General features: G+C 52.8%; 2 protein-coding genes across 9 annotated transcripts in view; one reads left to right on the top strand and one right to left on the bottom strand.

Annotated features, from left to right (window-relative positions):
* The window catches only part of SBF1 (SET binding factor 1), a 117,367-nt gene extending 10,757 nt beyond the window's left edge, over positions 1 to 106,610 (top strand). The window contains exons 2-43 of one of the 6 annotated variants that reach the window (XM_075924262.1): positions 59,212 to 59,297; positions 62,248 to 62,385; positions 62,513 to 62,635; positions 64,149 to 64,259; positions 67,228 to 67,333; positions 68,523 to 68,655; positions 70,996 to 71,104; positions 71,632 to 71,745; positions 72,332 to 72,409; positions 73,508 to 73,621; positions 81,797 to 81,925; positions 82,071 to 82,169; positions 82,666 to 82,870; positions 83,537 to 83,649; positions 84,366 to 84,515; positions 84,718 to 84,786; positions 85,430 to 85,588; positions 85,669 to 85,919; positions 86,195 to 86,367; positions 86,448 to 86,521; positions 86,629 to 86,824; positions 86,995 to 87,122; positions 88,025 to 88,200; positions 90,227 to 90,304; positions 92,018 to 92,154; positions 93,211 to 93,418; positions 94,529 to 94,725; positions 94,805 to 94,942; positions 95,583 to 95,675; positions 95,838 to 95,909; positions 98,389 to 98,573; positions 99,842 to 100,015; positions 100,849 to 100,950; positions 101,744 to 101,929; positions 102,038 to 102,164; positions 102,246 to 102,376; positions 102,982 to 103,215; positions 103,960 to 104,070; positions 104,149 to 104,363; positions 104,451 to 104,538; positions 104,619 to 104,750; positions 104,965 to 106,610. In XM_075924262.1, coding sequence (XP_075780377.1) covers positions 59,212 to 59,297; positions 62,248 to 62,385; positions 62,513 to 62,635; positions 64,149 to 64,259; positions 67,228 to 67,333; positions 68,523 to 68,655; positions 70,996 to 71,104; positions 71,632 to 71,745; positions 72,332 to 72,409; positions 73,508 to 73,621; positions 81,797 to 81,925; positions 82,071 to 82,169; positions 82,666 to 82,870; positions 83,537 to 83,649; positions 84,366 to 84,515; positions 84,718 to 84,786; positions 85,430 to 85,588; positions 85,669 to 85,919; positions 86,195 to 86,367; positions 86,448 to 86,521; positions 86,629 to 86,824; positions 86,995 to 87,122; positions 88,025 to 88,200; positions 90,227 to 90,304; positions 92,018 to 92,154; positions 93,211 to 93,418; positions 94,529 to 94,725; positions 94,805 to 94,942; positions 95,583 to 95,675; positions 95,838 to 95,909; positions 98,389 to 98,573; positions 99,842 to 100,015; positions 100,849 to 100,950; positions 101,744 to 101,929; positions 102,038 to 102,164; positions 102,246 to 102,376; positions 102,982 to 103,215; positions 103,960 to 104,070; positions 104,149 to 104,363; positions 104,451 to 104,538; positions 104,619 to 104,750; positions 104,965 to 105,063 — 5,741 coding nt within the window. In that variant the 3' untranslated portion in view covers positions 105,064 to 106,610. The remainder of the gene's footprint in view (positions 1 to 59,211; positions 59,298 to 62,247; positions 62,386 to 62,512; positions 62,636 to 64,148; positions 64,260 to 67,227; positions 67,334 to 68,522; positions 68,656 to 70,995; positions 71,105 to 71,631; positions 71,746 to 72,331; positions 72,410 to 73,507; positions 73,622 to 81,796; positions 81,926 to 82,070; positions 82,170 to 82,665; positions 82,871 to 83,536; positions 83,650 to 84,365; positions 84,516 to 84,717; positions 84,787 to 85,429; positions 85,589 to 85,668; positions 85,920 to 86,194; positions 86,368 to 86,447; positions 86,522 to 86,628; positions 86,825 to 86,994; positions 87,123 to 88,024; positions 88,201 to 90,226; positions 90,305 to 92,017; positions 92,155 to 93,210; positions 93,419 to 94,528; positions 94,726 to 94,804; positions 94,943 to 95,582; positions 95,676 to 95,837; positions 95,910 to 98,388; positions 98,574 to 99,841; positions 100,016 to 100,848; positions 100,951 to 101,743; positions 101,930 to 102,037; positions 102,165 to 102,245; positions 102,377 to 102,981; positions 103,216 to 103,959; positions 104,071 to 104,148; positions 104,364 to 104,450; positions 104,539 to 104,618; positions 104,751 to 104,964) is intronic. The other 5 variants (XM_075924271.1, XM_075924264.1, XM_075924298.1 and 2 more) reach the window with 5 other exon arrangements.
* Positions 106,611 to 134,972: 28,362 nt separating this feature from the next.
* On the bottom strand, positions 134,973 to 277,659 carry PPP6R2 (protein phosphatase 6 regulatory subunit 2). 3 transcript variants are annotated; one of them, XM_075924308.1, is made up of 25 exons: positions 277,503 to 277,659; positions 235,016 to 235,169; positions 212,484 to 212,729; positions 210,273 to 210,459; positions 209,449 to 209,586; positions 202,271 to 202,336; positions 197,621 to 197,733; positions 193,482 to 193,595; positions 191,988 to 192,114; positions 190,856 to 191,008; positions 189,315 to 189,518; positions 187,863 to 187,927; positions 185,208 to 185,323; positions 183,188 to 183,273; positions 182,712 to 182,792; positions 181,087 to 181,184; positions 177,987 to 178,044; positions 176,594 to 176,721; positions 173,410 to 173,582; positions 171,577 to 171,739; positions 170,340 to 170,428; positions 161,277 to 161,481; positions 151,983 to 152,006; positions 142,222 to 142,377; positions 134,973 to 140,651 (listed from the first exon to the last, which is right to left on the bottom strand). In XM_075924308.1, exons 3-25 carry the CDS (start codon positions 212,708 to 212,710, stop codon positions 140,600 to 140,602), a joined length of 2,823 nt encoding a protein of 940 aa, XP_075780423.1. In that variant the 5' UTR covers positions 212,711 to 212,729; positions 235,016 to 235,169; positions 277,503 to 277,659; the 3' UTR covers positions 134,973 to 140,599. The 3 variants fall into 3 exon arrangements, with proteins under 3 accessions (XP_075780423.1, XP_075780427.1, XP_075780435.1); XM_075924312.1 differs by lacking the exon at positions 151,983 to 152,006; XM_075924320.1 differs by lacking the exons at positions 170,340 to 170,428; positions 171,577 to 171,739.
* Between the last annotated feature and the right edge of the window lie 6,580 nt (positions 277,660 to 284,239).

The following is a 284,239-nucleotide window of genomic DNA, read 5'->3' as shown; positions in this document are numbered from 1 at the left end:
CTGTGAGCATATATTCCTTCCTGATGTGTCTTAGCCACACTTCTAATAACTATTTTTGCAAGCGTTGTGGATTGCCCTTTACCGTGTCTGGATTCATATCCGTTTTTGCTCAGGTGTGAAATGCTTGGTTTTGCCTTAGTTCCTGTTCATAAAAACCACCGTACAGCTCAATGAGTAGGCTTTGTGGAGGGAGAGTTAGGGTTAGAATAATTCTGCTGTTTGGGATTGCAGAGTAGCAGCACATCAGAGCCTTGTGCACGGGCCTCCCAGAGTGCTCAGAATAGCGAGCGCCGCAGATCAGGGTGCAATGATAAAGGGAGCTCAGGACTGAAATTGCGGAGGGCAGGAAGGCTAGGATTGAGGGTGTCCATATAGCTGTGTATCTGGGGAGCCCAGGACTGGAACGTCAGAGGGTGCAGTACGCCAGGACTGTGAGCTGCATCAGAGAAGCTGGCACGCCATGTACTGACTTGCGTCAGTGCTTTCTGTTCCTCACTTTCGTGGGCACGAAAACTCACCACCTTTCAGATTCTGCCAAATCCTGGCACTACTGGCTGCACTCAGTGCACACCCTTTCACACTCCTACCAGATGACTGGAGGGTAGCTGATGTGACACCAACTTTAAAAAAAAGACTCCTGAGGTGACCCTGCCCAGTTTTAGGTTGGTAAACCCAACTTCAGTACCAGGCACGTTGGCTGAAGAAAAGCATTATCAGCCACGCAGATGAGCGTGATTTATTGGGGAAGAGTCACGAGGATTTTTGTAAAGGGAAATCACGTCTCGCCAATCTATTAGAATTCTTTTAGGGGGTCACAAATGTGGACAAAGGAGATGCAGTGGATATAGTGTACTTCGATTTTCAGAAAGTCTTTGATAGGGTCCCTCACCAAGGGCTTTTAATCAAAGTAAGTATTGCTGTGATAAGAGGCCTCTCACGAATCAGTAACTGGTCAAAAGATAGGGAACATAGGAATGGAGCTTTCTGAATGTAGAGAGGTAAATCGTGGTGTCTCCTGGGGGTCTGGACTAGCACCTTAACTGATCTGAAAAAAGAAAAACGGTGAGATGACAACATTTGCAGATGATACAATATTACTCAAGATAGTTGAGTCCAAAGCTGATTGCAAAGAGTTCAAAGGGCTCTCACAAAATTTGGTGACGGCAATAGAATGCCAGGTGAAATTCAGTGTTGATAAATGCAACGGAATGCACATTAGAAAACAATCCCAACTCTGCATACAAAATGGTGGGTCTAAATTAGCCATTTCCATCAGAGAGAGAGATCTTGGAGTCATTGTGCATAGGTCTCTGAAAACATTCAGTGTGCAGCAGCAATCAAAGATAGGGAGCATTGTGAAAGGGCTGAGTAACAAGACAGAGAATACAATGCCTCTGTATAAAGCTGCGGCATGCTCACATCTTGATCCTGTGTGCAGATCTGGATGCTATACATTAAAAAAGGGGATACTGGAATGGGAAAAGGCACAGAAAAGGGCAACAGATGATTAGGGCATATGGAACAGCTCTGTATGAGGAAAGATGTAGAAGATTGGGAAAAGGTAACTAAAGGGGAATATGAGAGATCTATAAAACATTGACTGGTGTGGTGAAGGTGAACAAGGAGATGTTGTTTACTCCTTCACATAACACAAGAAACAGGGGTCACCCAATGAAATTAGTAGGCAGCAGGTTTAAAACAAAGGAAAATACTTCTTCACACAACACAGTCAATCTGTGCACCTGTTTTACCAGAGGCTGTTGTGAAGGCCAAAGCTATAGCATGATTAAAAAGAACTAGGTAAGTTAAGTGCTATTGGGTAGGATGCAAAAGGCAAAGATGCAACGCTATGCTCTTGAGTGTCTCTAGCCTGTTTGCCAGATACTGGGAGTGGACAGGCAATGGATCATTGGATTACTTGTGCTTTTCAGTCCCTCAAACACCTGGCACTGGCCACTGTTGGAAGACCGGATACTAGGCTAGATGGACCATTGGTCTGACCCAGTCTGGTGACTCTATGTTCTGATTACTCATCAGCTGAATAAGAGAACTTCTTGGCCCTCTCTAGTTGCTGTTAGAGGAGCCTCCATTAGTAAAGACTGATGTGAGGTGAAGCATTTAGGCGGGAGCATGTCTTTAATTTCTGCATCCCTCCTTCACTTCTGAGGTTCTCAGGGAGCTGTGGGCAGATGCCACGGCAGTGCTTTTGTTGGGAGAGACGCTGCCACTCAACCAGGCTCAATCTTGTCCTGTCTGTTGGAGGAGCTGCTGAGGCAACAATATTGAGGTGCCAGCAGTACATGGACACCCAGTCCTGCATCTCCCTTACATGAGAGATAGAGTGCCATCTTGGAGCACTCGCTGCCTGGCCCGCACCAATGCCTGGCCACGGAGCAGGTGGCAAACGCTGATCCAAGGCAAGAGTGAGCTGAATCTGATAGCTGTTAAATCTTAGCATTTCCTTCCTCCATAATATCCCGCTGTGTGGACACCATCTACATGTGAACGTGGTTAGTCTGAGGGTCCTGGTGGACTCTGCCACCGGCGGTCCAAGTAGCCATGGCTGTGAAAGCATCCACTTCTGTCTGTGTGGCCACAGGCTTGTGCTCCATCCTGTTGGACCTGGCCAAGGGGATCTGTGGGTTTGAGCAACGGGTTTGGTTATTGCAGCTTACATGGAGGGATGAAACTAACCCCCCCCACCCCCACCCCAAGAAAAGCTCAGATGGTAGAAGTGGCATCCACTGAATCAGTTCGCTGCACAGGTTGCTGTGAACACCTGTGGTCTCCTCTGCACTTGCTCTCTGCTGAAGACAGAGCCCACTTCAGGAGCTCTTACTTGATCGTGTGTGGAGGACTCCAAATATCGGGAGAAATGCTTTCCCGCTGTTGCCATGACTTCAAAAGACTGTTCTGTTCCACCGGCAGGAGGAAACTCGGGGGAGACTCCTGAGCATGGGAGATGAAACTGGCTCAGATGCTGTCTAGCCTACGGAACTCACTGCCACAACAGATAAGAGACCACAAGTCTCTGCGTCACCATGCTGCATGCACGTATGCGAATGTAAACCGCTCACGTTTACCGTGACGAGTGGGGGAGGGGGAGAGTCAGTGGGTGCTTGTAACACGTGAGTGGTATTCGAATGCAGTGATAACACCCGCTCTGTCCCTTTTGGGATGGGACGAGGGTTGAGAGCCCCACAGCCATGTCTGCATGATCACTCTTAGACTTGGGGTAGTGTGGCATAAAGGCCAGAGATAACATGGGAGCCGTCTACTAGCAAGAGGCCTTAGGGCTGGAGTTGGTGCACTGCCATCCCTATTGGAGTGGGGTAGCTAACGACCAGAGTCAATATAGCCACTCTCTTCAGCAGGGCAGAGTGGCCTAGTGGTCCGAGTCAGTAGCAGTGGTGAAGTGGGCAGCTGCTACCCACCTTTGGTGGTGGCCAGGGTAGGGAGACTTTAGTGCTCTCTCCACCACCAGCTCAGTGGCGATCCTGCAGAAACACTCTGAGCTAGTCTCTGGTTCCATAACCAGTTCCCTGTAAAGTTTCCCGGGGTCACTTCCTACCCATTTCTCCATGATATGCTGCCTTGGTGTTCCCAGGGTCACTGCTGGGGTACCTGGATTCTGGGGTTTGTGGGTCATCTCAGTCTGACTGTCGTCCTTCCACGGAAGCCTTCAGTGCACCTCCTTCCTCCCCAGCAGTCAGCCCAGAATGAGCTGGACTGCCTCCCATACCTGGTGTCCAGCCGGAGTCAGGGATGGGGCCTCCTTGGCCTAGCGAGAGAGTTAACCCCTGTAGTCCCAGTGTGGAGCATGCACATCTTCCCCCAGTGCCATGTCAATACCTGGAGCGATAATGTGACCTCTGTGAAGGAAGGGCACAGGTTGTAGTCTGTGCAGCTGCCACAGACAGGGCAGCATTTCACATGCCTATTGCCTGCTTCTCAAAGGCCCCAACCCCCCTGTGCTAGGTCCTGTACAAACACGTATCCAGTAGGGATGTTTGAGAGTGAACAACTGATCCTTTAACCGATAAGCAGATGCTTATTGGTTAGTGGTTCGGTTACACTCAAGGGATGGTGCTTGGTCCTGCTGTGAAGGCAGGGGACTGGACTCAATGGCCTTTCAAAGTCCCTTCCAGTTCTAGGAGATAGGCATCTCCATTAATTTAATTTAACACTCAGCAAAGCCTCCTTCCCAGGAGCAGGGCCGGCAGGGGCTGGTGGCCCCGTCCATGGAGGGGGCACTGCAGTATATAGCTAAGTTTTATACTGCAGAGCCCACAGCCCGGTAACCGTGTAACTGCTCAGATTTCCATTGGTTACACGGTTACCCCCTTACACGATTTTTAACATCCCTAGCTCTTTGAAAATCCATAGTCCTGTTCTGGAGGGATGGTCACTGTTCTACATTCGGAATCCCAACGCTCCACTATCTCGATCTTTTGGTAGGGCGAATGAAATACACGTTTTACCATTGTCGTAAAGAGGAGTAGTTTTGAGCCAGAGCTAGCGCATTTACAGGGTAGCTGCAGGACTAGCGTAAAGGCCCCAAGCGTGCCTTTCTCCCCTTCCTTGAATGGGAGGGTTTCCCATGGAGTTCAGTGCCAAAAATTCCTCTCATCACAGTAGTATGATTGGGAACAAATTCCTGGTATTTATATGATTTGTGTTCCGTGTGTTGTTAGTCTCAGACTGTTGGAACATGAAGGAACTGACAACTTAAAATGTTTGTTATAAACAGAATTCTTTAACTATATTGCTATTAACATCTTCCTTTATTGCCAGTGAGAATTTAGCAGATCTAATTTGTGTCTCTGATGCTTTTTGTTTACTCTTTGTGTTTCTCTGTTTGGACACTGAAAATCAATGAAGCTAGCCACTTGGTTTCCAGTCGGTTTAGTTTAAGTTCTTACTGCAGCAATGTTAGAGTGGGGAATTCTTCAGGGAGAAGGGGGACTTTTGATTAAAAAGTCCAGTGAAAACCCTGGAAGATCTGAAGTTTAGTAAAAGTTTTTCACCATATTTAAACTTTGTGTCAAATTTAAATTGACACCCAACCTTCCCAATCTCAGTCAGTAAGCCTTCTGGTTTCGATCCCTGCTTAAATACCTTTTGTGACCTGTTAGCTAACCATACAAAACACGTCAGTGGAACCACCAAAATGCGCTTGTACCTTAGTGCAAAAGGAGTTTTCTAACCTTTGGGCGACTTCATCCCACTGTAACTCTTTGCATTCTACAGAAAATCAGGCTCTAAGCTCTTTGGCCCAGGGATTATGTCTGTGTTCTCTAGTGGTGAGCTCTTTTGGTCATTGTAAACAACCTTGTTACAGCACATTCATAACTCGGGAGTTGGGCTCGCACTCCTGGTCTATGCTCATTTCGACTGGATGGGGTTGCAGAGCAGTGGGAGCTAAGGGTAGTGTTCTTGCACTGATTGAAATCAGTCCTTTGCAGTGTGGCCCAAAAACAGCCTGTGTCAGTTTGTGGAGAGCAGCCCTGCTCCTGAGGTTTGGATAGTGCTGCCCTGCTTTTTTCGGAATATTTTTCTAATAAAATCTTGTGTTCAAGAAGAAAAACTGCTTGGGTGTCCCCTCTGCTTGCTGGAAAGCTGGATTTCACATTGGCAGTAGCTGTGGGAATTGGGGCAGAGTCCCAGGCAGAGTGCTTCGCCTCCACTCTATGCAGCCTCTTCCTTTTTAGCGCGTAGGCCTTGATCTCTGCAACTTGCTTGTTACCCAGACCCAGTGCTGTGCAGTCTGGCTGAGTCATGCCTTTTCTGGAACAGTGAAAGGGGCTGCTGCTTTGATAGGGATGCTGCTCATTCTGCCTCAAGCTCTGATAGCTTCTAGTCTGTCTCAGACTCACACCTCTGTGCATGTGGGGGGAGTGGCTTCCTTTTCATGAGGCTGGTGCTGAATGGATTTTGTTCTCTGAGAACTTGCAAAGGAATCTTGTGGCCATTGCTCTTTAATGAGGTTAAACCTCTTCAACCCTCTGTCTCCTTTAGGTACTTTTAGACCTCTGTCCTGTAGTGTGTGTGACATTTGTAATCCCCAAATATTCAAAGAGGTCGTTTTGTTTATATTATTAGCTGTCATGCATCAAACTCTGAGAGTCCTTAAATGTATCCCTACTACTCGGTGTCTGAAAAGATCCCTAATAAATTATATAGGTAGTGCTTTACACCCAGGCAGTCTCAAAGTGCTTTGCACCCTGACTTTAAAAACTGGATGCGTGATTGCTTCACTGGCCCCTGGGTGAGGCAGGGCAGGGCAGCTGTTTATCAGAGCAGCTTCCTGGTGGTTACGTAGCTCAGTGATTGGTGCAATATAAATATGCATCTAGACTACAATGCTACACCGTTCAAGACAGGTGATAGAAACAGAATGTTGCCAGGACAGAGGCTCTGTTAAGTCCCATGGAAGCTACAAAGAGCACTGGCAGGCAAGACGTTTTTCTCACTGGAAAATGCCATGGATCCTCTGAATCCCAGTCATGCTCTGAGCAGTGTTCCCCCTCTCTTTTCTGCCCGTCTGTGGATTTTTTTCCATCCAGGTGCAGAATAAATTATGTGCATAGAGGCGTATGTGGATGTGCACCACCAAACACAAACCCAACTGTGGGCGCTTTGCTACTCCACTGGGCGGCATTTGAATTTCTCCTGAGTGGCTGCACAAGCGCAGAGCTTACAGGGAACACAGATTCTGATACCTGCTTACACGAGGTTGATTTTTTTAAGCTTTACTTTTAAGAAAAGCTCACGACTGCGTGCATCAGTAACAGAAGATGGTCACAATAAGCAAGAATATCCTACATTTAGAGCAGCATCCACTCCGCTGCTAATCGCCTTTTGCCTGTGGGTCTGCAGTACCAGGCTAGACATTTTTTCTTAACTTCCTACTGATGCAGCTGTATGAGTTACTGGGTTTTTATATAGACCTGCTTTGAAGTCAGAGAACAGTGGCCAAAACACTGCATCCAGAGCCCTGTCTGCTAGTGCTTCCGGTGTTGAGACTTTTGGTAGAGCTGCAGCAGAGGGAACAGCAGTGGAAAATTATGGGACACCGCTTCGATGAGCAGCGAGAACATGGAAGCCCTTGGCTATACTAAAAAATGCAGTAGCTAAATAAATAATTTAAAACTGATCTTGTTAAACCAATGCAGCCCCCTGATGTAGATTCATTTTAACCAGTGGTGGGCAGCCTGTGGCCTCTGGGCCACGTGTGGTGTGTCGGGGTTCTGTGTGTGGCCTGCAAGGTATCGTGTTTACCATTGCCTTAGTGCAGCCATGCTAGATTTCACTGGTTTTCGGTCAGCGCAGTGTTTTTCCTGCCAGTATTACTGAAGTGACGCATTCGTAAGCACGTGACGTGAGGTGCATGCTTACTGCACACAATACTGACTGAGAGCCATGTGCTCCCTCGGCAGCCAATCAGAATGCTGCTATGGTTCAATTGTCACGTCCCGCAAATTCTAGGTACGCAAGCGCAGTTGGTAAAACTGCTCTATCCCAGGAGACCGGCTTGGTTACGACAGTCTTGCAGCCCATCCCAGTCACTAGCCTCGGTTGCCCATCACTGAGTTATCCCTTGCTTAGGTGAATTTAGCTTGTCATTTACTGAGGCAAGCAGAACCGTTTCATGCTGGGGTTAGACCACTTTAAAGGCACTTTGCTCTTGATCCATCTGCCCTCTCATCAGCTGTAGCGTTCCAGAAAGCGAACTGATGGAAAGGCCCTTCTTCGTGCACAGGGGTTGCAGCCAAATTTCCCTAGAAGGCCTGGAAAAGTAAAACCACCTAAAGAGCAAATTTCCCTTCCCTTCCTGCTCCACAGCAATGCACACGCGCCTTGCCGCGCTGCTCCCGAAAGCCCAGTGTGTCTATCGGAGGCAACTCCCCGGTGCTGCTTGGCCCTGCATCGCTGCGGGGGGGAGCGATTGCTTTGGACAGGCTGGAGCAGTAACGGGGCGAGAGGGCGAGCTTGTGCAGCTGTGTGGCGGGGCTCTGGTGGAGGGGAGGGGAGCGGAGAGTGAGTGCATTGTCCTTCCCTCCTCGCCGGACACAACCGCTTTGTCAGCTCCGTGCGTGAGAGTGAAGCAGCGAGGACAATTACTCCCTTCAGAGCCCGGCTCTTCTGGACTGGTGGTGGTGGTGGTGGACGCAGCAAGCGGATGCTGTCATGGGCTTTATTTAGAAATGAGCGCGAGTGGTTTTCGTGGGGTCATGGGCGATCGCTTGGGGGAGACACTTGAGATCATTATTAGATGGAAAGGAACTGGCCTCAGCTCTGGTTGGGATCTCTGGGCTCATCCAGCCGGAGGGAACTCAAAGGCTGGCATAGGGCAGATTCCACTAAGGTTGATGAAAGGGATTGGAGGCCTAGAGAGACTTCCATACGAGGGAAGTCTGAACAGGTTGGAACTGCTGCTCCGGGCGGAATTCTCTGCCCAAAATTTAGAATTCTGTGCACCTTGTTTCAAAATTCAGCATATTTTGTCAGAATAAAACCGTACAATCGCGGTAAAACCGTACAATCGCGGTAAAACCGTACAATCGTGCCAGTTTCAGTTACTTTGGTAACTTGTTTCAAAATGCCTGTAGCTATATAGGCAACAAAAAACTTCTGGAAATGTTTTGTGACAAATAGGTTCCTTATAGTATAGTAATATGGAACTCTGAGTAATCGTTTAAACGACAATACAGACACGTATTTCCCTCACCTCTCAGAAGCAGCGGAGGCTTCAGGGAATCACAGCCAAGAGAGGAGTAATTGCTAGGAAGGAGCCTGGGAGTGGACCTGGAGGGTTGTTGAGTGTGGGCGGGAGGAGACTAGAACAGGTTTTTTGAGGGTGGAGGGATCATGAGGGAGATGGGGAGTCTCTCTCTGTGCAGTCCCCTGGCTGACCCCTAACATCTCCCATTCCATCTCCCATTCCATCAGGCACATTTGCCCAGTCAGTCTCCTTGCACACTCTCCCCCTCTCTGTGCATCTCTGCTCCCTCTCTGTGCATCTCTGCTCCCAGCCATGGGCATGGGCATGTAAAGGGTTAGCCAGTAGGCATGCCCCTTTCCAGCATTTTCACTGGGGTAACTGGTTAACCAACAGGGTACTTGGCACAGCCTGGCAGGAGCAGCCCACGGTGTGGCAGGCAGGCCCCGCTGGGCTTGGAGCAGTCCTTGCTGCAGAATCATGGTTAACTGTTTAACCAGGATTTTTCATCCCTATCAGGCACCCATTCTCCAGCCCCATATGGCCTTGCATCCCCAGCTCATTGCTGTAACCCCACTAACTCCTGTGCTCCTTCCCCAGTCTGAACCCCCTTTAACCCCTCCTGAACCCAGTCTGTGATCCACTGCCCCCGCCTCATGTGCCTTAAATGAGTGGAGATTGCCTATCTCCTAGAGCTGGACGGTCCTAGAGCTGGACGGGACCTTGAAAGGTCATGGAGTCCAGTCTCCTGCCTTCACAGCAGGACCAAGTACCATCCCTGACAGATTGTTGCCCCAAATCCCTAAATGGCCTCCGCAAGGATTGAACTCACAACTCACAACCCTGGGTTTAGCAGACCAATGCTCAAACCACTGAGCTATCCCTCCCCCACTTGCTCTGCCTTCTTGCAATGTCTGGCTGCTCTGGCCATGAGCCTGTTTGCCCCTCTGTGGGTGCCACAGCAGCCCTTGGTAGGCAAAAGATTTAATTGCAGCACCTCTCCAGCTATGTGTGTATTATGTGGGGGGAATAAATCTGCAGGGGCATGAATTCTCCGTGTGCGGAGTGGCACGGAATTCACCCTGGAGTAAGCCATTGGGAGACGGGACAGATGAGAGAGAATGTGAAGGAGGCTTTCATAAATGACGGCATAGGGTAAACAGAGTAATGTACTTTCTGTTTCTCATCATACTAAAGGGAGTTCATCAGAACGGAGGTAACTAATTCAAAGCTAACAAGGAAATATTGTATACATAATTACCCAATTATCGTCATTGTGGCAGAACATCCCACAATTTCTCATTAAGATAAAGATAGTGGAGCATGCAGTAAAGGGTTTAAATGGATAACTAGAAAATCTATAGTGTTATCAGGATAGCTCCTTTAAAAATGGGTAATATAAATTTTCAGTTTCAGGTCATAAGTCAACCATAGTTAGGAAGAAGTTACAGAAGTTAGGAAGAAACTTTCTGTGAGCAGGTACTTTCAGGATACAGGCAGTCCCCGGGTTACATGGATCCGACTTACATCAGATCCCTACTTACAAACGGGGTGAGGCAACCCCACACTAGCTGCTTTCCCCCAGCAGACTAGGGAGACGCGAAGCTAGCACCTCCCGCCCAGCAGACCAGAGAGACGCGGAGCGACTTTTCTCAGCAGATACCTCAGCTTGAGAATAAAGGACTGAGGGAAGTGAGGTGTGGGAGAATAAAACTGAGCTCTGGAGAAATGTTTGGCTAGAGTTTCCCCTACAATATGTACCAGTTCCGACTTACATACAAATTCAACTTAAGAACAAACCTACAGTCCCTATCTTGTACATAACCCGGGAACTGCCTGTACTTTCATAATTGCTTCTGGTCACCCTCCAACAAGATATTGGATGGACAGTTGGCCTCAACGAGTGTGACAGTTCCTGTTTTTAGAGACCTTTTCAGCTGTGGCTGGTTGGATGAGGAAAACATGGCTTCTTTCCTGGGGGAATTGACACTGGACATGAAACTAGAGGGCTCACATCAAGATCATCCAATTCCTTGGGCTGCAGTGAGTGTGACCCGTGGAAAGGAGCGTGGCACTGAATTGCACTGGAGGGAGGAGGAGTGACTTGAACAATTCATAAGTCTAACTTACATCCCTAGGAAAATAATGGCACAGTGAGTGCTAGAAGGAAGGGCTGAACGGTTAGAGGGTAACAGAACTGGGAATGACATTCAGTTTCATGGGCGGTTATGAACCGATCTGGGCAGAGAAACTTGGTGCTTTTTCGTAGTGTTACAAAATGGGCTGCGGGGAGAGGAGGGAGAACATCTGGATGTTAGTAACAATCATACATGGGAAAGCGTTCTAACTGGTTTGGGTGTGACATTGGTGTGGATTGAAAACCGACGGAAGGACTATAAACAATGAGTAATGAGAATCCCTGTGTGCCGGGAGGAGTTGTCTAGCAGGGTGCAACAGGAATGTTTTAGAACAGATTTTAATTATAGTCTTTATTCATTGGAAGAGGGGGTAAACAGGATATTCAGAATTTGCATTTGCTATTAAGAGGGAGGAGTCACAATATCAGCAAGTACAGGAATAATCCCAGAGACCGAGAGAGAATTGAAGCATGTGCTGCACATAAAATAAGCCAGGGAGGAAAATGCAGTTAGTCCGCTGGGGGAAAATAACCCACCTGCCAGATATTCAATGGGAGGGAGGAACCCGGGAAGCAGCAAAGCCTCTGCTGATCCAGTCCACTGCCCCGTTGATCCCGCCTGGTCGTGTTGCAGACACACAGGTGTGACACAGCAGCCTAGGCCAGCGCCAGGCCCGGCGCTGAAGGTCCCCTCAGGACTGGTGCATTCAGCACCAACATTTTCTGTCTACTTGTCCCATCTGGGCTAGCTGCACCTTCAGCACCAGAAAACCAGGACTCTTCAGATCCAGGTCAAGGTCCTCCTGCCAGTCGTCTTTACCCACTTGGCACCAAGGGCCGTTTTTGGAGCAGTATTGGTATCATGATTGACATGATCTGTGTAGCTGGCACAGGGACACTTGGCCCAGTGCCTACTGGCTGCAGTAGTTTATCTGTAAGCCTAGTGACCTCACTGGAATCGGTGGGATGTTTTTAGTTCCAGAGATTGCCTTGAGCATCCCGCTCTGGGAAGGAGAGAGGAGAAGGTGAGATCGCTGGTCCTGTTGGTGGCTAATTGGGTGGGCAACCGCAATCTCTGATAGCTGTCGAGCATCTTCCTTTGAGGCCCTAGGTGTGTCTTGTCCAGGTCCGATAATTGTGGAGCAAGATTCCTCTCTGGAGCACTTGCCTGTTTCTTGTCGTAGCCTGATGATTGGACAGTACCCGGTTTCTTGTCTTCCTCAGTGCTTGAGGATTTCAGGGGAACCAGGATCTTTTCCTGTGTGGGGCTGCTTCTTTGGGCAGCCAAGTAAAACTTTTACAGGAGAATAGCACAAGTTGCTCATCATTCTCCAACCACCGGATCACTAGATTAGAGATGTTAAGAACTAGTCAACAGGATCGTCGACTAGTCGCTCCTCCCCACTCCCCTTGCTGTCTCTATTGGAGGCAGCAAGAGGGGGGGGAAGAAGAGAGTATTTCAAAGCGGCAGTGCTGCACAGCCAGGCTCTGTGCAGGCTCTGTGCAGTGCTGCCCCTTTGAAACACCACGGCTGGGGAGTCCATCGACTACTCGACTAGGAAATTAATCACTAGTTAACCTCCCTACCCTGGACTGTAGCCCTCTCTGTTGTTGATGCCCCCATGGAACGTACAAACGGCCTTCTGGGACACCCTGGCTAAGCCATTCAGTGCTGCCAATGGTGAGGCGATTGAAGAAATACCAAAAACCTCCAGAGATAGCTGAGGGCTTTTGTGGCTGAACAGTGCTTGGTGGCCAAGATTTTTCTGCAGTGAGCATTGGACTCACCTTTTCTCTCCCCCCCCCCCCCCCCCCACGGGCTGGTTCAGTCTCTGCTGGTGTTCGGCGTGGTAGAGGAGGTTCCTCTCCAGAAACAAGGTGAGGGGTTTATTCCCAGTAGCTTTTGATGCCCAAATCCCAGGGAGGGGTGAGACACAATTCCAACCACTGCAGTCTCAGCACGTAGAACCGTCGAATACTAGAACTGGAAGGGACCTTTGGATAGAATGGTTCCATTTCCTCTCATGGTCCTGATCTTGTGATGGTGGACAGTGCAGGGCAATGCACGCTGGTGAGTTCCCGTCACTTGGTTCCCACCAACCAGGACTGTTGCCACCAATGCCTCCTTGATCGGCTCGGAAGCATATTGGGGGTTGCTGAAAGTTCAAGGTCCGTGTTCAGAAAAGGAAGCTTCGCTCTATCAATGTCCTGGAGCTTGAGGCTGTCCACAATGCCTGTCATGCTTCCCAAGGTCACGCTGGGGTCTCCTTGGTTCACATACTGACAGCACAACCACAGTGTATTGTATGAACACACACGAGGGAGCACACCCGAGTGTCCTGTGTCTGGAGGCAGTCGGGCTCTGGCAGTTTTGCATTGGGAAGCGCATACTCCTGCGGCTGATCACTTCCCTGGGTCCAGAATCAATTTGGGGATCACCTCAACCGGAATTTTTCCTGACTCGCGAGCGGTCGCTGAAGGCCCTTGTCCTTTGGTCCGTTACATCTTGGGGCACCCTGATCAACCTGCTCACCACAATAGACAGCAAGAAATGTCTGTTTTGCTCCCAAGGGTCTCTCAGTCCGGGCTCCCTTACCGATGCCTGTTATCTGGGTTGGGAATCCACACAGTTCTGACCATCCCACAGGATACCTTCAAACGGAAATGGGTCCATGCCAGAGTCGTCCTTGTTGGTCTGGCATGGCCGAGGCAATGCTGCGTCTCTGACCTTCTTGTGTTATTGATTCAGCCTCCCATTTCCCTTCCTCCTCAGCTCAGCGTCATGGCCAGATTTTGCATCCCACACTCAGTTCTCCGCATCTCTCTGCATAATTGCTCCATGATTAAATGGGGAAGAGCTGTGTTTAGAGGCAGTTTGGCCAGTTCTTCTGAGTAGTAGCAAGCTGTCTACCCGAGCAACCTGTTCAGCTAAATGTAAATGTTTTTTGGATATGGTTGACCCACAGAGTTCAACTGGATCTGCTTGAGATCCTGGCCATCTTGTGTACTTGTTACATCTTCATTAATCAGGTCTGGCACTTAAGTCAGTGAGGGTGCATCTGCCGATATTTTCAGTGTTTTGTCAGTTCACCCACGGGTGGTCAGTATTTTCGAATACCAACGTGGTAGGGTTCTCGAAAAGAGTCATTTTTCTCCACCTACCAGAGAACTGGTTTCTTTGTGGGACCTTAATACTGTCTTAGCAGCGTTGATGGGCTCTCCATTTGGCATCTTTATTTCCTGTGTGTCAAAAAATTGCATTTCTGGTGGCACATCTACGAGGAAAGAGTGAAAGTTGCAGGCTTCGGTGGGTGAGCCTCCTTATATGCAGTTTTCCAAAGACAAAATGGTCTTGTGGCCAGCCCCTGTACTTTTATCTAAAGTAGTTTCTCAGTTTCATGTAACCCCAGGTGGTGTATTTACCTGTGTTTTCTTAAGCTGCATTCAAACTTGAAACCTCTCTACGTGGTGGATGTCAAGTGATGTCTGTCTAGCTTTTTACTAGGGGATGACTAGATTTTTTTGCTCTTTGCCTTGTTTGTGTTGCAAGCAGATCAAATGAAGGGAGAAGCGGTTTCTTCACAGATGATCTCTAGAAGGATAACTTCCTGTATGGAGACAGCATATGAAGTAGCTCTAACGGTGCCCATTCAAAGGGTGTAAGCTCGAGTGCAAGCCATGTCGATGACGTTTGTAAGTGGCATTCCAGTACTGGGCATTTGCAAGGCTGGCACTTGGTCATTTGAACATATGCTTACAACCTTTTTGCCGTTGTCGTGGCATCCAGAGCAGGTACAGACTTTGGGACAGCAGTCCTGCAGTTCTTGTCCTGAATACACAGCCGTATCTCATCTCACAGAACAACTGTTACAGCCGCTGGAGGCCATCTTGAACCCAAATAAGATGGCCCAGCATTGGACCTCTTGTGTTCAGCTGCTAGCCTCCAGTTTCTCATTGCACAGGCGTCTCTCTGGGCCTGGCACGTAAGAGAAAGCTGGTCCTGGCCACAAAGCATGTTGCTGAAGTGCTCACACTAGTCACCCTGGGGATCTGTTCTTGGACTTTTTCCAAGGTGCTGTGGAGCTTTCTCCATCTCCCTCCGCATCACATATGTCTCGGGCCCTTGTCCCAAGGCAGGCCTAGTTGGGGATTGTGTGTGCTTGTGCGAGGGTCAGTCTCTTACCACGAGTGCAGCTGCCTGCTGCCGATTGAACATCTTCCAGGAAAATCTTTCGACATTGATTGTTCATAAAATCAGACGAGGGATGTAAAATCCCCTTTAATTACTTAACCGGTTAGACATCAACATCCCTAGTTGAGACATGTCAGATAATTTGTTCAGACCCTGTCTGGCAGTATGTACGGCCTGCGTGAGAGCTGTGTTTTAGATGGGTTACTACTATAATGGTAGAGGATGCTCTGGGACAGAACCTCACATAGGCCCAGATCTTGTGCCATTAAAGTCAATGGAAGCTTTGCCACTGACTTAATGAGTGTAAAATCAAGTCTGAAGAGCTTCCCTTCCCCAAGGAGAGGAGAGCCTTCCTGGAGACATTTGTCTCAATAAAAATGCCTTGTATGTCCATGTCTCTGCTACAGGGAATTGCCATGTAATCCCCTCATATCACTCACCTGAAAGAGCTCCCTCTGTTCGAGTCCCCCGTCTTAAAAAAAGACAAATAGAAGCAGCCTACAGACAGGCAAGGAAAGTGATTTGGAGGAACAGAAAGGCTTGAAATGGGCCTTTTCAGTTCAGCCATTTTACTCACAAGTTCCTTCAGTTCTTAAATGAATATCCTCTCGTCTTAGCTACTTGCTGTGCCTCAGTCTTCTAGTGTGTCCCTCCTCTACTGTATTGCCTGAAACATTTCGCTTCTTTTCTCTGGCCTTAGTCTCCTTAATTGGTCTCTTCCTCACCATTTCCCAAGTGCATTTTCTGCTTCTGATGCACTTAAAAATGTCTTACTATTTGCTCTTCCAATTTTGTAACTGGCCTGTTTTCCAATGTACCTGCAATATTTTGCTGCTCTCTATTGGTTTCGTCGGGCCTGAATGGACACATTCTGCAGGGTACTTTCTGTAGCCCAAGAACCCCCTGGAAGCTTGTCATTTAACAGTATTGTGTTTTTCTTGCCATCTTGATTCCCTTTGTGTTCCAGGGGCTGCCTGACGCCTGTGATTCTAAGTATTGAATAACCTCCGTGGCATAAGGGTAGTCATTACCTCTCTTTTGGTTTGAGCTTCTTTCTGATGAGTTTCCTCATTTTGTGTAATTCCCCTGTGTCAAACTTGGTGTCACATGCTTGTTTGTGGTACCTCCACTATGATTTCAGTTCTGTTGTGTTCTCCAATGGAGTCACACACTGACTACTTGAACTGACTGATGTGTTACTTAAGGCAATGACAGGACCTTTCGTGCATTAGGATAACTATTCCAAGAAGCACTTCTGTAGGGTAGCAACAGTTTGCTTCCTTAAACTCTATCCTCTTGTGATGTTTGGCTGCTCCAGTGCAGGTGGTTAGGTTCACCCATAGTTATTGTTTTACTAGCCAATTAGCCCATCGTAAGACAGGATTTTCAGGTTTCTCCTCCACGTCAGTCTTCTCTCTTGAGCTGCCGGTCTCTCACTCCTCCTCCTACTGCCTCCCTCTCTCTCTCAGCTCTCCTCCGCCTTCTGCCTCTCTCTGTCTCTCTCTTTCTCTTCTCCTCCCCCTCCTGCCTCTCACTCTCTCTTTCTGTTCTCCTCCCCCTCCTGCCTCTCACTCTCTCTTTCTCTTCTCCTCCCCCTCCTGCCTCTCACTCTCTCTTTCTCTTCTCCTCCCCCTCCTGCCTCTCACTCTCTCTTTCTCTTCTCCTCCCCCTCCTGCCTCTCACTCTCTTTTTCTCTTCTCCTCCCCCTCCTGCCTCTCACTCTCTTTTTCTCTTCTCCTCCCCCTCCTGCCTCTCTCTCTCTCTTTCTGTTCTCCTCCCCCTCCTGCCTCTCTCTCTCTTTCTCTTCTCCTCCCCCTCCTGCCTCTCTCTCTCTTTCTCTTCTCCTCCCCCTCCTGCCTCTCACTCAGGGGACTGCGGAGCCCAAACGGTCACTTGCGCCACTTGCTCCCACACGGCGGCCTGGCTGAGCATCGCAGAAGTCAGCCGAGTGCCACGGCAGGAGGCGAAGGGGGGCGCAAAGAGGAGCGGGGCAGTGACGTACACGGCCAGGCCCCGCCCCCAGGCCATGTACGTCACCGCCCTGCCCCCCTTCCCGTGCCGCCGTGGCGCTCGGCTGACTTCTGCCCCAGTCTGCATGGGGACCGTGGCGCCCAAACGGCTGCTTGCGCCGCTTGCTCCCCTGCAGCGGCCCAGCTGAGCGGCGCGGAAGTCAGCCGAGCGCCGCTGCGGGAGGCGAAGGACGTGACTGGGGCAACAGCGCCACCCAGAGGGAACAGCCAGGGAGGCAACAGCGCTGCCCAGAGGGAACAGCCAGGGAGGCAACAGCGCCACCCAGAGGGAACAGCCAGCATTTCAGCGTTAGAGTCACAGACATTGGGCTACTATATGTATGATTGGACTCTTTACCTTGTTGGTTTCTCCACATTGTGTTCTTCTGTTTCCCTGATCTAGAGGCTGGTGCTATAATCTTGCTGGCCTATTTGTATTGTTGTGGCTTAGATTTGGTGTGCTACAGATTGTTATATGATTGATGTATCTGAGGGAAGCCAATCTCATTATAGTCTGTTGACCACTTGTAATGTTTCTCCCATTCCTGTGGCCTAACGGGTGTTCTGTCTTGCAGTACGTGCTGGGGAACAGTCTAAGGACCCTTACATTATTTGCATACTGGTCGTATCCCAACGTGGCAGGTGTTGTCTGCACATTGCAGTCCTTGTCCTGACAAGTTCCTAGTGTCACGACAGGCCACAGTGGAGGAGAGAGAGGTAAATGCAACCAAAGAGAAATAAACATGACTGCTCACTAAGCTCCTGTCCCCATCTCCCCCAGTTACTAACCTAGAACCTCAGAGTTACGAACACCAGACTTAAAACTGACCACACATCGCCTTTGGAACTGGAAGTATGCAATCATCAGCAATCTCCCCCCTCCCCCCCCAAAAGAGAATAGCAAATACAGTCTAGTACTGTATTAAACATAAACTATTCAAGAGGGAAAATAGCACTTGTCATACAGCTCTGAAACTTTACTGTGCAGAAGAAATCAGTGTTCAGCTGTAAAATTTAGAAAGCGCAGCCAAGACATTTTGTTCAGAGTTATGAACATGTAAGAGTCAGAGGGGGAGCCGTGTTAGTCTGAATCTGCAAAAGCGACGAGGAGTCCTGTGGCACCTTAGAGACTAACAGATTTATTGGAGCATAAGCATAAGATGCATCTGACGAAGCGGGGCTTTGCCCACGAAAGCATATGCTCCAATAAATCTCTCAGTCTCTAAGGTGCCACAGGACTCCTCGTTGAGCATGTAAGAGTTAAACCCTCCAGCCCGAGTTCAGCCAAGTGAATTGTGCTTGCTTCTCGGCTGAGATCCACAGGCCTGGGTGCTTTGGTCTGCTTCAGCCAGGGGCAGAACCAGACTTGCCAGTCACTGCGGCAGGGGAAAGCCCTCCCTTCAGAAGTTCCCACCAGCTTTCTCTGCCTTCCAGCAGCCGGCAGCTCCCCCGGCCCTCCTTGCTGCTAAGCTGTGCCGAGGGAAGTTCCAAAGACAAGCAGTTTGGCTCAGTGTGTCCATATGACTCCCAGCCACGGTCTCAGGGCTGTGTTGCCTTTCGAGGAGATGGGCCCTCCAGTGCCACTTCCCTTCCTGAGGTTTCTGCAGCAGCCGGCACTATGGGAACAAGCTAGCCCAAGAAAAACCTGAAGCAAAAGCCCAAGTATGTCTCTTGCTCCAGCTGTGTAGGTAGGATGCAATTTCCGCTCAGTCCAGTGGGGCCACATCAGCCCCCCTTCCCTCGGCAGCGATGAAGCCAAGCAGGTTTGCAGAGGCCCCTTCTGGCAAGATGTTGGCCAGGCCGGGCAGGGTTGCATCTCTTCCCTTCCTCCCTGCAGAAAAGGAGGCAGGCAGGGCTGGTTGGAAAAGAACTGGCTCTGGGACAAGCCACCTCCCCCTCCCATCTGCATGAAGGGAGTGAAGCCAGCAGGGCAGGGTGCCAGATAGGAGATCATGCTGGAATCCCTACAGCCCTCATCAGCAGCCATGCTTGTGAGTGCAGCGCTCAGCTGTCTCCTCCGCTCCACTTCCCTCCAGCTGGCAGCTCCCCCTGGATGGAGGGAGCCAGCCCAGAGGCTGCCAGAGACTAGAGTAAGGGACCTTCCAGCCCAGCTACTTCCCACTGCTGTCTCTGACTGCCCCTCCCTTCTCCTGCTCCCCTTGCGGGAGGGCCCTAACCATATCCCAGGCTGAGACCCCCCTGGGGAGAAACGGCCCCTCCTAACTCACACAGAGAGGGGGAGCCCACAGCCACAGTGTGAGGGACACGTGGGGAGGAGAGAGAGACAAGCCCTGCCTCTCCCAGGCAGGAAGATCACTAGCCAGCAGGTACCTCACTGTGTTTCTCCTGTCTGGAAATCTGGCCCGTGGCAACCAGAGCCAGTTTGTCGGTTCACTAGCTACAGCTAACAATTCCTTTGGGAATCAAGTCGTTTCAGATGAAAAAAGGTGTTTGGGGAAATGTTTTGTATCCACTAGAGTAAGAGAGTTCTGTTTAGTACAACACACGAAAATGCTCTTTTGTACATGTTGATTGAATTCTGTGTTCCAGTAAATGGCTTTTGATATGAATCCACAGTTAGCTCCCCCTCCATGTAGTTAGTAAATGCATCAATCACCATTTAAAAATTAATCTGGTTAAATGTCTAGTAAATGACATAATACACGGTCTCCTTGTTAGCAAATATGGCATTAGTGTGAGGCTGCTTGGTTGCTGACCGGCATGTGCTTTACTGTTTACCCCAGCCAAGAAGAGGAGAGAACCTTTTTAGGGAGATAATGAAAGTACAAATGCAAAGCAAGGTTGAAATCACTGATGTCAGGCGGCGTTCTCAGCAAGCTCCTTTAAACCATGTTTGCAGGCTTGCGGGTCTTCCCCTTCTAGAGCCGATTGTCTTGCCTGCTGTCGTTTCCGTTCAGGGAGTGGGAGCGGGGCCGCAGGACACTGAATGAACAATCGGCTGTGGAGGCGCAGTTGAAAGGAGGCGGTTGTTGACATGGTGAATTGAAAGGCCGTGGGGTGAGGGAACAGGCCACTCTGCGAGGCCAAGGGCAGGAAATGGACTCTGGTTTGCTTTCCAAAAAAGTTCTTCTTGCCTGTTCCATCCCAGGGATGTGTGAGGGGCGGGGACACCGCATGCTAATTACTGCTGCAGAACACTCCTCCAGCCCGGTTGCTGCCTGGGCCCTGCCAGCATGGGACCCGTTCCTTTATGAAGCTCCGTGCAGCTCAGCGTTCGCAGTGCATGCGAATGAGTGAGCTGGTGCTAGCGTGGGAACGAAAAGGAAGCTGGGACTGCCACCTTTGTACAGTGAGCCTGCCCCGTCTCCAGTGTGCTGGCGAAGCCTTGTTCCAATCGCATTGGCAAGTCTGTCTGGGACACCCAAGTGCAGGGAGTATCCAGCGTCATCAGTCACATTCCATAATGCTCGGTCACTGCTCCTCTCCAGCCCTTCAGGAGGAGAATAGCTCACAGAAGAGGGGCCTGAGGTGGGGATGAATGTGTTATCGAAGGCTGGACTGCAGCTCCATCAGCAGGGCCAGGAATAAAATTGGGGCACTGAATCCCCTGGGCTGTTGCCTTTCCTGGTCACTCGCATTAGCAATAGCTGAGGCGTGGCCTAGCTCTCCTGTCACTCCTGAATGCGTGGGTAATTGAGAAACACCCGCTGAGAAGTTTGGAGGCTGCCTTGCTGGGCCAGCCCAGGGCAGGCTGCAGAGCAGTGATGGGAGGGAAAGCTCGGAGGGGCAGCACTTATTTTGTTGGGTTGTTGCATATGCTCGGAGAGGCAGCGGAGGGGTTAAGTGTTTTCTAACGGTAAAACGGTTCAGGGCTGGGCTCTTCCAAGACTAAATGAGCTGTGTGGCTGTGTATTCGCAGCACTGGAAGCGTGGGAGGGGACATGAACATATGCTCTGTGCCACCACATATGCTGGAAATTACCAGCAAAGCAGCAGCCCTTAGCGTCGGGGATGTGGCCTATGGGAAGAGTTTTTAGGGCTGCTCTCAGGCGGGCGAGGCCCCAGTATGATCTATAGAATTGTAAGAGCATGGTAGGAACTTACTAGAAATTCCCTGTGAAACCCGTTAGAATAGCCCCTCCGTGGTATGGCCCCACTGTGGCGTGGAACAGCTGTGAGCTAGGAAAGCAGGTTCCCGGAGCCGGGCTGGCACCAGCACGAGGCTGCAGTTGTCACTTGAGTTTGTGAGGAAACAAGCTCCCTTGGAAGAGGAATTGGGACAGCTGCATGGGAGGGGAAGTCTCACTTCTGCAAGGGGATTCCCCACTGCGGAGCTGGCTGGAAACCCTGGGGCTTTGCAAAGAGCTTTGGGCTGTCACACTAGCACAGGGGTGGGCAATGATTTTAGATGGGGGGGGCTCTTCACTAATCTTTGAAGTAGCCCTGGGCTGCCCCGGAATGGCTGGGGCCAGAACATTTCTGTGCTCCCCTGCCCACAGACCCTGATTGGCCCGAGGGCGGGGGAGCAGCAGGACATTCGCGGGCCAGATCTGCCTGCGTAGTGGGCTGGATACGGCCCGCAGAGGCCCCTTTGCCCACCCCTGCACTGGCACTTCTGCTGGTGGAACTCACGTCACTCAGGGATGTGAAAAGGCACCATCCTGACCTGCCTAAGCCACACGGACACAAGCGCCCTGTGGCTAGAGCTGTTGCTGCCCTTGGGAGTGGTTTAATTCTGTCTCCAGGAGAGCCAGAGTGGCACAGGAGATCGTACAGCGGCGTTGGTACAGTGGTGCCGCCGTAAGGTCTCTAGTGTAGACATGGCCTTGCTCTCCAGCCCGGTCAGCGGCGGGAAGAGCTCCTGACTGGCTGTCATGGAAACCCTGACCAACCTGGAGGAGTCATGTTCTGTCTCTGTGGCATGGGAACCTCCGACAGGTGCTTGCTGCATGTTGTCCTGCAAGGCTGGTTCAGGCCCAGTCCCTAGTGCGGTGAGGGGAATGCATGTCCCTGGAGCACTTGGGAGGGATGTGTTTGTGTGAGTGGGGTTGTTGAGGAACACATGCTGAGACAAGTATCAGAGGGGCAGCCGTGTTAGTCTGAATCTGCAAAAGCGGCGAGGAGTCCTGTGGCACCTTAGAGACTAACTGAAGTGTAGGAACATAAGCTTTCGTGGGCAAAGACCCACTTCGTCAGATGCATGTAGTGGAAATTCCCAGAGGCAGGTAGAAATATGCAGGCCAGGATCAGGCTGGAGATGATGAGGTGGATCCAATCAAGGAGGATGAGGCCCACTTCTAGCAGCTGATCTGGAGGTGTGAATTCCAAGAGAGGAGAAGCTGCTTTTGTAGTTAGCGAGCCATTCACAGTCTTTGTTTAATCCAGAGTTGATTGTGTCAAACTTGAAGATGAACTGTAGCTCAGCAAAATACAGGACTATGTAGCACTTTAAAGACTAACAAGATGGTTTATTAGTTTATTAATATCAGATTTGTGTCCATTGATTCTTTTACGTAGGGACTGTTCAGTTTGGCCGATGTATATAGCAGTGGGGCATTGTTGGAATGCCCCACTGATATTAGGAATGGCAACATACAAAAACCTGTAGGGGAACACTTCAATCTTCCTGGACACACAACTGCAGATCTAAAGGTAGCCATCCTGCAGCAAAAAAACTTCAGGACCAGACTTCAAAGAGAAACTGCTGAGCTACAGTTCATCTGCAAGTTTGGCACAATCAACTCTGGATTAAACAAAGACTGTGAATGGCTCGCTAACTACAAAAGCAGCTTCTGCTCTCTTGGAATTCACACCTCCAGATCAGCTGCTAGAAGTGGGCCTCATCCTCCTTGATTGGATCCACCTCGTCATCTCCAGCCTGATCCTGGCCTGCATATTTCTACCTGCCTCTGGAAATTTCCACTACATGCATCTGACGAAGTGGGTCTTTGCCCACGAAAGCTTATGCTCCTACACTTCAGTTAGTCTATAAGGTGCCACAGGACTCCTTGCCGCTTATGCTGAGACAGACTAACACGGCTGCCCCTCTGATCAGGCCCAGCGACAGCAGTTCTGTGCCCCAGGGCAGAGATCGGTGGGCACAGGGAAGCCCTCAGGTGATGGTCACTGATAGTTCTGTGCGGAAAGAACCTCTCTGAGCTCAGTACATCCTTGTAGGTACCCCCCAACCTCAGATCCGTTCCTGAACAAGAGCTGATGGGGGTTCAGCCAGGCTACTTGGGCTTGCATGCCAGTGTACCTTTCTGCTGGTTGCATTAGAACAGTGGTGGGGAACTTTCTTGAATCGGGGCCCGTTGACCCTCAGAAAAATCAGTGGGGGACCTTCGGATGAGTGTGAGTGGACTTCCCACTTCGACACGTTTAATACCCTCTGTCGAGGGGTGTTCCACTGTGCTGTTGCCGAGTCCCCGTGTATCCGAATGCCGTAACCCTTCCGCCGCCTGCTTCGTGCCCGTTTTACTGCCTTTGTTGGATCACGTCTGAAATTGGCGCGAGTACTTCCGCTTAGGGGTCGGTGCGCCTTAACTCTCGCGTGCTGCAGTTGCTGGGAAGAGAATGGGGCTCACCGAATGGCGGCATTTAGGGGATGGGGGGCATATGCAGACAGCTCTGCCTGGCACTTCCTGTGGCAGCACATTGGCTTTGCATTGCCGGTCTTGGCAGCCTGCGCTCTTCCCGGGTGCAGCACATGTACGGGATGTGCCCCTGAAGCTGAGCATGCGTCTGGCCGCCTCGTGCTAACCCAAATGGCACTTCCATTCTTATTGTTGCATTGTCCCCTTCTGCACAGCCCTGTTGTGGGTGGGAGGAGACAGAGCAGGAAGCTGAGGTTTTTAGCGATGCTCACAGTATGTTGCTTGCCTTTCCCTTATATAGACACAGCAGCGCTTGTAGCACCTGCTTGGGGTGAGATGACTGTGGCTTGCAAGGGATTTGTGTTCAGTTCACGGAGAGGGCCCAGAGCAGCTCTGGGCTGGGTGAATCCCCTGAGCTCTCTTGGCCTGATCGGTCATTCTCCAGCATTTCGTGTGCTTGGGCTGGAGCAGCGCCACTCCCGCTGGAACAGCAGGTGGATTGACCTGTGCTGATCCGTGACTGGCTGGCTCCAGTCCGGGGCAGACTCCGCTCTCATGCTTTGCACTTCCCCGCTCCTCTATCCAGAGACCTCAGAGCACTTCAAATGGAGCCTCCAAACCGGCCGGGGAGGGAGTATGGGAGCCAGTCTGGGGCATAGGGGAGAGCGCACTTGCCAGGGCCCCTGGGTGTAAGTGCCAAGGCTGAGGAAGGTTCCCGGTTGTACTTGGGCGTATAACACGGGGCAGGGGGCTGGAATTCAGCCATTTCCTGGGCGAAGTACCAGAGTGAGCTTTGACAGATACACGCCTGGGGAAGTGGTGGGAATCCAGAGGCGGGCAAAGCTAGACAATTACTGTAGAGCAGCGGTTCTCGAATTTTTTGGGCTCCGGAGCCCTTTACATGCGTAAAAATTTATGCGGAGCCCAGCGGTTCACTGATTGTATGTGTTGTACCTATCGACGTTTCCAGTTTGTCAACCTCGCGGAGCCCCTGGAGATGTCTTAGGGCTCTGCAGAGCACAGTTTGATGAACACTGCTGCAGAGAACACCCTGTATTGCCTGAAATGCCTGGCCAGCAGGGCCCTACTAGCTTCTCCACCCAACTGTCTTGCCGTTCTGCTTTCCCCGGCCACACCAGCAGTGTTGGCTGTGTAAGGGTTGGGTAGCCTTGGGCTTGGTGTTCATCGCTGGCTGCGACCATCCCTGCATGGCATTTCCCAGGCTTTGGCTTCTGTTCATGTGGGGTGTTTGGGGCTGTGGCCCAGCTGCTGTGACGTTTGATTTTTAGGGCTGGGAGTGTGAGAGCTGGAGAATCTCTGTCCGGGCTCAGTCTGCGGCCAAGCAGGGAGACCAAGTGCTCCTGTGTTGGGGGTTCTCGGATCCGTCGCTCCTGGCCTGGTTGGGGTGGCCACCTTGGGCCCCTGCAGGAGAGGAGCGGCTGTAGCAACTGCTGAGGGCTGCCTTGAAGGAACATTTCCAAGCGCAGGAGGAAGTCTCAGGCAAGCCTGCTAGGCCTGGATTATTGTGCCAGCCTTGTGGGCAGGAGCTGGGGAAGGAGGGGCCCGAGAGAGGAGGATGGAAGCTTGTTCCATTGAACTCACCTTGGTTCCCTTGCTGCTCGGGGCAAGCTGCATGGCTCCCCCGGGCGCTGCAGGCAGCAGGGTGTGGGGAGGCCATGGGACAGCGTCATTTACTTCCCTCGCTGCTGGCAGGGTGCCTCTTCCCCGGTCTGCCATGGACTGGCTGTTAGGGAGCTGACTCCTGGATCAGCTGCTTCTGCTTCCCTCCACTCAGCTAACAGGAGTTTCCCTCCCTGGCCCTGCAGATGGGCGAGGCAGCAGGCTCTCTGAGCTGTGCAGCTGTGCCAGGCACAGGAGCCTTCTGCTTCCACTTCCTGCAGCTTCTGGGGCCGCAGAGCAGAGCCAGCCCGAAATAGACACGGTGCCACGGGCGGCTCTGACTTGTGCCGCTGCTGTGTCAAGCAGAGCTCTTCCCTCCACGCTCCCTGGGGCTCTGGGCCCTTTGCACCTTGCGCTCATCAAATCCTTGGGCTTAAACCTGCCTGGAGAGCCACCTCGGGCTGGAGCCAATCCCTCGCGCTGAACAAACCACAACTTTGTGGCACTCCCGGATGCCTCCCCCTCTTCTGCTTTGCACGAAACTGCCTCCTGCGGCAGCAGTTAAAAATCGCAGGTAGCAGGTGTCGGAGGGCGGGAGGGGAAGTGCTACCTGGGCCTGCCAGCAGCTGGGTTGCCTCCTTTTCCCCACAGTCCAGCCCTCTGAATTTCAGCAGGGCAGCCGGAGTTTGTTCCTCTGCAGTGGAAACAGGCAGCCGTGGACTCAGGAGCCACGCTGGCTTCAGCCCTCCGCTAAGCCTCTGTGTACGTGAAGTGGGTTTGTGTTAGGGGGTTAGCATAGCCTAGGCGTATCGGTTAATCCAAACTACATGCAACCCCCACCCCTTCAGCAGCGCAGGGGGGAGGGGAGGCAGGAGCTGGCGTTTAAGCCGGCTCCCTGTGTGTGCCGGTTCCCGCAGGCCCCCAGTTACTCCCCTGCAGCTGCCTGAATCAGAGGCAGCAGCATGGGCGGGGGGCAATCCTGTCACTCCACAGCGTGGCAGGGGTCCTTGGGAATGGGGCCCGGAGTGCACTGGCTGCTGGTCCCACCCCCGGGGGGGACATTTTAGTAACCGTGCAACTGCTAAAGATCATTGCAGATCCATGCTTACTGGAATAACCAAGCTCTAGCGTCCCTGGTTCGTGAGACCGTAAGCATCAGAAATGCCTTTTGGGGCTCGTATTAAGGCTTCTGGTTCGTGCCATGCGCCCCGATCTCCAGTCAGACTTGCTGAGACGTGTTCCATCTTCCACCCTTGCAGGCCTCTCTGGGAGCCGCCTTTGTGCAGGGCCAGGTGTAACGCTGGCATTTTCACCGCACGTTCCCCTCGGTCACATGCCATTGGCTAGAAGATAACCCGTGTCCTCCTCCCCGTCTTCCTGCTGCTAGCCGTAGGAGCTTGTCCAGTTCATTTGGCTCCACTTCCCCTCTGCACCCATGCCGCGGCCAAGCTCTGAGAACTGTTCTGTCAAGGGCTGCTGGAAGCGTGCCGGGTTGGAGTGGTGCACAGAGCAGTGCAGGCCTGCAAGCTTTATCCTCTCTGCGTGGAGGCGGAGGAGCAGTGGGAGCAGGTTTGGCTTGGAGGGGATTCTCCGTCCCTGACCATGTTTCGAGCTGGGCCCTAGGCAGTAAGCTGGGGCTGTTCTCTGGCAGAGGTCAGCCGGGGTGAGCCTTGGAGCCTGCGCACTCGAGTACCAAGTGCTGCGGTGAAGACGAGCTCGGAGGCTGTGACAGGAGGGCTGCCTGCCCCTCCCCAGCAGGTCTCTGGGCCTGTCCCCGCACCAAAGGAAACGGCTCGTTCGTGCCTGTTGACGTGGGCTCCTCGGGCTGCAAGGCAGGCTGGAGCAGTGAACCGGCCCTGCAGGCCAGCCCCCATGGCTGGCACAGGCAAGGGGCGGGTTTCTTTGCTGTGTAGACAGACCGTGGGGATACCCGAGGAGGGGGACGCGTACGCAGGAGGGGGCTGATTTCAGGCACCTTTTGCGAGATAAGCTCTTGTGCCACTTCCGTCAAATCGTGACACTTAAAGTTCTCTCTACCCGCTTCGACCAGGGCTTTGGTCAGTAAAACGGCTTCTTTATTCTGGGAGTCCGACTGCTCCCCCACAGCTGTGTGGGGCTGGGATGCACGTGGAGGGCGCCCCCCCGTTCCCTGCCGCTCGGCCCCAGATCTGCTCTCCTGTTCCTCCGACGCGTTGCTGAGTCACTGCCACGCAGCAGGCCCGATGCCTAGCTCTGAGCCCCTCCGGGTAGCTTGTCACTCAGCTTGTAACTATGGGGGTGAAGCGAGAAAATGATCAAGATCAGAACTCCCAACATGCCCCGCCCCCGAGCAGCAAAATCGAGCTCCTGGCCGAGGCGCTGAGCATCAGGAAGGTGGCAGGGACCGGGGGAGAGGAAGAGGGGACCGTGGGGGGGGGGGGGATTGGTAGCTTGTCTTGGGTCGCTCCCCGAAATATACTAGTTGGAGAACATGGCTTCCCCTCTCTGGGACTGGAGGGAGGCCGAGAACTCACAGGGTTGTGCAGGGCGAGGGTCCGTGCTGCGGGTGTCCCCATCACAAGCTAACCCTGTCTCGTTAGACTGCAGGTAGGCCAGGGAGACTCAACATGCTGTTGAAAACTCCGGGGTGCAGTGGGGGGGGCGATGCCTCAGGACAGGGGCCTTGGGCATGGGCGTAGTACAGCTGCTGTTTTGGGGTGCAAGGGCCAGTGGGGTTTGAGCCAGCTCTGGGCAATGAGGTCTAGGGAGGGAGTGCTGCTTCCACCCCGACTCATGTCAGCAGGACACCCAGGGTTGGGGGGGGGGAACCAAACATTATAGCTCAGTGTTGGGGTTCTCACCTGGAAAAGTCTGAAAGCAGCACAGGGTGGAGGGTGGGCGTAGCTCGTGGCCATGTGCAGGCACGGAGGTAGCGCAGGACAGTGGTTCCCGACCTGTGTGGTGCCGTGGACTGGCAAACCCACGCACAGACGTCTGACGGAGCAGTGACGTGTTGTTTGCACGTTTGTGCCTGCCCCACCCCCTTATCGCGTAATCGAGTAATTGATGGGAATTCCACGGAATACTTGATTTGCTAATTAACCTCAATTTAACATCAATCTGCCAGCCGCAGAGCCAGATCTCCCCCCGATGAGGGACCACCGCCGTCGTCAGCCTCGTGGCACCAGCCGCCCTGCGCGCCCTGGATTATGGGGTCCACGTAGTTGCCTATTTTAGTCTCTGTGCATGTACTTGAGCTTTGTTTACAAACTGCTCCCGTTTAACACATGGCAGGCGGCAGGCTGGTCCTAGCAAGTACTGAACAATGCTCACAGTACAAAAATCCCTTCACCTCCCTAGCCCTCACCAGCCCTCTCAGCTGAAAACCTTCCTCCCTGGAGAGCTTGGGAGGTGCTGGAGCCTCCGCGCAGTCAGCTAGGAAACTCACTGCTGTGGATGCTGTGTGGAGGATGCGCATGCTGAAGTGACGGGCAGCAGGTAAAAACCCTAAGATGTGTCGGGAGGCTACAGGAGTGAAGGACCCTGCGTGGGGAGGAGCATTTCCACTTAATTCCTCGCTGCCACTTTGCTTCCCTTTTGGGAGTAAGATCCATTGTCCTTTCGCTTTTGGCCTCTGTTTGTTTCTGTCTCCCCAGCTGGTCACTTCAGGTTTCTTGCACTGTCCTGTCTAATGAGGGTGCAATTTACCCTTTCGGGCTTGGGCACTTTGTGAGGGTGTGAAAAAAGTAACCTGGGTAGGCATTTGGCCTTCTTCCCCACTCTGGAAGTATCCCAAAAAAACCTCCACCGCGTCCAGGGAATGGGCTTGCTCTTTCACTCCCCCCCCCCCCCCCATAAGAGCAAACATGCTCTCTTGGAAGCCCCTGTTTTCTTCGTTCCATGAGGGAGAAGGGGACTTTTGAGAGAGGTTTTTTCCCCAAAATTTGGCCTACTCTAGATGGGCCAAATTTCAGAAAAGCCTCTTCCAACAAAAGTATCGGAAAAAGATACGCAAAATGTGGAGTGCATTTTGCGTATCTTTTTCCGATAGATCCTCGCAGTCTAGCCCAACCCATCCTTAGCATAATCTTATTGGCTTCACTGCGGTCATACCGGAGATGGACTTTCTCTCGAGTCTCATGGCTAAGGCTTGTCTGTGAAATCTGATTTAGGGAAGTGGTATTTACAAGGAAGCTCTGTACAAACTCCTCCTCGCTGGCCCACTGTGAGCCTGTCTCGGATTCTGCGCGTGTGGCTGTGGTTGGCGTTTCCTGTGCCAGAGCATTTTCTTGCTGTCGTGAGCCTACATCTCCTTTGTGTGCATGTGCAGTGGTGTCCCAAACGAGATGCTCTTCACTCCTCTGACAGAATGGGTAGCGTGGTTTCAGGGAGCTTTGGAAGGGAAAAGGGAGAGATTTCAGAAATCGGAGGGTAAGCAACACTCACCTAGGCAGCAGAGCTAGTGCTGTCTAGCCACAGCCTCGTGTGCTGCCGCGCTGTGGGTCCAGAGATGAGTTAGTGTATGGAGTGGGCAGAACCAAGCTTCTACCAGTTATATCCCTGAATATCCCCGGTCTCTCTCAGCCGTCCTGGGAGGTCAGGTAGATGATTCTGTTTCACGAGCAGCGAAATCGAGACCTGCCGGAAGAGTCTTGCCCAGTGCCACTCGACAAGTCAGCAGTAAAGTTGCCTGGAGAACCCATCACTTCCTGACTCCTAGCCATGCCTCTCCCAGCGAGCGGGTCCAGCGGGTGTAGGAACGTTGCAGCTCTGTGACAGTGCGCTAGCACCTATCCCTAGCATTTAATTGCAGCTGTTCTTTGTGCAGTTAGAAATACCAACGACTGGCAGGCCACATGGATCAAAATAGAGCATTGCATGCTGGGACCTTTTGCCTCCAGAGACCCTCATCTGCCCTGACGATCTAGCATGGTGGCTGCCGTCTGCTTCATTTTATGCGAAAGGGGCTGTAGGGTGGGCTTTGGAGTCTTTTGCAGTTGCAGACATGGCCCTCGGGCATAGCGGGGCAGCCCTGAGCTGGCGCTAGTCCGTGTCTGGGGTGGTCCCTGGGTTGTAGATGGCATGGCACTGCTGGAGGTGGAGGGAGTCCCCGCAATAAGCTTCCTGGAAGCTGTTCAGGACCTCCAGCTGCAGTAACATTGGTAGCACATAAGCATTGACAGAAATCGCTGTTTGCTGATGGGAGGTATCAAAACGAATTGGCATGGTAGTACTGATAGAAGGGGCCTGGCCGTGTAATTTAGCCTCGGCATGAAATTAGCTCTATTTATAAAAACCTATTAACGAAAATGTCTTCCCTGAGCATTTTAAATAGCTTACTTTGGATGGAGCAGTTCCCTGGCGTACATGCGACCCAGACACTGCAACGTTGAGCTAGTGGGGAGAGGCAGACAAATGGGAAATGGGAATGGGAAGCGTGTTGGACGCCACACCAGCGACCCGACACAAAGCCAGGCCAGAGGGGTCATTGGGGCAGCCCTGAGGCCGTTGTTCGGTGGGTAACGAATTCAGACTGGATTCCCGCAGCTTCAGAAATGTTAGGATGTTTGTGCTCAGCCTTACAAACCATTAAAGGGCTCACTTTGTCCACAGCTGAATTTCAGCTCTCGCCCCTTTGGATTAGAGTGTAACACACAGGGGTGTTGGATATTGTGTAACGGCATCAAATTGTAGTGGTTCCACGATTATCTGGTAGTCCCTGTGGGCAGGGACGGCAGCCAGTGCGCTCCCGGCCCCACTCCTGGGGAGCCCCCTGCGACCCCACACTGCTGCCTCCGTGTCAGAGACAGCAGCACGGGGTGACAGGCGAAAGCCAGTCCATGGTGGGAGCCAGTTTAAAAACCAGCTAGTTTAAAAACAGAGGCAACAGCATGGGACAGCAGCAGCCCCTGTCCATGGGGGCCCAAGCTCCCTGCAGATAGGTTGCTGTGGGAGGCAGCAAGGGGGGGCGCAGGTAGCTCCAAGGAGCCGGCATGTGTGGAGATCTGGCTTAAAAGCCAGCTCCCACGCATATTGGCTCCCGCCTATCCCCTTATCTCCTGTGCTGCTCCCTCTGAGAGGGAGGCAGCAGCCTGGGGCGAAGGGGGCGGCTCCATGGGATCTGGTGCACGTGGGGAGCTGGCTTAAAAGCGCTGGCACACTACCCAAGCGTCGGACAAGACTTAAAGAACGTTGTGTCAAACTGAAAGCGCAGGGGGGTTAGAAATGCAGAAGCTTTTACTTGGTAAAATTTGACTAGAATGTTAAATTTAGCTCAGATGCTTAAATAACATCCCAGCTGTTGCGGGCGGGGGCGGGAGGAATCATGAGAGCTTACCAATTAGTTAATCAGATACTTGGATTTCATCTTCCCGACGGCAGGTGTGACGCAGCTCCGAGCGCGGTGCTGGCTTGTCTCCGTAGGGTCTGTCCGCGTTCTCTTCAGAGTAGGGATATAAGAGACTAGTCGACTAGCCCATAAGCAGAAGCTTATCGGATAGTCGACTAGTGATGGGACTGGTTGCTTCCCCCCCTCCCCTTTTGATGCCTCTATCAGAAAGAGGCAGGAAGGGGAAGAGCAGGAGCTGGTGCTGTGGGAGCCAGCTCAAAAGACAGTCCCCCCTCCCCCCAGCACCATTGCCACGGGGCTTCCGCTTTTGAACTGTAGTGAGAGCTTGGCAGGGCTCTTGCTGCACTTCAAAGACGGAGGCGCCCTTATCGACGAATCACATAGTCGATGGAAATCCCATTGACTATTCGATTAGTTAATTAATCTACATTTCACATCCCTACTTCAAAGGCAACTTCAACCTGCCAGCCTCGGGGCCACTAAATAGAATTGTAAGCACCCTTCACTAGCGCCTCCTTTATGAATGGTAATGACATCAGTGTGTTGGTGCTGGGAAAGACACGGGCTGGTGCCCAGGAGAGTTCGTGCGCTCAGAGATTGCTTCCTGAAGGCAGGTGCCTTGAGGAGCCCAGAGGGGAAAGAGAGCTCTTGGTTTGGTTCATTTTTTATAGACCTCGTGGAAACCCACCTCCAAGAGTAAGTTGAATGGGGGGGTGGAGTGAAGAGGGGAGGTCCTTCCCTGGGAGGGGAGTGGCGTGGATAAGTCCTGAGGCTGGAGTACGGGGAGGTGGTAAATACGATGTCAAGGCTGGCCTCTCGGGCAGAATGAGGAGATCCGCGCGGTAGGCTGGGAGGAGGTTCATTGGTCTTGCGGAAAGCACAGATTGATCAAAAAGCCACCTGGGCACAAGTGGCTCTTTCAAGCTCAGCAGTGTCTCCTGTCCAGCTGGAACCTGCCTGGGTTCCTGGGCCCCCTTCAGAGCTCAGAGCAGCGACACTTGGTTGTGGCTTGTACCTTGTGTGTCAGATGCCAGTTGCAGTTTACTCAGAATGCACCTCTGCCTCTTACGGCGGCTCTGCGCTTCATTTCTCGCCAGTCTCTGCTGCAGTGTGAAACAAAAGGAAATCCCCAAACACTTGGCCTGCTTGCAGCCAGAGTGGGACACGGGTTCCATTGCTGCAGGGCCAGGTGCACACGTTGCCTGCAGTGCCATGTGGCAAACTGGCATTCTGTTTTGCCCCCCAGCGATGATGAAGATGAAAGGCTTTGAGAGGACGCGTTGGAGATCTGCTGGGGGTCGGTGGAAGTTTTTGGCCTAACCCCACTGGCAGTATCACTCTGCGCAGCAAATTCTGTTTCCTCACGTCTGAATAGCTGTCTGGTAGGGATGTAAGGGATTAGTTGACTCTGATAAGCATGAGCTTGTCAGGTAGTCGACTAGCAATGCGACTAGTCGCTTCGCCCCCCCTTGCTGCCTCCATCAGAGAGAGGTAGCAAGGGGGGGAGCAGGATGTGGTGCTGGGGGGAGATGGCTGAAAAGCAGGATCCCACCAGCGCCGTCTCTGAGGGGGAGGTAGAGGCACAGCAGCAAATGGCACGAGCGAGGACTGAAGCAGTCTCTGCTCGCGCTGCTTCTGCTGCAGTTCTGCTTTTTTGCTCGGGGAGGGCTCTTGTACATTTCCAAAGCAGAAGCCCTGCTGGGAGAAAGCGGGGGACTTCCCCGCTGGCCCCATGCTCTCCAGGGCTTCCTTTTGAAATGTACACGAGCCCCAGGGGGACTCGTGTACATTTCAAAGACTCAGGCGCCGCAGGGAGCGCTCCTTGCGGGGTTTCTGCTTTTGAACTGCAGCAAGAGCCCTGCAGGGCTTATGCTATGGTTCAAAGGCAGAGGTGCTCTTATGGACTAATCGAATAGTCGATGGAAATCCCATTGACTTTTTGATTAGTTAATCTAAATGTAACATCCCCACTCGCTGGCATTACTTGCAAGCTGGAATCAGTGCAGGTTTGTCTTTGCTTGTAAGCAGAGATCAGCCCCTTTGTGGTTTGAGCGCATCCCCTAAGCACCTGTTCTTTTTGTGTTAGATGGGTCCTCTGAATTCCTTCTTTCTGGCTTTGCTGGGTTTCACGTAGGAGCCTGGGCGAGCCAATGAGCCCCCGATAGTTGTAGCTCTTCAGAGCAATATTTTTCTGCTTCTGTCCTTAAACTGAGTAGAAACTAGAAACCAAAGCACCAACTGTGTCCTGCGTGAAGGTGCAGCTCCCGCCCGTGGCATTTGGATTGCACCCATTCACATCCACCCCTTGCAATTCCCTGCATAGCTCCAGGCAGGCTTTGCATGCAGCTGGCCTTTGAACGGCCCCTGTCTGGTGCTGCTGTTGCTTCTCCAGCACTTTTTTGTCTGAGATGGAACCTGTCCTCAGCTCCATCCCTTCCTCAGCTCTGCACAAGTCTCTCTGGCCAGCTCTGCTGCTGAGCATTTGGAAGTAGGACTAACCAAGCCTCCCTCCAGCCTTTGGCTGTGTGCCAGGAGTTGCTGGGATTTCTCGCGGCAAAGACCAGGCTAGCCTTTGGCGCTTCGTGGTTCTCTTCCTGAGCAGCCACGTGAAGAGGGCCCCACCCCTCCTGTCCCGCCTTCATTGTACCATGGCTGCCAATGGGTTTTGGGGCTGTGCTCTCATCATACCGTCCCCTAGCTTAGCCAGCTAAGGTAAGTGAGTTCAGCTGCTCCGCAAAAATCCCTCTTTGCCCCCGCTGGGTTATGATCTGAGCCTCCATGCTCTTGGGTGCATTTCACGCCCTGCTCTTTCACAAGCTGCAGCAATTTCTGCTGGTCAGTGGGGAGTGTGTTTGTTCAAACCACGTGAACCCAAAGGGTCCGTCTTGGCTTCCAGGATAGCTCCCCTCTGGGGACTGCACTTGTACGAGGCAGAGCCTGGCTTCTCAGAGTCTTGGCAGGCACAGGCAGTAAACAGATGAAATCTTCTTCCTTGTCCTCTGCCCAGAGACTCGGGGGTGGGGATTCACATGTTCCTTTGCTTGACAGACGCGGAGCGAGAACACAGGCATGTCCACGTGCCTGCGAACGGGCCCCAGCCCTCCTCTGAAGGGACCCAGCCATTCCAGGGCTCAGAAAGTAGCCGCTGTGGTCCTCTTCTGCCAGGAAAGGGGGCTGTTAATGACGTGGGTTTTCTGCCCGCGAAGGGGAGACGCCACCCCCTAATTCTACAGAAGTCAGTGAAGAGCCATCAGCTGATAAAGGCTGTTGGTCCCGGCTGGCATTAAGATTCTGTACCCAGTCCCTATGGCTGAGGCCGTCGGGCACCAAGCGTACGGTGCTTCATGCTAGCTGGGGTAGGCGGTCCAGTCCGGTTCTGAGGGACAGGGCTGAGTGGGGCTTAGCTCAGGTTGGCGGTGATGGGAACAAGCGCTGAGATTCCAGCCGGGTGCCTTGTCTCTCGCTTTCCGTGTGGGGCTCTGTCCTCCCGCTGGGTTTCGGTGGCTGGCGTGACACCCAGAGCTCCTAGAGGCCCTCTGGGCTAGGTAGCCTGGGAGCTGTTTTGGCTAGTGGTGTGGCTATTGCACGCGTCAGTCGGTCGGGTAGGTTTTAGGGGCCTGGATCAGCCCCGCTTCTGAACTGGCGGCGTCCCTAGCTGGACGGGACAGTGACTGCCAGCCAGAGACCATGCAGCCCTGCTAATCTCCCTGCAGGGAGGCCTGGGCCAGCTGGTGCACTGAGATGTTTGCGTGCCAGTGACTTGTGGCCGCTGAGCGCTTCCAGGGGCTCTGGCTGCTCATGGCAGAGGGATTCACGCTGGAGAGCTGCCTGCTGCGCTGCCCCGCCCCGCCCCGTCCCTGCAGCACTGCGCCTAGCAGGCCCAGCAGAAAGCTCCGGAGCAGCCGTTCAGGGCACAGGTTCGTTCGCGTGCTTTGCAGCATCTCTGCCTGCTGCTGGGTGACAAGTCACTTGGCTGACGGGCAGGGAGGGCTGGAGCAGCAAGCTCAAATAGAGGTGGGGCTATAGCTGTCCAGAGCTGCATGGCAGGGGCTTTAAGGGATGGGGCTGGGGGCCAGCATCCCCCAGCCAACCCTGCTGCGCTGCCTGGCCTGTGCCACCTGGGCTCCATTGGCATTTTAAAGAGCTTGGCAGCAGTGGCAACAGGCAGGAGCCCCAAGTCCTTATAAACACTGGGCCCTGGAGCAGCTCCCCACCCCCTGCTCGGCAGCCCTGCCCCGGAGGGTGTTAACGCACGTAGGTTGATTACTTTCCCTGCACGTACAAGGCCACAGCGGAGCTGCGGCAGCGCTTGAAACTGAACGTGTGGCCGTGGCACGAGCGCTGGAGGGAGCTCTCCCCACGCTCCAAGTGACCCACCTCCGGGAGGGGAGCAGCTAACCGTGCTGGCAGCGCGGCTCCCAGTGCTGCAGCCTGGCTGCCCCTAGGGATGTGGAGGGTTAACCCCGAACCGGTGAGGCTTATCAGTTCCCATTAAGCGTTGGGGCAGGGATTGCTTCAGCCCTGTGAGGCCCCCTGCGGACAGGTATCCGGAGCAGCCCCTGTGCATGATGGGTCCTGTGTGTCACAGGCAGCTGCTCCAGCCCGGCATGGTGGGGGTGGGCTGCTGCCCAGCTGGAGCGCCCCTGGAATTGGTTAACTGGTTACATGGGATTTGACCTCCCTCATTCACACTGGCGCTTTACGGCGCTGGACTTTGCTGTGCGCGGGGGGCTGTTTTTTCACACCCTGACCCAGGGAGTTACAGCACTGGAAAGTGCCAGACTCGGCACACAGAGCGGTGCAGGAGAGGCGTTCCTTGCTTCGAGACGCGCAGGCTAAGATCTGGTCCTTTCTCGACCCCCCCCCCCCCCATCTCAGCCCCGTGCAGACGCTAGTTCTCAGTCCTCAGTGGTCAGTATCCTGCGAAACTAAGAAGTGAAGCGACTTGCCCCCTGCCGTTCAGAAGGTCAGTGGCAGAGCTGGGAACAAACTGGGATGACACACCTCTGTGCTGTGCGAACCGACATCTCTTCAGGGAGCTGTGAGCGGGACTGTGGCTTGTTTGGAGATAGCGGAGGCAGAGGAGCCGCGGGGCTAGGAGTCTGGGAAGGCCTCTAAGCGCCTGTGAGCAGGGAACGGGGCCAGTCGACGCTGCAGAATGAAGTAGCCTGAAGTTAGTGACGAGCTGCCCCTGCAATAATAGAATCGCTTTTACAGGCCCACGCTGCTCCTTGGGTGCGGCTAGACTACATGGCTCCATCGACAGAGCCGGGTAAGGTAGCTTACTCGACATAGTCAATGATTTAAATAATCCCCGCTTCATTAAAATAAAAATGGCCGCCGCGCTGTGCTGACAATCAGCTGATCAAATCAAAGGAAAGTTTGTGTCGACTGCTCCTGTAAACCTCGTTTCTTATTTTAATTTTAATGAAGTGGGGATTATTTAAATCTGTCGAGTAAACTGCTTTCCATGGCTCAGTCGACGGAGCCACATAGTCTAGACTCCCCCCTTGCGCAGGCGGCGCGTGCTCTCCCCGGGAGCGCTTACGCCGGTTTCACTGCCCGAGGGGGGCGTCTACACTGACACCGCCTTGACACCGCATTGGTTCCCAACCTTTCTGATACCGTGGTCCGGCAAACTCATCAACAAACTTTTGGCAAACCGGTATCGTTTTATTTGCATATTCAATATACAAATGATGAATATGCAAGTATGCAAATAAACAGTTACTGGTCCACCAAAAACCTAGGCCCCAATGCCAGCCCTAATCTCTAGGTACTCCTCCAGTACCTCCCAGCGCCAGCCATAGATCTGAGTCCCCTACACCCCCCTGTGCCAGCCCCCCATCCCAAATGCCTCAGTGTCAGCTCCTTGCCTCTTAGATCCACCCACCAGACCCTCCGGTACCAGCCTCCTGCTTCTAGAGCCCCACTGCACCCTCCCCCCAGTGCCGGCCCCCAATATTAGCCCTGCCTCCATAGTCCCCACCTACTACTAGCTCAGCCTCCAGAGCCCCCAGCACTAGCCCCGCCCCTGGAGCACCCAGTGCGTGCCCCACCCTCCTCCCCTAGCCCTGTGCTGTTGCCTGCATCGCAGCAGCACGGGTGGCCAGGGCTGGGGTACACCGCCCAGTGTCTCCTCTCCCGCCTCTCAGCCAACCAGCGCCAGGCAGGGGCAGTGTCTCCTCCCGGCCGCAGAAGAGCGCTTCCCTGCACAGCAGGAGGAGACCCCGTCCCCGCCCAGTGCTGGCTGGCTGAGAGGCGGGGCAGGACACCCCTCTCCCGACAGCCGTGGTGAGAGCAGTGTACCCCAACCCCGGTCCCTAGAGCCACTGTGGCCCGGCAGCCAGAGGTCCGTGGCCTGGCAGTTGGGAGCTACTGACTTAAGTGCCCCATCGCGTTAACTCCACCTCCATGTGGTGGCTGCTTAAGTCGGGGCAGTGGCGAGTTACGTTGGTGGAAGCCGCACTTCAGTGTAGATGATTAGTAGTGCGGACAGGTCACGGTAAGATGTGTCCAGGTTACTTTTTTACCGGTGTTGGGGCTGAGCGTGTGCTCTGCCGGCTTCCTTGTCTCCTCAGGTCTTGGATCCTGCAGCTGGAACTTGAATCCCTGCTAACAGCCTGGTATCTCTGCTTCTAATTGTCCTGTATACGTGGGATCTTAAACGTGGCAGGAACTCTCCCCTAAGGCCCTGAAAAGGGAGGTGCAGACGCCCTGTTCAGAGTAGCCAAGGCCCAGACAGCCCCTGTAGGAGCTTCCCAACCACGTGCCTCAATCCTTTGCATGGATTTCTTGGCTGGGTAAAGAAGATGCTGCCTAGTTGTGGCCGTGTGTGTGAAAGATTCTTCCTGACTGGGGCTTGTGCATCTGACCCACAGAGCTGAATCGTGGGACCCGGAGCTCTGTCTCCTACCACATGCTGAAGACTCCTTTCCAGTCCTCCTGTTGTTTTCCTTGCCACTGGGCTGCCTGGGGCTGGACATCCCAGGTTGTGACCTGGGACGGGGGTGCAGGGGTTTGGGTTGTGACCTAGGGCAGGAGGGGATTGTGATCTGGGGCAGGGGATTGGGTTGCAGGGTCTGAGGGGGGGGTATGGACTCAGGACGGGGACTGAGGCTTTGGCTTGGGGGCAGCAGTGGATTGGGGGTGCTAGAGGCAGGCTAGGACTGGGAGACTCCCAGCCAGCAGCCAGCACGTTTCTCAGACAGCCTCCCTGCCTGTCCCGCCCCCTCATAGGCTGCAGGGGCCACGTGCATCTATGAAGAAGAGTCTGAGGGGAACAGGGGCTTGGTGCTTTGTGTGCTGCCTGTTTGGCAGCTCCCATTGGCCAGAAACCAGCCAATGGGATTGTGCTGGGGGCGGGAGCAGCGTGTGAGGCACCACTCCCTCCTCCCTCCCTGGCTCACAGCTGAGAAACAAACTGGCAGCCGCTTTTCTGAGCGCTGGGCGGGTGCAGGGCAAGCAGGGAGTCTGCCTGAGGCTCCCTGCTGCGCCCACGGGCTGGATCCGGCGGCTTGGCGGGCCGGATCCGGCCCACGCACCCTGTTTTGCCCTGCCCTGCTCTCCAGCAACCTTCTGCACAGTCAGAGAGTACAAGCTCCAGCTGGGATCCTGAGAGAGGCTGGTCCTGGCCAGTCCTGAAACATAAGAGGTGTCCCAGGAGGGTGGAGACGACTTGAGCTGGTGCTTAGATCCCCCTTTGCTCTGGCTCAGGAGCCTCCACGTCTCCCTGCCTTGCTTGTGAACCAGTTAGGGGGAGAAACAACAAGGAGTCTGCTCTTGCCTCGGCCGTTCATCCTTGTTCGCGTAGCGTGCGGCCTGGTGCCGGGAGAACTCGCTCGGACGCGGTGGAGGGAGGCTGGTATTGACCATTCCCTGGCGACGTCATCCAGGCCCCTCTCTGCTGCCCCATGTTCCCTCGCTTCTGCTTAGTATCCAGCAGTGCTAGGGGAGAGCAAATGGCAATTCTAAGGTGCTCTGCCTCCAGCAGCAAGGCCAGCACAGGTGCTATATGGCAACAGTGTTGTCTAGTGGGTAGAGCGCTGGGTGGCGATTTGGTGGTCTGCTTACTGTGACTGCAAGAGTTTCGCTCTCTGCTGAGCCTCAGTTTCCCAAGCCGTAGAGCGGGGCTAGGACGAGGGTGGGGGTGGGGAGTGAGGCTCCTTGGATGAAGGGAGGTGCTTCCTTTCCTCCCGTGGCCTGACTGCTTCCCGTTCCGTGTCAGATGTGTTCCTTCCTCTGTGGGGCAGCCCGCAGCCCTGTGCTGTCGGCTTCCAGCCCAGCCACGCCTACAGCGGGGCTCCCTGCACGCACAGGTCAGAGGGCGTGAAAACAGGACCTTGCCCGTTCCCAGCTTGAGTTCTTGTTCCTTTGTCTGTGCGGGGGCCTTTTGGCCTTGCTTGTCCCTTTCCGTCGGTTCCGGAGCTCCGTCCTTGGGACCTGCTGCCATGTGCGCACCTGCTGGCAGGGCGCTCGCTGAACGTGGGCTGGGATTTTCCATCCGTTCCCACTTGATTTATTCTCTGAATACAAAGCCGTGGTGCCTGGCCAGCCGGGTTATGAAACCCCAGGTGTTTCCAAGGGGGAAGGAATGGAGAGGCTTTGGGTGGATTTTAGAGCTATGTGAACTTTTGTGTCTGCGAAGCATTTACACAGATAAGCTTTCAAGTATGTTAATAGAAACGGGCTCCAAGTTCAGTTAGAGAGGGCAGCCTTTGTTCTGACACTAAAAGGGAGAGTGGTGAGAACAGCCAGGCGCTCACATGCCTATAAAGAATCGGGATGGAAGTGACTAATCGACTGTCCGATAAGCAGACGCGTATCGGATAGTCTAGTAGTCCCTCGACTAGTCGCTTCCCTCTCCCCCCACTTGTCTCTATCAGAGGCAGCAAGGGGAGGAGCTGGGAGCAGCAGGGGGGACCTGGCATGAGCCGGAAATCAGCTGTCCCGTCTCCAGCTGGAAATCAGCTGCTGGCTCGTAATACATTTAAAAGGCAGAGCTGCAGTGGGGTTAGCTCCCGGGGCAGAGAGCTAACCCTGTGCAGCTCTACCATTTCCCTGCGTATTGACTAATCAACTAGTCATTGGAAATTCCATCAGCTAGTCAATTAGTTGATTAAACTACATTTAACATCCCTATTAAGGAACAGCAAGGAAACCATTGAACTGTCTAGAAGCCTGGAGCCGAAGGGGAATAGGTAGAGCCGGGTGGAGATTTGGAGTCCTGCAGAAGGGGATTAAGGGGTTAGAATGGACCACAAGCTAAATAGGAGCAACACTGTTGCAAAGAAAGCAAACATATTTCTGGGAGGCATTAACAGGACTGTTGTGAGCAGGACATGAGAAGTCATTCTTCCGCTCTACGCTGTGGTTAGGCCTCAATTGGAGTCTTGTGTCCAGTTCTGGGCACCACGTTTCAAGAAGGATGTGGAGACATTGGAGAGGGTCCAGAGAAGAGCAACGAGAATGATGAAAGGTCTAGAGAACATGAGCCATGAGGGAAGGCTGAAAGAATTGGGCTTGTTTAGTTTGGAAAGGAGAAGACTGAGGGGGACATGAGAGCAGTTTTCAGGTATCTAAAAGGGTGTCATAAGGAGGAGGGAGAAAACTTGTTCATCTTGGCCTCTGAGGATAGAACAAGTAGCAATGGGCTTAAACTGCAGCAAGGGAGGTTTAGGTTGGATATTTGGAAAAACTTCAGGGTGGCTAAACACTGGAATAAGTTGCTTAGGGCGGCTGTGGAATCTCCATCGCTGGAGAGATTTAAGAGCAGGTTGGACAGACACGTGCTCTTAAGCATGAGATCACTTCTTGAATTTAAGTGCAATCCAAGATCTACCTCAAACCCAAGTCTCCTGCCCCACCTCCTTTGTGCCCCTTCTCTGAGGCTCTGCCCCTGCTCACCCCACCCTTCCTCGCTACGCCCTTGAGACTTTGAGTCAATAGGGCGGAAGTGGTAGGAGGGCAGCGACAGACGGGAATAAAAGTGAAAATGCTCTTCTAAGCCTGGGGGACCGTGCTCAAGCATTTAGTAGTAGAAGGGTCTGTGCTCATCTCCACCTGCAGAACCTGGGATTCTGCACCGTCAAACGTGGCTTTGAATGGAATTTTGCCTTTTGATGTGAAAAATCCAACTGCAGATGAAGCCTTCCGTTGGCATCAGCTGTCATGGGCTCCCCCCTTCGGGGTCTCCCAGCAGCTCCTCGCCTGCGCTTGCAAAATGGCAGCGAACCATCGGAGCTGGTGCCACACTAGCTGAGAGGCTGGAGACTTGAGTTAGATTGTTGCCAGTGGTTTGTGCTGGCTGACATGTGCCTCTCGGACCTGCATCGTGCTTCCCTTTGTAAAACCCGGCTGGCTTTTCTGATGTGGGAGTTCTGGTGTACGGAAATTGAAATGCCCGTCATTGGCAGGATGGGGGAGTGGTCCCTTTTGCTTTGCTCCCAGGTGCTGTAGTCCGTGTGGAGCTCTGTATCCTCCATGCCGTTTGGGGTGTATGGATTTCTGGGGGTGCTTGTCGTTCTGCGATCCCAGCTCGAAGAGTGTGTCCGTTTTAACCACCCCTAAAATGACTAGAGGAGGGATGAAATCCAGGGCAAGCCTTTCTGCATGCTAGCCAAATGGAATAAGCTGCACTGGAACACAGCCCTCTTGCTGCTGAACGCGTCCACATAGGAGCTATTCAGGAATATCTCTGCGCAGAGGAGTCCTGAGCTTTCGGGGGGCAGATGTCTGGGGGTACAGAAGGGGCAGGGGAGAGGAGGAGCTCACAGCGGCTGCTCTGTCCTTACCCTCCATTTGCCGGCCAGCCAAGATGGTGGTATTTCAAACGCTCCCTCACCCAGACTGCTGGGAAGATGGAGGAGCAGGAATCGACTTGCCCATTCAAGCAACCACTAGCAGTGAGTTTGGCAGCTCCACGTAGATCAGATCTTAAAGGTGAGACTGATATGGAGAAAAATCCCAGATCTCTCTCTGGCTCCGGGACAGTGACCTGGAGACGTCCTTCCAGGTATCCACAGGCGATGGGCGGTGAGCGCTTCCTTTAGCACTCATCCGCGTGGCAGGTGAGCGGGGGGCAAGCCAGCTGTGTTCGTTGGCAGCGCATCAGCTTGCCCAGTGTGCCGTGCGGAGGCTGCTGCAGGGCAGGGACGGCTCCACCCCATTTGGAATGCGGGTACATCACAGGGCACTGTAGAATTGCCACCGAGGCAGCAGTGTCCACGTGGGACGCTAGTGCACGTTGATTGACATCCTGGCTTGCGGCGCACTAAGCTGTGTGGAGACGAGCCCTGAATCGTACCAGGATGCTGCTACTGAGCTCTGATTTCTTAACACTTGCATTCTGAATCCACATTGGAACCCTTAACAACCCTGGGAGCATGGGTGAAGTCCTAGAGGATGGAGAGGCGCAAACGTAGCCCCAGCCTCTGAAAAGGGGAACCCAGAGATCCCAGTGAACGATCGATCCGTCTAACTTTGCTACCTGGGAAGATGCTGGGAACACGTGACTAACAATCAGTGTGTAAGCGTCTGGAGGGTAAGAGGGTTATAGGGACTAGCCCACATGGATTTGTCAAGAGCCAGGGTGGATTGATTTAAAGACCTGGTTTAAATCATAATGTAAATCATCAAAAGAATCATTGATTTTTAACTCAAGTTACCCAAAAAGCCAAGTCTGCTTGTGCCATTGAACTCGCTGGCACGTCTGGTTTTTGGGAAAACAAGTCTAGACTGGGGTGGGGTTCCCTGGGGAAGCGGAGTGACGCTGAAGTAAAGTAGGAAATAGTCATGGCATCCCCATTGCGGTCGGTGGTCGTGGTGTTCCAAAACCAGGGGCCTGTGTTCCGTGATGGGAAATAAGAAAAGACGCTCTCTGGCACCTGGCCCCTCTAGATTTCTTCAGCTGCAGCTTTCCACACTGCACCCGTGGGCGAGGGATTCTAAACTAGGTAACCAGCTCAACACACCGTACGGGCTAGCGGAGCTCAACCTTTTCTAGCAACATCCAACACAGCAAACCGCTTGGGAATTTACGTGTCAAATCGCATTTTGGCTCCAAGGCATTGCAGAAGGATGCGGGGCAAAGAATGATTTAAGTTACTACTCAGCCGTACCCACAGCCTTTTCTCCCAATCAGCCGTTTCCCTTATGTTGTTGCATTCTTGCAGTGGGACCCAGCATCATCATCTTTGCACTGTCCACGCTGTCTTACCCGGGGAATCAATTTCTTCAGAACATTCCCAGACGGGGGTCTCACGCCCAGAATCCATGACAGGTTTTCTATGGCAGTGTGAGGGCTTATCGAAAGCTCTGTGTGTGCTGAAGAATGTCTTCCTCCTCCTTTCCGGTCTAATTCCCTGTTGCTTTAACTCCTCTGCTGTGCTCGAGCAAGGAGCACTCCCACATAAGCACAGAACAAACCCAACCCCACCCAGCTCCGGTCTGTGTCTACATGTACCTGGAACCTGCTGAGCAACAGAAATGCAAACCCAGAACGTTCAAGGAGCAAGAGCTGGGAGTTAGCACTAACAGCTCATTTTTATGAGACTGCCAGGGTAGGTGCAGTGTGTGTGTGATGAGATGCAACTGGAACTGTTGTTTTTAAATGAGAAATTTAGAATTGTATTGATTTAAAAATAATAAAAACCTGATTTAAATAAAAAAAATTAAAATCTATTTTTATCCACCCTGTCTAGAACAAATTGTCAAACCAACCTGATTTCCTTTTTTCATGGGATTACTGGTCTAATGGATTGGGTAAAGCCTGTAATGGATTGGAAAGCCTGTAACTTCATATTTTCATTTTTAGGAAGGCTTTTTATATGCAGTACTTGTCACATGGCAAACGAGGGAAGTGTGGTCTAGATGAAATTACTATAAAGTGGGGTGCACGACTGGTTGAAAGACCGTTCTCGGAGTAACTCTCAGAGGTTCCATATTCTGGCTTCACAACCACTTAATATTTTCATTGATGACTTGGGTAATGACGTGGAGAAAGTCCTTACAATTTTGCAGATGACACTAAGTCAGGAGGGGCTGCCAGCATTTTGGAGGACAGGATTAGAATTCAAAACGGCCTTGAGATACTGGAGAAGTGGTCTGAATTCAATAAGATGAAACTCAAGCCTCGGCCAGAGCGTGGCTCCTGGTGCTGGCAGCCTCGGCCGGAGCGCAGCACTGGGAGCCACACTTTGGGGGAGAGATGGAGAGTCCAGAAGAGAGCAACAAAAATGACCAAAGGTTCAGAAAACCTGACTTGCCAGGAAGTGTTAAGAAAACCTGGGCATGTTTTATCTTGAGAAAAGAATACTATTGCGTGTGCGGGAGGGAACCAGTTAACAGCCCATAACATACCTGGAAACCTCAAAGGATGGGGATCAGCTGTCCTCCACAGCCACAGAAGCAATGGGCTTAATCGGCAGCAAAGGCGACTTAGGGTAGAAATTAGGGAAAAGCTTCCTAACTACAAGGGTAGCTGAACTTTGGACGAGGCTTCCTGGAGAGGTTGTGGAGTTCCCGTTACTGGTGCTTTTTAGGAACAGGTTGGACAAGCCCCTGTCAGGGATGGTCTAGGTTTACCTGGACGTGTCAGAGCATGGAGGGCTGAACTTGCTGCCGTGAGATCCCAGTAGATCTGCAGATCTAAGGTGTGAGTGCTCCCAGCTCTTAGAGACCAGGAGGGTAAGGTCATAGCATGTATTGAACTAGCTTCTCTTAGTGAAAGAGACAAGCTCTCCAGGTACACAGAGCTGCTCTTCTGGGTATCGTAGCACTTGGTGTCTGGTATGCTTAAGTCCTGTGTGTGGTGTTTTATCTGCCACACATAAAAGCTGCCACCTCTGGTGCGGAACATGGCAGCTGCTTAACAGCGTGCAGGGAAGCTACTTACTGTACTATGTAATGACAAGGGGGAATCCTGTATCTAACTGAAATTCCAAGTGGAGTTGAGAGAAGCAGGAGGAAGTCATCCCACTGGGATCTGGCCAGGACATGGAGTTGAACTCTGTATTGCAGGACTGGGCAAGACGCTGCCCATCTAACACTTGGATCCAGCCTGTGGATGGCGTCTGGCCGCTTTCTGTTTACACCCTGCTGCCCGGGCCATTGAATTTCCAGGTGGTGGCTCAGGCAGCAGGACCCTGTTTAAATGGCTCACGTCTCCTAGTCGTGGCGCTACCCCGGCAGGGGCCAGATCCTGTTTAAATAGTTCCGGTAACCCTGGGCAGCTGCCAGGCGAGGCTGGGAGCGGCGAGCCCGTTGCTGTGTTTTTAATGTCAGGCCCCCAGCCCCGCTCCTCCCAGGGGCCGCGGCGCTGGCCTGTGGCCACGTGCCAAAATTCATGAAGTGGCCCCCTTGTGACAAGTATTGTCCACCCCTGCCCTATTCTGGGCCTAAGCTGTCAGCGTGAGACGCTCTCCTGCCATACAGCACGGTGCACGCTGGCCCTGTCGTCGCTCCGGCGCGCGGGGGGGATAGTCCCTCATCAGCATTACTGACATCGGCAGGGGTGTGGACACAGCCTTCGTTTACCCGCCGTTGGACCGATTCCCTCTGTTCTGGGGGAGCGCGGTCATCCTTCCCTCTCCCCTGTGGCCCCAGGGGATGCTGCTGGGTTTCAGCCAAGCTTGTGAACGGAGCTCGTTTTCTGAGGCCCACTCGTTCTGTGCGCCCTCCGGAGGGACCTGGCCCCATGGAGCGAAGGTTGGCAGACGAGTCAGCCGGGACTCCCAGCCCCCTGCGAACCGAAGGCACCGTTACGTGGCCGAGAGCCCCGAGTCACTTGACGCAGCGTTACAGCTGCATGCGTGGTCTGTAGAGCCACAGAGCTGTCAGCCCGAACACCCCCTCGTGTGTGTTGTGCACACTCTTCAGGGTTGCCCGGGTGTGTGTCAAATGAGACCTGGTTCCGAAATACAGCCGGCTCCTTGCAGTTGCTTTCCCTGGTTCTCTGTGTGCGCATGTTGCGGAGAGACCCGGCTCCACCTTCTCTCGAGTCTCTGTGCGCTTGGCTCTGGCACAGAAGAGGGGGGATGTATTCTGCCTGCCTTCTCTCCAGTAAGAGGCTTTTAACTGTCCGCCTCTGCAAGCTGCATCCGTGGGACAGGAGCGCCCCTCCAGGCCAGGCAGGAGGCAAGTCGCAGTGCTGCTTTAGCGTCTGACAGCCTGGCTTGGGTTATTTGGCTGGGAAACCTTCTCTGGGGATGGAGCTGCCTGTCTGCCAGGCCTCCGGGGCTCCCTGTGCTGGAAGGGTGGTGGAAGATGCCAAGCGGAGCTGGGCAGAGGGTAGTTAGCCTGCGTAGCCAGGCCCTGACTGGAGATTAATTGATGGATCGGGTTTCACTCGCATCTCTGCTGGTGAGCTGTAAAGATTTGCTCTGGTGGGGTCCGTGGATTCTCTTTCCTCTGCCATGAGCAGTTCCAGCTCGTGGAGCTGCTGGGGTGCAGAGATGGCTCTCTTGCTTCCTGCCAGCACACCCCAGACATGCCCCTGCCTCCCGGCCTTCGGAGCGCGGATGAGAGCCCTTCCCAGGTGGCCTTGTTCTGTTGAAGAGCCTTGTTTCCCCGTCGCTGTTCCCTCGAGGCCCGCGGCCCCTTGCCGTCAGTGGCGTGCTGCTGGTCAGTCTCTCCCCGGGGCGGAGGGTAGCACGCAAGCACAGAATGGCCGTTTCTCGCACTCAGGGGCTGTGCAGGCCTGGCCGGGGTGCGCTCGCCGGTCTGCAGTAGCGCTGTGCAGGGGCGCCGTGACTGCTTGGCTGCGCGTGCTCGCTGAGGTGCGGGGGTGAAGAGCCAGAGCGGGAGCTGTGCCCTAGCCTGGGAAGGCCTTGTGCGGGCAAAACGGAGGAGCCAAGCTGGCAGTAAATTGGGCTCTGTGTTCCACAGGAAGTTCAGACGTGTCAGGGCTGGGTTTTGTCCCACTTTCCGGTGGGAAATTAAATCTAGAAAATGTCCGTTGCCCAGGGCCCGGGGCGCTGAACTGCACTTGTTCCATAGGGGCTGGGCTCTGTGGCCAGGCTACACGTCCCGAGGCGGGGTCTGGCGAAGGAACTCCTGCCTGGAGAGGAGGCACTTCACGAACGCCCTTGAAATGCTGTGGCAGAGTCCGTCAGATGTTGCCCCAGCCTGCAATGAACCACTTCACGGAGACGTTCCTGGTTTAAAAAAAAAAAGGGGGGGGGGGGGAATTGCCGTTTCCACAGGGAGGTTTTTGATGTAGCAGAAGCTGCATTTCCCATCAGATGGATTTTTGGCAGGACGCCTGCTCGCTAGGCGCATAGAGCGTGTGTCAGCCGGGGTATTGAGCACTGGAGAGATGCTCTGGGAAGAGACGGCGCAGGCTCCCAGCAGCTGTATTGCTTGACTGGTCTGTCTAGGCAAACCCATTGCTTTTCCCTGCCTGGCCATCGTTGTGGGAGAAACATGGGCCGGTCGTGTAGCTAGCCACAGAGGACCCACCAGGGCTGTGACCGTGCTGTCTGCCCTGCGTGTCGCATGGCGAGGAGGCACCGGCCAGGGCCAGAGGGGCTGTTTTTAGTCTGTGGGTAAGCGACAGCGGGGGCAGCTCTGTAATTATCGGCGGGAATGGCACTGGGAGCTGGCTAATAGCACCCTGGGTAGGCAGTTGGCATTTGACGCTGGGTAAAAATAGAGCAACTTCCTTCCCCAGATACTATTAGTAGCTCCCCTGTGGAGCCTCGCGTAGGCAGCGCTGTTTGGGCTGCACAGCGTATTGACTCTGGGGCCTGGCCAGCTGGGACTCCGGTGGGGCTGTCTGCAAGGGCTCCTCCCGGCTCCAGCAGGGGAGCCTTGGAGGCCATTGCAGAGCCCTGGGCTCTGAGTCGGTCACTGGTCATCCCCCTCCTGGGGGCTGGCATGTGTGACGACGTGTCGGGATTTTCCCATCTCCTGCACCCCGAAATGGCATGAACAGACTTCACCAGCCAGTAGAATGGAGGTTGTTTATTGTTCCTCCAGCACAGCGCAGCACCGATGTAATCTGGGTACAGGAACTGGGGCTAAGAGGCCTCCGTGCCCCCCTTGAGATAGGGGAGTCCCAGCCCCCTCCCCAGCTCCTTCTTCCCTGCTTTCCAGCCAGGAACTAACCAACTCTCTTCCAGCCCTGCCCACAGCCAGGGCAGCATCCACCTCCCTTTGTTTCTCCCCATGGGGGGGCCGCAGGTCAGACAGGTTTTTGAGTCACCTTTGCATAATGAGGTTTTCCCTGCTGGGTCTTGCTCCAGACAGCAGAGGTCACCACAGCCCAGCAAGTACCCCCACTACATCATCACAGCCCAGCAAGTACCCCCACTACGTCACCACAGCCCAGCAAGTACCCCCACTACGTCACAGTGACACAGAATCATGGAATACTAGGACCGGAAGGGACCTGGAGAGGTCATCGAGTCCAGTCCCCTGCCCTCATGGCAGGACCCAGCACTGTCTAGAGCATCCCTGATAGACATTTATCTAACCTACTCTTAAATATCTCCAGAGATGGGGATTCCACAACCTCCCTGGGCAATTTATTCCAGTGTTTGACTAACCTGACCATTAGGAACTTTTTCCTAATGTCCAACCTAAACCTCCCTTGCTGCAGTTTAAGCCCATTGCTACTTGTTCTATCCTCAGAGGCCAAGATGAACAAGTTTTCTCCCTCCTCCTAATAACACCCTTTTAGATATCTGAAAACTGCGCTCATGTCCCCCCTAAATCTTCTCTTTTCTAAACTAAACAAACCCAGTTCCCTCAGCCTTTCCTCATAGGTCATGTTCTCTAGACCTTTCATCATTCTCGTTGCTCTTCTCTGGACCCTCTCCAATATCTCCACATCCTTCTTGAAATGCGGTGCCCAGAACTGGACACAAGACTCCAACTGAGGCCTAACCAGTTGTGATGGCGTGTTGGGGTTTTCCCGTCTCCTGCACCCCCGTAATGGCACGGACAGACTCCACCAGCCAGTAGAACAGAGGGAGTTTATTGCTTCTCCAGGATATAGCACAGATGTAATCTGGTTCCAGGGCAGGCCTATGATGCCTCAGCCCCCCTTGAGATGGGGGAGCCTGGGCCCCTAAACCCCAGCCCGTTGCCTAGGCTGCTTCCTCCATGATACCAGCCAGAATCCTAACTCCCTCACTTCCAGCCCTGCCCCCAGCCAGGGCTCCACTCCCCTTCTTCCCATTGTTCCGCTCCCTGGGAGATAACTGGTCGGACAGGTTCGAAGCCCCCTTGCGTAATGACTCATCCCCTGCCCTGCTGGGCTGTGCTGCAGCCAGCAGCCAGTGGAGGTCACTCACAACCCACTGCCCAGCATAGCAACCAGCAAGGTACCCCCACTACGTCACAGCAGTGCAGAGTAGAGCGGAAGAATGACTTCTCGTGTCTTGCTCACAACACACCTGTTAATACCTCCCAGAATCATGTTTGCTTTCTTTGCAACAGCATCACACTGCTGACTCATATTCAGCTTGAGGTCCACTATAACCCCTAGATCCCTTTCTGCCGGACTCCTTCCCAGACAGTCGCTTCCCATTCTGTATGTGTGAAACTGATTGTTCCTTCCTAAGTGGAGCACTTTGCATTTGTCTTCGTTAAGCTTCATCCTGTTTACTTCAGAGCATTTCTCCAGTTTGTCCAGGTCATTTTGAATTATGACCCTATCCTCCAGAGCAGTCGCAACCCTCCCAGCTTGGGATCATCTGCAAACTTACTAAGCGTACTTTCTATACCAATATCTAAATCGTTGATGAAGATATTGAACAGAGCCGGACCCAAAACAGACCCCTGCGGAACCCCACTTAGCTTTACACAAATTCCTTTGAGAATCTTTCCATGCACACACACAAGTCTTTACTTTGAGGACAAATAAGATCTCTTGCAGTTGAAATAATACAGTCAAGTGCCTGTACACTCTGGCATAAAGCCAAGAATATTCCTTGTCTTTTAGACATTCTTTTTATGAATAGACATTCAAGCTTTGAGGAGTGTGTATGAGTGGGTCAAATCAGACAGTTAAGGGAAATCTTCACTTGATTCATCAGGGAGCTTTAGCTTTGATCTGTGTGTCTCGTGTGCAGCAAAAGCAGTCCAGGGAACTACATTTTCTAAGTTGCCTTTTTATCTGTAAGAAATAAAAAGCACGGTCTAGAATTGTACTGGGTTGACTTCATCTCTGGTCCAAAATAAAACCGAGCCCTGAGACCCAATGTGAATGGGGGGAAGTAGTCAATCAGCTGTTGTCTAGGAGTGCAAGAGAGAGTGTGTCCCTCACACGCTCAGAAATGTTAGTCGGAAAGGCCAATGGGTCCCTGAAAGGAAGCCAGCTGGAGGAGGGTCTGGCAGAGGGCGCTCACTACTGAACGTTTTGCAGTATGGATTTTCTTTTTATTTGACTCCATATTAAATAAACATTTCACGTCCTGCACCTTGTTCACGGTCCCTTGTGTTAGTATTTTCCCACAACATTTAAAAGCAGATACGTAAGATATTTGTTAATCCCTTGGGTGCCACGGTGGCACACGCCCAAAGAAGCGCCCAGGGCCTCCGTGTTGGTGCACTAGCCAAACTCGCCCTGTCCGTGGAGGGGAGGCCTTAGAGGGATCCCTGGTGCACGTGTTCCTTTCCTTCCATCACGCACAGTGGGGCAGGGCGGGCGCTTGCTTTGACAGAGCCGGGGATTCTCCAATGGTTCTGGCAGGATTTGCTCAGGGCTGATCTCCCCTGTGGTGCCTGTTGCCCTCGCGCCTTCCTGTGTCCCCCTGGAGACGCCTGGGGGAGAAACCAGAGGCTGGAGGTGCCCTCCTCCCCGTGGAGCATGCGCCGTGTCTCATCCTCCATACTAGGGGATGGATCTGTCACCTTCCTGTCGGGGCCCCACACGCGCTGGGCTGTCGGCGCGCTGCCTTTTGGGGGCAGTGCTCTGGGGCTGTGGGAAGAGCCCAGAGTTGGGGTCACTTGATGCTGGTTCTCCTGGCCTTGGGTCGGCTGGGGGAGGCCACTAACTAGCCTGGCCCCTCTCTACAGGCACATGAACAGACTCGGAGCCTGAATTCCCCCTTGCCCTGAGGGAGCTGCCTTGCCAGTTGGTCCCCTGCTTTCAAGCCAGACCTGGCGTGCCCTGGAGGCAGCTTCCTGAGGAGGCCTGGCAGACGGGGCAGGGAGCGTGCTGGCTGGCGTGCTAGTCTTGGCACGCTGCTCTTGCGGAAGGTTCAGCCGATTATTGTGATAAGCCGGAGGAGCTGGATAAGGACTTCCCGCTGCATAAAGGCGGTTTCCAGAAACACAGATATGGGTGAACAAGTGGCAGGCAGCTGTAAAAAGCTTCTCTCTGCCTTTGCCAGGAGCTCCCCGGGCCTTGAGCAGAGCTTTCTGGGACAGGCTCTCTCGGAAGCAGACGGGTATTTTTAAATTGCTTCCTCTTGGACCTCAGTGTTTCTAAAGATAAGCTCAGTTTTCCTCTTGGCAAGTGCGTGGGGCTTCAGATCAGCAGGCGTGTCGTGTTCCTGACTTCACGGCCCTATTGTTTCTGGTAGGTCGTGTCCCTTCCTCGACCCCCTGCCCTGCAGGATTATGCCACTGGACTCGAGGTATTCTTCGAGAGACTGAGCCGGGAGAGAGGGGTTCCGGACTGGTACGATCCCTGGCTGGGAGAGGCGGTGGAGGGAATCCAGCCTGCTGAGTTTGCTTCTCTGGCCTGAAGGGCAGAAAGCTGGTGAGATGCAGGCACTGGCCCACTGGAACAGCCCTGAGACCCCCGTGCCCTGCCCTGTTTTGGGGTGTTGGCTGATGAACCTTTACAGGTGGAGAAGGGAAGTGGGAAGCCGTCTAGCACTCTGGAAACAAGGGGCGCTCGTCTCATGGGGAGAGGGATTGACCCTGGGAGCGTTTGCCAAGGGCTGGTGTGAATCCTCCACCCCTGACAATTTCTCAGTCAAGCTTGGATGGTTCTGTAAAAGATCCACGTTGGGATGAATGGAGGCGGCTGTCTGGCCTGCGAGAGACGGGGGCCGGAGTAGTGCGTCTGTCTGTGGCAGCCTGTGAATCGAGGAACGTGCCAGGCTTCGTGGCCAGCCCTGAGTTGGTGATGCTCATCATGGCTCTGGCCCTGGCAGGCTGGGTTTTCTGGCCATGGCTCTTTGCCTCCCAGAGGCCTAAAGCATGAGGCGGCAGCCAAGGGCTGCTGGGGGCCCGTCGTTTTGGAGCGATTTCAGTGTGGGGACTCTGGCTTTGCTGCATTGTTTGATCCGTCCGATGGCGTGGCAGGGCCTCCGGTTCCGTCCACGGTTCCTGTTTCCCGTGGCAGCTCAGAGCTGGGTCCCGGGCTGCAGCGCAGAGCAGCAGGGATCGCAGCCTGCCCGGCTCCGGCAGGCGCTGGGATAGCCACGGGCCTCGAATGAGCTGGCACGGCCTGCGGCCACCTCCAGAGCTCAGCTGGGGAGTGGCAGGGTAATGACAGCTTTGGGGGCCGCGGGGGCTGCTGTGAAAATAGACACGGGCTGCTACAAAAAGGGCTCTTCAGGAGGAAACACCGTCCCGTTCTGTGGAGACGTTTAATTTTAGCTCCTCTATAAAAATCTCCTTGCTTGGCAGCGCCTTCCTCTCGGGCAGCGGCTCAGCCCCAGCTTTGCGGCGACTTGTCGGTGGAATTGCCGGGTGCCGTTGACGGAGGGTTCGCGTCACATCCGGTGCTGGGGATGGGACGCCCCACTCGGTCTCTTGTAGGCCCGGGGCAGGATTGTTCCCCTGCGCAGTGTCGCGGGTTAGCCCAGGCTGGGTGGAAATGGCCCAGATGGTGGAGTTTCCCTCCCCCCAGCCGGACCAATCCCAGCGTGGGTGCGAAGTCTCTGCTGGGTGGAGCGCGTGGTGCTCGGGGTACGGTGCGTTGTCCCGGCTGGGTGTCCTACCCCGTGCTCAGCCAGTCGTCTCCCTCGGTGATTGTACCATCAGGATGCACTTCCCGGCCGTCGGCTAGCCACGCCCTACAGCCGTAACCATGGCGCTCGCGGGCCTGTCGGCATGAGGTGCCGGTGACACTTCCCAGTGCTTGGGCGTCTCCACCCCGGCTTTCGCGCTCAGTGCCTGCCGGACCCCCCGCATGTCACCGTGCCGTGCGTCTCTGCAGGCTCGAGGGCTGAGCCGAAGGCGGCACGCTCTGCCGCTGCAGATGCGAGTTTGAAGCACACGCGTGAGAGCAGACAGGCTGGCCAGCCGGGCGGAGTGAGGGGTCCTGCTGTGGGACTTCCTGGTTTCCCCTTTGGAGCGGAGTGAGACTGAGGGGTGAGGCCCAGCAGAGACAAGCGGGGCGGGGGGACTCCTCCAGGACACAGCCCAGCACAGACGTGACGTGGTTACCGGAGTCAGGGCCAGGCAGTCTGACCCCTTGGGGGGGCTCCACAGGCCCCTGAACCCCCAGGACTCAGCTTAGTCTCTTCTCTCCATGTTTCCCAGCCAAAAACTGCCCAGCGCCCGGGCCCTGCCTCCCAGCCAGGTGGCCACCTCCGCCTCCCTTCCTTTGTCTCCCCCTGGGAGGAGCCTTATCCGCTCAGGCTGGGCCCAGGTGTCTGGGCCAATCCACATGTGGGTGAGTCCGTGGGAACCACCCAGCCCAGCGCAGCAAGTGGGAACGCTGACTTACGAAGAAGACAGCCCCCCGCTACGTCATGCCCCAGGCAAGCAGGCCCTGGGGACTCCCTGGCTGTACTCCCTGTGGCCAGGGGAGTCCTGCAGCCTGGCGTTGGCGCCGTTCCTGTCACCTGGCGTGCTGTGGAGCCCCCCGGCCTGGCCGGCGCCGGGACCCGAGGCTGCACGTAGCCTTGCGCTCCTCGCCCGACCTGACGGCAGTTTGCCTCCGCACTAGGCGGCTGTGGGGGTTTCCCTTCCCGCAGTCCTGCTTAGCCAGGGGCTGGACTCGGGGCACCAGGGAGCTGCGCCCGCTCCGGGGATGGGCGTTTGAGGGTTTGCCTGCTCTGGGCTTGTGCAGAGACGCCGCTTTGCCCTGGGACCGCACGGGGCGGAGGGGATGCCTGTGTGGTGAGCAGTTTCCTGGCAGACTGGCCTGCCCTGGCATCCGTTCACGATGCAGCAGGTGGTTTGTGCATGGCCGCTGCCGTGCCCGCGTTTCACGGCCCCTCCCCTAGAGAAGAGGGCTGTCTGGACGCTGCCTCGTGCAGAGGCCGCCCGGCGAGCTCGTCAGCAGCCCCGGAGCCCTGCCTGGCTGCGGCGACACCTCTCGGGGGACAGTTCCCAGCATGCACTGCTCCAGCTCAGCCACAGCTCCCAGCCCTCCCGGGCCTTTGTGTGCCAGTGTGTTAACGGTGGTGGGCCCGCTGCAGAGCCCAGGGGTGCACGGCAGCCCTAAGGCCTTGGGGACACTCCTTGAACCCCCCCTTCCCTCCCCGAGGCTTCCCTGGAGCTGCCGAATTCATTCTTAGCCTGGGGTTTCAAGTGAGGGGCAGGTGGACGCTGGTGCTGCTTGTATGGGAAGTGTCCTACCCCACTTCTCTGCCAGGAGGAGCTATCGTGTGTGTGCTATCGTGTGTGTGTGTGTGTGTGTGCGTGTGCGCGCTCTCTCTCTACGGTGGTTTCACTTTCCCCTGTGCGACAGGACACCCAGCTGTGGATGTGCTCAGTGCCGTCGGTGGGACCATGCCCCAGACTGGGAAAGCGAACGGCTGCGGCCCATTGTGCAGAGTCATAGAATCATAGAACTGGAAGAGACCTCAGAAGGTCGAGTCCAGCCCCCTGCTCTAGGCAGGACCAATCCCAACTAAATCAACCCGGCCAGGGCTTTGTCAAGCTGAGACTTAAACACCTCTAGGGATGGAGACTCCACCACCTCCCTAGGGAACCCAGCCCAGCGCTTCACCGCCCTCCTAGGGAAATAGTTTTCCTGATATCCAACCTGGACCTCTCCCACCACAACTTGAGCCCATTGCTCCTTGTTCTGCATCTGTCACTACTGAGAACAGCCTCTCTCCATCCTCTTTGGAACCTCCCTTCAGGAAGTTGAAGGCTGCTCTCAAATCCCCCCTCACTCTTCGCTTCTGCAGACTAAACAGACCCAACTCCCTCCGCCTCTCCTCATAAGTCATATGCTCCAGCCCCCTAATCACTTTGGTTGCCCTCCGCTGGACCCTCTCCAATGCGTCCACATCCTTTGTGTAGTGGGGGGCCCAGAACTGGACACAATACTCCAGATGCGGCCTCACCAGAGCTGAATAAAGGGGAATAATGACATCTCTGGATCTGCTGGCAATGCTCCTCTTAATGCAACCAAATATGCCAATAGCCTTCTTGGCTACAAGGGCACACTGTTGACTCATCTCCAGCTTCTCATCCACTGTAACCCCCAGGTCCTTTTCTGCAGAACTACTACTTAACCGGTTGGTCCCCAGCTTGTAACTATGCTTGGGATTCTTCCGTCCTTTGATGGCCCCGGTGAGATTGCTAAGGGATGAGGTGCTGGGCGAGTGGAGCCGCGTACGTCGTTGCAGAGGGTTTTGTTCCTGTCCCTTCCTGGGCCAGTCAATGGCTCGGGCCCCCTGGCCCCGTGAAAATCCATTTCCCTCCTTTTTCCTCCCTCTGGTGTCCTGGGAGCCGTGTGGCTGCTGCTCTCAGGCCGGCGGGAGGCAGAGCACCGAGGACACAGTGTAGCGCTGCTCTGGCCCAGCCTCCCCAGCCTGCAAAGCGCACCCAGCCCCGACCTGAGCATGCAGCCTGTGGGGTCACCAGGCCAGCGCTTCAGAGCGGGACACGACAGTAGGGATGTAATAGCGCAGTTGAGGAATTGATACGCAAAGGCTTGTTAATGCGACAGATGACATGCATCCCCCTCACTGTACATCTTTTAGCAGCCCCCCCCCGTACATCTTTTAGCAGGCTGGCCAGCAGCCTGGTCACTTTGGCTGGCGCTGGTCCAAGACCTACCCCCGCTACAGCTCTGCATTTAAAGCATATTAGGAGCTGGGCAGGCAGCCCGGCTCAGTTCTGGCTTGCGCTGAGTCCGGGAGCTCACCTTCCCCCCGAGACGGGCTGCTGCCACCCCTGGATCGGAGGCAGCAGCGCGGGGCGACAGGCAGCCGGGCCGCGACGGGAGCTGGTTTTTAACCTGGCTCCCCTAGCAGAGCAGCTCCCGCCTGGCGCCCCGCGCTGCTTCCTCGGATCCAGAGGCTGCAGCGCAGCTCAGAGTGGGGGGGGGGCTCTCCAGGAGTGGGGCTGGAGCACGCTGGCTGCCGGCCCCGCCCCCAGGGACTATCAAATAGTTGAGTAACATAAGAATTCATGAGGTTACTCCACTGTTGAATCAATCGCTATTTACCATCCCTACTTAAAAGCACAGGCCTGCAGCCATGTCACGAGGGGGCCAGACAGCCCAGCAGCTCCCGCCGTGGATATATGGGGAGCCGAGGGACAGACGCCCTGGCAGCGGCATGAAGGGCTGCAGAAACGTTTGCCAGCTCAGCGGCTTTCAGATGAGTTCCTGGAAGGGTTGGCGAGTCGTGAGGCAGGGCGCACTAGCAGCGTTCTCGGCAGCGGTCTCCCCGGGGTGCATCTCAGCTAGGCTGTTGCAAAACGAGGCGAATGTCCATCTACAAGTCACTAGCAAAGCCAGCGCTGGCTGCAGTGTCACGCGCTGTGACTTGTGCATCCTGCCCTGTGCATGGCAGGCAAGGGATTCATATCCCAGTTGGCTCTGTTGTCGTTTGAGGGTGAAAAGGAGAGGAAGCAGTTCCCGAGGCGCCGGTCTCTGACGCGCTTGTATTGTCGTCTGGTTTGGGAAGCAAATGTTCTGTGCGTGGGGGTAACAAGACAGGGGCTGATTCTAGGAGTCTGTCAAATTGGTCCGTTCTGCCCCTAAGATCTGAGTGTGTGGAAAGCGGCGCAGTGAATGGCAACAGGCCAGCTGGCTCATCCCTGCTGGAATTGACTTGCAGCAGCATAAAATGTCCAGTTTGCATAGAAACGCGGCTCTGGGAGGCTACGGGTCTGGGCTTTGGGCAGGGGTTGTGCCCTGCCTGAATTTGCCTGCGCTTCTCTCTGGCCGCGCTCTGAGAGGGCCGGCGTTCGGCTCCGAGGGAAGCTGTTGGCTCGGTGTGAGTGTTGCTGTCTGGGAGGAGGCACACGAGACGGCAGCGGGTGGAGAGGGCGTGTCTGGAGGCAGGGAACAGGGCACCCGCCAGCCTCACCGGGCCACTGCTTATGTACAGAACGTGGGGCCGACCTTTCCTTTCTGGGCCTCGGTGAGAGCTGGCGGGCCGTCTGCTGTCTGCGCCTTGAATACAGTGGTGGGCGGCTGGCGGCGAGCCGAGGGTAGAAACTGTTCTAGCTCCCCAAAATAGCCCTGTCTGGCCCACGCGTGTCGGAGTGCAGCTCTTCCTGGTGCGCAGCCAGAGGGGCGGGGGCCAGCCGGCTGTGGCTACAAGCAGCTGCAGGTGAGGTTCTGGAGGTGGACGGGATGGAGTGTGGTGCCCTCTGCAGCCGGAGCTCTGTAAATGCCGAGGGGGCCCTGGTTTGGCCGAACAGAGACACTGGCGCGGCTAGAACAGCCTGCACGGCCGCGGAGGGAGAGCCGGCTGAGTGCGTGGGGCAGACACGCTGGGATTGGAGGGCGTGGCGGGCAGCCTGTGGCCACGAGACGGTTCGTCACCGTTGCCCACGCGCGGAGTGGCCAGAATCGGCCGGTTTCCTACGGGTATCGCCAGTGCGAGGGACCCTGCACCTGTCTCAGCCGGCCAGTCCCTGGAGTCCCCTTCCAAAAGTGGAAATGGGGGTGTTTCTACGAACTGGGCACTAGCCTGGCGCTGTAGGAACCTGGATCCCCGCAACACTCGGAGGGGTCAGTGCTGCCCCCAGACTTGTTCATGCCAATGCTGATGGTAGAAGTGACGCCCCTCGTGGGAGTCCTCACTTCCCACGGCCTGCCGGGTCCACGGGAGAGTCTGTCGGTGACGTGGGATCCAACGGGGGGCTAGCGAGCCCTGCCGCGAGGTGGAAACAGGACGGGCGGGCGTCGCTCAGTTAGGAGTGTACGTTTCTCGCAACGCGAGTGTTGCAGCTTCAGGCAGGTGTTCAGGGACAGACCGTCGACTGGCCTGGGCGGTGCTGTGGGCCACGCGGAGTGAAATGCAGAGAGCAAACTGCAGCTGGTGAGAGGTGCCCGGCGATTCCAGTCTCCTAGCGCGAGGAAAGGCGTGTGCGATGCCCTGCCAGGCGTACGAAGCGCTGAGTCTGGGCGCCGTGGGATGGCGCCGGCACAGGGCGCGGCGCTCCGGGGAGGTGCGCGGTTGGCTCAGTTGGGACTCGCTCGCCGTTGCTGCTTTGCTGTGTTTGGGGAAGGGCCCTGCGGTGGCGCCGGAACGTGCGTGGGGGGGCGGGCTTGGGAGTCGAAGGTCCGACTCCTGACGTAGCTCCGCCATTGACTTGCTGGGGAGTAAATCACTTTCCCTCTGCCTGGCCCCCCACGTCCCCGGGAGCCACTTCTTCCCTCCCGGCGCGGGGTCGGGGTTAGCTGGGGGGTGCTGGCTACCGCAGGGCGCCGCTTGGCCGCGGCACCGGAGTTTGCTGCTGGTGCTTTGCCTGGCTCTGGCAGGAGGGTGAAATGGCAGCTGGCCACAGCCGCCTGCTAACGCTCCCCTTGTGCCCGTTGCAGGGAGCGGGGATGGCCAGGGGCAGATCCTGCAGCGCTTCCCGGAGAAGGACTGGGAGGATAACCCCTTCCCCCAGGGCATCGAGCTGGTGAGTATCCGGCGGCTGGCCGGCGGCGTGTGCGTGCCCCCGGGCCAGGCCGCGCTAGCCCTGCTGACGGGGCAGGCTCGGGCTCTGGCGAGTGGGCCGGGCGACCGGAGCAGGCCCCAGCCTCTCTTTACACTGGCCGCGAGGGGTGCCAGATGGCTGAAAGAAAATACCGAACACCCCCCTCATCGTCCCCCCCAAAAAAAAACAGTGGGAAAAAATGTTGTTGAAGGGAAAAAGAAGGGGGGGCCAAAGTTATCGAGGGGGGAAATATCCACCCCCCTCCCCCCCCCCTCCACACACAGCCTCCGAGAACCTCGATCACTGCTAGCGGTTACCAGGTATAATCATTTAAAAACAAAACAAAAAACCCGAACGCGCTTCATTGGGGGGGGGCGTGGCCAGGAAGGGAGCAGTGCTGGCCGAGAAGGGGGGGCGGCAATGGGGCTGGCTGGGGGCAATGGGAAGCAGGGCTGGTCATGGGGGCGGGGGCGGGTGGAATGGGGCTGGTCATGGGGACGGGATATCGGGGGAGGGGGGGACTGGCCGGAAGGGGGCGGGGCTGCCCAGGAGTAAGGGGGGCAGGAATCACAGCTTGGGGGTATCGGGGGCTGCGGGGGTGGCCGGGAGGAAGGGGGGCGGGAAGCACAGCTTGGGGGTATCGGGGGCTGCGGGGGTGGCCGGGAGGAAGGGGGGCGGGAAGCACAGCTTGGGGGTATCGGGGGCTGCGGGGGCGGCCGGGAGGAAGGGGGGCGGGAAGCACAGCTTGGGGGTATCGGGGGCTGCGGGGGCGGCCGGGACGAAGGGGGGCGGGAAGCACAGCTTGGGGGTATCGGGGGCTGCGGGGGCGGCCGGGAGGAAGGGGGGCGGGAAGCACAGCTGGGGGGTATCGGGGGCTGCGGGGGCGGCCGGGAGGAAGGGGGGCGGGAAGCACAGCTTGGGGGTATCGGGGGCTGCGGGGGCGGCCGGGAAGCACAGCTGGGGGGTATCGGGGGCTGCGGGGGCGGCCGGGAGGAAGGGGGGCGGGAAACACAGCTGGGGGGTATCGGGGGCTGCGGGGGCGGCGGGGAGGAAGGGGGGCGGGAAGCACAGCTTGGGGGTATCGGGGGCTGCGGGGGTGGCCGGGAGGAAGGGGGGCGGGAAGCACAGCTTGGGGGTATCGGGGGCTGCGGGGGTGGCCGGGAGGAAGGGGGGCGGGAAGCACAGCTTGGGGGGTATAAAGGGCTGCGGGGGCGGCCGGGAGGAACGGGGGCGGGAAGCACAGCTTGGAGGTGTCGGGGGCTGCGGGGGTGGCCGGGAGGAAGGGGGGCGGGAAGCACAGCTTGGGGGTATCGGGGGCTGCGGGGGCGGCTGGGAGGAAGGGGGGCGGGAAGCACAGCTTGGGGGGTATAAAGGGCTGCGGGGGCGGCCGGGAGGAAGGGGGGCGGGAAGCACAGCTTGGGGGTATCGGGGGCTGCGGGGGTGGCCGGGAGGAAGGGGGGCGGGAAGCACAGCTTGGGGGTATCGGGGGCTGCGGGGGCGGCCGGGAGGAAGGGGGGCGGGAAGCACAGCTTGGGGGTATCGGGGGCTGCGGGGGCGGCCGGGAGGAAGGGGGGCGGGAAGCACAGCTTGGGGGTATCGAGGGCTGCGGGGGCGGCCGGGAGGAAGGCGGGCGGGAAGCACAGCTGGGGGGTATTGGGGGCTGCGGGGGCGGCCGGGAGGAAGGGGGGCGGGAAGCAGAGCTGGGGGTTATCGGGGGTGGCCGGGAGGAAGGGGGGCGGGAAGCAGAGCTGGGGGGTATCGGGGGTGGCTGGGAGGAAGGGGGGCGGGAAGCAGAGCTGGGGGGTATCGGGGGTGGCTGGGAGGAAGGGGGGCGGGAAGCAGAGCTGGGGGGTATCGGGGGTGGCTGGGAGGAAGGGGGGCGGGAAGCACAGCTTGGGGGGTATAAAGGGCTGCGGGGGCGGCCGGGAGGAAGGGGGGCGGGAAGCACAGCTTGGAGGTATCGGGGGCTGTGGGGGTGGCCGGGAGGAAGGGGGGCGGGAAGCACAGCTTGGGGGTATCGGGGGCTGTGGGGGTGGCCGGGAGGAAGGGGGGCGGGAAGCACAGCTTGGTGGTATTGGGGATTGCGGGGGCGGCCGGGAGTAAGGGGGGCGGGAAGCACAGCTTGGGGGTATCGGGGGCTGCGGGGGCGGCCGGGAGGAAGGGGGGCGGGAAGCACAGCTTCGGGGTATCGGGGGCTGCGGGGGCGGCCGGGAGGAAGGGGGGCAGGAAGCACAGCTTGGGGGTATCGGGGGCTGCGGGGGCGGCCGGGAGGAAGGCGGGCGGGAAGCACAGCTTGGAGGTATCGGGGGCTGTGGGGGTGGCCGGGAGGAAGGGGGGCGGGAAGCACAGCTTGGGGGTATCGGGGGCTGTGGGGGTGGCCGGGAGGAAGGGGGGCGGGAAGCACAGCTGGGGGGTATCGGGGGCTGCGGGGGCGGCCGGGAGGAAGGGGGGCGGGAAGCAGAGCTGGGGGTTATCGGGGGCTGCGGGGGCGGCCGGGAGGAAGGGGGGCGGGAAGCAGAGCTGGGGGGTATCGGGGGTGGCTGGGAGGAAGGGGGGCGGGAAGCAGAGCTGGGGGGTATCGGGGGTGGCTGGGAGGAAGGGGGGCGGGAAGCACAGCTTGGGGGGTATAAAGGGCTGCGGGGGCGGCCGGGAGGAAGGGGGGCGGGAAGCACAGCTTGGGGGTATCGGGGGCTGCGGGGGCGGCCGGGAGGAAGGGGGGCGGGAAGCACAGCTTTGGGGGTATCGGGGGCTGCGGGGTCGGCCGGGAGGAAGGGGGGCGGGAGGCAGAGCTGGGGGGGTGCAGGGGGCGTTTGGGGAAGATCAGGAGGAGAAGTGGGGGAGAACCGGTGGGCCCCCAGGAGCCCTGGCCGCCCGCTGGCCGGGGGAGGGGAGTGGGCTCCAGCTGACGCTCTCCCCCCTTCGCCTCTTGCAGTTTTGTCAGCCAAGCGGCTGGCAGCTCTTCAGCGAGCGGAACCCCCCCAGCTTCTTCGTGGCCGTCCTGACGGACATCAGCTCGGAGCGGCACTACTGCGCCTGCTTCACCTTCTGGGAGGCCGTGGAGCGCGCCCAGGTAACGCCCCGGGGGGCCCAGTGCCCGTGGGGCCTGGCTGCCCATTGCCCGTGGGGCTGGCCGCGCAGGACTTGCCTGGCCGAGGGGCGTCTCCTCCCCCTCATGTCCGGTCTCTCCCCCGTCTCAGGGCCACCCCAGGAAGGGCGAGGAGGAGGAGGAGGAGCCGTCGTCCCTCATCCAGCCCGCCCAGCTCTTCGCTCCCAAGAGTTTGGTGCTGGTGTCCCGCCTGGACCACACAGAGGTTTTCCGGGTAAGGGGGGGGTGCGGGGCTGCCTCGGGGGGGGGGGGGGGGGGGGGTCTGTGGCCCCGGGAACCTCCGCCCGCCCAGTGGCCAGCTTCTGAGCACCGTGCCCTGGTGCCTGCTCTGCCCTCAGGCGGCTTCCGCTCCCCCCCCCCGCCCTCGGGAGCAGCCGGCCCGCGCTGGCTTCCCCCCCCCCGCCCCCCACCCTGGGGAGCACAGCCGGCCCGCGCTCCCTTCCCCCCCCCCCCCCCCCCCCCCGCCCTCGGGAGCAGCCGGCCCGCGCTCCCTTCCCCCCCGCCCCCCACCCTCGGGAGCAGCCGGCCCGCGCTCCCTTCCCCCCCGCCCCCCACCCTCGGGAGCAGCCAGCCCGTGCTGGCTTCCCCCCCGCCCCCCGCCCTCGGGAGCAGCCGGCCCGCGCTGGCTTCCCCCCACCACCCCCGCCCTCCGGAGCAGCCGGCCCGCGCTCCCTTCCCCCCCCGCCCTGGGGAGCAGCCAGCCCGCGCTCCCTTCCCCCCCTGCCCCCGCCCTTGGGAGCAGCTGGGTGCGCCCTTGGGGGAGGTTGCTTAGGTGAGGGCCGGTCCTGCTGTCTGGGCCTTCCCACCGTCGGGAGCAGCCGGCCCGCGCTGGCTCCCCCCTCCTGCCCTCGAGCTGTCTGGCTCTGGAGCAGGGTGAGGCCCCCCCAGCTGGCCGCCCGCAGCCTCGCCCTCCCCCAGTAACATTCGAAGCTCCAGCTGTTCCTGGTGGGGCCTTTCTCCCATCTTTGGATTGCACCCGCTGCCCCTCCCGAGGCTGGGACGGGCCTGGTTACCGCTCGGCTTGTTTGCCGAGCTCTGCCCGAATGTCGCTGCTGCTTACTGGCCAAGGCAGGCATGAGAGCCCTGGGCCAGCCGCCCTCTCGAGGGGCCGGAGGTGGGAGGCTGGGGGCGGCGGGACCCTGCCTGCCTGGCGAGCCGGGGGGCCAGGGACGGTGGGGCCCTGCCTAGCTGGGGCGGCGGGACCCTGCCTGCCTGGCGAGCCAGGGGGCGGCGGAGCCCTGTCTGCCTGTGGGGCCGGGGACGGTGGGGCCCTGTCTGCCTGTGGGGCCAGGGACGGCGGGGCCCTGTCTGCCTGTGGGGCCGGGGACGGCGGGGCCCTGCCTGCCTGGCGAGCCGGGGGGCCGGGGACGGCGGGGCCCTGCCTGCCTGTGGGGCCGGGGACGGCGGGGCCCTGCCTGCCTGTGGGGCCGGGGACGGCGGGGCCCTGCCTGCCTGGGGAGCCGGGGGGCGGGGGACGGCGGGGCCCTGCCTGCCTGGGGAGCCGGGGGGCGGGGGACGGCGGGGCCCTGCCTGCCTGGGGAGCCGGGGGGCGGGGGACGGTGGGGCCCTGCCTGCCTGGCGAGCCGGGGGGCGGGGGCGGCGGGGCCCTGCCTGCCTGGCGAGCCGGGGGCCTGGCGCTGGGGCTGTTCTCCACGTGGCCGGGTGCCGGGGTCCCGGGGTCTGTCTGCCTCGGGCCCTGGCCACCCCTGCGCTCTGCGTCCCTGCAGAACAGCCTGGGTCTGATCTACACCATCTACGTGGACGGGCTGAGCGCGTCGCTGGAGAACGTCATCGGCAACCTCCTGACGTGCACCATCCCCATCACCGGGGGAGCTCAGGTGGGCGCCCGCTCCTCTCCCGGGGCCCCAGGGCAGCCGGGCGGGGTGGCTGGGAACGGCGCAGGGGCACAGCGGCTGGGGGCGGGGGTGCTGTGGCTGCCGAGTGCTGGAGCTGGCGTCTCCCCGCGGGGCTAGGGCCGGGCCAGCAGCAACCACCCGGCCTGCCCCGTCCCTGCCTCCTGCCGGCGGCTCAGGGCAGTGCCGGGAGTGGCCGGGGACTGGCGCTGCCGCGGGGGGATCGGCCGCAGCCGGAGTCCTGGCTCGGCTCGCTCCACGTCGCGCCCTCTGGGAGAGGGGCCTGATGGCGGCGGGGCCGGCCGCACGGTCGCTGTGCGCACTGGGTGTGCGCCAGCAGCGCTGCTGCTCCTCCGTCTGCCGCGGGGCTTGGGAGGAGCTGGCACCACCCAGCGCGCTGGCGCCCGCCCTCGGGAACCGGGGCCACGCTCTGGGCCCCCCTCCCACGCTCTGGCGTTCTCCCTCCCCCCCCCCCGCCCTCGGGAACCGGGGCCACGCTCTGGGCCCCCCTCCCACGCTCTGGCGTTCTCCCTCCCCCGCCCTCGGGAACAGCCAGGCCACGCTCTGGGCCCCCCCCCCCCCACACTCTGGCGTTCTCCCTCCCCCCCCGTCCTCGGGTACAGCCGGGCTGTACTGGTTCTTCTCCCCCCCCCCCCCCCCACACAGGAACAGCCTGGCTGTGCCCTCCAGGATCCAGTAGCTGGTGGGCTCCCAAGGGCTGGTGAGGGAGCCTGGGGGGGGGCACGCCTCGCCCAGCGGCATGGGGAGCCTGGCAGGGCGGGCGGGTGAGAAGGCAGCCGTAGCCCAGGCGCTCACACGGCGTCTGACCGCTTACCGGGCTGGGCGACCTGCCCGGGGGCCTGGCTCGGAGTCTCGCTCGACTCGCACCGAAAGGCCTGGGCCGGGGGCCCGTCGGGTCGGTGCCGCCACGTGGCTCCCTTGCGTGGTGCTGGCCGGGAGCTGACGTGCCTGAACGTGGATCCTCGAGCTCGCGGAGCCCCGGCAGCCCCTCCGGCAGGGGCCGAGTCGCAGGCGCTGGCCAGGCCGGCTCCGGGATCCCTCCGGGTCAGCTGCCCCGCGGTGCCAGCGAGGGAGCCTGGAGGCCAGGGGTGTGCGATGCCCGCGGCGGAGGGGTCTCAGGCCCCAGGAGACGTGTAGCGCGGAGGTGCCGGTTTGTCTCCACACTGTGGCTTGGGGCCGCCTGCCGGCCGGCCTGGGAGCATGCGCAAGACGCGGCGGGCGGCCTGGCCAGGGCTGCAGGCGGGCGACCGGCCCCTGGAGCGCAGAGGGGAGGTGCTGCCTGCCGGCCGGCCTGGGGGCATGCGCAAGACGCGGCGGGCGCCCTGGCCAGGGCTGCAGGCGGGCGACCGGCCCCTGGAGCGCAGAGGGGAGGTGCCGCCTGCCGGCCTGGGAGCATGCGCAAGACGCGGCGGGCGCCCTGGCCAGGGCTGCAGGCAGGCGACCGGCCCCTGGAGCCAGAGGGGAGGTGCCGCCTGCCGGCCGGCCTGGGAGCATGCGCAAGACGCGGCGGGCGGCCTGGCCAGGGCTGCAGGCGGGCGACCGGCCCCTGGAGTGCAGAGGGGAGGTGCTGCCGGGGCCCAGGCCTGCTCCTGGCGCTGTCGGGCTGAGAGCGCCAGGCCTCGGCGGGGGCCAGGCTCAGGGACACGGCCCCGGGAGTGGGCAGTGGCCGTCGCCGTTGTGGGGCTGCACCCCGGGGAGACCCCCCCCCTTTCTGTGCTTTGCTTCCCTGCTGCTCTTCCTGCCTGTTGTGTTGTGGCTTCGCTGTGTGCGTCCGCCACGGCCTCCCTGGGCTGGCGGCTGCCGTGTGCGTCTCCTGGCCGCTGTGCTGAGTGTCGTGCCTGTAACTCACTGTGCTATCTCTGTCTGTCTCTATCAGCCTGCCGCGGAGGACGAAGCAGCGGTACGCACACCTTTTCTGCCATCCGGTCTGTCCCCTGCGGGGTCAGCGGGAGGAGAGCGTGTGCCCCGAGCGTTGTGTCCAGGCAGTGTCTGTGCTAGGGAGGCGGCTGCCCGCAGAAGGGCCTGCGTGTGCTGGGACCCAGCCGGGGCACTGGGTGTTCGCGCTCTGTTCCCAGCGCCTCTCGGGTGCCCGAGGCCCCCAGTGTGTTCTGGGAGCCACCGAGGGCCCACTGGGCACGCCCGTGCGGGTGTCGGGGGCCTCTGCGGCGGGGCAGCGGCCGGGGACGTGGGTGCTGCCGCCAAGGCTGAGCGGCGAGGAGAGGAGCGTGAGCCGTGGACCTGGGATCATACGGGTGGAGGGGACCCAGCTGTGAGCCGAGGCCGGGAGCCCGCCGGGAGGGGAGAGCTCAGCACAGGGCTACAGCAAACGATTGCGAGGGGGCCGTGGGTCCCCGTCCTTGCCGAGCCGCTGGCCCTGCGTGGAGGGCTCCCCCAGTCGCCTCGCGCTGCCTGGCCCAGGGTCCCGTGCCCCCGGCAGTGGGCAGGGCTGCCCTGGCTGCCGGGGGTGCCCAGCGGCTCTGTGGGGCAGCCCTGAGGCCGGGAGGAGTCACGCTGGTTGCAGCTGGGAGAGACGCCGCAGCCCGTGGTGGGCGGCACCGGGTGTGAAGCTGGACGGTGTCCCCTTGGCCTCCCGAGGGGGGGCTCCTGCGCCCGGCCCGGTGCGCCCGAGGGGGGGGCTCCTGCGCCCGGCCCGGTGCGCCCGAGGGGGGGCTCCTGCGCCCGGCCCGGTGCGCCCGAGGGGGGGCTCCTGCGCCCGGCCCGGTGCGCCCGAGGGGGGGCTCCTGCGCCCGGCCCGGTGCGCCCGAGGGGGGGCTCCTGCGCCCGGCCCGGTGCGCCCGAGGGGGGGGCTCCTGCGCCCGGCCCGGTGCGCCCGAGGGGGGGGCTCCTCCGCCCGAGGGGCGCCTGCTGCTCCTGAGGTCGGCCGCCGGCTCCCAGGTGGCAGGTGCCCAGTGATGGGGGGTGTTTCTTGCAGAGGACCATCTCCCTCGGGGCAGGCGACCGGCAGGTGATCCAGACGCCCATCAACGACTCCCTCCCCGTCAGCAGCTGCAGCGTGGCCCTGCTCTTCCGGCAGCTGGGTGAGACTCCGGCCCGCCCCGCTCGGAGCCACGGGTGTGGAACAGCGTCAGGCCGGGCCTGTGCCCTCTGCGGGGGCCTCCCGGTGCCCCCCCCCGTGCCCTCTGCGGGGGCCTCCCGGTGCCCCCCCCGTGCCCACTGCGGGGGCCTCCCGGTGCCCCCCCCCGTGCCCTCCACGGGGGCGTCCCGGTGCCGTCCCGGTGCCCTCTGCGGGGGCGTCCCGGTGCCCTGCCGTCCCGGTGCCCTCCGCGGGGGCGTCCAGGTGCCGTCCCGGTGCCCTCCCCCGTGCCCTCCGCGGGAGCGTCCCGGTGCCCCCCCCGTGCCCTCTGCGGGGGCGTCCCGGTGCCCTCCCCCGTGCCCTCCGCGGGAGCGTCCCGGTGCCCCCCCCGTGCCCTCTGCGGGGGCGTCCCGGTGCCCCCCCCCGTGCCCTCCACGGGGGCGTCCCGGTGCCGTCCCGGTGCCCTCTGCGGGGGCGTCCCGGTGCCCTGCCCCCCCATGCCCTCCGCGGGGGCGTCCAGGTGCCGTCCCGGTGCCCTCTGCGGGGGCGTCCCGGTGCCCTCCCCCGTGCCCTCCGCGGGAGCGTCCCGGTGCCGTCCCGGTGCCCTCTGCGGGGGCCTCCCGGTGCCCTGCCCCCCCATGCCTTCCGCGGGGGCGTCCCGGTGCCGTCCCGGTGCCCTCTGCGGGGGCGTCCCGGTGCCCTGCCCCCCCATGCCCTCTGCGGGGGCGTCCCGGTGCCGTCCCGGTGCCCTCTGCGGGGGCGTCCCGGTGCCCTGCCCCCCCATGCCCTCCGCGGGGGCGTCCCGGTGCCGTCCCGGTGCCCTCTGCGGGGGCGTCCCGGTGCCCTGCCCCCCCATGCCCTCTGTGGGGGCGTCCCGGTGCCCCCCCTGTGCCCTCTGCGGGGGCGTCCCGGTGCCCCCCCCCCGTGCCCTCTGCGGGGGCGGGAGCCAGCGGTGCTGTGTGGGGCCACTGGGCTGCCCTGGCAGTGGGCACCTAGGTAGAGAGCAGGGGGGCTGCACCCCCAGGAGCCCCTGCCTAGCCCAGGCCCTGCCGTGGCAGCTGCTGGGGCTGGCGCCGGGGACACGACCCTCCCGCCCCCAGGCAGCCGGGGCAGGTGTGGGGGTGGGGAGGCCGGGGGCGGCCCTTGGCAAGACTCCGCCTGCGAGCGCTGGGCTCTGCCCCTTCTCTCCCCAGGGATCACCAACGTGCTCTGCCTCTTCTGCGCGGCGCTCAGCGAGCACAAGATCCTGTTTCTCTCCAGCAGCTACCAGCGGCTCACGGACGCCTGCCGGGCCCTGCTGGCCCTCCTGTTCCCCCTCAAGTACAGGTGAGGGGCGGCCGGGCCTGCCAGGGGAGGGGCGTCTGGCTGCTTGGGAAGCTCCCGTCCATGGCTCAGGGGGGCTACAACCGTGAAATCCCCCCCCCCTCCCCTCCCGCAGCAAAACACGAACAACCTGAGCTCCACTCCCCCGGGCGAAACCTGGGCTGGAGCCCTGCTGCCTGTCTCCTCCCAGCCCGGGCACTGCCGCTGCGCCGCCTGGCAGGAGACGGGGTGTCCCCGGCCGGGGGCCACGGGGATCGGGGCCTGGGGGTTCCCCGTGTGATGCCCTCCGGGCCGAGGTCGCTGCAGGCCTGCCTGGGATGGGGGAAACCCGCGGCTTCAGGAGCCCCCGTCCCCGCCGCAGGGCCATCCCGTCAGATGGCCAGCTGCTGCTGCTGGACCGCGGGGCGCCCTGCCTGCTGCCCCGCCTGCCCCCCTGCCCTGCCTGCCCCCCCGCCCTGCCTGCCCCCCCGCCCTGCCTGCCCCCCCGCCCTGCCTGCCCGCCCCGCCCTGCCTGCCCGCCCCGCCCCCGCCCCGCCCTGCCGCCCCGCCCCGCCGCAGGGCCGTCCCGTCAGATGGCCAGCTGCTGCTGCTGGACCGCAGGGCGCCCTGCCTGCCCGCCCCGCCCCGCCCCCGCCCCACCCCGCCCCGGCCTGCCTGCCTGCCTGCCTGCCCGCCCCGCCCCCGCCCCACCCCGCCCCGGCCTGCCTGCCCCGCCCCCGCCCCCACCCCGCCCCGGCCTGCCTGCCCCGCCCCGGCCTGCCTGCCCCACCCCGCCCCGGCCTGCCTGCCCCGCCCCGCCCCGGCCTGCCTGCCCCACCCCGCCCCGGCCTGCCTGCCCTGCCCCGGCCTGCCCCGGCCTGCCCCGCCCCAGCCTGCCCCGCCCTGCCCCGCCTGCGGGGAGCTGCTGTGGGCTCAGGCACGGAGCTGCCTTCCCAGCCCCGGGCGGAGTCCCTGAGCCCTCCCCCGGCCGGGGGGCACGGACGTGTCCTTGCGGCTGCTGGCTCCCTCCCTGGGCGCCCGGCCCAGCGCCCGGCTACCCAGGGCGGCCCCGGGGCTCCACACTTGCCCTGAGAGTGGGCGGCCTGGCCCCAGCGTTGGCGGCAGCGGTTCGGCTCCCAGGCCGGCCTGCGAGCCAGCGGAACCAGCCTTCGCTCACCTGGCCGCTGGTGCTGGAGGAAGGCAGGGGGTGGGGATTCGGGGCACCCCCCGGCCATCGCACCTCCCCCCGTGGGCTCCGCAGCGCCCCCAGCCCCTGTGTGACGGCGACCCCGCCCCTGCCCCCCGCCCGCAGCGAGATGCCAGCGGCACAGGCGGGTTCTTGCTCCTCGGAGGCCCGGCCCGGCCCGGGTTCGACGTGGACGTTGGAGTCAGGGCCAGGCAGCCTCAGCCCCCTTGGGGCGGGTCCACAGGCCCCTGAGCCCTCAGTGCTCAGCTGTGCCTCTTCTCTCCATGGTTCCCAGCCCAGACTGCCCCCCTCTCAGCCACGGGTCGCTCCCGACCCCCGCTGGGCCGTGCTACAGACACAGGCCAGTGGGGGGCACCCACAGTGCCTGCCCAGCCAGCGTGGGCCCAGGGCCCCAGACGCAGGAGAGAAGCAGCAGTTCCCCCGTGGCCTAGTGGGGGGTGTCTGCCCTGTACCCCGGGTCCCCCTGCGCCGTGCGGTTCCCACTGACCCACCCACTCGGGTGTTAGCCGATAACAGGCCCTTCCCGGGGAGAGGCAAAGGGAGGGAGGTGGAGACGGACACCAGGTTTCGGGGGAAGGGTCAGTTGCTGGCTGGGAACCATGAAGGAAACAGCCTTAGCTGAGAGTCTGGGGGGGCAAAGGACCCCCTAACCCGGGGGGGGGTGAGGCTGCCTGGCCCTGACTCCTGTAGCCGCGTCACGTCTGTGCTGGGCTGGATCCCGGAGCAGCAATAACCCCCCCCCCCCCCCCCCCGTTCTCCTGGCTGGCGGAGTCTGGTCTTGCTGCTACGGGGGTGCAGGATCAGGGGAACCCCGACGCGCCGTCTCACCCCCTTCCAAGTGTTGCCTCCTGCTCTTCCGGAGTCCTCTGGCCAGCGCTCACCACCGCCTGTGCCTCCTGCCGGCTCCCCGAGGCCACAGGCGAGCTGCCGACTGTACCTGCGCCTGTTCGTCAGTCGGATCCGTAACTCCCAGCGCCTGTCTCTAGCGTTTCCCCCCCGCCATGGTCTGCGATCGTCTGGGGCCAGGATCCCTGCACCATCTGACCCGATTCCCTGGGGGCTGTTGCAGGCCCCGGGCTCTGAGCACGGCTGAGCAGGGGCAGGGGGGCCCCAGCGTCGCTCCTCAGGGCCGCCGTGACCGTCTGCTTTGCTTGCAGTTTCACCTACGTGCCCATCCTGCCTGCCCAGCTGCTGGAGGTGCTCAGCACGCCCACGCCCTTCATCATCGGCGTCAGCTCCATCTTCCAGGCGGAGACGCAGGAGCTGGTGAGGCCCCTCGCCGGGATCCCCGGCCAGCTCGTCGGCAGAGCTCCTGGGTGGGGCGATGGACACGCCCTGCTGGGCCGGCGGGGCTGGGTGCGGGGCCCGTCTCCACCAGGGTAGCGCCGGGCATGTGGTCGGCCAGAAGGCGGCAGGGGCTTCCCGCCGTCTGAGCGCCTGCTTGGGGTGTCGGTGTCGCTCGCCGGCAGGAGCCTGCACGGCCTCAGTGACGCGTTTCAATCTGGGTGAAACTGGCCGGTTTGGCAGGGAGCGAGCCTGTGGGTGGGGCGGGGCCGGTCGCGGGGGGCGTAAAGCCGAGGCCCCGATCCCGGCACTCTCCTGCCGGCCGGCTCAGCTGGAATCCGCGGCCTTGGCGCTCTCCTCCCCGGTGCGCAGCGTTTGTCGGGCACCGGGCCAGGTGGTGGGGACTGTGAAGCTCTGGGCTTGGGGGGAGGGGAGAGACTTCAGTCCAGGCCCCTCCCCCTTTGCCGGGGGCGGGGCCTGCCTGCTCACGCCTGCCCGGCCGCTTTCAGCTGGACGTCATTGTGGCAGACCTGGACGGGGGCACGGTGACCGTCCCGGAGTGCATCCAGATCTCCCTGCTGCCGGAGCCGCTGCTCCACCAGACGCGAGAAGCCCTCTCCATGGTACGTGGGCAGGTGCTGGGGCGAGTTCAAGCACAGCCAGATCCGGGGAGAGACCCTGTCCCTTGAGCTGCCCCCTCCCTCCCCGTGGGGCACGCTGGGCCGGGAGCCTGGCGAACTCTCCCGCCCGGGAGCGGCTGGCTGCGGGTCAGTTCGGTCGCCCGTCTCGAACGCGCTCGGCCGTCCGGAGGGGCCCAGCGACGTCGGGCAGCCGCCGAGACCGCGCTCGGTGTGGGCAGCTTCCGACAGGGCAGGGCTCGGAGCCAAAGTCCACAGGCCCTGGGGGGCCTGGTCCCGGAGACTTCCTGGCACTCCCACCCCCCTCCTGGGCCCAGCCCCAGGCCGTGCCGGGAGAGGGTGCAGGGAGCCGTCAGCCCGACCTGAGAGCACGAGAGACCCGCGTGGTCGTCTAGCCGGCCGGGAGCAGCGCAGGCCCAGGAATTCCAGCTGCGCTGCCTGGCAGCCCAAAGGCACCGCGCCCGCAGGGGGGCAGGGCCCGGTGCCGCCTGCTCTGGGGTGCCCCTTCCTGCTGGTGGCCAAGCTCCCAGCGCACTGGGCTGCCCCACTGAGCACACTCTGCTTGTGGCAGGTCTTGGACCCTGAACTGGAAGTGGCCGACTTAGCATTCCCGCCCTCCACCGTCTCCGTCTCCTCCCTCAAAATGCAGGTGAGTTTGTGAGTGGGGTGGGGGCGGCAGGGCACAGGGGCGGGCGTGCAGAGTGGGGGGTGGGTGTGCAGAGGAGCTGTGGGGCACAGAGGCGGGCATGCGGGCGGGGCCCGGCGTGCAGAGGAGCACCGGGGCCCAGGGGCAGGCGTGCAGAGTCGGGGGGGCGGTGCAGAGGAGCACCGGGGCCCAGGGGCAGTCGTGCAGAGTGGGCGGAGTGCAGAGGAGCACCGGGGGCGGGGCGTGCGGAGTGGGGGGGGTGCAGAGGAGCACCGGGGGCGGGCGTGCAGAGTGGGGGGGGGGGTGCAGAGGAGCACCGGGGGCGGGCGTGCAGAGTGGGGGGGGGTGCAGAGGAGCACCGGGGGCGGGCGTGCGGAGGGGGGGGGGTGCAGAGGAGCGCCGGGGGCGGGCGTGCGGAGTGGGGGGGGTGCAGAGGAGCGCCGGGGGCGGGCGTGCGGAGGGGGGGGGGGTGCAGAGGAGCGCCGGGGGCGGGCGTGCGGAGGGGGGGGGGGTGCAGAGGAGCGCCGGGGGCGGGCGTGCAGAGGGGGGGGGGGGTGCAGAGGAGCACCGGGGGCGGGCGTGCGGAGTGGGGGGGGTGCAGAGGAGCACCGGGGGCGGGCGTGCAGAGTGGGGGGGGGGTGCAGAGGAGCACCGGGGGTGGGCGTGCAGAGTGGGGGGGGGTGCAGAGGAGCACCGGGGGTGGGCGTGCGGAGTGGGGGGGGGTGCAGAGGAGCTGGAGGCTGCTGTTGAGTTCCAGGGCCTGGGACAAGGGGGGCGGAAGCGTCCGTCTCAGGCTGGTTAAGGGGCTGCCGGTGGGTTGCAAGTGGCGGGGCAGGAGGTGAGGTTCAGGGCTAGAGGGGAGAGTCCCCTGGCTCTCTGCAGGGGCTGCCGGTCACCCCGTCTGGGGGCCTGGGGCAGCTCCTTCAGCACCCATGGGCCTCGTAAGCACCAAGCACCCCCCCTGTTCTGCTTGGTGCGGTGGGAGGGGCGGGAGCTTCCTCCGCCCTCCCCGTCCCATCCCCGCTTTCCTGCCTGCCCGGGCTGGCTCAGCCCGTGTCCGCTGCCGCGGCGCCTGACCGCTCTGCGCTTCCTTTGCTGCAGGACAAGGAGATCCGCGCCGTCTTCCTCCGCCTCTTTGCACAGCTGCTGCAGGGCTACCGCTGGTGCCTGCACATCATCCGCATCCACCCCGAGCCCGTCATCCGCTTCCACAAGGTGAGCGCGGCCGGGGGGCCGGACACACCCGTGGGGGCCGAGCGCAGGCCACCGGGGAAGCGGCTTTCGGCCCGAGTGGGTCCCAGGTGCGCGGGGGGCAGCGCGTGACTCCCGTGGCGTGGGAAACGCTTTCGCGCCGAGAGCCTGGCGGGCGGGGGGGGTCCCATTGCCTCTGTTTGGGGTGAAAGGCCTTGCGCCCGCCTGGCAGCGTTTGGCCAGTCCCCCCGGCCTTCCCCCTGGAAGTGGGCGAAGCTCCTTCGCAGATGAGTCCCTCCAGGTACCGGGGTGTGGGGCTGCCGCCCTGCGTTCCCTTCCCCGCCTCTGGCAGTCCCCTCTGCTCTCCCACGCTGCCCTGCGTTCCCTTCCCTGCCTCTGGCCGTCCTCCCTCTGCTCTCCCACGCTGCCCTGCCTCGCTGCGCGTTCTCTACGCCCTGGGCCCCCGTGGCTGGAGGCCACCTCCCCCGTGTGAATGCTGGTGCGCAGCCCCGTGCGCCCCTGTGCAGTGACCCTGCTGGGGCTGCCTGGCCCCTGCACGGACCTGGGCAGAGACTCCGGGCGGAAGAGACGATGAGCAGCAGCTGCCAAAGAGCCCAGGCGCGGCTCCGAGGCGTCGCTCCGGAGTCCCTCCTTGGAGCCAAGGAAGGGCGCTTGAGTAGAAGCACAGCGCGCGCTGCAGTATCCGCCACACCTGCGGGGTGTTCCCAGCGCTTGCTCTCTGCCGGGAGCTGCACCGAGGAGACCACCACCAAATTCCGGGGTGTTGTGCACGGCACCGAGGGCACCCGGGGTGCAGAGCAGGACGGCAGGGAGGAGGAAGTTACCCCGCACACCCGGGGGTGCAGAGCAGGACGGCAGGGAGGAGGAAGTTACCCCGCACACCCGGGGGTGCAGAGCAGGACGGCAGGGAGGAGGAGGTTACCCCGCACACCCGGGGGTGCAGAGCAGGACGGCAGGGAGGAGGAGGTTACCCCGCACACCCAGGGGTGCAGAGCAGGACGGCAGGGAGGAGGAAGTTACCCCGCACACCCGGGGGTGCAGAGCAGGACGGCAGGGAGGAGGAAGTTACCCCGCACACCCGGGGGTGCAGAGCAGGACGGCAGGGAGGAGGAGGTTACCCCGCACACCCAGGGGTGCAGAGCAGGACGGCAGGGAGGAGGAAGTTACCCCGCACACCCGGGGGTGCAGAGCAGGACGGCAGGGAGGAGGAGGTTACCCCGCACACCCGGGGGTGCAGAGCAGGACGGCAGGGAGGAGGAGGTTACCCCGCACACCCGGGGGTGCAGAGCAGGACGGCAGGGAGGAGGAGGTTACCCCGCACACCCGGGGGTGCAGAGCAGGACGGCAGGGAGGAGGAGGTTACCCCGCACACCCGGGGGTGCAGAGCAGGACGGCAGGGAGGGGGAGGTTACCCCGCACACCCGGGGGTGCAGAGCAGGACGGCAGGGAGGGGGAGGTTACCCCGCACACCCGGGGGTGCAGAGCAGGACGGCAGGGAGGGGGAAGTTACCCCGCACACCCGGGGGTGCAGAGCAGGACGGCAGGGAGGAGGAGGTTACCCCGCACACCCGGGGGTGCAGGGCAGGACGGCAGGGAGGAGGAAGTTACCCCGTGCACCCGGGGGTGCAGGGCAGGACGGCAGGGAGGAGGAAGTTACCCCGCACACCCGGATCTCTCCCCACACACGGGCGCCTGAGGAAGTGATGTCTCCAACCACCCACGTGGACTCCCCGGGAGGGGGCTGGCGCCGGTACCTGCTGTATTGCAGGCGGGTTAATACGCGTCCTCCGGGCTCCGCTCGGAATGCGTCTGCGCCTCGGACGCAAGCCAACAGCTGGGCTTTGGGAGAGATTGGCCCCCCCGCCGCCCACCTCGCCCTGCCCGCGTCCCCACCGCCACGTCCCGCTGGCTGGGAAGGGCCTGGCACCAGGGCTGCCCGGGTCTCCAGCGGGGCCCAAGCTCAGCCCAAGAGCATCGAGTCGTCCAGACCGAGCCCCGTTCAGATCTGGCGCTTCACCAGAGCGGCGCTGCCTCGGCCCGGGGGGATGCTGGGCCCACGCTGTGTGCTGGCTCCTGCCGGCTGCCAAGCCTTGCCGTGCCTTGAGGGGGAGAGCCGGCTGGGCCGTGCGGCTCAGGCCTGGCCAGACGCTCTCGGCGGGGCCCGCTCAGGTGGCAGGGCTCCAGAAGTGGCGTCCCAAGTGACGTCTCCCTGGTGCATGCTCGGCGGGCTGGTGCCCTGCAGCGAGGGCGGCGGCAGAGGGATCGGCTGGTGCGTGCTCGGTGGGCGGGGCCCTGCGGCGAGGGCGGCGACAGAGGGCCCGGCTGGTGCGTGATCGGCGGCCCGGGGCCCTGCGGCGAGGGCGGCGACAGAGGGCCCGCCTGGTGCGTGATCGGCGGCCTGGGGCCCTGCGGCGAGGGCGGCGGCAGAGGGCCCGGCTGGTGCGTGATCGGCGGGCCGGGGCCCCGCGGCGAGGGCGGCGGCAGAGGGCCCGGCTGGTGCGTGCTCGGCGGGCCGGGGCCCCGGGGCGAGGGCGGCGGCAGAGGGCCCGGCTGGTGCGTGATCGGCGGGCCGGGGCCCCGGGGCGAGGGCGGCGGCAGAGGGCCCGGCTGGTGCGTGATCGGCGGGCCGGGCCCCGGGGCGAGGGCGGCGGCAGAGGGCCCGGCTGGTGCGTGATCGGCGGGCCGGGGCCCCGGGGCGAGGGCGGCGGCAGAGGGCCCGGCTGGTGCGTGATCGGCGGGCCGGGGCCCCGGGGCGAGGGCGGCGGCAGAGGGCCCGGCTGGTGCGTGCTCGGCGGGCCGGGGCCCCGGGGCGAGGGCGGCGGCAGAGGGCCCGGCTGGTGCTGTGCTCGGCGGGCCGGGGCCCAGGGGCGAGGGCGGCGGCAGAGGGCCCGGCTGGTGCGTGCTCGGCGGGCCGGGGCCCAGGGGCGAGGGCGGCGGCAGAGGGCCCGGCTGGTGCGTGCTCGGCGGGCCGGGGCCCCGGGGCGAGGGCGGCGGCAGAGGGCCCGGCTGGTGCGTGCTCGGCGGGCCGGGCCCCGGGGCGAGGGCGGCGGCAGAGGGCCCGGCTGGTGCGTGCTCGGCGGGCCGGGGCCCGGGGCGAGGGCGGCGGCAGAGGGCCCGGATGGTGCGTGCTCGGCGGGCCGGGGCCCCGGGGCGAGGGCGGCGGCAGAGGGCCCGGATGGTGCGTGCTCGGCGGGCCGGGGCCCCGGGGCGAGGGCGGCGGCAGAGGGCCCGGCTGGTGCGTGCTCGGCGGGCCGGGGCCCCGGGGCGAGGGCGGCGGCAGAGGGCCCGGCTGGTGTGTGATCGGCGGGCCGGGGCCCCGGGGCGAGGGCGGCGGCAGAGGGCCCGGCTGGTGCGTGATCGGCGGGCCGGGGCCCCGGGGCGAGGGCGGCGGCAGAGGGCCCGGCTGGTGCGTGCTCGGCGGGCCGGGGCCCCGGGGCGAGGGCGGCGGCAGAGGGCCCGGATGGTGCGTGCTCGGCGGGCCGGGGCCCCGGGGCGAGGGCGGCGGCAGAGGGCCCGGCTGGTGCGTGATCGGCGGGCCGGGGCCCCGCGGCGAGGCGGCGGCAGAGGGCCCGGCTGGTGCGTGATCGGCGGGCCGGGGCCCCGGGCGAGGGCGGCGGCAGAGGGCCCGGCTGGTGTGTGATCGGCGGGCCGGGGCCCCGGGGCGAGGGCGGCGGCAGAGGGCCCGGCTGGTGCGTGATCGGCGGGCCGGGGCCCCGGGGCGAGGGCGGCGGCAGAGGGCCCGGCTGGTGCGTGCTCGGCGGGCCGGGGCCCCGGGGCGAGGGCGGCGGCAGAGGGCCCGGCTGGTGCGTGATCGGCGGGCCGGGGCCCCGGGGCGAGGGCGGCGGCAGAGGGCCCGGATGGTGCGTGCTCGGCGGGCCGGGGCCCCGGGGCGAGGGCGGCGGCAGAGGGCCCGGCTGGTGCGTGATCGGCGGGCCGGGGCCCCGCGGCGAGGGCGGCGGCAGAGGGCCCGGCTGGTGCGTGATCGGCGGGCCGGGGCCCCGGGGCGAGGGCGGCGGCAGAGGGCCCGGCTGGTGTGTGCTCGGCGGGCCGGGGCCCCGGGGCGAGGGCGGCGGCAGAGGGCCCGGCTGGTGCGTGCTCGGCGGGCCGGGGCCCCGGGGCGAGGGCGGCGGCAGAGGGCCCGGCTGGTGCGTGCTCGGCGGGCCGGGGCCCCGGGGCGAGGGCGGCGGCAGAGGGCCCGCTGGTGCGTGCTCGGCGGGCTGGGGCCCCGCGGCGAGGGCGGCGGCAGAGGGCCCGGCTGGTGCGTGCTCGGCGGGCCGGGGCCCCGGGGCGAGGGCGGCGGCAGAGGGCCCGGCTGGTGCGTGATCGGCGGGCCGGGGCCCCGGGGCGAGGGCGGCGGCAGAGGGCCCGGCTGGTGCGTGCTCGGCGGGCCGGGGTCCCGGGGCGAGGGCGGCGGCAGAGGGCCCGGCTGGTGTGTGCTCGGCGGGCCGGGGCCCCGGGGCGAGGGCGGCGGCAGAGGGCCCGGCTGGTGCGTGCTCGGCGGGCCGGGGCCCCGGGGCGAGGGCGACTGCAGAGGGCCCGGCTGGTGCGTGATCGGCGGGCCGGGGCCCCGGGGCGAGGGCGGCGGCAGAGGGCCCGGCTGGTGTGTGCTCGGCGGGCCGGGGCCCCGGGGCGAGGGCGGCGGCAGAGGGCCCGGCTGGTGCGTGATCGGCGGGCCGGGGCCCCGGGGCGAGGGCGGCGGCAGAGGGCCCGGCTGGTGCGTGATCGGCGGGCCGGGGCCCCGGGGCGAGGGCGGCGGCAGAGGGCCCGGCTGGTGTGTGCTCGGCGGGCCGGGGCCCCGGGGCGAGGGCGGCGGCAGAGGGCCCGGCTGGTGTGTGCTCGGTGGGCCGGGCCCCGCGGCGAGCGCTGTTCATGTGGCGATTTGCGCTGCACCGGCACCTTCGCTAAGTGTTTTGTGGCCCCGGGATGCTCCGTAAAGGCCCCGCGGTTTGGAATTACAGGCGGGCCCTCCGCCCAGCCAGAGCCCGTTCACGGCTCGCTGCACGCAGGCAGGTGAAGCAGTCGGCTTCCCGCCCCGCCTGGCCGGCCCGTGGCTCCACCCGCTGAGCGCCCGGCCTTGGCAAGGCAGCCTCTTTGCACAGTGCTCTGCCCCTCGGGCTGGGCAGTCTGAGCCGCGCCCGTAGCGCTCTCGGGGTCGGTTCTGCTTGTGAGTCCCCCGGGCTCCCGCGTCTCCCAGCCCCGAGCGCGGCTTCGCTCTCCCTGCTGCGGAGCCTCCCAGAACGGGGCTGGACCCGCAACCCATGACGTCCGCAGAGGTCCCGGGAGCAAAGGGGCCCTTCCCGCGCTCAGTTCCAACGTTCCAGCCACAGGCGGGTTGTTTCCATCCCTGTGCGGAATAAATTATGTGCACCAAGGCAAGGGCGGATGTGCACCACCAGGGGAACAAACCTGGCTGGGGCGCCTGCTAATCGTCTGGAAGCACAAGAGCACAGCTTACAGGGAACCCTGCCGAGTTCCTGAGGATCTCCCTCCCCATGAGCAGCCCCCCCCCTTACACCCTCAGCCCCCTTGGGGGAGGGGGTCCATGCCCCCCCTTACACCCTCAGCCCCCTTGGGACGGGGGGCTGTCTGCTCTGTGACCCGGGGTCCCCCTGCGCCGTGCAATTCCCACTGACTCACCCACGTGTGTTAGCCCGGACACCTGGGCCCAGCCGGAGCAGATAACGGGATTCCTGGGGGAGCCCAACACGAGGCTCAGGGGGAAGGGGCAGTTGCTGGCTGGGGAACGTGAAGGAAGCCTCCTAAGCTGGGGGCTGAGGGTGTAAGGGGGGGGCTGGACCCCCTCCCCCAAGGGGGCTGAGGTGTAAGGGGGGGGCATGGACCCCCTCCCCCAAGGGGGCTGAGGGTGTAAGGGGGGGATGGACCCCCTCCCCAAGGGGGCTGAGGGTGTAAGGGGGGGATGGACCCCCTCCCCAAGGGGGCTGAGGGTGTAAGGGGGGGATGGACCCCCTCCCCCAAGGGGGCTGAGGGTGTAAGGGGGAGAGATGGACCCCCCTACCCCAATGGGGCTGGACCCCCTCCCCCAAGGGGGCTGAGGGTGTAAGGGGGGAGATGGACCCCCCTCCCCCAAGGGGGCTGAGGGTGTAAGGGGGGGGCTGGACCCCCTCCCCCAAGGGGGCTGAGGGTGTAAGGGGAGAGATGGACCCCCCTACCCCAATGGGCTGGACCCCCTCCCCCAAGGGGGCTGAGGGTGTAAGGGGGGAGATGGACCCCCCTCCCCCAAGGGGGCTGAGGGTGTAAGGGGGGGGCTGGACCCCCTCCCCCAAGGGGGCTGAGGGTGTAAGGGGAGAGATGGACCCCCCTACCCCAATGGGGCTGGACCCCCTCCCCCAAGGGGGCTGAGGGTGTAAGGGGGGGATGGACCCCCTCCCCCAAGGGGGCTGAGGGTGTAAGGGGGAGAGATGACCCCCCTACCCCAATGGGGCTGGACCCCCTCCCCCAAGGGGGCTGAGGGTGTAAGGGGGGAGATGGACCCCCCTCCCCCAAGGGGGCTGAGGGTGTAAGGGGGGGGCTGGACCCCCTCCCCAAGGGGGCTGAGGGTGTAAGGGGGAGAGATGGACCCCCCTACCCCAATGGGGCTGGACCCCCTCCCCCAAGGTGGCTGAGGGTGTAAGGTGGGAGATGGACCCCCCTCCCCCAAGGGGGCTGAGGGTGTAAGGGGGGGGCTGGACCCCCTCCCCCAAGGGGGCTGAGGGTGTAAGGGGGGGGCTGGACCCCCTCCCCCAAGGGGGCTGAGGGTGTAAGGGGGAGAGATGGACCCCCCTACCCCAATGGGGCTGGACCCCCTCCCCCAAGGGGGCTGAGGGTGTAAGGGGGGATGGACCCCCTCCCCCAAGGGGGCTGAGGGTGTAAGGGGGAGAGATGGACCCCCCTACCCCAATGGGGCTGGACCCCCTCCCCCAAGGGGGCTGAGGGTGTAAGGGGGGAGATGGACCCCCCTCCCCCAAGGGGGCTGAGGGTGTAAGGGGGGGGCTGGACCCCCTCCCCCAAGGGGGCTGAGGGTGTAAGGGGGAGAGATGGACCCCCCTACCCCAATGGGGCTGGACCCCCTCCCCCAAGGTGGCTGAGGGTGTAAGGTGGGAGATGGACCCCCCTCCCCCAAGGGGCTGAGGGTGTAAGGGGGGGGCTGGACCCCCTCCCCCAAGGGGGCTGAGGGTGTAAGGGGGGGCTGGACCCCTCCCCAAGGGGGCTGAGGGTGTAAGGGGGAGAGATGGACCCCCCTACCCCAATGGGGCTGGACCCCCTCCCCCAAGGGGGCTGAGGCCTCCTGGCCCTGACTCCTGAACCCACATCCCGTCTGTGCTGGGCCGTGTCCTGGAGGAGCAATAACCCCCCTCGAGTCTCATCGTGCTGCCGGCAGGTGCAGGGTCGGGGGGACCCGACGTGCTGCCACAAGCAGCCACGGGGAGATGCCCTGCCAGGGAATCCGGCCAGCTGCCCGGCCAGGCGCCGATCCCAGGGCGTCCGGAGGCCTGGCCACAGTCGTTTGGCAGAGCCCCTCTGGCTGGCCGAGCCCCGGCGGGAGGGTCCCGTGGCGCGGGGCGGGGGCCGTGGTGCTGTGCGCCGAGAGGCTGCCTACCCCCTGGGACATTCCCGCCTCGGCATCCCGGCCGTGTCCGTTCTGTCCCCGCAGCCCTCGAGCGTGTCGGCTCCAGCGCCCGCCCTGCGCTGCCTCCCGAGGGGCCGCCGTGGAGCTGGTGCCGGTGCGGATCGGGGGTGTGAGCTGTCGGGGAATTGAACAGTCGAGTGACCGCCCGAGTTCTTACTGGCCACTCGACTAGTCGATAGTTCCCAGCGCGCTCCAGCCCAGCTCCTGGGCCTGTCCGTTCGTGGTCCCTGTCCTCGCGGGGTCGGAGCTCCCCGCCGGCAGAGGCCTGGCGGTTAATCGTAGAGTCGCCGGCTCGTTTACAGCCACCCGCTGCAGGGCTGGAACGGCCTCCCGAATCCGCTGGGTTGTGCTGAGCTCTGGTGTGCGCTGCCGTGGCCCCGTCGCAATCCGCACATCGGGGGCCGAGAGGCCTGCCCAGGGCACAGCGAGCGGGCGGGGGGCACAGGGGGGCTGGGCCGCTGCCCTTCCCCCGTCACCTGCGCACAGTGACCCGCCGCGGTGCCAGTGGGGCCGCGGCCGGCTAGCCCTGACGCGGGCTGCTCTTGTTGCAGGCAGCCTTCCTCTGCCAGCGGGGCCTGGTGGAGGACGACTTCCTCACCAAGGTGCTGGAGGGCATGGCGTTCGCGGGCTTCGTGACGGAGCGGGGCGCCCCCTACCGCGCCATCGACCTGTTCGACGAGGTAAGAGGCGATCCGGGGGGCGGCCCTGCCCCAGACCCCCGCCGAGCACCCTCCCCTCCGCGGGGCCCGGCCTGAGCCTGGAGCACAGCCAACACCCGCGCTCCCACGCAGGAGGCTGCCCCTCACGCCTCTCCTCCACCCTCAGCTGGTCGCCGCGGGGGCAAAGCGCATGCGCGCCGAGGAGGGGAACAAGCAGAAAGTCCTGCGGCACATCAAGGAGCTGGCCGAGCTGCTCTATAAGAACGTAAGTGCCTGGGGGCGGGGCCCTGGGGGCGGGGCCCTGGGGGCGCATGGGGCGGTGGGGGCAGGGCAGGGCAGCCCTACCCCCTGGAGGTGCCCTTCTCCCTTCAGCTGTGTGCTGCGCCCAGCGCGGGGGTCGCTCTTCCAGCGGGAGGTGGGCGGCTGCTCTGCGAGCTGGGGTTTGACTCGGCACCCCGTTGCCTGCTCACTTCCGGGGTGGGCAGCCCTGCCCGCGGGGGCCTGTTTCTAGCACGTCCGCCCCCACGTGGCCCAGGGGTTGGAGGGTCTGGCCACCCCCGGCCCGGGCAGCTGGGCAGCCCTGCCCTCTCTGGCCAGGGTGAGCGTGGGGCTGGCGAGGGCACGGCCCATGCCCCGCGTCTCGGGAGCGCAGCGTGCTGCTGGGCCGGGGCCGGGGGCTGCTGGGCCGGGGCGGGGGCTGCGGGCAGGGCCCCAGGACAGCCTGCCTGCTGGAGGGAGAGTGACGCCCCTTGGTGCCGCAGGAGAACCCCTACCCCGCCGTGACCATGCACAAGGTGCAGAAGCCCACGGAAGGCTGCCACCTGCGCCTGCACCAGCGGCCGTTCCCCCGCCTGGACGAGGGCACGGTGCAGTGGATCATCGACCAGGCCACGGCCAAGCTGCAGACGGCCCCGCCGGCCGTGCGGGCGGAGAAGAAGTGCATGGTGCCGTCGGGACCCCCCATTGGTACGTGCCGGGCCGTGGCGCTGCCAGGCTCTCCGCTGGCAGCTTGGTGGGGTTCCCCAGCCTGCGGGCCCGGGGCGGGGATTCCCTGCAGCCGTGAGCTGCCAGCGGGGCGCGGAGGTTCGGCCGAGGCGCGTGGCCGCGGGATCGCAGCTTGGCGGAGAACGGGGGGTGACTGGGGGCCACAGGGAGCCGTTCAGGACAGCTGGGGGCCAGGCCTGGATTCAGGGGTGTCTGCTCCCTTCGTGTGCCCAGCTGGGGGCCTGCGGAGCCCTCGGGCAGCCCTTGAACGGGCCCCCAGGCCCAGCGGCCCCGTCTGAGCGGGCGAGCCGGGGCCTGCGGAGCCGGGGCGGCGAGTGGCTCGTGCCGATCGCTCGGCTCTGCCGCTGCAGGAAGCCACCCGCCCGGGTCCTCTCCCTGGCTGTGCCCTGTGGGAAGCCCTGGCTGTGCCCTGTGGGTTACGCGCTCGCTGGCGCTCCCAGCCCCGTGTGCCCGGGGCCAGGCCGTTCAGACGGCTCCTCCCCACCGTAGCCAGTTGGGCTGCGCTGCCTGCTGCAGGGGGGGGGGCTCCCCCGGGCGTCAGGAACGCGCAGCCCCTGCCCTCCAGAGCAGGAGAGATGGGCTGGCGGTGCCCCCCCCCCCCCAACAGCCGGCGGCTTTTCCCCTCAGCTGCCATCCTGGAGCGCAACGGCAGCGCCCAGGCCACCAGCGCCCGCCGCCTGGAGGTGGTACGGAACTGCATCTCCTACGTCTTCGAGAACAAGATGCTCGAAGCCAAAAAGGTGAGGCCTGGGGAGGCGGCCAAGCGGGCTGGGCTCCCGGCGCCAGAGCTGTGGGGCTGGGGGGGTCGGGGCTTCCCAGAGCACCAGGCGGTGCGGCCGAGCAGCAGGGAGAACCCCCCCGGCCGGGGGAAAGCGCCTCTTCCCGCAGCTGGGGGAGCCCTGTCCCTGCCCGAGCCCTGTCCCGCGGCGTTCCTCGGCTCCCCCAGCCGTGTGCGCCAGGGCCTGCGGGAACGTGCACCAGCCTCGCCAGGGCTCTGCCAGTCAGCTGGGCGGCGCTTGAATGTCTCCTGGGGGCCGCCCCAGAGCAGCTTCCAGGGGACCCTGCTCTCCTGCAGTCTGACCCCCTGTGCCTGGCCTCGCCCCACAGCCTGCTCCCCCCGCTGGACCCCCTCGCCCCACAGCCTGCTCCCCCCGCTGGACCCCCTCGCCCCACAGCCTGCTCCCCCCGCTGGACCCCCTCGCCCCACAGCCTGCTCCCCCCGCTGGACCCCCTCGCCCCACAGCCTGCTCCCCCAGCTGGACCCCCTCGCCCCACAGCCTGCTCCCCCCGCTGGACCCCCTCGCCCCACAGCCTGCTCCCCCCGCTGGACCCCCTCGCCCCACAGTCCCTTCGGCAGGCGCATGGGGGACGCCGGGCCCATCGCCAGCTGCTGCCAGCGGCCCTGGCCCGGCACCTGCGGGGCCCCCTCACGCCTCCCTCTGCGCCTCTCCCGCAGCTGCTGCCGGCCGTGCTGAGGGCCATGAAGGGCCGAGCGGCCAGGCACTGCCTGACCCAGGAGCTGAACCTGCACGTGCAGCAGAACCGGGCGGTCCTGGACCACCAGCAGTTCGACTTCATCGTGCGCATGATGAACTGCTGCCTGCAGGTAGGGCACGCGGGGCGAGGCCCCCGGCCACCGCCACCCTGGAGCCGGGCGGGGGTGGGGCGCTCACGCCCTGCCCCGGAGGGGGAGCCTGGCTGGACGTGTGCGGCTCTGGGGCCCGCGGTGGATGGCAGTTCCCCTCCCGGAGCTGGGGGCGGGGGCCTTCCGCAGGGCGCCGGCTCATCCCTTCTGTCTCCCGCCCCAGGACTGCACGGCCATGGACGAGCACGGGATCGCCGCAGCGCTTCTGCCGCTAGTCACGGCGTTCTGCCGGGTGAGTAGCGGGGCAGGCCGCGGGCGGTGCCGAGAGCGCCAGGGAAGCGCCCGGTGCCGGGGCTGCTCTGGCGGGAGTCCCAGCTCGGGCAAGCGCAGGGGCTCCGCTCTGGCTCCGGCCCCCGGCCTGGGCCCAGACCCGGACTCCAGCAGGTCTGAGGCCTTGTGCTCTGTGGCCCCGGCGTGGGCGGGGATGTCAGTGCCGCGGCCTGGGGAGCCGCTCTGGGCGTATCCGCGCCGCAGTGAAAGCCCGGCCTGCGGGGCTGCTCTCTTGCTGGGCAGACTGGGCCTGGGCTGGCGACGAGCTCTCAGGGCCCAGCGCTCAGAAGGCTCCTCCACGGGCCCGTCAGCCAACACTGCCCTGTAGACTGGCTCTCTGGAGCAGCGAGTGCTCCCTGTCGGGCTGGGCCTCCCCTCGGGCGCCGGGCCCGCCTGAGGTGGCGGAGGGCTGCGGCTCCGGGAGTTGGGGCCTGGCGTCCCTCTGTCTGGCGGGGGAGAGCCCGGCGTGTGGGAGGGGCCTTGGGGCAAGCTTGCTTTGCACTGGCAGGGCCCTTGGCGTGTGGGGCCGCCTTCCCCAGCCCCCGAGCACGGCAGGGGCTGGCAAGCAGCAGCACCGCCCCTCTGAGCCTCTTCTCCGCCCGCAGAAACTGAGCCCGGGCATCACGCAGTTTGCCTACAGCTGCGTGCAGGAGCACGTGGTGTGGACCAACATCCAGTTCTGGGAGGCCATGTTCTACTGCGACGTGCAGAACCACATCCGAGCCCTGTACCTGGAGAGCCACGAGGAGAACCACGTGGCCGAGGTGAGGGGGGGAAGGGCGGAGGGGCCCCGAGGAGCGGGAGCCGGTGCCGGCGAAGGGCTGACCTGTGCCCGCTCGGCTAGGAGGAGCCGCGGGAGGAGAAGTCGGCCCTGGAGATCGCGGCGGAGCAGCGGCGGCTGTGGCCGACCATGAGCCGGGAGAAGCAGCAGGAGCTGATCCAGAAGGAGGAGAGCACGGTCTTCAGCCAGGCCATTCACTACGCCAACCGCATGAGCTACCTGCTGCTGCCCCTCGACACCAGCAAGAACCGGCTGCTGCGCAGCTCCGGGCTGGGCGACGTGGAGAGCGTCAGCAACAGCTTCGTCACCAACAGGTACCGGGGCAGGGCGGGGGCGGCTTGGAGCTGGCCTGAGCTGCCAGGACCGGGGCCGGCTGCCACCGCGTGGGCTGAGCTACGCATGCTGGGCGTGGGCCGGGGGCAGTGTTCGCCCAGGCAGCAGGGCCGTGGCGTGGGGCCGGCCGTGGCGTGGGGCCGGCCGTGGCGTGGGGCCGTGGCCTGGGGCCGGCCGTGGCGTGGGGCCGTGGTCTGAGGCCGGCCGTGGCGCGGGGCCCGCACGTGCTCACGCCCGCCCCCTCTGCCCGCGCCAGCATTGCCGGCAGCGTGGCCGACAGCTACGACACGGAGAGCGGGTTCGAGGACGCCGAGAGCTCAGACGTGGCCAACTCCGTGGTTCGCTTCATCAACCGCTTCGTGGACAAGGTGTGCACGGAGAGCGGCGTCACCAACGAGCACCTCAAGGGGCTGCACATCATGATCCCCGGTGAGCAGGCCGGGGTGGGCGTGGCGGGGGCCCGTTCCCTGCTGCCGGGCCGTGGGGCTAACGCGCCTCCCTCCCCCCAGACATCGTGCAGATGCACATCGAGACGCTGGACGCTGTGCACAGGGAGAGCAAGCGGCTGCCCCCCATCCAGAAGGTCTGTACCACGGGCTCCACCCCCCCCCGGCCCCTGCTCCCCTGGGCCACTGGAGCCCGCCGGCTACCGCTCGCCCGTGGCTTCCAGCCCCTCCCTTGTCCCCGCAGCCCAAGCTGCTGCGCCCCAGCCTGCTGGTGGGCGAGGAGTGCGTGATGGAGGGGCTGCGCGTGTACCTCATGCCCGACGGCCGGGAGGAAGCTGCCGGAGGGAATATCGGGGGGCCCCCGCTGCTGCCCGCGGAGGGCGCCATCTTCCTCACCACGTACCGCATCGTCTTCAAGGGCACGCCCACCGACCCGCTGGGTGAGCCCCCCTCTGCAGCCCCGCCCTGGTTCCTCTCCCCGTGGCTCAGTGGGAGCCTGCTGGGCGGGTCTCCCCTCCCCAGGCCCCTGAGAAGGGGCTGGCGCCAGAGGGTGGGCAGGCGAGTGGCTGGGCTCTGCGTGCGGCTGACCTGCCCCTCTCCCCGTGCCCAGTGGGGGAGCAGGCGGTGGTCCGCTCCTTCCCCATCGCCTCGCTGACCAAAGAGAAGCGGATCGGCGTGCAGTCCCAGGGCGAGCAGTGCAACCAGGAGGTGCTGCAGCTGCGCTCGTGCACGTTCCAGGTGAGCCGGGCCCTGGGGCCGGGCTGGGAGCACAGGGCTTCGGGGGGCTGCCCGCCCGGCAGGTGGGACGCAGCCTCCAGGCCATGGGACCCCACGGCCTGCTGGGGGAGGGATTGCGTCCTGTTGTGGGCCCAGACTAGCGCCGGGGCGGGTCCCACGGGCCCGGGCAGAGAGCGCTTGGGAGCTGGGCTAGGCCGAGCTGAGCCAGGCACCGTGCTCGGCTGAGGGCAGCCGGCGCTGCAGCCCTGGACCACGGCGTATCGCCCCTGGGCTCTCGGCGGGCAGGGCCGGCAGCGGCTCGGGCCCGGGGCTCACACGAACGCCCACTGCAGCCACGCAGGAGCCTGGGGGGACGGGAGGGAGGCAGACGGGGCTGTCACCCCAAATCTTGGTTTTCTCCTTCCCTGAATCCCTGCTGGCTTTCAGGAGGGCCGCTGGCCTGGGCTGCGCCCTGGGACGGGACGCTGGGCTGGGGGGCGCTGGCCTGAGCCGCTCTCCTGGGTCTGTCCTGGGTGGGCCATGGCCGCGTACCGGTCCCTCCGGCGCTGGCCTGATTGTGCCCTGGCCTGGCCGTGGGCTCAGCCCGCGCTGCCGTCCCAGGGCCCTTCGCAGAGCAGGCCGGGGAGTGTCTGAGCCCCGGCTCCCTTGCCGCCCAGCGGGGGCGCTGCTGGAGGCCGACTCAGGCCCTGTCGGGAGAGCAGGCCTGTTCCTGGGGGCCCGGGACCTGCTGAGTTCCAGCTCTCGGGGTCCCTGCCCGCCTCTAGCCCCAGGGCCTTGCTGTTGGGGGGGAGCTGGGCCCTGGGCCGGGGGCAGGGTCGGCGGCGCCCTGGGGGCGCTGGACAGTGGAGCCGCGGGGGCAGGGCCCAGGGGGGCAGCAGCCTGAGCCCTCGCTGTGCCCACAGCTGCTGCGCATCGCCTTCGACGAGGAGGTGGCGTCCGAGAGCGCCGAGGTTTTCCGCAAGCACCTGCACAAGCTGCGCTACCCGCAGCACGTGCGCGGCACCTTCGCCTTCACCGCCGGCCAGGGCCCCAAGCAGGCCCCCCCGGCCAAGGCCAAGGACAAGAGCCCTTCCATCAGGTACGGCGCGCTGCCCCCACCGCCCCCCCAGGGACGGCGCGCTGCCCCCCCGCCCCCCCAGGGACGGCGCGCTGCCCCCCCCCGCCACCCCCAGGGACGGCGCTCTGCCCCCCCGCCCCCCCAGGGACGGCGCTCTGCCCCCCCGCCCCCCCAGGGACGGCGCGCTGCCCCCCCCGCCCCCCCAGGGACGGCGCGCTGCCCCCCCGCCCCCCCCCCAGGGACGGCGCGCTGCCCCCCCCCGCCCCCCCAGGGACGGCGCGCTGCCCCCCCCCGGCCCCCCCCAAGGACGGCGCTCTGCCCCCCCCGCCCCCCCAGGGACGGTGCCTAACCCTAACCCTCCCCTTCCCCCCGCTTAGGGACAATGCTCTGCCCCCCCCCCCCCCAGGGACAGCGCTCTGCCCTTCCTCCCCTTCCCCCCCGCTCAGGGACAGTGCTCTGCCCCCTCCGCCCCCCCCAGGGACGGCGCTCTGCCCCCCCCCGCCCCCCCAGGGACGGCGCTCTGCCCCCCCCCGCCCCCCCAGGGATGGCGCTCTGCCCCTCCTTGCCCCTTCCCCCCCTGCCCAGGACAGTGCTCTGCCCCTCCCCCCTCTCTCCCGCTCAGGGACAGCTCTCTGACCCCCCCTCCCCAGGATGGCGCTGTGCCCCTCCTCCCGCCCCGCTCAGAGACAGCGCTCTGCCCCTTCCGCCCCCCCCCCCCACTCTGGGACAGGCATTCTGCCTTTTGTCCCCTCCCCGGTCCGGCATGCTGTCTCCGCCCCAGCTCAGGCACAGCGCTCTGCCTGCCCCCCCCCACCCAGGGACTGCCTCTCCCCAGGATCTCGGCTCCCTGACGCCAAGGGGCTGCGGCAGCAGCAGGCTGTCGGGCTGCGGGGCCAGGCCTGCGCCGGCGGGAGGGGCAGGCGGGGGGGCCGTGCATGGGGGGCTGGGCCGTGCCCCCGGGCTGGCAGGGCTGTGCTGGCGGGAGGGGCAGGCGGGGGGGCCATGCATGGGGGGCTGCGCCGTGCCCCCGGGCTGGCAGGGCTGTGCCGGCGGGAGGGGCAGGTGGGGGGGCCGTGCATGGGGGGCTGGGCCGTGCCCCGGGCTGGCAGGGCTGTGCTGGCGGGAGGGGCAGGCGGGGGGCCGTGCATGGGGGGCTGGGCCGTGCCCCGGGCTGGCAGGGCTGTGCTGGCGGGAGGGGCAGGCGGGGGGGGCCGTGCATGGGGGGCTGGGCCGTGCCCCGGGCTGGCAGGGCTGTGCTGGCGGGAGGGGCAGGCGGGGGGGCCGTGCATGGGGGGCTGGGCCGTGCCCCCGGGCTGGCAGGGCTGTGCCGGCGGGAGGGGCAGGTGGGGGGGCCGTGCATGGGGGGCTGGGCCGTGCCCCCGGGCTGGCAGGGCTGTGCCGGCGGGAGGGGCAGGTGGGGGGGCCGTGCATGGGGGGCTGGGCCGTGCCCCGGGCTGGCAGGGCTGTGCTGGCGGGAGGGGCAGGCGGGGGGGGCCGTGCATGGGGGGCTGGGCCGTGCCCCCGGGCTGGCAGGGCTGTGCCGGCGGGAGGGGCAGGTGGGGGGGCCGTGCATGGGGGGCTGGGCCGTGCCCCCGGGCTGGCAGGGCTGTGCCGGCGGGAGGGGCAGGTGGGGGGGCCGTGCATGGGGGGCTGGGCCGTGCCCCGGGCTGGCAGGGCTGTGCCGGCGGGAGGGGCAGTGCTGGGCAGGCGGGGGGGCCGTGCATGGGGGGCTGCGCCGTGCCCCCGGGCTGGCAGGGCTGTGCCGGCGGGAGGGGCAGGCGGGGGGGCCGTGCATGGGGGGCTGGGCCGTGCCCCGGGCTGGCAGGGCTGTGCCGGCGGGAGGGGCAGTGCTGGGCAGGCAGGGGGGCCGTGCATGGGGGGCTGCGCCGTGCCCCCGGGCTGGCAGGGCTGTGCCGGCGGGAGGGGCAGGCGGGGGGGCCGTGCATGGGGGGCTGGGCCGTGCCCCGGGCTGGCAGGGCTGTGCCGCTCGTGGCTGCTGGGCCGGGCGCTGGGCGGCGTCTGAGCCTCTCTCCCGTTTGTGACCCAGCTCCCAGCAGGTGGCCGATATGTTCCAGGGCCTGGCAGTGGGGGTCATGTCCCTCGGGCACCGTGGCCCCTCGTCCACGTAAGACCTTCCCACGGCGGGGCTGGCGAGGGGGCCCTGGCTGCAGCCGTCACCGCGCCCTGCGCTGCTTCCTGCCACCGCTCTGCTTGCCACGGGCGTGGGCCTGCCTCTCCCGGGCTGCGGGCCTGCAAACTCGGTGCCTTTCCCCACCCTCGGGCCCAGCCCTGCACGGCCGCGCCCCGAATGGCCCCAGGAGCTGGATCTGGGAAGTGCCCTCCCTGTACAGCCCCGTCCCCTCCCTGGCCCTTGGCCCCCCAGGCAAAGCCCTGCTCGCCAGGGGGCACGTCCCATCCTGCTCGCCAGCCCAGAGGCTGTGGGGGGCCGGGCTGCCAGGGAGGGACCAAGCCGGGGCAGCGAGCCAACTGCGCCAAATCTGGCCTCTGCCTGGCTCCTCGCCTGGCCCTGGGGATCTGGGAGACGGGGGGCAGCAAGCTGGTCGGTTGTGACACCCGAGGGCCGGGCCGGGCCCCATGGACTCTCTGCTTGGAGCTGCTCCATGTGCCCTGTGGCTTGGAGGGCCCAGGCACCTCTGGGCGCCCCTTTGGGGAGGGGGCCTCCCCCACCCCGTGGTAGCAGGCCTGGCCATCCTGTCCTGGTGGGCTCTGCCTGAGCTGGGGCACAGGTGTTTCCCTGCATGACGGACCGGGCCGGGTCTGGGCACAGCTGAGGGCGCCACTCAGGGCGAATTGCTCAAACCCAGGGCTCCTTACAGCCCCCAGACTGGTGACCTCTCCACACAGGCCACAAACCAGTCCCACAGAGCGCTTCAGCCGCCTGCCTGGAGCCTCCCGAGCAAAACCCCTCCGACACCCCAGCAATATCCGTGCCCCAGATGGCCCCGGGCCTCATACACAGGTGGGGGGTCCTAGCACCCAATCCCACCTACCCCCAACAAGTTCTGTCCGGTTCCAAGAAACCGGATCCTTGGATCTTACCCACAAATTACTCTGGGCCAGTCCTTTAGAATCTACCACCTAAAGGTTTATTACTACGAGAGAGAAAAGCCTGAGAGTGAGGTTGTTAAAGGATCCTACGTTACATGCACCGAATCTCCCAGTTCTCGCTGCAGGCTCTAGCAGAGTTGCAATAGCTGCTGGCTTATAAGTCCTTGTTGCACATCCTCCGTCAGGGTGGGTCCACAGCTCCTTCCGGCTCTTCCATCCCTGCACTGCTGCCTCTGGGATGACGGGCTGAGCTGAGCACCAAGATGGAGTCGGCCACATGGCCTATTCATACCCCCTCCTGGCTTCCTCCGAGCTAGAGAGAGTCCCGTGGCCAGTGGCCAGGGGTGTCTTTGGCCTCCAGAGATCCATTGTTCCCTGGAGCTTTGCTCATTAGCGCGTCCATGGGCAAACATTCCCGGCCCATTGCCCTGCCTGACAGAGAATCCTTCAGCATCCGCACAGCGTCCCCGTTCCTAACTCCACACGCCCCCATGGACACAGCGGTGACCTGGCTGCTCCCCTTAAACTCCGGTAACGTGACACCTGCCTGCAGCCGCAGGCTGGCACAAGCTTGCGAGTGGGTGGCACTGAGGGCTGCTCCTGCCTCCGCTTTGCTCTGGCTGGGAGTGTCGGGGTCCCTGCCTCTCCCCCGATGCTGGGCCAGGCGGGCGCTCTGGAGCCCAGCGGGGCAGGGTCCCTGTGGCCGGGCCGTGGCACAGCCAGCCCGGGGCTGGTCCCCGCTCGGCTCACGCCCCCGCGCCCGTTCCAGGACGCTCTCCAAGAACCTGGTGAAGAACGCCAAGAGGACCATTGGCCGCCAGTACGTGACCCGCAAGAAGTACACGCCGCCTTCCTGGGAGCCGCGCAGCGGCCCGCACTGCCCCGAGGACGAGGACGAGATCTCAGGTCAGGCGCTCGCTGGGCTAACAGGCTGCCCCCACGCGGGGAGTCCCCTGCCGTGGCTGGGCTGGCTCCGCCCCCTGCCGGGCCGTGTCACCATCGGGCAGCCCGTCTCCGTCGCTCTGGGGCCCCTGCCGTGGCTGGGCTGGCTCTGCCCCCTGCCGGGCCGTGTCGCCGCCGGGCAGCCCGTCTCCGTCGCTCTGGGGCCCCTGCCGTGGCTGGGCTGGCTGTGCCCCCTGCCGGGCCGTGTCACCATCGGGCAGCCCGTCTCCGTCGCTCTGGGGCCCGTGGGGCCGTGTCACCATCGGGCAGCCCGTCTCCGTCGCTCTGGGGCCCGTGGGGCCGTGTCACCATCGGGCAGCCCGTCTCCGTCGCTCTGGGGCCCGTGGGGCCGTGTCACCATCGGGCAGCCCGTCTCCGTCGCTCTGGGGCCCGTGGGGCCGTGTCACCATCGGGCAGCCCGTCTCCGTCGCTCTGGGGCCCGTGGGGCCGTGTCACCATCGGGCAGCCCGTCTCCGTCGCTCTGGGGCCCGTGGGGCCGTGTCACCATCGGGCAGCCCGTCTCCGTCGCTCTGGGGCCCGTGGGGCCGTGTCACCATCGGGCAGCCCGTCTCCGTCGCTCTGGGGCCCGTGGGGCCGTGTCACCATCGGGCAGCCCGTCTCCGTCGCTCTGGGGCCCGTGGGGCCGTGTCACCATCGGGCAGCCCGTCTCCGTCGCTCTGGGGCCCGTGGGGCCGTGTCACCATCGGGCAGCCCGTCTCCGTCGCTCTGGGGCCCGTGGGGCCGTGTCACCATCGGGCAGCCCGTCTCCGTCGCTCTGGGGCCCGTGGGGCCGTGTCACCATCGGGCAGCCCGTCTCCGTCGCTCTGGGGCCCCTGCCGTGTCGCCACCGGGCAGCCTGTGAGCGCAGGGCCCGGCCGCGCGGCTCACTCAGTCCCAGGCGGCTCGTGCGCGCGGTCGACTCCCTGCAGCCTGTGGCCTGGCCCCCAGTAGGAAGCGGCTGCAGCAAGGCCCAGGGCTCGTCCCCCTCCCCCTGACCCGCCTGGTCCCTCTGCCCTGCAGTGAGCGAGGAGCTGGACCACAGCACCCTGACCCCCTCCACCACCATCAAACCCTCCGACAAGATGACCATGAGCCACCTGGTGGAGCGCGCCTGCTGCCGCGACTACCAGCGCCTGGGCCTGGGCACGCTGAGCAACAGCCTCACCCGCTCCAAGAACGGGCCCTTCCGCATCTCCACCGTCAACCGCATGTACGCCGTCTGCCGCAGGTGAGGGCCGCCGGGGGGCGGGGCCGTCTGCCGCAGGTGAGGGCCGCCGGGGGGCGGGGCCATTGGCAGAGGGGCGGGGCCGTCTGCCGCAGGTGAGGGCGGCCGGGGGGCGGGGCCATTGGCAGGGGGGCGGGGCCGTCTGCTGCAGGTGAGGGCCGCCGGGGGGCGGGGCCATTGGCAGGGGGGCGGGGCCGTCTGCTGCAGGTGAGGGCCGCCGGGGGGAGAGGAGCGGAAGTGAGGGACTGGCTCGGAGAACAGGAAAGGCTTTAGGCAAGGACCCATCGGCCAGAGGAGGTACCTGATGCAGGGGGAGGGCAGAGCCTTCCCCCACAGGGACGTGCCTGGCCGGTGCTGCTAGTGGGCGGTGTGTGTTTTGTGGCCCACGGCATCTGCTCTCTCCCACAGTTGGGTGGGGTGGCCGGGGGGTGGAGCTGCCGGGGGGCGGGCGGCCGGGCCTATGGTCTCTGCTCTCTCCCGCTGCTGGATGCGGCGGCCGGGGGGCGGGGCTACCGGGGGGCGGGGCGGCCGGGCCCATGGTCTCTGCTCTCTCCCACAGCTGGATGGGGCGGCCGGGGGGCGGGGCTGCCGGGGGGCGGGGCGGCCGGGCCCATGGTCTCTGCTCTCTCCCACAGCTGGATGGGGCGGCCGGGGGGCGGGCGGCCGGGCCCATGGTCTCTGCTCTCTCCCACAGCTGGATGGGGCGGCCGGGGGGCGGGGCTGCCGGGGGGCGGGGCGGCCGGGCCCATGGTCTCTGCTCTCTCCCACAGCTGGATGGGGCGGCCGGGGGGGCGGCCGGGGGGCGGGGCGGCCGGGCCCATGGTCTCTGCTCTCTCCCACAGCTGGACGGGGCGGCCGGGGGGGCGGGGCGGCGGGGCTGCCGGGGGGCGGGCGGCCGGGCCCACGGTCTCTGCTCTCTCCCACAGCTGGATGGGGCGGCCGGGGGGGCGGCCGGGGGGGCGGGGCTGCCGGGGGGGCGGGGCGGCCGGGCCCATGGTCTCTGCTCTCTCCCACAGCTGGATGGGGCGGCGGGGGCTGCCGGGGGGCGGCGGCCGGGGGCGGGGCGGCCGGGGGGCGGGCGGCCGGGCCCACGGTCTCTGCTCTCTCCCACAGCTACCCGGGGCTGCTGATCGTCCCGCACAGCATCCAGGACAACACCATCCTGCGGATCTCGCGCTGCTACCGCCAGAGCCGCTTCCCGGTGGTGTGCTGGCGCCACTCGCGCACCAAGGCCGTGCTGCTGCGCTCGGGGGGGCTGCACGGCAAGGGGCTCGGGGGCCTCTTCAAGTCGCAGAACGCCCCGGCCTCAGGTACCGGCCCCTCCCCGGCTCCGGGGGACGCGGCTCCGGCGCCGCCAGCCCCTCGCGCTGACCCCGGCTCTCCTGGCAGGCCCCTCGCAGACGGACTCCACCAGCCTGGAGCAGGAGAAGTACCTGCAGGCCGTGATCAACTCCATGCCCCACTTCGCCGACGCCGGCGGGCGCAACACGCTCAGCGGCTTCGGCTCCGCGCACATGAGCAGCGCAGGTAGGGGCCTGGCTCGCGCACCGGGGCCGGGCTGGGCTCTGTCACCCGGGGCCCCTCCCTGCCCGCTGGGAGCTCAGCAATGGGGCTGGGGCCAGGGCTGCCCACCCGGAGTCCCAGCCCCTGGCCCTGCCCGGGCGCGGGGGGGTGGGCTGGGGCCGAATTACCTGAGCAGCGAGATGGCCCAGCACCTCCTGGCAGGGCCGAGCGCGCCCGGCCGCACCTCCAGGTGAGTCTTTCTGCCTCCTCTGCCCTGTTCTGCCTCGGTTTCCCTCCTGCCGGCGCCAGGCTCCCCCGCCCCCACCCCGCCACCCAAGGCTCCCTTCCCATCCCGCGTCCTGGCCCCACTCCCCCCAGGCTCCTTTCCCACCACCGGTCCTGGCGCCCGGCTCCCTTCCCAGCCATTGTCCGTCTGCAGCATCCCACGGCCGTTGCGCTCGAGCCGGGTCCCGGTGGCCGGCGCCGTGGCACCGAGGCTGCCCTGTGAGGTGCTGGGGGTCTGTCGGCCTAGGGCAGAGGTGGTGGCACCTGCCCCCAGGCGCTCGGAGCCCTCCGGGAGCTGCGTGGCGCCCGGCACCGGCCTCTGCCTGGGGGCTCCGCTCTCGGCGGCGAGGCCAAACCTGCTGTTTTGTTGGTGCTACAGATTCCTCCGACAAGCGGCAGCCCAAGCTGGGATCGCTCATGAAGCAGGTGATGGGAGGGAAGGACGATGGGCCCGGCACTATTAGCCGCGGAGGTGAGGAACGGCGCCGGCCGGCCTGCCGTAGAGTAGCTGCTCCGCCTCGGCTCCCCGGGGCCTGGCGCGCCCTCCCCTCCCGGCGCCTGCTCACTCCCCCGGGAGCCCCGGCCTGGGGCCCCGGCATGGCCTCCTCTCCACCCTGTGCTCTCTCGGCGCTAGGTCCCCGCGCCAGGGTCGTCACCCTGTCGGCCCCCAAGGGCGCCTCGGCGAAGGGCCGCGAGAGTCCCCGAGGTACGGTACCGCCGAGCCAAGCCGCCGGCGCTAACCCGGGCATGTGACTGACAGCCCCGGCGCCTTGGCGCGCCTAACCCCCCCCGGCCCCTAACCCCCCGCGGCCCCTAACCCCCCCCGGCGCCTTGGCGCGCCTAACCCCCCCGGCCCCTAACCCCCCCCCGGCGCCTTGGCGCCCCTAACCCCCCGCGGCCCCTAACCCCCCCCCCGGCGCCTTGGCGCGCCTAACCCCCCGCGGCCCCTAACCCCCCCCCCCGGCACCTTGGCACGCCTAACCCCCCGCGGCCCCTAACCCCCCCGGCCCCTAACCCCCCCCGGCACCTTGGCACGCCTAACCCCCCGCGGCCCCTAACCCCCCCGGCCCCTAACCCCCCCCCCCGGCACCTTGGCACGCCTAACCCCCCGCGGCCCCTAACCCCCCCGGCCCCTAACCCCCCCCGGCACCTTGGCGCGCCTAACCCCCTGCGGCCCCTAACCCCCCCCGGCACCTTGGCGCGCCTAACCCCCTGTGGCCCCTAACCCCCCCCCCGGTGCCTTGGCGCGCCTAACCCCCTGTGGCCCCTAACCCCCCCCCCGGTGCCTTGGCACGTCTAACCCCCTGCGGCCCCTAACCCCCCCGGCCCCTAACCCTCCCCGGCGCCTTGGCGTGCCTAACCCCCTGCGGCCCCTAACCCCCCTGGCGCCTTGGCGCGCCTAACCCCCTGCGGCCCCTAACCCCCCCCGGCGCCTTGGCGCCCCTAACCCCCCGCGGCCCCTAACCCCCCCCGGCGCCTTGGCGCCCCTAACCCCCCGCGGCCCCTAACCCCCCCCGGCGCCTTGGCGCCCCTAACCCCCCCCGGCGCCTTGGCGCCCCTAACCCCCTGCGGCCCCTAACCCCCCCCCCGGCGCCTTGGCGCCCCTAACCCCCTGTGACCACTAACAATCCCCCCGGCGCCTTGGCGCACCTAAACCCCTGCGACCACTAACAACCCTCCCGGCGCCTTGGCGCCCCTAACCCCCTGCGGCCCCTAACCCCCCCCCCCCCGGCGCCTTGGCGCCCCTAACCCCCTGCGACCACTAACAACCCCCCCGGCGCCTTGGCGCACCTAAACCCCTGCGACCACTAACAACCCCCCCAGCGCGCCTAAACCCCTGTGGCCCCTAACCCCCCCCGGTGCCTTGGTGCACCTAAACCCCTGTGGCCCCTAACCCCCCCGGCACCTTCGCGCACCTAACCCCCTGCAACCACTAACACCCCCCCCCGGCGCCTTGGTGCCCCTAACCCCCTGCGACCACTAAACCCCCCCCCCCCCCCCAGTGCCTTCAGATGCCTACTCTCCCCCTGGCAACTTCGCGTGCCTAACCCCCCGCAGCCCCTAACCCCCCCCCATGGTCCCTTCACGCACCTAACACCCCCCGCGCCTAACGCGCCCCCTCCGCGGCCCCTTTGCACACCTAACACACACCCCCACCCCACGGCCCCTTTGCACACCTAACACACACACCCACCCCCACGGCCCCTTTGCACACCTAACACACACCCCCACCCCACGGCCCCTTTGCACACCTAACACCCCCCCCACGGCCCCTTTGCACACCTAACACACCCCCCCATGGCCCCTTTGCACAACTAACACACACACCCCCCCACGGCCCCTTTGCACACCTAACACACACCCACCCCCACGGCCCCTTTGCACACCTAACACACACCCCCACCCCCACGGCCCCTTTGCACACCTAACACCCCCCCCACGGCCCCTTTGCACACCTAACACACCCCCCATGGCCCCTTTGCACAACTAACACACACACCCCCCCACGGCCCCTTTGCACACCTAACACACACACACCCCCACGGCCCCTTTGCACACCTAACACACACACCCCCCCACGGCCCCTTTGCACACCTAACACACACACCCCCCCACGGCCCCTTTGCACACCTAACACACACACACCCCCACGGCCCCTTTGCACACCTAACACACACACACCCATGGCCCCTTTGCACACCTAACACCCCCCCCACAGCCCCTTTGCACACCTAACACACACACACACACACACACGGCCCCTTTGCACACCTAACACACACACACACACCCCCACGGCCCCTTTCTACGCCTTTACACTCCCCCCCCGCGGCCCCTTCGTGCGCCCAACCCCCCGCATGCCCCTTTGCGCCCCCCGCGGCCCGCTAACCGCACGGCCCGCTAACCGCACGGAATGGCTTTCCCGGCGCCCAGGTAAGTGCAGACCCAGCTGATCCTGGCTCAGGCTCCCAGGTTTGCTTTTGGCTCCTTCCCTCGGCCGGGGCCTGGCTCCGGGCGGGTTCCAGCTCACAGGGGCGTGGGCCGGCCTGTGCAGAGCCCTGAGCCCGCCGGGCCCCGTGCCGAGGAGCGAGGGGCCAGCCTGGCCGGGGAGGCTGCGGGATCCGGGCGCCGCGAGGTCCCCGGGCGCGGCTGAGCCGTGGCCATGCCCCTGCCCTCCCTTGCAGGCAAGTGGGGCAGCATCCGGGCCAGTGGGCGCATGAGCAGCTACGTGCTGAACATGGACATCGGGTCCCGCCTGGCCGGGAAGGACGGGCTGAGCGCCCAGCACAACGGGGCCCCCTCGGAGGCCAGCTTCCTGCGCCCGCACCGCGCCTCCCTCTACATCATCGGGGACAAGTCGCAGCTGAAGGTACCGGGGGGCGGAGCTGCAGCGTTGGGGGGGCTGGAGGGGGCAGGGGTCCTCAGTATGTGGGGAGGCTGGGGGGAGCCTTGCTGTGTGGGGGGGCCTCACTGTGTGTGGGGTGGCCGGGGGGGCCCTGTCAGCATGTGGGGCGGCCGGGAGGGGCCCTGGTTCGTGGGGGGGGGCGTTGTCAGTGTGGGGGGCTACTGGAGGGGGCACCTCACTGTGTGTGGGGCGGCCGGGAGGGGCCCTGGTTCGTGGGGGGGCGTTGTCAGCGTGGGGGGCTACTGGAGGGGGCACCTCACTATGTGGGGCAGCCGGGAGGGGCCCTGGTTCGTGGGGGGGGGCGTTGTCAGCGTGGGGGCTACTGGAGGGGGCACCTTACTGTGTGTGGGGCGGCCGGGAGGGGCCCTGGTTCGTGGGGGGGGGCGTTGTCAGCGTGGGGGGCTACTGGAGGGGGCACCTCACTGTGTGTGGGGCGGCCGGGAGGGGCCCTGGTTCGTGGGGGGGGCGTTGTCAGTGTGGGGGGCTACTGGAGGGGGCACCTTACTGTGTGTGGGGCGGCCGGGAGGGGCCCTGGTTCGTGGGGGGGGGCGTTGTCAGCGTGGGGGGCTACTGGAGGGGGCACCTTACTGTGTGTGGGGCGGCCGGGAGGGGCCCTGGTTCGTGGGGGGGGGCGTTGTCAGCGTGGGGGGCTACTGGAGGGGGCACCTCACTGTGTGTGGGGCGGCCGGGAGGGGCCCTGGTTCGTGGGGGGGGTGTTGTCAGCGTGGGGGGCTACTGGAGGGGGCACCTCACTGTGTGGGGCGGCCGGGAGGGGCCCTGGTTCGTGGGGGGGGCGTTGTCAGCGTGGGGGCTACTGGAGGGGGCACCTTACTGTGTGTGGGGCGGCCGGGAGGGGCCCTGGTTCGTGGGGGGGGTGTTGTCAGCGTGGGGGGCTACTGGAGGGGGCACCTCACTGTGTGGGGCGGCCGGGAGGGGCCCTGGTTCGTGGGGGGGGCGTTGTCAGCGTGGGGGCTACTGGAGGGGGCACCTCACTGTGTGGGGCGGCCGGGAGGGGCCCTGGTTCGTGGGGGGGGTGTTGTCAGCGTGGGGGCTACTGGAAGCGGCACCTCACTGTGTGGGGCGGCCGGGGGGGACTTCACGCACCGGGGTGCTGTGGGGAAATGGGCCCCGCGGTGCAGCTCCGAGTGCCAGGCCCGGACGGCCCCCCCGTCGAGGGGCTGGGGCTGGCCCTGGCCCGGGGCTCACGGGGCGCCTGTCGCCCACGGTTCCAGGGGGTGAAGCCGGACCCGCTGCAGCACTGGGAGGTGGTGCCCATCGAGGTGTTCGACGTGCGCCAGGTCAAGGCCAGCTTCAAGAAGCTGCTGAAGGCCTGTGTGCCCAGCCCGCGCCCGGAGCCCAGCCCGCCCTACCTGCGCTCTCTGGAGGAGTCTGAGTGGCTGTCCCAGGTCAGTGCGCTGGGCCGGGAGCTGCCAGGGGTCACGGGAGCCCCACGGCGCTGGGGGGGGGGGCCTTCCCGCGGATCGGCCCGGCGCTGGGGGGGGGCCTTCCCGCGGATCGGCCCGGCACTGGGGGGGGGGGCCTTCCCGCGGATCGGCCCGGCGCTGGGGGGGGGCCTTCCCGCGGATCGGCCCGGCGCTGGGGGGGGGGGGCCTTCCCGCGGATCGGCCCGGCGCTGGGGGGGGGGGGGGGGCCTTCCCGCGGATCGGCCCGGCGCTGGGGGGGGGGGGGGGGGGGCCTTCCCGCGGATCGGCCCGGCGCTGGGGGGGGGGGGGTGGCCCTTCCCGCGGATCGGCCCGGCGGAGCCAGCAGCCCTGGCTGGGCGCTTGAGCTGGACAGACCCCAGCTGGGAACAAGGCCCCGTTTTGCACAGCGGGGGGGATGAACCTGGACCAGGCTGCTCTGGGGGGGCAGGTCCTTGGGGTCTAGCCGGGGGTCTGTGCGAGGCTCGTGGACCCGGTGCAAGGGCAGCTGGGCTGCATGGGCGCTCGGACTGGGCAAGCCACGGCCCCCTCTGGTCCCTGCGTGCTGCCTAGTCTGGGGAGGAGCGCACCCTCCAGTCCGGGCGGGGGGACAGGGGACTGCTGGGGGAGGCTGGCCCCAGAGGCCTCTGTCCCAGCTGCTCACACTTCGCTGCTCTCACGACTCTGGGCTGACGGGCCGCAGCGGTTCCTGCCCCAGGGCCCGGCCGATACCCAGGGCTGGAGTCGGCTCACGTCCCCCTGGCCTGCCCCGCTCCCCAGCCTCCTGCCCCCGGTAAGCCCTGGCGCTGTGTCCACAGATCCACAAGGTCCTGCAGATCTCCGTGCTGGTGGTGGAGCTGCTGGATACGGGCTCCTCCGTGCTGGTCAGCCTGGAGGACGGCTGGGATATCACCACGCAGGTAGGAGCCAGCCCCTGCTGGCCCAGGCTGGCCTGAGCTCCCTGCCCGCCAGGCCTGAACACCGGCCCCCCCAGCTACCCTTCCTGGCAGCTGGCCTGGGCTCCCCACCCGCCAGGCCCTGACACCGGCCCCCCCAGCTGCCCTTTCCGGAGGCTGGCCTGAGCTCCCCGCCCGCCAGGCCCGGACACCGGCCCCCCCAGCTGCCCTTTCCGGCAGCTGGCCTGGGCTCCCCACCCGCCAGGCCCTGACACCGGCCCCCCCAGCTACCCTTCCTGGCAGCTGGCCTGGGCTCCCCACCCGCCAGGCCCTGACACTGGCCCCCCCGGCTGCCCTTCCCGGAGGCTGGCCTGGGCTCCCAGCCCACCAGGCCCGGACACTGGCCCCCCCAGCTGCCCTTCCCGGCAACTGGCCTGGGCTCCCTGCCCGCCAGGCCCTGACACTGGCCCCCCCGGCTGCCCTTCCCGGCAACTGGCCTGGGCTCCCTGCCCGCCAGGCCCTGACACTGGCTCCCCCCGGCTGCCCTTCCCGGAGGCTGGCCTGGGCTCCCTGCCCGCCAGGCCCGGACACCGGCCCCCCCAGCTGCCCTTCCCGGAGGCTGGCCTGGGCTCCCTGCCCGCCAGGCCCTGACACTGGCTCCCCCCGGCTGCCCTTCCCGGAGGCTGGCCTGGGCTCCCTGCCCGCCAGGCCCTGACACTGGCTCCCCCCGGCTGCCCTTCCCGGAGGCTGGCCTGGGCTCCCTGCCCGCCAGGCCCGGACGCCGGCTCCCCCGGCTGATGCTGGCTCCTGCCGGCAGGTGGTGTCTCTGGTGCAGCTGCTGTCGGACCCCTACTACCGGACGATGGAGGGCTTCCGGCTCCTGGTGGAGAAGGAGTGGCTCTCCTTCGGGCACCGCTTCAGCCACCGCGGAGCCCAGACCCTCACCAGCCAGAGCAGCGGCTTCGCGCCCGTCTTCCTGCAGTTCCTGGACTGCGTCCATCAGGTGAGCGCTCCCAGCCAGGCCTCCGGGTCTGGGCCTCGGCTCCGGCCGGGGGATCCGCCCCGGTGGGGGAGGCTGGAGCCCATTGGGCCTGTGCTGGTGTCTCCGCAGATCCACCTCCAGTTCCCCATGGAGTTTGAGTTCAGCCAGTACTACCTGAAGTTCCTCAGCTACCACTACGTGTCCAACCGCTTCCGCACCTTCCTGCTGGACTCGGACTACGAGCGCATCGAGCTGGGTAAGGGCCCCGCCTGCCCCCCCCCCGGCCCCAGCCCCGCGGGCAGGGCCGGAGCTGAGCGGCCTCCGCTCCTCCCCACAGGCCTCCTGTACGAGGAGAAGGGCGAGCGCAAGAGCCAGCAGCTCTACAAGTCCGTCTGGGATTACATCGAGCGGCTGAACAAGAGAACGCCCGTCTTCTTCAACTACATGTACGCGCCCGAGGACGGAGAGGTGAGCCGCCCGCCCGCTGGCCGGGGCAGGGCCAGGGAGACCCCCCAGCAGGGAGGGAAGCAGGTGGCTCTGGGAGCCCTGCTCAGCCAGCCCTGGGGATGGCCGAGGTCCCAGCATGCAGTGCGGCCTGCCCGGTGCGTGGACGGAGGCCTGGCCAGCGAAGCTGCCGCCCCCCCGGGCTTGGCGAGCGCTCGTCGCTACCCAGCCCACCTGGGACGTGTCCCGCGGCGGCGAGCCGGCCCCCCAGGCAGCGTTTGGAGGGACTTCGCCCCTTGCCCCGGTGTGACGGCCAGAGGCCCAGCCGCCGGCGCACCCCACGGTCTCGCTGGGGCAGGCAGGGGCACGATGCCGGGGCTCTGGGCCCTGCTCGCTCCACAGCTGCTCTGCATTCCTGGGCCTGACCCGGGCCAGCTGGCTGGGGCACGCTGAGCGCCGGGAGCCAGAGCCTACCCCAGCTCTCCAGGCCTCGGCAGAGCCACGCTGGGGGGGGGGGGGCTGGCCCTCGGGAGCCCCCTCCTGCTGCTGGTTCCCCTGCCCTACTGCCCCGGGGCCGGGCAGTGCAGGAGGCTCCCAGGCCCTGTGTGACGCCCCGGCCTGTTCCCCAGGTGCTGAGGCCGTACAGCAACATCTCCAACCTGAAGGTGTGGGACTACTACATCCAGGAGACCCTGTCCGAGGGCCCCTCCTACGACTGGGAGCTGGTGCAGGAGCAGCCGGAGCACGGGGATGAGGCAGATCGGCAGGACTCCAGCGCCCCGCAGACCAAGCGCAAGATCATCTGGCCCTGCTACGACAACCGCAGCCGTGTGGAGCCCGACGCCATCTCCAAGCTGCTGGAGGTGAGCGCAGCGCGGGGACCGCCCCAGGGACACCTTAGCCACCAGCTGGCTCGGGCCGAGGCCCATTTTCTGAGGGAACGAGCAGAGCAGGGCAGTGACGCGAACAGCCCCGCATCCTGGCCCCACTGCTGGCAGTCAGAGCCTCAGGGACCGCCAGGGCCAAGGCCTGTGTCCCTGGCCACTGATCTAGTTCTTTACTGAACCCCTGTTATAGTTTTGGCTTCACAACATCCATCGGCGAGGAGTTCCACAGGTTGACTGTGGGTTGTGTGAAGAAAAACTTCCCGGTTTGTCTTAAACCTGTCACCAATTGATTTTGGTGGGAGATCCTGGTTTACCTGAAGGGTTAAGTAGCATTTCTCTCTTCACTTGTCCCGTACCAGTTGTGATTTTTGTCCTGCCACATCCCCCTTCGTCGTCTCTTCCAGAAAAGTCCCCGTCTCATTTCTCTCCTCCCACGGCAGCCGTTCCAAACCTGTCGGTTTTGTGGCCCTTTGCTGCACCTTTTCCAACACTAATCGGCCTTTTCTGAGCTGGGGCGCCCCGAGCTGCGTGACGTCCGCACCCTACAGGCCTGCCGCTGAGAAATCCACCCACAGGCCTCGTGCAGAGCCGCTCGCACGGCTGTGTGCACGGCTGCTGGCCCTCGCACGTTGCCCTGCGTGTGCAGCCCGTGAGCTTGCCACCCCTGGTTTCCTGGGTGTGCCCTCTCCCTTGTCCACAATAACTCTGCTTCTCCCCCAGGAGCTGCACAGCCTGGAGGCGGAGCTGGGCCAGGCGCCGGAGCGCTGGAAGGACATGTGGGACAAGGTGAAAGCCTCCCAGCGCACAGAGGCCCGGCAGGAGGCCAGCAGGGTAGGTCTCAGGCCCTGGAGGTGCTGGGGGTGCCCGGGCGAGCGGCCGGCACCCTCACGTCCCTGCTCTCCTCTGCAGATGGCGTCCAGCTCCCTGCTCATGTCCTCCAGCCTCCTGCCCCACCGGCGCTCGCTGGGGGTCTACCTGCAGGAGAGCAGCGTGGGCTCCACCCTCAACCTGAGCCTGGACAGCGACGCCAGCAGCAGCTCCACCCCGTCCAGCGGGAAGCAGGGGGCCCGCAAGAGCACCAGCCACCTGTACAGCCAGTTCCAGACGTCGGAGAGCGAGAACAGGCGAGCGCGGGGGGCTGGGGGGGGGGCTGGGCAGGGGGCCCGGGGCTGGCACGGCGGCGGCGCTAACCCGCTCCCTGCGGCCCGCAGGTCCTACGAGGGGACGCTCTACAAGAAAGGAGCCTTCATGAAGCCCTGGAAGGCCCGCTGGTTCGTGCTGGATAAAACCAAACACCAGGTACCGCGGGGAGGGGAGGGGAGGGGCGGGGAGGGGGGCCGGGGCGGGGCCCAGCTGACGTGCTCTGCCGTCCCCTGCAGCTGCGGTACTACGAGAGCCGGCAGGACACGGAGTGCAAAGGGGTCATCGACCTGGTGGAGGTGGAGTCCATCACCCCCGGCACCCACACGATGGGGGCCCCCAAGACCGTGGAGGAGAAGGCCTTCTTCGACGTGAGTGCGGGGCCGGGGCGGGGCAGGCCCAGTCCGCGTTGGGCTCCCCTGGGCCCCCGCTCTCTGCAGAGGCCCCGTGGCCCCAGTCCTGCCTCCCACCCCCCCAGGCGGGACCCAGAGGCTCCTGCTGACTCCGCCCCCCCAGGCGGGACCCAGAGGCCCCCGCTGACTCCGCCCCCCTCCCGGCCTCAGCTCTCCGCTTTTCTCCCTGCAGCTGAAGACGACGAAGCGAGTTTACAATTTCTGCGCCCAGGACGTGCATCTGGCTCAGCAGTGGATCGACCGCATCCAAGGCTGCTTGTCGGACGCGTGAGCCCAGCAGCCCCGCTCCGGGCCCTGGCGTGAAGCAGAGACGGGACCCTGGTTTGGACCTGAGCTGGGCCAGGTCTGGCGGGCGGACGGACGGAGGAGGGGCAGGCCGGAGCCTCTCTCCCCACTGCCGGAGCACGTCGTACGGAAAGTCCCAGGCCCTGCCGGCTCCCGGACAGAGCCAGGCCTGGGCGGGATCAGTCTGTTACACTCTGGTAGGAGCCGTCTAGCGGAGGAATCACATGGAAATGTCGGGCAGAAGGCGGGGGCTCCCTTCTTCCAGCCCCCCCCCAAGCCGGTCTGAGCCAGTAATGACCCTCCCCCATGCCGGCTGCCTCGGTTCCCCGGCAGGACGGCGCGGGACACGGGCCTCGGTTCCCCGGCAGGACGGCGCGGGACACGGGCCTCGGTTCCCCAGCAGGACGGCGCGGGACACGGGCCTCGGGGGTTTGGCCCATTGCTGGGCGAGGCTCCAGGAGGGGCCGTGGCTGAACCCCACTGCAGAGCGGCAGCGGCTTTCCCGGGAGCTGCTTGGGGACTTGCACTAAGCGCGCGAGAGCCGGCCCCTGCCCTGCTCCCGGCCCTGGCCCAGCCCTTCCGAGCAGGGCCCCAGCTCAGGTCAGCCTGCCCAGCCAGGCCCTAGCTCCATGGACAGTAGACGGAGGGCACTGGGACCAGAGGGCCAGGCCCCGCCCCACGACAGGCAGGGTCTCCTGGCACAGGCTGGTCAGCTGGGGGGTCTCATCAGTATTTTAGCTCCGGGGGCCGGGCCCTGCTTGGCCCCACTCTCCCCCCTGTGCCTCTGGGGCGGGCGGCAGTGCAGCCCCTGCCGGACGGCTGGCTCGGGGGCTGTCGGGCCTTGTGTCCGCACGGCCCCAGCCCTCTCCCTGCCCTGGGGGGGCAAAGGCTTCTGGGTAGCTGGGCCGGGCCGGGGCCTGTGTACAGAACCCTCCCCTCCCCACGCCCGAGCCTGCAGCCGGGTTGTGCACTCCCCTCCCGCAGCTCCAGCCACCAGTCTCCCTGCAGCCGCGGGCTGGGGGGCTGAGCTCCCCCCGCCCCGAGCTCTGGTCCCGGTTGCCCGGTGGGCCAGGGCCGGCTTGTTGGCGAGTCCTGCTGCCTCCCACCCGCTTCCTGCTGTAACTTATTGAATCATGAGACAGGTGATGGCATCTCTGGTACAGAAACAAGCCCCCTCACCCCCTTGGTTGGCACCTTGGCAAGCTTTGCCCCCAGCTGGCTCCTCGCTAGAGCCCTGCGCACGGTCCCCCGCCTGCCTGGCCGCCCCTTGGTTAGTTCACCACCTTCCTGCCATGGCCCCGCAGGCCTGGGACCCCCGGTGGCGACCGTTCTCCCTGTCTTGTTTTTATTTCCGTGCAGAGCTCTTTGTACAGTCTTAACCCCGGGAACGGCGGGGCCGGGAGCAGTTGTAGATTATTGCCGTTTCTGTACATTGTGTCTCACATACAGAGTCCGTGTATTGTATTGTGCCTAGAGGGAAATGTTGTTCTATAAAGAGAAGACTAACGGAATTTAATAAAAAATTAATATGAAGCTTTTTCTCTGGGGCCCGGGGCCGTCCACAGACTCATAGACTTTAAGGTCAGAAGGGACCATTATGATGATCTAGTCTGACCCCCTGCACAGTGCAGGCCACAGAATCTCACCCACCCCTCCCAGAATAATCCTCTCACCTAGATCTCAGATATTGAAGCCTTCAGATACTTTTGAAGACCCCAAGATGCAGAGAATCCTCCAGCTGTGATCTGTGCCCCATGCTACAGGGGAAGGCGAAAAACCTCCAGGGCCTCTGCCAATCTACCCTGGAGGAAAATTCCTTCCCGACCCCAAATATGGCGATCAGCTAAACCCTGAGCATGTGGGCAAGACTCACCAACCAGACACCACCAAGAAAAGTTCTCTATAGTAACTCCTATCATCCCTCCATTGACCTATTTCCCACTGAGAATGAATGGTCAAGTAGTTACCAAGATCATGTTATCTCATCAACCCATCCCCTTCTCATAGAATCATAGAACTGGAAGAGATCTCAGAAGGTCAGCAAGTCCGTGCAGTTTGGGCCCCCTGGAGAGCCCTGGGGGGGGGAGCATCCTCAGGGCGCTCGCTGCTCGTCCCCTCCCAGCTGTCCCTGCGGCGCTGCCAGTGACCAAGCATCGGCCTCTCCTTGCCAGGGCTTGTGCGTGCGTCCATCCCGGGGCCTTCGGGCTTGCCAGGGTCTCAGGGCCTCACTCGTGGACTAGGCCAGGCTGGGCTGCCAGCACCCAAAGCTGCTCTCTTGGCGGTGGGCCATGGCCCAGAGCCCGGCTCCTGTTCTCCATCCTACCAGCAAGAGGCTGAAGGAAACATTTGGAAAGGTTTGACCCCGAACTCCACGAGGTCACAGGAGGGACCAGACGTCACCTGCTGCCAGGCCTGTTCCTCTGTTCTCTGCGTGCGAGATTCCCGTGTAGCCGCTCGCAGTGCAGAATGGCCCTGCCCCGCGGCGCCGTTTCCTCCAGCCAGCTCCCCGCAGCTGGAGCTGATGCTTGGGGGTCTCTCCAGTGAGGTTTTCTAGCCGCTCCAGCTTCTCCACTCTGGCTCTTGAATGGGTTGGGGGGGGGGAGACGTTTCTCGCTTCGGGCTCTGGATCCCGAGCGGGTGCAGAGTGACCCCTGGGGCGCGGACTCACAGGAGCTTAGCGCCGATTGGAAGCGTCCTGCCTTGGCCGCTGGCGAACGTGGTGTGGTCCCGCTCCGACTAACTGAGCTTTTGCTTCAGGGAATAAAGGAACCAGATGCACAATGGGCCCCTTCTGCAGTTCCCTCCCCCAAATCAGAGCCGTGCCGGACGCTGGGGGCACTGCTTCTCCGTTCTTAACTTGCAGCTATAGCAGGAGAAGAGGCTCCAGCGCCTACGGGTGAGAGCTGCTTTGTGTCTGGCCCAGGGATTCATTGAGCCCTTGGCCCCAGGGCTGTGCAGCTTGTCTGAACCGCTGTGCAAGTGTGATCTGCCCCATCAACCAACCCTGCTTGGAGAATGCGTCTGGCCCTGGGAACATTGTTCCACCAGTTAATTAACCTCCCTGCTCTGGATTAGCTTCAGCTTCCTGCCGCTGGCTGCTTGTTCACCGTTCCCCTGTGAGCCCTGTCCGCACCGTGGTACGTCCAGCGTAACGGAGACACAGTTGATGGGACTGAGCCCCTCGGCTCATATGTAAGATCACTGGGTCCTGCCCCCTCTGCTACATTCGCACAAAAACTACAGTAGACTCTGATAATCCGGAACCTATGGGACCTAGGTGGTGCCGGATTATCAGATACACCTGTGACGTAGTGGGGGTACCTGGCTGGTTTCTATGCTGCTGGCTCTGGGGTAACCCCCACTGGCTGCCGTGGGTACCATGACCCAGCAAAACAGGATGAGTCACTATGCAAACCAGTATGGCCAGACACCCCCCATGGAGAGGAACAAAGGAAGGTGGATGCTGCCCTGGCTGGGGGGCAGGGCTGGAAGAGAGTTAGTTAGTTGGGGGCTGGGAGCATGGAGGAGACAGCCTAGGGAAAGGGGCTGGAGTTTAGGGGCCCAGTCTCCCCCATCTCAAGGGGGCCTGAGGCATCCTAGCCCAGCTCTGTGACCAGATTACATCTGTGCTGTGCTGTATCCTGGAGAGGCAATAAACTTCCTCTATTCCACCGGCTGGGGCAGTCTGTTCGTGCCATTTCGGGGTGCAGGAGACGGGGGACCCCCAACGCGCCATCACACTGGTGTCAGGAGTGGGATGCACTGCACCCCGTGGATGGAGCTTCCAGCAGCGAGTGACAAGGCGCTGTAGAACCAAGAGCCCTGGAGCCAGGCGTGCTGGAGACAGAGCGAAGCGGTTCCTGGGAATCGTGGGGCGCTGTAGCACTAGACTGGTGAGTCTGCACCAAGGGGCCCAGCGGGCCGATGGCCTTCGCCCGACTCTTGAAGGCAGAGCTGGTGGGGCTGTGCAGAGGGTGGGGCTTGCCTGTGCGGAAAGCAACCAAGGCCCAGCTGATTGCCCAGCTGGAAGAGAATGACCAGCCACAGGGCCAGGATCTCGTCCCCAGGGGAAGCAGCCAGACCCACCCTGAGAGTGTGTCAAGACCCCCCCTGAGAGTGTGTCAGGCTCAGAGAGGGGGAGGAGCGCTGGAACCCACCGGAGAGATGAGACAGCGTCTCCCGGGAGGCCTGCAAGCCGTAGCCCATCTAGGGCAGGGGCCAGCCCAGCGGAGCTGCGGCGGCTGGAGATCCAGCTGCGGATAAAGGAATTGGAAGCAGAGGACCGAGAGACGGACCGCCAGAGAAGGAGCGCCAAGATTGAGAAAGGGACCGCCAGGACCGAGAGAGGCAGCGGCAGCATGAGCTGGCCATGGCAGAGCGGAGAACCGGCGGGACACCGGCTGCGCCAAGTGCGGATGGGCCCCAGGGTCCCAGGACTGCCAGACGCTTGGAGAGGCTCATGGTGGCCCAATTGAAGGACGTGGGCGACATAGACGGGTTCCTCAGCTCCTTTGAGAGGGCCTGTGGACTGCAACGTGTCCCCCCAGCTGACTGGCTGCAGGAGCTCATCCCCGCACTGAGCCAGGAGGCAGCCGGAGTGCTCAGTCAGCTGGAGGACCTACAGCCAGGGGATTACAACCGAGTCAAGGAGGCCCTGCTGCACAAGTTCGGGCTGACCCCCGAGATGTACAGGAAGAAGTTCCGGGGGGTACAGAAAGGGCCACGGGAGACCTATGTGGATCTGGCCTCCCGCCTGTCACAATACTGCCGCAAGTGGGTGTCTGGAGTCGGAGCCCAGACCGCAGAGGAGCTGCTCAAGCTGGTCCTGATGGAGCAGTTCTATGAAGCGTGCCCACCCAGACTGAGGCTGTGGCTCAAGGACCGGAGACCAGAGAACCCCCAGGAGGCCGGGAGGCTGGCGGATGAGTTCACGCAGAGCCAGTCCGGGTGTGAACGGGAGTCCCGGAGAGAAAGGGAACCGCGCAGAGACCGGATCTCGGCTGAGCGATGGAGGGAGTCAACTACAGGGCGAGACCAAGGAACAGGTCGTCTGTGCCCCAGAGAACCAGCCAGGGCCTGGACAGAGACAGCCCAAAGCCTAACTTGCCATCGCTGTGGGCAAAAAGGCCACAAGAGGGCTCAGTGCACCAGGTCCCAGGACCGGGGACTTTCCAGGGTTAACTGGCTGGGGCGGGAGGAAGGGCAGGCTGCCCCAGAGGCAGGGGCTGGCAGGCAAACCTCAGCTCAGAGAGAGGGGAAGGATGCTCAGTGCTCCTCCCCTGGGAGGTCTGATTCTCAGGAGGCGGATTTCTCCATATACCGGGTGGGGGCAGGACGGCCCTTGCGGAGCGAGTGCCTCATACCCCTGGAGGTGGATGGTAGGAAGGTGACGGGCTTCTGGGACATGGGGGCGGAGGTGACTCTGGCCCGATCCGACATAGTGGCCCCAGACCGGATACTACCCCACACGCAGCTGACCCTGAAGGGCATAGATGGGTCCACGTTTAAGGTGCCTGTAGCCCGGGTGCATCTAAAATGGGGGGCGAAGGAAGGTCTCAAGGAAGTGGGGGTGCACCCGCACTTGCCCACCGAGGTTCTGATGGGGAATGACCTAGAGGAGTGGCCCCATGAATCCCAGCGGGCTCTAGTCACTACCCGGAGCCAGAGCCAGCGGGGGGCTGACAACGTGGGTCCAGGGAAGGATTCCTGGCAGCGTCCTCAGAGTCCCATCCCAGTGGACACGGGATCCAGCCAGGCTGGGACTCCGGACCTAGGTAAAGGTGGGGAACAGGTCCTGATCCGTGCCTCAGCAGCTGAATTCCAGGCTGAGGTGCAGGCAGACCCCTCCTTGCAGAGGCTGAGGGACCAGGCTGGCCTCCGTGCAGCTCAGCCCCGGGGGAGAGGTGGCCAGGAGAGATTCCTGCGGGAGCGTGGGCTCCTGTTCCGTGAGTGGCTCCCCCCCAGGAAGGCGAGGGCATGGGGGGTCCAGCGGCAGCTGGTCGTCCCCCGAAAGTATCGCCTCAAGCTGCTGTATTTGGCCCACGACGTCCCCGTTGGGGGCCACCGGAGGATCCGGAGCACCCGGCTGAGGCTGCTCCAGCACTTCTATTGGCCGGGAATCTTTACAGCCGTGCAGCGGTACTGCTGGTCCTGTGACTCCTGCCAGAGGGGCGGGCAGGCCCAAGACCGTAGGAAAGCGGCTTGGGGGGTCTCTACCCCAGATAGAGGACCCCCTGGGCTCGCTGAGAGAGTTATGGGAGGGGAAGGCCTCCCTGGATGGAGCTTCGGGGGTGGGAGCCACCCTGGCTGTCCAGAGAAGGCTCGCTGGGCTCATGGCCCCGGCCCGAGAGACCCTGGCCAGAGATCAAGGCCAGCAGAAGGGTGGGTGTGACCCCCGAGGACAGGCCTGTGCCAGTCGCCCTGGAGCGGGGTGGCGAGTGGACAGAGGGAAGCCAGCTCATGTGGGGCCTCGTCACGGCTGGCCCGAGTCAAGGGGAGCACCCATGACCCCAGGGCAGGTTCCCACGCAGAGGACCCGAACTTCCCTAGGTCACGAGCGGAGTGACCCTGCTCAGTTCGCTCTTGGAGGGGGGAGAACTGTGACGTAGTGGGGGTACCTGGCTGGTTTCTATGCTGCTGGCTCTGGGGTAACCCCCACTGGCTGCCGTGGGTACCACGACCCAGCAAAACAGGATGAGTCACTATGCAAACCAGTATGGCCAGACACCCCCCATGGAGAGGAACAAAGGAAGGTGGAATGCTGCCCTGGCTGGGGGGCAGGGCTGGAAGAGAGTTTAGTTGCGGGCTGGGAGCATGGAGGAGACAGCCTAGGGAAAGGGGCTGGAGTTTAGGGGCCCAGTCTCCCCCATCTCAAGGGGGCCTGAGGCATCCTAGCCCAGCTCTGTGACCAGATTACATCTGTGCTGTGCTGTATCCTGGAGAGGCAATAAACTTCCTTTATTCCACCGGCTGGTGCGGTCTGTTTGTGCCATTTCGGGGTGCAGGAGACGGGGGACTCCCAACGCGCCGTCACAATGCCGGACTATCAGGAGGTACTATAAGCTGGTTATGTATATACTGTATAGACAGTGTTCTTAACCCTTTTGATTGTACGTACTGTATACAGGACACTCATGTTCTAGTTTTTTAAGCCTTTTTTACCCTTTTTGCTCAGTTCAGCTGCTGCCACTGTTACCTTGTGACTCGTTTTTTGCCGAAGCTCACTCACTAGGCTCGTGCCATTTTGATGCCGGACTATCAGGAGTGCCGGACTATTGGGCTACGTCTACACTGGCATGAATTTCTGGAACTGCTTAAAACAGAATAGTTGTCCGTTTTCAGTTTTTCCAGAAAAGGAGCGTCTACATTGGCAGGCTGCTTTTCCGGAAAAGCGTCCTTGGCCAATGTAGACGCGCTTTTCCGGAAAAGAGCCCCGATCACCATTTTCGCGATCGGGGCTTTTTTCTGGAAAAGACTACTGGGCTGTCTACACTGGCCCTTTTCCGGAACAGTGTTCTGGAATAAGGACTTATGCCCGAGCGGGAGCAGAATAGTTTTTCTGGAATAGTGGCTGATTTTGTACAGTAGAGCGTCGTTGCTTTTCCGGAAATTCAAGGGCCAGTGTAGACAGCTCGCTGATTAAGTGGCCGAGTGTAGTCACAGCCTTGGAGTTTTACTGCACCTTGGAAGAAAGTGAGATGTGAGTTTGCCAGGCGCTGAGCCTGGCTTGGATGGAGCCATCACCCAGTTTCGTGGAGTTGAGCGTTTCACAAGGGCCCCTCCCCCACTCAGGCTCTACAGAGCAGGGGCCTGGTGTCGTAGTCACGGGTTGCTTGTCCAGTACCTGAGCAGGGCTCATTTAGCCCTCTGCTTACGCAGCAGTAATGGGCCAACAGCTGCTAATGATGTACAAGGGAGGGGGAGGGGAAACAGCTTCAGCTCCTGCCCCTTCCCTTCCCCAGGCTGGCTGAGCATGACCTAAGGCTGCAATCCTACTCGCCTCCCACTGTGGAACCTGAGCCAGGAGGGGCAGGGAGTTAGTCACAGCTGAGCAGGCTGGGAGCTGCTGCACAGATTTCTGACCCAGCGCTAGCTGGTCACCCTAATGGGCGAGTAGCGTTTCAGCTCCTGGGGCCAGAACCGGGAGCCAATGTCCTGATGGCAGGCGAGCGCGAGGGGGGGCTGCAGTTGAACCTCACCCTAGAAGGCAGCGTAAGCAGCTTGGGGTCTCGGTCTTTGTGCCGTGGCAGCCTGCTGGGTATGGCTGGGGGCCAATCCCAGCAGGCAGGCCCCACCCCCACTCCCCAGGAGATGCTCAGTACTGAGGTTACGTACAGCAAAGGCTCATTCCTACCCTGACAATCCCCATGAGAGGAGCAGGAGGGAGCTGGACTGGGGTACAATCCCCAGGGCTCGCCACAGCAAGGAGCCCAAAAGACCTTGCACTCAACCCACAAGGCCGCCCGGTTGGTGGCAGTTAAGCGGTTGGCAGGGGCAGGGCACGCCTGGGGCAGCGGGAACAGACAGCGCTTTGGGGAGCCGTGCACACACCGTGCAGCACAGACCAGGCATTAGGGACAGCTGGCATGAAGCCACAGCAGCCCCGTCTCCCTGCGGAATAGGAGGTGAGTTGAGCTGTAGCCAACCTGACACCAGGACAGGCCTCTTAGGGTCGGTCTATACAGCAAAGTTATTTCAAAATAACGTTACTAGTGTCGACGCAGCCAAAGTGCTACTTTGCATTTGGCAAACTTCATTCCAAGAGGAATAACGTCAAATTCAAAATAGCTAGTTCAAAATAAGTGCTGTGCAGACACCCTGGTGGCCACGCCAGCCTCAACCAAGAACACACCTCTCCCTCCCCCCCAAACCCACTGGACCCAAAACATGAGCCAGCAAGCCACTGGCACCCAGCCCTCCACCGCTCCCCAGGAGCCTGACGGGCTGGAGAAGGCGGGCGCCTTCTGGTCCAGGGCGGAGATCATGGACCTTAGTCAGGTTTGGGGGGGATGCCCCTAACGTCCATGATCTCTGCACTAGACGGAGGAATGCGGCCGTCTATGGCAGGATAGCTGCCAGCCTAGCCACCAATGGCCACATGCGAACCCAGGAGCAGGTTTGCATGAAAATCAAGTTGTTCCAGCAAGACCCCCCCAACCCTGAGCCTTAAGCTTCCCCTCCCCCACCTCCTTTCTCCAGTCTCATCAGAGTTTCATTCCCTACTCTCCCCCCTCCCCAAGTTTTGTTAAATAAAGAGCATTTGTGTTCATGAAAATACGTGCATTTTATTTGACATTGGGGGGGTTAGGGAGGGGTAAGTGGAAGGAATGAGGCACCAGCCCCCAGTGGGGCAGACCAGGGAGGCTCTTAGTGCTCCTCAGGGTGGAAGCTCTCCCGCAGGGCCTCCTGGATCCTGACAGCGCCTGCAGAAAGTGCAGCCAGGCTCAGAGCAACACGTCCACGAGAAGCATCAGAGAGCCCAGGGGCAGCTCTGGCTCCAGAGTGCTGTGGTGTCCGGACTGAGGGCAAGCAGAGCACAGAGACAAAATGCTTTGCTGTCCCTCATCCCTTTAAGCACAGGCCTCAGCCACACAAAGTAGCTCCTGACCGGATGCCCTGCTGGACCTGGTTCTGTCCAGCCTTAAATGCGATTCAGTGTGGCTGTGCTATTTCAAAATGCATTTTGTGTGTTGACGTGTTATTTTGGAATATCGCTGTAGTGTAGACGTACCCGTAGAAAGCTGCAGAGCAAGAAAAAAAATATTCTCGCTGGTGTTTAAATGTCCAGTTCCTCTGGCAGCTGCTGCTTTGGAGTCCCAGGCTTTTTGGCTCAATAGTGGACAGATTTTCAAGGAGGCTTGGCTGGACAGCACCTCACGCCTGCCCCTCGTGCCAAGTTCCCGCACTTGGCAACAAGGGACTGGACAGTTACGTGCAGATTTTAGGAGGGCCATGAGGCGATTCTCCAGTAGTGTGGGGGGAGGGGGACAGCAGCACCCCCAGCAGCACCGTTCTTTCACCGACCTCTGAGACAGCGGCTGCTGACAGAGTGGGGCGTGGGTCTGGCAGCTCTGCAATTCCTGGGTTCTTTGACAGGCATAAGCCAAAACTGCAGGTAAATCAATTGGTGGCTACTCAGCAGCTACCCTGCCTTCCAACAGGTTCCAGGGCGAGGGAAGTGAAGAATTCTAGGCACGAAGGACTTGCTCTTAGGCCGGACACCCCAACGGCTTTGCTGTACCAGGTTCCTGGCCAGAGCACGTGCCCAGGTCATGGAATCGGAAAGAGCAACCTGCTCCGCGGTGAAGTGTCAGCCAACCCCTAATCAAAGGGGCTCTGAGTTATAATGTGATTGGCTGGTCTCTACCTACCTTGTTTTAAAAAAAATTCTCCTGGGCATCTGCTCCCACCAGCTGTTGGCGAGGCCGCGCTCCAGGGCCAGCTGTGTGTTTAACACCCCTCCTCCCATTTGCCTTCTCTTTCACGGCATGCAAACTAAACCGTGCCGCGGGTTGCAACCCATGGCCTGCAGACCCTGGGGCCTTGGGAAAGCTTGGCCTGAGGCTGCAAAGGGCCATGCCTCCATCCAACCCTTTTTAAGGGCGCACAAATGAAGAAAGGCTGGAAACCACCTTGCTACTGTCTCAGGGGCCACTGCATTAGAAAAACAGTCCATGGGCACCTCGTGCTACCCTCTGACCAAGCTCTACTGCCGTTTGCTGCAGGACCCAAGAGGTGGGGCTGCCCTGTAAACCTACATCCTAGGCTGGATACCTGCTGCTTCAGAGGGAGTTTCAACTCGCTGGCGGATGCTTGCGCAAGAACACGTCCTGCCGCGTGTCCACGCTGCCTTCTTGCGCAAGAGGGCTTACACCTGTTAGAAGAGAGTGTAGCTCTTGCCCAAGAATCCCTCTCTCCCGCTGCCGTCCTGTAAATCTTGTTGCGCAAGAGCTGGCGGGCAGTGTGGATGCTCTGCGGGTTCTTGCGCAGGAACCCGCCAGTGTAGACAGCCTAAGGAAATGAGTTGGCCCCTGACTTGGAGTTGGAGAACCCTGTTGCCTCTGCTGATGAGAAGAATGGGGGTCTCGGAGGGGTGTACTACGGGGAGGAGGAAACAGGCATTTAACCAGGGGCCTGTTGGTCATTATTTGTCTGTCTTGCATATTGAGCCTGGGAACGCCAGGGAGCAGCAGCAAAGACTGTAGGGCTTTGAGCCCTTCTAACACAACGAACCCTGTGTAACTCCTACCACCTGGGAGGGTGACTGGCTCGTGCTGGCAGAGCAGCCGATCCCCATCCCACTGCAGGAGCCCCCTGAGGATAAACACACAATGCAAAAACAACCAAGGACAGTGCCGCTGCCGGACTGCTTTGCTGTTCCTTGGTCAGATTCTGTTCCCACGGTTGCTCGTTTACACCAACAGGCAAGAGGCTGCCTGGCTGGGGAGGTCACTGCTCAGTTGGGGCGTGAAACGTGCAACAGGAGAGGGCGGCGACAGGGCCAGGACTTGAGAAATCCACCGCGCTCCAGGGAGTTTTGAGATTTTATTGATATTTGGAATTTACAGCCTAAAACTGACAACAGACAGAGATGCAGACTTGGTATTTTTCTTTTTCTTGGTTTTTTTTTTCTTCTTTTTTTTATATTAAAAAAAAAAACCCCAAAAACCAAACAAAATAACCAAAACCCACCAGCATCAGTTTTACAATATAAAAGTGTTGACAGTAAGACTAAAGTACATCCGGAATTACTCAGAAAAATAACAGGGAAAAAGGCAGAAACTTTAAAATTTTGTACCTCATATATACACATAAATACACAAACAAACATCGCTTACAAAGACTGTTTCGACATTTAAGGGCAGTAGGCATCAAGAGAAACAAAACAGGCTCCCCAAGGTCATTGCACTAAATTAATTGCCCCGCTGCAGATCTCTCCCTAGGCTGCCCCCTCCCCCAAGCAGAGGAAAGGGCACTTGGAGCTAAAAACGGATTCAGTGTCCCCAGGAACGGAGCCGAGTCACTGATTAAAGCCCAGCCGTGTTCTCCCTACCAGGCACAGCCAGCGACCTCGGCCCGCTCTCCCCCCAACACCGCGGCAGCAGGCAAGCGCGTTATTGCTGGTTGGGGTGCGTCTCAGAGAACAGCGCCCGTCGGGTGGGTTTATTTTTATGCGCAGACTCACCCTCCTAGACCTGATTTCTAGTCCACCTAGAGGTGAAGTCTCACAAGCCAACAGCCCTCGAGCACCAATACCCCAAGGCGGGGGCCTAAAGGGGCCACGGTCCTCAGCCCGTTTAGACACCTGCACAAGTGACATGGTTTTCAGAAGAGCTGTGCATGACGGGTGCGGAGCTGCTTAACACATCGCAGCCTGGCCCCCGCTAGTAGCTAGCAGAGTTCTCCCAGCATGGACTGGTCTTTAAAGGGTCTCTCTCCACAGCCCTCTCGAGACAGACACAGTGCAACACCCACAGAACACTAGCGCACACAGTCGTCGGCTGCGATTGCAAGGACTGGAGAGGCCAGCAACCATCCGCCTCCATTTCCCTCTTAAAATCCGCGCCTGCCCACCAAAGACTGCCGGCACTAGCATGAGGCTTTGTTTCATGGTGAAACAGTGTGGCTCACCACAGCCAGAACACAATCGATGCAGCTAAACTTACCACCATGGGTCTCATAGGCTGGCCCACACGTCCACATGGAGCACAGCTGAACAGGCCACTAGGACCTAGCAGTTCTCTCTCTGTGACGGTTGCTTTTGTGAAACTAGCAAATGACTAAGAACCTGACGTGAATTTTTCCTGGTTATCCTTGAAATCAGAGTTGAAATCAAAGAGTTTCCTTCAGGAAAACGATGGGTTTTTTTTACAAGCATTTCAATTATTTTAACTTGCAATCACACTGGATTGCCTAGTGTACACAGATCCGCTCAGAGACTTGTGTGCTCAGCCTGCAAAGCCGAGCACTTCCAATAGCCCCATGTCCAAACTTACCTCGTTCCAACAGTGGGGAAAAAAGACACCATGAGGTTACACAGACGTGCCGCTCGGCGAGGCGCACACTGCCCAGAAAATTAAGCAGCTAGGAGAGATCAGCTCTTCACGTTGCTTTCATTGGACCAGCTGGGAGCTAACTGACTTGTCATCAGGAACTAAATGGCTCTTCACTAGTAATCTCGTGGCCTGATGGAGGCAACTGCTCCGTATGGGACATTTCATTCCAATCAGGGTATTTCAGATTCAATGTCTGGACAACACCCAGGGCCAACGTTTTACAAAAGGAAGATGATGCTGCCTCGGCAAAGCGACCCCGTCGAGTTGATTGAGCTCCAACATTTGGGGCCTGTTAGAACATTTCACCAAACTGCCACTCAAGAGAAATGCTTCTATTTCAATGGAAACAGCCAGTTTGGATTTCAATAAGAGCAAGCCCAAAACTGCAGCCTTCAGTTAGCAGATGAAAGCCAAAGCACAGACCAGACCAGAAACAAAAATGAAACTGAGCCGAGAGAACTGCCAAAAGTGAACACGGAGCCTCCACTGATGGGAGAAGGGAGTTGGATTTTGAACGTCGTTTCAGTTACAGCGCTCTAAAGATGCTAACACTAAGGACGTGTGTTTTCAGCCAGATAATATCCCTTTAATGCAACTTTACCTTCCTAGAAAAGGGGGTCAAAAGGAGTTTGTATGGGAGGGAAAGAGACACATTACCTCTTGGAATGACTAACCCTTAAAAACAGGTATTCGACCTTCCATGCCAATTCTGCTGGAGTGTGTTTAGACACCTGGTATTCTGCTGAGTCAAAACCCATTCCTGCCTCTTCACAGCTCTGTGGGCTAGTACCTCTGTGTCTGTTTCTGTTCCATGACTGTATGTGTTTTAGGGGAAAAACAAGTAGGAACCATCAGGAAAACCTGGCAGTTCTATTCAATTTAAGTTGCAGAACCAAGTGTAAAAAATACAAGAGCCCCCATTGCAGACTTCAGCCACGGTTGTCACCACCCAACCTATTAACATACCTGACGGAGTTATACAGCCTGATCTTACCAGCTAGCTGATCAAACTGCACTTTTCTTTCCTTTTGGAGGCATGACTGTCAGCAAGAGGACACAGGAGGATGGATCATTTGGAGGAGCTGTGACGAAGTATTCAAATATTTAAGACGCTGTCTAAATGAATCTATTTTCTTTCCTCGCAATCTCTATTTTCATTACTAACACTGCTCAGCTCAGAAATTATTTTCCTTCTTAAAACCCCAATAATGTCATTTTATTGAAAAGTTCATTTTCTTTAACGTTCCACACATCGGTTAAAACATACAAAAAACGGGGAAACTTGATTAAATATTTGCAAATTTGTCCTGAGATCGATCTCTCTCTCTCTCATGTGCACACAAAGTGTAGCACGCACCTGCCCTCACTGCAGTACCACTGAGGATACAATCTTCACTCTGGTTTTCCCACACAAGCAATTCTTTGGAATGAAATTACCCCCCTCCCCCAAAATGCCGATCTCCGCCTATGCCAGAGAAAATGGACTTTAACCACTGGCTCTGCAGGCCCAATGTTAAGAGCTGATCATTTATTAGTTAAATAAATCCTATGCGAGAAAGCTGAAATAGACACGCTACAGGCCTTCAGTTCAAGTGTAAAAACAGTTGGGGCCTGCTGTGCACACTACAGTCACACAAGCAGAATCTAGCCTCAGGCGTCAGCCTTGCAAGGATGCAGTAGGGCACCCGGCGTTCTGCACTCTGCGTAGGGGGACCCTACAGTTGTGTTAGCTCGCACCTCCTCTCTCAGGTACCCAACAGGCAGGCTACAGGGGGCTGCAGGTGTGTTCATTCAAGGTTGGTGGGCACAGGATGTGGCGTGGGAAGGAGCGTGAGGAAGAGGGAGGGGCAGGAGTGACCATTTTGCTGCAAACGTCTAATTGTGACTCTCTGGTAACAGTGTGTTAATGATCAAGGACCAGATGTCGAACTGCCGCAGGGCCAGGGCTGGTTGGCATGTGCCCATGCCCTCAGTAAGGTTTGGTTTGTTATATTCAGCGTTCACTCATCGGTGAGTGACATTAACAAGGTCAATTGTTCAGCAGCTCTGGAACTGGGCCACGGACGACTTTTAACGTGTGTTTGTACAGGACCCAGCTTGGTGTGCCCTTTAGATGCTACTTGGATACAAACCATTAACAAAGTAATTCCATAGATCGGGGTGGCCAACCCATTCTTGTCTGGTTGGTTGGTTGGTTTGTTTGAAGGAGCTTCTAAAAGGTTTGAAATCTAGAAGCCTCTGTTAATTGGCTGAGCCTCAGTCAGGGGGAGGGGCTACCAGGCCTTGATAAGCCTGTGAGTCAGCGACCAGGAGCAGCTAACAGGGAGTTTGGAGAGGGAGTTTAGAGGGGGAGGATAGAGGGTGCCAGGACTCCTGACCTTCTTTAAACCTAACTTTTATAATAATCTATATTCCAGACATTTAATAAGCCCAGTTTATACTTAAACTTATTCATAAAAAAAAGGAGAGAGAAGCCCAGCAGCAGAGTGGGGGCTATCCTGTTTACTGCGTCGAGTGTAACATGTATGATTACCAGCCCTGGGCGGGTGGCGTATGTGTGCACCCGTTGCAAGGAGCTCCTGACCCTCAGAGACCGAATTCGGGCATGGGAGGCCAGGGTGGCTGAACTGGAGGAGCTAAGGGAGGTAGAGAGATATGTTGATGAGACTTTCCGGGACACTGTAGTACTGTCCCACCTCCAGTCTGAGAGCCCCAGTGCTCTTAAAGAGGATGAAAGTCTCAAGGGAACAGAGCATTCAATGGGAGCAGAGGGAAACCATCCCGTAGTTGGGACCCTCCTCCCAGAGGATGTTGAGGTATCCTCTCGCACCGAGGATACCTCTGAGGGGGAGGGAATGCCGGTTGTTAGGAAGAGGCAGGTGTTAGTAGTGGGTGATTCGATCATTAGAAACATAGATAGGTGGGTTTGTGATGACCAGGAGAACTGTATGGTCACTTGCCTGCCTGGTGCGAAGGTTGCGGATCTCTCGAGGCATCTAGATACACTTATGTGTAGTGCTGGGGAGGAGTCGGTGGTCGTGGTACATGTAGGTACCAATGACGTAGGGATGGGTAGGAGAGATGTCCTGGAGGCCAAATTTAGGTTGCTAGGAAAGAGACTGAAATCCAGGACCTCTATGGTGGTATTCTCGGAAATGCTTCCAGTTCCATGCGCAGGGCCAGGTAGGCAGGCAGAGCTTCAGAGTCTCAATGCGTGGATGAGACGATGGTATAGGGAAGAGGGGTTTAGATTCATTAGGAACTGAGGACACTTTTGGGAGAGGGGGAGCCTATACAGGAAGGATGGGCTCCACCTAAACCAGGGTGGAACCAGACTGCTGGCACTAAACATTAAAAAGGCCGTAGAGCAGTTTTTCAACTAAGAGATGGGGGAAAGCCGATTGGTGCGGAGATGCACGTAAATCAGATGGAGGCTTCTCTTAGAGGAGAATCCATTGATAGAGATTCTCTAAGCTGTAGTCAGAAAGAGAGGAGGGGAGAGGACAAACCATAGGCCAGAGCAGACAAACAACCGCATATAAAGGAATCCAATGCAACAGGGAAGGGCAGACAAATAAGCAGTGGCAAATTTTTAAAGTGCTTCTTCACAAATGCTAGGAGTCTGACTAATAAGATGGGTGAACTAGAGTACCTCGTATTAAAGGATGAGATTGACATAATAGGCATCACTGAAACCTGGTGGAAAGAGGAAAATCTGTGGGACACAATCATACCGGAATATAAAATATATAGAAAGGATAGAGCAGGCCAGGTGGGTGGCGGAGTGGCACTGTATATGAAAGATAATGTAGAATCAAATGAAATAAAAATATTAAATGAATCAACATGTTCCATAGAATCGCTATGGATAGAAATTCCATGCTCCAATAATATTAAATTAGCAGTAGGGATATATTACCGACCACCTGACCAGGACAGCGATACTGACATTGAAATGCTGAGGGAGATTAGAGAGGCTACCAAAATAAAGAACTCTATAATAATGGGGGATTTTAATTATCCCCATATTGACTGGATACATGTCACCTCAGGAAGAGAAGTAGAGATAAAATTTCTCAATGGCTTAAATGACTGCTTCTTGGAGCAGCTGGTACAGGTACCCACAAGGGGAGAGGCAATTCTCGACTTAGTCCTGAGTGGAGTGGAGTGCAGGATCAGGTCCAGGAGATAACCATTGCAGGACCACTTGGGAATAGCGACCATAATATAACAACATTTAACATTCCTGTGGTGGGAAGAACACCTCAGCAGTCCAGCACCCTGGCATTTAATTTCAAAAAGGGGAATTACGCAAAAATGAGGAGGTTAGTTAAACAGAAATTAAAAGGCACAGTGACTAGAGCCAAATCCCTGAAAGCTGCATGGAAACTTTTTAAAGACACCATAATAGAGGCCCAACTTAAATGTATACCCCAAATTAAAAAACATAGCAAGAGACCTAAAAAAGAGTCACCGTGGCATAACCACCATGTAAAAGAAGCAGTGCAGGTCAAAAAGGTATCTTTTAAGAAGTGGAAGTCCAATCCTAGTGAGATAAATAGAAAGGAACATAAACACTGTCAAATCAAGTTAAAAATGTAATAAGAAAAGCAAAAAAATATTTTGAGGAACAGCTAGCCAAAAACTCAAAAAGAAATAAAATGTTTATGTACATTAGAAGCAGGAAGCCTACTAAAAACGAGTGGGTCCCCTAGACGTTCGAGATATAAAAGGAGCAATCAAGGATGATAAAGCCATTGCGGAGAAACTAAATGATTTCTTTGCTTCAGTCTTCACGGCTGAGGACTTTAGGGAGATTCCCAAATCTGCACCGTCCTTTGTGGGTGATGAATCTGAGGAACTGTCCCGGATTGAAGTGTCATTAGAGGAGTTTTGGAACAAATAGAAAAACTTAATGTTAACAAATCTCCGGGACCGGATGGCATTCATCCAAGGGTTCTAAAAGAACTCAAATGGGAAATTCCTAAACTATTATCTGTGGTTTGTAACCTATCCTTTAAATCGGCTTCCGTACCTAATGACTGGAAGGTAGCCAATCTGACACCAATATTTAAAAAGGGCTCTCAAGGCGATCCTGGCAATTACAGACTAGTAAGTCTAACTTCAGTACCAGGCAAATTAGTCGAAACAATAGTAAAGAATAAAATTGTGAGGCATGTAGAACAACATAATTTGTTGGACAAAAGTCAACATGGTTTCTGTAAAGGGAAATCATGTCTTACTAATCTATCAGAGTTCTTTGAAGGGGTTAACAAACATGCAGACAAGGGGGAAACTATAGATATAGTATACTTAGATTTTCAGAAAGCCTGTGACAATGTCTCTCACCAAAGGCTCTTGTGTAAATTACATGGACATGGGATAAGAGGGAAGGTCCTTTCTTGGATTGAGAACTGGTTAAAAGACAGGAAACAAAGGGTAGGAATAAATGGTAAATGTTCAGAATGGAGAGGGGTAACTAGTGGTGTCCCCCAAGGGTCAGTCCTGAGACCAATCCTTTTCAACTTATCCATAAATGAACTGGAAAAAGGGGTAAGCAGTAAAGTGGTAAAGTTTGTGGATGATACCAAACTGTTTGGGATAGTCAAGACAGAAGCAGACTGTGAGGGACTCCAAGAAGATCTCACCAAACTGAGCGATTGGGCAACAAAATGGCAAATGAAATTTAATGTGGATAATGTGTAAAGGAATGCACATCGGGAAAAATAACCCCAACTATACATACAGTATGATGGGGGCTAATTTGGCTACGACAAATCAGGAAAGAGATCTTGGAGTTATCGTGGATAGTTCTCTGAAAACTTCCACACAGCGTGCAGCGGCGGACAAAAAGGCAAATAGGATGCTAGGAATTATTTAAAAAACAGGACTATGTAGTACTTTAAAGACTAACAAGATGGTTTATTAGGTGATGAGCTTTTGTGGGCCAGACCCACTTCCTCAGATCAAATAGTGGAAGAAAATTGTCACAACCATATATACCAAAGGACAATTAGGTTGTGACAATTTTCTTCCACTATTTGATCTGAGGAAGTGGGTCTGGCCCACGAAAGCTCATCACCTAATAAACCATCTTGTTAGTCTTTAAAGTGCTACATAGTCCTGTTTTTTGTTTCAGCTACACCAGACTAACACGGCTACATTTCTATCAGGAATTATTAAGAAAGGGATAGAAAATAAGACATAGAATATCTTACTGCCCCTGTATAAAATTATGGTACGCCCACATCTTGAATACTGTGTACAGATGTGGTCTCCTCACCTCAAAAAAGATATTTTGGCCTTGGAAAGGGCTCAGAAAAGGGCAACTAAAATGATTAGGGGTTTGGAATTTTCAGTTTAGAGTAGACTAGTAAAGGGTTATGAAGATTCATTACAGGTCATGGTCTCGCACGACCTTATCAATAAACTAGGGAAATACAATTTAGATCAGGTTACTATAAGGTGGGTGCATAACTGGCTGGAGAACCGTTCCCAGAGAGTAGTTATTAATGGTTCACAATCCTACTGGAAGGGCATAACAAGTGGGTTTCCGCAGAGATCGGTTTTGGGACTGGTTCTGCTCAATAACCTCATCAACGATTTAGATGCTGGCATAGAGAGTACACTTATTAAGTCTGCAGAGGATACCAAGCTGACAGGGGTTGCAAGTGCTTTGGAGGATGGGTCAGAATTCAAACTCATTGGGACAAACTGGAGAAATGGTCTGAGGCAAATAGGACGAAGTTTAATAAGGACAAATGCAAAGTGCTCCACTTAGGAAGGAACAATCTGTGTCCCACATACAGAATGGGAAGTGACTGTCTAGGAAGCAGTACTGCAGAAAGGGATCTAGGGGTCAGAGAGGACCACAAGCTAAGTGAGAGTCAACAGTGCGACACTGTTTCAAAAAAAGCAAACATGATTCTGGGCTGCATGAGCAGGAGAGTTGTGAGCAAGACACGAGAAGTCATTCTTCCGCTCTACTCTGCGCTGATTAGACCACAGTTGGAGTTTTGTGTCCAGTTGTGAGCCTCACATTTCAAGAAAGATGTGGAGAAACTGGAGAAGGTCCAGAGAAGAGCAACAAGAATGATGAAAAGTCCAGAGAACATGAGCTATCAGGGAAGACTGAAAGAACTGGGTTTGCTTAGTTTGGGAAGACGACTGAAAGGGGATATGATAGCAGTTTTCAAGTATCTAAAAGGGTGTTTCAAGGACGAGAAAGAAAAACTGTTCTCCTTGGCCTCTGAGGATAGGACAAGAAGCAATGGGCTTAAACTGCAGCAAGGGAGGTTTAGGTTGGACGTCAGGGAAAACTTCCTGCCTGTCAGGGGGGTTAAACACTGGAATAAATTGCTTTGGGAGGTTGTGGAATCTCCATCCCTGGAGATATTTAAGAGCAGGTTGGACAGACACCTGTCAGGGATGGTCTAGATGGTGCTGGGTCCTGCCGTGAGGGCAGGGGACTGGACTCGATGACTCTCGAGGTCCCTTCCAGTTCGTGTGTGCTGCGATTCTGCAGGGAAGCAGTAATTGCAGTATACAGGTGAAATACACCTTCCATTACATGCATTGTAAAATGCCTTGTAGATATGGCACTTAAGTCTAGGCACATGACAAGATTTTTGACTGTTCGGCCTACCTTATCACTTGCAAACAGCGGGAGCTATTCGCCCCTCTTTTCCATGCAGAGATTCACTCATCAGTTTCCTGATGTGCAGGAACGGCGTTGTGGGTTTTGCGCAAGTGATACTACTCCCCGTTTTCATGGCAGATGTGGCTAGGGTCATCCACAAAGCCTCCACTGAGACAATAAGTGACTCAGATCCTTAGAAAAGTCTCGTCGGAGCCATTGAGGAGGGGTAGCCGTGTTGGCTGTATCGATGATGGTCATTATATCACATCTGTGGTTCTCAGCCATTTCACGATCCTACATTGGGACAGCCCTCCCGTGTTGCCACGAAGATGGGAGAATGGTTCTGACTCTCTTGGCCCATTTTGCAACCCCTGGGGAAGATCCCACAGGACAGGGGCTCACAGGACAGATAGAAACAGCCAAAATCCCCATCCTCAGGACTTGACTAGCTAATCTCAGATCTGACACCATGAGTAGAGAAATGGGTCAGCGTGGAGGGACAGAGCCTCATGGGCCAACTGCGGCAGGAGAAGGGGCTATTTTTTAAATTATAATCTGGGATTGTGCTGGAGACAGAATCTCTTTTCCTCCCTTTTTTGGATGTCTGTGGAAGGAAAAACAGGTTGGTGCCAGGACCAGATGAAACCAACCCCTTTATGTAAAATACAGGCATGGGGAGGGTTAAGTACCAGAGACGTTATTGCTAGTAACATGAATCTGGATCTGTGGACAGACTCTCCATTCCTTTCACGGCATTAAAGCTGGCGGCCGGTGGGGGGAGGGCAAGATAAGACTCCATGGAGAGGAGGAAAGCATTCCTTTCCTTCGCCACCATGCTGTGTTCGCCTGCAATGCCATGAACAGCGCATACAGTTGAAGTATTGTGTCCAGTTCTGGGCACTGCATTTCAAGAAGGATGTGGAGAAATTGGAGAGGGTCCAGAGACGAGCAACGAGAATGATTAAAGGTCTAGAGAACATGACCTATGAGGGAAGGAAGGCTGAAGGAATTGGGCTTGTTTAGTTTAGAAAAGAGAAGACTGAGGTGGGACATGATAGCAGTTTTCAGGTATCTAAAAGGGTGTCATAAGGAGGGAGAAAACTTGTTCATCTTGGCCTCTGAAGACAGGACAAGAAGCAATGGGCTTAAACGGCAGCAAGGGAGGTTTAGGTTGGACATTAGGAAAAAGTTCCTAACTGTTAGGGTGGTCAAATGCTGGAATAAATTGCCCAGGGAGGTTGTGGAATCCCCATCTGTGGAGATATTTAAGAGAAGGTTAGATAAATGTCTATCAGGGATGGTCTAGACAGTATTGGTCCTGCCATGAGGGCAGGGGACTGGACTTGATGACCTCTCGAGGTCCCTTCCAGTCCTAGTATTCTATGATCTCCTTCTTGACGAAGCCAACATGCAACACCATGGGTAGGGTGGCTAACCCACACGGGCTCTTCTAAAAATCAACGGGAGATTCCAAGAAACGTGAGCAGAAAAATACTTTCTGAATTAAGGTGAATAATTGCTGATGGATTTTTGTTCATCTCTTTTGGGGGAGAAGGGAATTACTTAGCACGGTGCCAAAGGAAATCAGTAGTAGTGATGGGACGAAATAAAGGGAAAATCAATGCATCAGAAAGCTGAAATCAGTTCGATGTGGAGAGGTGTCTCAAAGGAAGTGGTGAAACGCTTGGAACATTTAAAACTTGATTGGGCAAAGCAATGCTAGGAAGATGTTCTGGACCGAACAGCCCAGCTGGATGGACTAGGTGACCTAACAAATCTTTCCACGTCCAATGTCTAATCTAGAAAAGTACCATTTTGACCTTTCAAAAGTTTGCTCTTTTATGAGTTAAAGTAGACGCTAATATTTCTTTTTCCAAACCATTTACAGAAACTGCGCAATATCTTAACTATTAACATTTACAATGATGTTACTACACCGTGCAAATAAAATACAGACCCTGTGCAAATACTAGGCTTACTCCAGGTGTTTTCACACACACTGATGATGTGTGCGGTTAATATGTTCTGGTCGTTGTTCTACATCAGTATCCAGCACGAGATAATCACCAGTTTTAGGGACTAAAAACAACGTTGGTGTGTGATATGAAACAGATCAAAGCATCTTTAGGGCAAGTTTAATGCTCTGATTCTGAGCTGGAGTGATGTGGCACAGGTAGCAAAGCATACGCCATGACAACTGGAAGTCAAAGCCACATTTGCCTAGGAAAGCTCGGAGTACACTGCTTGGGTGACATGACTACCAGAGGATGAGCTACCAGAGGAGAAGCTGTTCTAGATTTGATTTTAACAAATAGGGAGGAACTAGTTGAGAACTTGAAAGTGGAAGACAGTATGGGGGACAGCGATCATGAAATAATAGAGTTCATGATCTTAAGGAAAGGTAGAAGGGAGACCAGCACAATTGAGGTAATGGATTTCAGGAAGGCAGATTTTGATAAGCTCAGAGAACTTGTAGGTAAGGTCCCATGGGAAGCAAGACTGAAGGGAAAAACAACTGAGGAGAGTTGGAAGTATTTCAAAGGGACGTTGTTAAGGGCCCAAAAACAAACAATTCCGCTGTGTAGGAAAGATAGAAAATATGGCAAAAGACCAGCTTGGCTTAACAAGGAGATCTTGCATGATCTCAAAATAAAAAAGGAGTCCTATAAAAAATGGAAACTTGGACAAATAACAAAGGATGAATATACGCAAGCAACACGGGAATGCAGGGGCAAGATTAGAAAGGCAAAGGCACAAAATGAGATCAAACTAGCTACAGGCATAAAGGGAAACAAGAAGACCTTTTATAAATACATTAGAAGCAAGAGGAAGACAAAGGACAGGGTAGGCCCAATGCTCAGTGAGGAGGGAGAAGCAGTAACAGGAAACTTGGAAATGGCGGAGATGCTCAATGACTTCTTTGTTTCGGTCTTCACCGAGAAGTCTGGAGGCGTGCCTAACGTAGTGAATACAAGCAGAGAGAGGGTAAGTTTAGAAGATAGGCTACACAAAGAACAAGTTAAAAATCACTTAGGAAAGTTAGATGTCAGCAAGTCACCAGGTCCTGATGAAATGCATCCCAGGATACTCAAGGAGCTGATAGAGGAGGTATCTGAGCCTTTAGCTATGATCTTTGAAAAATCATGGCAGACAGGGGAGATTCCAGAAGACTGGAAAAGGGCAAATATTGTGCCCATCTATAAAAAGGGGAATAAGAACAACCCAGGAAACTATAGACCGGTCAGTCAGTTTAACGTCTGTCCCAGGGAAGATAATGGAGCAGGTAATTAAGGAAATCATATGCAAACGCTTGGAAGGTAATAAATTGATAGGGAATAGCCAGCATGGGTTTGTGAAGAACAAGTCATGCCAAACTAATCTGATAGCTTTCTTTGATAGGATAACGAGCCTTGTGGATAAGGGAGAAGCGGTGGATGTCATATACCTAGATTTTAGTAAGGCATTTGATACGGTCTCGCATGATATTCTTATTGATAAACTAGGCAAATATAACTTAGATAGGGCCACGATAAGATGGGTGCATAATTGGCTGGATAACCGTAGTCAGAGAGTTGTTGTTAACGGTGCTAAATCCTGCTGGAAAGGGATAACAAGTGGAGTTCCTCAAGGGTCTGTTTTGGGACCCGTACTGTTCAATATCTTCATCAATGATGTAGATATTGGGATAGAGAATACGCTTATTAAGTTTGCAGATGATACCAAACTGGATGGGGTTGCAACTTCTTTGGAGGATAGGGACATAATTCAAAATGACCTTAGCAAGTTAGAGAAATGGTCAGAGGTAAACAGGATGAGGTTTAATAAAGAGAAATGCAAAGTGCTCCACTTAGGAAGGAACAATCAGTTCCATACATACAAGATGGGAAGCGACTGTCTAGGAAGGAGCATGGCGGAAAGGGATCTAGGGGTCATAGTGGACCACAAGCTGAATATGAGTCAACAGTGTGATGCTGTTGCAAAAAAAGCAAATATGATTCTAGGTTGTATCAACAGGTGTGTTGTAAGCAAAACTTGTGAAGTCATTCTGCCGCTCTACTCTGCACTAGTTAGGCCTCAGCTGGAGTACTGTGTCCAGTTCTAGGCGCCACATTTCAAGAAAGATGTGGAGAAATTGGAAAGGGTACAGAGAAGACCGACAAGAATGATTAAAGGTCTAGAGAACATGACCTATGAAGCCAGGCTTCATGAACTGGGCTTGTTTAGTTTGGAAAAAAGAAGATTAAGGGGTGACATGAGAGCGGTTTTCAAATATCTAAAAGGGTGTCACAAGGAGGAAGGAGAAAATTTGTTCCTCTTGGTTTCTGAGGACAGGACAAGGAGTAATGGGCTTAAAGTGCAGCAGGGGAGGTTTAGATTGGACATTAGGAAAAAATTCCTAACTGTCAGGGTGGTCAAATATTGGAATAAATTGCCAAGGGAGGTGGTGGAATCTCCCTCTCTGGAGATATTTAAGAACAGGTTAGATAGACATCTGTCAGGGATGGTGTAGACGGAGCTTGGTCCTGCCTTGAGGGCGGGGGGCTGGACTCGATGACCTCTCGAGGTCCCTTCTAGTCCTATGATTCTATGACTGGGGAGGTGTGTAGGAAGAGAGGTGGCACACACACTGCTGCAGGTGTGATGGATCAGAAACAGCACTTGCCTCAGATCAAAGTGGAGAAAGGGGGGTGGTCCACCACATAAAGCCATTGTGCAGTGGGGGGTGGACTGCCCTCACAAGTCAGGGCTACGCAACACTATGAGGGTGACAGTGGCAGCATTGATCGGGATCCCTCCTTCCCCACAGGGACTGCACCTCCCTGAGCGAGGGTGGCTGAATGAAGTATTCTTCCCTCAACCCAGCCACACCTAGGCAAGGGCGGTCAGTTGGCCCAGCTCCAGGACTCAGGCCTTTTCACACCTCTCTCAATATCGGCCAGGCCCCAGGCCCTGCCAGGTGTGTAACCCTTCCCCCAGAAACAAGATGGGACTTGAAGGATAAAAATCTTAGTGCAGGATCCTTATTACACCATCCCCATGTGACAGGGTGCGGGTGATAAAACCGCTCTGAATGCTGAGGCTGAAAACCCAGGGCTCCTAACATCAGAAAAGACCGTCTTCCTGTTGGAAATAACTCGGTGTACATACCAGCACCCCTACACACAAGTGGCAGGTGCATATTGTACACAAGAAAACGTCCGCGCGCCATGGGGACTTAGATGCTAAAACATATCTTACTTTAAAACCCTCTCTATTTTCCTAGCCTGATCCAAAACCGTATAACTTCATGCATCTGAATAGACTCACTGAACTAAATTTAAAGAGTTTGCAGGTTGAGGACCTGGTAACCAAAGTATTCCCTGGGAATCGCCAATTTATCAATACAAATAATCATTATTTCAAATTCTGCTTAAGTTTTACTAACATCTGATGTGTTTTAATTACACCCCAAGTTTGCACCCATTAGTGGTCTAATTTAGGAGAAATTTTCCCAGTATCTGGCAACAAACTTGATACATGGAATACAATTACTCAAAACCCAACAAAAGTGGGGAATGCTCTAATACAAACTATTATGAAGATCAGAATCTTTCCAAAAATTCTTCTCAATTATAAGACCCACATGAAAAATGTTTGTAATCATTTACATGCATGCAAACTGCCAAATGAAAACAGCTGAGGGAGACCCTGCCCTTTACAAAAAGCCCCATTTCAGGAAAAATCCTCTCTACTGAGCAATAAAATATAAAAATATATTTTACAAAAACGCCTGGTTTCCAGCATTTTTCTAGTCTATTTTAAAAAGCTGAAAATAAGGAAAAGGACATTCGGGAACAGAATTCTTTATAAAATCGATGGGGCGGTTTTCACTTTTCGGAGAGACTCATTAACACGCTGCCCTCCCAGTAACGAGGTAAATAAGTTCTAGGCTAAATTGCCAGAACATGGTAACTGCACTGCCAGGAATCAGTCAAATCCTTCATTATTGTAATTCACTTTATCAAAGGCCATGGCGGCGTAAGTAGATAATCCAGCCCTTATCTCCATTGGGGTATACTAGGTAATCTCCTCTCGGGGTTTTCTGCTCGACACTGCAGGGGACAGCCAGCAGCCCCTAGTGAAAATCTCTTTCGACCTGTGTGCCCTCTGAGGTGCACCTCGGGGATACTTCTGGGTACTTCCTGCCATTCGTATATTATTATTCTTTTCAAGTGTGTTATTTTAGTTTTCTGACTGATCTATGCGTTTCAGAATTTTTAGTTCTCTAACACTTACCTTTATTATTACTTGAGTAGCGAGTTCTAAAATGCCTAACCTGTCCTGGTTGGTGTAGGTGTATTGTTTCTACTGGTGGTGCGCTTCTACACATACCTTGGTGCATATTAATTTATTCCACACATGGATGGAATAAATTAGAGGGAACATTGCTGTCAACCCTCAACTACACTACTACAAAAACTCAAACTACAGTCACTATAAAGTCAATGAAAGTTGCACCAAGCCCTACCTGCTTTGAAAAAAAAGTAAGAAATTTCTGTTCAATTTAAATTGAAAAAATGGTGACAGCCACGCATAGATCCTTCCAAGGGGAGTCTACATGAAATCATTCTCACTCAATCATTCTGGCTTTGAAGTAAGGCACTATCCACAATAAAACCAATGCTGACCTGGTTTTTCTCGTAAGTGGAGACTGGAATGTCTCTGTCATAGGGAGTTTTAGAAGTCTGATGGCTAGTTATGAGCGATGGAATAAGTTGGGGTTTCAATTCACATACCGGGGTCCCTTAATCCCTAGCCACGTTGTATCCTTTTTTGAGGGGTTCTTGGAGCTGGAGGGAGCAATTACATGTATGTTCACCTTTGTGATATAATCAAACCGCCCCACTCTCTGTGCACGAAGTGCCTTTTACATGCATCAAAAAATACAGGTCTGACAAGATGCCCACGAATCAGAAGTCTTACCCCATCCCGTAAGAGGACTACTGAATGACACCCCCTACCCAGAAGCCTGTGCAAGCAGATGAAGTTTCCCAGCACACTGCAGATCCCAAAAGATTCCCATTGGTTTGGAATGGTGACAAGCAAGCAAGTCCCACAATCAAGCCACCTCTCCCAAGAATGCCCTGGTAGCAGCAAAAGGACTCCAGTTCGTCTCTTGGCTGGTCTCCACGATGGTATCGCCAGGCAAGGAGACAGGTGGGTTTCTCCATGTCGGTTTCAAGCCATCTAGGGCTTTTCCAGTCTGACCAAACAGGTTAAATCCCTTCAGGAAACGTACAGGCAGGCAGATCCCAGACCACTGGCGCCATGGGCTGGTAGCTGTGTTTTGCGCTAGCCTCAGTTTCTCCATAGATGGACGAGGCAGCCCCACACAGAGCCCTCTGCAGCTGTCTGATCTCAGGGTGGCAAAAGAATGAATCCCAAGAGCAAGGTCCAGTTGTGAAGCACAGAGATGCTGCCTTTTGATCACCCAGAGCTGGGGAAGCACCGCGGTTGCTACCTGATCACTGAGCAGTTGGACCAAGGGAATTAGGAACATTTACTGATTACTGCCAAAATCCTTCCCCGCCAAGCTACAACCCTGACACCGCCCCAAGCAATCGCTTCCAAGACAGTGAGTGTGAGGAACATGGCTTTCAAACACCCCTTGCAAGCTGACCGTGGAATCCACGCGAGTGCTGTAGCTCTGAGAAGGCCAATGCAAGAAAAGAAGATGCGCTCCTACAACCTCCACTGTGAAGACCGAAGCTACGAAGAACGCAAAGTGCATTTTCCTACCAATGCCAAGAGCAAGACAGTGCTGTGGAGAAGTGTTACAGTGTCCCCTGCTGACAGGCTATTGACCATTTTGTGGGGCAGCGTCTTTTGTCATTTGACCCCACTGAAACCAACTGGTAGCAGTAAACCCTTGGGTTACACCAATGTGTATTGCCTTCTGGCCCCGCGAGTTCACCTCTTGCTTTTCATCAGTTGGTTCTATCACTGTGCATGTTTTTGTGTATGTGGGGGGGAAGACACCGAAATCACAGATAGGGCCTTCTGTAGATGGCAGAACGAGGAGCAATGGTCTCAAGTTGCAGTGGGGGAGGTCTAGGTTGGAGATTAGGAAAAGCTATTTCCCTAGGCAGGTGGGGAAGCCCTGGGCTGGGTTCCCTAGGGAGGGGATGGAATCTCCATCCCTAGAGGTTTTTAAATCCTGCTTGACCAAGCCCTGGATGGGATGGTTTAGTTGGGGGTGGACCTGCTTTGGGCTGGGGGCTGGATTCAATGACCCCTGAGGGCGCTGCCCCCCCTGGGGTTCTATGAGTCTATGCCAGGGGTCGGCAACCTTTTCAAACCAAAGAGCCAAACTACATAACAATTCAGAACAAGTGCTCAACTAAGAGCCAGTATAAGAATGTTCATGCGCATGACTGAAAATATGCAACTTAATATGATTGATAATTGCCATGGTAATTAATAGTAGCATAAATGAAACATTGTACTTGCAGATTTTATTTAATGGGACTTCTGTTGCTACATCTTTTTGCACATTTCTTGACGTTTACGTCATAACTGGTCAAATTCAGGTCCACGCGCGCATTCAAGCTATGTCATCACGTGTTTTTACATTTTTGAATTAATTTTTCATTTGAATTTAAAAAGTTGCATGTATTTTGGGAATGACAAAAGAGCCATAGGTTGCAGACCCCCCGCTCTATGCTATTTGTTCAGAAAACCACACTATTCCCCCCCCAAGAGAGTGATAATTGTCCACCTGTTACAAGAAAATGTAGCCTCTCACATCTATACATACTCAAACACTACTAAGGTACAGGTGGCACTGCACAGCACCATGGGAAAAATGCATGTCCTGTACCCTCGCAAACAAACGTGAGACCCGAGGTAGCAGCCTTGCCATTCCCAAGTAAGAGCCCTGCTCCCCGATAAAAGGGGAACCTAACTTAAGAAATTAACTTTCACTTTGGGGAGAGAACCCATCCAAAATACTTTGTTTTAAAGCTGGTCCTGATGAAAGAATAAATCTGTACAGTTTGCTTGTCTTGTGAAAGCCTCTAACCAAAAAAAAAAAAAAAGGTGCTTCAGAACATCAGTGAAGTGTTCCATTTGGATTTCACAGGGAACTGATGCTGGGGTACACAGAAAGCAACCAACCATTGTGAATGCCTGGTTTTATTTTGCTTTATAGACACTTCTTAAAAAAAAATCACAGCCAGACTCAGTCTCAACAGCCGGAAATTAAACCAGCTGATTCGGCAGCCCAGAGTGAGGTCGCTGTTATGGGAAGATCGACAAGAGAAGGAACCCTATTCTTTGGAACAATGGTTAAAAATTACAAGACGATCTGCTGTATTTTTTTGTAAAATTAAACAGACACAAGAAGAACTCCACAAGTCTCATGGGACACCATGAGTGGCAGGTCTGGCTGGAAGAATCCACAAAGCAATGGAGACCTGCACTCCCTCCACTTCCCTTCAGCACCCTCTTTTATCAGCACTGATGCTTCGCAAGACCAGCAGAGCTGCTGCAGTGGTTTCTCTGCTCAGCATGTTGGACACGCGAGGGAAATGGGGATGCTCTCATGGAACCAGGATTAGGTCTGCAGTACGAGCGACTCATCACCCTGAACAATGGAGACATAATTACAAGTACAATGGGAGGGGACTTAAAAATGCAGGAAAACTTGCACCGTCTGAGGAAGGGAAGCAAAACCTGCAATATTCCTGCCGAGGGCTCTGGATCCCGAAATCCGCATCTGACTGGAGTACTGAGAAGCAACAAAGGCGCCAACTACTAAAAAGACAGAAGGAAAATCAAAAGGCTTTTGCCCAGGGGAACTAAAGGGAGCACAGGAAAACCATTCTAGAGTAGCCTTTAGTGACCAGCCCATGGGCGGGTACAACTTGAATAAACTACATGATGCTTCCAGCTACAACTGGCTGGTCATCTTGGTGAACCCTCATTTTTAGACACCCGCAGATAATGGAGGCAAACTGGAGTGCCACTTTTGTAATCTCAACTTTAGGCCTCTGCTCTCCTTTTCCTCTCCCCAACCTGCAAACTACACGTGTGTCCCAAACATTTGGGCTGAGACGGCTGCCAGCAATCGGATGATCAGACAAGTCAGAATAATTTCACCAACTTTTCATGTGCTTTCCAGATGGCTGCAAACCAAACGTCATTGGTCCACGTATCCTTTGTTTTTAGGGTGGTACAATTTTGAAATGAACCGTACCTCTACATTTGCAATAGGGCAATTGACACCTGAGAGAGCAATTCCGAGTTCCACTCAGTCTATAAGAATGTCTCTGATAGCAGCACTCCCTCCATTCTCCAAACCCTGAACAGGACAACACGAAAGAGAATTCAGATACACAGATCTAACGAAAGCACGATAAGAGAGTCTAACAACCTGAGTTTGCAGTTACCATCCCCCCAAACCAGCTCCGTCTGACACATCTTTACCATGGGATAGCCTGAATTTTTTTTTCAAATGCAGTACCGTGGTTTTCAACAGAGTGGTTGTGAATACTTGATAATGATCAACTGGCATCACCGGACTCACCAAAAGTCCAAAGACTGTATTATGTTGCCTGAAAGGATGAAGGATTATTTCACAGTCCTATCAGCTTATGGCGAGATGTCATTACAACATAAGAACATTTGAATGACAGCTGATTGGCACGCATTTCTCTATAAAGTGTGTGACCAACTCCTCCGCCTCTTTCAGGACAAAAGCTCACTGGCAGATAAAGTTTTCTACAGGAGCAATGATACAAATCAGTCATTTTGCAGCCAATGCACTTTTGTATTCCATTTATTTCAATGCCCTGCTGGATAAAAATTATTTAACTAGAATATTTAAGACAGATTTTCCCACCACAAACTATGCTCTATCAGCCTCTGTCTTAACCAACAAATATGGCTGTGGATGTTGTGGGGCTTTATATGTACCTGTACACACATAGGTAAATCAAGTTCTTTGTGCATCAAGTCTCCATTCACCAAGTTTCATACCATTTCCCATTCTGTGTGTATATAAACATACATATATCTATATATAGAAATCTGTGTTATGCAATTTATATACACACATTCATGTGTGTGTATGTGTGTGTGTGTGTATACACACACACACACACACACACACACACACACACACACACTCAAAATTAAACAAATTATACATACCATATAGATATGATCAGATTTAAATACTGCATATAGATAGGGAAGAAGATAGCTGAATATATTTTCTGTTCAGCATTCATTGCTTTCTGATCAGGTATCTTGCCCCAAATCTACAATTATTTTTCAAAGATACAGCTGGGTGTTAAGTAAATCCATCTTTGGTAGAGAGCGTGCCTTGCTTCCAACCTCGTGCAACAATTCCTCTCCAGGATACAGCGCTTACCCATTGGTAAGGACCAAGATGTACAGCCTATGTCTGAAGAGCTACACCTCCAATGCTCAAAGTAAGTCTCAATCTGCCATCGTAAACAATGGAAACATTTTAGTTGCAACTGGGAGATTGCACAAGGCGTAGCACGGCCTATGAAAGGGTTAGCTCTGTTACTGCGTGAACCCTTCAAAGTAAGCAACATTGAAAGGGAATCTGACCGCAGTACAGCCATCACCGGGCTAGGCTGCCACACCCGACTGTTGCCTGACTTGGCTCAGAAGACAGTCCATAGAGCAAGGAGGACCAAAAGGAAAAACTTGCATGTCACATGACCTGTACGTGACTCGAGAGAGCAGGGAGTTCTAGATCCAGGCAGCCGGAGCTTTGTGCGTAGTTTACAAAAAAAAATCTTTCGGGTCAGGCAAATACACCACCCACTGCCTGACAGAGTCTGTGCTCTACAGGTGACAATATACAAAAGCTACTTTCCATCTCAGTCCACTGGCTGATAGGAAGCACAATGCTGTGGAGCCAGTGAGGTATAATTCGGAACCTAAACCCCAGAATATGGAAGAATCATTCACTGTCTTAAAAGCAGGAACTCCTGGGCATTTCTGTAAGTTTATTTATGAGCTGCCTAGATCGCCTAATTAAGGCACAAGAGACCAAGTTCACTACTGGTTTTTTCCTGATAAAGAGCCCTTCAAAATCCAAACTGTGCAGTGAAGATTGGGGCTCACGCCTATCATATTCTAGGCCAGTTAGAGCTGCTTACAGGATTTTGTTTTTTAAATTAAAGCTTTCACCTGAAGTCATGAAGTCAACTCTCAAAGTGAATGAACATGAAACATAAAAGTTTAAAATCTGCTCCTAACACACTGCAGATGTCATGCAACTCTCCCTACTGGTAGTGGCTGAAATTGCAGCACGCTAGGAAAAAGACGCATTCTGTCTGTTTGGGGTATTTCCTCATTTCCTCGCAAAGATACCCTGCACAGAACGATTCCAGCTAGAAATGCAGCCCCTGGAGGTCAAGAACTGCCATTGGGAAGAGATTGGGGACAAGCTATTGGCCTCACCAAGTACTTAACGGGGCTGAGAAAGCAAGCCATGGATTTCAAGTAACTGCTGGGATCAGCTGCAGGTGTGCTGGATTGGGTGAATAACATTTCTGCTTTGACATAATTAAGTTCTCAGTGCCCAACTTAAGGGATCTTAACAAGACCTGATGGTGATACATCGATCAATTCTCTAACAATTTGGCTCTGCGACCAAAATCCCTCCTCATGGCACTGCGTTTGAAAATCCTGGCCGGGAGGCAGAACTGGCCTGACCAGCCTGGGCGTCCCTCCCAGCATGATGTACCTTTCCATTCGCTCTTTGCCATGGCGCGAAGGGGGGAGCGAAAGCCTCCTGCACGACGGAGGCAGAGGGCATCTGCTTACCAAACAACTGCAGCCGAGAGGAAACCCAGCCGCAAGAAAGTGCTGCAACAGCAACATGCAAGTTCACAGGGCTCCCGAGTGGAACCTCATTTTGCTTCCTGATTTTTGGACTTCATCCGTGATACTCAAAGGCGACCCTCAGTCTAAGCTAAGACCGAAGCAAAGCGCGCCTCTCCGGGCACATGAATGAAAGCTTTGCGCCGCGGGCACCTCACTGTCAGACAGGGACACCAAGTCGGTCTGTTCTGAGGGGGCAGGGGGAACATTTTATTCTTCACGTTTTATACAAATAGATTTGAAAGAACATTGAATGTGCAGCATAAGGTACCTCCACATTATGCATTTTACAATATTTTTAACCACACGCAGTGTGGCTTGGGGTGCTTTTGCTCAGACCAGATCTGTGTCAGGGTTGTTTTTCATACTCACAAGGTGAAAGCCTTCCATTTGCCCAGGTGAGAATACAGCAGAAAATAAGCCATTGGGCTGCACATGTGCCAAGCCTCGTGCTTTTATTCCAGAGTGAATGATTTTCCAGCTTATATCTTGGACTAGGGAAAGAAGCGGTATATCAAAGGTGACAGGCGGGTTTCGGCACACAACTTACACACAACAGCAAGCCCAGCTCCGTGTCTAAGGCCTACAGGAGTAAAGACCGAGTCCTGCTTATGGCAGTCTGCTGTTATGGGCCTGAGCCTGGTGCTAAAAGTGGCCCATCTTCTACACCCATACGATCTAGGCTGAGAACAAGCTCACGGACGCCAGCACTGGCTGGGCCCTCCATGTTTATGCAGAGGCTCCTCTGTTCCAGGGTCAAGTATCTTACGTGACCTCGCTCCAGGGCAGTTCTGGGCGTCGTCCTTCTCTCTGCACTGTTCTACCTCTCAGTTCCTGGGAGCAGTGTGCCTCCCCAGCCCTGCCACAGCCGCCTACACAGGATGTAACAGCAGGAGTCCTGTGCTGGGCCCACATCATTCTCCAATGCTATCACTAGGTACAAAGTGCAAAAGTGTTGCTGTTCCTGCATCCATTAAAAACTTTAAAAACAGAACAAAACGATTCCCAGATCGATTTGAAAATACACCAGTCTCCAAAAAGCCAGCAAGCACCTGATAACCTGTTTGTGCCAAGTCAGCTCCTGTCCCGGCGTGGCAGCGTTCCGGGGGTGCGTGTCCAATCAGCGGGATTCCACCTTCTTGGCACGCTCGCCAGACCAACGCAGGACGACATCCAGAGGGCTGAGTTTGGATGGCTCGGACGGAAATAAGCAGTTGCTAAAGGTTCCAAGATCCTGTGGTCACGCCCCGGACACAGAGCACGGTGCAACTCACAGGAAGGCAGAGCCAGCCCACTGCTCAAGACAGTTCAGTGCTACAAAAACTTTGCTCTTCCCCCTCACCTCCTCCCGCCCCCCCAAAATCTCCAGCCCTCCCAGCCTTAGCCCATTTAAAGTGTTTGCTTTATCTTTACCTCCTATGAAATGTTTCTGATAAGGCTTTATTGCTATACAAAAGCGGTGCAAACGCTGCCCAAAGGCAGCTCCATCGGGAACTTTGGTCACACGACTGCAGGACTTACTGTGCACCGTCCAAGTCCCGGCGCTAGACCTGCTACCTTTCCGAAGAGAAGCTGAATACTGTGTGCAGTAACACTACGAAAACTGGACTGAACCCCAAAGAGAAAACAAAACCCAGGGAAGAGGGAGGGGGACAAGGTACTCAAAGTAGGCAGAAGGCTTCCTTGGGTAGGACCGAGTCACTCCTGTGATGACTAACTGATCAATGCTACATTTAGACAATACGAGTGTCTTCCGGAACAGATTGTTGGTGCTGAAATCGCGTGTCTGGTCCTCAATGCCAGCTCTCTCATCAATGCAGCATTTATTAAAAAATAAAATTAAAATAAAAAAAAAAACTGACAAATTGCATCACCAGGTACATCCTGGCCTGGGTCAGACATGTCCCATTGCACTTGCTTCATCAAGCAGGACCATTTAATGTGGCTTCAGCACATGGCAAGACCTCCTCTTTCCTGCAAGAAAAACAAACAGGATTACCGCAAGGAGGAAGGGCCTATCCAGCTGTGCCAGCCACACATCTGTCAACTCTGCAACGATCTGGGCATTCACCCGGACACACTGGAAGGCTTCCTTCCAGCACGTTGCCTAGCCAACAGCATCAGCAACGCAGCACTTGGAGGGCACGGGATTTCTTTGGAGCCCCACACGCATTTACCCCTCCCCCACCCAAAGAGGGCCTTTTGGAGGGGGAGCGTACACGCCCCAGTTCACATGTGCAGTAAAGATGCGAAATGACTTGTCTAAGGCCAAAGAGAGAATAAACGTCAAAGCCAGGCTTAGGAGCCACCTGCGCCTGGCTCCCAGGTCTGCACTCAGAGTGCTCGCCTTGCACGGTGCGTGTGGCTGCCGGCTGCGCAAACAGACTAGACTTGCTTGGAAACTGGGTTTTTTCTTGTCATGCATCAAACAGCAGGGGGGAGAGGGTCGAAAATCACCCGTAAGGCACGAGCAATATTACTTCATGCTGGCTGGACTGCTTCTGTCAATGGGGCTGATATTTCCTGTGCCCCCTCCTTCGACTGATTCCCCTACCCACGATCATCGTGCGCCCGGTCTTGTCTGGGCAGAGACTCAGCCAACCCCAATCTCACCTAGACACTGGCTGGGGCACCGAATGCGTAGAGCCGGACACATGTAGCTGCTCCTCATTCCCCTCACTACGCCTGCTAAAAGCCTTGCGCACGTGCTAGCCAGGAGAGGTGACGGAACGCCACCAATGGCACGGCAGACTTGATAGATCTTCAGGAATAGGAGCAGCCCCATCTGCTCCTGCAGGGCGTCACCTCTCGATTAACCGTACTGCAGGTGTCAAATACATCTAGCGCCGTCAGCACGCAGAGCTGGTCTTCCCTCCTTGTGGGCGCAACATCAACTCACGCGACCTAACGAAATCGCGGTGCAGTGGCCAAATCTGTATCCAGACTGCTAAGAGTCAAGGCGACCAAAGGCAGCTAAACAAGGAGAAGTCCTGTGGCACCTTATAGACTAACAGATTTACTGGAACAAGCTTTGGTGGGCAAAGTCCCACTTTGTCAGATACATCTGAAGAAAGTGGGTCTCTGCCCACAAAAGCTCACGCTCCAATAAATCTGTTAGTCTATAAGGTGCCACAGGACTCCTCGTTGTTCAGACTAGCATGGCTACCCCTCTGATACACAGGCAGCTGCCTCGTGCCAGTCTTCTCCATGAGGGAAGATGAGAAACTGGACAATACATTGTCAGTGTGAAGTGAGGACTTCTGAGCAAAGGACGTGCTACAGGTTGTACCGCCATGGAACACAGTTCTCCCTCAGAGCTCTCGAGAACATTTCTAGGCCCACGAATCTCCCAGGGCTGATCATCTGAACAAGTCCCTCCCTAGAAGTCAGAGGCACCCCAATCTCAAAGCATGGGAGGCAATGGTCAGATCGGCCTGCATGCACGCTAGTGCTAAGCTACATCCACAGATTCAACGGCTCGGTACGGAATAAATTAAACTTTTTCAGTTTGACAGCAGGCGGCTAGAGAACTTCACCCACTCACCTGTCTTTTGTTGTGCTTTCCGTGGTAGCTGCACCGCCGGCGGCAGTGTGCTGGCGCTCCTCAGAATGCTGGGACACGCTGTTCAGTGGTTTGGGTGCCTTGGCCGTCCCCATGTCGGTGATGGTCAGCTTGTCAATAACCAGGCAGTCGGCGTCGCTGCGTGAGGAGAACTCAAGCTCAAGTCAAACTGGCGACTGAGGGGCTGCTACATCCCAATGGAGAAACATGGATTCTCCTCCTCGTCTAACAGAACACACCATTCCCACTAGATGCAGTCATGGCATGAATGAATTCAAATGGACAGTAAAATCAAACTGGAATTAGAAGCATTCTACTTATCCTGGAGGCTAAAATCAGGACACTGAAAACACATAAAACCACTGATTCCCACGGAGGACACGTCCACTCAATGCCACAGAAACGAGCCCACAAGTTGCCATCCATTCTCATTGCCTGGAAGGAAGACGTGTTAGTACTCTCCTAATGCAAACGCTACTAATAGCATGTTGTCCCGTGATGGAGAATGGAGAACAAATACTGACAGCCTGCTAAGTCATCAACAGAAGGGACCCCTCAAATGAGATGCATTCAAATGAGAACCTCACAGAGCAACAGGCCAAATTCACTGCTGGATGAAAGAAAATTACTCAGCTATGATAGCGGTTAGAGATTATCCAACACTATTCTTGGGGCTGTGCTAGAAATCCCCAAGCTCAGAGTTCGGAAACTCTTGGTTCTAGCAGAGCATATTTCCCATGGTCATAAGGACACTCCTCTGCTCTCACCTACAGCTGGCAAGGGAAGTCACTCCCAAGTGCATTTTTAAAGTAGTTCAGAACCTGGAGCTCTATCAGGAGGACGGTGGACAAGGGGTGATCTCTTATGGTTGGTCATTTCAGACCACAATTATAGGTAAGTAATTCTAACCCCTCCAAGGATACCTAAGGGAACAGATCTCCCTACGTGGAGATTAGCACGTCCAAAGATGTGTTTATAAAACCAAATACAATATAACAAAATGAAAAAACCTGCAGCAGGCAGGAAAGCTGCTGGCCAAGTAAATCTACTCTTGGACACTGACACTAAAAACACTTTTCTGAGTGGAGAAATAAGGCCCTTCTATAACATGCTGTACGGTTTTTGTACTTTAACATAGTGAGATAAAATACTTCTGAAAACAGTCAAGAGCTGTTTAAAATAGAGAGAGCCTGAACATAAAGCGAGTTTGCTCAGAGTTAAGAAAGTTTGGCTGCTCCTAACTAGAGTCCACAACTCTGACATGGACAGACAAGAACGCAACTCTGGCCTAAAGGATAAATCTAAGTTATGGTGCTTTGGGAACATACCATGCTGGCATACAAGGTGTGACCACACTGCAGACCCTGCTGCCAGAATAAAAACTTGCTTCATTCCCAATGGGTTTGGGTGTGACAAAAGCATACTGCTGCCAGGTTGCTACCAGGGGAGAGGCAGCCAGCCATCACTTACATGTGCTTCTTTGGGAAACAGCGAAAGTGCAGCAACACTCAGAATAGACTTTGCTCTGTGGCTTGGACAATTCACTGTCTCTGCTGCTTTCTTGCCATTGGTAAAAACAGACGTGTATAAGCTACTTTAAGCCAGTACAGGAAGTACAAAATGTGAAGGGAATTCGCATGTGATGGCTCAGATGCTCACAGCTGCTACTACTTGTTATTTGTGCTAGCAAAGCACCCAGGAGCCCTATTTATGGGCCAAGACCCCACTGTGACAGGCACTACAGAAGCACGGGACAGAAGCTCCCAGCCCCAAAGAACTTCCCATCTTAGTAAAGACAAGAGACAACGGCTGGACATAAGGATGAGAGCACAGGAAAACAACGGGGAGGTTCCGGTCAGCATGGGGTCTCAGCATGCCAGCAGCCTTACAAGCGGCGACCTTCTGAGCAACTCGGAAGGCCTGAGATGCTGCCGCCAACACCAGTCTTCTATTTCTAAACTCCCAGCAGCCACGCTGCCAATTAGGAACATTAAAATGGGTTTAGTTAACCGTGTAACCAGTGCAGTTACACGTGGGAGGGCAGGCAGTACTGCAGAGCCAGCATGCATGGGGAGCCAGCTTTTAAGCCGGCTCCCCACACATACCGGTTCCTGGGGAGCCACGGGAGACAGCAAAATGGAAACCAGGAGCCTGCATGTAACCGTGTATACGGTTACACTCTCACCTCCCTACTGACAGGGCAAGGGATCACTAATTAGGGTGGCTCAGCCTCACCAGACAGGGTCAGACACTCCCAGTAATGACGCTGACCACTCAAATCCCATACAGGTGTAAGAAGATGATCTGTATGGAAACGCAGGCGCGTGTAACGCGTCTCTCGGATGAGAATGCGTAGGGCCGAGGCAGAGGAAGAGATGTGTCTGAGCAGCAGACTGTGATGGCCTCTCTTCATGCTGTCTGTTCCCAGGGCAGTCTCTTCTGTGGTTGTGGGTCACAGGGCGCTTCAGCAGATTTCTGATATTTCCCACTCCGGAAATATCTACAGAGCCCTGCAAATGCGCAAACATCCACTTTACACCGGTGGGAATTCGCATCCGCGGGTGTGAGCGCGCAGCTCCGCACATCATTTCTGCGGATACGGATGCGTGTACAAATTTTGTATCTAGAACCCTGCAGATGTGCGGCTGTCTGCTTTAAGTCCATAGGAATCTGCAGATGAGGATGCAGATATCCATAGCTCTTTCCTGCGGATACAAATTTTGTATCTGCTCTAAGTATCTAGTGGCCTGCCTCCTGAGCTAAGACCACTCAAGTGAGTCCTCTACCAACAGGCTCAACATGGTTGACGAGCGTGTCCTCCTTCCCAAAGGTTAAGCAGCCAGTTAATGCTGTCCATTTCCACACCTGCAAGGCTTTTTAACACAAGGAAGCGCATCCTCCCCTCCTGCCTCTTGATGTAAAACATTACGGCCTAATTGTCCGTCTGTAACAGACCAGCTTTGGGGACACTGGTTCCTGGCAATCCAAACCGCTCGCCAAGGGTTATGATGGTCTGGAAAATACCGTGCCTAATCTGCACAAACACCGCATCCCTGCCAGAGCTCCTGTGTGGTTACTACCAACTGGATCACTGGAATTCAAAATAGGGATGTTAAGAGGCGGCTATTTAACTAATCGAGTAGTCGATAGAAATTGTATCAACTACTCGATTAGTCGATAGGCAAGCCCAGCTCAGTCCCAGCTACTGCCTTTTAAATTTCAGAGCCGCAGCGGGGTTTGGACCTGCACCTGGCACAAGCTGGGACTGGGTTGGGCTGCCTGCCCAGCCAGCAGCAGCCCATGTGTGTGGGAGCTCCCAGTGAGGTTCGAGGGATGGGGGAACAGGCAGCACCGCGGAGACAGTGCTGAGGGGATCAGGGGGAATGCGAGTAATCGATTCGATTACCCAGGGAGCACAGGCTTCTCGGGTAGTCCACTGCTCCCTTACATCCCTAATTTGAAAGCCTCCTTCCCACTGACACCAAGTTACAGGGCACTGGAGGACACTCGCCACCTTGCTATGATGGGGAACTCTGTGGGTCTGTCTACACTGCAGACGGGAAGTGTGATTTCCAGCACGAGCAGACAGACATGTCTTTGCTCCGCATGAATTAACATGCTAAAGTAGCAACATGGATGCTGTAACACAGGCAGTGGCTTGAGTTAGCCACCGAAGCAGTCACGATAAATCGACCACCGGTGGACTGATCACAGCAGCATCAATCCACCGTGTAGTGAAGAGAAGCCCTTAGATTGTAAGCTGCTTCGGGTAAACGTAGCTATATCTCTCCTCTACATTCTGAACAGCACCCACCACTTTTTTGCCACTCTACAAATAAATACTCATGTTGTCAAAATCACCATCTCTCCAGAGAAAGAGGAATTACTTGCAAGAGAACTTCACAAAGCTGTCATCATGTGTTAGGTGCCTCGTGGACGTTAAACTTGGGCAGCTTTCAAAGCACCACTGCTTGAGGTTTCAAAGAGGCAGATAAATAGATTGATGGAGGCACGGCACCTCTTAGCTTGTGAAAAGCACATGTTTAGGTTTACCAATTTCCAGCAAAGATCACATCTAAGAGAACATATGTTTTCACATATAACAACGCATGTCTTGAAAATGTATTTAAACCTGCCTGTAATCAGGGTGAGCTCCAAATCATGGCATTCCTGGCCTCGCCTTGGCGTTTGCAGTGACGGCTTGCCATTGGGGCTAATTCCAACGAGACATGCGTTGTTATATGTGAAAAAATAAATAACTGGCACTTACTTTGCACATTTCCTCTCGGGATCTTAACACACTTTCAATACAATAAAGTCCCTATCCTTTTATTTATTTATTACAGAAATGAAGCCTAACATCTTATAACTAGCATGCCTCATGTTAGGCTCCTAAACTCCCTGTTTCCAGGATGGTAGCTACCTAAAAAACTGAAGTTATAGGCTAAAACAATTTAAAAATAAGCCCCGTCTACACTTGGAATTAGCCCCAATGGCAAGCCGTCACTGCAAACGCCAAGGCTAGGCCAGCGACGCCATGTTTTGGAGCTCACCCCGGTTACAAGCAGGTTTAAATACATTTTTAAGACAAGGGCCCTGATTACTTTTTGTGAAAAGTCTGAGAAAATGCACATTGGCTCCTCATTGCCTTGGGGCTGTTTTCTAGGAAGCTCTCATGCTGGAAAACACGTCTTTCTCCCCTTGCTGGCAGAGATTTGCCATGCAGGAAGCTGCGTGAGTAACTGCCTCTACTCTCAGCCCGGTTGGCTCTCTCTGGTGCACAATTTCAAACAAGATCCCAAGGCCCCCAGGGAATGCTATGACTACCTAGTCCAAGCTCCTGCATAAGGCAGGCCAAGGAACTTCCCTAAGCTTGTTTCTCAGGGGAAGAGCTAGTGCACACCTTGTACTGAGTTCTCATCTTTTAGTGTCTGTACCTATATAAGGCATATTATACATCTTACAGAGTGATTTTAAGTCCCGGCTTGACAAAGCCCTGGCTGGGATGATTGAGTTGGGGTTGGTCCTGCTTCAGGCAGGGGTCACATTCGGTGACCTCCCGAGGTCTCTGCCTGCCCTAGGAGACTATGCTTGTCCATACGGTTTGGAACCAGAAACGTAGCAGTCTTTTCTCTAGTACAGCATTCCTGCCAGTAGGTGACTTCTTCAACCTGATAATATAACTGCACGCTCTAAAAATATTGCTTCCTCAGATATGAACAAAAGGTAAGTTCTCACTCTACAGTTACTGTAGGGCTCATACAAGCATCCTGTAATGAAAATGACATTGTTAAAAATGCAGCAGTAAGCTGTCTAGCTAACGAAAGCCAGCTCCATGTGGCAGCTTTACCATATGAACAGCCGTACTGGGTCAGACCAAAGGTCCATCTAGCCCAGTAGCCTGTCTGCCGACAGTGGCCAGCACCAGGTACCCCAAAGAGGATGGACCGAAGACAATGATCAAGTGATTTGTCTCATGCCATCCTTCTCCAGCCTCTGACAAACAGAGGCCAGGGACACCATGTCTATCCTCCTGACTAATCGCCTTTTATGAACCTAACCTCCATGAAATTATCTAGCTTCTCTTTAAACTCTGTTATAGTCCTAGCCTTCACAGCCTCCTCTGGCAAGGAGTTCCACAGGTTGACTACACACTGTGTGAAGAAGAACTTTCTTTTATTAGTTTTAAACCTGCTACCCATTAATTTCATTTGGTGTCCTCTAGTTCTTCTGTTATGGGAACTAATAAATAACTTTTCTTTATTCACCCTCTCCACACCACTCATGATTTTATAGACCTCTATCATATCCCACTTCAGTCTCCTCTTTTCTAAACTGAAAAGTCCCAGTAGCTTTAGCCTCTCTTCATATGGGACCCGTTCCAAACCTCTAATCATTTTAGTTTCCCTTTTCTGAACCATGTTGCTTCTGTGCATGGGAAATATTTATCTTTTATTTTATCTTCTTATTTCCGAAACATCTTTCCTCGGATTCCTGTAAACTATTTTAGCGCTGCTGTATCTTTGTTTTTTATTCCTCCCTGCCAACTAGTTCAACTACCTAAACTCTACAATTAAATCTAACCGCCAGGAAGATCACTGGCACACTGCAATCAAACTGCCTTGCCCCTCCCATCCTTCCACTGACTCATTAGTGAGGACCACAAAGGCTAGCACAATCAAAGTAATTCCCATGGCTGCGTTGGGCATGCACACGTGCCAGATGGAACTGCTTTCATGCTATCAGGCAGAGAGAGTCCACACGGCACAGCACTTAACGTAGCTTCTCATGACGATGAGCACATGGATACAATGTACCGCATTATCAAGGATCTGCAAAGAAGCCCATCTCAAATGGTCAATGACCCTAGGTCTTAAAATATTTCAGGAACATAAATAAAGTAACCTTAGAGTCCAGTTCTACCCACCTCTGACACTTGCTATTGTGGCTCCCGGGACACACTTTAGTTAACCTCTAGTCTCTCTTTGGTAAACAATTAAGTACCATAGACATCAAAACATAGTAAAGACAGACTAGGAGGGGTGGTGAGACCACAGATGGATACACAAAGCTAGTGCAAACAGCATACCTAAACAATACAAGCCTCATGCTGAGCCCAGAAACAAGCTCTGTAAAGCCGAATCCTACAAGAGTCGGCCGAAGATGAAGCCAAAAGCCGATGCAACGGCAGTCATGCTAAATGACATGCGTCTCAACAGGCTGCTGAAACCATCTGCTGGGTAGTAATCACACAAAGTCACCGAACACGGGGGGGCGGGCCTCAATGTATTGTTCCAGAATTATACCCGCCATTTTATGTTGTGAAAGCCAACAGATACACCACCAGCATAGGAGATTCAGCCTATGATAATTAATTGCACTAAGCTTCCAAATTTGATTACAAAACATCCATTTTTACAGTGAATATGTGACACTGCAGCTTGGTCACCATGCCTTTATTGGTGTTTGGCTTTTTAAATACATGTAAATAGATATTTAACCAATGTATCTAACGGAGATACATTACACAGCATGCTTAGATTCTGAATAATCTACGTAGCACATTCCAGCAAACCTGCCATGAGAATGGCGTAACTAAAGGCTAGCAAGACAACTGATTCATGTGCTTATTTTTTCATGCTTTCTTGGGGGGGAAATGAGAAGTCCACAGGTCATGCAGGATGAAAAATCAGCAGGCACAGAAAAGAAAAATGTATCCCAACACGGGAGAGCTCAAAACATCCACTGTGACAATATAACTCCATTCAGTCTGGGGAACTGGAGGGTTATTTTCTCTGCTGCATGTGAGTGGATGCTACACCAAATTCCTTGCTCAACAGCAGCAAAAAGAAAATTGTGAGATACCCTGGAACCAACTGTTTGGTTATACTGTACAAGTGCCATCAACGACACATTTCTTTCTGGATCCTTCATGCAGAGCAGAAAATGCCAGCTTTCACCTCAGAGTTCATGCCCAAAGCAATGGGAACAATCATTTCCAGCTGTTATTTCAGAGCTATTTCAGAAGAAGGAATTTAAGGTTTTCATTGCTGCTGACATGTTAGCTAAACAGTTTCACCCTAGCATGAAGCTGTCACTGGACACAAAAGAAGGGTCTTTCTGATTCTGCAGGAGCTGCCCTTAATGTACCCAAAATGTGCAATTTGCTGGCATCAGCTCCTTTCACTTCAGACTTAAGAAAACTATCACAGTGCTTACTTATGCTACACAGCCAGTGTACCTAAGACATTTACTAAAATGATCATAATAAAGATCAGAAAAAAATAGTTTTCAAAGATAGCAAACATTACTGTTTCAAACTAAATTCTGGCCCCCATTCTAATGGCGCTTTTTTTTTTTTGGTCTCATTAAAAAAATCCTTTGGGGCTGAAATTTCCATGCTTTGCCTCAACTCAGAATTCAATTTTTCTGGAAGGGGGAGACACCAGATCTAAACCGATTTGACCACTTTTCAAAACATTAAAGAAAACAGTACCTAACCTGAAAATACCTAACACTACAGGCTGCCAACTGGCAACATTTTAGTTGTCACCAAGGAAAGGTATAAATGTGGATAATTAAAAAAAATGCTACTGAGCATACACAACAAAATACCTGCCACTTCTTAGTGCATCTCAGCTTTAAAAGAGCCAACTAAGTTAATCATGTAAGGGAACTCAGCAGTGAAACACTTTTTACGTCCTTTGCATAATAGGGAAATACAATCCAAAAGCGGATGTTGATAATCATGGTGAAGTTGAAAATTTAATCAGTTAGAACATGGGTATTCAGAAGTCATTTCCCACAAAAAATTGACACCCACTGCACATATGCAGAATTCAATATTGCTACTTTACGTGTTCAGTGTCAATCGTATTACTGTTTATGTAGTTAATCATATACCATAAATATACAATACGTGAAACACGGCTGAGTTAACACCACTGAGGCTTTCCTGGCTCATATGCTTAATTCTAGTCCCTCAGTAATGAAGTAACATTAGTTTTTAAGATCTCACGTTCATTTTTAACAGGTAAAATATCTCAATTCTGGGTAGTGCTGGCATCTCTCCGAACAAGGATTTCAATTTCACTGACACTTCCTGCCAGGAAGTCTAGCCTGACCGCACAAGTTTGAGACAAAGGAAATGCCGCTCAGTCTTCGAAGTCTCAAGAACGACAGGAAACTGTCAAAGGTGTGTAATGGGGTAATATTAATTAGAAAATTATTAAAACGAGCATTTAAGTGGTCCAAAATATTTTTAAATACCACTCATTTTACAACAACTTTTAAAACCACCTGAATCTCAGATGGCTGTAATGCCAGGCTGCATTTTCTATGCCGAGTACGACAGTATGTTAGAACGGCAGCTCCCTGGGTGACTTCACTATGCTTCTTGGTATTACGACAGTTTAAATTATTTTCTACAGTGATTTAATTCTTCTTTCAAACAGACATAATTATCGGAATATTGCTTATTTTATACTGGGGCTTTCTTTTAATCCCTACCTAACAAGGAAATAATTACAGCAGAGCCTTGATAACTTGCACTAAATAACCAGAAGGCCCAGTGTGAACTGATGAATTTTTGAAAATGAGTAAAAATGTGCTTAACAAAAAAGGAAAGAGAATACATCTCAAAATGTATGGCGATTTGACAAACGTAATTTAGGTTTTTTAATGGAGACTACTTCATAACAAGCGTTTTGTGGAGTTAATTCATTAAAATCTCAAACACTGAGACATTACAACAGCACTGCCCTCCTCTCCCCTCCCCCAAGAGAGAACCGAGGGCATGAACAAAGGCCAGTTTACAAGGTTTCACTGCTAAGGCTACTTGCCCAGAAACCAACTCCTCACTTATAAAACGATTCAAACCTATTCCTACTTGCAGAAAGAGCTCATGAACAGGTGGAATGGAGGAAGCTCAAGAACACACTGAGCTACATGACAACTATTCAAATGTTGTAATTATTTTAAAAGGTTCTTTAACTGGCGTGTTGCCTCTGCATGTATTTTTCACACAGGACTCTACACAACGTCAATAAACTGCGTCTGCACCCACGTTTCACTGACGGTGGAAGAGTGAGTTTTCTAGTGGCATTTGCCAGTTCAATAACTTTGTAGCTTGTTCCCAATCCAGCATCAAGGGCTTGGAAATCAGAAGGAAGCAGCTTAATAAAAGGAGAGAATACTTGTCAGGTGGATGTTTGGAACCCTGAAAATGTCACAATTATACATACCCTCTGACTGAAGGTCTAAATATTCTGAGCAATACCCACAGCGAGAGAGAAAGGCAGCAAGAGAGACAGAGATAGGCAGAAAGCAAAGAGGAGAAAGAAAAAGAAAACAGTAAAGATTAGTGCAAAACCAGACAAAAGAATTAAATGTGCATTGCTATCCTCAGATAGTTTTCTTCCCTGTAAAAATGACAAGGCAAGAGGGGTTTACGCTTTTCTAATCACATGCAGCAGCTGAATACTGAGCACCGGAACCTCCAAGTAAAACCGTGCCCCGTATACACAAAAGTAGATGAATCATAATGAACATCCTGCTCAAAGATGACACTTACATACACATTATAGATTACCAAATAGCAAAACATGACAGTAACAGAAACCCCGCTAGTCATCACTACAGAACACAACTCGATCCCTTTGCACATTTTTTTTCTAATTAATCTACTATGTCAAATGTACAATGGATCTTACAGGGGGACGTGTATATCTGCTGATGGTAGCTAACATAGCCTATCCCAGGCGTGTCTCAGCCAAGCCATGATGTAAAAAGCCTAAATGTAGAAGCCAGATCATCAGCAACACAACTCTAACCTGTGGGTTCACAGTCATAACTGCTAGCTGTTTTTATTTATTTATTGGGGAGGGAGGTACCAATAAGCATAATGATTATACATCACCAGGACTAGTCTTCATCAAATACAGGTTATGTTATAGTATCCATCACTCTAGTACTGAAGGCTACCGTAGTTCTTGATCACTCTTCTTAATCTAGAAGATGATTTTGGGCCATCCTGGCAGCTGGTGTACTACAATGTGGTCCTGTGGTATACCAGGGAGTGACCCTTGACCTTAGCTAGGATGTGATGGCACGCACTGTAGGTTACCAGTAGCTTGAAGACTCTAACATGGAGCAACAATTCTTGGGGGTCTACTTGTCCTATGCTGTAAACTTCTGCAGGTGCACTCCACATCCTAACATGGGGATGTCCGTGACAGTCTTAGTGGTAGGTAGATGTGAGAAGGGCCTCCCAATGCATACTCTTTGTGGGTCCTTCCATCAATGGAGTGTGTCAAGGCTCCCTTGGACAGGCTATGTTTATTTGGTGCGCAAAGGATTCTGAGATGGGCTTGAAGCTATCGGGAGTAGAATCTTGCAAGAAGCGTCATACACGTGTAGGCTACCATAAGATCCAAGCAAAAGTTCTCTGTGGTCAGAGAGCTCTATTTTATCATGAAAATGAGGCGGGACATGTGTTGCACGTGTCTGTGGGTATCTATTCCCTACTGGTTACTGAGTCCAGCATGGCCCTGATTAAGTCTATATGATGTCTATCATTTCCCTAGGAGGGTGGGGAAGCACTGGGATGGGTTCCCTAGGGAGATGGTGGAATCTCCATCCCTAGAGCTGTTTAAGTCTCGGCTTGACAAAGCCCTGGCTGGGTTGATGTAGTTGGGATTGGTCCTGCTTTGGGCAGGGGGCTGGACTTGACCTCCTGAGGTCTCTTCCATCTCTAAGATTCCATGAACAGGTATTAGGTTGGACTTCTCTGCACAGAGGTGAAGACCCAGGGAAAGAAACAGAGCTAGCCACATGATGGTGTCTGACCTGACCTCAAAGAAGAAGCTGCCCAAGTAGAGGAAGACAGCTATTACCGACTGACAGAGGCGAGTGGAACCATGGACAGTCATTTGTAAAGGCTTCAGACTGGTCCCTGTGGTCCTGTGGCAGATGGTCAATGAACTGGAAGAACATGAGTGGATGGTGGGATCATTGTTTGATAGCAGGGCATGATCATTTTGCTATCCTACATTGTAACGCTCCTGAGGAGCAGATCTCAGCAGGTGACTGCTTCAGAGTCAGCGGTGGGTAAGAACAAAGGCCACCAAGGCCAAATGGTGGCAAGTGCCTGCCAGATGTTATGGGGCTGGTGACAACAGACCAGTGCTACCTTCCCTTGTGGTGCAGCATGAAAGATAGCCATCAGGGAATGTCGGTTTCCTGCACCTCCTATAGGGGAGCTGTAAAGTCTCGCCCACCCTCTTCATCAAGTATTGAAACACTGTGAAGTCAGCTGTGTAGAATGGATAAAGGAGCAAGGCAGCTTCTCCAGGAGTTGACGAGGATTTGTCTGAAGAGGGAGCTTCCTTCATGGACGCTTCACTCTCGGTGGTCCACAAAGCCTTCCTGTGGAGGTGGTGCATCTGTGCAAGAAGCTCTCTGAGCTCAGCCACCTACTCCTTTTGGCACGTCTTCTATGTGAAGGCGCCTGGTAATATCGGTTGCTGTGGAGAGTCCAGTGTGGCAGGGCATGTGGAAAGTGAGCTGGACTGCAAGGGTGCTCCTGCCCAGGTTGGCAGGGAGGGTGATGGCTAGATCCCAGAGTCTCTTCGCAGGGTACACGGCAGGAGATGGAGGACAGGAAGGAAGGGTGGTTGAATCTTGGACAGAGCTGTCCAGTTCAGAGGACGTGTCATTCTCCGAGACCAATGGGGAAGCTGGTACTGGCAGCAGAGTCTGTTCTGGGGGTCGGCTAGGTTCTGGCAGATGAGGGGGGAAACGGCGTACAAGTCGGTACAGCTGGCCAGCTTGGTCGGTACTGGACAGTGCCTCAGGTGCGGACACACGTGTCCTCTCTACACCGCCAAGGAGAGTGGAATCTGCTTCTTCTGCCATGCAGCGGTCCTGGGGGGAAAGAACAAAGTCGGCACTGGTGGCCTAGAGTAGTACTCCTCCACTGGAGACTGTGCTGCATGGGCCTGCACACTCCCTTTGCCTGTGAACCCCCGAGGGGCCGAAGTCAGGGTCGGTGGTTTCTTTGAATGCCTATATCTGGAGGGCTCCGAAGTACAGAGCAGGGTGCTGAGCAGGGCTGTTTGCCAACAGGCTTCTCTTCACAGGGAGTGGGGCAGATCTCTTCGGCAGTGCTGAAACCTTCAATGCCAAAAGGAGCAGGAGCCCCTGTGATATCCAGAGCGGGACGTGACGTCTCCTTGACCCTGATTCTTTAGGGAGATCTCTCTCAGTGCTTCGAGTGCCAATCAAAAGACTGGGATCTCTTCCGCTTGCAGTGTTTGAAAGCCTCCGATGCTGGCCCTTGCCTGCTGCTTCCTGGAGCTACTGCATGAGTTAACAAGGTCTCAGAGCTCTCCCCACAGAAAGGTGCGTTCGTCTACCTTACTCAGCTTGCAAGATCGGATTCTAAACCTGGGGTGGTCTTGGGATTCTCCAAGGCAGCTGGAATGCCTGTTGCTGACGGAGAAAGAGCCATGGCAAGTCTGACAGGGGTTGAAGCCTGGGGTTTGGAGCATAGTCCGACAAAGAATAAACCACCGCTGGGGGAGCCCTAGCCCTGGCAAACAACAGGGCCTGGGGAGAGCACAAAGAAAATGGAAAACTGGCACTAAGGAAGAGAACTAAAATAAAAATCAAGGTTTAAAGCCAAGTAAAATAAGCGGATACAAAAACAAGGGACGAATGAGGCAGGTAAGTAGCGGGCACCACAACTGTCTGTCTCCTGCCTTGCATACGATATTTCTCCCCTTCATACATCTCAGAATGATACTAATCTTCACAACTGCATCTCATGGTTGACTAATATTCCAACTGCGACCCTCTGTAACGCCGAGATCCCTTTCAGCAGTACTAATTATCCGCCGCTGTGAAGTTGAGGGATGGCTCTTTCCTTCCCAAGCGTACTCCCTTGCACTTGTTTTTACTGAATTTCATCTTACTATCCATCTTCTGTATCATCTCCATCTCAGGCCAATTTTTCCACTCTTAATAATGGCGAATGATTTCCCTCTGGTTTGCAATTCCTTTGGAGGAGATTAGGAAGGACAAACTGTAGTGGTAATCCTTTTGGTGATTATTTACGATCTTTAAAATCTCTGGTATAGTTCATTATTGCTTTACTTAACGTTAGGATTCACTGTGAAATCATCTATTATGTAGCAGCATGATGACTGAAGAGTATTAAACCCTAATAATAAGCATTTCTTTAGCACTTGGCATCCTCTTAGAACTTTACTACACACATTAATTCATTAATCATCTGCATGCCTGTGCAATGAATATTAGTTACGTTTTATGGATGAGCAAACTAAGGTACAGAAACTCACCCCCATATCATGACAAATGCTCATCTGAAGTTACATAAAACTTCATTACAACCCTTGGGGTATCTCAGAGACCGGGGGAGGGACCAGCTTCTGACAAGTTTTTAAGCTTACATAGGACTCTTTTGCAGGTCTGGGAAGTGTCCTAGCAAAATCCAAGGTGAGATGGATTGTGTAATATAAGCAGTTAACAGGTATTTCAAGGGACCATTCAAAGTGAAGTGACTCTTCTTTAGGGGAAAAGAAAAAAAATAAGCTGGGAAGGAAGTTTGATTAAATGGATTGTTGTACAAAGCCAGAAATCCAGTGTGCTTATTCAGTCCATGATTTTAGGTGCTGCTAGGGTGACCAGATAGGATGGAGGGGGTGGCACGCCAGAGCCCCTGTATTCACCACTGTAACACGATTACCGCATGCTCTGTACAAAGTATGCCATGTGAGGTATCATTTGAAAAGTCTTGGTTTGCTGACCCATAATACCGTACTGATCTGCATGCGATGTTATGAAGCATAGCTCCTTAAGTTCCTGAAATACAGTGTGAGGTCGGGAAATGCCCACCACAGGTCTTTCAGCAGAGGCAAAGGAGAAGCAATCACTGGCCAGATCGGCGCTGGTGGTCCATTGAGACTAATCCGCTCTCCCAAAGGTTTCTCAGAGGAAGCATGTACACCATGAGGGCTGCCTAAGCCACCTCACAGAAGAGCGTTCTAGCAAAGGAAGTGGGCTTTGCCCACCAAAGCTTATGACACTATTCATATTTTGGTTAGCCTCGAAGCCGCCCCAGGACCACTCACCGGTTTTAAAGCTCCCTGCTCTGAGACTTTTTATATAAAAGAGGGACAGTGACATCATTACTTGCCCGCGTTCCTTTCCTACCCCCCATCTCAACAACTGGAAGAGCATCTGGAAGCCAAAACCTTTGACCCAGGCACACTGGCTCCAGGCTGGAAAGGAGTTCATTCTGGGGAGCAGGAACTGTGAACAGCCTGCAGTGTCTGTTAGGGCGAGACACTGATTCAAATCTCGCTGTGCGCACGGAAGTCCGAACTGAGATTAAGAATGTGTTTTTTTATTTCTTAGGCAACCAATTCGGAGCTCCATGTTTGCAGTTTAGCTTCACTTAAAATCGGCCTTTGTGTTTCAGACTTTACCCAAGCCTTTGTGTTTTGGTTGAAGCGCTTGGGGAATCTCAGCTCACCTAACGAAGGCTGGTGTGTGTCTCCACTTTCCTTTGAAGAAGTGGCAAACTAATTTGTGAGCTTGCCCTGCCCAACAGAGTCTTGAGCAGCATAAGAGGGTGGGGATGGAGGTGCCAGGCCGAGTTCGGGGGGGACTGGCTGGTGCGTCTCTCTGCATGAGTCATGAACGACTCAAGAAGCCGTCACACAAGGTAAAGCTAGTATGGGGCACCGCATGCTGATGGCTGAGAGGCAGCACCTCTAGGGGTTTGCTGACTGTCACTGGCACAGCACTGTGAGAAGCTGGGGAGGTAAGGAAGCACAGTGGCCCCACAGTTCCAGGCTGAACCCTGGGGATCCTGTAAGGGAGGGCATGGGGAGGAATAGGTTGCCTATATAAGATAAAGCCTCTAAAATCAGGACAGCGGGTGTTAAGTGCTGCTTGGAGATGATGTGTCCTGGTCTGCGGAGAGCTTGCTTCTGATAGCAACCTTGCAGATGGCAGGGGTTGGAGAGGGTGTTTTCTGAAGGCCAGAAGAGGGGTTTTTCATGGAGCATGGGTGGTAAATTTTGCATGCTACCCATATGGGTTCCAGGATGGGGTAGTAGGTGATAACTAGAGATGCGTGGTCAGAGGTGCTTTATTTCTGTATTGAAGCAAGTTCTCTCCGGGTATTTAAATGGCCCATTCCATGATGCGACCTGCTTCTCTGATGGAGAGTCCCTGTCACGCAAAAATGGTTTTAAGTGTGTTATCCCAGCCTTTCTCCTCAGCACACAGTCTGTGGTATCCAAGTGCCGGGCCATAGCTAACAGATCTCTTGCTGCACTTGGGGCGGTTACTGGACCTGGGAAAGAAAGTGTGCTGATCTTTGGGTCTGTTGTGTAGAGTTCTCTGTAGGGTTCCATTGTTGGAGCGGATTGTGGCACACAGGAAGTTGAGCTAGTGTGGCAGTGACCCAGTGAGAGTTTAATGGGTGGCGGTCCTCAAAGATGTGGCGGAAATCGATGAAGGAGTACAGGTCGTCACTGATGCATCTCAGGTATATCATTGGCTTCACGGTGCATTTGTCCAGAAACTCTTCTCCAAGGTGGCCCCAACAAAGAGTTGACATATTGTGGATCCATCCTAGTAACAATGGCTGTTCCCACAGTTTCAACATGGTGTTTGTTGCTGAATGTAAACGCCTTGAAGGTGAGGACGAAATGGACGAGTTCGGCAATGTATCTGGAATGGGTATTCAAGAGTTGTCCCTTATCTTACAAAAATCCAAGGCGGAGTGCAATGCCACCCCTGGAGAGGGATGCTAGGGCACAGGGAAGGGACATCCATGGTGGTAAGGATGGCTTCCTCGGGGAAGGGGATTCAAGTTGCAGTTTCTGAAGGAAGTCAGCTGTACGCTGGAGGAAGCTGGTTCTGTATGAGGGACTTGAGGATGGTTTCTGTGAATCCCACTATAAGTGACATCACATTTTTTAATCTCCCCACCTCCCTGACTAGAGGGGTGTGCATAGGCCACTTCACCCTGGTCCTTTGAAATGTGTGTTATACTAAGCACTCTGATTCACCTTGCATTTAGCTGTGGCACTAGGTACCGTTCCAAAACGCGAAGAAGAGCTCTGGGTGGCTCAGAGCTTGTTTCTCACACCCACAGAAGTCGGTTCAACAGTACCTCACCCACGTCATCTAAAGTTAGGCACCTGAATTCATACTTATGGACTTCAGGTCTGATTGTCAGGGAGAATGGCAGCCCCAACTTCCCTGATGACAATGGGAGCCAAACCTGTTTCTGAAAGATCAGTTCACTTCTAATTAGTGCCTGAATATAGATGTAGATGCCTAATTTCAGGGATCTAAATACAAAAATGTTAACCTAAGTGACTTGCTGAAGCCACAGAAAGAGCTGAGATTTAATCCCGGCTGTATCAAGTTCTGAGTGCAGACAGCATTAGACTATGAAACAATAAGGGCCCACTGGGATCGTGAATTTAGACAATGTCATGAAGTTTATACTAGACCCAAAATGTTTTTACAGGTCTCCGGGTCTTTCCCCAACAGCCATTTGTTTTAGGTTCTGGTTGAGATTATGGCCGTGTTAATAGATCACACTTTTATAGTGGAGATTGTTGTTATCAGAGCATTTGCTTGCATTGCAAAAGCAGAATTAGTTGAAAACAGCCACAATCCTGCAAAACAAAGCAGGTTCTGGAAACTTTGTTGTTTTGGTTTTAAGTTATAACCATACTTACCTGAGAGAGATTCCTGTAGATAAAAAGCATTCATTTAAAATTGCAATGTTTAGATTTAGCAGTGTCCTGGGCAACGACATATCTAGCTAATCAAAATAAGGATACCCTTTTCCCAATCTGCTATGAAGCTAATGTAAACGTCAAGCAAAATGCCGAACAGGATTTATACTGCTGTGGTGTTAAAGTGAAACAAGACACAGTTAAATTTAGAGCAGGGCTCTGGCTCTAAATGCCATAGATCCAGAGAGGGGATAATACATTTGGAAGACAGTACTAGCTACCACTGCATGCTCCAAATGTTTTACTTCATTAAAATCCAAGGGTCAATGGGCATGAGAAAAGGAGCCAGGTGTATTATGAACAGCAGAGAGGGCTACTAGCTCAGATGACCCAGTCAGAAACAACTGACGAACTTTCATTTTTTTCAGCCTATTCTCTAAAAACAGTCTGCCAGGCCGTGTCATCTCTGGTCATGGGAATTTGTCCCATTTATCCAAGTAGCTCTCCTGAAGCAAATTGCTTTGTCGGCAATGAAATTTTATGCATCAGGTTTTTGTTTCAAGTCTGCAGCAGAAAAGGCAGCCTGTACTGACGCAGAAGTTCAAAAATGTTCAGATTATAAAAAACTCAACACAGATTGGATTAACCAAAATCTGTCACTGGTTTATTTTCTGCAGTAAGTTTGCTTTGTTTTACAGCCACATTACTTCAGCATGCCATTTTATGAGCCACCTTTTCCTGATTCTAGCGAATGTTCACTAGAGTAAAAAGGTGTGTCAGGTACTTCAAACTGACCATTATCTGCTTCTAGTAAATTTCCCAAAACATTGGGGCCCTCAGTTAATTGGATCCTACCTACAAGCATGTGGGTGAAGGACAGGAAAGAAGAAAAAGGGATCCTGTATAACATTTCAGAAAGTACCAACACTGCCCATTTTCAAACGTGATTTCAGCTCTTTGGAGCCTGAGTCAACGTGTCAACATATTCCCCTTGTAAGAACTTGTGAAAAGTACCCTCTGACCTGAGGAGTCTTATGGGAAAACCTTTTGGAGGATGCGTCTCTTAGGGCTCTGACAAAGATGCTGTCCGTAAGTCACCATAAACTTTGGGACTTGGAATGTCTAATTCTGGGGATTTGTGCTTCTTACAATTTATGAGTGAATTTCCAAAAATGAGGAAACAGCAATAACTTGAACCGTTTCAACCCATCACTCCAGGTAGTTCTATGGGACACCAATCTCCATGCTGATCCATAAACACCACGTGCTATTTGTGACACCTAGCCTCATGTGGCTCTGCTAGTGGATCTCACTCTTGGTTTGCATCTCCTACTACTCCACTCCTACTTCTCATGGGAGCTGACACTGCCAGTTATGTGGTAGGTTTGCAGTGTGACGCAGTGGCTAGCAGGACCTACATTTTCACCCTACAGCTCAGAAAGCATTTGCTTAGCAGTAATAAATACTTCAATTTATCAGTGCCCAGGAAGGCCACAGATCACCATAACAAAACCGCCTCAAGTCACCACTCAGAACTCAGGGCTCAGAAAATAAAAGCGCAGCGACGTTCTCATGCATTTACATTTTTATCTTGTTTGCACGACTAGGTCTTTACATCCCATGAGTGATTTACACTTGGTTTTAAATCAGAGGTGAGATGCCAACTGTTTTGTGCTGTATTTGGAGCCAGATTACACGTCACAAAACCCTAATGGGCATATCTACCCCATCCCCAGCTGATTTCTTTCGCACCTGGTGAACACAGCCTTCTCGTTCTTAGCGTCCATGGTCAGTTTGATGGTCTCCTGGCCTGAACCTGTACTGATGGTCTCTGTGACGATATCAGCTTTATCCTCTTCCTCGCTGTCTGACCCGCCAGAGGAGCTGCTGTCTGAAGCTACCAGAGGTGCCTTCCTTGCCACGCAGACATTCCAAACACAGGGGGAGGCAGCGCTAACTGCAGAGAAAGAGTCAATAATTCACATGAGAAAATGAACAGGTGCACAGGAAGCACTGCTGAACACCCAAGTACTTCCAGGGAAACAGAACAGTTACTTACCCGGCAGCAGCTGTGGCTCTTTGAAATGTTGCTTTTTTTTTTTTTTTTAAAATGAATGGAGATTGCCTATCTCCTAGAACTGGAAGGGACCTTGAAAGGTCATGGAGTCCAGTCTCCTGCCTTCACAGCAGGACCAAGTACCATCCCTGACAAATTTTTGCCCCAATCTCTAAATGGCCTCTGCAAGGATTGAACTCACAACCCTGGGTTTAGCAGGCCAATGCTCAAATCACTGAGCTATCCCTTCCCCCAGTACAGATCCCACCACAGACAATCATGAGCCTCACATAGGAGATTTTTGTTTTTTAACAAGAGCACCCACCGGGGCTTCACGTGCGCCCTGTGTCTCCTTGTGCTCCTGTGCAGGGGCATAACAGGCGGAGCAGCCACAATACTCCTTTGGGTCCCTCACAATTCAAAGCCTGGGCCCCTGAGGTCCCCCCCAAGCAGGGACGGAGGACGAGTTGTGGGATCTGCCCTGACACCAGCACCTCAAAGAAACACAGCTACTGCACAGGAAGTAACTGTTCTCTCCTCCTCGGGCGTACGTCTGTGTGGCGCTGTCGGGGACATGCAAGCGGTACCCCCTTGGAGCAGTGGGAATGGGAGTGGCAGCTGCATCAGTCAGACCGAGGTTTCTCTCCAGCATCACCTCTGCTCTAGCGGCCAAGGGCACGGCGCAGCGCTTGGCAAAAGTCAATGGGCACTTTGTGGTGCAGGCAGAGGGGGTTACTTGAGCTCTGACATTCAGTGGAAGAGAGAGACCCATTAGCTCCACTGGGTTAGCCATCTTTGACCCCCAGTGCGAGGAGGTGACTTGACCGCTAGAATACCCAGCTGCCACTGCAGACAGATAAGGAACGGGCGGGACCCATTCAATCCTGTCAGCATAACAAAGAGCAGGCCTGGATACATCGAGTGCATGGGTTCCCAAACTGGGGGGGCATGCCCCCCTAGGGGGGCGAGAAGAAATTCATGGGGGGCATGAGGCAACCCAGCCCCCCCACCCCCGTAAATCCCCCCACAAGTTTTGCTATTTTTGTTTTTCAACCCCAGTTGATTCCTTTTTTTTTTCCCCAACAAGTTTTGCTGTGTGGTTTTTTTTTTTTTTTGGGGGGGGGGGGGGGGTGTCAAAAATCAAAAAGGGGGCATTGATGCCAAAAAGTCTGGGAACCACTGTTAGTTCTTTTCTCCAAGTGCCAACTCTGGCTCTGGGAAGAAAAGAGGCGGAAGACAGGCAGGTAGATGGAATTCGAGAGCACCCGGGGCCTGGACTTGAGGTACGCTCGCAGAGCGACCTGGCCTCTGTGGAACGTCATACAGAGAGTGAGGGAAGGGCTCAGCTGGAAGCGAGTGAAGCTCAGTGATTTTCCTGGCCAAAGTAATGGCCACTAGGAAACGGCTTTCGGAGTGAGGCGGTGCCGGGTGCAGGCTGACACAGGTTCAGACGGAGGCGCCATGTATCCCAGGACCAGACTGAGGTCTCAGGAGGAAAAGCTTCTCTGCCTGTGGCAAATGCACAGTGGCCTTTTGTGGAACTTTGATATCCTGGGGTGAGAGGCCCAATCCTGGCCCTACAGGCACGTGGCAGGCTGAAATCACAAAGTGGATCTTGGCAAAGCTAACTGAGAGGCAGTCAGGAGTTGATGATATCTAGCACCAAGGGGGCTGGACTGTGTCCAGACTATATCATAGAATCATAGGACTAGAAGGGACCTCGAGAGGTCATCGAGTCCAGCCCCCCGCCCTCAAGGCAGGACCAAGCTCCGTCTACACCATCCCTGACAGATGTCTATCTAATCTGTTCTTAAATATCTCCAGAGAGGGAGATTCCACCACCTCCCTTGGCAATTTATTCCAATATTTGACCACCCTGACAGTTAGGAATTTTTTCCTAATGTCCAATCTAAACCTCCCTTGCTGCACTTTAAGCCCATTACTCCTTGTCCTGTCCTCAGAAACCAAGAGGAACAAATTTTCTCCTTCCTCCTTGTGACACCCTTTTAGATATTTGAAAACCGCTATCATGTCCCCCCTTAATCTTCTTTTTTCCAAACTAAACAAGCCCAGTTCATGAAGCCTGGCTTCATAGGTCATGTTCTCTAGACCTTTAATCATTCTTGTCGCTCTTCTCTGTACCCTTTCCAATTTCTCCACATCTTTCTTGAAATGTGGCGCCCAGAACTGGACACAGTACTCCAGCTGAGGCCTAACTAGTGCAGAGTAGAGCGGCAGAATGACTTCACGAGTTTTGCTTACAACATACCTGTTGATACAACCTAGAATGATATTTGCTTTTTTTGCAACAGCATCACACTGTTGACTCATATTCAACTTGTGGTCCACTATGACCCCTAGATCCCTTTCCGCCATGCTCCTTCCTAGACAGTCGCTTCCCATCTTGTATGTATGGAACTGATTGTTCCTTCCTAAGTGGAGCACTTTGCATTTCTCTTTATTAAACCTCATCCTGTTTACCTCTGACCATTTCTCTAACTTGCTAAGGTCATTTTGAATTATGTCCCTATCCTCCAAAGAAGTTGCAACCCCACCTAGTTTGGTATCATCTGCAAACTTAATAAGCATAGTCTCTATCCCAATATCTACATCATTGATGAAGATATTGAACAGTACGGGTCCCAAAACAGACCCTTGCGGAACTCCACTTGTTATCCCTTTCCAGCAGGATTTAGCACCGTTAACAACAACTCTCTGACTACGGTTATCCAGCCAATTATGCACCCACCTTATCGTGGCCCTATCTAAGTTATATTTGCCTAATTTATCAATAAGAATATCATGCGAGACCGTATCAAATGCTTTACTAAAGTCTAGGTATATGACATCCACCGCTTCTCCCTTATCCACAAGGCTCGTTATCCTATCAAAGAAAGCTATCAGATTAGTTTGGCATGACTTGTTCTTCACAAACCCATGCTGGCTATTCCCTATCACTTTATTACCTTCCAAGTGTTTGCATAGGATTTCCTTAATTACCTGCTCCATTATCTTCCCTGGGACAGACGTTAAACTGACCGGTCTGTAGTTTCCTGGGTTGTTCTTATTCCCCTTTTTATAGATGGGCACAATATTTGCCCTTTTCCAGTCTTCTGGAATCTCCCCTGTCTTCCATGATTTTTCAAAGATCATAGCTAAAGGCTCAGATACCTCCTCTATCAGCTCCTTGAGTATCCGGGATGCATTTCATCAGGACCTGGTGACTTGCTGACATCTAACTTTCCTAAGTGATTTTTAACTTGTTCTTTGTGTATCCTATCTTCTAAACTTACCCTCTCTCTGCTTGTATTCACTACGTTAGGCACACCTCCAGACTTCTCGGTGAAGACCGAAACAAAGAAGTCATTGAGAATCTCTGCCATTTCCAAGTTTCCTGTTACTGCTTCTCCCTCCTCACTGAGCAGTGGGCCTACCCTGTCCTTGGTCTTCCTCTTGCTTCTAATGTATTTATAAAAGGTCTTCTTGTTTCCCTTTAAACCTGAAGCTAGTTTTATCTCATTTTGTGCCTTTGCCTTTCTAATCTTGCCCCTGCATTCCCGTGTTGCTTGCCTATATTCATCCTTTGTTAGTTGTCCTAGTTTCCATTTTTTATAGGACTCCTTTTTTATTTTGTGATCATGCAAGATCTCCTTGTTAAGCCAAGCTGGTCTTTTGCCATATTTTCTATCTTTCCTACACAGCGGAATTGTTTGCTTTTGGGCCCTTAACAACGTCCCTTTGAAATACTTCCAACTCTCTTCAGTTGTTTTTCCCTTCAGTCTTGCTTCCCATGGGACCTTACCTACAAGTTCTCTGAGCTTATCAAAATCTGCCTATCAAAATAGTTGTATGATATGAGGCTGCCCATTCAGAAAAACCTTTGATTGTGTGCTCTTCTGGCACATGCTTTCCTGCTCTGTCTAACGATCTGCTGGACCAGAAGGAAGCAGACTCTACGGCAATGGTACTCAACCAGCCAGCAGCCATGACATCAGGGGTAGTGACTTCAGCTCTGGATGGAGTATCTGGCCATACTGTAACAAGACAGGTCTGGACAGGGTGGAAGCTGAAGGAAAGGACAGATATTTGCAGCAGGCCATTCGCCAAAGCTCTCCTGGCCCATGTGGTGCTTCAAAAATGATGTTAGCCTTGTCTCTCGATTCTGGAACCCTGTCTGGGACTCAGCGAGCCAGTGGAATGACATATAAGCAACTCTGGGACTACTGCAGAAAGGTATCGCCCTGTAACAACCTCCCACTCATGTTCACTTTAGGACAAAACTTCTGGCACTTGGCACCGATAGAACAGCAAATGTTAATCGCTGCGTTTTTCCAACACAGGAACGTCGGTGCTCTTCTACAGGGACCACTCATGAGCAGTGCACAAAAGGTCAGCGTGTTGTTACTGACAGCCACACAGTGAGGAGTGCGATAGTCTTGGGTGTGCAAAGGACCGAGTCACCTTGTTACTCCCCTGCCTCCAGCGAGAGGGAGTCTTTCTTGTGGTAGCAGGGTGTCAGCACCCCGACACCGCCAGGCTTTCAGCCACTCGAGCACTATTCTCCATGCTTGTTCCAGCTCTAACATTTCCTTGCAGGATAACAGTAGGTGCTTCCCAATTCCCGGGTCCCTTTGAATCGCATTCCTGTGGTACCCAGCCCCTGACACCAGATACCCACAGAAATTCCAGATCTCTATCTCCAGACTGCAGTGTACTCCAATTTAATAGTTCTGCCCTAAATCACTGCTCCTGTAAGCCACACAGAACTTGGGAGCACGTTAAATAAAACAGGAGAAAGTTTGAAAAAGAGTGAGAGTAAGAATTTAACCAGAAATAAGAAAGTGATGGGAAAAATATTACACCACAACACAACACCATAAACCGGGGCCGACAGTTATGCATAGTCACCGTTCCTATCCACTAACATAGATTTTTCTTCCAAAGATAAGTCTGCTGCAGAGCTGACTGGTTTCTCAAGAATGAGGATCCAAACCTTCATGAAAGCTGTTCATTCTGCAAGGGGCTCTCCTCAGTGAAAGATAAAAGAGCATTTGGCCCTCCTCTGCGTCACCCGAAGACAATCCTCTGATTCTGTTCACAGACAGGGCAACCTCAGCATGTTGTGAAGTTTATTTTCTCTCTTTGAGTGACTTTGATGATTTGTCATTGCCTCTCATGGTTTCCTGTTAATTTTGCGCACGGCTAAACAACTGAGCCTTGCATTACCTTGCCAGCTAAACTCCCCCTTCCTTAAATGGGCCACCACCGAGACACACTAGCTTCAGGTGACTCGTTCCCACTCAAAGTCCATAAAGCACGCTTTCAGAATAAATGCACTAGTCCTTACATATTTTCTATACCGTCCACTCACATTGCTCACACTGAATCTTGACAAGTTACAGTCTCTCTGTAGCTATGCTACATGTTACTCCTTCCAGACAAAAGACCTGTAAGGTGTGTGTGGTGTACCGAATTCATCAGGTCTGAAGTGAGAGATGTTGGCAAAGGCTGGGGACTTTGCCAAGCAATCTGTGTCTCAAAAAGAGGAACCGGGTTTAGCCCATGCTGGTGGCATCATTTCCAGAGGCGAGATGAGCGTGTGCCTCTGCCCATCGGGATCTGCGCTGTGGAGTTCTGAAGAACAAGTAGAAAGGTCTTACACCTGGTGGCTCCGGTACCCGCTGGGGAACACATCCCTTGCATTAGCAGGTGGCTCAGGCTGCTCAGTCCGTACTGCGGCATCAGTAGTTAAAGTTTTTGTCGGGGAAGGGACAGAGAATAGTGCCCCTGAGCTCCTTCCCCCTGCTCAGTTCTGGGACAAAGTGCAGTGGGCTAACCAAATTCTTGTTCATCTGGGGAGAAGACCCACCTGAGACAGAATGGAGAGATCTCATAGGACATTTGGCAGGCAGTGTCACATACCTGTGTAACCCTCACACCGAGTGTGGGTCACTGACCCACATAGTGGCACTTAGACCACTTACAGTGAGAGATAAGAACAAGGGAGCTCTACAGCCAAAGCTGAAAAGCAGCTGGCTTTATAGCTCAAGCTGTAGAGGCGCCTACACTAAGCTCCAGAGGTCGCAGGTTCAAAACTTCTCAGTGGCAGTTACACTTGCACACTGACCCATGGCTTAGCAGCCACCGGCATATCTGTACAGTTGTCAAGTTTAATTCTATCCCACACACCAGCAAATAAAGCAAGAGCAACCTATCTGTACGTAGACATGCTCTCATTGAACCAGACCTAACCAGGAGTCCTCAAAGTATCACCTGTGATGGGATGAGAAATGAATTTTCAGAGTTATCCAGCAGACTCAGCTGAGGGAGTGGATATACTTCAGGTGCATCACAGCCTCCTGGCTGAGCTATGCCCCAGTCAGCCAATTTTCCAAGCAGGGGTAGACATGAATGCCCTCTTTGGGATCAAGAAGGTGTCCGACTTCTGTAGTGATAGGCACATCTGAAGGCCTTGCTCAACTCTGTCATGGGGATCAGTATTGGGACCCAGGCCAGGTCTCCTGCTTTGCCTGTCTGCTCAGGGGCTTTGCTCTTCAAGTGATGCCAAATATTTTCCCTCCAGAAGCTTCTCTCAGCTTGGAGCTATGCTGATGCTCAGACAGGCTATTCCAAGACGTTCATGAGCAGGCACAGGTGCCAGCTTTTCCACCTGAGTTGCGTCAGTCAGTACCAGAGCCAGAGTTGTCAGCCCCAAAACTACCAGTGCCGATACGCTCAGCACTGGAGCTCTGGACACTGAGGTGTCCCACACTGGTGTCCTTTTCACTTTCTTTCCACCACCCTCTCTCGGAACTTGAAGAGTGCTGGATAGTGCCTGATACTGGTTTAACCGTTTCCTTCTAGGCCTGGAGTGTCCTACACAGACTGCTCAAGTAGATGCAGCTGCAGCCACGTGTCCCTGGACTTGAGGGCCTACGTAGAAATGGTATCAGCTGTGTCCATCCTTGATGGAGATCAATCCACTGCAGGAGGGCAGGGTCTGAACCCTGAGGGCTTGGACTGCACCATGAGACACGGAGCATGGCACAAAGTGCCACATCCCATTGTACAGAGGATCCATTTCTTTTCGAAGGACCATCTTTCGGAGAAAGCACGAGAAGACCACATTTTTCACTAAATGGGTCAAGAGAAGTGGTTCAAGGTCTCTTCGGAGAGGAGCCGTCTTGAACTTGCTGTGTTCTGTTTCATTGCCAACGGCGGCAAGAGGCAACCAAGGGAGAGCTGCAGCCACTCCCTTTATGTCCTCTCACGGGAACATGAGGAGCATAGAGTGAGGGTTTGGCCCTGACTTACAAAAGAACCCTGTCTCATAACTGACATCCACAACAGGATCCACACTGACCCATACTCAGAAAGAGAGACTTGTCATAGAAGGGTTACAAAGTTTGTTTTACAACACAACCAGAAGCACAGGTGAGAATAAGCCTCACTAGGTAACTCCCCTGCTTTTCCTACATACCTTTAAGATTCTTAATGTTCTGAACTGCTACAAGGTTGGGGCAAATTTGTACCTCTACTTCTGATGCTTAAAATTCTGTTTTGATCTAAGATGGGTGAAAATACACCCGGGAGTTTCTTCATTTGATGTTGTGGTGTTAATGTCCTGAAGTTTGGTTGTTTGATACCAGCAAGATTAGTTTTAGGACCTGAAAACCAAAACACCAGAGGGGATCTTCTAGGTTAATGGGAGACTCAAGCTTTAAGCTGGCATTGAGTGAATCAGAGGCTTAAACGCTTATTCCCATTGGAGGAGGGAGGATATGGAGTTCAAGAAAAGCCAGAAAAATCTCTCTGGATTTCTAGTACTTTCTAGCTCTGGCTTATCAGAAATACAGCCGGTATAGCTTCTCTTGCTGTGTTTTGGCACTTCTACTCCTGGTATCAGACAAAATCACACACCACAAAGGAGTGTGGATTTATTTTAAAAAGTTAAGCCAAAATTTCAGAGCCTTTGTGCTTCAGTTCTGTGAGAAGGTCCAGACTGTTCTCTAATTTAACCTCAAAGACACCAACATTAGTGCTTTAGTCTCTGCTGTCACTACTTTCATCTTCTCACTTTTATTGGAATCCAGATTCCAAAAATCACTTTTTGTGGTATTACAATTTTTGGAAACTGATTTTTTAAAGATGACCTGAAAAGAAACAGGAAACTATTTGCTACTACAGCATAATCTTTCCAAGCAGTAGATGTGGGGTCTCCACAATTTAACTCTGCCCAAAAAAAAGAGACCTTTCTACTGCTTTACAGATAAGTAGCAACATTTCTTAGCGTTTTGTTAGGGGGCTGAAGACACATTCAGCTCAAGTAATGTCTGCAAGGAAGCTCTGGAAGGAACTTTGCACCACAAACCTGGGATGCCAAGCAAAACTCAAAACTGTTCAAGTTGCAAATGAATGCCTTTACATTTCCTATAGTGATAGAAATGTAGCCGTGTTAGTCTGGTGTAGCTGAAGCAAAATACAGGACTATGTAGCACTTTAAAGACTAACAAGATGGTTTATTAGATGATGAGCTTTCGTGGGCCAGACCCACTTCCTCAGATCAAATATTTTTTAATTTTTTTTTTAAATTGTATCCTTTGGTATATATGGTTGTGACTATTTTCTTCCATTATTTGATCTGAGGAAGTGGGTCTGGCCCACGAAAGCTCATCATCTAATAAACCATCTTGTTAGTCTTTAAAGTGCTACATAGTCCTGTATTTTGCTTCACATTTCCTGATATTATTGCCACTTACAGGTCTTGTCCTGACTCTGCTTGGGGTTTCCTTCTGAGTCACTGCTTTCAGTATCCACAGGAGAACTGCATCTGGGACCCGATTCTGAGCTAGAAAAGAAAAGGCCTGAGAATGAACCACAGCTGCTCTGGTCCTGATATATGCTACTTAGAAATAATTCCAAAAGAGATGTTATTACAAGCAACCCTAATGACTATGGGTACGTCTACACAGCAGCGTTATTACGCACTGCGCGTTTACACAGCAAGCCCATTATTTCAAAATAAATTTGAAATAATAGACTTCTTACTCCAGCTTCTGTAAACCTAATTGGAGGAGGAGTACGGGAAGTCAGGGGAAGAATGCTCTGTTTCGAAATAACTGCTGCATAGACGTGCCCAAATTCGAAATAAGTTATTTTGACTTAAGCTACGCAATTAACATAGCTCAAATTGCGCCACTTATTTCGAGTTCAGCCCTGCTGTGTAGACGTGCCCTCACGGTACATTGTGAGTCTTCCAACAGCATCGGGTGATGAAAATAACTGACATTTCTTACAGCTACTGTTGTATTAGAACACCCTCCCAGAGGGGGTCTCAAGGCAGGAGGTTGGGGTGTGTGTATGATCAGTACCTGTAAGAAATGTAAGTGTGGGGTGGCCTGCGGGTGGGAGGGGGGTGCTCAAGGCAGGGGGTGAGGAGGGACTCATTGCAGAGGATTGGGGTGTGAGCGAGGGGGGCAGGAGTCAGGTCCAGGTGTGTGGGGGGCTCACAGACAGGGAGTGGGTGTTGGGGGCGTGGAGAGGGAAGGGTGATCGTGACAGGAAGGGGAAGAGCAAGCAGCCTAAATGGTGCTGGGAGGGCTTGGGGCTAGGGCAGTCCCAGACCAGTGGGGGAATGTGTCTCCAGCCAGCCCCTTTGACCTGGCTGGCTGCTTAGTGCGGCAGCCTGCATGACAGCCCCGGGAGCCGGGCTGGGAGCACGCTGCTTCCTCCTGAAAGGCTCAATTCTTGCCAGAGTGGTGCACGGGGGCACACCGGCTTACTTTCATCTCTGGACAATATACACAGCATCTTTACAGCACGAGGTATGAATGCCGCTGATTTCAATCACTGCAAACCCAGAGGTGTGAGTACTGACCCCGAATCCACACAGACAATAAAGACAGATTACAACACAGACCCCTAGCTAGTTATTCCATAGCACCCCACTCTACACAAACTTTGTGGAGACGCTATCGGTGTCTGTGCTTTATTTACCAACAAAAAGGTTGAAAGTCTGTGAACTTTGCCCATCCTTTCTCCTCAGGAGTGGCCGTCTCTGGCGCTGCTGAATCCCACACACTTGATCCAACATCCATGGCCACACAGGGGGCTGGGGGCTTTGAATTCACTGGCTCAAACACAGCTGTCCACCCAGACCCTGAAGACACAAAGATAAACAGGAATTGCTAGGGGGTTTGTGTAACCTCGGGCCTACACATAAAAGGGGGAGGAGGAGGAATTACCAGAGGTAAAAGCAAAGATTATGCAATGGGAATCCGTATGGGAGTCTGTAGGAGGACTAAAGAGGAGTCTTACGGGGTAAGAAATCAGGCTGCTGACTGATGATCTGAAAATTGGTTTCTCTGACAAACATGGTAACCCCACAACAGGGGAGCACTAATTCAGAAACATGGCTTTATAACATTCTCCCACCGCCACGCACTCGCTGCAGACAAGATCCGTGCAAGTTTCTATCGAAGTATCATCACCGCAGTATCTGAGTGTGCCAATCATTAATGGATTTCATCCTCGCAATGTGTCCCGCCCAGGAGCTATTATCCCCGACTTTCCAGGAAGGGACTGATGTACTGAGGAGATTATCCAAGGTGACCCAGGTGGCCAAGTAGCAGAGGCAGGGATTAAGTCTCAAACTCCTGAATCCCAGTCCACTGCCTTATCAGATAGACCATCTTTGTAGGTTCTCAGTTTTAGACGCATGGTCCCACCAGCGATTTGCTTCCTGACTGGCAATGTAGTGCTTCTCTTAATACAAGTTCTACTGTGCCAAATCAATCAGCTGTTGAAGAGCATACATAGAATAGGCGATGAGCCACCAAACCTATATTCACGCATGAATTGTACCCATGTTGGAACCTAGTTTCTAGACAAAAGAAATTGAACCAACTGCGCTGCCCACAGAAAGGGCCTGTTGTATAAACATTCTTTATTAAAATTGGCCTGCTTGTAGATGTCCCGAAAGTATCATTGTCACACGATCAGTAGGCAATGGCAGTGGAAGGGTTTTGTTTTGTACAGGAGCAGACTCACATGATGCTATCTGTTCTTCTGTAGCAACAACCAGTTTGGAAAAAACAACACGTCTGTGCGCAAATATTGTTCTCTAGTCCGAAGTAACACCAAAGATTAATAGAACAAAGAAGTCTGCAAAAACACATCTCTCCCTTTATTGCAGTTGATTTATTTTGAACAACTGACAGTGCAGTGTGTATGGTCAATTTAACTCTTGTTTATGGTCAGATGCACCTCCTGTCTCAAGTGCTCCACGACATCACTCCCTTGTGTTGCTCTGGGCAAAGCTCGTGTGTGTACAGTCCTTCCCCAGGCCCTGCAAGAATGGGTTACAGCACTGACACTGAAATAGCAACAGGGTGTTCTGCACATAGAGAAAAAGAGGACAGGGAAGGAGGGCTGGCTGGAATATATTCGGCTGTGCTCTCTATAAACCCTTAAAAACATCCCGGGGCAGCGCCTTAGTCCTCTCATTTACTATCTTCTTTGTCGATTTTTTTAATAACAATTGATACAGTTATAGTAGTTACATCTTGCATGGTTCCAGAAGCATCGAAACTGCACACTTCAATTGTGCGGAGCTCTAGCTCCCTGAACCTGCAGGATCGAATCCCACCAATACTTAAGGCAAGAGTTTGTAGATGCGAATTCACACTGGGCATTTTACGTCCCAGCTCAGCAGCCTCAGTTGCCGCAGGGCTTGCAGGTGGCTATACATGTTCCTATGTAGCAGATCTCCAGGAAAGACTGGCTGAGATAGGTCTCTGGGGACTGAAGATGGTATATTGAACTTTTTACCTTCAGTAGCATCAGAGTCTTTCTGCTCAGAAGGATTATTCTTGTTGGTGTTCTCTGTGGGAGGTGTTGTATGTTCGTCTGTTTCCTCTTCCTCTGAGTCCACGCTGCCATCATGATCCCCATTCTCTAGGTCACTTTTTGAGGAACTCTCTGAGGTCTGAGACACTCCAAATCTGAATTGTAGAAATCAGGGTTAGAGAGACCTATTAAGCCATCTAGTCCAAGGATGGGGAATAATTTTTGATGGAGACCACTAAGATGTCAAGGGCCGTACTTTTCTATGGAGTTGACGCGGGGCATGGGATGGAGGCTGGGTGCAGATGGGAACTGAGGGTAGGGGATGGGGTGCAGGACAGGGTGTGAGTTCTGAGAGGAGTTTGGATGAAGGAGGGTGTTGTGAGCTGGGGAAGGGGTTTAGGGTGCAGGGTCCGGGTGCAGGAGAAGATTCTGGCCTGGGAGAGGGATGTAGGAGCAGGTACAAGGTGTGGGAAGCAGCCCCAGACCACTTAGCTGGCTGTTCCATGTGGCTCTCTGCACCGTGGGGGTGAGGCGCCATGCACTGTCCCCTATCCCCAGCAAAGTCTCTCCACTCCTACTGGCCAGAAACCGGCCAATGAGACCTGAGTAATGGCGCTGCACTGCCTCTGCCCCCTGCACTACCTCTTATCTCCCATTGGCCGGTTTCCAGTCAATAAGAGCTGAGAGATTTTTCTGGAGCTGGGGGCAGCGTGCAAGCCTCTTCCCTTGCCCCTGCTCCTGCAGTGCAGCCATTTTGAGCGGGCCAAATTAAAAGGCTTGGCTCTGAGCTAGTCTCAGCAGGAGGAGGAAGACAAGGGCACAGTGCAGGATTATTCCTTCGAGTAGGTCTTTTAGCATTTTGCTCAGAGTACTTGCTACCCTGAATGACAGGGCTCCTAGGGGAGATACTCCTCAGCTTAATAAATGTCCTTCAGGAATTTTGACCTTACATTTAGCCTAAATTTTCTGTTTTGTAGTTTCTTCCCATCATTGTCCATTTACATTCCCAGAAAAGCCCTACAGATTCCTGTCTGGGTTTATTACACTTTCAGAAGTTCTCCCTGCACCATCACTAAGTAAAGCAAAACAAATAATTCTGAATCACTGTCAATTACTATTCACAACGGTATCACAGGTATGCACAGCACTATACCGGCATACCAAAAGACCGTCTTTCCTCACGGAGATGCAATCCACAGGAAACAACAAAAGAGATGACAGAACAAAATACAGAAGTGGGTGGGAAGGAAAGATGACAACAGGAGAAGAATACAGAACTCAAGGGAGGGAGATCACAGCATACACTGGACAAAGTTTGAGTCTTTTTTTTTTTTAATTACAACTGAAGTCGCTAAATTACTCTGTTATAGTTCCCCCTGCTTGCAGAATGGGGGTAGAGAATAGGATGGCTAAATTAGCTATTGTGTGCATTGCACCCTGAGGATATAAAACACCATGAATGCAAGCAACCTTCCACATTCCAATTTACACATACAAGCATTTTCAAAATAACTGAGTATAAATTTTTTCAATTTTCATGAGATCGCTAACAGTCTAACTTACATATCTAATCAAATGTGTATTATGACTTTACTGCAGCACAACTTTTCCTCCTTACTAGCAGCAGCTTCTGATCTTTCATTTCACACTTGGACACAGAAAGGAGACAGAAGACCCTAATTCAATTAATATACGTCTATCTCGGGTGGCACAAGTCTACTTTCTTCACGTAGATTTTTGGGAAAAGTTGAGTTGGACAAGAGGGCATGTACTTGTTATTTATCAACTAACTTACACAGGACAGGAAACAAATCCTCCTTTCCACACATCAAATGGAAACTGAATAAAACAACTCACTGATTTAACTCCATTACGTTTTCCATACTGGAAAAACTTAAAAAACAATGAATAGTCTAGCAGCATCTTAAAGACTCACAAACAAAAAAAAGTGCTGCTAGACTACTTGTTGTTTTTTAAGTTTTTCCAGTAACAGACTAACTTGGCTACCCCTCTGAAAATTTTCCACATTGCAATGGTTGAAAATGTCGGCTGAGTGATCACTCCAGACTGACAAGAAACAAGCATCAGAGTGGGCCGGCAAAGGAAAAACAAAACTGCCATTCCAAAGGTTTTTACTAAAAACACAGATTACATTTGGAAGTTGTCCCCTTTACCTCCCAGACAGTCAAAAGCTATCAAGCTAGCTGGGGCAGAGTGTGCACCATAGATTTTAATTGAAGGGCTGATTCTCACTGGCACAGAGAAGGGTCACAGACATCGTTAAGATTTATTAATTCCTGGCCAATAAAGCTGCTAGAACTGACCATCCTGGAGACTCTACAGTGTTTATTTCCAGAATACTGCACACAGGCAGCAACAGGGCAAGCTTCCTCATATAGTCTGCCTACAGTACCTAACCTCCAACTAGCAGAGTGTTTTCTAGGGCAGAGAAGTGAGCTTAAGTCTCCATGGCCCATTCAAGTCTTCCAGGCTGAAAATGGCAGGCAAGTTAGTGGCACCTGGCATGATGGCGTTTGCGATGCAGACAACTCTCCATTAGTAACTGGACTGAGAAAATGAATATAATTCACACAACTCAATGTCAGCTTCTTGGTTGTTCTGTTGCCTAATCTGTCCAATTATAGAAGCACTTACAATTAAATCATTACTAAATCAAAGGGATGAATCAGAAATTCATTATCGTGCCAATTATACAACGTGTAGGGGCCCTACACTGCACCAACAATAACATTTTTTTATTTTCACAATTTCAAAAAAGGAACCCTGTATCGCCTACCTTATTAAACACACTAACAGTTGTTCTCTCTCCCTCTCCCTCTGTAACAAGCTATAGCTTTATATTAAGTTTCTGAGAGGTAAGAAAAAGGATGGCTTCTAAAAAATGTTTAAATAAAGTTAGTATCTCTCCTCCACAATTGGCTGGTACCCTAGTGTTTCCATCATTATTACATGCCCTAAAGCCTGCCTCACATGCACGACAGGTGTCGTGCTCTGAAATCAAGCCAAGCAATCAGCTCTTTGCAGGAGCAGCTCATATAAAGTCACTCCATTTAATAAAAGCAACAGGCTCCAAAGCACATAGGGCTGAAATCTACAACCTGACATTATTCAGAGAAAGACGACAGACCGTTTGCTTTCGCCTTACCGTGTTCTTGATTTGACTTGGGTTGCATAGGTTATTTCTTTCTCCTCCCAGATATCTTCCTCCTCCTCCTTGTCATCAAACTGCTGGATCCGTTCATTGCAGCAGGCCTCAAAAAGGGATGCATTTGACTAAAACAAATGTAAACAGACGTCAGGTCCTATAGATTTCTGGGAGGAAGCAACAAGAATGCTGGTGCAGCGCGCAGCTCGCAAACCACACTGCCTGGAGGCAGGAAGCCCAGAAAAAACTAAGAAATAAGGCTGTGACAGGCTGCTTGCTTCTGACACAACAGGAATCCCTGGCTGCTGTTTCATAGACATCTGGTGACATGAATTTCCCCAGTTTCTCTGCTACCGGGGGAATTATCTGAGATATTTCAGACGAAGTAAATCACTCACTCCCAAACTTCCCAGCTTGGAATTCTGAGAATAAGGAGATGTCGTCATGGATACTGTACACACCACACAGACAAAGAATTTCCTACAGCATGATCTCAGTACTCAGGCTAAATTTTAACTGAGTAATGACGTACTTCCTGCTTAAAGAACCCTGCATTTCAGTGGCTGGGGAAGCCACAAATTTCTGCACCGATACAATTTGGGATCAGTTTGCCAAATCGATTGAGTGCTTTGGGATCTTTGGAAAAAAGGGTCTAAGTATGTTTCGGTTATGAGATAAGATACTGTCATAACCAAGAGCTGCAGTGAAGTTTCACTACCAAACAACCTCTCTCTCTAGTTAGGAAAAAACAGTTAAGCACTTTATTCACCAACTTCCACTCCTACTGAATAGATGGAAAGGGTGGCAGGGAGAGACAACGGCAACAGAAGTTTCCTTTGTGAAGACAAAGACACACCATGTAGCTCAAAGGGCAACTCCTGTGATAGAGCCTTAGGGCTGGTCTACACTCCCTTGGTAAGTCAACCCAAGTTACACTACTACTATATTATTCATGTAGCTTAGGTCAACTTGCTGTGTTGTCTACCTTGTGCTGTGGATGGGAGACACTCTCCCACCAACTTCCCTTATTCTTTTTCAGGAGGTAATATACACAAATCTACAGAAGAGCACTCTCCCATCAATTTAGCATGTCTTCACCAGACCTGCTAAATCGACACCCGCTGCACTGATTGCAGCAGTACTTATCTACACGTATAGACGCGGCCTCAGAGCTAGATGATGCAACAGACAATTGAAAGAGCAGGAAAATTATATCAAGGTGATTTCAATGCCTTGATTCCCTTGTCTGGAGATAGGCATCAGAGACTTTTTACTACATAAATAATGTAACATCCCTTTTCTCAAAGATGCACATGGCTACATCTGATTCAAGCATGGTCTGACCCACTGGAGTCTGCCTTGTTGATAGTAAGTATCCAAAAACCTCACTTACACTGTCATCATCCGCATCTATGCTGAAGTTTATCTCTGCAATCCTGTCAAAAGGCGCACTGCAAAAAGAGAGAAATCTGCATGAGAGCTTGGAGCAACATGGGCAAAGGAGCTAAACACAAAGACACTTTGCAAGCCAACCTCTCTGCTGTTCTCTGCACACTCTCCGCTGTCACTGCACCAAGGCAATGATTTTTTCACTCTAGTTCTGGATGGAAAAATCAATGTAACCTTGTATTTCTGCTTCTCAGCAGATATCGTTTGTAGGATTCCCAACCCTACATCTTGTTCAACGCCTTAGCATGAGACCAGTGGAACTGTCCTAGCTCAGAAGGTATTCCTGACCTTACAGAGCAGCTGTAGTGGGCTAGAGAATAAGCCAAATCCCAGCTGTCACATGCCAACTCCCACAGAATATACATGCTGCTTGCAAGTGTTTCAGTCGGGTCCTTCAACTGAGTTTGAGGCAAAGCTTCCAAGGATAAAGCCAAGTCCAGCTGATCACAACCTCCTAACAATTTCTCATATAAGCATGTTCCATCTTCCTGAGCCCTTATATGGCAGCTCAGAGACCTGCTGGATAATTATTCAAATCAGAACACTCATCAAATAGTTCACACTGGCATTAGGTTGACAGACAGACCATTATTAGTCTAGAAAGAGTTCCATGGGTCAGGAGTGCAAGTCATTGGAATAACTTGAGGGGGTGAGGAGAAGGATTTTATAGGGTATCTACACATGCCTAAGTCTGGGCAGTGTCGTTTATGTCTCAGATGTTGATTTTTTTCTAAAAAGAAAGCTGTTAAGTTAGTGCATCTGTTGTAAACGATTAAAATACTCAAATGACTATGCCACTGAAACAAAGGGTCCCTCTTTCACACGCCTCACCAACCAATAGCCTACACTGGAACAGGTTTTGTTTTATCCTCTCTCCCCTCCTATTCATCCTTATGGGACTGGATAGTGTGTTCCAGCTACAATTCTCTTTCAGCTCCAGGTCCATTTTATGTTGCTTTTTCCCAAAATAACTGAGGTAAGTTCTATTCCATTACAAAATGGGGAAACAATCAGATTGCCCCACAATTGCATGCTGGATTGGACGTTGTTGGCCCCATTAAACAGCCCTTATCCCCACAATGCTCAAGAAAAGGGCTAGAGAATGTTGAAGAGCCTCCCCCTTCCCACTGAAAAGTAGCTTCCATTCACTTGAACACCACTCTGATGGAGGTCCTAGAACATGAAGGATGTCGAGTCCTTTGGGCAGCTTTTGGAAGATACTGGTTGGTATATGATACCAAACTGGGTGGGGTTGCAACTTCTTTGGAGGATAGGGACATAATTCAAAATGACCTTAGCAAGTTAGAGAAATGGTCAGAGGTAAACAGGATGAGGTTTAATAAAGAGAAATGCAAAGTGCTCCACTTAGGAAGGAACAATCAGTTCCATACATACAAGATGGGAAGCGGCTGTCTAGGAAGGAGCATGGCGGAAAGGGATCTAGGGGTCATAGTGGACCACAAGTTGAATATGAGTCAACAGTGTGATGCTGTTGCAAAAAAAGCAAATATGATTCTAGGTTGTATCAACAGGTGTGTTGTAAGCAAAACTCGTGAAGTCATTCTGCCGCTCTACTCTGCACTAGTTAGGCCTCTGCTGGAGTACTGTGTCCAGTTCTGGGCGCCACATTTCAAGGAAGATGTGGAGAAATTGGAAAGGGTACAGAGAAGAGCGACAAGAATGATTAAAGGTCTAGAGAACATGACCTATGAAGCCAGGCTTCGTGAACTGGGCTTGTTTAGTTTGGAAAAAAGAAGATTAAGGGGGGACATGATAGCGGTTTTCAAATATCTAAAAGGGTGTCACAAGGAGGAAGGAGAAAATTTGTTCCTCTTGGTTTCTGAGGACAGGACAAGGAGTAATGGGCTTAAAGTGCAGCAGGGGAGGTTTAGATTGGACATTAGGAAAAAATTCCTAACTGTCAGGGTGGTCAAATATTGGAATAAATTGCCAAGGGAGGTGGTGGAATCTCCCTCTCTGGAGATATTTAAGAACAGGTTAGACAGACATCTGTCAGGGATGGTGTAGACGGAGCTTGGTCCTGCCTTGAGGGCGGGGGGCTGGACTCGATGACCTCTCGAGGTCCCTTCCAGTCCTATTATTCTATGATTCTATGAATATCTCAAATCCAACAGCAGCTACAAAAGACTCAGAGCGATTATGTGACCACAGAGCTTTCCAGTCTAAAAACTGCCCCTTCACACAGATGGCTAGGTGACAAAGTCCACCAGGCTCTACCATTTCGCTATTTGAAATTCAGTCACACTCTAACACTATGTGTCAGATTTTTCATTTATATTTAATGCCAGAACACTAGAAGGATAACAACAATCTTGGGAGCGGGGAAGTGTTTTAATGAGATTAACATCTCTTACAGAACAACTGCACAGTCAATATCACTTAGGGACTGTCTACAGTGCACTGTATGCCCAAGGTTCAAATTCTGGCCCAGCCTTTCCCCCCACCCTTCTAGCTATACACAAATCACACAAACCAAAGGCTCAGACCCAGTGGTCACAGGAGTGGAGGGTCCAAGCCTGACTCAGAGTGTGAACCCTGGGTTCTGACGTACCCATTTGCCATGTTAACGCAGTCCCACTGCAGTCCATCGTGCTGTGGGGCTTTGTCCACACTGAAATAACACACTTGCATCTGGCCTGTGTCAGATGCCTTGGCCTTGCAGGGCTACCAAATTGCCATTGACATTCAGGCTTGGGTGCTGAGATCCTCCTGCCCATACCCTGCCACTTCAGAGCTCCAGCAGGCACGTCTATGCTGCTAATCTGAGCCTCAGACCACAAGCACTAGCCTGGGCTCTAAGACTCACTGCGAAAGGGCTGATTTGGGGTTTTTTGCAGTGTCGATGTACCCTACAGGTCTGTAATGTGAAATCCATCCATCTCGCCCTTCTGAATGGTTTTTGGAACTGCCTTATCACTGGCATGCTTCCTTCTACAGGAAGATGATGAGTGACTGGATTTCCCTGAGGACTTTATCTGCCAATCTTCCTTTTCCAGTTTTGGCGTGTCTATAGCTGAACTCACTTGATATTGTCATCCTGGTCTGCAAACTCTTCGTCGTTGAAGCCAAACTGATCCACAAAGTTGGCCGTCATCTGTTGGATCTGGTACTCTGCGAATGCCTGAGGTATGCAAACAGAAACCGGCTATAAGCAATTCAAGGAGTTTAAAATAAACACTACAAGAAGATGCTGATAATCAAGCCCTCCCATTGTTTGATGTCTGACACAATGGGGCTCCATTCTTGGTTGGCCCGCAGGCACTACTATAATAACCTTCACTAAATAATAAGACTTCAATTTTCTAGGCTGGGCATCCGCACCACTACAGTTTGTCAGGACTCAGTTACAATAGCCAGCAAAACATCTGTTTTCCTGACCCTGGCTATACTGAAGTCCTCCTTTTAGCTGCTGAAACTGCCACAGCATCAGTGCAGGCAGGAAATTCCAATTTCGTCTGCAGGGAGATGTTAGTTAGTTTCCCTTGTTTTTATTTGGGGTGGCGGGAGTTTTAACATAGCAACTAGGGAAAGAAAATTGTGTTTGCAGAACCACAGGTGAACTCAGTGTAGGGGTAAAGTGACCTGAAACTCATTTTTTTAATCTCATTAGATTTCAGGTTCAGAATGTCCTTTCAATCCCCACATCTGGCTTTATACTACTGGAAAATTCTGAACCTACTACAATGTCTTTGCTGGACCTAATCTGTCCTGCCCTTTCCTAAACTCTGCCTCTAGTTGCTCTGTAAGCCACGGAGATACCGGCCCACTCACTCAGCTCTCACCTAACCACCACTATGCACATACACCCTGATGGAAGGGTGACGAGGCCAAATTTCAATAAGTGGTGTTGTGATTTGGTGCACGGGGTTCACCGCACCACTCAGGTTTGTCTTGCTCACCCTTCCATCCTGGTGAGCCGGGTCCTGAGCTGTGACAGGATGAGCAACTCGCCCTGGCAGATCCACAGGACTGGTGAGTGTATGTCTGCCGAGGGATGATTTTATTCTGCCCTACTGATGACCCAACCTGGCTCTAACAGTGACATTTGGGAGTTAATTTCCAACACTTGACTCCAGGCACAAGAAAGCCAAAGTACATCCCTTCATTTGGCGCTCTCCTTTTATCAGCGAATACCTGTGTAATTGCTTTCCCTTTGTAAGTAATGCCATTTTAAGCCTCAAATCTCAATGTGCTTCACAGGAGTAGTAAGTCACTATACCCCACATCAGAGCTGAGAAAATTAAGGCACAAAGAGAGAAGCCTGCAGAGCTGCAGGAGAGCTGGAAACAGACCAGGTCTCCCAGTCCAGTATGCAACTCAGTGGGTCACGTTGCCTCTTTCTAAGCACGTGTGTGGCTTCTTCCTGGGCACCTCGGCAGGACAGCAGTCTTCACTAATGGTCAGCTCTACCCTCCGCTGCAGCGAGTGATATTTTCCACCTGGCACAAAAACATTCCACTACACTGGGCAAATCATCCCTCCCATCTTGTAAAAACAGCTCCCCTGTCAACGGATTGGACACATGCACACACAAGAAGCTTTCGGCCCTGGTAAGAAGTCCGGAAGTGGCACCGTCCTTAGAAAGAGTGAAGATGAAGCCAGATGCAGTGCGCTGCTCAACAGCAGTGCAAAGCACAGAGTCTGTCACCTGCTGGAGGGAGAGTTCGTTGGGGAAAGAGCTCTCAATGTCCTCGTCCTCACTGGAAGAATGCAGATGGTGGGTGCTCACCTGAGACAGAGATCAACGTGAATGTCCAGGAGACATCAGAGGCCAAACCATAAACTTGCCCTATTAAAAATCTATCCCAGCCAGAGACCCCAGCAGTCGGGTCGGAATTATCTTCCTTCTGAAGGAAACATCATGAGACACAATACATACAGAGTGGCTGCCAAGCGACAGCAGTGCTGCTACTAGGGGAGAGAGACATCTCTCTCACTAATCCCTACAGACAAGGAGAAGTTAAATGTACCTCCCTGCGCCCATCCTGCACACCCGCTTTGTAGAATCAAGGAAAATATCAGAGAAACGGTCATATCAAATTGACAATTCTCAAATAATACACATGCCGGAAAGCAGCAAACCCATCTGAAATATGCAGAAGGGTTCCGTACTATTGTCCTTACCAAATCCACGGTATTCTTCCGGTTTGTCTCTCTCAACGTCTCTTCTACAAAGCTCTCCCACCTCCCTCTGCAGTCCTCAGGTAGCTCTGTAACAAATGGGTCACCATCACAATTAACACAGCTCAATGAACAAAGGAGACGATAGAAAATGTCAGTCCCATGCTCTCCCATCTCTTGCACCATGTTCAGATCCCCGGACAAGTAACGACCAGCGGTCTGAAGCATATGCATCTCAGTAACTCGGGAAATATTTTTATAACACGTTTTCATTCCCTCAACACCTGTGCAACAAAAACACCGTGATATTTAAGAATAAAAACTCTCCTATGACCCCAAACACTGAAAGTCAATGGAGCATTCAACAAAGCAAACAGCAGACAAAACAAACATTTGGGGCCAAGACTAGAAATGTGCACAGCTAAGGAAAAGGAGAACATTTGTGGTGTCCTTTAAAAACAGTGTGCACTGGCTGAGATGGATCTCAGAGCATGGAGAGATTCCAGTTGTAAGGTCCACCAAAGCAAAGTCCCCTCACACCACTTCCCATTCCTTGGATACTAAGTATTGTAACTACTAGGGCAGTCAAGTGATTAAAAATTTTAATCATGACTAATAGCATGCAACTCCCCTTTGAAATGTGGTGGCATTTTAACAGGGCAGCGCCGCATGGAGCTTGTGATCAGCTGCCCCTCTGAAGTGCCAGAGCAGCACTTCAAAAAGGCAGCGCAGCATTAACGCCTGCGATTAACGTGTTAATTTTTTTAACGCGTTAATCCTGTCCTGCGTTAAATCACAGGTGTTAATGCAGGTCAATTGACAGCCCTAATGACTACTAGTTCTGCTGCATAGTATCATGTACCACTTCAGTTCTGCACCTCGCTCGGTGTTAACATGCCATTCTCCCATGCAATGAGCTGGGTTAGAGAGCGGAAGAGAATAGAAACAAGGCACGTTTCTCAGAGTGCGCAGCCCCTAAATGGCCAACCCCAGATGAATAGACTAGCTGAGTCAATTATTGCACCTCTTGTTGCTGCCTTCTGGAGAGGATAAACATGTCAGATACAGTCTGCTCTCTTTTGAGAATTGCACAATTTATTCATGCACTGACACCTAATAAAGAGGGCTTGGAGGAGCGAGTGTGTGTGTGGGGCGGGGGGGGTTCAGAGAGGCTGATAAAGTGGCTCTCCTTCTGCAAAAAGAATCACGCTCCATACATGCTATTCTAAAGGACGAAAGCACTTGGGAGCACAGAGGAAATGGAAACTTTGAAACGAGAATTCATTTCCTTCTCAACTTCTCCTTCCACATGGGCCAGACAGAAAAGCAGAGGCAGAGCATGAGTGTCCTTCGGTGACCAGTACAGAACATCAAACACATTCTTTGGAAACACTTAGAAAGTCTTGCCCAATGCAACCATCTGCATCAATGTGTTTTCCATTAATGTACTTCATTTGGAAGCCTCCTCCTAGGAAAGGGTTAAGTTTCCCACAGCAATGGTTCTCACACTGTAGGCCAAAGTCCATTGACTCAAAAGAATAACAGCTGCCCCGTACATTTCTCAAACACAGAATCAAGCCTTAGTGATCATTTACTCATGGAAACCACATCTTCCCCATCTGTCTCTAATGCCGGCTATTCCCCAACACCCACACTTGATTTATAGTCATTCCTTGATATGTTGTGTCTAAACTAGACTGTCAGCTTACGGAGACAGGCCTTGCTGTCCTCTGTAAATCTAAGGTACTGCAAAAACGCACAAGGCACTCTGTAGAGCAAAACTGTGTAAGTTATATGGACACAACCACATAGACTTCAACGTGGTGTGGTGCATGCAAGAGTAGACAGTGGCCAAAAGCCTGTGTAAGAAGCAAATACAGGCATTCAGTCAGAAATCTCTCCCTCTCTCCCCTCCACCCCCCGGTAAATCTCTCCTGCATGTAAAACAAGGCAAAAGAAATGGTTTCAGAAAGAGCTAATCCATCAGAAAAACACAAGGTGGGACAGAGAACAGAGCATGTACCTTTAATGAACTCGCCGATCTGGGTCTGCATGGGGCCCTTCTCCACATTCTGTACCACAGCATTGGCTATTCGGGTCAGGTGACCCATATTCCCTCGCCTCATTCCACCTTCTGCCCTGAAAACAGCAACAGTCAGTACCAGTTTAACAAAACACTCATCAGCAAGTTCTTAAGAGTTACCTGCTGCTGCCACAAGTTAATGGGCGTAAACAGTAACTACCAGTGTGGCAGATGTAAAGATGCTGCATCGCCACATAACAGGCTGAAGAGGCTAGGCTGTCTCAACAGAGGAACTGGTGCATACTCACAGGCAGAGAGAGGGAAGGGAAGAGAAAGCTCCCATTGCTCTCAAATGCACTGGGTATACCAGTCATCTATAAAACAGGTATGATGCACTAGCACAGAACTAAATGATTTTTCAATCATAACTTCCCCAAAACAAAGACACAAGGAGAAAGATCTGAATCACTGCAGTATTGAAAAAGTGTTGCAATTTTAGTTGAAGGTACAAGAGAACAAAAGAGATCCTAATCTAGAACAAATTTCCCCCTAAGAGAGAAAGTTTTACAAAAGTAATCAAAATGAAATCAAATAATAACAAAGTCACATTCTCGCTGTGTTTTGGTCGCTCCGACGCTCTGCAAGGACTGTGTCAATCTCTAAATCAGTGAATGAAATGGCTGAGCCAACCCTCCTACCTACACGATGCAGACAAGGACTGGAGAGACTCAGGAATCAAAATATAGGTATTTCCACAGCTGTGAACAGAACTACTCAGCTGAGATAGCAGATCTGCTTTCACACAGGCAGGCATTAGCAATCAAAAGAATGGACAGAATTCACACAAGTAAGCCAATTTTTCATTTCAGCACTTCATTTGCATGAGAGAGAACCTCATCAAATATTAAGGTTTGATCTCAATATTATTTGTGCAGCAACTAACTGTGCTCAAAGTTGACACAGGCAGCACCGATAAATATTGCGGAGGCTGGTCAAAACCAAAGCACATGAAAAATACCATAGAAACATGATGTAAAGAAGTATCCAACCCACTCACAACTGAGCCCTAGACAAAACCGTGTAAAAAGAAAACCACTTCTTTTATCTCATCTCCTGGCAAAGATGTCGATGATAAAAGTATACAGTACTTTAGTGAAATGTAAAACTTTCCATTTTATACTTTGGATTATTTGGAATCTATCAAAGGTTAATTTTGAGACTGTTTGCTCTTCTAATGTCAACTCTCCATAAATGCTTTGGAATTTTCATAGACCGATTGATTTTAGGGCCACCTTGACCATCTAGATTGACCTGCATAACACCAGCTGCTTGACTTCCCTGTTTTGCTCATCATATTACCATACACTTCAACATTAGATAATAAGGTGATAGGTTTTATACAAAACCCCTTGTCGGGACATTCCTTTTAAGAACATGAAGTTGTGCCTAAAAATCTGAGCATTACTTGAGCTAAATCAAGAGCTCCTCAAGTGTGCTGAATCTCAAGGAGTGACCAACATCAAAGTCCAAACAGAGAGGGAAGGTGGGTGAGGTAATAGCTTTGGCAAAATGCAGGACTAACACGCTACATTTTCTATCACTATTCGTAATAGCTTTGGTGAGAGAAACACTAATGGGCCACTTCCCCTTGAAATATGTTCTAACTACTTAGGCTAAACAATCTGTTCCACCCTTAGCTGGGCCACCTTGAGTCAGTTTCATCACCCCCCATCATTTAAATCTACAAAACGGAATTCAAGTAATAACCAACAGACACAACTGTGGCTGTCAGGGCATTATTCATCATGCAGGGGGACTGGCAAGAGAAATGACCAAATTGCCACTACATGACACTGAAACTGTGAAGTGCTACAATAGCAGCAAATGCTTAGGCAAGGCAGGAAACAGAAGCCCAGATAATTTTCTTTCACGTCAGTCTCTTTTCTTTATTTTTAGTCTTATTTCTTACAATCATTACATCACCTAAATGGTTTTCGGAGTTAGAAAATTACATGAGGAATCTAAACTCAAACAGGTTTCCTGGACATTCTACTCCCAGAAGTGGGGGAACAGTACATTGGTTATTTAAAAACAAGAACAAGTTAATGTGCTCTGTGAAATGTGCGTTTGGGAAAAGCAAGAATGAAGTGCATGCTGCTTGTCTACTGGAGCACTGGGTGGCTGGAAGTAGCTCTAGCTGACTTGTACCTGCCCACGAGGCTCTATGTACGTGTTGGCCTAGAATGTATTTGGTTTTTAACATCTGAGCAACCTGCATTCTAAAGCAAACCTCTCCGTTATCCTAATAATTGAGAGAATATTCAACACGATAGTCAAAATTTGCAAGCCTCAAATTCAGTCCTCCATACCAGCAGTGCACAACCCGTGGGTCACAACCCCTTTGGGGGTCGTGGCTGTGTTCCTGGGGGGGGTCGCAGTGTTGTGATCCGGCTGGCCAGTATTTTCTGCTTTTCCCGGCTCGGCGCCTGACGGACATGCGGCGGGGGGGAATTGCAGCAATAAAAGGGGCCGCGACTGCATTTTGCCAGCCCAGCATGGGTTTTTTTGTTTTGTTTTCTCAACAAAATTTTCCCAGGGGTCACGAATGAAAAAAGGTTGTGCACCACTGCTCCATACAACCGAAACCACCCTTACTGTATTTTGTCATTGGCTTCCCAGGCATCCAATATCCTTTGCAACAGGCAGCACTTCTGGAACAGCTAGAGAGGGAGAGACAGTGAGAACATTTCAGACACTGACTAAAGGAAATCCCATGGCCTAGATGGCCTACACTAGAGCACAAATCACTTTTGTTCCTCTCTTGACACCATCTACCACTTAAAATTACTTTAAGGCCAATTTTTAATGGATTCATCTTGTTGGAACAAGCTGCATGAGCCCTCTGAAAAAGTCCACTAATCCACTCAAGTTTTCCTTAACTGGTTCCATCTTCCTCTAAGGGCACGCCTAGACTACATGGCTCCGTCGATGGAGCCATGTAGATTTGTTTACTGGGCACAGGGAAATGAAGCGGCGATTTAAATAATCGCCGCTTCATTTAAATTTAAATGGCTGCTGCGCTGTGCCGATCAGCTGTTTGTCAGCACAGCACTGTAGTCTGGACGCTCCGCAGTCGACATCAAAGCCCTTTGTCGACCGCCCCGGTAAACCTCATCCCACGAGGAATAATGGGGCGGTCGACAAAGGGCTTTAACGTCGACTGCAGAGCGTCCAGACTACAGCGCTGAGCTGACAAACAGCTGATCGGCACAGCGCGGCAGCCATTTAAATTTAAATGAAGCAGAGATTATTTAAGTCGCTGCTTCATTTCCCTTTTCCTACAACCCTCCGTCGACGGAGCCATGTAGTCTAGACACACCCTAAGTTACAAAACTCCCCAGAGGAAGGGATAAACAGGGATTCCTGTAAATTAAAATTTAAATTAATGGAGATTGCCTATCTGTGAGAACTAGAAGAGACCTTGAAAGGTCATCAAGTCCAGTCCCCTGCCTTCATAGCAAGACCAAGTACCATCTCTGACAAATTTTTGCCCCAAATCACCTCTGCAAAGATTGAACTCACAACCCTGGGTTTAGCAGGCTGATGCTCAAACCACTGAGCTATCCCTCCCCACCAAGGGTAAGATTCGTCACTTTGCCCTTACAGCATTCATAGCATTAATGAAGAGAACACCACAGATTATTCTCAGCATTAGAAGCATGGGCAACAAATCAGGAATCTGTAATCATGATTGGGGGGAGTGGGGCTTGATTCAAAGTTGTGATTTTTCCTTTTTTAGATGAAAGAACAAATCATCTGTACAAAAGGCCAAAGCAACGTCTAGACACCCCGATAACCAGGGCTCGAAAAATAATACAATCTACTCGCGCATGGCGAGTAGATTGTAACCCGGAAGGGCTGGGTTCGGGCGATCTGCGTAAGTGCAGATCGACAGACAGCACGGCTGGCGAGCGGGGCTCGCTGCAGTTCGGCAAGCCCTGCCGATAACTATTTCCCTCTCTTCTTGAGCAGTTTGTCAGATTACTCTCTCGTTAACCAAGATCCATGCTGAATCCATCCAGCTAAAGGTGACGTGACTAGACTTACATGTGTCACCATGACATTCTCCGGACCCTGATCCAAAGTCTTCAAGTTCTCTGTGGTCACATTCCCATTTAGCACCTCCTCTTTATTTTCCAGGTCATTCATCACTGATTTTCCTTCATGCACAGAGTGTGACAGAACAGCTGCTATGCACAGTTCCACTTGGAAGTGCAAAAAGTTATTCCATGTGTATTTAAAAAATAAGTCCTGAAACAAAATGAAGGGTATATAAAAATCCACTTAGGACACAAATCTGATCAGACCTTCACACACACACACACACACACAAACACATACAGACAGACTTTCCTGAGGGCAAGACGGTGAAATGTCAGCCAGTGGATTCACTTACAGAGTAAGCTACATAAAATAGTCTGTGTTCTAATGGTGCAGTTTGGTTTCTCTGCAGGCTTCACGCCAAAACTGAGGCCACCTGAGATTACAAAAGAGTTATCTAATTCACCCAAACCAAAACTTTGTTAACATGAAGGTTTTTACTTGCTAAAGTGCTAATTCCAACAAAATGATTACTTAAAATCAAGGAAATCGCTGGTTAAGGCAACCTACACATGACCTAACATCACTATTCCTGGGGGAATTCTGTGCCACTGTACACATGCAGAATTCATGTTCAGTGCAAAAAATAATTCCCCGCAGAAAATACACGAACCCCAAGAAATAGCATGCTGTGCCAGAACTGACAGCTGATCGGCAGTAACAGCTAGCAGCAATTTGCATTCATCACAGCAGCCTGCTGGTGGAGCCAGAGGCAGAATGGGGGCATAAAGGACTGTTGGGGATGGTCACAGACTAGGATTCAGATGAGCTAATGGGAGCGGGAGGGGAAGACTAGGGTGTGGGGTCAGGATAGCACTGAACCAGTGGCTGAATAGAAGAGGGCTCCAGGGCCATATAGCGATGGGGGATGCAGGGACATCTGGGGACAGGGTCAGATGTGCCTGACTGAATGGAAGAGGCTTGGGGTCAGCCAGGGTCTACATGCAGGAGGCTCCCCAACTTCCTAAAAGTGCTTCCTCACCCAAAAGAAACTGTTCCCTACTTCTCTCACTTACACCCAACAACCATCCAGGTTCACTGCCAGGCTCCTTTCCTCCCCTCAACTCCTCCAATACACGTGACTCCCCCAAGCCTTTGCCTGCCTTCTGAGGGGTACGGGACAAGGTTTGTATGGTAGTTTAAATGATCAAAGTTCTGTACTAACAAGCCTAGAAAGGTGTCTATTTGTCAAAAAAAAAAAAAAATCCTGAATCTTTTTTGTCTATATTGTTACAGACATACATGCTGACAGGTATTACAAAATAAATTACCACAATAATTCAAATCGGTGCGACTACATTGTGTTATTCTGACAGAACATACAGCATTTTGCAGAATTTTAAAATACCCTGTGCACAAATTTTTTGGCACAGAATTAATGCATACATCAAATTCCGTGTACCTGTCTTTGCATTGTACAGATCACAGATCATGTTCTTTGCTTAACCAGCATATCCTTCCACAATAGGTCACAGTGCATTACTCACAAGTAATAAGTCCAAGGTATTAAGTCTGCATAGTTCGTAGTTAATACTGGGAGTGTTCGTGTGAAGCAGAGCAGCTATTAGTCGAGCTCCATGAAGGCGAGCATTCCCCAGTGGCTCCTCCAAGACACCAATTGTCGTCAGGATTGACATTTTCTATCACAGAAAGAGGAACCCAATTTTGAATCTCTCTACGCATAGGTCAAATTGTCACTCTGATGGTACTCTAATCTGACTTCAGTCTGATTTTATATTCACTTCATCTTCATGTAAACCTCCTCTGCTAAGGAACCTGTTTGAGACCTAAGTCACATTTTCCTTCTCATTCAGTGAGGTCCAGGGACCACACAGTAAGAGCAATTAAAGAACTACTGAATCAAAACAAACAATACTCAGATAATATTTTCCATACCTAATTTCAGAAAGCTATAACCACCAATGAGTAAATACAAGTCTTTATTATAAAGGGCTCATGTCCGGACGGAAAACCCATGCCCTGGGAGACATTTGTTGATAAAGTAGCTATCCCATGGGATTAATAGCAGATTTACATACCAAACAGAACATTAACAAATTTTAATTTTCTAAATTCAGAAACACTTCCTTTCCACACGGACACCTTCAGAACTCTCATTACATTAAAACAATGTCCTTAATGGTAGAGATGTAACCGTGTTAGTCTGGTGCAGCTGAAACAAAAAACAGGACTGTGTAGCACTTTAAAGACTAACAAGATGGTTTAATAGGTGATGAGCTTTCGTGGGCCAGACCCACTTCCTGAGGAAGTGGGTCTGGCCCACGAAAGCTCATCACCTATTAAACCATCTTGTTAGTCTTTAAAGTGCTACACAGTCCTGTTCAATGTCCTTAATGTTATTCAAATACATCAGTGCAGACTCCAAATCCCACCGCCTGGTTCCTAGACGTGTGAAATCTAAATCTGAACTCTGAATTTCTCTTTGAGGATTTAAGTCAGAGCTTTATGTTAATTTATTATACGGTTGGATTATTTTAGTACATGATGCGTTCAGGTGAACAAAACTGAAAATATCCAGGAAGCAAATGATTCTATACACAGAGGAAAGAAAACCTCTGAAGCATATGTCAGCTACTCTGATTACAGGAAGGGCTTTACCTTGGGCGGGTTGAGTAGAAGCTGGTGAAAATCCTTTAGCCGAGGCTCAATACCATTTAAGATGCTGCTATTGACAGTGTAAGACCTTTCAAATCCCTGAGAGAATGAGTCCACCAGTCCCTCCACTCTATAGGGAGAAAGATAAAACATAATAGTCAAAACCACCAAGGGTAGTCATGCTCGCCTTCATCAGACTTCCAGGCCTAGTACCTGCCCCCGGTGCCAGCTGCTTTCCAAGAGGAAATATTTACAGCTGGCTCAAGTTTAAAATACTATGTGAATCCAAATCCATAAAGCAGAATGCAAAGACAGAGTCAATTACTGTTTACTCATCATACTGAGGACAGCAAGGAACAATTAAAACGTGTCCCTGAATTGATCATTTCTCAAGTATTCGAGCATTAATGAGGTAGCTAGAAGTGTTAATGTTGCGCACAACTGTTAAATGCTGAAACAAAACTTCAACACGTGTTTGAAAGAATAATGCAAATTACTCCGGGCACCCATTTCCTGCATCACTGCATGCCCACGAAAAACGAGCGCTCCGCAGAATTCCTGTTTCCTGCAGAAAATGGCAGGGAAGCTGCCTGGCAGTGGGGGGAGATGGGGTTGACCATTGGTGCATGATGGGAGAATTCCTGTTCCTGTGCCACAGTGCGTGCTGGTGGTGGGTAAGGGGGTGGGGGAAGCAGTGGGCAAAGAAGGGGGTGGAATAGGGCAGGGGGAGGGGAACAGGGGAGCGAAGGGAGGGGAATGGAGAAGAAAAGGGACAGAGGAATCACATCGGGGAGCAGGAGCCTGGCACGTGGCATCCCCTCCGCAATAGCTGGGGCTCCTCCATTAAGCAGGCCTATCAAACCCTCCTCCTTCCACCTGGATTCCTCCCACAAGCCCCCTACACCCAACCCCCACCTTGATGATTCCCTCACCAACTATACCTGGACACCCGCCCTGCCCCGCCCCCCCCCCCCCCGGCACTCAGAGCCTCCCTCCCCCTGCTGAGCCCCAACTGCCTTCACCTGGATCTTCTGCAGTCCCACCCCCCTGCACTGGAAACCTCCCCCCGTTCCCCCGCCACAATTTCCTGTGCATCCAGCACTCCCACTGAGCTGCCCACAACCAGACTGCCCCACACCTGGCTCCCCTCACACAAAGCCGCTCCCATAAACATAAAAAATAAAAATAATTTTAAAAATAAATTGGAGCTAAAAAGTCACAGACCCCTCACCACAGTATCCGTGTTGTATCTGTTTTTCCCACCTTCTGTTTTTATTTAGACTGTAGTTCTCTGGTATAAAGATGTGCTTTTCTAGGTGTTTGCCTAGTACCTAGCATAATGCAGTTACAACTCTGCGAAGCTACCTTGAAGCACAACTTTAAAACAATGTTTCTTGTGTTTATTTTTGGCAGCCCCCAAAAGTAAGTCAGGAGTTTGATTTTTGAAAAAACTAGGTTTTGAGCTGTAACATTTTCTTATTGAGGGACGTAACCTACCCAGAACGCCGCGTCTCCAATAACGTTAATAAAATCTGAGTTCCATTCACTATGCAGTTTTCAGTCTGGTCTCCATCAAACATGTTTTTCAAAAGCTGCTCCACGCATTCCTTCCTGTTAAATGACACAGAGGAGTTACAGAAAGGCATTAGGGTTCCAAATAATTTGCAGTACTGTTTTAATTTTAGAACTATCCACTCTACTACTTAAGTAAAGAAACTGCATCTCTTTGGAAGAAAGATGAGGGGGACTCATCTCAGTGGCATGTATGGCAAGGCTAGACCTAATGCAGGTCTAGGAGCCTGCTTACCTACCATTTGGGCATGTACCTGATTATGCCACTGACTAGCTGAACCAAAAAGTGGCTCTGTCTCACATAAAGAGAGGAATGCCTCCTGCATTATGCGCTGTTAGCTGGCCAATGCCATGCACTCCGTCTACTTAACTCAGCAAAGACAAGGTTAGATGGTAACTTGATCAGTCTATAAGTACGTATTCAGATCCCAGGAAGAAGTTCTCAAATACGACTGGACTCGAATCTATCTGCCAAAGGCATAATAAGATCAAATGATTGGAACCAGAAGTCACCAGGACTCAACTGTAAGTAAGATGCACCTTTCAACAGTGGTGGTAATGGTCCATTGGAATAAACTGCCACCACAAAATGTGGAAACATCTCCATCTTTTGGTGTCTTCAAATAAAGGCTGGAGGACTCCCTCAGCAATACCTCTAGCACCACAAGTCACGGCTGCATGCACAAAGCACTGGGGGAAATCTGATGGCCTGTTCTGTGTTATAGGTCAGATTAGATCAGCATAACAGTTGCCTCTGTCTTTAAAAGCTGTAAATACTCTGATGAGACTCTCCAGTAGGTTTAGGGACTGACCAGAACAAATGCAGGCAGATAGTATCTTTACTGTAATGCGTGGCAAACAAGTAATCCTTGAATGTCCATTTTGTTTCACTGCAGTCCAACGTGTACAATACACAAGAGACAATCAAGACACTGTTCACTCTTTCATTCTCTCAATGATCTGAATACAATATCTAATTCCACATCTATGTCTGAATCTTTTTTTCCAAAATGGGATCCACCAATGTTCTGAACATTCCTCAGCAGAACGCAAGTACCTTTCCTGCTTTGAAAATCACAGGTGGAGCCACAAAGAAGCCTTTCCAAGTCTATGCACTTCAGCTGTTAACCATGAACTCTTGCAGCTCCCACTGCATTTCAAAAAAAGAGAGAGGTTACATACTCTGAGTCTGAGGCGTGTGGTACTCCAAGTGCATTCCACTCGAGGTGGATTATCGCCATTTTCCTGAGATAGGAAGATTTTTCACTGACAGCGTCCCCTTTGGTCCATGCCTGTGCCCTTTTCCTCATGCCCCAAACTCAGGGTGTAAATGACCAATGAGGACCTATCGCTTCCCCAGTTCCTACCCTATCACAACTTTACAAGAAGGGGCTAGAGCAGAGAAGGAGGGCGTGTCAGAGCATACACATAAGGAGCATACATCTGGAAGAACTCCAGCTACTCTATAAGGTAATTAACCTCTTTCTTCTTCAAGCAATGGCCCCGTGTGAATTCCACTTGCGAAGACTCACAAGCAGTACTCATGGAGGAAGAAGAAGGGGATACGAGCGGCCCTGCAGTACCACAGAGTAAAGAACCATTCACCCAAAGGATGCATCTGCTGTAGAGTCTTTCCGCATAGTGTAACGTCTCACAAAGGCAACGCACAGAGCCTGGTGTGGCTGCTCCATAGATCTCCAGAAGAGGAACCTCAGAGACGGAAGCTACTGATGCAGCTAATACTCTGGTCAAGAGAGCTCTAACACTCGGGGGCGGGGGGTGTCACTGTTAAACCACAATGCAGCCTGAGATCCAGTTAGAGAGTTTCTAAGGAAACTGCTTCCCCTTTCAGTAAGTTCGGTGAACAGTACAAATACTATGGGTGTTTTCCTGAACGGTCTTGTCCTCTGCAGGCAGAACACCAATGCTCCACAGACATCCAGACAGCGGAGATTCCCGTCTTCTCTGGAGGCATGAGGTCTCTAAAGGCTACTGAGGCCTTAACAGGGAGTACAAGTGCCCATTTCGATTAACCTGGCGGCAGTGGAGACAGATGGTGCTAGCTAAAGGACGTACTCTCAGTCATGGAAAAAAAAAACACATTACTGGTCTCAAGCCTGTGATAAAACATTGAGGAGAGAGACACACAGGCCTGAGCAGCAAAATGGACTTTGGCTCCTGTGTCAAATGATCTTGGCATGAAGGCTGGTCTTGACATGCTTGATGGTCCTATCGGGCTGTAAACATTTCGAGAGGGGACCTGAGGCATCAACCATTCCCGCACAGAGAAGGCAGGCACAACAAACCATGCATTGGGTACTAGGCCAGTCTCACCCAGATACAGAAAGCACCAAATGTGGGACAAGCGTCAGGTATGACACACGTCTCTTGAAAGCCAGCCAGGCTCCGCATCCAACACAGTCTGGGAGAGAAGCTGAAAGCTCTCTGGATGAGCAAAGCTATGGACCCTGAGCAGTCCTGTGCTGCTCTAAACTAGCTACTGACAAGAAAACATTAAGCTAAGCTCAGTGAATATGTAGCCTGAAGTCAAGTTCAGTTTGCTCCCTGCAGTAGCAGCAAAGAAACTGAAGCAGTAAGGGGAGTGAATTCCCTTTGATGGAGTAGGGTGCAGACATCAACCTCATGCCAGATCTATTATGTGCCTCTTAAAATACATGGCTTACCAGGACAGTTCTGCAGCTAAACCACTGGAGTGCCATATCACTTGTGGCCATGCACAGAGGTGTCCTTTTTTTCCCCCTGTGTCAACTGAAAGCTTTTAGATTCTGCAGAATCACCTCCATCCGTCCACACACTGGGTAAGCTGCCTGCACTTGATCCAGGCAAGTGAGAGTAGAATTTTTGATCCCTAGTTACACTCCTATTTTTCATTTCACTACTTAAAGATGACTGCCATTGCGTGCTCTCTCTCCAACACACACACAACCTTTTGCCAAAAAAATTCCCTTTCACCTCAAATAATTTCATCCTTAGTCTCAAAACCAAAGTGAATATTTTCAGAACATTTGATGCAATTAACTAGGGAATCACACACAAAAAGCCTATTTTAAAAGAGCAGTATTAAAGCTGCAAAAATCAAGCATTCAAAAGTTAGGAAATACCTATGCAACCTCAATTTGGGTACTTTGGGCTTTTATTTCTCCACAGGACCCCTTCCTTGTTCAGTGCAAAGCATGGACTGCATTCTTGGAATGGCTGTGTAGTGAAGGAGGGAAGGAGGCTGTCATCTGTGGGACCCCTACCTCACTTGTCACAAAAAGGGGAACATGCATAGAGAACGGTACGAGTTGAGAGAGAATGGTGTCCTGGATAAAGCGACCGAGTGCGACCCTGGAGAACTGAATTCAATTCTAACTCCTACCACAGAGTTTCTATGTAACACTGAACAAGCCACAAACTAAAAGTTCACAGTTGGCCACTAACTGTGTTTGTCTCACTTCCTGGGTACCTCACAAGACACCTGGGGCCAGATCTCCAGAAGTGTTGAGTGCTCCCACCTGCAAGGGCCTGCATCTGTATTGGAACATAAAATACTAAATACGTTTGAAAATCAAACCCTAAATGCCTCAAATTTGGCACCCCAAATTAATGGACATTTTGACAGTTTTGGCTTGAATCTGTTGAGCCTCAAATCCCCAGCTGTAAAATGGGGATACCACCCTACAATCTCACAGGGGAGTTGTGGAAATAAATTAATTAATGCCTAATAAGTAATCAGACACAACGGTGAGAGCATTCCTACCATTACATTCTTCCCAGTTAGAGGCAGTGTCCTTTTTATTAGTGTAGGCACTTTTCATGGTAGAAACCAAGTTTTGCTGTGTCTTTGTACCCATGCAGAAGTATAGTAAGGCTTGACTGTGACGTTTGGGTGTTACCATAATTTAGCAAAAATAAATATAATGTGTAAGAACAATTGTGAGGAGTGTGGCAAAGGTCTGAGATTATTTACCACACAGTTCACGCCCTTGAACATTTATCAGGATGTGACATTACCAGCAGCAGTCATTTAGTTTAACAACACGCCTTTGGATTGTACTTACGACTCCAGTGCTGTGAGAAGCGGGTCAGGCTCAGATATCTCCTGCAATTGGCTGCCCTGGTCTCTGCTCAGTCTTATGATATCACACAAGGTTTGGGAAGCATTTGATTGCCTCTGCAAACAATGTCAAAGGTTACATTTAAGTACTAAATTGCACAGCTGGGTTCATCATGGCCTTCAGAGAAAACATGATTCAACACAAAAGTACATCAGTCAGCAATACATGGAACTAAGCAAAAAGAGTTCCTCAACTCAAAGGCAGCAGTACTCCAAGGTAACATGGAAGATCAGATCTATTCCTCCTTATTTAACAAACTTCCAATCCAAGCTTCTCTCTTCATAGCACTATTCACATCAGCAACACAATTAACAGGGAGACTTTAGAATCAAAGAAGAGGTTTTCTTGAACTTACATTAAAACAAATTGTAAAATTTCAAAGTGAGTTTGCTTTCTTTCCTTTTTCTAGAACACAAGAATGGCCAGACTGGGTCAGGCCAAACATCTAGAACTATGTGCAGGTACAACTGTCTGGATGGACATGGAAACCCACTGATCCATAGAGATCAATACCCAAGAGACACCATGGTCAACAGAGAAGAGCGTGGTGCCACCTCTTCCAGGAGACAGTGCCCTTAGCCAGCAGATCCCGAAATCTATCTGCAGACAGCCACATCTGCTGGTAAACAGTTACATGCACGCAGGGCTCTACAAATGTCCATCTAGACCAGGGGTCTCCAAACTACGGCCCGCGGGCCGGATGCGCCCGCGAGGCCCTCTCATCCGGCCCGTGGAGACCTTTTTGTCTGGCCCCACCTTCCGCGTGCCGGTGTGACGAGGCGACCCCCGCCCGTCCCTGGGACGCCGCCGAACGGGCCCTTCTTGCCACGGGGGGGGGGGGCCCCTGTCAGGGGTGTGCGGCGTGTACTCACGCCACGCCGGGGCAGGAGAAGCGGGCCGCTCCGCTGACAAGCGGCTGCGCGGCGGCAAACGGTGCAGGGGGCGGGGGTTAGCACGGGCGGCGTTCCCCCGCCCAGACTGACAGGGCAGCCGGACAATCAGGGGGCAGGATGGGCGGTGGTGGTAACGCCCGCCCGGCGACGTGCGGGGGAACGTGAACCCCGGCGGGAACTTTAAAAAGGTGACCCCTTCCGCCCGGGGGGGGAAGGAGTGAGCGGTGGCAAGCAGGAGGGGAGGACAGCGTGCAGAGGAAGGGGAGAGCAGGGGGAAAAGCCCCCCCCCTTTCTCAGGAGTCCAGACCCGACGGCCACCCAGACGGCAGGACCAGCCCCGGCGGGAGGGGTGGGCGTCTGGATATACGACCGTCAGCCTGACGGACGAATCAAAGGTGACCGCCCCACGGTGGGGGGAGGTAGAGGGTCACACGAGGAGGGAAAGGAAGCAGCCCAGGGCAGAACTCGTTAGAGTTGGCGGGCTGACGAGTTACGGCAGGAGCCCTGTCAGCCGGACCGGAGCCAGCTGGTTCCGTGTCCTTAGGGCCCTGGGCTGGGGCCCGTGAGTGAGGGTGGGCCCGGGCCCCCCTTTCCCTCCCCTTCAGCACTGGAGGGAGTGCATGGTCAGAGTACCGGCCGCGCTGCAACAGAGGGCGCAATAGGCAACTGAAATTCCCCGTCATGAAAGCGGCCCCCGAACTGCTGTTTGATAGTTAATGCGGCCCTCGGGCTGAAAAGTTTGGAGACCCCTTATCTAGACCAGTGTCCTGTCTGCTAACAGTGGCCTCAGATGCCCCAGAGGGAATGAAGAGAATAGGGAATCAGTAAGTGATTGTGTAAGCACATAAGAACAGTCATACTGGGTCAGACCAAAGGTCCACTTAGCTCACTGGCCTTTCTTCCAACAGTGGCCAATTGCAGATGCCCCAGTGGGAGTGAACACAACAGGGAATCGTCAAGTGATCCCTCTCCTGTCATCTATTTCCAAACAGAAGCTAGGGACACCATTCCTACCCATCCTGGCTAATAGTCATTGATGGACCTATCCTCCATGAATGTATCTAGTTCTTTTTTTGAGCCCTGTTAAAGTCATGGTCTTTACCACATCCTCCAGCAAGGAGTTCCATAGGCTGACTGTGCTGAGTGAAGAAAACCATGATTTTGTTTGTTTTAAACCTGCTATTAATTTCATTTGGTGACCCCTAGTTCTTATGTTTTGGGAACAATAACTTTTCTTTATTCACTTTTTCCACTCCAGTCATGATTTTATAGACCTCTGTCACATCCCGTCCCCCCTTGTGTATTCTTTTCTAAGCTAAAAAGTCCCAGTCTTTTTAATCGCTCTTCATATGGCACCCGTTCCAAACCAACAACCATTTTTGTTGCCCTTTTCTGAATCTCTTCGAATTCCAATATATCCTTTTTGAGACAGGGCGACCACATCTGCACGCAATATTCATGATGTGGGCATACCATGGACTTAGACAGAGGCAATAAGATATTCACGGTCTTAGTCTCAATTCTTTTTTCATTACTCCCAACATTCTGTTTGCTTTTTTGATGGCTGCTGCCCACTGAGTGAATGTTTTCAGAGAACTATCCACAATAACTCCAAGATCTCTTTTTTGAGTGGTAACAGCTAGCTTAGATCCCATCATTTTATATGTCTAGTTGGGAATATGCTTTCCAATGTACACTACTTTTATTTTATCAATCTTGAATTTTATCTGCCATTTTCTTACCAAGTCACCAAGTTCTGTGAGATCCCTTTTTAAGTCTTCACAGTCTGCTTTGGATTTAACTTCTAGCTTATCGGTTAACCAGTTTAACTCTTACATCCCTATTTGTATCCTCTGCAAATTTTGCCACCTCATTGTTTACTCCTTTTTCCAGATCTTTTATGAATATGCTGAACAGGACTGGGCCCAGTACAGACACATAGGAGACACCACTATTAACCTCCGTCCGTTCTGAAAATGGACCTTTTATTCCAACCCTTTGTTTCCTATCTTTTAACTAGCTACTGATCCATTTAGATCCTTCCCTCTTATCCCAGTCAGCTTGCTTTGCTAAAGAGCCTGTGGTGAGTAAACTCGTTAAAGGTGTTCTGAAAAATCGATGTACACTATATCCACTGGATCCCCCTTTTCTAAATGCCTGATGATTCCTCAATGAATTCTAATAGATTGGTGAAGTATGATTTCCCTTTACAAAAACGATGTTGACTCTTCCACAAAAAATGATTATAGGATTCAGAGATAGTCGTGTTAGTCTGTTTCAGCAAAAACAACAAGGAGTCCTGTGGCACCTTAATGACTAACAATGTTACTATGGCATACGTTTTTATGAGTTGCAACTCACTTCATTAGATGCAAGAACTAGGCATCTGATGAAGTGAGCTGCACAACGAATTACGTTTATCTATGTGTCTAATAATACTTTCTTTACTATAGTTTCAATCAATTTACCCAATACTGAAGTCATTCTCACTAGCCTCTAATTATTGGAATCACCTCTGAAGCCCTTTTTTAAAAGTAGTGGTACATTAGCTAACCTCCAGTCATTTGGTACAGAAGATACATTCAATGACAGGTTACAACACACAGTCAGTAGTCAAGCAATGCTGGTCGAGACTTTGTTAGTGCAGACATTTCATCTTTGCTTATTTCTACTCAATAATATTTCTTACTTCCTTAAGAATATGTAATTATCTGACAAAATTACTTATATACAATTGATAATAATACCAATGATAATAGCTGTGGTACTTATGGACACTCTGTCACACTAGCTATCTGGTTACTAATCCAAGACATTTGCTTAGACACGGTCCATGGCCATCTTGATATCGTAAATCTCACCTATTCTTAAAGATACATAAACTCACAAACTAGCAGTTTCCCATGTACTTTCACAAAAGGATAACTTCTACTGGGACGTGACCCCCCCTCCAGTGAAAGCACAAACAAGAAAACCTCTGTAACACCATTGAGTCTGTTTTGCTGCTGGCAGTTGTGGTGATGTGTTGGTAAACAAATAGAACAAATATAACTAGCTAAAACAGAGATGAAAAATTACCCTAAAGTTCTCTGGTCTTAACCTTTCACAACACTAGTGAGGGAAGTCAGGATACCCACATGTGACGGACTTGTGTAATAGGCTAAATTCTAAAACCAAGAGTAATATGTGAAAATGGCTGAAAAAATAGACCTTTTAACTGTATAATGTAATATTTGACACATTTCTTGCACAGACTCAGATAAATGATTCTTGTAGATTTTAGCAGGATATTAAAACAGAAAAATTGTTCTTGGCTTTAAAAAATGGGCTTAAAACCACTACGAGCCAGTTGTCCAAGCCTTTCAAATAGCAAGCTCAAAAGAAACATGCTCTCAATACACCCCAGTGAATCATCTCTGATTATAAGGAGTCCATCTAAATTCGTACCATCTAGCACGTGGCTTAGAATCATCAGGAAACTGGTACTCAGAAGACAAGAGAAAACCCTGTTAATTGAGGACAAGCTGAGCATGACAAAAGAGGACAACACTGCCATACATACTCTCGGTTCCTATTCTCCTCTCATTAGGAAGATGGCATTCTTCCAAGTGTTAGAAAGCAAGTCCTCTCAAGCGCACATGCTCCTAGACTTCTAATTAAGTTTCAAAATCATACAAAAAATAAATGACGTGATACTCACATCCTCATCCTGGCTCGAATGGATCAGCTCCACAAGTCTTTGAATTACTTTCGCTTCGTTAAGCCACTAAAGAGAAAGGAAAGTGTCCCTGGTTTGAGATCACATCACTTGGTCACTACTTACTGCTAGCACTGCTTAGAATGGGATACATATGGTGAGGAAACTTTGTCACCCTCTATTTCATAATCCACAAGGCCTAGGCACTACCCTTTACTTCCCGAGGGCTAGAAATTGTTATATACTAATTTGCACTGCCCAAATAAACATAAAATCTTTGCTACACATTGTCCCTGCCACAACGGTCAGACCAAGTCAGTAAGTTAATGGGAGTTGAAGCCAATTGAGATGGGTTCACTATTTCTTGACACAAATAAATACTCTGGCATCACAGAAAGACAGAAATGAGTAAAACCTAATAGGTCATCAGATCCAGTTCCTGGCCAATGCATAATTTTTTCCTACAAATGTACCTTCCTTAAATCTCTAGTTCTACAACTAAAAGATTCATAGATTCCAAAACTAAAAAGAACCAATGTGATCATCTACCTAACCTTCTGGATAATACAGGCCATCTTCAGTCGTCCTTGTGGCACTTCTCTGAACTCATTCCAATTTAGCAACATTCTTTGTGAACCGTGGGCACCAGAAAGGGATGCAGCATTCCAGCAGTGGTTGCACCAGTGCCAAATACAGAGGTAAAATAATCTTCCTGAATGAGATTCCCAGATTTATGCATCCAAGAATTGCATTTGCCCTTCTGGCTACAACACTGTGGCTGTGTCTAGACTGGCCAGTTTTTCTGGAAAATCAGCCGCTTTTCCGGAAAAACTTGCCAGCTGTCTACAGTGGCTGCTTGAATTTCCGCAAAAGCACTGACTTCCTACTGTAAGAAATCAGTGCTTCTTGCGGAAATACTATTCTGCTCCCGTTCAGGCAAAAGTCCCTTCTGCGCAAAAGGGCCAGTGTAGACAGCTCAGATTTGTTTTCCGCAAAAAAGCCACGATCGTGAAAATGGCGATCGGGGCTTTTTTGCAGAAAAGCGTCCGTGCCAATCTAGACGCTCTGTTCCGAAAATGCTTTTAACGGAAAACTTTTCCGTTAAAAGCATTTCTGGAAAATCATGCCAGTCTAGACGCAGCCTGTATGTTTAGCTGATTCACCACTAGAACTGCCAATCTTTTTTCACGGTCACTGGTTCCCTGGATAGTGTCCCCTATTCTCTAACTATGGCCTATATTCTCTGTCCAGAGATGTACACATTTACATTTAGCTGTATTAAGATGTAGATTTTGTTTGTGCCCAGTTAACTAAGCACTCTAGATCACTCTGATCAGGGAAATGAGCTGTCCTCTCCATTAGTTACCACTTCCAAATTGTGTGTCATCTGCAAACTTTGTCAGTGATGTTTTCTGCTTTCTTCCCTATCATTGATAAAAATGTTAATGTTGTAGAGAGCCAAGAACCAAGTCCTGTGACACCCCACTAGAAACATGCCTACTTGATGATGATTCGCAGTTTACAATTACATTTTGATACCTATCAATTATCAAGCTTTCAATTCATTTAATGTGTCCCATGTTAATTTTATAACACCTAGGGGTTATTGTTTTTAATCAAAATGTCATACGGTACCAAGTCAAATGCCTCCGTTACTTCTAGTGTCTCAAGCAATAGGTCTAGTAGTTTTTGTGATCTGGCCTCAAACGCAAAGGATACCTGCGCCAATACCACTTTGACCATAGATTTATAGATTATGAGGCCAGAAGGGACACTGTGATCCTCTAGCCTGGCCTCCTGAATAACACAGGCCAGAGATCTTCCCTGAACTAATTCCTGTTGGTCAAGAACGTGGTCCGCTGTCTAAATCTTACTATGCTCACACTCAAACTGGATTTGTTAGGTTGGGTTTTAATGTGACTCCTTTCTCTTTCCTCATTTCCCAGCAGCCTGCTCCCCTTTCTAGCAAGAAACATTCCCCATTACACCAGGTGACCCTTTATTAGGACAGACTGTTACAAAACCCGTTCTCTCCCAGAAGGGTCCCAGCCACCAGCCACAACCAGAAAGGCAAGAAGAGGTGAGCAGAAACATTTCCTATCTGTGAAGTCTATTCCATAAGGATTATTGCTTAAGGTAAGTGGACATGGTACTCTAGGATATATTGCCACAACAAGTCCGCACTGGCTGAGGGGAAAGCCAAGTTCCATCAGTCTAGTTATGTGGCCCCCGTCACCCTCCTATCAAGTGTTTAAAGATGGTCCTGAAGTCCTGCTGACGTTACAGAAAACTTAACATTTTCAGTTGCCACAACAGCGCTGCTAGGGTAAACTTGGTGTAGGACTTTGGTCCAAGCCTTTATCTCTTCCTATCTCCTCTTATTCTCTGCACTTCCAAAATCCACCAGCTGGCTAACCACGCCATCTATAATCATTATATCCAAGTTCCTCCCTCCAGCTTCATCTCCCTCTGCCCTTGCCACTCCTCTGAAACTGTTCTCACTAAAGCTTCTAGTGACTTCTTCCTATCCAAATCTCAGGACCTCGACTGCATCCTTTCTTATCTCTTAGCTGCTCTGCATATCCAGTTACACTCCCCAACCATTGTAAACCCTGTCCTCCCTTAGTTTTTTAATCCCATCTGCTCCAGATTATCCCCCTACCTCTCTGATCATTTGTGTCCCCCATTTGGAGTCTACCTGCTCCACCTGCTTCCCTCAGGACTCTATCTTTGGCCCCCTCCTCCTCCATCTGCTCCCACTTTCCCGGGGATCTTATCTGCTCACATGACTTCAACTACTGTCTTCATGCCGAGGACTAAAATGTATCTGGTCTGCTAACCCGTCATGCCCTATCCAACTCTCTCATCTTAGCCAGTCCCTTCAATATATCTCTTTGTGTAAGTCTGGCAATCACCTTAAACTCAACATGGCAAAAAATGCCATGGTACTGATATTACCACTATCCTCCCACTGAATCCCATAACATGGGCAGCTTGACGTCTCTCTCTCTTTCGACCAGGAGCAGGGAACCTTTTTTGGGTCGGGAGCCACTGACCCACAAAACAATCAGTTGGGAGCAGGGGGTTGCGAGAGGGCTGGAGTGCCAACGCAGGCTCCCCAATGCTGGGGGAGACCATAAGCCTCCTCATCTGGCTCCCGAACCTTAGGTACCCCACCCCTGCTTTAGACCCATACATGCTGGATATACCTATATCCAGAGCTCACTGAACCGCAGCGAGCCCCGCTTGCCAGCCGTGCTGTCCGGCGATTTGTACATGCGCAGATCACCTGAACCCGGCTCTTCCGGGTTGCAATCTACTCGCCACGGGCATACAACGAGAACTACCATTCAAGTCCTTATTTCTTGATTTGACTTCTTCTCTGTGGCCTGACATCCACCTCACATAAGTGAACCTAACCAAAAAACTGTCATTTTGACCAAGTCGTTGTCCCTTCCTTACATCCCTCTACTGGCTTCCCTTCCCCACTGTGTCAAACTCCAACTTCTGGTCCTTCCCTTCAAGGCTCATCCCAACTTAGCTGGTCTTGTATCTTCAACACAGAGTTCCCCCCTCTCTCTTTTACAAAGCAAGCTAGCATCCATCTCCTGTTGGTTTTCTTGTCCTCCGCATGCTACCACATGAACATAATACAGCATGTGGTGACCCTGAGTGGCAGAAAGGGACAACAGCCTGACCCTTTACCAAACTTTTAGGTGTGGCAGGAAAGCCCTTTCCATTACATTCTCCCTGGGTATACGCAGAGGGATACAGAATTACAGCTTGTCTAGGGCAGCTCCTCAGCCTAATTTTACATTACATGGCTCACTCCGAGCCGAGAGAATCTAGCCTTTAGTGTTTTTTGGTTTGTTAGTTGGTTTTTGACCATTTGATTCTCTCTCTCTCTCTCTAATTTGGGCTTTTGGCCTTCTCCCTAAAAGGAAAGAGATCTCCTTTTCGGGAGGGGGGGCGGGAGGTCCGGTCTTTTCTGCACTGATCTACCATGCTGCACTTCAAGAAGGTAAGAATGGGGACCAAGCGTTGATATTAATTTATTTCCCCTTTGAAAGTATGTTCTCATGAACCTGCTTCAGAGGGGGAGCAAAACTGAGCTGAGACATTGCTCCAGAAATACTTCCATTGCTCCAGAAAGCTCCCTGCTCTTGAGAGGCTGAGCTTATTCATTCCCCTCTCCCATACGGGCCCTTCCCGGGGTTCTCAGGAAATATATTGGCCAGAGAAACCCGACAGACTTCCCAGGAGCTCTAACCCAGGGGTCTCCAGCCTTTTGACACCCAAGATCACTTTTGAAATGTGAGGACAAACCAAGATCTACCCCATCCCTTCCCCAAAACCCCGCCCCTTCCTTGAGGCCCCGCCCTCTCCGTTCCCCTACTCTCCATCACTTGCTATCCCTGGCCCTTATACACTCTAAGGATACGGCTACACTGCCGCTTTTTTTCGGCAGTGGAAAAAAGAAAGAAGAAATGTTTCTGACATTTGGCCTGTCTAGACTGGACCAAATGTCGGAACCCCCCCCTTCTTCTGGAAGCCCCCTCATTCCTTGTGGAACGAGGAATACAAGGGCTGCCAAAAGAGTGTGTTTGCCGGAAAAACTCCTGCAGTCTAGCTGGACCCTCCCTGGGTTGAGACAGACGGTGCGGGCTCTACGGTGTGAATGAGGGATTTAGGTGTGGGAAGGGTGAGAGGTGCAAGGGAGGGAATTTGGATGCAGGAGGATGTGGAGAAGGGGGTGCTGACTCAGGGAGGGGGCTCCAGGCTGGGGAGTGCTGAGTTCAGGTGGAGGGTTGGGGTGCTGAGCAAACCACAGGCTTGTGGCTGTGAGGGTGCAGGAGTTTGGGCTGGGGTGCATGAGGAGCTCAGGGCAGAGAGGTTGGGAGTATGATGGGCTCAAGACACAGATTTGCAGTGTGGGAATGGTGCAAGAGTGTTGTGGCAGAAGGCTGAGGATATGGGATGCAGGAGTTTGGGGATGTGAGAGGCTCAGGACAGGGGGTTCCAGTGTATGAGAGGCTCAGATCTGGAGTCAGGGTGGGGAGTACAGGAGTGTTATGATGCTGCGGCCAGATGAGGACTTGGCCCCAATTGGGGGCTTGTTGGCCAGGCTTCATTTCTAAATACAATATTATGGCAAACACAAAAGGTTTCAGTATCACCTTTATTTCGGAGAAGTGCGGGTAACCAGTTTTGAGTCAGGGATCATTGGCCCACAGAAAAGTCAGTTGGAGCCACACAAGTGAGATACAAAAACACAACCCCTCCAAACCCCTCAAACCTCACTAATGTGGCTCCAACTGTGCTTGTGGGTGCTAGGACAGGGTTCTGGGGCAGGGTACCAATGGGTGCGGGGGCAGGAGACAGGGTGCTTGTGGGTGCTAGGACAGGGTTCTGGGGCAGGGTGCCAATGGGTGCTGGGGCAGGAGACAGGGTGCTTGTGGGTGCTGGGACAGGGTTCGGGGGCAGGGTGCCAATGGGTGCTGGGGCAGGAGACAGGGTGCTTGTGGGTGCTGAGACAGGGTATTTGTGGGGGTCTCGGTGGTGGGGAGGGAACAGGAACCAATACCTGTGGATCCTGCAGCTGCACGCCAAGGCCCAGGAAGTGTGTGGGCTGCTCCCCAGTCCCCCAAACAGTGGCGCGGTACCTGAAACGCTGGTCCGTCGCATGCCTGATGCCTTCCTGCACCGGGGAGGGAGGGGGGAGTGGAAGTAGTCCCGGACAGCGCCAGCCCCAACCGCTGGGGTAGTGCGCACTGCCGTGGGGAGTGGAGGAGCAAGGCCCGAGCAGCCAGAGCCGGTGCAGTCCCGGATCCCCACCCCCTCCCCCGAGTGCAGGAAGGCAGCAGGGGAACAAAGTCCCCAGCATGCGATGGACTGGCGTTTTAGGTACTGCGCTGGCTGTTGGGGCAGGGGAGAGAGCAGCCCACGCACTTCCGGGCTCTGGCGCGCAGCTACAGAACTCCCCCTGGCCCTGCAGGAAGCCCACACTACCTCCGTGGTCCCTGGAGGTAGCATCAGCACGGCCTGCATCTTAGGGGTAGGGGGCATCGAGGGCGGGCCCCCAAAGCCTCGCGATCGATTGATCAAGCCTCCAAGATCGACCAGTCGATTGCGATCGATGGGTTGGTGACCACGGCTCTAACCCCTCCGTGCATAGGATCTACTGGGCAGCGAGGTCTGTTTTAACCTGGAGGTCTCGGCCAGGGCTAAGAGCAGGGACCCTCCAGAAGCCTACTACGAAAGTAGCAGCAAGTGTGGGGAGCTGGGCCCAAAGGCCACTTACTGCACTTTCTAGAATTGGCAGCATCTGGTCTCCTCCATGCTCAACTCATGCGGAAGCAGAGAGCAAGGGGCAAGAGGCAGCAGAAATAAGTCTGCTGCTTTGAGCTTAGGGACTCTGCTGTGACCTTCCACCTGACAAGCTGCCCCTCCGGCTTCACATCCCTCATGGAGATGGGAAGTTGATTGTCCTGGAGCCAATTCTTTTCCCATCCTGCCTGTCTCCTTTCCTGTCAGGGGTAGGGCACTGAAGCGATCCACCTGGCCTGGGCTACATCTTACCCAGCACAGCTGGCTTCTCCAATGCTGCCTGGGGAAGGAGAAGAGAGACAATTCTGCCTAGTCTGGGGAAACTGTGATGCCAACAGGGCCGAGAAACAGACCTTTCCGCTTTCTGACTTTCCTCAGCTCCCTGATACTTGCAGGGGCACCAGCCCTAGAATGGGTAACAGAGCACAAGAGACTCTCCCCAGAAATCAATGCATATGCGGGACACAACTGCAAGTTAGCTAGATAATTACGAGACAAACTGTTAGTGTGAAGCGAAGTTTGGAATTTCCTTTCAAAAAAGTTGGGCAGTGAAGAGGTCTAGCTGCGCCTGCCTCTCAGTGGGGCTCAGGAACAAACGAAGAAAATGTCAGGAGATGGGATATTCCTGTTGTCAGTGACTAACAAGCTAAATTCTGCCCACAAGCTTCAAGCAGGCCAACATACGCACTGCACTGCACTGCACCAGATGTGTAGATCTTAGCACAAGGAAGAAAAATACTTTTTTAGTAGAGGAGTGAATTTACTCTCGTGTTACTTGAAACAGAATAACAGCGCCTTGAAAACGCTTTCCACTCCATTCCCCCAACAACAGAGAAAGGTTAAGCAAGCCTCACATTTAGTACTTCCTGCCGTAAAGGTGCTGGCTCCACGCAGCTGATCAGTCGAAGCAGCAGGTCCATCATCGCAGATGTATCAATATGCTTTAGTACCAGGCTAATAAATTGGTCTTTTTTCCTCAAAAATCCAATCACCTTTAAAAAAATAAAACAACAGTACATGAGTTTTCTGTTCAATCATGAAAATGGCGCCAGAGATCTCAGCATACCCAAATTCGTGTCTCAATCAACCAATGAGAAACAATTATGATGAATAATTTTTGAGAGAGAATAAGCAAGCAAAGGAACACTTGGCTGCAATAAAATGCCAAACAGAGCTCCCCGACAGTCCTTGGTCATGTCCCAAAGAAGTCCTATTCAACTGAGATATATGGAGACTGAGGTCACTAGTGAAGCTGAAGTATTTTTAAATCTACTGAGGCTCCTTCCTATAAAAAAATCTCTATGTTAAAAGGGAGGAAAGTTTGCACTGGAGTTCATTCCTATGCTATTACATGGCAAATATTCTAAGCCTCTTAGATGTAGGCATAGTACCAGTAAGACAAGTTTATATGTTAAAAGATAAAGCATGAGCATACAGGCATCGGCCCCTCTGAAGCAAAAGTGAAAATTATATATTAGTCTTTAGGTGCACAAATAATTCACACACATCAAAATGGAAAAGTTTACAAGAAGCCTTACAAAATACACACTCCATTTTCAACTTCAGCTCACAGCACTGGCAGAAGAGGGTAGAAACTGCCTATTCAGTGTTCAAAGCACCATACAACATACACCACTAGTAGCCAGTGTGTCTGTATCAAAGCAGATCGCATTACTACCTGTTCCGTTTTTCTTGCAATGAGATTCCCAATGGTTTTGCTGAAGAAACTGGCAAGCAAAGGGTTCAAAGGAGGCTTGTGATCCAAGAAGTCATAGAGGATATTCAATAAAGTTTCATCCCCTCCTAGTCTGTCGTTGATCTGTGGCACATCAGAGGTCAGGAGTTCACAGGCAGTATTTGGATATCTAGAGACATAGAACCAAGACGGCAGCTGAAGGTGAGGTTAGAGCCTTCTACCAATTCTTAGAAGACACTGAAATAACAACTGCTATGAAATAAAGCTGCAACACAAAACCACCAATCCATTTTACACAGGAACTCGTGTGAGAACTCCAGCTTTGGATCCTCGAGCAGCGTCCAATCCAGTCTAGATAAGGGAGTGACAGTCACTGCTGATGCTGTGTGCGCACGCTATTGCAAATTCATCTGTACACTTTTATTTCAAGATCATTGTAACCGATATTAAAATTATGTTATAGTTCCCACTGAAAATATTTAACCAAAAATGCAGATCAGCATCCTTTACAAGCCAGGAGAAGGGCGCCAAGATTGTTTTTCCTATGTGTGATTTAATGTCTTATACAAATTCCACAGGGGATTTTGTGGAATGCTGAAGCTTCAAATGAGGATTAATTATTCAGCTGAAGCCCCAACAGGCATAACTGACAAAAGGTCACAATAGTTACTGCCCCTGATAATCTTTACAGGCTATGATTCTCCAGACACTAAAACATAGCTCAGTAAATCAACGGTTTCTTCTTCCTTGTACAGCTGACGTGGAGCAGTAACTACAATTTCACCTGAAGTTGATTGAGCCAAATAGTGGTGACACTGGGAGAATGAAAGGAAAGCCCAAGCCAGAGGTCTGTGTGTGTCTAATTTAGAAGACAAAAGAGAGTTATCTACCTCTACAGAAACTGTTGTTCTTTGAGATGTGGGGGCAGACGCGTATTCTGCTCAGGGATGCATGTGCCCAGTGCACCAAAGCCTTAGAGAAATCTGCCCAGCAGCACTTAATATTTAAGGGCAGCAAAGACCCTGACCCCCAGCCTTCCTTTAAAGCACATGTCAAGAGTTGGGGCTCAAAGGCAGTAGGGGTGGAGGACCACGTCTGCACCCATCTCTCAACAAACAATAGTTACCTGAGTCATCTGAGAAGCAAATGGCACCTAGAGTTTTCGCAGCGCTTCACCTGGGTGGAAGTGGAATGCTCTGCAGTCTGTGCGGTTTGGGGAACATGCAGATGTGGACTGCACTGAATGCACCCCGAGCACAAGAGCAGAACTTTGCCTCTCAGAACACATGAGGAGGCAGCCATGCCCTCTCTCTCAGTAGCACCTCTTTGGACTCCGTGGGATACGGAGCAGCCTCTAGCCACAGTAACTATGGCCTGCCAAGGACAGAGGCTGCTATGCAGCTGCAGCCCCTGTGCATGAGGGTGGAGGGGGACGGATCCGAGCTCCCTGCGGACAGAGGCTGCTCTGCATCCCATGGAGTATCCTCTGTCCGTGGGGAGCTTGGACCCTTCACGGACAGGGGCTGCTGCCACCCCGCACTGCTTCCTCTGTATCAGAGGCAGTAGCACAGAGCGGCAGGAAGCCAGTCTGAGGGGGGAGCTGGTTTTTAAACTGGCTCCCCTCATGGACTGAATCCCATCTGCCACCCCTGCACTGCTGTCTCGGATAGAGGGGCAGCAGTGAGGAGCGGCAGGGGGCTCCGCGGGAGTGGGGCCGGAGCGCACTGGCTGCTGGCCTCACCCCCAGAATACCGAATAGTCGTGGAGCCGCACTTGTTTGCTGCCTGTGGTGACTGTGGAGTATAATAGTTCCCAGTGCTTGCTACGCTCTGTGGTCACTCTGCAGTATAACAGTCCCTGCTATCACAGCGCTCCCTTTCTGTTCGGTGAGAAACAACCCTATACCACACACATCCCATTGTCCTGGCACCTCTAAACCCTTACCTTGCTTAAGTTAGGAGAAGAGGGGGCGGAATACCAAAGTTGGTGGTCCTAGTTCTACCATTTAGTAGGAGTACTTGAACATTCACATGCCTGAATACAGTCATACAAAATATATTCACTATCTTACATATACATTAAGTTCACAACACCATCATCAGCGTTTCATCAGCCTTGTGCTGAGGAAAAATGTCTGCAAGCAACTCTCCGATTCATTTTTCTTCCCATAAAAGAGAGAATCTGAGTACGTACTTGAAGCGGACCTTCTCGTCCATGTCAATGGGGGGTTCATGTGTGATGAGGTTGACCAGCTCCTCCATGCAGTGCTGCTGGCAGATGAAGTCCAGCAGTTTGCGGTTCTGTGCCTTGCACTCCTGTAGGATGTCATCTTCATCCATCAGCTCACGCAGCGTCACATCCTCCTTATCCAGCAGCTTGTCCACATGCGATGTTGTGTTCAAATCAAACTTCCAGAACATGATGGTGGAACACACCCAGCTGCAAAGCAAAGGGGAAGGATTAATGCTCAGTCTCCTCAAGTCAATCCTCAGCTACTTCTTCCCGGGTTGTGAAAAAGACAATAACCACCACAGCTGGGTCTTTTCAGGGTGCCTTATCCTGTCTCTGAAATAATCATTTAAGCAAAATGAAACACACATTTCTGTGACTGAAAAGAAATTACTCAACACCATGCAAACTATACCTGTCTGCCTTAAGGTTCAATCCTCCAAAGTATGAAGGACTCTGACCCCAGTAAAGCAGAGTATTTATGCAAGTGCTTAATTTTAAGCAAAATAGTTCCATTGATATCAATGCAAATGCTCAAATTTAAAATGTGCTTAAATACTTTGCTGTGCTTAAAGTGCTATCTATCTGGCAAGATGAAGCTCTTCCACCGCAAATATTTTTTTCAGGACAACATCATTGTGCGGGTTACAATTAAAAAAGTTAAATAGGTGCAATTTACTTCTTAGCATTTTTTCTTACTCTGAAATGGGCCCCTGCTGCTTCATGATAACTGGTTTATTGTTTTCTCATCTTTCAAGCAGAGAGAGAGAGGTTCCTTAAAAAAACCTCTTTCCAGCTAAACAATGGAAAGACTGAAGCACCTTTTGCCAAGCATCCCATTGGCCAAAGACAACATATCTAGTTTAAATTGATAAAGAAGTGCACCAAGACTAGACAGTCACACTCCAAAATGTTATCATAGAATCATAGATACTAGGACTGGAAGGGACCTCGAGAGGTCATCAAGTCCAGTCCCCTGCCCTCATGGCAGGACCCCGTACTGTCTAGACCATCCCGGATAGACATTTATCTAACCTACTCTTAAATATCTCCAGAGATGGGGATTCCACAACCTCCCTGGGCAATTTATTACAGTGTTTGACCACCCTGACAGTTAGGAACTTTTTCCTAATGTCCAACCTAAACCTCCCTTGCTGCAGTTTAAGCCCATTGCTACTTGTTCTATCCCCAGAGGCCAAGATGAACAAGTTTTCTCCCTCCTTGAGACACCCTTTTAGATACCTGAAAACTGCTCTCATGTCCCCTCTCAATCTTCTTTTTTCCAAGCTAAACAAGCCCAATTCTTTCAGTCTTCTTTCATAGCTCATGTTCTCTAGACCTCTAATCATCCTATGAATGAAGTACTGTGCTGTTCTGCCCAGGAAATGGCCATGTGTTTGAATGAGGAAACCCTCTTGGAAGATGGGATCTGTTATGATCTTTTGTACGATGGAGAGATCCCCAAATGTATTCACCTGGGAATAGTGGATATGGATGCTTTGCACCTTTTCCTGTCACCTATCTGCTCCTGAACCTGCATCTAATTTCCTGCAAGGGTTTGTTATATATAAACAGAAACTGAATATCCCATCTACAACTAAAATCCACAACTGATGAAGAAAGGGAAACGGACTGGATCAATTCCTAGACAGAACTGAAAATCATCTCCTCTGGGAAAAACTAACTATTCCAGATGGGTAAGGTACCTGTTCTTACTAGCTCTGCTAGTCACTGCTAATAGGAAAAACAGTATTTTAATGGCAACTACAGGGAAAATGCCTCTCCACATATGACGGTACAGAGACTACGTGATGCCTCCAATCATACTAGTCTCCAGATGGCATCTCTACAGACACACAGCTTTCAGGAATTACAAAACATGAAGTGGCTGCCAAAATAGGTTAGACATGGAAGGAATATGTTCCAAGAATGGTAACTGAGTCTTGGATCTTCAAGAAGCTGGGAATCAGACCCAATTAAGATCTCAGTTTAGGACAAGGAATTTCAAATATATCCCTGGATGAGAGGCCAAATGGAATTGTTATGCTTTAAGAGCAGCATGAGGATTCACATTTCACAATCTCTTGAAATGTCCAGATTTGTGGACAGCTTTTTTAAATCTGATGAGGAAGTCTACAAGCTTTCCTGAATACATATTCATTCATTTGTCTAAAAGGCAAAAACCCCTCAGGTTCCAAGCCAAGAGTTTCAAAGTGCTTTAAATCTGGGAGTTCAAAGAGGATACTGGAATTAAAAGTTCTCAGTCCAGAAAGTTCAAGAATGCTGAACTGATAACTGCAGGAGTCTCTGAGACCATGGCTCCCTGAACCACTACATTTCTGTTAACTGGTTGAAGACTAAATTATTTAGCGCCCATTCTAATGTGTCTAAGTGTCATTTGTTTTGTTAGTCAGCTGACCTGTATGTTTCTCTTTTGCTAAAAGTTGTGAGCTCCCCAGAGCAGAGACTGTCCTAAATGATGCTTTTGAAAGCACCCAGAGACATCTATGAGTATCCTGTTCTGGACTGCTCATTAGAGACACCATCAAACTGGTGAGAAAACAAGGAACGGAAGAAAAGCAAAGGCCTGGAATTGAAAATGGAGCCACAATGTTGTCAAGTGCAGGCAGTCTGGTACTATAGGAAAATTAGCATGTGCAGATAGTCTTTCTTGTAGGGCAACAAGAACTCTCCATTAGAAAGACCAGCAGTTGACGGAATCGGGCCTTCCACACCATCAATCAGCCTGGACAGAACCAGCCTTAGGGGAAGTCCGTCTGTTCTCTTTTCTTCCAAAATGAGGCCAGAATGAACATGCACAGCCTCAACAAAAAAAACCACCTTCAGTCAAAGGAGTAATTTTTATGCAAGAAAAACAATCTAACGGTTGTTCTTTGAGATGCATTGCTCATATCCATTACAAACAAGTGTGTGCATGTGCTGCATGCACGATCATTGGAAGGTTGGTCCCCAATGCCAGGTTGGCTGTGGAGCCTCCTGGAGTGGCGCCTTTTTACCCATGTATCTAGCTCCCTGGCAAGCTGCTGCCTCTTCAGTAAGGGGACAGTACACAACTTCTGTACAAGCCTGTAACTCCCAGCTGGTGAAGGGAGGGGTCAGGGGAATACTTCACACAACCCAAGTACTTTCCCCTCACTACCTTATCAGGGGAACAGGAAGATAAGCAAGCCTTATCCCAGTACACACAGCTGCTGCCCCCACTCGCCCAAAACAGCACCCTTGGCCCATCCAAAAGACCAGAAAGGGACAGAGAAGAAACACAGGGAACAAAAACTACGGAGATGAACTGAGCAGAGAAGTGAAAAAATGTGAGAAAAATACTGAAAGGGAGAAATACCAATCTGGAGAGACAGTCAAACTGAGAAGAGAGTCTTCTAGACAGAGGATTTTGGAAAAACAAACATTTCAAAGAAAGGAAACTCTACAGAAAAAAAGCAACCTAAGGATGACCGTACGAATAGGAAAAAAGGTAGAGAGTAGGGTCTCAGCGCTCCAGTAGCAACAGATCGGCATGAGTGACACACGCCATACATTTGGGATGTTACTGTGCCAGAACACTGCTGGGGTTACCATTAATACGCTGTGCTAGAAAGTGAATGGCATGCAGTTGGGTTAATGTATCGTCTTTCACTATCTGCTAGACATAAGAACAGCCAGAATGGGTCAGCCCAACAGCTTGTTTAGCTCAATTTCTGGTCTTCCAACAGTGGCCAGTGCCAGATTCTTCAAAGGGAAAGAACAGAACAGGACAATTACTGAGTGATCGCTATCATCTAGTCCCCAGTTCTGGCTGTCAGAGGTTATGGAATACCCATAGAATGGTGGCAGGAGTGAAAATCTTAGTGTCCTGAAGTATCCTAACAGCAGCATAGTAGGTAATGTGAAATGGCAAGGCAGCAGACAACCCTCAATCTTTCATTACCCTTACTTTTCAGGTTTTGAGCTGACACGGTGCGTTAATGCAGCCTTAACAATCACTAAATTAAGCATGGATGTGTATTTTCTAGGTGGGTTTTTTCCAGAGATTTCCCCTCTCTCTCTGGTCACAGAGGGAGCAGTAAATAAATGAAATTTACCATAATTTAAAGATTATAATAGTTCTAGTGCCAATTTTTTTACAGGATGTTTTTCTCATTGTGTAAATTAAGTAAGCATTTAAAAAAGCCTTAAAAACTAAAATCTATCGCATGCAACTGAGGCTTTGAATCATGTACCTTCAAGCTCACAACTCAGCCCTATACCACTTGAGCAAGAACAGTAACTAATAGCTTCTATTTAGTTCAGCCTCTAGAGAAGGCCTTGACATACATTTTTCCTGCTGACTCTCAAAAGTATTTGGTTGCAAGCTGCTGCATCACAGAGATTGGGAATACTGGAATCTATTCGTGACTGAGAAAAGCATGTGGTTAAGTGGTCAGAGATTGAATGTTCTCTGATTATATTATCTGACAGGCCGTGCAAATTAATAGCTGAGTTTTGGGTCTACCATGTTATGATCTCGTGTAACTTTTATTAATTTATATGTAAAATGAGGTGGAAGTGCAGACTAAGGGAGTTAGATTGAGGTTAACTGACCAGTCGAGTAGTCAACTGACTAGTGGACTACTCGACTAGTCGATAGGTACTTCCACATTCCTCCTTTGAAATATACAAGAGCCACAGTGGGGGCTCTTGTGCATTTCAAAGCCACAGAGCCCTCATGAAGACCAGAGTCAGGAGGGGACTCAGTCCTCCACTGACCCCAGACTCCATGCTGCACTGCATGCCGCACGGAGCTCGGGGTCAGCTGGGGACTCCTCAGCTGACCTGGGGCAGCCAATGCACGCTGATTCCTGGCTCAGCTGTGCGGCGCTGCCCCTTTAAAACACCGCCTCGGCATTTCAAAGGAGCAGTGCCCTGGAGCCCGGGCTCAGCTAGGGAGTCCCCAGCTGACCCCCGGCTCCACAGTGCCGACCCCGGGCTCAGCTGTGGGATGCTGCCCCTTTGAAACACCTCCTTGGGGGTTTCAAAGTGACAGCGCCACACAGCTGATATCTGGCTCAGCTGTGCGGCACTGCCACTTTAAAGTACCCCTGCTTTCCCCCCATTTGCTGCCTCTATCTGAGCATTTGCTTATCGAATAGTTGATAGTCCTTAATATCCTTAGTGCAGACTGGACTGCCTTTTACAGTTGGGGTTTACCGACTTTGTCAACAACAAGGTGGTGGTGTGCATGAGACTGTAAAGATCAGTTAGACATAAAATCTGAATTCACAGTATGTTTGCAGCTCAGGGAACTTCCCCTTAGTCTACAGGAAGTTTTGGTGGAGTGTCTCTCTATCCACTACCACCAAACCCCTGAATGGAGGTTTTACATAACATATGTCACTTACGTCACTGCAGCTAACTGAAACAGATTTGTTTTGGCACAGTTCTTTACAACTGTGAAGAAAAAGCCACACTACCTATGTGTAACCGATTAATACGCACGTGAAAAGCCAAATGAGGAAGACTGCCCAGATCACTATGATACATTCAAATAACACTTAAAAGTTTACATTGTGTTTCTTTTTAGTCATTTTAATTGGATTAAAAAAATAAAATAAATGTTTATCGAGTATCTTATTACATTGGAAACTTTGGCTTAACTCTAACAATTGATTTGTAACCAAAGCCTCCTCGTTAAGACACAATACGAGTTGGAGTTACAAATACAGCATGAGTATGACATGACTTCAACAGTGCGCAAAGAATGCCCTGGCCACCCGTAGAAATGATGAAATACAAGGGGGGAGGGGTGAAGGGATTTTTGAAGAAAACAAGATGTTTGGCATAAAACATAGAAATGGCCAACATCCAGTCTAGTCCTCAAAAGTGCAGAGTAACATGCACCCAAGGAGTATCCTGTACACTGAAGTTACAGGCTAAAACACCGTTTCAAAATGTGCGTCCCCCTACTTGTCCTGCCTGCCACAAATAATTTCAGCTACATGATTAGCACCTACTTCCTCTGTGCTCTCAATCGTTCTGAAAGGGTGAAGACCAGGGCTGGGCAAGATGCGGCTGGGGGGATCCAGCCCACCTAACACTTTGATCCGGCCAGCAGACGGCATCTGGCCACTTTCTATTTATATCCTGCTGTCCGTGCCACTGAATCTCCAGGCAGTGGCTCAGGCAGCCGGATCTTAGTTGAATGACTCACAGCTCCCCGTCGTAGTGCTACCCCAGCAGGGGCCGGAGCCGCAAGCACTTTAAATAGCTGCAGCAACACCAGCAGCTTCCAGAAATGCAGTAGCAGCGGGGAAAGAGCCATGAGCCCTTTGCTGTATTTTTAATTCAAAGCCTCTGGCCCCAGGCAATTCCGGGGGGAGGCTAGTCCCACGTAGTGATGTTAGATATCAGGTAACTGAACAGTCGAGTACCACATGAATTCTTACCGGTTACTCAACTATTCTATAGTCCCATGGGTGAGGCTGGCAGCCAGTGCACTCTGGCTGCACTCCAGGGAAGCCCCCTTTCACCCTATTGCTGCCTCTGTATCAGAGGCAGCAGCACAGGTGCTAGGTGGCAGCCGATCCATGAGAGGAGCCAGTTTAAAAACCAGCTCTCTGCACAGACTGGGAACAGCTCCCTGCACAAGCCTGGGTTATTGGTTAATTGTATAGTCAACTACACATCAATATTCTCAGTCCCCAGCTCCTCCTCTCCTGCCCCAAGTCCCTTCCAGTGGAGAGGGGGAAAGCAGGCCCATGACCACATACCAAAATTTATTAAGTGACCCCTGTGAAAATTACTGCCCACTCCGGTGAAGAGTCTGTATTTTAAGGGCCTCCGACACCTTGCCTTTCCTGTTGCTTTGCTGTGTGCTATATCACAAGTGAGAGCCAGGCCTCCTGATATTAGTACTTCATGCCATTCTGAAGGAGAAGCTCAGATAGCCTCAACTGGCTTATCCTTTCCTCTGTTCAAGCCCATCGCTGAGGTAAGAAAAACAAGTCAGGATTTGCTTTCTGGTAGCCCCCTCAACCTAAAGACATGGATAAACCTGTCTTCTAACCTTGAAGGAGAGTTCTGAGTCAGTTTTCACTCAGGACTCCAACTTCAAGCCACTAACAAAACACAGAAAAATGAAGTCTTGCTTGTTATTAAGCTGTAAATTGTCCTACCGAGAGGTTCTTCACTTATGCCAGTGACAACCTGTCCTTTGTGAAAAAATGAGGGTTACAGTGCTATGATCAGAGTTACTCAGCTAGGTATGAAAACATCTTGGTGTTTCACTTAAGCATTTTGTTTGTTTCAAAATAATACTTGCCATGTTGTCAATTTTATAGGCATGATGGAAGAGGCATGTCTTAAGGAAGGATTTAACTGTTCCTTTCCCAAATTAATTGCTGTTAACCATGGCAAGTTACATGAATAAAGGCTGGGCTTACATTAAATTGTGGAAGAATCAAATAACCACATTTTCATTCTCTTTCACTGGCACTGTAATGAGAGGAGAATTCTACACAAAACTTTGCACCTGAAGTGACACATTTTGGAGTTGAGCTATTCATTTCAAAATGAACATGTATTGGAAGGACTATCATGCTGTAATATACTCAAAGATTCCCTCCAATTCTTCCCCATGGGATTTGACTTTCTGTTGTTTAACACAGCGCTTTGGGAGAAGAGATTACTTTCCTAAATCTGGGATGACAGATCCACCCTGAACAGACAGTACCCAAAAGGTTCCTCTCTTGATTATTTGCAGTCTCAAAAAAGGCAGAAAGAAAGTGGGAACAGTTAGAATTTGAAATCTGAGTTTTCTAGAGGGAATCAATAAATGTATGCTTCAATCTTAACAAAAATTGCATCTTAACAAAAATTCTCCCTCAAAATTATTTTGACTCCCTATGGGGGTTTCTTTGGTACCCTGGGGCAATATTTAATAATATTCAGCCAGCAGGCCTTGGCTACACAAGATCACATTATCTTCAAATTTTAATTTTTCTGTTTCCTCCAATGATGCAAGGAGAACTCCCTCTTCTGGTCTTCCAAACTATACACCCCTCTGGGAAGCCAAAATAGGGACTTCACCTTTTCCCCACCCCACGTGAAATTTTCCCAACTTCCCAATAAAATACAGATATTACTTTATTCCCTCAGTAACAGACGTTCTGATTGTAAAATGCAGTTAAGCTGTTTTGTTAACTAATGAGAACTTGTGTACAGAATTTTCCATTTCTGGCTCCCGCCAATTCTCTTGGGCTGGATTCCTCCTCAGACATTACCTCATCCTCAATCAAAATTCTGAAGTCTACTATGTTCGAAAGAGGGTTAATATGGGGAAATGATGTTTTCAAAGAGGAGAGTCCCTCCCACACAGGGGTCAGAAAGATGTGACACTAGATGGTACACAGGAGAAACAGCTGAAATCTGAGTCCCTACAGAGATGGCATGCCTTTAGACGTTATAGGAATTTGGATTGCTTTTCAAGAATAAAGGAAGATGAACACCGTTGGTTTAGAACAAAATTAGTATTACCCCACTGGGGGGGGGGGGGGACAATAAAGTAAAATTAAATACAGAAATGTGGGGTTTGGCCACAAAAGCTCATGATACTATATATGTTTGTTAGTCTTTAAGGTGCTACAGGACTGCTCATTGTTTTTAAAGTTACAGACTAACGCAGCTCCCCCTCAGACTTCTACTGGAGAGAGTTCAACAAAAGGAACTTGACTGGCTGTGAAGCACAGTTGTTGAGAATATAAAAAGGCTACTGAGGACACAGGCTGTGTTCACAGAGATCAAAACATTCAGCAGACAGGGAGCTAGAATCCAGCATGGAGGTGTTCAGCTTCACAGCACCCCTGAGCTCCAAAGTTCCGTAAGGAGGATGATCTGAAAAGGCACAAGGAAATTTAACACACTGAACTATTGATTCCTAAATCAGTTCAAGTGCTAATGTCTCAAACAACCTAAGGGAACAGAAACGGGAAGACTTGGGGAAACAGATCTTACAGGAATACCATGCAATCAGTTACAAATAAAAGCCCCTATAAAGCAACAAGTCATAATATATCAACACAATCTCAATAAGAAAGTTACTCTTTATAAAGAGAGCAGGACAATTCTTGATTTAGCCTTCAGTGGAGCACAGCAGCTGGTCCAAGTAGTAACTATACCTGAACTGCTTGGTAAAATGGACTATAATGCAATTAAATGTAACATCTTTGTAGGGGGATAACACCAAATAAAAACCCAACATGGTAACATTTAACTTTAAAAGATCAAGTACACAAAAATGAGGATGTGTGTGTGAAAGAAATTAAGAGAGTAGCACAAAGGTTAAATGTTTGCAAGCAGCGGAGAGGTGGGGAAGCTATTTAAAAAAACATAATATAGACTCAGCCAAAATATATATCCCAAATCAGAAAAGACAGTAGGAGAACCAAAATAGTTCCATCATGGCTAAAAACCAGAATAATGGACACCACAAGAAACAAAAAGGCACCCTTTACAGTTCAGAAGTCAAACCCTAATGACGATAACAGGAAGGTGTGAAATCTCACAGGTTATGTGTACAAGCATAATAAGGAAGCCAAGAAAAGAATTTGAGAAGCAACTTGCTCAAGATGCAAAACACTAACAGGAAGTATTTCAGAAGCAAGGAAACCTGCCAAGCATCTACGTGGATTTCAGAGCCCGGGCTTCAACTTCAGCCCAAATATCTACATGGGTTTTTTAGTTTCGTAATCCTAGTGAACTGACTGGGCTCTGAGACGTCGTGCCGTAGGATTTTCTGTACAATACAGGCATACCCTAAACTACCAAGGTGTGAAAAGAGCATTCAAAGAAGACAACGCTAAATGCAGAGAAGCTAATAAATTATTTGCATCAGTCTTCACGGCAGTGAATATAGGGGAGATACCCATGGGAAACCTATCCTTTTTGGGTGACACATCTGAAGTACTGCCCAACAGAAGAAGTTTTAGAACAAATTGATATATTAAGTCACCAGGACTAGATGGGATTCACACAAGAGTTCTGAAGGAACTCAAATATGAAACTGCAGAACTACAAATTGTAGTATTTAACCTGTTTCAGTGAAACTAGACTCTGTACCAGAATCCTGGAAAATAGCTAATGTAATGACTACTTTGAAAAGGGCTCCAGAGGCTGGTGAATCTATCTTCAGTAAAGAACAGAAGTATCACATAAACATTACTTGCTGGAGAAGAACCAACACAGCTTTTACTGGAAGTCATGCCTCGCCAATCTATTAGAATTCCTTGAGGGCACCATCAAGCATGTAGATAAGGGTGGTCCAGTTCTGACAGTGTACTCAGATGTCCAAAGAGCCTCTGACAAGGTCCTAACCAAAGACTCTCAAGGAAAGAAAACAGTTGTAAAATTAAAGGGAAAGTCTTTCCATGGGTCGGTAACTGGTTAAAAGATAAGAAGCAAAGTACTGAAATGATTAGTTTGCACAGTGGAGAGAGGTACATATTTGGGGCCCCAAAGATCAGTACTTGAACGTGTGCTGTTCAACACGTTCATTAATGATCTGAAAAAGAGGCTGAATAATGAAGTGGCAAAATCAACAGATGATAGGAAATTATTCAAGACAGGTACATTCAAAGCTGTCTATGAAGTTACAAGGCAAATCTCACAAAACTGGGTAACCGGGTAAAGATGAAATTCAATGTTGAGACCTGCTAAATAACGCATAATCCCAACAGCCCACGTGGAAAGCTGGGTTCTCAATGTGCTGTTACCACATAAAGAGATCTTGAAATCACTGTGAATAGTTCTCTGGAAACTTCAGCTCAATGAGCAGCCGTGGTCAAAAAAGTGAACAATGTTACAAACTATGAGGAAAGGGATCATTAATAAGACAAAAAAAACCCACAGTGCCAGCCATATCAATCTATAGTGTGCCTGCATTTGAATACCGTGTCCAGTTCTGGGCCCCATATCTCAAAAAAGACACAGAAGAAATAGAAAAGATTCACAGAAGGGCAACAAAGACGATCCAGGGTATAAAACAGCTTCTATAAGGAGTGACTAAAAAGATTACAGTTGTCCAGCTTAGAAAAGAGCTAACCAAGGGGGGAAGATATGAGAGATCTATAAAACCATGAATGGCATGGAAAACGTGAACAGTTATTTCCCATTTCCAACAATACAAAACCAAGGGGCCATTCAAATAAATGAACAGGCAGAAAGTTTAATACAAACAAAAGGAAGCACTATTCTACAGATCACATAATTACCATGTGGAACTCATTACCACAGATGTTGTGATGGCCAAAAGGATAACGGGTCTCAAAGGGTGCGTCTACAGAGCAAAGTTATTTTGGAATAATGGCCGTTATTCCGAAATAACTATGTGAGCATCTATACAGCAATTCTGTTATTTCGAAATAATGGACAGCTTATTCCAACTTCTGTAAACCTCATTCTACGAAGAATAACCCCTATTCTGAAATAACTACTTCAAAATAAGGCGTGTGTAAACACTTCACCAGGACCATTCTAAGTTATTCTTCCTGGGGCTCTAAATCAAAATAGCACGTCTACATTAGGGAAGTCTGCCTCGGACTAATTTTGAGGCTTCCCTGCAGTGTAGACATGCTATTTCAAAATAAGCTATTTCGGAATAACTCTTCCAGAATAGCTTATTCCGAAATAATTGCAGTGTAGACACATCCAAACAGAACTACTTAAGTTCATAAAGGATAGGACCATCAATTACAATAGCCATGAAGGTCAGGGATGCAACCCCTGTTTTGAGCTACGTTAAATCTCTGACTGCCGGAAGGCTCTGGTCCCAGCCACTGTCAGAGAACAGGATATTGAGGCTAGATGGCCTATTGGTCTGACTTAGACTGGTGGTTCTTACGTTATTATGGGCAATATGTCACAGAAAAACGTATCCTCACAATACATATGGTTTGCCATACTGAGCCAGGTCAGTAATGCAACTTGTCCAGTATCCTGTCTCTGATAGTGGCCACACATAGATGTGTTAGAGCAGGGGCAGACAAGATCCAGCCTGAGGGGGCAGGAGCCCCAGCAGCCCTGGGAGCTGCAGTAACCCTGTCCTGCAGGGCCAGAAGTTCAGGCAGCCCTAGGAGCCACAGAAGCCCCAGGAACTGGGAACTCTGACAGCCTCCCGGGAACCACAGATAACCGTGTAACCAATAGAAATTCAGTCGGTTAATAATCTGTTTCAATTTTTAGCATCACTACTTACTAATGCAGCTATTAGGGATGTAAAATCCTGGCACAAGCCACGCTGGGCTTGCTGCCGGCTCCCTGCCCCTAGCCCTAAGCTGCACAGTGTGGGCTGCTGGCTTCCAGCCCCTAGCCCCAACTGCATGGGGTGGGCTGCCAGCTACTGGCCCACAGCTGCACAGGGCAGGCTTCTGGCCGGCAGCCCCATGTGGGGCCCAACAGGACTGGAGCAGCCCTCCACTTGCAGCAGGCTGAATCCAGGGGGCTGCTCCCAGGGAACCAATTAACCATTACCCGGTAAGCATCACCCGGTTACCTGTTCACATCCCTACATCTACAGACATTACTGTCTCTAGATATACATTTTTCCCCCCTGTGGGATGACAGTGATGTCATCACATCATCTGTGTCCTCAAGCTGCCACCACCTGCCTTCATCCTCAGCCGCTTACTGTGGCCAGCCTTGGCGCAGTCCCCTCTGAGCTGAGCCACCAGGGCTGTGTTCCCTCCACAATCCAAGCCCGCCCCCCGCCCAGGTGTTCTCCACCATCTGAGCCTGCCCCTCCCCACCCTCTGCCCCAGGCTGTGCCAGGTCCCCTCTGCCCTCTGAGCCTGACTGCCTCCAGCCCCTTCACCCCCCGCCCACTCCTGACTCCCCCACCCTGGCCAGACACCTACCCCAAAGAGAGGGGGGTTGGCAAGCGTAGCAAGTAAGGGGCACAGCCCCCTAGTTATCCCTAAAAACAGACCTTTTTTGAGCCAACTGAGCTCTCGGCCTTGACAACATCTTGTGACAATGAGTTCCACAGTATAGCTGTACCTTGTATACAAAGTTGTAAATTAGCCACATTTCACTGACTGTCACTCGGTTCTTGTGTTATAAAGCACTGTGAACAGGAGCACCTGATGTACCTTCTCTATTCCTTTCATTGTTAATGCTTTTATCATGACCCCTCTACAGCTAAGAATCTTAATCTCTCTGATTTCTCCTTCTATGGAAATCTTTCCCTGCATCATCTCAGTTATTCAAAGTGAGAGTTGCTTTCATATTTCTTCCATTCCAAAAGGGCATGTGACCATACCTCAAGGATTTCAAGCTAGGGATGTGAACGACTAGTCGCTCTCCCCCCCCCCCCACTTGCTGCCTCTATCAGAAGGTGGCAGCAAGGAGGGGGGACAGGAGGAGGTGCTTCAAAGTGGCAGCGCCACGTCGGTCTTGAGGCCAGACCCTGGGATTCATTTGGCACTGCTGCTTTGAAACACCATGTGCTGCCCGGGGCCCAGCTGGGTTGTCCCCAGGCTGCACGCGGCGTTTCAAAGTGACAGTGCCACATGGAGCCTGGGATCAGCTGGGGACTCCCCAGCTGACCCTGCGCTCTGTGCAGTGCTACCACTTTGAAATGCCACGTGAAGCCTGACGCCAGGCTCCCTGTGGCATTCCAAAGAGGCAGTGCTGCATGGAGCCCGGGGTCAGTGGGGGAGTCGCTTTGAAACATTGCATGCAGTCTGACGCCGGGCTCCTTGTGGCATTCCAAAGAGGCAGCGCTGCATGGAGCCCGGGGTCAGTGGGGGAGCCACTTTGAAACATTGCATGCAGCCTGACGCCGGGCTCCCTGTGGCATTTCAAAGAGGCAGTGCTGCATAGAGCCCGAGGTCAGTGGGGTAGTCCCCAGCTGACTCCAGACTCCATACCGCACTGCCGCTTTGAAAAGAGCCTACAGCTGTTGCTACACTTCAAAGGTGGAGGCGCTCTATCGACCAATCGAATAGTCGATGCAAACTGCATCGACTATTCGATTAGTCAATTAATCAACATTTAACATCCCTATTTCAAGCCCCTCCCCAACCAACCTAAGACTTCACAGAAGCAGGGGCCTTTTCTTCTTTAGTGCTAGGTGCAGGGACAGGAAACTTCTTCCCTGGCTCCAGTGCAGGAGTTCTCAGCCTGCATCAAATAGCTGCAGCCCTTGAGACATCATCAGGGTTCTATCTAGGGTGGTGCAGGAGTCTGACCTGCCCCAGGCACATAGCCAGAAGAGTGGGGGGCAAAAATGGGGGGGGGGGAGGAACACCCAGCATCACTTTCCACCCCATCCTCCAGTACATGAAACAGTTAATGGTTTGACTTATTTGACTAATTTAAAATGCTCCTGGGTGGATATTTGCCAGGAGCTGATATGAAAGATACTATATCGATCTGAATGCAACTGCAGTCATAACAAAATTACAACCCTTTCTTTCTTTTGGTAGATGTACAGGTAGTGTATATATTCTGTGGGTGCGGCTCACGTAACAAAGACAGCTGCATATGCAGCCCACAATGGCAAATAGGTTGAGAATCACTGATCTTAGTGGCTGTGGCTTCTCCTTTTGCCAATGGCTCTTTACAGATTCAGACAGATATGTCTACATCAGTTACATTCAGCTCATGTTTTCAAGTTCTTCTTCCCAACCCTACTAACAAGGCAATTTTTTAAAATGAATGTTAAGAATCTGATGTTATCACTTGATTCTGGGGAGCAAGAGCTCCAGACATAGGCCTGTTCTTACACTTGAATCTATCCCTGATCCCAGATGTATCAGAACTCCACAGTGAAGAGCCAAACCTGAGAAATCCAACACAGTGCACAAGTTTATATTGTGAATATCTACGTCACGCCTCAGGCCTGGCTGGGCTGGAGCACCACCTCCCCACGTCGGGCGGGGGGGGGTTGCTCCAACCCAGCCAGGAGGCCGGTTAACCATAAGCAGTAAGCATCACTCAGCAAGGGTGATGCTTACCGGTTAACCATTCACATCCCTAATTTTAAATAATACATTTAAAAGGCACCAGATTTGGAATCCAATATTCTTGCTTTTTTGAGAAAAGAGGAATTCTTGGAGCTGAGAAACAGTCAGAGCTTACATGCACAAGACATCCTACTTGAAACATTTTAGTTTACAAGTTACATAGACACAGGTTGAACCTCTCTAAGTCCAGCACCATCGGGACCTGACCAGTGTCAAACCAGAGAATTTCCCAAACCACAGGAGGTCATATTGTCTGGCAGCATGACCAACACTTCCAATGCTTACGGGGCTCTTAGAAGACATTTAGGTAAATTAGAGCTAAATAACACAGAGAGTCAAGACTGGTGGCTGTTAAACTTTATGGGGCCACGGGAAACTTGACCACACCCAAAGTAAGTGGACAACTGGCTAACTAAAATCATGCTGGACCACGGATGTTGCTGGACTAAAGAGTGCCGGACTAGAAAGGTTCAACCTGTACTGCAGCTTGAAGTGCTGATGCTGTTTGCTTTCTTTTATATACTTCAGAAATCTTTTTCTAATTACGCTTTAATGGATCATTCACTGGGTTAAGTAAGAGAAAATCTGAAGGGTTTTCCCAAAAGGGACAGGATGAAGTGAAGCAACATTATTTTGGCCAAGTGAGATATCCTAATGTTTTCTGTACTTTAATATCTCTTACAGTGATTCTAGGGGAAGTATTCCAGCAATTGTACATCTGTACATAGTGCACATGAAGCTATCTGTCTTTCACCAGTAAACTATCAATCATTCATTTGGAAGAAATATTAGTTTTTGTATCATAGCTGTGCCCAAGAATGCCAATCAAGGATCAGAGCCCAATATGTTAGTAACTATGCAGAAAAACAACAGTCCTTGAGGCAGTGTTTACTATCTACAATAGTTGGTGAAAATTATATTGTAAGTATTCTTTGAAGTTGAAGCATAATTTGTAACAAGATTTAGGCTTCAAACTTGGATTACATGATATTTTGATGAAAAGGAACAATAATTAGAATGTCAGTAAATATCTTAGTCAATAAAACTCACAAAGAGGAAAGTTTTTGCATTTCACGCCAGAATTCAATGCAACTCCTCAGACTGAAGAATAAAAAACTAAATTAAGATGACCAATGGCAGACGTGAAGCAAACGGACTACTTTTATTACAGGAAAGGTGTATATTCACAGCACAGTTAGCTATAGTTACAACTCAATTGTTACCCTAACCTGACTCTCATCCCCCCACAAAATCTCCAGTTAAATGACGCTGTAAGCTCAAGTTTGCTGGCTTGAGGGAGGTGGAAGACGAGGTAATTCATAGATTCAAGTCCAGAAGGGGTCACTTAGATCATTTAATCCCATGGTGTCCAACCAGTTCCAAAGCAGTAGCCACTATAGTGAACTAGGCATCCTCAACCAGCAAAATAGCCACATTGTTCAAGCCAACTAGCCATACTCAATCAGTCAAATAGCCACATTTGGCTAGAGGCTAGCATGTTGAACACCATGGATCTAATCTAACCTCCTATTTAACATAGGTCATAGAACTTCCCCCAAAGAATTCCTAGAGCACTGGTCCCCAACCTTTTGAGGTTGTCGGGTGCCAGGGGGCGTGGCCGTTTGCCCGCCGGGCGCCAGGGGGCGGGGACACTTGCGCGCCCGGGGGCGGCCCCCCCCGGCCACATGCCCAGGGGCGGCCCCCCCCGGCCGCGCGCCCGGGAGCAGGGCCCCCTCCAAGGGCCGCGCGCCCGAGGCCGGCGCTCCCCCCCCTCCCGCCGAGTGCCGCGCGCCCGGGGACGGCGCTCCCCCCCCCTCCCCCCCGCCGAGTGCCGCGCGCCCGGCACTCCCCCCCGCCGCGCGCCCGGGGCCGGCGCTCCTTAGAGATGGCAATCAAGTCATCACTAGACTGAGCTCTTTCAGTCTATCACTGCAAAGCAAGTTTCCTAATCCCTCAATCTTTCTCATGGCTTTCCTCTGAACCCACCTAAGTTTATCAACATGTCCAGCACCTGAACTGGACATAGTATTCAGGCAACGATAGCACCGCTGACAAATGCATTGGTAAAATAACCTCTCCAAACCTACTCGAGACCCCATTTACAGTAAAATCTCGAGTATAATGCACACTTTTTTCCCGGGTTTTTTTTTTGCATCAAAGATGGGGTGCGCATTATCTATAGGAAGTTTTTTTTTTTTTTAATTTTAAACTCACTCTCGGCAGGCATGAGCTGGGTGGGGGGGGGGGGGAGGTTAGGCAAGGACCTGGGAAGGACCTGAGCGGGAAGGGCCCCCCCAGGCGGGAAGGGCCGCCCCGCAGGCGCAAGCTCGGCGTGCGGGCATCTGGGCTAGGGAGGCTCCCCCTGCAGGCGCAAGCTCGGTGTGCGGGCAGCTGGGCGGGGAAGGCTCCCCCTGCAGGCGCAAGCTCGGCGCGCGGGCAGCTGGGCAAGGGGCAGCTTTCCTTTTCTTCTCTCCTGTTCTCCTGTATAATGGGTGCGTATTATACATAGGAGTTCGGATGTTTCATGATTTTAAGAGTCTAAACTCAGGGTGCACACTATACATAGGTGCGCATTATACTCGAGATTTTACGGTACACATCTCAGGAAAACCTCAGCCCTTTTGGCCATAGCACTGCACTGGATGCTCATGTTCAGCTGATTATCCACCATGATTCCCAAACCTTTTCCAGAGACACTGCTTCCAGGATAGAGTCCCCACCTTTAAGGAGAGTCTGCATTCTGTGATCCCACAGGCATACATTTGCATTTCACTGTATTAAAATGCGCAGTGTTGGCTAGCTTGTTGGAGCTTGTGTGATGATCATGTTGAGCTAGTAATGCAGCTGCGGAGCAACAGCTCAATTTCAACCACTCAGCAGCTAACCCACTCTCTCGTCTAATCCAATTACTCATGCTGCTAATCACTGAATCACAGAAAAGAGGACTGCAACTGTCCTCAAGAGTTCATCAAATCCAGCCCCCGCACTGTGGCAAGACCAAACTAACAGACCATCCCTGACAGGTGCTTCTCTAACCTGTTCATAAAGACCTTCAAGGATGGGATTCCATAATCTCCACTGGAAGCCGACTTCAGAATGTGATGACCTTTCTAGTTAGGGCAGGTCTGCAGTTGTGCTGCTGCAATGCTTTAGTGAAGATACTAAGCCAGTGGGACAGCTTCATGAAAGTTCAGCAGTTACACATCTACCCGTGCGTGCAGGGTGCCGGCTTTTAAGTTAGCACTTGCAAGCACCAGCTCCCTCCCCTGTGCTGCTGCTTCTGTATCAGAGGCAGCAGCGTGGAGGGGCAGGCAGCTCCACGGGAACTGCTATGCATGGGGAGCTGATTTAAGATCCGGCTCCCCATGAATACCGGCTCTCACCTAACCTTCTGCGCTGCTGAGGCAGCTCCTTGTGCGCCGTGGCTTCTGCCTGCCCTCCCTGTGCTGCTGCCTCTGATACAGAGGCAGCAGCGTGGGAGGGGGAGAGGGTCTGTGTGTAACCATGCACTTACTGGTCTTTGGGCCCCTCACTGCTTCCAGGCATGGCCTCCCGCTGCACCCCTTAGGTGGATTCTGGCCAATGGGAGCACAGGGAAAGGCTCCAGACAGCACACTTGCGCTCTGCTGCTTCCCCAGCTCTGGAGGGGCAGCGCTTCTTCCCCACATAGCAAGGCTTGGGGCTTTCTCTCCACGCCCACCCCCACAGCGGGAAGGCAGCACTAGTGCTCCAACCATGCAGGGGAGGGCGAGGCTGCAGCGCCAGGCAAAGGGGGCCTGGGCCGCTTAGATCAGTGCTGCCGGATGCCTCCTCGCCTGCCTTGCAGAAGCGCCACTCGCTGCTCCAGCCCCGCACATGGCTGGGAGGGAGGGAGCCAGTCTGGGCTTGGGAGACGGGCTGGGGTTGGGTCTCACCGGGGCGGCTCAGTGCTGGGCTCAGGACGTGGTCACTCAGGTGCAGTGGAGGCTGGGGTGGCTGGTGGCTTCTGGTGCTTCTCTGAGCCCCGGGCTTCACACCAGCCAAAGCAGCCCCTGGGCTAGGGGACGGACCGCCTGAAAGACTGCAGCCAGGACTGAGTGGGCAAGACCCTTGGGAGGCAGCATCTGCCCAGGCTGGGCTGCCAGGTGGCTTGGCCGGTCCCTAAACAGTACCCAGGGCAGGGAGCCCGTGCGTGGGGAGGGCCTGCGGGATGCAGAGTGACATGATGACATCACTCTGTCATCTCACAGGAAAAGTTTTTTTTTTTATAGAGAGAGAGATTAGCTCTCCTTCCCCACTAACTAAAGGGCATTTATATTCTGTGCTCTCTTGCTCCTAGCGTACTTAATGAAATCACTCTAACTCCAGCATCCTTTTGAAACTTCAATTTTTATTTTGAAGTTTGATCACTCACTCTAGCTAGAATAGATCAAGCAAAGTACTATCTGGGCTTTTTGAAGGAGTGGGGGGGAAGGGAGGAAAAGAATCAAAGAAAGGACCCAGTGTTTACCACTATTGAGCTATTAAAATGCCAACCACTAGATGAATCATTTAGTTAGTGTGATCTAATAGAAGATGCAAGAATGACTAACTGCATTTCTTTGGAAGCTTGTTTATTAGTATTGTTACAACGATTAGTCTTCATTTAACTGCAAAAGAATGCTGCAAACGTTCTGTATATAACACAGGGTTTGCATGGTCAGAAGAAGTTTTGACATGAATTGCACTTGACAATACAGTTATTTAGTTAAAAAGTCGTTCCTCGGGATATTGTTTGCAACACTTTATTTAGCCAGCTATAGGTGTATACTTCTGTGAATTAGAAACAACCACTTCTAAATTCTCTGGCAACACTGATCTATTCTATTGCCATAAAATATATTTCATTCTCTCCCTTTTTTCCCCTCTCATGCAAAACACACATATGGGCAACTCAGGTGAAAACTGATACAAAAATTGTTGTTAAAAACTTGTAATTTCTGAGCCTTTCCCTCAACACAACACTCAGTTTCCTAGGCTGCGACTCCTCATTAATCTGTCCAAACAACCTGCCTCAGAACCGCCTTCCCCAGAAGTACGCCAGAGAAGTGGACAGTTTGTAACTGGCTGCAGCAACTGAGAAGTTGGAGAGGGTTCAGAGAAAAGTCACAAGAACGCTCAAAGAACGAGAAACGCTGACTGATGTATGGTGATAGGCTCAAAGAGCTCACAGTCTGTTTAGCTCAAAGTAAAGGTTATGGGAGGAGTTGGTAAGAATCTAAGTATCTACACAAGGAACAGAAAGGTCTCACACAATCCAATGGGTGGAAGTTGAAAAAGTAGACAAATTCAGACCAGAAATAAGCTGTAAATTAACAATGAAAATAATTTCTCTCCCTGTTAAAACAAATTACCCAGGGTTCTGGTGAATTCTCTACCCCTGAGAATTCTTAAATCAATATTGGATGAACTCTCTTCACATTTTAAGACAATCACTGCAACGATATGGGTTTAAAAATATTTTGAAAATGAAAGCTGAGATTCTGGAGCACAATTATCCATCAAGGGCTGAATTCTGAGGCAAATTCCATGCCTCTGAAATCATGAAATATGTGGGACTCTTCTCAAATGACCCCTCATTACTGAGCACCTTCTAATTGCATTAAAACATGCAACAAAAAAATAGTTTGACACAATCAACTCTGGATTAAACAAAGACTGTGAATGGCTTGCTAACTACAAAAGCAGCTTCTGTTCCCTTGGAATTCACACCTCCAGATCAGCTGCTAGAAGTGGGCCTCATCCTCCTTGATTGGATCACCTCATCATCTCCAGCCTGATCCTGGCCTGCATATTTCTACCTGCCTCTGGGAATTTCCACTACATGCATCTGACGAAGTGGGTCTTTGCCCACGAAAGCTTATGCTCCTACACTTCAGTTAGTCTATAAGGTGCCACAGGACTCCTCGTCGCTTTAACAAAAAAATAAACGTTCCCCTTTCTCTGTGTGTGAGGATCACTTGAAAGGTAACAGGTCGGAGACAGACTATCTAATATGAGATGGGGTTTGCACTTCGTTCTGAATGCGGCAATACTCTATTAAACCATTTGTTGTCAATAGCAATCCAATAAATCCTCTTCAAGCAAATTTGGAGTGGTGATGAGCTTCTCCTTACAAACAGCCCATTCACATGTGTCCCAGAAGTATCCATGTTAGTTTGCCTCCTCTTCCAAATATACATGAGATCATTTGAAGAGGGGGTAAGTTACCATAGGCTCCAATTCCAAACCTATGCAAATTATACCCCGCTGAACACCTAGTTTTCCAAAGAGGCAACCAATGCCATCATCAGAATATCACAATGCCTACAACAAATAGGCAACATTTGACATTGCTGATCATGGGATTCTGCTGTCTTGCCTGGGAGATGACATGGGTCCAGGATAATGAACTAAAATGGTCTGAGTCCTTCCTGGAGGGATGAACCCAGTGAGTAATAATGGGGAACCACAGCTTCATCACTAGTCCCCTTGTAAATGTTCACAAGATTCAATTTTCAATCTGCTCCTTTTCGGTATTTACATGAAACCACCAGCTGAACTGGTCAGATAACATGGACTCAAACAGCAGCAATACACAGCTGACCGAGTTCTAGCTATCCTTCACCACATCACTAAAACCAAGAGTGCCCAGTGCTTGGAGATGAACCACTCTTGGGTAAAGAACAGCTTGCTGAAGCTGAACACAAACAATCCAGGGGTGTGGATGGTGGGTAGAAAAAAGTATTTTGAAGAGCCTTCAGCCCCAGTGCAGTCTCTGCTAGCTGAAGAGAGACCCACAATTAGCCCATAGTCTAGAACAGTGGTTTTCCAACTTTTTTTTCTCATGAACAGTTGAAGAAAATTGTTGATGCCCATGACTCCCCGCTAGCAGCTGTGGGGAAGCCACAAGCCCTTTAAATAGAAGCAGTTGAAAGGGCTTGTGCGTCCCAGGCAACGCATTGGGGGCGGGCTGGGAACTGCCGCACGGGCCAGATAAAAGAGCTAGGCGCTTACAGGTGCTTGCCCATCCCTGTAGTAGTGTCTTCATCACTGGAAGTTTTAAAATCAAGATTGGAAGCTTTCCTAAAAGAGACTTTCTAGTTCAGAGAGTTCAGGGGAGTCTTACAGGAGGTGCTATACAGAGATCAGATCAGATTAGCACAGGGGTACCTCCTGGCTTTATCACCTAGGAGTCAGATTTACAGAATTTAAGGCCAGATTTACAGAATTTAAGGCATACCTAGACTGAGCTCCTGTGTATCACAGGCCTCCAAAGGGTGGCAAAGGAGCTGGGCTTCACACCTAGATGTTCTGGCAACTAAACTGCACATGTAGAGCCCTCCCCAGCACCACCACTCTCATTTTCTTATATACCTCTAGGTACAAGATGCCAAGTACATTTTTCGAGTGCTGAATACTGTGGTGCCTTGTACAGTTGTAAGTATTTATTACAAAACAAAAAAGAAGAACGGTAAATATTCATACCTTCCGTAGAAATCTTGTTTCAAAAATGAAATCTTCTCCACAAACAGAGAAACATTTGGATTACAGTTCCTGGGGTGTATTCATCTTTAAAAAAAACAAACCAAAAAAAACCCCACTTTCTTTCAGTGTGAAGTTCCTCTCCCGTCTCTTTTTCCTGGGAATTAAAGAAAAAGAAAATATTGTTACTATTCACCAAGGAAAGTCACTGAAAGGCTACTCTGGCATGAAGTACTTTTTACTTGTTACCTCTCCTACAGGAAAATTGTAAGTCAAAGTGGAAACTTATTGTAGAGGCCAACATTTTGTTTGGTAAAATCATGATCACATATGAATATACTCTCTTCTATCATGCAGGCTTACAGCTTTACCACTTTTTACTGTAGACAAATATGAACATTTATTCTGGTTTCTGGAAACACAAGGGTTAACAGTCCCTCCCCTCTGCAGTCCTTAGAAATAGTTTGTGAAATACCTACTTCATTCAAGAACACACTTTGTTTTCCTGACATCACTTTAAAAGAAAGTTCTAAGTTGTCAAGGAAACCAAAAGGTCATTTCCCCTTGTTCCAAGAATAATTACAACAGAACACATGTATTACATATTCAGTTTGAGGCCCCTATTAGTTTGAAGGGACAAGACGACACTGGAGCCCAGAGCTGAATATATAATACATTGAAAAGGAGACTCAGACTGAGGAAAACTATGAAAGAAATGTACTTTGCTTAGCTTCCCTTTGCTTTTAGTGAAGTGGTGTTTTAAAAAGATTTTTTATGCACAAATTCACAAATTTTAATAATTCTCTATGGTCTCCAAGTCATTAATGACAATTAACACAGGTGTTTACTAGAGGTCACACTGGAAGTATCATATGTTTAAACTTTGATATCTCATTTGTAAAACAGCACAAGCCAAACACAGGGGAGTCAGGAGAATAAGTGAAACTGAACTAGGAATGTTAAATTTCGATAAAATCAGCTAATTGAGTAATCGATGGAAATCCAGCTGCGCCTCTGCCTTTGAAACGTACAAGAGCCGCCCATGGCTCCTGTACATTTCAAAGGAAGATGCACAGCCCCCAGGAGCAGGCTGCTGTGCCTCTCCCTTTGAAACGTACAAGAGATGCAGGCGGCTGTTGCACATTTAAAAGGGAGAGACATAGCTTCTATGTGAGCAGGGACTGCTTTGGGCCCCACTCCTGCCGTTTCCCCACTGCGCCTCTGCCTCCCCTGCTCCCCCATGGAGACGGTACTGGGGGAAAACAGGTTTTTAAGCCAGCTCCCCCCACCACTGACTCTTGTCCTACCCCTTGTTGCCTCTGATACACCTCCTCCTCTTCCCCCCCCCCCCCCCCGCTGCTTCTGTGACTAGTTGAGTAGTAATTCGACTACTTGATAAGCCTAGGCTTATTGGGTAGTAGACTATTTTGCTTACATCCCTAAACCGAACGGATCAATATAAGGTTTGCAATCAAGGCTGCACCATCCCCTACATTTTGTTATGCTTTCTTGCTGCTGTTACACCACCAGCAACTTGTCTTGCTAAACACTGGCCTCATGGGAGAGGCAAAAGTATTTTTAAAAATGAGTAGTCATATGGCATCTTAGAGACTAACAAAAATATATATATGGCCAAAACCCACTTCTGCAGATGAGCTTGAGTGAGTACGTACGGAGAGACAGAGACAGAGACAGATATGTGTTAAGCTCTAAGGTGCCACAGGACAACTTGTCATTTTTTAACATACAGACTAACACGGTTACTCCTCTGAGACTTTTAAAAAAGTATTTTTGGCAAGGGAGGTGATCTGATAACAGCAGTTAAAAATATACACATTTGAAGACAGGAGTCCAAAAGCTGATGAGAGGGTAACACACCACACAACATGGGAAAATGAGATTATGACTCTAGGTTGTTCCTGACTCCAAAGTCAAACAGATTTGGAAATATGGCAAAGGCCAGGAGTCAGTGAGAACAACCTGCCCAAAGTCACTCTGACCTCATCTGGAATCAAACCTACAAGCTCTGAGGGGAGCTATAACCAGTCCTTCCAGGCAGAGGTATACTGTCAGTAGGATGGTTCAGGACGGTTGCCTCAGGCGGCTCCACTGCAGCTCTTTCAACCATCCTATGGATGGGACCCGTGGGGTTCAGAACAGCCTGGGAGATTGCTGGGGGCCTAGCATGGGGTGGAAGGAGCCCCCCCTACCCCCCACCCCGTCCCTCAACACAGCAGCAGGAGTCAGAGTGACCCTGCAGCCTGGTCTGCTTCACAATGGCGGCAGAAAGCGGAGTACCCTCGCTCCAGCATCCTGCTGCCACGGTGAAGCGGTGCACAACGGGCTGGGAGATGGGTGTCAGGGCAAACTGACAAGGTCGCTCCGGCTCCCAGTCCCCCAATCTGAAACACATACTCATCACCAGCCACATACTCCACAACATAAACACAAACCCAGGAACCAATCCCTGCAACAAGTCCCATTGCCAGCTCTGTGCACACATCTACCCTAGCGACACCATCACAGGTCCTAACCACAGCAGCCAGACTATCAAAGTCTCATTCACCTGCACAGCTATTAGTGTGATCTATGTCACCACATGCCAGCAATGCCCCTCTGCCATGTACATTGGACAAAACAGACTGTCTCTGCGAAACAAAATAAAATGACACAACTCACATATCAAGAATAGTAGCATAAAAGAAAACAGTGGGAGAACATTTTAATCTCCCTGGATACAATTACACACTTGAAATTTGCCATCCTCAAGCAAAAATCTTCAAAACCAGACTACAATGTGAAACTGCTGAGATGGAATTCATATACAAATTTGACACCAGAATGGTTTGAATAGGGGCTGGGAATACTCTCATTACAAAAAATGGTATTTCACTTTAGGTATTCTCACCTTGTCCACATCCACCCTGATTAAATTAGCTCTGCTGGAACACTCCCACCTCTGTACCTCTACTATCTGTCTCTTTTTTTCACTTCATGAATCTGACCAAGTGAGTCACAACTCACAAAAGTTTATGCCATAATAAAATTATTAGTCTTTGAGGTGTCAAGGACTCCTTGTTATATCTGATGAAGCAGACTAACACAGCTGCCTTTCTGACACAAGACAAAAGGTTTAGAAGACCTTATCTGTGACAGAAGCTTTAAAAAAATGGGCATGTTTAGTCTTGAGAAAAGACGACTTAGGAGGGGTCCTTATAACAGTTTACAAGTTAAAGATTGTTATAAGGAGGACAATGATCAATTGTTCTCCATGTCTTTTGAAGGCAGGACAAGACGCAATGGGCTTAATCTGCAGCAGTAGATTTGGATTAAATATTCTAACCATAAAGATAGGCAAGTATTGGAATAGGCTTCCAAGGGAGGTTGTGGAATCCCCAACAGGGAAGGTTTTTAACAATAGGTCACAAAAACACCTCTCCGAAAGGAGATAGGTTTACTTGATCCTGCCTCAGCATAGAGAACTGAACTAGCTGACCTGTTAATATCCCTTTTAGCCCTACATGTCTACATAAGAACAGCCAGACTGGGTCAGACCAAAGGTCCATCTAGCCCAGTGTCCTGTCTGCCGACAGCGGCCAATGCCAAATGCCCCAGAGGGAGTGAACGGAACAGGGAATCATCCAGTGATCCCTCCCCTGTCATTCATTCCCAGTCTCTGACAAACAGGCTAGGGACACCATTCCTACCCATCCTGGCTAATAGCCATTGATGGACCTAACCTCCATGAATCTATCGAGCTCTGTTTTGAACCTTGTTAAAGTTCTATAGCCCCTTCTCCGCATCCTCTGGCAAGGAGTTAAGAAAAACTTCCTTTTGTTTGTTTTCAACCTGCTACCTACTAATTTCATCTGGGGAGCCCTAATTCTTATGTTATAGGAGCAAGGACATAACTTTTCCTTATTCACTTTCTCCATGCGTGTCATGATTTTATAGACCTCTAGCATATCCCCCCCTTTGTCTACTCTTTTCTAAATTGAAAAGTCCCAGTCTTTTTAATCTCCCCTCACAGACTCTTCTTGGAGTCTATGATTCTATCATTGTTTCACTATAAGTTAGCAGCTTGTGCAAGCATAAAAAATTTACTTCAGGCAAAGATTTTTTTGGACTCCATCTCCCACAAATTCCTTTCAAATAAAACTACTTGATGACTTGTGCAGAAAGAGCAAAATTGTTCTCACTGCTTCTTACAGAAATTCAACTAGGCATCTTGCCCGGGTCTGCACTTTTAGGGAATTCGCACATCACTGATAGTGTCTGTGCAGTGGTACTAGCTAAGACCAGTAGTAGGCACGTTTACCAAAGTGTCAACTAGGGACATAAGTGACTAGTAGAGTGATTTCTTGACTAGTTGCCTCCCTCCCCCCAAAGCAGGGTGGGAAGCATGAGCTGGTGCTGGGGGGTGGGGGAGGCTGGCTTAAAAGCCAATCCCCCCCAACAAGGTCTCTGCGATGCAGGAGAGGGGCAGGGGAGGCAGAGTCGCTTCCGGGAGCTAACCCCGCTGTGACTCTGCACTTTAAAAACCCAGCGGGCTCTTATTATATTTAAAGTGCAGAGCCCCAGCAGTTGCAGGGGCGACATGGTTGCAGGGGCAGCCTTGAATATTCCCAGCTCATGCCATCCCTGGGAGCTAACCCTGCTGCGGGATTAGCTAACAGCACCATCCCCGGGAGCTAACCCCGCTGAACTGACCTGGCTCATGCCGCCCCCAAAACCGCTGCGGCTCTGCACTTTAAATGTAGTAAGAGTCTGCCGGGCTCTTAGTACATTTAAAGTACATTTAAAGTGTAGAGCGGCAGCAGGCGTGCCCCCCCCACGTTCCTATACCTATACTCATTCTCAACAAACTGTCATTTTCCCAATGCAGAAAGGGTTTTTAATTGTTCTAGCCATTGTGATAAACATGCAGCTTTTAGTTACACATGGAATTAACCGCACAAAACTTAAAGATTGAAGCTCAACCTTTTGGAGGCACAGATATAAAGAAATCATGCGATAAAACACACCACAGTCTGAGAATATGCTAAACGCTATGAGTAATCACGGAAGTAAACTGTACCAGTTACTATTTTAAGTCCTTAGCTAACTATCATAAAGTCTCACGTGTAAGCTAATCTAAATATAAGATAACATTTTGATGAAGTTTGGATAAAACCTCTTTAAAGCTGGTGGGCATGAGAGAACTTTTCAGGATAAATGTAAGAATTTAATCTCATGTTTGGAGTCAGATGAAACACAGCAGCAGCCACTGCCCAAAACACAGGTCACATGCCGTGTTAAGTCAGAAGCTGAGGAATGAATGCAAATGCAGGGAGCTAGGTACTTTTTGGTGAAAATTCATGCATCTGTGAGCAGCAGCACACACTGCCAAGGAAACTGCTAGAAAAGCATCCTGCAGGTGATCCTGAGAGAAAGCCTAGACTAGAGATATATTTTGTGGGCAGGGTGCAAGCTGGAATGAGTCTAGGAAATGTGAGCAAAGAAACTGCCTCCTGTTTGATTACATTTGGTTCCCATTATACTCAGAGAAATGGCACTTAGTTTCCATTCTTTGTAAATAAACCAGACTGCATCTGACTTCATCCTCACTCTCTCCTTTGAACACATACAATCCTGAATCATGGCCAATGGCACAGATCAAAACAGGTAAGAATACTAAAATGGGATGCCACACTAAGCCACAATGATGTTTAAAACTGAATATGTATTAATTGAAATGCCATTGTATGTCTCTTGCTGTCACTGGCTGCATTCACATATGCCCAATCAAAATGATAGTGTAACTCAGCTATACTCAGTCTTAGACTGATAGCAAGTACTTGGCAGAGTGGATTAAAAAAAGCTATTACTTTTTAAATAAAAAATCCAATTTTATTTATATCACATTTTACATTTCTATAGAAATTTATTAAAAATTAAAATTTAATTAGAAATAGAATAAATGCCTAAGCTTACAATAATCTCTTAAAATTATGTAAATTGTATACAAAACACATATTTAGCAGTATATCTTTGCTGCTAAGTTTTTGCTTCTTAGTTTGCTAAGGAAGTCCAAGTACTAAACTAGTGGGAGATACTGGCAACGGACCTGAAACCTGATTTTGCTGAAATACTAAAACCAAAAGACAGCAGTAACCTCTTCCACAGTGCAGAGAGAATAATTTCCTCATTTCAATTTACTTGTTCAGTTCACTGACTAGTTAATTCAACGTTGACACATCAAGCGGGAACTGAAAATGCAGGAAAGCTGGTTTGTTTCCTCCAATCTATGAATGAAAACAAGGTGCTGGGGGTGAGATCCTTTAGTTCTAAAATCGTGAAGGACACAAACTAGTAACAGCCAGTTCGATCAACTAACTATACATAATACCTCACATGTTTAATAAGTCAATCAGTTTTAAATAAAAAATATTATGTGAATCTCAATTTTTTCTATTTATGCATCATTTAAGGTACATTTATTTAATTATATTATTAAAATACTAGTTATCTGTATTTTCCATTGAATGGGAAATTCCATCCCAACAGATCTTGACACAAATTACAAGTAAAAAGTTAAACATCTAGTAAATAAGGAGTGCATCAGTCACCATTTTCTAACGCAATAAAAAATGTAAAAATTAAGAATCTGAATAATTGAAAGTTGAGCTATGTAATTGCTTAAATAAACATGCAGATATAGTGCATCTTCCTTAGCAAACAGAAGCAACAAAATTAGTAGCATAGAGACTATATTTAGTTGAAAATAAACATGTTTTAATGGCAAACAACTAACAATGATAAACTTTTCTTTAGGAAAATATGTTAAAAGTACAAATGCAAAACAATTAAAATCAATTACTTAAATCAAGGCTTCTTGCTTGCTCACTTAAATCATGATTAAAATGGTAATTTAAATCACTGATTTAAATCAATCCACCTTGCCATTTGGCCATCATAGGTAACAGAAAAAAAACCCAGAATACTATAGACTCTCATCATGACATGTTGTGATCCGTATATGACCTCTACCTAGAATAAGGTCAGACCAGATGACAAGGCCCAAGATTCTCAAAGGTCACTAGTCACTCAGGGTTCCTTGAATTTCTTGTATGCCCAACTTGAGATGTCTACAGGGATTTGATTTTCAGAAAGCATTCAGCACCCATACTCTAAAAATCAGACTCTCGGGTGTCTCAAGTTGGCCACTCCAAAATTAAATCACCCCAAATCACTAGCTCCTTCTAGATTTCTAAAATCTTGGGAAAATCTATTTAAAATCTTCAGAAAAATGTATAAAACTAACAGCTTTTTCACTGATTTGGTGGGAAGCAAGTCGAATAGCACTATCCTGCATCCCATCATTTCTAAACAGATCCCAGAGATGCTTAATGGACACAAACTCTGACCCAATTCCATCCTTCTACAAAAGAATTTCAAAACACAATTACAAAGGGAGACAGCCAAACTGGAATTCATTCGCAAACTCAATGCTAACAATTTAGGACTGAATAAGGATTTTAACTGGTTAACCCACTACAAAGGCAATTTCCCCTCTCTTGATAACCACATTTCTGCATCAATTGCAGAGAATGAGCCACTTGCACCTGAACTGATTAGCCTCATTAACACAAGTAGCCTCTTTCTTTTTTTGTCTACCCCTGCCTGCAAACTACACTCCAATTCATCTGATGAAGTGGGTTTTACCCATGAAAGCTTATGCCCTAACAACAGGGCTCCTTGTTGTTTTCGCAGGACAGACTAATACACTGTCCCTTTGGTGGCCCTTCAAGTCAGCAGAATGGGGTTGGGAGTGCAGGCTTATTTAGAAAATCTACATTATGCAGCTAAATTCAACCTAAACTCCTGGTGTAGACTAGGGTTGTTAAAGGGCACCTGATTACACCGTTACCTGGTAAGCATCACCCCTTAACAGGTGATGCTTACTGGGTAATAAATAGTTAATCAGTACCTAGGAGCAGCCCTCCACCCAATTCCCCGCCAGGCCCCTCACGCGGAGCTGTCAGCTTCCAGCCCATGCAGGGCAATGGTAGCCTCCACACAGGGACCGAGAGTTGTGATGGCAGCCCCCGCAGGGGACACCGGGAACCGCAGTGGCAGCAGCAGCCACTGTGGGGAGGTTGGGAATCACAGCAGCAGCCTCTGTATGGGGCTGGAAGCAGCTGCACTGGAGCAGCCCCTGCCTGTGGTGGGTGGGCTGCTCTAGCCCAATACCAGCAGGTGAGGGGGCCGCTCTGGAAGCATTTGAGTGGACCCCCTACCTATCCCCTTTTATTCAGTTAAACAGTTAAAAGCAGCGTTAGCACTGCATTTAACCAATACAGGTGTGATGGACACTCCTCCCATGCTTTATTAAATTGATTTATGGACACAAATATGCATAATTGAAAGATGCTTTGGACAAAAACCCACGTAACCTATTAATTTTAATGACAGGCTGTTAGACCTGTGTCTTATTTTGGTGTATGTAGCACTCTTGTACGTAAAAAATTCAAAATATGGAGTATGGAACGGTTTATGGTTTTAAATGTGCAAATGAAAGGCATCAGGGGTGTTTCCCTCAATGTCTAGGTGACCACCTATAAACAGCCTCCTTTTGTCCTTTAAGTCTTAGCAGTGGTTGGTCTTAGGAAGACATGTGACCACCCTAACTGGTAGGGTCTGACCAGGTACTTTTCCATGGCAGGGTGGAACGTAGAGACAAAGAATTCCCACCCAAAAGGAAAGCTATTTAGGATGCAAAAATCTTCAGAGTCTTGGTCTTTGGCTGGCATGTTACTCCAAAGAGAATGAACCAGAAACCCCAGGGGAAAAAAATCTTCCTTGGCTTGGAAGTTTAGCTGTAAGAAGAACAATTTTAGGGTAAGATTGTAATAAGTTTTAGGGTGTTAGAACTAGTTACAAATTTTCTGTTATTTTAAATTTGTAACTCACTTTGCTCTGCCTGTTTTCACTTGCAACCACTTAAATCCAACTGTATGTACTTAATAAAATCACTTTTATTTACTATCAGACCCAGTGTAAATAATCATTACCTGGGGGAGCAATCAGTGGGTACATCCTCCTTTCATTATTAAAGGGGGCTTACCTGAATGATTTAATTGGAGTTCTGATCCCATTTGGGGGGTGGGTTCCCTAGAAGCTGGCCCCAAAACTACATTCTCCTAAGACCTGAAGAGTTTCAGTGTCTGTACTGCTCTTGGGGGCGGGGGAGCGGTGGTCTCAGCTCTGTGCCTTGGCTGAGGGAGGCCAGGAGATCTGGCCCTGAGGGACAGGGGGGTGAGAAGCCCCAGAGAACAAGGAAGCGAGTGTCTGGGGTTTTGTCAGAACACCGGGAAATACCCCCAAGGGTCTCCTCACGGAGTGTGATCAACAGGATTTTACATCCCTAATGTAAATCAGGCCTCAGAGACATCCTGAGCATGCAGGCTTAGAGCTACTGTAGGATAATGAATGGACTTTCTATGTGTCTGGCTGATTTTCACATACCCACCTATGTTGAATGCAATTTGTCACTCCTGCCCATAAGTAATGTGATTTGAATACTGTAATCAACCTGCACCATAAATCAATTCAACTTTGCAAATAACAACTTTTTAGATTTACATACAACTATGATGTGGTTTCTGCCTATATGTGCCTATTCACTTTGTAGTCCAGCAAACTAGCATTTCAGTATTTACATCAAGAAACTCAGATACTTTTCAGCTGAATGCTTCACTATTTTCAGGAAGCCAGTTTGCAGTACAGAGTAAGTACAAATTTAATTAGCAAATGTGTAACAAACAACAAAAGCAGCTTACACAATCAAATTTAAATCACACTATGATGTGATGAAAGCTCCTTAGAAAACTGCTTTGAATTAGGAATGTTAAAATGTGTTTAATAAGTGACTGAGTAACTGCTGAAAATTTTGGTTAGATGGGGGGGGGGGGGCAAGTGGTTCCCCAGGTGCCGGCGTGCACAGGGAGCTGGCTTAAAAGCTGGTTCTCTGTGCATACCAGCTCACCATGCATACCAGCTCCCACCTGTCCCCCACCTCCCCACTGCTGACTCTGATCCACAGACAACAGCACAGGGTAACAAGCAGGTGCTCCCAGGGAGTCAGCTTTTAAGCTGGTTCCCCCCCTGCACTGCTGCCTCTGCGATACTGGTACAGAGGCAGTAGCACAGAGTGGCAGACAGCTCTTTGGGAGCTGGAGCATGCGGGGAGACGGCTTGTAAGCTGAAGCCTGCATGTAACCGTGAACGTTAACCGATGAATCCAGGCTCATCAGTGAACTGTGCACCAGGTTACACTTTCACATCCCTACCTGGAATGTCCATTTATTATGAACTGCTGTGGAGAGCAGAAATCTTAAAGGTGAAAAACAGACACACACCTTTTCTGACTCTAGGAAAATTATTTTCTATCTTCTCTATTTAATTTTAAGTTCACCTATTTACCTGTGTGTCTGTATTGCTGACCTCAATAAAATCATTTTAAGAAAGTTTATAAGAAAAATTATATGCAAAATAAAGATGTGATATATACAGAAGTATCATAGAGATCCCAAATGGAAAACACAACATATCCATGTGCATGTAAAAAGCCTTAACTTTTCATCTAGATAAGTTTTGCTGATGGGGCAAGAGTGTTTGTTGGTGGCTGTTTTTTGAGTGGTGGACTGATAAAACACACTTGACCTCCCGGATTTAGAGTTCATACTAACAGTAATCTGAAAAATGTTTTTTCTTTTTATTCTGTACAATACTTTTTTTAAAAGACCTACTTTACAGTTATCTTAATGTCTATTTTCACAGTGTTGTCTCTGAAACCCAACTTACATCTGGAAGCCTCTGGAATATTTCTCTTTGTACAATCAGAGAAACAATTTTGCAGAGTAAATGGAAAAAGGGGTTGGTTCCAAATCCTTCAAGAAGGCCTTGGCAGGCTATTGCTACAAAGTAGCATATGCTGAGTTTTGTAGCCCATGAATAGCTAAAAAAAGCAGCACTGCTAAATTGCTTGGTGGTGCCCATTAACAGTTATAGGCTTACGAACAGCCGAAATATGTCTGGCTAGTTCCTACAGCAACATCTTCCTTTGCTCCAACAGCAGCAAGGGGGGGAAAAGCTACAGATTCTCTGGGCAGACTGCCAGGTAACCTTAACTTGACAGGAAGAAACAGCGAAGAAAAAAAAAGACTGCTAACTAAAAGATGCTTGTTCTCTCATTTCTGTTTCCTTCTCTCTCCCTTTCATTATGTGTCCTTGTTTATAAATTATTACTCCCCACTTTAAAAAGATCACTGTGCACAGATGTGAAACCCATCGCACCACCAAAACCTCCAAAGAGAAAAATTTATCTGAAAGTTTCTTTTATTTGAATTAAAGAAGTCCAGACAACTGTACCATTGGTATTTCAGCCTGCTTGCAGGTTAGAAACAGAGCCATACTTGTCACTCACTGGCAGCAAGGAACTGCCCCTTCCCCCTTACATTTCCTCCAATTAAAACAACTTCCAGAGTCAAGGTAATTTCATTCTATTTTCCAAAATTACAGACTGAATTACACATACATTGAAGAAAAAGAACAATTTATCCTACTGCAGATCACAGGGACAATTTCCCCTAATGAAATAAACCTGAAGCTTGGTTGCCAATTTCCATCTCTACTCCAGATGATCCCTTTTGTCTCCAAGAAGAGCGAGATCTATGGAAGCTGTTTCAAGGGAAGGACATTTGTAAGGTAAGCACAGAAAAATGTTCCTATTCTTTATTATACTAATATGCACATATCTATTACTGTGATTTTCATAGCAGTAGCCTCCACAGTAGGAAATAGGATAATCCTTTAAATTATCATTTAATTCTCATTTCATCTGAAGAAGTGGGTGGTACCCACAAAAGCTCATGATACCATCTCCATGTTTTGTTAGTCTTTAAGGTGCTGCTAGACTATTAGCTGTTTTTTAAGTTTTTCCAGTTACAGACTAACTCGGCTACCCCTTTGAAGCCTTTAAATATGGATATTCAGAATAGTGTAAATTACATTTGTTCTCTTCCACTGGGCAATGAGAAAAGGAGAAGACTTCTGTCAAACATGGCACTGGCTAACGATTGGGTGACCAATATAAAGAATCTGGTGAACTGATATACTTTTAAAAATTAAATTTTTACTGATGGCTATCTGGCTGCCTAGCAGATCTCACTACAGGTTGAACCTCTCTCTCTAGTCCAGCACCCTTGGGTCCTGACTGGTGCTGAACCAGAGAATTTACTAAACCATGAGAGGTTAATATTGTCTAGCAGCATTACCAACACTTCCTCTGATTACTGGGCTCTCAGAAGACTTTTAGGGGTACATTAGAGCTAAATAACAGCATAGAAGACTGAGAGCCAGGACTGGTGGCTGTAAACAAACTTTATGGGACTGCGAGAAACTTGGCCACACTCATCATACTTGAACATTCTGCTAACTAAAATCATGCCAGACCAGAGTGTGCCACGCTAGAGAATTTCAACCAGTACTGGAGATATGACTTCTCTGCCTTGAAACGGTCAGCACTTCTGCAAATTGGACTTTGATGCTTGCAGAAGGAAGAATATTTCATGAATTTGCAACTGTAATATAATTCATGCCCAACGTAAATCTATTTGTCAGAATTCAAAATGCAGTACTGGGTCTCATTCAGGAAAGTTCCCAGAGGGTATGTCTACACTACAGAGTTGTGTTGGAAAAAAGGCCATTTTTCCGACAAAACTTGAGGAACGTCCACACTGCAACTGCATTCTTCTTCAAGAAAATCAAAAGAACAGAGGGGTTTTTCCAGCATTGGTAATCCTCATTCTACAAGGAAGAAGCATTTTTGTGAAAGAGCTCTTTTGCAAAAAGGCATGTGTGGGCGGGGAAGAGGGAGTTCTTTCGAAAGAAGAGGAAAGAGAAAAAAGCACAAGTGCCCTGGTGGCCATTCCATCCATAGCAATCACAGCTTACATACGAGAGAGCGCCCATTCAGTGTGGACGCTATCTTTCGAAAAAGGAGATCGCTTTTTCGATGCACTTTTGCTGTGTGGACGCTCTCTTTTGAAAGAGCTCTTCTGAAAAAATCTTCTTCCAAAAGAAGCCTGTCTAGACATAGCCTGCGTGATTTCAAAAGCTCATTTGACTGGATACAGCAGTTATCTGGAAGCCTACTTTAATAGATAAATTACACTTGCAACAGGGCTTTAAATGGGGTCATGTTGAAAGAACCACACTGAAATGTCAAGATTGCACTCTATAACCTGTGGACTAGACTAAAAGTAGGTACCAAAACAGAGGAAGTGGAGATGCAACAGTACAAGGCAGCAAGGGGGGGGAAGCAAGTAGTCGAGTAGTCACTCGACTAGTTGCTTACATCCCTACTATTGACTCCACTTTTTTTTCCCCCTTTATACTCATCTTTATTTTCAGTTACGATTCTTCTGAGATGAGGTCTTGTACTCAATATGGATTCATCCCCAGCTCAGAGCTATGACTGACTTGCTTGGAACCGTATATCGATTTTACCACGAGTAAAAGATGCAGAGTCACAATCAGCAGAATTTCCCCAGAAGAATTAAGTGAATTTCCCTCTTCTTCAAAGCCCATATTAATATCTCAGTGATTTCAGAAGAGACCCTGAAAGCATTTGTCAGAGCAAATGGTAGTGAATAGCATTTGGGGGATAAAAGCAAGCGCAATTAGCAAAAAAACTGCCCTATCCTGGCAGACTGTCTTGGTTACAAAAATCTTGCATCCCACTGAGATGAAAGAGGGCCACTTATGAGGCCCACTCACTAGCCTAGGTTGCCCTTTGCTGGTCTAAACTCTAAACAAGGCTGTTGCAAGTCATGAAAATTACTTGGAGGTAACTGAGGGCAACTTATAGTAGATCCTCAGAGTTACAAATTCCTTGATAATGGAGGCTGTCTGTAATTCTGAACAAAACATTTGAAAATTGTTCCACTTTATTGCAGCTCTGTAACCATGAAGGAACCAGTCCTGTGTTCTGTGTAGGGATGTTAAAATGTATTTAATTATGCAATCATGTAACCGCTGAAATTTGCGGCAGTTACATGGTTACACATGCCGCCTGCCATGAAGGGGGCAGGCCCCGCCGCGCTGCTGCCTCTGATACAGAGGCAGGATTGGGAAGCGAGGGGGGGGGGGGAGGCTGCATGTAACCATGCACTTTAGCCAATGAACTTAGGCTCATCAGTTAACTGTGTAAACAGATACGCTCTGACAACCCTAGTTCTGTGCACTTCCACATCACAAGGTAATGTGAATACAATAATAAGCCAGTATAAAAATAAAATGTAATAAACTGTTACAATAATAAACCCAATGCTGCACAGAATGCACATTGCTCCTGGAGTCTAGAATGGATCCTTTGCTTCTATGAAAAGACTGTCACTTCAGCAGGCTCTGGGCGGAACTGGTTACACACAGGGTCACTTCATGCTCTTCACAGGGTCCCAGTCCCATAGCGGAGGGAGGCCGTATGAACTTGTTACAGAGCTGCTGCTCAGGGACGGGAACCTCCTGGTGCCCCAGCCTCCCAAATCACTCAGGCTGCACTTTCTGCATGACTCTGTGCTAGATATGGGGGTGTGTGGGAACTGGAGACCCCTGCTGCTAGTGATGGGCATCTCAGGTACTTAAAGCCAGGTCCTAGCGGGAAGTACTGAACTGCAAAGTCTGCAGCTATCTAGGGCCAGCACTAAGAATTTAAGAGTCCTAAGTCCTGCCATTGCAAGGTTCAAGCATGCTCAGCCTTGGAATGGCCACCCCTCCTGTGGCTAGTAGCTGCAGCTGGCTACAGGCAATTGACTCCAGGGCTATATCAGAGAAGCTGCAGGTGGCTCTGTAACTACTGCAGCCATTAAGCTAGGAGCAGATACAGAAACTGCAGTTCACCTTCAGGCACCGTGGTCAGCAGCAGGAAAGGAATGTCAGGAGAGCAGGAAACAGGAAGCAAGTCAGGCTTACAAGGAGAGAACAAGGCAGAAGGGACACAAGCATGGGGAGAGGTGGTGGTGACCAGGTACCAGATTAGCGGGCAGCTGGGAATGGAAACAGAAAGGCAGGAGACTTCAGGTTCCCAGGGGCTCAGTGCTCACCCGGGGGAAATGGGGTTTGCAAGAGACTGGCTCAGAGGGCACAGGATGGGGCTGGGTGAGGGATTTGTCAGAACTGACCAGATAGCTGCTGGCTACTGAGCTGAGACCAGGGCACACATAGTGACTGGGGAGATAGGATGGACCTGGAGACATGGCTGTGGCATGTCAGCGCGAGGAAGGAGATAAACTTGTGGGGAATTTTCCCTGATCACTGTGACATTTCTGCTCACTGTAGACACTGGTAAACCCAGATGGGCAAACAGTTCAATAAGGAAAACTGGGGGCCGAGGAAGCGGTGTCTGGCAGTGCATACAATCTTGCAGAGGTGTGTGATCAAAATGAAAAATGCCTCAGACTCAGTAGCAGGTATAACACAGCACTGTCACACAGGCCCACACTCCAAAGGGCCCAATTACAACTACATGGAGGCCCACAAATATGTTAATCCCACCCTCAGCTCCCTCAGTTTATTCCAACCACCACTTGCAAAGTGCTATTATCTCCTGTACTTCAGGGACTGCTTCAGATTGCCATATATCTTTCAGTAGTGCGTGGCAGGACCCAGGACTGCAAATCTTCATCTCTAACAATTCGGCTTTCCAAAGAGTTACCCACTGTGGAATTACAAGCTGAAAACCAATTTGCCTGAGGAAGGCCTGCTATACCTGCATGCAAAGATTTTGATCCCACTAACTTTTGCACAGGGAAGCCCTTAGGCTTTTAAGTCATGACAAGTCTTATCTCCACCCATGCTAGCACTGCCCGTGTAAGCAGGTGACGAATGTCAAACAATGCCACATCATTTTCATTTCTGTTGTTCCTGAGCTCATGTGACCTGAGAGCTTTCACACAGGGAAGAGACTGAGGTGACAGCTACCCCCTGCAGAATAAGAAGGCTATACTGTCAGATAAAAAATTTCTCATCCAGTTAGAAATGCTGATTCCCGCCGCGCCAGGGAAGGTAGCCTTCTTTCCCCCGGCAGGAACACCAAGTTGAATTTGGACTGGTGCTCATAGAGGAACTTTATGGACATATAAAACTGAGATGGGGAGGGTTAGAAAAAAAGTAAATGCTGGGCTAAGAGGCTTGTTACTGCCTGCTGCTCTTCCCCATATGGTCTGTCCTCATCACTCCATGGGCAGCTGTGGCAAGGCAACCTACAGTGACAGCCAGGGTGAACAGCCATAATACGGAGGGCGTAGCAACCCACATCTGCGTACGTGACAACACCCAGTACCTTCCTAGTCTTTTAGGTTTGGCAGGAAATCCCCAGCCTGTGTCACAGTTTGTCATGGGCACCCCAAAGCACAGCTTCACAGTACTCAGGACCGTTCCTGACAGTGTCTTCCTATTCGATCCCCGTCTCTGAATCAGGCAGCCGGCATCTACTTTCCCATCCCACTTCATGCACACGAGCCCAGAGGAATAATGCAGCAAAGATCAAGCCACAGATCTGTGCTAATTCTGTCAGGCTGCATGTCCTCTGTGAAGGTGAGAGGGGGAACTGGCCACTGATCTTACATATTTTGATTCCCTTTGGGAGTTTCTCCTGCTTCAAGCGGAGGGGCAAACTACGGTTCAGATATTGCTTCAAAAATATTTCAAGTGGTAGCAAGCTCCTGCTACTGCCCTCCCTCAACAGGGGCCCCATCTGGGTCTCCCAAGGAAGCTACTGGGATTCAAGAATGGACTCCTCAGAGGCTCGCCCCTTTTCTGTTACGGGGATGGGCAGATGATCTGGGACAGGGAAATGGGTGCAGGAGAGGATTTTGTCATGGAGGAGGAGTGCGGGAGGGGCTGCGGGGCCTGGGAAGGGGTTGTAACCCAGAGCAGGAGTACAGGAGGTTGGGTTGTGACCAGGGTAGGAGATTGGGGTGCAAGGTCTGGGAGGGGAGTGTGACCTGGAGGAGGGATGCTGGGATTTGGATGTGATCTGGGGCAGGAGACTGAGGTGCAGGAGTGGGGCATCAGAGGCAGGTTCTGGCCAAGAGACACTTATCTGGGTGGCTCCTGGCCACCATCCCAGGAGATTCCTCCGTCAGGCTCCCTGCCTTCCATGACTGCTCGGAGCCACTGGCTGCAGAGGCCACGTGTGCTGTTCTGAACACTGCGAGCCTGGTGAGAGTGGCGAGGGGCCCCTTCACAAGCTGCCTGTTCTGCAACCAGGCAGCTCCCATTGGCCAGCTTCCAGCCAGTGGGAGCTGCCAAACTGTGCTGGGAGCAGGGGCAGCACGTAAAACCTCCCCCCGCAGGCTCACAGCATTCACAGCTGCTTCTCTGAACGTTATGCAGAAGTGGGGCAGGCAGGGAATGCACTGTGGACTGGATCTGGCCCATGGGCCACATTTTGCTCAGCCCTGGTCTGGGATATCAGTAAGGATCCCCAGGAGGCCTATTACAAAGGAAAGAGGAGGAGGAGGAGCTGCGCCATAGAGCCCTGCCTCACACTCTTAGTGTTGCCATGTCTGTGCTGTGTTTGTGCCCTGCATCCACAGCCCATAGGGAGCCAGATGGGGAAAGGTGGCTGTGCTCTGTAGTTCAGGCACCGCTTTGGTGTGGACTTTAGGAACGAGGGCACAACCTTTCATTTGGTGCACTGACCTTTGGGCACTGCTCCCCTCATGGAAATGGGGTAAGAGGAGGTTACTTGCCATGCTGGTCCTGTCTGGTGCCTTTTCCGGCAGGGGAGCAGGGAGTCACATATAACAAAACAGGACTGAGGCAACTCCGCCAGACTGGGCTTAGGCAGGAACAGAGATGGCAGAGCTTCCCAACAAAACAACTCCCCAGAAGGAGGAGACACTCACCCTGCCTTTTGCCTGTGGTTCTCTCAGTGCTGCTCTCCACCTCATGCATACAGTGGCACTAGCCACTGCAGCCTCCTCAGAAAGGGAAAATCTCCCCAATAAGCACATGCAGCCCTCGGACGCAGCCAGGAATTAGACATTACTGAGCCCAACTGAAACACAGGACTGAAATTCCCTCAGAAGAGTTCTGCAGCAGGAAGGGCTCAAAAAGCAACAACTGGAGGGAACTTCACGGGTCAGGACACTGGCCTGCTGCCAGAGACCAGCCGATTTGGTTCTGTCCCAAGATGCAAATAAGCTCAAACACTCATTGAAATGGATCTCATGCTGAATGGAGCTGACCACAGGCCTATTTTAAATCATGGTATTGTTCATTCTGAACCTCGTACAAATGAATACGAAAAAACTGAAACCTAAAAGGTCTCCAGGAAATCCAATTAATTTGCACTGCCGTCTGCTGCCTTCAGCGCGAGTCATGGCTCATTCAGGCAACTCACAGCCTGTATCTGCTTGTCAAGAGCAGCAGCAGCTACACAGGCAGAGCAGCAACAAAACTGTTTTGATGAGTAGAACATGAGATAGAATAGAGGAGAAGCCACTTAGTGCCCTACCAGGCAATATTTAAATACTGTAAGCTTGCTATTTGTAGAGACCTCTGCTAGGAACGTTGAACCCTATTCCTTGCATTGGTTTGTGCTAGGACATCTCCTCTGTTTTTAATATCTTCGTTAATATGAGGTAAATTCAAATATACTTGAAGCACTTCCATGGTAGAAAGCAATGCTGCAATAGTCATCCATTTCAATTATGGTTAAACAAGATGGAGCATTTACCAAGAAAATACAGCTCAATGTTAATTAGGAATCTCAGCATTCAGTCTTGATAAAACTGAACATTAGGTGCCTCTTCACACAATGCACAGTCAACCTGCGGAACTCTTTGCCAGGGCATGCTGTAAAGGTCAAGATTGCAACAAGTTTCAAAAAAGAAAATAATTCATGGCGGAAAGGTCCATGAATGTATATTAGCCAAGATGGGCCAGGATGCAAAACCATGCTCTGAAGGGTCCCCCTAGCCTCTGTTTGCCAGAAGCTGGAAATGGGCAAAAGGGGAAGAGTCACTTGATTACTTATTCTGTTCATTCTCTCTGAAGCACCTGGCATTGGCCATTGTTAGAAGACAGGATACTGGGCTAGATGGATCAGTATGAATCAATAGGGTCATTCTTGTGCTAATACACACCATTGGAAACACACTGCCTCTGCCCATTGTATTGACATAGAACACTTCGAAAGTAACCCCCTCTGACAATGAAGGTTTATGATATGCCTTCTCTTCCATACCACAGAACAGGTACACCATTAAAACTTGTGACCCTCAATACGTACATGAAGGCTGTGTAGCCACATTTTCAAATGGACAGTGAAAAATTGGAGAGGGCGCAGAAAGTATCTGGAGAAAATGCATTAAAATTAGAGCTTTTAGAAAAGCCCAATCTCATTAGTTTACCAACAGAAGTTTGAGAAGCGATTTATGATATATAAGCACCTTCACCAGGATGGGGAAGGAAATGGGTAAGAAAGAACTCATTAATACAGCAGAGAAAGGTCTCGCAAAAACCAATGGCTGCAAAATTAAGCAAGACAAACTTGAAATCAGGCACAAATTTTTAAGAGTGAGAATAATTAACTATTGGAACAAACTACCAAGAGAAATGGTGGCTTCTCCATCTCTTAAGAGTATTCCAATCAAGATGATGCCTGTTTAGAAAATATGCTTTAGCCAAACACAAGATATGCTTTAGTCAAACAAATTGAGTTCAGTAGAGCAGTAACTTGATAAAATTTAATTATCTGTGATATACAGGTCAGACTAGATGATCTAATGGTTCCTTCTGGCTTTCAACTCTATGAAAAGGGTTCAGAGCTGATGATTTTAGCTAGCAATTCTTGCACATTCCTCTTCAACCTCATACTTTCAATGCTAATACAGAGAATATAGGATCATTGTGAATAATCTTCTAATGTATTTAAGAACTGTGTCAAGGAAGAACAAAAAATATTTTCAGAGTCAAGTGGAAGATATAGTTGGAATAAGAAAAACAAAAGTTTAGGTGATGGTAGGTTTTCCCACAGTTGTGCCCAAGAACATACTGAAAAATCTGATTTCATACTATAGGTTTAAGAACTCTTGCATCCTAAATGCTACTTCTACAATCACTACTAATGCACATTTTATCAATGAAAGGAAATTAAATGGAACTATGTGCTTTCAATCCAGAGAAATGCTATAGGTATCTGCTAGGGACTTCTCAAATTATCACAGCAGAACAACAAATACCTATTTTTTATTTTTTTTAAATTAAAAGGATAACCCTTTTGGTAGGGATGTGAAAGGTTAACCAGTAAATGTCACCCTTAATGGGTGAGGCTTATCGGTTCCAGTTAACCAGTGGGAGCTGGAGCAGCTCCCTGCCCGAGGCTGCTCACTCTTTGATTTTCAGAGGATAAGATTAGGTTTTCATAATGGCCTTAAAATCTATTAAATCTATATTTTATCTCAATTACCATATTAATATGCACATAGATTTAACAATTAAATAGACTCAATATAAAACAAAAATTCAAATGATCTTGTTAAAGATTAAGTGATTCATTTACTTAAAAAATTAAACAAATGAAACAGAAGACTAGATTATTCCAATCTTAATATTAAGTTAGCCTTCAACAGCATTCATCAAATATTCCATTAACCAATTTTCTTTGTCCACATGTATTTCTCTCACTGGTGAAAATGTGATGTCAACTATATTTTAGGAAACAAACAAACATATTGGAACTTCGCAATCAACTATAAATTCTTCCAAACACAGGCTAAGGTAATAAATTGGCAATTATGATCCAAATAAATGTTTTAGACCATCCAGGTAAGGCACTTAAGAATTACTTCATAGCAAATCCACTCTGGTAACAAGTAATTTGACATGGAGATGTTTGATTCTGGACTTCATTTCTTTATTGACGAAGAGCACTAGGGAATGCTGCAAATGCATCAGATCCTGTTGGAAAATTAAGCAGGAGCATCTACAGATTGAAAATCCATGTTGAACTGTAGTGGAAGGTAGAGTACAAGTTGCATCTCCATAAACTGGAACTTTCTGGTCTGTCACCAGACCATGGATGTTCCAGAACCCAAGAGTCCCGGTGTGCTGCAGGGGGTGAGGGGATGGGATGCAAGGGAGTGGGTGGCACATGGTACATTCAGCGAGGCTGGACGTGGGGCTGGGAAAGAGAAGCCTGGCATGCTGCTTAGCTGTGCTGCAGGTGCAGGAAGCCTGGAGCACAACCCTTCTAGGCTGCCCCGGGAGCCAGGAAGCCCGATTAGGAGGGGAAGACAGGGGATGGGGCCAGAAATGACCTCCCCTGGTCCAGAAAAACCCCAATCCGGAACCAGTCAGGTCCCGAGAATCCCAGACCACGGAGAGCCAACCTGTATTACAAATCTCAACTTCACCTATATTGTCAGTATATCATCATCATAATGGAGCAAAGAAAACATACAACTTTTTCCTGTATTCCTTTAACAATATCCCATGCCTGATATAACCTGTAAAATAGTTCCAAATAGGGATGTGATATAGTGTACTCAGTTAAAGGTTTACACACAAGGTCCCACTTCCCTTCCCTCCTCCCCTCCCCCGCTGCTGCCTCTGTATCAGAGGAAGTGGAGTGGGGGGAGGCAGGAGCAGGTTCTCACAAGAAACCAACTTTTAAGCCCCACCTGCTCCCCACCCACTGTTGCCTCTGATACAGAGGCAGCAGCATGGGGGGAGGCAGTACACACAGGAAGGTGGCTTAATAGCCAGCTCCAAAGCCAGCTCCTCACACGTACCAGCTCCTGCGGAGCCCCATCCCCCTGTCCCCTCCCCTGTGCCTTTGATACAGCAGCAGCAGCATGGGGGAGGTGCAGCGCACACACACAACACAATCATGCAACAACTGAAAAATTCAAGAGTTACACATTTACCCCCAAAATACGCATTTTAACATCCCTAGTTCCAAACATTGTTTTTTAAATCACAACTACAACCTTTAGCATATATATAGTATGGTAGTGGAAAACACTACATTCTTTTGAATATTGTGATCAGAACCAGTTGGACCTCAGAATACACTGATGCTACCAATTTACCTGTATGTTTTGTTATTACAGTGCCGATAAAACAATATCACTTTAAACAAGATATAAAATAAAATTCATTTTTTGTTCTTTAATCCTTAGAGGCATGAATGTGGCACATTCTACATGAGTGAATAAGCTCGTGATTTTAAGATAGGTTTCCCATAGCATGTTTTAGTGCTAAATAATGCTCACTAGGAAGCATCAAAACTATATGGGCAATACCTCTCAAATACAGGCTGGATGTCCATGATCTGGCACCCTTGGGACCTGACTGGTCCTGGATGAGGGATTTTTCCAGACCAGGGGAGGTCACTTCTGGCTCACCTCCTGATGCCCCTTTCCCCAGCTCCCCCACAGAGCAGCTGAACCGCAGGCTGACTCCCTGCCCCCTTCCAGCCCAGCTGAGCTGCATGCTGGCTCCTGGGCCCCCACCCCACTGCAGCATGCCAGGACTCTCTGGTCCTGGAACATCCAAGGTCATGCCAGACCACAGATTTGGCCAGACTAGAGAATCCCTGATTTTAGAGGTGCAACCTATACATAGAATTAGCAATCCTTGTACATTTTCTATAGCTTAGTTCTGGATTTTATGAACACAAAGTTTAAACTCATTACAGTTTACAACATTTTAGGCACAAATTCCAGGAACAAGTTCACACTGATAGCCTTGTTAGCAATTTTAATTGTCAAAAAATGTATCAATGAACTCTGGAACAGAAAATATTAAGACTTCAAATTTTCAGAAGCAAAAGGGCCTTTGTGAGGCTGGGGTCTTTTATATAAGATTTTTTTTTAAATAAAGAACTTCATTAGATGATATGCACTTTGGAAAGCATACTAACATGAACTTCCCATAAAAGATAAGCAGTGCATACTCTGGTGAGTAGACCTCCATAAATACCTTGGAGAGAAAGAGTACATAATGTAATGTCCAAAGAGCAACAGTAATTCAAAGGATATCAAAACTGTTATCATCATAAAGCCTCCATTATAATCTCAACCTTGTCTGAATTTAACTTTTAATTTCCATGTTCTAAAAATCAGAAAAAAACTCAGGTTATTGATATGTACATTTTAAAAGCATATCACTGTTGTGTACCAATGTCTGAAACTACAAATAATTTTCATACAAAGCATTTTTTCAGACACACGTTTATCCAAAAGACAGTGGAACATTCTTTTTGATTGTTGGGACGTGCCAAGTACCATAAACTCAAACTCACTGAAGGGTCTGAGCAAACTTAAGACTACGTTTAAGTTGATGTAACTTACGTCACTCAGGGATGTGAAAACAAAAACTCTGAGTGATGGAAGTTACACCAGTAATGGGTAACCTAGGCTAGTGAGTGGGCTACATGAGTGGTTCTCCTTCATCTCAGTGGGGCTGCAAGATTGTCGTAACTAAGACCATCTCCTGGGATAAGGTAGTTCTGCTAACTGTGCTTGCATACTTAGAATTCGTGGAGAGTGCCAAGTGAACCGTAGCAGCATTCTGATTGGATGAAGAGGGAGCTCATGGCTCTCTCACTCAATGTTGTGGGCACTCTGCACACACCTCGCTTTAGGTGCCTGTCACTTTAGCAATACCGGTAGAGAAAAAAATGTATGTAGACAGAATCCAGCAGAATCTGACAACCCTGTGCATGGGCAATGGTCAACAAAATGTCTTGTGGGCCACACGTAAGACCCTGATGGGCTGCATGTGGCCCATGACCCACAGGACTGACTTATACGGACTTAAAAATGCTGTCCACACAGCACTGTACCTGTGCAAGATCCTCTCACTGACACAGCTTCTGCATCTCAGAGAGGCGTAGTAATCACACCAATGGGAGACCACACTTTCTCACTGCTTGTCTTCACCAGATGATTCCAATAGAACAGACATCCCCTGAGTCCCGTCACAACAACTGACCACAGAATCCCCCAAGTGACAATTTAAAGAATCCGGTTAATTTCATTACTGCTCTGGGTTTAAGAATATAAGAAACATAACAGTCAGACCAATTGTCCATTTTATCCCGCATCCTATCTCTGAGCATAGCCAATACCAGTTGCTTCAGAATTAGGTGCATGAATCCCCACAGTGAATCATGATGGAATAACTCCCATTAAACAGAGTCTCGGCATCTCCAAGTGGCCAATTTATGTCCAAAAAACAAGAAGTTTTCTCTTTATATATAATTTTATCTTATCTGATACATGGATGGTCTCATTACCCTAAACAGTATTACCCCAGAGTTACAAAAACCTCAAGAATGGAAGTTGTTTGTAATTCTGAAAAAAACATTATGGTTGTTCTTTCAAAAGTTTGCAACTGAACATTAAATTTACACAGCTTTGAAACTTTACTGTTCAGAACAAAAATGTCTCCTTCCCTTTATTTTTTTAGTAGTTTACGTGTAAAACAGTGCTATATTATATTATCCTGTGCGTGTGTTTGCTTCTTCCTGGTTGCATACTTCCGGTTCCAAAATGAGATACGTGGTTGACTGGTCAGTTTGCAACTCTGGTGTTTGTAACTCTGGGGTTCTACTGTCAAAATCTCATCCTTTGTTGAATCCTACTAACTCTTAGACTAAATGATATATTGTGGCAATGAGTTCCATAGACTACCTCAGGGGTGGGCAATAATTTTTGAATGGGGGCCACTTCACAAATTTTGGGAGAGGCGGGGCCAGGAGACTTTGATGCTCCTCACCCCCAGACTCCGATTGGCCTGAGGGTGAGGAAGCACATGAAGTCTTTGTCCCCTGCCCCACCAGGGGCACCCAGCGTCTAGAGGGAACCACCAGATGTTCAAAACAGCTGGCTGTTCTTTCTAAGCATCATGTACCCCTCGCAGCGGGAGAAGACTTCGTGTGTTCTCTCCGCCCCTGGGCCAGTCAGGGTCTGGGGGCAAGGGAGCACATGAAGTCTTTGCCCCCCACATTGCCAAGAACATGCAGCACCTAGAGAGAACCTCCAGCTGTACAAAACAGCTGGTGGTTCCCTCTGGTGCCGCACGCCCCTGATAGGGGGAGGACAGCTCTCTATTGGCTGGGGGGCTGGGTGGCAGGGGAGCGGCAGGCTGGCTGAGGGCTGGATTCGGCCTGTGAACTATGTCTTGCCCATCCCTGGACTAGCTACACAAACAAAATGGGCAACAAAATGCCAAATGAAATTTAACGTTGATAAATGTAAAGTAATGCACATTGGAAAAAATAATCCCAACTATGTATATAATATGATGGGGACTAATTTGGCTACAACTACCTGAGAGATCTTGGAGTCTTTGTGGATAGTTCTCTGAAAACATCCACTCAGTGTGCAGCGGCAGTCAAAAAAGCAAACCGAAAGTTATGAATCATTTAAAAAGGGTTTGAGAATAAGACAGAGAATATCTTATTGCCTCTACATAAATCCATGGTATGACCACATCTTAAATATTGCGTACAGATGTGGTCACCTCATCTCAAAAAAGATATATTGGAATTGGAAAAGGTTCAGAAAAAGGCAACAAAAATTATTAGGGGTTTGGAACGGGTCCCATAGGAAGAGAGATTAACAAGGCTGGGACTTTTCATCTTAGAAAAGAGGAGATTAAGGGGGGGATATGATAGAGGTCTATAAAATCATGACTGGTGTGGAAAAAATGAATAAGGAAAAGTTATTCCCACAATACAAGAACTAGGGGTCACCAAATGAAATGAATAGGCAGCAGGTTTAAAACAAACCAAAGGAAGTTTTCTTTACTCAGTGCACAGTCAACCTGTAGAACTCCTTGCCAGAGGATGTGGTGAAGGCTAGAACTTTAACAGGGTTCAAAAAAGAGCTAGATAGATTAATGGAGGTTAGGTCCATTAACAGCTATTAGCCAGGATGAGTAGGTATGGTGTCCCCAGCCTCTGCTTGTCTGGAAATGGGTGACAGGTAGGAATCATGTGAGGATTACCTGTTGTGTTCCCTTCCTTTGGGGCATCTGGGATTGGCCGCTGTCGGCAGACAGGATATTGGGCTAGATGGACCTTTGGTCTGACGCAGTATGGCTGTTCTTATGTACACTCCATGCAAAGGTAGTTCCATTCGGTAGTTTTACATTTGTCATCTTTCAATTTCATCAGACATCCCTTTGTTCTTGTATTAAAAATTATGGTACACAGGAATCATTTTTGTAACCTACAACTTGGTAACATACATTTTATATGCCTCTATCATGCAACTTAAATTTGTCTCCTCTTTACACTAAATAGACTGATTCTTTTCAGTGTCTCATTTACAAATCTTTCTATATGTCAGGTAATTTTCACTGCTCATCTCTGGATCCCATTTATTTCTATACATATTTTTGAAACAGAAAAATTTAACACTGTATTGAACGTGAGAGCATACCACTAATTTATATAATGGCACTTTACTATTTTAAGACTTATTTTCCATCCCAGTCTCTCTTTAAACATCTCAACATTTTGTTTTGCTTCCACACATTAAGAATGTTATTTTCATAAAGCTGCCTATTTTTTTCCCACTTCAACTGGTTTAGTTAATTTCAAACACAACACATGACTAGTATTTTTTCCTTCCTATATAGTTACTTTGTATTTATCCATGCTGAATTTATTGTGCCATGATGCTGCCTATTCACCAGTTTAAATAGGTCCCTATGAGTGCCTCTCCATCATCTTAGTGATGTAAATAATTCTTGCCATTTGCAAAAACAACCAAATCATGAACTCCCTTTTTCTGAACATAAATGAATATATGAAATGCCACAGATGAGTGTTTCCCACCTTTTGATATGCTGAAAGCTGTTTTCTGTCTAGCAGTATTAAATTCTCACCCCATGACAACTAAGTTACCTTAAATTCTTGTGGCACCCTCTGTCATACATTCATTGAAGGTCCAAATACATGTCAATTGCTTCCCTTTTATCCACTATTTTACTGACACATTCAAAGGATTCAAATACATTTGAGATAATCTTCCTGCACAGATGGTGTACTCATTCACCCCTACGTTATGTTCCCTCACAAGTTTTATATGAACTGCTTGAAAAAACAACTTACTCAAAAGTGAATAGAAGCTTTGTCCAGGCAAGTGGAATCAAAGAGATGTGGTCTCCTCCTATGGAGGCATGAGAAAAGGTATTGCTGTTTTAACAGGCGTGAGTACAAGCGGCCTATGAGATGCTGACACTTTAAGAAATGTGAGAAGTAGGGATGTAAAATCCTGTATAATTGGTTAACCGGTTAAACATAATGTTTAACCAGTTAACCAAATAAAGGGGGGTGGAAGGGGCCACTCTAGGCCAACTGGGCTGAAGTGTCCCTCCCCATCCCCTACCCCCCACCACCACCACAGACTGCAGCTGCTCCAGGTGGCTGGAGCATCCCTGCTGGTGACACACCCAGGCCAAGCTGGGCCCTCCACAGCACCCCAGCCAGACTGGAGCACCCCTGCCCATAGCGGTTCCCGTGGGGCTGAAGCAGCCCTTATAGGTTAACTATTCACATCCTAGTGAGAAGCAGAAGCTGGAATCCCATGGGTATGGTGACCATATTTTCTGAACCAAAATTAGGGACACATTAGCCACACCCCCAACCCCACTAGCCACACCCCGACCCCACTAGCCATGCTCCTGGAGGTAACACTCTCGGTCAAGATGGATACATGACCAAAAGTAAAAGGTGTCATGTGATCCCCTCTAAGAACTTTTCCCACCATCCTCCTACCAATAGGGAGAGTTTGCCCCCACCAAACCCCCCTCATACAACTATCCTGCAATTGCATTAACCCAATTTGTGGCACATTAACTTGGGGGCAGAGAGGCTGGGGAAGTGTTCCCTCTAAGGAGTTTCCTCCCATGAGCGGAATGAATTTTTTGTTGTACACCAGTACTGAGTTCACGTTGCTTGTTGGATGTGCCACTGTGGCACCCAAGTTATTAATAAATATCTTATAAACCTCTAACTTTTCCTTCTGCTGCTCTGTCTCCTCCCCCTTGCTCCATCAGCTCCCCTGGTGCCTGCTGCGCCTGCGCCCCCACCCCTCCCCCTCCTCTGCTGTCCTGACTCCTGCCCTTCTCACTGCCCTCAGCCCTCATGGGACCTGCCCCCCTGCACCAGCCCTTCTCTCCCCGCCGTGCCCACTCCTCCAGTAGCCCCACTCTGATCATGTGAGCTTCCCCTCTCCTAACACCTCCCAGTACACACCTGCCCTGCCTCTCTCTTCTGTTTCTGGTCCCTCCCCTGCAGGTGTCTGCCCTTCAGCTTCACCCCCAGAATCCCTTGGCATCTGCATCTTCCTGGTGCCTCCCCCTTCCCTCACCACCCCTGCCCCCCTTGCCCTCTTTTTCTCTGATGCCCACCCGCTCACTACCCTCTGCCCCAGTTCCCCTCAGGCCCCTCTATGCCTTCACACATGGCCATCCCTGCCTTTCTTACGCCTGCCCTTCTTTTCAACCTTTCTCCTAGCACCTCCGGCTCCCCCCTCATCCCCCAATACCCCTCCCCTCTCCTCTCACAGCATCACCCTGGCCCCTCCACTCTCCCACCCCCACTCCCTCCTCCTCATTGTCTCTACTTGGCCCCCTGGCATGTGTCTCTCCTCCACCCTGTCCCTTGGTGCCTTCCCCTTCCTTTTCCTGCCCTGCCCCCCTCCCCTCAGCACAAGCCCCTTCTTCTCCCACCCCCCTTTCCCCTAGTTTTCCCCCTGCCCCTCCCCCACGCTCTGCTTTCCAGTTTGTGGGGCTGGAGTCTGTGGTTGGGCCCCAGAAGTCCCTGCAGCCCTGGCCTCAGCTGCTTTGGGGCAGGACCACTTGCCGGGCCTGGAGCTGGGCCACCCGTGGTGCTAATTTTACTGCAGTCCCCGCACCAGCTTTGGCTCCCATTAGCAGGAGCACGGGAGGAGCCGGGGAGCCCCCACCCTCCCAGAGCCAGCTTGCGGAGCGCAGCAGAGCGAGCAGGTCTGTGCACAGCCGCTCCCCCAGCAGAGTGGGAAGGGGCAGGGGGAGAAAGGGCTGTGCACAGAGCACACCGGCAGAGCCCAAACGCTCCCCACTCTGCAGCGCTCCAGCCAGACTCTGTGCAGTCTCTGCTGGGATTCCAGCGGCAGCTCCCAGGAGCAGCTCACCGGCTCCGACCAGGAGGCTGGGCTGGAGGCTGCGCACGGTGGAGGCAGTCCCGCAGCGTGAGGAGGGAAGGGCCACACGGCGGGGGAAGGGGGAAGAGGGACATGCCAGATGGCGGCACGTGCTACAAGGGAGCTTGGCTCTCCGGACACTGTGCGCAACCTGCAGCGGCCCTGGATGCCCACGCAAAGCAGCAAGGGAGCCACTTACATGCTGGGTGGAGGCAGGGCATTGCTGCTGCACTGGCTAGCGCTGGGTGTCTGCGAGGGTGTCCCAGAGAGAGGGGGAAATGGCGGTGTCGTTTGTAGTTGGATCCCAATGGGTTTTCCGGGACATTTGCCACCTTTATCAGGACACCAGGATAGAATCCTTAAATCTGAGACTGCCCCGGAAAAAAAGGAACGTACAGTCACTGTACCCATGGGCCAACAAAACAGCCAGCACGGGAGGACAGCAACAGCAGCAAAACCCAAAAACCTATGGGCTCTGATTGGTTAGGAGATGGATTTATTTTTTGCAGGGACTAGGGATGTTAACATGCGTGTACTCAGGTAAATGTAGAATGACTGAAGAATTCAGCGTTTAGACATTTACACTCGAGGAGAGCAGGCGGCAGTGCCTGCCCCCTACATTGTTGCCTCTGATACAGAGGCAACAACTCGGTAGAAGGGGGGGCAGGCAATTCTGCAGAAGCAAGTTTGTGCAGAGAAACACCTTAAAAGTTGGGTCCCCGTGCGCACCAGTTCCCACCTGCCCCCTCCTCACGCAGCTGCCTCTGATACACAGGCAGCAGTGGGGGAGGGGGTTGCATGTATCTGTGAAGGTTAATTGATGAGCCCAGGCTCATTAGTTAACTGTTTATACATGTAAACTATCACATCCCTAGCAGGGACCATAACCGATTAAAATGAAATGTGACCTAACTGATTAGCACATTGGGACGGAACAATTGATCTTTTAAGGAGATACAGGGGCAGAATGCACACGTTCTAATGGAAATCAAATATTCACATTTTGAGGACATGATATCACAAATTTCCTCAACAGGCTTAGGAGATTTCATCTCTGAACATGCAGATGCCAGGAAAAAAACATCAAGCCCTCTTTCTAACTATTCTTAATCACTGTTTCTACAAATTTATCTCACCCTCCCCTATAGCAAGGCTCACTGGATTTTAACTACCAGGATCACACATAAGAATGGCCAGACTGGGTCAGACCAATGGTCCATCTAGCCCAGTATCCTGTCTGCCCACAGTGATCAGTACCAGATGCCCCAGAGGGAGGGAACACAACAGGGAATCCTCACGTGATCCCTCCCCTGTCATCCATTTCCAGACAAACAGAGGCCAGGGGCACCATCCCTACCCATCCTGGCGAACAGCCATTGAAAATGTCTTTTTGAAGGAGCTGCTATCAACCAATCCTCTGGTACAGAATAAGGATGTTAAAATGCAGTTAATTGACTAGTTGACGGAATTTCCATCGACTAGTCGACAGGCACTTCCGCATTCCTCCTTTGAAATGTACAAGAGGCAAGAGACTTTGCGCACTCACCCCGCCTCCAGGCCCTGATTGGCTTGTGGGGGGGAGGGGAGTGCATGAGGTCTCCTCCCTCTGCAAGGCCTAGAGGGAACTGCTGGCTGTTTTAAAACAGCTGGCAATTCTCTGGAGGGTAGAGGGACTTCACACACTCCCCTTCCCCCAGGCCAATCAGGGTCTGTGGGAAGAGGAGGAGAAAAGTCTCCTGGCCCCGCCCCTTCTACTCAAGGCCCTGCCCCTTCCTGGGCAGCCCGGGATCATTTCAGCAATTTGTGAAGTGACCCCTTTTAAAAATTATCACCCACCCCTGGTCTACAGCCACCCGCCCTAGCTCTCAGTGTTCTGTGCTGTTATTTGACTCTAACGTACCCCTAGGTATCTTCTATAAGACCCCAATTATTAGACAATACTGACCTTCCGTGTTTCAGCAAATTCTCTGGTTCAGCACCAGTCAGATCCCAAGGATGCCTTACTAGAGAGGTTCAAACTGTACTTCTGATCCTACAAAATTCACGGATGTACATCCTCTACAGGTAGAGTAAAGTTGGAGCTTCTGTTATTATTAGGCATTTGTATTATAGTAATGCCCACAGGCCCACATCAGGATAAGTCTCAGGGCCTCACTGTGCTAGGCGCTGCACAAACTTTCAGAAAGACATATGGACCCTGACCTAATGAGCTTACAATCTAATTTGAAATAAGGTGCAATAAATGACTGTGACAAACAGCATGAGAGCAAGAGGGAGGATGGATAAGGGGGAAAATAATACACTAAGGTTACACAGATTACTTTTTTATTTTTGTTTTAACAATACCTAGAGGTTTCAGTCAGGATCAGAGATCTAAACATGCTGTACACACATACATTGTAAGCTTTCTTGCATGTAAGTAATGCATAACTTAATAGTACTGAAAGATTTTAGAGTTACAGGCCGTCCTCACTAAAAGTCCAAGAAATGTTCCAAAACCTTGGACTTATAGCAAAACAACTTAAAGCAGGGAATTGTTTTCCCACAGCTGACTTCCACTGGCGCAAACTGAGGGTTGGGAAGGATGGGGGGGGGAGGGGATTGCACGACTTAAGAGCATGGTATGGGAGGACTTATAATGCATCAGTTCCTACAAGTGTCAAAACTTTTGTGCGGAATGGATGTATACCAGGGAGACTTATAATGGGATGCCCTGCATACATACAGGATGTTCTTGAGTGAAACTCAACATGATTATCATCAGTTGGCCAATCTCTCGCAGTCACTCAAATTTATCCACCACCAAGCAAGAAACTCAAGTGAAAGATGGCGCCCCTGAGCAGAAGTCAGGGACATCATTCGAGCAGGACTCCCCAGACCGTTACTTTTTCTAGCAAGTAGGATTCAAATTGTCTTATCACTCCTGGAGAATGGGATTCCCATCTTCCATCGGAATCTTTGGATAGTAAGTTTAGTTCTCTGGTTATTTGTGGTTAGTGAAATTTCTATGCCCTGTGTGCCCAGATGGAGCTGAAAGGGAGACAGATAGGGGTATCTTATATTTTTTAAAGTAAGACACTGGGAAAGAAACTGATTTAAGGGGCGAAGTGTAATAAAAAGGAGACAAAAAAAATATAGTGATAACATGGAGAAATGGTGGAGGGCATAATTTAATGAAAGTTATGTAAAAGGGTGGAGGAAAAGCAAAGGAAGAGCGGAATACATACAGCAATTCAGGAAAAGATTGAACTTGATCTATTATAGGAAAACAGACAAAATGAGAAGAAGGGAAAATAGATATAATAAAACCAAGTCAAGATGCAAAATTTACTTTAAAAGTTATTAAACAGAAAGGTGATTGAAAATAATAAAGGTCCCAGTAAATGGCAAATAACAGTTTGAAATTGCAGGACTTTGGGAAGCAGTCTTTTGGACTTTGAACAGTTAGTAGGCTTAGCTCCAGGCTAGTAGGTGCTGACTAAAGTTTAAGCCTGCTAACAGGTATCTTTCTAGAAAGTGGCAGACTGGCTGAAAGGAGCAATAATAGTAGGTAAAATGACTGGGGATATTTTGAAGAGCTACTAGAGAAATGGAAGCGCAACAGCTACAAGAAATAAATAAGAAGTCATTCATGTAAGAACCAAGAAACCCGTGAAAGAATTGGCGGGGGTCCGCTGGACTCCCAGGAAGTAAAAGGAGCAAGTACAAATCATAAAGACATGAAAGAGAAGCGAAAATATTTATCTGAATTTGTTTTCATTAGAACACAGTGAGGATCTAGTTACCTCAGATGTATTTTTTCCAAAGGCAGAGGAGTCAAAGGCGGCAGAGCCGGAACACACTGAATTTCACTGCTGTTCCCTCTCTCTGTCTCCTGAGGCACTGTCAGGAAGAGTAGGAGGATTTCCAATACTGAACCCCAGCCCCAATATCCATGGTTTAATCCTCCTTTCAGAAAACAGCTTGAGCATCTGCCTCTTTTGCTGCTGCTGCTCCTAGCTTTGCTAAACAGAACTGGAATCAATTTGACCTAATACATGTCGATTTCTCTGCTGTCCCTAGAGTTCTGAACAGCAGCAATGAAAACTGACAAAACTGATGCGTGGTTTTATTCTGCTTTAACACACAAAAGGAAGGAGCAGAGGTATGGAGCAATCTGTCTACAAACTCAAGATGGTACTGCACAGGTTACTTTTGGTTCATGTTTGAAAGAGGGAGGGGTGGGGGTGGTTTTTTGTTTTGTTTTGCAACCATCAAGGATAGAAACTCAGTTTTGTTTTCTTCTAAAATAAAAGCTTAATGTCTACAGCAGGGTGTCCAACCAGTTCTGAAGCAGTAGCCATTATAGTGGCTACTGCTATAGCCAACTAGCAACGTTATTCTGAAAATGTAAATAATTTTGTGAGCCAACTAGCCACACTCAACTGGCCAAATAGCCACATGTGGCTAGTGGTGAGCATGTTGGACATCACAGGTCTACAGAATCTAATGGCACATGCTTGAAAAAGCTTCTTACTGGCAGAGCTCAGTAGATTTTTCCAAGCCCTTATTTGTATGTCTGAAATAACGTATTGAACTTTGCCACTTAACCATCCCGTTCTTTTCCTGTTTCCTTTTCGCATAGGAGTATAAATTAATGACTGACTACGATTATCACTGACAATTTGTATTGTGATTGAGCCTGGAGACCCGAATCATGGATAAGGGCCCCATTGCACGAGGCTCTGTACTAACACAGCATGCAGATAGTCCCTGCCCCCAAAAAGTTTATAATCTAAGACGAAAGACAACAGGTGCAACAACGATAGGAGACCACAAGGAAGCCGTGAGATAATAGCAGTTAGTTGTCACAACTCACCAGCTGCTTAGCAGCTCCATGCTCTGGCTAAAGATTTTTATTTCCTTATTTTTCACTTTAGGTTCTTTTGTACTAACTTCTTCATTTTTCTCAACTCCCCACAGCATTTATTTTGGGTCTGATCCCTCCCATAAAGATGCTGAGCTTAGTAATACTCCACTGATGACTATGTAATGACTCTACTAGAATTACTTCTTGCATCAACTTGTGCATTACTTCAGACTAAAATTAGAGTAGCTTCTCTTGTTTGCAAAACTACTCAAAAGAGCAATCATTTAGGGTTATGGTGTCAAGCTCCATTAAATGCATTTATGTGGTCTCCATGACACTCCAATTCTGCACAATGTCTGGTTCTGTTTTCTCAGGGCGAGAGGTCAGTATGGAGTGATCTATCCCTCGTTTTGAAAGATAATCTTCCAACTGAGGAGCAAATGTAACCAATACAGTGATATTTTCCAAAGTCTGAAACAGACAATGTCTGAAACAATTGCTATGTGCTTCAAACTCAATTTCTTACTAAGGGGATAATTCTAAAGCCTTATGACAACATGTTAATGTCAACGTTAACTATTAGACTGCTGATTATTTTAGCAGATCAAATGGAACAGAAGTGAGAGAAGTCCCTGGCAGGGGGACTGCAGGGGAAGAAAGGAAGGAAACAAAAAGACAGGGAAGGGGCAATAAGGAATAAAGAGAAAGAAGAGGCTTAGAAATACTGGTCATAAAAAACAATATATTTTCCTGTTAAATGATATTGAAAAAAAACAAGATATTTAAATAGTAATCATAGTAACTAGATGTTTAGTTATGTATGGCCATATTCTGTCCTTGATTTTTGTAGAAACCTATTGATACCAAAGAAAGAATCACCAGGGAGAGAAGGTAGCATGTTGTCTTACATTTGTAACCTAGGCTCAGACCCCATAATAAACTACAGAGCTCTGCCCTCCGCACAGAGTAAGTAGGAAACCCCTCTCAAGAGTAAGATATGGAGAAACTGATTTTTTAAATGGGTCTCAACATTTGACCAGCTATGCAGATAGCTGAAGTCACTCATTAATTCAGTTTTATTAGCTCTCTCAGCATTATACAATCTTCATCTTCCTGATTCAGAGGCTGGTAGAGAAACTCTACTAGTATATTTGTATTCTTATGACTTGGGGTTTGTGCCCATTCAGGTCCACTTCACTCAGAAATTTTCTCTCTAAAAATTCTATGGAAGTTTTAGTTTTACTGCTACTCTTCAGCTCTTTGACCCAATCTGTCCTTCTTACACACAAGTACCTCCAGGATGTTGGTAACCTGCCATGCTTCAGAAGTGCCAAGAATATCAAGATCCCCTTCGATTTTCAAGCATTCTACTGCACCTACTTTTTGTTTTTAAGCTTCTCACACTGATAAATAGAGTAGTATTCTATCCATGATTCATGAGGCTTCAACCATGTTAATAAAACATATGGCTGATTATGAATTTTATAGCTTTTCCCTGTGCCATCACCTGTAATTTTGGAATAAGTGTTTGAATCCGCCCAGTCACAATGGATAGAAAGTAAAAAATTTAGCTTCCCCAGAAGCCACAGTAGTGAGAGCCGGAAGAGCTCTAAACAGATGCTCTCTATTCCTTAGTGAAACTACTTGGCAGATCTGCATCACAGAAAAAGGTGAGAAGTTCTGGTTGAGTTTGTTGCCTGCTTACCTGCCAGACTGTAAGCACCCTGGGAAGAGCAAAGCAGTACTCGACTAGCTTTGCCTGAACACAGAGCAATGGGTAAGTAGAAAGGATGGCTCCCTGTCCCTTCCCACATACAGACAAGAGAACAGATACAAAACCATGATTCCCTCTCTTAGCCTAGGTGAGAACAGCTTACAAGAGCTGGGGAAAGTCAGAGTGCAACTCATGCCAGCTAGTCCCTTAAAAATGCATCGCATGCATCCTCAGGTGCAGGGAAAGGGGATCTCTGTCAGCTCTGTATTGTTCCCTTTGGATTTCTTTCTCCCAGAAGAATCCTCAGCTGGGGGAACGTGACAGAGCTTTCAGCACCCTGCTCACACAGGGACCACAAGAGCAGAGACTATGCCCCTAAACAAGTAATGGTGGCAGTTCTTAACCTTTCCTGAAGTAAAACCCTCAGCCTCTACGCTGAAAAGGCAGAACACTACGAGAATAAAGATTTATTTAATTTTCTTCTGATTTCTTAAATCAGATTTCCAGTGATTCAGACCAAGATACTGTTTTGGGTTCCCAAACAGAAGCCCCATCAACTATCTAACTTCTGAATATGAATCATTATATTTTACAACAATACAAAGTACAGCAATCGCAAGGAAAATCCAGAGCATCAGAACAAATTCTGCTCATAGCCAATGTTCTTCCATTCTGGTGATGCATCAGTGTTTATTATTAGGGATCTTTCAACAAGATATTTGCTTCTTTTCTACATTCAAAAGCTTAAGTCTGTTTGCCATGGCATCACAGTCAGGTGCTGTGCAAATTACTATAACTCTACCACCAACTGCCACTGCCAAGATAGTTTGGGGGGAGGGATTAAATTACACTAATCACAGCAAAAAATTGGCAAAAATCAAGGATTTTTGTCTATTTTTTCCTGTAACTGAGACACTCTGACCTAATAAGATCCCAAGTCTGAAAACAGTTACTCACATGCTTCATTTTAAGCACAGGCATAATTTCTTATGGAAATATGCAAAACAAATCTTCTCCCTTCTTCTTGAGAAGGAAAAAGTTTTTTTAAGGAAATAAGCTTCAGTTTCAACTTTTACTAGGTTAAAAATTGAATACAACATTTAAGATTATGAAAAACATCAAAGCTTTTTAAACTTTTAATTTCTCCTTTTTCACTTCCTTATTTTCTCTAGCTAGTACAAGGCCTTCAAATTATGAAAGAAGCTTTCACTAGATTTGTCAATAAATACACATCTCTGTGTAAGAAAGTACCCAGGATGAAGCCACATTACAATTCCCACCACAATTTCTAGCTCATCACAGAAGCAGTCCATTACTATTATTTGCATGTACAATACTTACCAAAGCCCAAAGGCTTCTCTAACAATTTCATGTCTGTGTCATATAAAGACAAAATCAATCATTCCTTCTAATCAAACTGACCATGGACTCCACACGACCTTGCCAACATGATCTCCTCTGCCAGTTTCAGAGTTTATAAAACTGTTATCAGTGACTCAGAAAAGGCCGGACTGTAATATTCTCTCTCACTATCCTCACCACCTTTTACAGAAGCCCTGAAAAACAAGCTTGAATGTCTCATATACAAGAAGAAAGGGAAATTTAAACAAACTCTGTATACCCTGAAACACAGAATTATTCATCCAAATTCTATATTAAACAGATGTTAAACTTCTATCAAATAAGACAAAAAAAATCAAGGAATTACATCAATAAAACTACTTTGAATTTCTGCACCAGGCTATTTTAAAAATAAAACAACAACAAATTATTTAGTAGCATATAGTTAAATTGTGATTTGGGGACTAACAGTGAGTTTCTCTCAATAATTACAAGCTTCAGGGGGTAGCCAAGTTAGTCTGTACAGGATAAACTGAAACAACAAATAGCCTTGCAGCACTTTAAAGACTAACAAAACATGAAGATAGTATCATGAGTTTTCGTGGGCACAGCCCATTTCTTCAGTGCATAACTGGCTGGATAACCGTACTCAGAGAGTAGTTATTAATGGTTCATGCCTGCTGGAAAGGCATAACAAGTGGGGTTCCGCAGAGGTCTGTTTTTGGACCAGCTCTGTTCAATATCTTCATCAACGATTTAGATATTGGTATAGAAAGTACGCGTATTAAGTTTGCAGATGATACCAAGCTGGGAGGGATTGCGACTAATCTGGAGGATAGAGTCATAATTCAAAATGACCTGGACAAACTGGAGAAATGGTCTGAGATAAATAGGATGAAGTTTAATAAAGACAAATGCAAGTGCTCCACTTAGGAAGGAACAATCAGTTTCACACATACAGAATGGGAAGCGACGGTCTGGGAAGGACTACAACAGAAAGAGATCTAGGGGTTATAGTGGACCACAAGTTAAATATGAGTCAGCAGTGTGATGCTGTTGCAAAGAAAGCAAACATGATTCTAGGATGTATTAACAGGTGTGTTGTGAGCAAGGCACGAGAAGTCATTCTTCCACTCTACTCTGCGCTGGTTAGGCCTCAATTGGAGTATTGTGTTCAGTTCTGGGCACCGCATTTCAAGAAAGATGTGGAAAAATTGGAGAAGGTCCAGAGAAGGGCAACGAGAATGATTAAAGGTCTAGAGAAAATGACCTATGAGGAAAGGCTGAGGGAACTGGGTTTGTTTAGTTTAGAAAAGAGAAGATTTAGGGGGGACATGAGCGCAGTTTTCAGATATCTAAAAGGGTGTCATAAGGAGGAGGGAGAAAACTTGTTCATCTTGGCCTCTGAGGATAGAACAAGAAGCAATGGGCTTAAACTGCAGCAAGGGAGGTTTAGGTCGGACATTAGGAAAAAGTTCCTAACTGTCAGGGTGGTCAAACACTGGAATAAATTGCCCAGGAAGGTTGTGGAATCCCCCCCATCTCTGGAGATATTTAAGAATTGGTTAGATAAATGTCTATCAGGGATGGTCTAGACAGTATTTGGTCCTGCCATGAGGGCAGGGGACTGGACTCAATGACCTCTCGAGGTACCTTCCAGTCCTAGTATTCTATGATTCTAAGTCAGCTGTGCCCACGAAAGTTCATGATACCATCTTCATGTTTTGTTAGTCTTTAAAGTGTTACCAGATTATTTGTTGTTTTTAAGTTTCTCTCAATAATTAAAAATTGCTGTTCAATGGGACAAATCTACAGGCTGTAATAAAGCAATACATCTTTTATTATTCACCCACCACCCCAATATGGAGGGGCAAGGATACCTTGCCTTGATAAGTTCTTCTGAAAGATTAAATCTAAGCTGTGATCCTGATATAAGCAAAACCTGTCAATGCTCAAAGGGGTTGCTTATGCTGCTAAAAAGCTTAAGGGGAAAGTAGGGTGGCACAGCAGAAAAAAAGCGCAGGAGGCAGCATATTGTTGAGGCTGGGGATCAGGATCTGCAGGACTGGAGAAAGGGAAGGCAAAGAGCGATGCCTTTCAAAACACTGGGCTTCCCCAGCATCCACAGCTTGGAACCCCTTCAAGGAAGGTAGGTGCCTTTTAGCTATTCAGCAAGGGATGGGAGAAAAATACTGTAAGATTCTGGGGACCTAGCAAGCTGACACTTCTGGGATAGACCTGGGACTCAGGATGTCAGGACGGGAGACTGACACACAAGGAGGGTCAGTAGTGTTACAAATGGCGAGGTGGACACTGGAGGTGAGAAGGATTCACGGGAGGAGGCAGTGGGCAGATACAGGGGGTAGGAAGGGTCATGAGGGAGCAGACACATCTGGGGGGGCTCAGGAGACTGACACATCTAGGGAGGGATCAGGGTGTGCTGCGCAGGCTAGGGAGGCACACACAGTCAGTGGAGGGGATCACAGGTCTCACAAGGAGCCAACTTGGGGAGTACATGGGGAGACTCAGGAAGCAGACACACTGATGAGTACATGGTGAGGCAGGCAAGCTCAGGGTACCACAGGAAGGCAAGCAGGAGGTGGGGGGGACTGATGTTTCCATGGAGAGGGCTCATGGATGTTGGGAGAGTGAAGCACATCTAGATCCACAGGCATCTCTATGGGGGGCTCAGATATATCCAGAGAGAGGGAGCTCAAGAGGGCAGGCACATTGGATAAAGGGGGCCTCACGTGCTTCATGAGGCTAGAGGGCAGACACTATGGGGGAGAGCTCATGATGGCTCAGATTCCCAGGGGAGGGAGGACAACACACACTTTGGAGCAGGTCCATCCAGGGATGTAGACACCTCAACTGGGAGGAGGGCTTAGTCACCTCAGGGGAGGCCCATGGTGATAGGCACACCCAAAGGAGGAAGACACCTGGTAAGGGAGCTCACAGGGCAGGCACACTGGGGGCTAGAGGCATCACCGGGAGCTCAGACAGCTCCGGGGCAGGTAATGGGAGAAGGGTCAAACAGCTTTGGGAGTTAAGGGGGCACAAAAAGCTCCAGGTGCACTGGGAGGGGGTGTCAGACAGCTCTGAGAGGTATGGGGGGGCACTGCCAGCTCCAGGGAGGCACTGGGGGGGGCATCAGACAGCTCCAGGGAGCACTGGGGGGGTGCTGGGAGTGTCAGACAGCTCAGGGGCGCTGGGGAGGAGCACAGGGGGGCAGACAGCTCGGGGTGCTGGGGGGTCAGGCAGCTCAGGGGGGCACTGGAGGGGGGGATCAGACAGCTGGGGAAGTGTTGGGAGGTCAGACAGCTCAGGGGGCCCTCAGTGGATCACGCAGCTTGGGGGCAGGCCTCGGGGGCGCTGAGGGCTCGGAGCGCGGGGGGGCACTGGGGGCTCAGGGAGTTCGGGGGGCTCGGGGGGCAGGCTCCTGGGGGACTCGGGGGCGCTGCTGGCAGGGAGCTCGGGAGGTTCGGGGGGGCAGGCCCGGAGGGGGTCGGGGGGCAGGGGGCTGGGCGGGGCAGGGAGCTCAGGGGGGGCAGGCCCGGGGGGTACTCGGGGAGGCAGGCTCTCGGGGGTGCTGCCAGCAGGGAGCTCGGGGCGGGCTCGGGGGGGTCAAGCTCGAGGGGCCAGCCCGGGGGGGGGCTCTCGGGGGCGCTGCCGGCAGGGAGCTCGGGGGGGGGACCCGGGGGGGCTCTCGGGGGTTCGGGGGGGCAGGCCCGGGGGGGCTGGGGGCTGGGGGGGCTCTCGGGGGCGCTGCTGGCAGGGAGCTCAGGGGGGGCTCTCGGGGGTTCGGGGGGGCAGGCCCGGGGGGCTGGGGGGGCTCTCGGGGGCGCTGCCGGCAGGGAGCTCGGGGGGGCCCGATGGGGGCGGGACCGGGGGGCTCTCGGGAGGGGATCAGGCCCGGGAGGTTTGGGGGGGCTCTCGGGGGCGCTGCCGGCAGGGAGCTCGGGGGGGTTCGGGGGGGCAGGCCCGGAGGGGCCCGGGGGGGACTCTCGGGGGCGCTGCCGGCAGGGAGCTCGGGGCGGGCTCGGGGGGGGTCAAGCTCGAGGGGCCAGCCCGGGGGGGGGCTCTCGGGGGCGCTGCCGGCAGGGAGCTCGGGGGGGGGACCCGGGGGGGCTCTCGGGGGTTCGGGGGGGCAGGCCCGGGGGGGCTGGGGGCTGGGGGGGCTCTCGGGGGCGCTGCTGGCAGGGAGCTCAGGGGGGGCTCTCGGGGGTTCGGGGGGGCAGGCCCGGGGGGCTGGGGGGGCTCTCGGGGGCGCTGCCGGCAGGGAGCTCGGGGGGGCCCGATGGGGGCGGGACCGGGGGGCTCTCGGGAGGGGATCAGGCCCGGGGGGTTTGGGGGGGCTCTCGGGGGCGCTGCCGGCAGGGAGCTCGGGGGGGTTCGGGGGGGCAGGCCCGGAGGGGCCCGGGGGGGACTCTCGGGGGCGCTGCCGGCAGGGAGCTCGGGGGGGTTCGGGGGGGCAGGCCCGGGGGGGCCCGGGGGGGACTTTCGGGGGCGCTGCCGGCAGGGAGCTCGGGGGGGTTCGGGGGGGCGGGCCCGGGGGGGCTCTCGGGGGCGCTGCCGGCAGGGAGCTCGGGGGGGTTCGGGGGGGCAGGCCCGGGGGGGCCCGGGGGGCCCGGGGGGGCGCTGCCGGCAGGGAGCTCGGGGGGGTTCGGGGGGGCAGGCCCGGGGGGGGCCCGGGGGGGCTGGGGGGCGCTGCCGGCAGGGAGCTCGCGGGGGTTCGGGGGGGGTGGGGGGGGGCTCTCGGGGGCGCTGCCGGCAGGGAGCTCGGGGGGGGTTCGGCGGGGCCCGGGGGGGGGCTCTCGGGGGCGCTGCCGGCAGGGAGCTCGGGGGGGTTCGGGGGGGCAGGCCCGGGGGGGCCCGGGGGGGCGCTGCCGGCAGGAAGCTCGGGGGGGTTCGGGGGGGCAGGCCCGGGGGGGGCCCGGGGGGGCTGGGGGGCGCTGCCGGCAGGGAGCTCGCGGGGGTTCGGGGGGGGGTGGGGGGGGCTCTCGGGGGCGCTGCCGGCAGGGAGCTCGGGGGGGGTTCGGCGGGGCCCGGGGGGGGCTCTCGGGGGCGCTGCCGGCAGGGAGCTCGGGGGGGTTCGGGGGGGGCAGGCCCGGGGGGGCCCGGGGGGGCGCTGCCGGCAGGGAGCTCGGGGGGGTTCGGGGGGGCAGGCCCGGGGGGGGCCCGGGGGGGCTGGGGGGCGCTGCCGGCAGGGAGCTCGGGAGGTTCGGGGGGGCAGGCCCGGGGGGCCCGGGGGGGCTGGGGGGCGCTGCCGGCAGGGAGCCGGGCGCGCGGCGGCTCCGTCCCCAGGGACCCCGGGCTCGGCCGCGCTCTCACCTGCTCGGGGCCTCCCCGCGCGGCCCGAGGCGCGGCCGCTCCCCGGCTGCAGAGGCGCGAGGGGCGGCGGCGGGTCGCGCTGTCACCGGGCGCCGGGCTGAGGGCTCGGACGCCTCAGGCTCGCTCGCTCCAAAATGGCGGCGGGAGCGGCCTGCCCAGACCCGGGAAGGGGGCGGGCCTGCCGCGCGGAGTGGGCGGGGCCAATGGAGTGACAGGCACGTGAAGCCGCTGGGCAGCTCCAGGGTAGGAGCAGGGGGAAGGTTCCATGGGCATGGGGAGGGGAGATGGGACGGTTCCATGGGGTGGGGGAAGGTTCCATGGATATGGGGAGGGGAGATGGGAAGGTCCCATGGGCGGGAGGGGGAAGGTTCCATGGGCATGGGGAGGGGAGATGGGAAGGTCCCATGGGCGGGAGGGGGAAGGTTCCATGGACATGGGGAGGGGAGCTGGGAAGGTCCCATGGGCGGGAGGGGGAAGGTTCCATGGGCATGGGGAAGGGAGATGGGAAGGTCCCATGGGAGGGGAGATGGGAAGGTCCCATGGGCATGGGGAGGGGAGATGGGAAGGTCCCATGGGCGGGAGGGGGAAGGTTCCATGGGCATGGGGAGGGGAGATGGGAAGGTCCCATGGGCGGGAGGGGGAAGGTTCCATGGACATGGGGAGGGGAGATGGGAAGGTCCCATGGGCGGGAGGGGGAAGGTTCCATGGGCATGGGGAAGGGAGATGGGAAGGTCCCATGGGCGGGAGGGGGAAGGTTCCATGGGCATGGGGAGGGGAGATGGGAAGGTCCCATGGGCATGGGGAGGGGAGATGGGAAGGTCCCATGGGCGGGAGGGGGAAGGTTCCATGGGCATGGGGAAGGGAGATGGGAAGGTTCCATGAGGAGGATGGGAAGGTTCCGTGGCGGGTGGGAATGGCATTTGGCGTGGGGGAGAATGGCTACTTATACTATGGGTACTTATGTTCTTAAGTTTGGTGAAAGACCTGGTATAAATATTGATTGACTCCCTGTATCCATGTGCTTGTTAACACCCTTAAAGAATCCTAATAGATTAGTGAGGCATGATTTCCCTTAGAAAAGCCACATTGGCTCTTTCCCCACAAAACACATTATTGATTGGTCTGATCATTTTGTTTTTACCATAGTTTCTACCAGTTGCTGGGTACTGACCAGCGCCCCCTCAGCCCCCAAAAAAACCATGATTTCTCTTCTACCATCCTTAGGGAGGAGGGCTGGGACAACCCTCACCTCTACCCCAGGCCTCACTCCTGCTCCGCTCTTTCCCGCCCTGATCCACCCCCATCCCGCCTGTAATTGCCAGGATGTTCTCTGAAGCTCTTTTTAAAAATCAGTTCAACTGCCCTCTACATGCCAGCCTGGTACAAGAAAATGATTACTTGGAATTTGAAAAATGTCACATTGGACCATTTCCCATAGTCTCTCAGTGTGTCTTGTCTTCCCTTTGCCTGTCTTATTTAGGCCTTCATCCTGCAAATACTTTCAGTCTTAATGTTCAGCATTTGTGTTATTTCATGGAAGTCTAAAGGGCTACTCACATAAATAAAGTTACTCACATGCAAGTCTTTGCAGGTTTGGAGATGATGGCCAAATCTTCAGGTAGGGTTGCCAGATGGTTTAACAAAAAATACCGAACATCTCCCCCCTCCCCGCAAAAAAACAAAACAAAACACCAGGAAAAATTCCGTTGAGAAAAAAAAGGGGGAAACCAAAGTTGTTAAGAAAAAAAAAAGGGGCACCACGACTTTAAATGGCCCTGTGCTCCTAACTCCCCGGCCCCCACCAGACACTGCAGGGGAAAATTGTCCCCGCCGGGCTTCTGTCCGAGGGAAACAGGAAATACTGGACAGTTCACATGTCCAGTATTTTCTGGTTTTTTAACCGGACGGGGGACCCAAATAACGGACAGTCTGGGTGAAAACCGGACACCTGGCAACCCTGTCTTCAGGAGAAAAGATTTTTTCCAGTAACACTAAACCGGCATACACCCCTAATGTAGGCACAGTTTATACAGGCAAAAAAGTGTTTTTGGTAGTATAATGTATACAGTATAAGGGTGGTTTTACTAGTAGAACTCTATCCACACTAGGACTTTTGCAAATATAGGCTTATTACACACACACACACACACACACACACACACACACAATTCCTAATTGGTGTTACTACACCTGCAAATGTTTCCAGTAGACCTGGAGTTAGTCTGTAAGCTCTTTAAGGCAGGGCCTCTTCGATGACTTTTAAACAGGATACTGGGAATCATTAAGAAGGGGATAGAGAATAAGACAGTGAATATTTTATTGCCTCTCTTTTAATCTATGGAACACTCACGTCTTGAATACCGCGTACCGATGTGGTCGCCTCCTCTCAAAAAAGATACATCGGCATTGGAAAAAGTTCAGAAAAGGGCAACATAAAAATATTAGGGGTATGGAATGACTGCCATCTGAGGAGAGATTAGTGAGAGCTTTGGTGAGGTCAGCCCCCAAATACGCTTAAGTTCTGCAGGACCTTAAGTGCAAAAATATGGTCAGAATTTGGGAACTTCATAGGAATAAAACTCTGGACCCGTGGTTCTTAGATACCTCAGGAAAACTGAACTCTGGCAGGCCTCGTCCTCTAGTCTAGAGTTTGGGAGCTTACTTACCTTCTCTGCAGACCAGAAGTTCTCTGCATCTCTCTGCCACAGAATTCCTAAATGTCACAGGCCCAGAACACTTGGGAAGCCCAAGTAAAAGCTCTACAACAACCAAGTGAAATACTCCGGGGCCAAGCCTCAGATCATCAGAACCCGTCAAAAAGTTAAGAAATATCAATGTTAAGATTGAATGCCAAAGCCTGCCTCGGTTACCATGTGTATGCTTTCTGGTGCAGTCTTTAACCATGAGGTCACAAGTTTTCCCAGACGATACAATATTACAATACAACCTTTAATTTGTTGAGTCTAGGATCTCAGATACACATGCATCTCAGATTGCAGAAAAATTGTATTATGGCACTGAATTTCTCCCTGGACAACTAAATAGGCTAAGTTACCGAGGAGACAAATGAAGCAAAAATTTAAAAGGAATTTAAGATCATTTAAATCTGTTTATTTGTAGAGAAAGGGCTTGAGAAGTCCGATTAAGAATATTAAAGTGGAGTCCATGTGAACCAAAAAGACCAGCGAATTCAGCCAAATAGTTTTCCCCTTCTATAAAATGCCTTCAAGGAATCAAGGAAATTCGTACAGCTGTCACCACCACACATACATTTTATCTGGGCAAGTGTTTGCCAAAAAGATTAAGTAAGAATGGTAGTGATAGGTCTAGGAACCTCTGAGAAGCAAACAATAGGCAGAAGACATACTAAAGAAATGTGCACTGTCATTTCAAAGAGGAACAATAATGGGCACAAGGCCAGCACAGATCCTGGGTGAGCTCCAGATGTCTCCCTTGACAATTACATCTTCCAAGACTCAGATTACAGGGCAGACGAACAGTCAAGCTCAGATTTAAAGCTTAACAATCAGTATCTTGGACAGACACATAGGAGGGAAAGGACACCAAATATAGTTTGTATTGGTAAAGGGATTTCTCTCTATCTGGACAAATACAATAGTCTGTTAGAATCATAGAATCATAGAATAAAAGGACTGGAAGGGACCTCGAGAGGTCATCGAGTCCAGCCCCCCGCCCTCAAGGCAGGACCAAGCTCTGTCTACACCATCCCTGACAGATGTCTATCTAACCTGTCCTTAAATATCTCCAGAGAGGGAGATTCCACCACCTCCCTTGGCAATTTATTCCAATATTTGACCACCCTGACAGTTAGGAATTTTTTTCTAATGTCCAATCTAAACCTCCCCTGCTGCACTTTAAGCCCATTACTCCTTGTCCTGTCCTCAGAAACCAAGAGGAACAAATTTTCGCCTTCCTCCTTGTGACACCCTTTTAGATATTTGAAAACCGCTATCATGTCCCCCCTTAATCTTCTTTTTTCCAAACTAAACAAGCCCAGTTCATGAAGCCTGGCTTCATAGGTCATGTTCTCTAAACCTTTAATCATTCTTGTCGCTCTTCTCTGTACCCTTTCCAATTTCTCCACATCTTTCTTGAAATGTGGCGCCCAGAACTGGACACAGTACTCCAGCTGAGGCCTAACTAGTGCAGAGTAGAGCGGCAGAATGACTTCACGAGTTTTGCTTACAACACACCTGTTGATACAACCTAGAATCATATTTGCTTTTTTTGCAACAGCATCACACTGTTGACTCATATTCAACTTGTGGTCCACTATGACCCCTAGATCCCTTTCCGCCATGCTCCTTCCTAGACAGTCGCTTCCCATCTTGTATGTATGGAACTGATTGTTCCTTCCTAAGTGGAGCACTTTGCATTTCTCTTTATTAAACCTCATCCTGTTTACCTCTGACCATTTCTCTAACCTGCTAAGGTCATTTTGAATTATGTCCCTATCCTCCAAAGAAGTCGCAACCCCACCCAGTTTGGTATCATCTGCAAACTTAATAAGCGTACTCTCTATCCCAATATCTACATCTGTTAAATGATTTTAATGCAGTTTCTAGTCACTGGGCCAGATTCTGCTCCATATTACAGTGGTGTAAATCTGGAGTGACTCCACCGGCTCTACATTTACATTTTTAGCTTCTCATGCAGGGCAATGTCAGTTTATTAACATCCAATCAATTCTTTTACTTCTAGCCTTTCTACCATCTATTTGGGGGTGGCTCTTTGAGTCCCTTTCCATTCTGTCTAGAAGCAGCTCCTCAGAAATGCCAATGCTCAGCAAACCCTTTTGTATAGCATCCGTGCATCTAGTTTTAGGTTCTCCGCCCCTGCTCTTGGACTCCTAAGTCCTGGTCTACGCTACACGGTTTTAGCGACAAAAGTCAGTTCTTGTCCACAACACACAGAAAATGCAACCATGCTAGGCCAACATCAAGGAGCTGCGGCTGGCCTACCAGAAGGCAAGGGAGGCTAGCTCTCACTCTGGTGTGGCGCCAAAGAGTTTAAGGAACTGCACACCACCCTTGGTGGGAACCTCACCTCCACTGCCAAGAGCCCCACAGATACTTCAGGGGAACTGGAGGCCGTGGCCAGAGAGTCAACCCTAGTGGCAAAGTGGTTGGCAAAAGGGGCAGGAGGAGGATATGGAGCAAACGGCAGGGTCATCCAGTGGCAGGGGAGGGTCCAGTCCCAGCCCCCCACCTCTGGCGCACAGGGTGTAGGAGAGGGGAGCTCTGGTAAGTGCTCATTTTGCTTTGATACTGCATAGCAGAGTGAGCTCTCGTACTCTGTTAGTTGGTAGAAGAGGCAGAAATTAACAACAGAGCTTGGCCATCTATGCCAGGAGCAGGCAAAATACGGCTTGAGGGTTGAATCCAGCCCACCAAACCACCGGACCTGTCCCGCAGGCACAGTGGGAGCCTCAGCCTAGCTCCCTGCCTGCTCTGTCCCTGCATGTTGCTCAGAGCAGCTCTCTGAACGCTGCGAGCCCAGGGGAGGAGGGGAGAGGCTTTGCATGCTGCCTTTGCCCCCAGCACAATCTTTCAGTTCCCATTGGTCATTTTCCAGTCAATGGGAGCTGCCTATTGCAGGACAGGCAGCACAAGAAGTACTCCTCCCTCCCACCCCCCCCCCCCACCTCACAGCATTCAGAGCACCACACATGGCTCCTGCCTGGCTGAGCAACCTGCTAGGCAGGGCTGCTGGCCAGGAGCTGCCCAGGTAAGTGACTCCCAGCCAAAGCCTGCCTCTCAGCCCACACTCCCTACATAACCCTAGGGCTGTGTCTACACTGGCGCGATCTTGCGTAAAAGCAGCTGCTCTTGCGCAAAAACTTGCTGCCTGTCTACACTGGCCGTGTGTTCTTGTGCAAGTAAACTGGCGTTCTAATGTATGAAATCAGGGCTTCTTGCGCCAGAACTCTGACGCTCCTGCTCAGGAAGAAGCCCTTTTGCGCAAGAGCTCTTCCAGAAGAGGCCAGTGTAGACAGGCAACATGAATTTCTTGCGCAAGAAAGCCCGACGGTTAAAATGGCCATCAGAGCTTTCTCACGCAAAAGAGCGTCTACACTGGCACGGATGCTCGTGCGCAAAAGCACATGCCTGTGTAGACGCTCTCTTCTGGAAGAGTTCTTGCGCAAGGAGCTGCCAGTGTAGACGTAGCTTAACTCTCTGCACCCCTGCTCCTGCACCCATACCGCTTCCCAGACCCTGCACCCCTTTCTATATTCCTCCTCCAGGTCACAACCCCCTCCTAGTCCTTGCACTCCAATCCCTTACCCCTAGTTGCAACCTACATCCCTGCACCCCCTTCTGAACTCCTTCCACAGTTCACAACCCTCTCCTGCATCTTAGTCTCCTGCCCCAGGTCACAACCCCCTCCTTCATCCAAACTCCCTCCCAGATACCACTTCCCATCCTGCACCCCAGTCCCTTACCCCAAGCTCCCTTCTGCACCCAACTCCTATTCCAGACCTTGCACCTCCTCCATTAATATCATGGGAGATTGTGGCCCTTGACCACTTACCAAATTCTTGGAGTGCCGCCCCTTCAAAAATCATTGCCCACCACAGCCTAGAAGCTGAGGGAGAGATGTCACTGCTTCTGGAGCGCTCCCAAGATCAGCGCTAACCAGAACCCTCACCCTCTCCTGTGCCCCAACACCCAGCCCTGGCCCCCCTCACCTTCAAAGTCCGACTGTTGTTGTGAGAG

The sequence above is a fragment of the Pelodiscus sinensis genome, chromosome 1, assembly GCF_049634645.1.
Source record: "Pelodiscus sinensis isolate JC-2024 chromosome 1, ASM4963464v1, whole genome shotgun sequence".
NCBI lineage: Eukaryota > Metazoa > Chordata > Testudines > Trionychidae > Pelodiscus > Pelodiscus sinensis.
The sequence above is the reverse complement of the archived record's forward strand: the minus strand, read 5'-3'. Positions and strand labels throughout refer to the sequence as shown.

Coding starts and splice junctions, on each gene's coding strand:
- PPP6R2 (XM_075924308.1), bottom strand. CDS start 212,710: ATGTTCTGGAAGTTTGATTTGAACACAACATCGCATGTGGACAAGCTG. Junction 209,587..210,272: donor TTGCAAGAAAAACGGAACAG/GTAGTAATGCGA, acceptor ATTTTTTTAAAG/GTGATTGGATTTTTGAGGAA. Junction 182,793..183,187: donor GGAAGAATACCGTGGATTTG/GTAAGGACAATA, acceptor TCTCTGTCTCAG/GTGAGCACCCACCATCTGCA.